Source organism: Python bivittatus, unplaced genomic scaffold (genome assembly GCF_059951505.1).
Source record: "Python bivittatus isolate LINGU-HERP-01145 unplaced genomic scaffold, Pbiv_v1 ctg000350_np1212, whole genome shotgun sequence".
Lineage (NCBI taxonomy): Eukaryota > Metazoa > Chordata > Lepidosauria > Squamata > Pythonidae > Python > Python bivittatus.
Window position 1 is genome coordinate 370423 of NW_028277074.1, and position 288358 is coordinate 658780.

Here is a 288358-nt window from a genome sequence, read left to right on the forward strand (position 1 = left end):
TCATTTTAGACCATCCTTTAAATTCAAAATCCAGTAAGATTAGTTGCACATGAGTTGCATCTTTCGCCAATAGTCATTAAAAAATGGAAATAACTGGATAGGATTCCAAATTTAAGCCTTAAGATTTGATTTAATGTGAAGTGTAGGCACTACTATTCTAATTCTCCTCTACTCTTGTCATTTTCCTTTCTTTTTCTCTTTGAGATAGCAAGAAATATACAGGTAACATAAAAAAAAACAGTTTTGCATAAGTAATTCCATTTTTTTCAGAATTATGAATAAGGATAAGGTTTGGCATAACATAATTCTGGAAAAAAATGTTGAATATTTTCCATCCAGAAAGGTTTAAATATATTTAAATAATCCTATCTCTCTCCCCCTCCTCCCCTTCTCCCTCCCTCCCTCTCTCTCTCTCTCTATATATATATATATATATATCATAGCATTCAATTTTAAAATTTTAACAGAACAGTCATCATATTTTCTCATAGCTTTGAAAAATTTCCTGTGGCATTGTCTACAAAGCAGGCAAGAATGGAGAAACTTTACTATTGCAAGCAGTGGAAAATAAATAATTTTTACTAACCAAGCTGCTGATTAAATTTCAGTGACTCTGATGTGATTTTAGACTCTGATTATTTAGTTCTTGATACCACTTTTCTCTATCTTGGGACTTTAAGATATTGGCTCTCCCAGTTGGAAAGTGCAAACAAGGGAAAGGATATCGAAAGTGATGTCTTCTCTCCATTTTTCTAGAGAAAAATTGAATAAATCTCCTGCCACTGGACTGCTGACCCAATAGTCATAAGCCTTGTCCTTAAATCTGATTTCACCAGTATTTTGTGGGAGATAAGGTTTTACTTGATTGGCTCTGGACCAATTAAGGAAAAACTAATTGGACAGGAAAGATTGTTTTGAAAAGCTGATGGAGGGATAGCTGCCATAGCTGCTAAGAGATCTGTAATAAGTTAAATATGCACAGCTAAATATGTAGAAACTACTAGGATATTTAAAGAACTGAATTAGTTTATGTGTCAACCTGCCCATTGTATTCTCTTGCTATCAGAAATCCAAGCAGCTCTTGAACAAGTGTTGATGTGCTTAGATTATGTAATTACTGATTGGAAGACCCTGTTCAGTTTCCTGTTTCTTTTCTGAAAAGTTCGTATCCTTGGTTACTATGCAGTATGTTTTTCTTAGCTTTGGACTTTTAGCACTATTTGGTTTTCTTATTGTATCATACCATACTATGTATTATACCACGTTATGTGCCACAACTTCAGTGTGTTAGACAGACTTTCTGGTGTTTTTTTTTTTTATATTAATAACATTTTTATACTGCCTACTTGTGTGGACTCTGAGCAGTTTACCGAGCAAAATAATAACAAAATTGTGTTCTCCAAAAGTCAAAATTCTAGCCCTTCAAATAAAATACAGTCCAATCCTAAACCCTCAATGCTCAGCCAGTCCCAAATGGCCACTGAAAAAGAAGCATCTTCAGGGCCTTTCGGAAGTCCAGGAGTGAGGGAGAGCCAGGTGTGCCAATGAAAACAATGCCTTTCAAAATACTGGAATTCACTACTAAGAAGATCTGCCTTCTGGCCCATTCTCATCTCCTGAGAGGACAAGAGTTTATGCAGGCCCCTCTCTAGAGAATCTCAGAGGACATTCATAGTGAAAAAGGCAGTCCCTAATATATACCTGTGCCACACGGTGTAGTGCTTTATAGATGATAGCCATAAGTTTGAATTAGACCTTGAAACCTGCCAATCAGTGCAGTGCCACTGAATACCTGTTGTACTACAATAAGTTCTACTCATCAGCAGTCTGGCCACTGTATTCTGGACTAAAGGAATATTCTGAGTCATATCCAAATGTGCCCTTTAAATAGGGCACATTGCAGTAGTCAAGATGCTCTTGATAAGGGCATGGTCATTGTCAAGACTCCTTGGTCCTAGTAGGGTCCTAACTGTCACACCAGTTAAAGCTTAGCTGGGACTTCTTGAACTTCAAACACAAATTTCCTGCCACAAATCCAGAAGAATCTGTATCATGGATCTCTTAAGAGGAGCAGAATCCCATTTACAGTTAACAATCAAAACCAATGCTTCTAGAACAGCAGACCCTTCATGTCAACTTAATCAAAGTGGCTTTAAAATGAATCCTTTGGGGATTTGAGACAGAAAGTGCAATGGACCTCAGATAAAGTCATTGTAGAAAGATGCAGGGGTGACATTGTAATAGTAACTATTAAACTTCAGGCATAACGACCATTAGCTCATAAATTTATTGTCATTGGCTGTATATGTAGTAATATTTAGTTTTGTAAATAAAATTAACTTGAACCTCTAGTATAGGAAGACAGAGTTTAATAGGGGTAAGAGAAAACTGGTGAAATGACTTCCATTATTGGAATATAACCACTGAAGAACACTGTTTCTTTAAAAGGAACAAAAGCAATATTAAGGGAGAAGTTGAACAAATCTGACAGTGCTGTAGAGGGCATGCGGATTAAAATACGTATAGTAATGAATAAAAGCAATTCAGTTGGTGATGTTGCTATCATTCACTCAACCAAGGAAAAGATGTGGATGATATGTTCCAAAAGGAAGCTGCAAATCATTCAGAGATGCATGAGGTAACAGTGATGAGTGACTTTAATTACCCTGACATCTGCTGGAAGACAAATCCTTACTTCTCAAGATGGTAATTTCTCCTTCAGAGTAGAGAAAGGCACAAGAGGATCAGCTATCCTTAACTTGATATTGAGCAATAAGGAGGCTTAATCAATAAAGTGTAAGTATAAGGAACTTGCAGTTGAATGCATGGCATTGACTTCAGAAAAGAGTTTTTTACTAAACACAGAGCAATGATACAGTATGTAAGTTTCTGTGCCAAAAGAAATTAACAGGAAAAGTTGCTCAAAATGCATGAAAATTCTTTAAAATGCAAGTACAGTTGCAAACTCTGAAGAATAAAATTCACAGCTTATTGTGAATGAGGAAAAAATGAACAAAAGAAAATAAATGCGGATCAAAAAATGTCTGAAGGAGTAGAACTAAAGAAGGTAGGAATAGGGACAGTTTAGCAAATAAAAGTACATAAAAGTTATCCAAATAATTGCAGGAAAACTAAATTCCAAATGACCTCTCACTTGTGAAGAGTTTAAGTGCAATAAAATGGGTTCTTCAGATACTGTCTCTTGAAAAAACAGTACAAACAGAAAGACAAAACTAGTCAACTACTACTTCATACTCTTCTACAAAAGGCTGTATGTTCAGCTACCAGTTCTGAATGCATTGCATAAAGATGGAGGGGTGGGAGGGCGTATAATTATGACTGCATACAAAGCTGCCTTTCCACAAAGTTAGACTCTGATCCTATATGCTGTTACTGGAATGCTACTGACAGCCACCTTCCATGGTTTTAAGCAGGAGTTTTTTGTCGTATTCCTGGAGATGCTGTAGAATAAATCTGGGACTTTTTGCACACAAAGCAGTTACTGTGCCTCTGAACTTCCTCAAACAAAAGTGGTGATTTTAATATGTTTCATTCATATCCCTCTTCACTAGCATCTACTCTTTCTTTTTGCCACTTGGGTAGATAATTGGTTAGGCACAATCTCCAATACAACTCATTAGATTGGATATTGTTTTAATGAGCACAGAACACAAACTCCTGTTCCCACAATTTTCTTTTCTCCAAAAGACAGAAAAGTGGTTAGTTAATTTTGAAATTGGTTTTGAAGTTTTTCTGTAAACTAACCCTTCCAATACTGCCAAAAAAGAGTCAAACAAGAACTCTTATCTGCTGCCAGTTTATAATAAAAATAAAGTGTTATGTGGGTGACAACTGAATTTATGTATGCTAAGACGGTTTTCTGTATTTCTCATATGAATTTGCTGTGGTATTGTATGGCCCAATCCCATTGCTTTAGATGATCTTAAAAATATTATACAATTCATAGAGTTCTCTGCCAACATTTATTAACTACAATTGCTAAATGAAATCTCTGTGGTGCTGATTGACAGCTCCCGGAGATAAACTCTGTAGAATGATTGTTGTTTTCCTTGCTGGTGGGTATTGAAATAGATGGACTTTATTTACAGAATTTATGTATCCAGTAGATTACAAATATTTTACAGAATTGAAGGATGGTACCCTTCACAGTTCAGAAGCACTTAAGTGTCATTACAACACTGGTGAAAGAATGGCAGGCAACATAATCATTTTAGAAATGCAAGAAAGCCACGTGGACGTGCTATTCTGCTGCCTGCACCATACCATTCTTCACTCCACTCCACTCCACTCCTATCACACCATCTACCTCTAAACCCTAACATCTGCAAACTTGCCTCTTTATTCATAAGATACCTTTCGGAATAATCTGTCAGAAGGCAGCATTCAATGGTTAAGAATCTGATCAATTTAGTTTAATAGGCATCTGATGTACACTATGACAACTTATGCTAACTATGGCATTAGGCTATAAATAAATAGCTATTACAATGTGTGGGTGAAGGAATGAGGAAGATTGAGAACTTCACAGGAAGACCTGAACAACAGCTATGAATAACAAAACAAAATCCAGACTACACAAAAACCAAATGCACACAAAGGCTAGGAAAGAGATGAAAGTGAAATTTAATGGCTTGTCAACAACCAAATGTTGTTCCAGATTATGAAGAAGTTAGCAAGGTGCCAGATAGCATAAGTATCAAGCCCCCAAGAGTAATGCATGACTGAGGAACAAGTTTCATGTTCAGTCTCATTAAACAGTTTTCATTCTAGGAAAAATAAGTTAGGTAACAGAATGTTGTAAACAAGGTAAGTATATTCCAATCTTCATTTATTAGTATGTTAAAGTATAACTGAGAGCCAGTTTGGTGTGGTAGTTAAGGCATAAGACTAGAAACTGGGAGACTGTGAGGTCTAGTCCCTCCTTAGGCATGAAGCCAGCTGGGTGACTTTGGGCCAGTCACTCTCTCTCAGCCTAGGAAGAAGCAATGGCAAACCACTTCTGAAATCTTTCCAAGAAAATTGCATGGACTAATCCAGGCAGTCACCAGGAGTCAAGACTATCTCAAAGGGACAAAAAAAAAAAAAGTGTGGTATCTGTGAGTTTTCTGATCTTCTCTTACACAGTTTCCCAAACAGATGGATAGATGCTTCACTTGAGTTAAATGGCTGAATGTCCATTTGCTCCACATCTGTGTTTTGAAAACTTCCTTTTTCTTTACCAGACTTTGAGACTTCCCTTACATCAGGCTTCTCATACCTGCAAGGCAATGTTTTCAAAAGAAAGATCCCTCTGCATCAACAGTAGATTTTTTGGAAATATGTTGACCTATTTACCTACTAGCAAAGAAAGCAGCTTGAATTCTGAAGGTAGGCATAGATTATTTTCTTATTTTCTTAAGAACAAGCTAGAATGCAATTATATCTTCCCAAACTGGAAGGCATAAAGGCAGGTGAAAATCCCCATATTGGAAGCTGACCAACTAATCCAGGAGACTCCATCTCTACATCCATTGGAGAACTTGTGTAACAATCCCTCTTCTCTAACCTACTGCATCACTTTCAGTTTGGGCTAGAACCTAAAGGTGATGATGTAAATATAAATGACTGAATGAATATGAAGTGAACAGTGAGAAAATACTCCCATGGATTCAGATATGAAAAGAGTTCATCACTCACTCACCCATATGCACAGAGTCCAGCAAAGCTTGAGAAACTCAAACGCTAAGCAACCAGTGAGGTACAGGATATTTCTCCCTTTCTCTTTGGTGAGTTTTTAGAAGGGATTGGGGGGGGGGGGGAGGACTCCATTTTCCCTTTGTTCTTTATCTTCCATCATTAGGATTATTTTATTAGTTTATATTATGGATGAATCTGAGCTCTTCTTTGTGTGTCTTTGCTACTATTTTATTCTCTCTGTGTCTGTGTAGACTCCTTGCAGCTAGCAAGAATCCTTTTAATGCTAAACGGGTTCCTAATTGTTGATTTACATAATAACTGCATTTTTTCATTATTTTGATGTGTTAGCTCTGGCAGGGAAGTAGCCTAAAATATTTGGAGCTTAGGTGCTATAACCAATAGAAGAGAATATGAGTTTTGCCTGGAAGCTTGGTATTCAGACAAGGCAGCCATCAACAGGCACATAGAGATAAACAACATCTACACATTATTCAAAAGAGACAATAGAAAGGAAAACAAAAGACCAGAACAGCTCCTCACCAGCAATCATCACCCAGATAAGCAGAGATTAACACCAAGATGATCACCAGACATACAATCAAGCAGTAAACAATACCCTAATCAAGGAACTACCAGAGGGGGAAAAATAAAACAAAACCCCCACCCCCACCAACACTGGCAGGGCATGCCACTGTATATAAACAGAGAGCAAACCCCATCCCATTCTAGCACTGAAGATGTTACCTATCTGGGTACCGAAACATTTGCAAGAAAACAGCCAAGCTCAGAGAACCCCAAGAACTCCACATTAGGTGCTATAAAGCGGAAGGTTGTTCATTTTGTCCCTCTAAAGCAGTGTTGTCCAAACTTGGCCACTTTAAGTTGAGTGGACTTCAACTCCCAGAATTCCCCAGCCAGCCATGCTGGCTGGAGAATTCTGGGAGTTGAAGTCCACTCATCTTAAAGTGGCCAAGTTTGGACAACACTGTTCTAAAGTAACTAACAGGGGAGAAATTTGTCCCTAGATGAAGGAGTGCTGGCAGCTTACTAACAAATGCCCTCCCAGATTGTGGGAAATTGCAACAGTAGACTGTGAGAGAAGAGCTTACAGAGTCTCCTGAGGGAGGCTGAGAAGCCAACCCACCACATTGCTGTGCACGTGTGGACACACATGAGCTCCACTGGATAGCCGATGTACCAACCCCTCTTCTCTGTCCCTTTGAATCACCTTCACTTTGGGCTAAAACTTAGAGTTAGTGAAGTAAATATAAATAATTGAGTGAATGAAAAACACAGATGGATGTTGTACCATCTGGCTCATTGATGCTAATGCATGAGTGTGCATGTGCCTAGTAATATACACACATCCACACACATGCACAACCATGTACAGTGGTACCTCTAGTTACGAACACCCCTCCTTACGAATTTTTCAAGATACGACCAGCTCCGGCCCCCAAAATTTACCTCGACATGCGAACTCCGCCTTGAGTTACGAACCGGATCCGAGGCCATTTTCCCTGCTGCCACGCGGTCGCGGCTTCCTGTGGACGAGATCGCAGTAGCAAGGAGACGTTCGGTGAGGCTTGTGGTTTGTTTTGTGGTGTTTGGAAGGTTTTTGGTGTGCTTGTCAGTATGGCTCCAAAGAAAATGCAGAGCAGGCTGGCAACTGACTTTAGACAGGTTTTTCCCCAGAACTGAGCCTACAGCTAGACAAAGAAGACAAAGAAGAGAGGAAACCCCTGAAGGAGATCTCTCCGATGTCCCTTTGGAGGGGGACTCTCCCTCCAAACAATAACTGCCTCCCCACCCCATTCTCCCTCTTCATACTGTGCTGTACTGTACTTTTTTCATGTTTTTGAGGTTTAAAAATAAAATGCATATGTTTCAGAACTGTTTAGCCGTATTTACATTGAACCTTATGGGGGAAATTTACCTCGGGGTGTGACCAAATTCGGAGGGCGGATTAGCCGTATTTACATTGAACCTTATGGGGAAATTTGCCTCGTGGTGCGACCAAATTCGGAGGGCAGAACGGATTAACCGTATTTACACTGAACCTTATGGGAAACTTTACCTCGACTTGCAACCAACTCGAGTTGCAACCAGAGTCACGGAACGGATTAAGTTCGTAACTAGAGGTACCATTGTATTCCTGAAACCTAATTACAAGACTTCATCAGTAGCATTCGGATTGTTCTGCCATTCATTTTAGTATTCATCCATTTATAAGACAAATAACCTTCTTTCTATTCTGTTCAGATGCATGCCATTTCAAGGCATCTGCCTATTTTGTTGTTTTTTTTACAATGCTCAATTCTTTTTGCTTTGCTTTGTTTTTAATTATAAATTGTAAAGCTGGGCTGAACTGAAACTCTCATTTATCAACCTTTGTTTTGACCCACTTATCTGAAACTTATTTGCAAACACCTATATAAGTAGGAATCTGGCAAAATTCAGTTTACAACTTCAGTTCAATTAAGAGAAATCAACCCAATTCAATAATTTGAACCATTTCAGAAATTTTGTCCAGTTTGGATTTCTGAATTGATTTGCAATCAGTGCCTGTGCAAGAACATCCAAATCAAATCTGTTGCATCCAATTCAATACTATAATTTGATTTGAGTTATGATTTGATTGGCATTTGAACTGAATCTCCAGATTTTTTTAATTATAGCTTCCTTTCCCAGGATGAAAAGAAAATTCAAGAAATTTGCTTCTCAGCATGAGCAGCACTACTTATACATCACTGCATTGCATATATCAGATTTTGAGAAACCTGTAAATATTTCCCTGTTGGACTTAATATATTTAGAATTTTTAAAATCATTATTGAGTAAGACTCTTTTTCCATTCCTACCTCACCACACCAAATCATTAATCTTGTTTTAAATTGACCACTAACTTGTTTTGCTTTTTTCAATTTAATGGTCAAGGCTGTTAATTATAGAGTCTGGGCCTTTCTGTTAAAAATACAAAGTGATTGGCACAGACAATTAGGCTCAGTTGGAGGATACACTAAATGCAAAATGCACATGGATAAAAGCTCCCAATTACTGAAGACAGAGTGAGGAAAAGCAGGTGGAAAAAAACACACTTTCTGGCAGGACTGATGGCATTAAAGCAGCATGGAGACAGAGAATGAGAGAGAGAGAACTGTGCAACCAAAATTAATCATGTCACTGGAGAATATTGAAAGGAAATTGAGCTGCCAGAATTTCATTCCTCCAGTGGATCAATACCACAAAAACAATAGCAAGCTAAAAAGCATGAGGTTACATTTCAAATAGGTAGAACAGAAAACATATCCTAAGCATGCAATCTAAAGGAAGCCTTCTACCCTTACTGGTCATGAGGGAAGAGGGTTCAATCATGATGTGAAACAATAACTGACATAAAGATTTCAGTTTCTGATTTATCAATGAAACTTACAGAAGTACAGTTTGGAAAGGCATGTGTCTGTTTCCCAGTTTGTGAAGGAATCAAATACCACTGCTCCTTGGGAATTCCTTAAATACGGGGCTACCATCTGCCTTATTTTGATTAATATGATCCATCAGCTTAAAGCAGTTTTCTTGTTCTGTAACCAAAAGAAATCCCACTCTATTCTGATGCACAGTAGCAGAGCATGTCAACAACAATTTATACCACAGGTCAACTCAGATCACTATGGGGGTCTGGGTAGCTCATTTTAGAACCTTATATGAATCTTTCCCAGAGGAAGCTTTGACCCCACACTCAAATAATGAGATCCTTCCAGATCGGCCACTAGTTCCAGTGTCTGAAGTCACAAAGCTTATTAACACCCTTAAAATAATTAAGGCCCCAGGCTGTGATAACATCTTGCCTCCAGCCTGGGGACTGGACATAATCATTCCAATCTTTAAGGAAGGTGATATGGCTAACCCTGCCCACTACTGACCTATTAGCTTGCTGAGCATCACCAGCAAGCTTTATGCATGCCATTTAGCTTGGAAATTGCAAGAATGGTTGGCAAAGGAAGCCATTCTGGGTTGCAAACAGGTGGGGTTTAGGCTCAGCCATTCTAATCTAGACTACATTTTTGTTTTATGTGGCCCAGATTTATGTGGTTTATTGAAAAATATAGTGGAAGATCCAGAGCTCCCTTTAGGTGGCTGGACTTTACATCAGCATTTAATTTTATCTGAAGTCCTCTCCTATGGATGAAACTCGAGTCTTGGCATTGACTGGAGATGACTGTTTCTAATCCAGAGTCTGTATAATAACACTAGGATTAGAATATGTTGTGATCCACAGGGCCTACTATCAAACCTAATTTCTATTCATAGGGGAGTTAGGCAGGGATGTATCCTTTCCTATTTAATCTATACATAAATTCACTGGGTAAGGAACTTTCAGACCCAAATTTTCATCCTCCCAGAATTGCAAATGTGAATGTTCTGCTATTACTTTATGCAGAAAATACAGCTATTATTTCTCTTAACAATTTAACACAGCATGCTAGGTAACACCAGTTTGTCATAAGCTACAGGAGGATCAGAATAATGGTCTTTGTTAAAACATTCAGAAAGTTCTGAATAGAGATAGAAGATCAAGAGATTGAGCAGGTGAGGGCTTTTAAATACTTAGCTGCAATCTTTCAAGACATGGGGTCATGAAGTACACATATTGACTGGTTTTGCAGGTTCAAAAAAAAAAAACACTTTAGAAACACCCTTTTAAAGTTTTTTCACACTAAAAATGGAGAATATATCCCTGCAACTTTAAAGCTATTCACAGCTAAATCTCTGGCTTAACTGCTTTATGATTCCCAGCTAGCTCCATATCCAAGTTACAGGTAGATAGAAGTGCCCTCAAATATACATCCAATGTGATCTTGAGGCTTGAGAGTGGCCAAAAGTGAGCCAGGCTAAAAGCTTGCCAATTAATTATTGTCTTAAGCACAGGGTTCCTCAACTTCAGCAACTTTAAGATGGGTGGACTTCAATGCCCAAAATTCCCCAGCCAGCATTCTGGGCATTGAAGTCCACCCATCTTAAAGTTGCTGAGGTTGAGGAACCCCGCTTAAGTGCCTTTATTTCCCAGCTGGTCTAATTCCAGCCAGCCAGCCAGCCACCTCTCATCCTAATGGCTCACATTTCATGCTAAGCCACAATATGGTTTATTTGTTACTAATGAGGCATAGCCATTGCAAATTGTAAACCATGGTTTATTTTAGCCTGCTGAGCAAATCTAGCCACTTATCATTGTTAAGTATGATGTACAAATTATTGGCTACACAACAAATGTACATTACAGTCCAGCTCCCATATTACACTAGTTCTCCACATTTACCATACTCCCAATGGGATGGAGTTGTTTGAGAATATCATTATATTGTGCCCATTGTGTTATTGCAAGGGCATTAAAATTTATATTTTAACCAGTGTGGGATAAAATATTCTATCTTTCTTCAGATAATTGTTTATAATAGGGCAAGAATAAAGCTTATACCCATGTGATAAAAGCCGACTAAGTAATATTCTAGTTCACTTCCCATTAAGTGACTAATCTATATCCAGGAATATACAGCTTTTATTTGAGAAAATAAATCTAACCTTGGTTTTGTATGCACCTTAGCTAAAAATTGCCATTTTTAGGTAAGTCATTGACATATATCATAAGACTTTATCTACTGAACATTGACTGGAATAAGCATTAGTCTCTCATTGCAATATTACAGTCCAGAGTCTATTGGAGTGGGCGGCTGTGGAAGGAAAGCCTTGCAGTGGCCAGCATGAGCTCTTCCTTCCCTTTGTTTTCTCCCCTGGGACTTTAAGGCAGGCTGAAGAACATTACACCACACTTAGATTCCAATTATGTAAGGAAAATACTGAGAGCCCCAGAGTGTGGGTGTGTAGGTGTATTTGGAGGAAGATTACTGTTGTGGGGGAAAGCAGAAAGAAAGAATTTGCAACTGTCAGCTCAACAGGCAACTGATGGTAAAGGAGAACCAGGCCTGGACTACACCAAACCAGCAGCAGACAAGCTGAAAGGAGAAGTAGAGCCCAGCAGCTTCACCACTCCAGCAGCAACAGATGAGTTACAGCCAGCCAGCAGCTGGTAAAGCACCTTTCCTTTCTCACCCCAGCACAGACTGAGAAACTGCCACGCCAAAGCTTCAGCAGCAGTTTAGAATAGCAGCTGACAACCACAGAAGCCAACTTGAAGGTGGCTAAATGGTGGCTAAAGGCTTTGGTGTAAACTCAAGCAACGAAGAAGAGTAGACTGTTTAGGAAGAAGATATAGACATAGGTGCAGACATGGTAGTATAGGTATAGTATAAGATAGCGTAGGCTTAGTAATAAGTGGTAAGGTAGAAATAAGTTTGTTAATTTTTTTTATTTTTTTATAAAGAGAGAGAAGATAAAAACAGTCTGATGCTGGTCAGTACCATTTCCTAAAAGAACCCCCTCACAGCGGCCATAATAAATGTAATTTTAAAAAAAATTGTATATAGGCAAATCAAGAGGAAAAAACCCAGAAATCATTGCTACTTAATTATTATTGTTAAAATTTAGTGATAATTCTTTAGCAATAGAACTATTATACTGTTTGCCATCTAAATTTGGGTAACCATTGTGGTGTAGTTCCAGAAGCCTGGCTCTAGGTAGAGATTGCCTTTTAATACATCACAGAGCGAATTATTCCCACCAGTTGCAGAAACATTCATTGATGTCTGGGTCCCTTATAATATGATAAACATCAAATGCTACAATAAATGAACTGCAATCTACTGTATGTCTACGCTATAAATGAGTTACATAAAATGTGATGACATCTAAAATTCCAAAAATGTGATAGCATCTAAAATTTACATAGAGTGAGAACATCTGAAGTTACATAAAATTTGATATCTGAAGTTACATCTGTGTAGCAGGAGCTATCAAGGTCCAGCGGATCTTACATGCTGCTGCACAAAACCTAGCCATGTGTGCTATAACAAATGGCAGTTTATCTGTAGGCAGAATCTGGGCTTAAGCCCAGTCTGAGCAATCAGGATATCTGCTGATCAGCGGGAAGATAAATAAACTGACTGACTGAAACTGAAACACTACTCTTTTGCTGAAAATGCAAAGGAGCTGCAAGCTCTAGTAATGAAAGTAATGGAACACAGTGAAAATATGGGACTGAAATTAAATATAAAGAAGACCAAACTAATGACTGCAGGTACAACAGTTTTAGAATTTACAGTGAAGATATTGAATGGTAGAGAGCTTCTGCCTTTTAGGATTAACTATCAACAGTAAAGGAACAAGCAATCAAGAAATACCCTTCAAGTAGCGTGTGGTAAAGTAGCCACGAAGGCCTTGGAAAAGATATTCAGATGCCATGATGTGTCTATGCCTACAAAGATCAGAATAGTGCAAGCCATGGTATTCCCTGTGACACTCTATGGAAGTGAAAGTTGGACTTTGAAGAAAAATAGAAAATTATTGATGCTTTTGAACTTTGGTGTTGGAGAAGACTCCTGAGAAGACTGTAGACAGCCAAGAAAATAAACGGATCATTGAAGAAATTAATCCAGAGTTCTGACTCAAGGCAGGATTAAAAACAATTTTCAAGTGATATATATATTTGTAAATGCCTTTTTGTACTTAATTATTCTTAGTGGGCTTAATGTAATGACCTGACCATGACAAGGGAGACACCAAAAGCTCCCCCAAGTTTAGATCACATAGCCACTGCTCTGACAGGAACACCAAATCTGGAGCATGACCACTGTCCCATGTCAGGCTCTGGATGACCTGGGAAAGGCCCATGGCTATCATGGTGGCCATGAACTCTCGATCCACCTCAGATCCCAATCCTAGGGAAGGCAGACTGAAGCCTCCCAGAACCATAAGTCTGGGGTACTCCACTGCCAACCCAGAAATGGAGTCAAGGAGCTCAGGCAGGGAGGCTGCTATGCAGCAAGGAGGCTGGTACAACAGCAACAATCCCAACTAATCCCTAGAGCCCAAATGAATGAACAGGGTCTCACATCCAGAAACCTTTGGTGCAGTGCCCCTGAAAGCCGTAAGGGATTCCTGGATGACAGTTGCCACAACCCCACCCCCAATCTTGGCTGATGCCACACTTGAAACTCATCTGGGCACATTTCTGAAACAGCAACCCCCTCCCGCCTTCCAGACCCAGCCAGATCTCGATAACACATGCCAGGTCAGCCCTCTCATCATGAATGAGGAAGGCCTTATTACATACTGATCTGGCATTCAGTAGCAGCAGCCAGAGGCCAGGGCTGCTGAAGGCATTGAGGCTGAAATCAAGGAGCTGGAATGCAGAACCATTATGTGGTGTTCCATGTTCCCCAAGGTTAGCCCACTCCCTTTCTCCCACTATATCTCCAAATGCCTGACACCACCATGATACTATGGCCCACCTCCACCCTCCCAAAGGTAGCCCCATCCCCAAAACCAAGCCCCCCAAGACCCAGGACTAGGAACCTCCCAGTTTCCTTCTCAGCCATCCCTGGGAAGGGAAGCTGGGAACCCCAAGGCACTTTAGCTTCACCAGCTCTTAGCGCTAACAGGATACCCAGCTGCCACCTCCCTACACACAACACACACACACACACAAATTATAACACACTCAGACACACAGAGGTGTTCTCCCCTGCTGTTCCCACCCGCTGGAAGACAGCTCCCCACATTCACCCACCACCAATTCCTCCCCTGGCTCTCACCCAGAGGAGGAAACAGTCCATTGGCAAGGCACTTAAAACAGATGTAGCCACAGTGTTTCTACTTTCCTTCTTCCTTCCTGTCTTCTCAGGCTACCCAGAGGACAGGCAAAGGTGGCCTCCATGGGGAAAGGGGGTCCATAGTAGCCTGCCACTGTCACACACACACCCAGCCCAGCCACCGCCTACACCTCCAAAGCCCTGGCATCCCACAAAAGAAGGAAGTCAGTAGTCAGAAGGAACCAGGCAGTGGCAAAGGCGTCCAGCAGCAGAGTCCCCAGCAAAAATACCAGCAGAAGCCTCAGCAGCAACAGCATCTAGCAGCAGCACCTGGCAGCAGTGTCCCACCACGTCCCACCTGTCAGATCATCCTTAACATCCAGCAGTTTATATGCAACAATAAGTGTTTCCTCAAATAAGAACTAAAAGTTGCAGAAACTAAAAAGACCATCAACAGTCACAAATGTTTCATGAGAAAAATATGAGTCGGTAAAGATGATCCTGTTCTTGTAAGACTAATTTTTGTCCTATATTGAGTTATTGAAATTCAAGTTATAACATTTCTAAAATTTGTTTACATTTATAGAAGTATAACTATGTCAGCTCTTGTGTACTAATAAATTTCAAAAACAATCAAGATAGTGCCTAAAATGATAAGCATTGCAGAGAGGGTGACTAGAAACTATGTAGAAAGATCTAGGTTTGGCAAGTGATTCTATGTACCTAAATGAGCAGCTTCTAAGGATTTGGACATTGATAGTGAATGAAAAATGTTAATTTGTTAAAGAATTGTATCAATCATAAGTGAGCTCTCCCTTATGCATCAACTCTTGAGATGAGCAGTTGGTGTGATCAGAACATGCTCACCAGCTGTTTCTTCAAAGTTAAGATATGGCTTCGTGCATCATGCAAACTAGCCCTATAGGGTAACATGCTATTATTATTCATGCCAAGCCTTTGATGTGAGTCTCCCTGTAAAACTAATAGAAACAAATACGGTTGCTAAACATATATTCTTCTGTTGTTTTATGAGGAGGCAAATTTTGCAGGGCAGGGACAAGTCTTGAGTGAACTTAAAATACCTCTTTACTTTCCAACAATGAAGGATAAACAACTCAACTGGTATTTAGAATATTTAGGAAGACACACATTAGAGAAGGGTAGTAGCTAAGAACTATGGAAAACTATTTTGCAAATACACATCTGTACATTCTGATGCCTGCATAAACACATGTGGGAATGATATACCACAGCATACCAAACTTGGGTGATAATGATAGAAAACAAAGAGAAGTCATTTTGTTAACATTAATTTTTATAAAATACCTTACAAGAACAATATAGTAACTTGAGGTTACATAATATTCAGAATTGAAAAAAAGAATGCTGAATAAAATATAAACTGATCACATCACTATGTTTGCCACATTAAACAAGTTTATAAAAGGTGTTTTTTCTTTCTTTCAGATAAAATAGCTATTTAGAAGAAAAACTTTCAAAATGAAAACTATTGAAGTCCTTTCAAGAAATCAGTCTGAGAAGCATTACGTTCCAGGTCAACAGGCTGTGCCTGATTTAGAACTCACTTGTCTGCTTCCAAATGTATCAAGCTTTAAGACACAAATTAAAACATTTACCAGGTCAGTGCAAAGTAAAGCTTCAAGCTGGAAACAGGAGAAACAGGAGAATATTTCTGGCCCAAAATAAATTCACATTATGAAAAATATTAGGCATATGCTTGGGATAGAAGCAAACCGGCATTAGACTATTGGGAAGAATACAGACTGAGCCACTAAAAGGGCACCTTGTTACTTTAGATGCCCAGTGTCTGGCTGTGCTCTATAATGTTGGAAGTTATCAATGCAACTGGTATGCATCACTATGTGTTTAAACTATTTAGAATTGTTTAGCTGTAAGGCAAGGATGCATAAACTGCCCTCCCTGTCCCCCAAGACTTGCATATGTGCTCCCAAAGCCATTCCTAAAACTGCCATCTAATTGTTTTTTTTAAAGAAAACAGAAAAAGGAAATATTAAATATGTGAGAAGTAATCATATTAACTTTATTTCACTTATATCAATTTAGTTCTTGTACAGAACCACAGGACTCCATTCAAAGCCAGGTGCACCCTCAACCTGATCAACACTCTGCATTCATCTAAAGAATGTAAAACAGGAGTTAAAATATGATAAAATTATTTAAGCTTTCAAATGATTCTCCATTGCAGGAATATGGTCATACTTCCAACCTAGCAAGTAGCTTATGGATAGATTGATTCATTTGGTAAGTGTGCCATCTAGCACAATATTATGCGGTTAAATATGTCTGTATACTTGAAAGAATGTGCCCTTTATCTCTGGAAACACAAAAATCTTGTAAAGAATGTTTACTACTTACGCTTGTGGCTGCTAATTTGGGCATGTCAAGCAATTTATCAAGGAATGATTTAATTTATATTTTATTAAATTTATATCCTGCTTTTCTTCCAGGAACCAAATACATCATACACAGCACTCTCAAAAAATTTACTCTACAGTAACAACTTGGCAGGTTTTGCTAAGTGACCAATTCCAAGCTACTCAATAAGCTTCCTTGACTGAGAGTGGACTTGAATCTGGCCCAAGTCCTAGTTCATCACAACCACATTACACTGGCTTTCTATTTCAGCTGGCTTTCTTCAAAAGCTGCACTTGAAGACCAATAGATGACTTCTGGAATGGTGAAGAGATTTGTAGGAATATTGTTCATTGGGACATGATATCCTTGTAATCACTTCAAGGATTTATCTTTCTATCTTCACTTTGCTACTATGTTGGCACAATCGATGTAATAATTTTGAACATTCCCATTCATAGGAATTAGTTTTTTTTTTTTTAAATACACTGGGCTTGGTTCTCTGATTACCCTAAACTATTACAGTTAAAAACCATTCACAGGCATACATGCCTAAACACACACATATACAATCCATTTTTCTCCACTACAACTGAAAAATTCTATTCTATGAGAAAGTATATTGTAGGTGAATTACAGGCTTTAACTTAGCAGCATATTAACTTTTTAATATATACTCAAATTGGGAGTATTAAAAATCCTTTTTAGATTTTGACTTCAAGGGAACAAGAGAAAGGCAGTAATTACACCTTTTGATTCATTTGGGTTTAAATGTGGCCATATTACATGTTTATTTTTCACAGGAAATGATAGGGCTGATGTACAATCTTTTGAGTGTCAGTGAAAATTCTATTTTTCAACAATCATTGTAAATGAAGTTAGAGCTCCTATAGTTTTATTATTAGACATTTCTATATAGTTTTTTCAAATGACCAAGGATAAAAGATGTAACACTGACATTACAGGAGAATACAGGCATACCTGGCTTCTTACATTACTTGCAATTTCCACTAAACTGAATCCAATCTTTTGCAATGTTTACCATTGCTTTGGCCTGCCAAAAGCTTCACTGGATGCTGAAATACCACCAAACAATATAAATTCTATATATTGTATCTCTCTCCCTCAATTATATGGGATCTGAAAAGACTGGAAGGTCCACACACTCATTTGGATGTCTCTATTCTTGTATTACATAACACATTAAGTTAAGCAGGTCGGTGAAAGATATATGGTGAACCATGCCCAAAATATAATATAAATGCCAATTTCCTTCAGCAAAAATGTATTTCATATGTTACACTGTAAAAGAAGATAGGAAAAACAACCATCTCAAGCTTAGGTTTGTATTCAGATTACCCTGTTTCAAGTCAACAATTTCAAACAGTTTCTGAAATGGAAATGGGAAGTTATAAGGCAGTGTTTCTCAACTTGACAACTTTAAGATGTGTGGACTTCAATGCCCAGAATCCTCCAGCTAGCATGTTGAGGTCCACACATCTTAAACTTGCCAAGGTTGAGAAACACTGATCTAGGAGACAAAACTGAAATCACTTTTGGAATTATTCTAGGTTTAATTACAGCAATTCATTGAAAAACTTGATTTGGCTTGTGCTTCAAAAGATCACTAGCAACTTAAGATAGAAAGTTATGTCCAAGAATACAGACATAACATAATAAGTTGATCTGGGGAATGAATAAACATTTAAGGTAATAATGTATATTAATTAAAAGCCTTGTAAAATTGGTTGCTATAGAAGCAATAGGATTCAATAACAGCATGGAAGCTTTAAAGTTCGGTTAAAATGATCCTGTCCCCAAAGCTGTGATGCTTCAGAGAATAATTATCCACACAGGAAATTAACCAAATACTACTTTCCAAAAGACAGGATAATAATTCACCTGACCACTGATAATATAATTCACTATGATGGATCTATTTCACATATCTAGCAGTATTAAGGCATACAGAACCTTTCATTAAGCTTACCATGGAACAAAAGTCTAATTTTAATCCCATACCTTTTGGATTTTGAATAATTATACCAAAAAGGATTTATATTTCCAGGTCATTATCATGCAATATTGTATATTTTAATTTTGTAAGTTAATCATATTGATCTTGAAGCTTAATAACCACATGTCAGAGAAAAGCTACCCAGTGTTGCTGGTCAAAATCCCTTTAAAATAGACCAGAAACAAGGCAACATGTTACACATTCATTTTTTTTTTCTTTTTGCTTTCCGTAAATAGCAAAGATTTACCAGAAAAATAAAATCAGTAGTGAAGGCCTCATTTTTCTTGCATTTTATTTGAGCAGAAATGCAAAAAGCTTTTAAAGCTCCTTGAAAAATAAAAATGGAGAGTGCATTTATATATGTATAAAAAGTAACTGACTTAGTAAATGGGGCACATCAGTATAAAGACAACTCGAAATGCCTCACAATAGAAAATATGAACAAGACCACAGGACTATCAGCTTGAAAATTGTCATTTACCATCTTGTAAACATGAAAAAAACATTTCACAGATTAAAAGTTCATGGGAAGTAAACTTCTTTAAATTATTTGTCAGTTCAACCCTGATTCAAAAAATATGGCTAGCAAAAATACAGATTTAATTCACTTATATCTTGAATGGAGCAGTTCATCTTATCCTGAAAAACTGCTCCAATTCATTCTTTGAAGATTTATCCAGGAAAAAAAAAAACATCTCTCTTGAATCCCATCTCACAATTGTACAATATTTCTCATGTTTACACATACACATATATGGAGAAATAGGCTTGCTGCAAGGTTTTCCATACTACTATAGATTGAGTCGTGGGGAAACTGATGGAGGAAAGCAAGCAAATTCTCTTAGAATGCTCCGTGCTACATCAAGATTATTCAGGGCTATTTCAAGGGCCCGCTTCACTTCTTCAAAAGAATAGCCTTCTCCCATAAGTTTTGCAATCTTTGCATCGACATTTTCTATAGATGTATTATGTGCCTTCCTATGGTGTATTTCTGGAGCAGTCCTACGAGGAAGTGGTTTTGGAGGTCTGGCTGGTGCTTGCGAACCATCTACATAAAAAGAAAAAACAAAAAGAATGGCCAATTGATATTGAAAAAGAAAAAATATTCCTGGTTAATTCAAAGTCATTGGTTCTATCCAATTTTATCACTATTAAAGCTAACTGCAGAATTTGAACTGGATTGTGGATTCAGAAATATTTAAACTCTGCACAGATAGAAGCAAAATAGTTATTTGTTTTGTTTGGTACAAGAACAAGCCCTACTATAAGCCACTGAACATTATACAAGAGAAATATAATTAAAACTAATGCATCTTAAACTTAACTGATTTCATCAAGCAAATAGTTTCTATGAATAGAACTCTGTTTAGTTGAAGACCTTCATGTTTATGATTCCTGTTATAGCAATGTTTATCTTTTTGATATGCAGTTGCAAAAAATACTATAAAGTATTATTGGAATTTATGAAAATAAGGGATGGCATTTTAAAACATAATTTAATAAATACAAATGAAAATGAATATCTCAAAAATAATTACATATCAGCTGACCTTCCATTCTTAAGGTTTTTTGATTGAATTCATTCCAATATATTAACTAGAATGAAAGACAGTAAGGATCCTTATTAGCTTCCTTTCTCCTTCCAGGAATGATTCTTAGTTTTATTTTTATTATTTTTTTTAATACTAATTCCACACTCTCAGCTATGGGGTCCCTTGCTTATTGGCCATACAATTTTCAACATGGATTAGTGTTGTTATTTATGCTATTACATGATATCTTAATCATACATATGTGTTGGATTATTTTAGTTATCAGCTGTGGTTGCCATGATAAAAATAATTCATTCCTACTGAAATTAATTTTTAAAAATCCTTATTCCATCAAATGGCTACACCAATTCTGATCATAAAATAGGCTTATGGGTAAAAAAATGAATAAATTCCCCATGAACATCATCTACTGAATCTAAATCTATTTTAGAAAAAATATTTTCAGTTATCCTATGATTTAGTACAGAAATTTTCATTTAATTTGGCTTCAGTGGAAATCATTGATACAAAGACCCATAATTAATAGATAGGAATTCTGTATATAATGCATACCAAATTATGGTTATAACTAGTAAATAATACAGAGTCTTTGGTGCTCTCTGAGCTTAGCTGTTTGCTTGGAAGCAAACAACGAAGCTCAGAGAGCATCAAGGACTCCATAGTTCAACCCTGAGCTATATATATTCTCTTCTGTTGGAGTAAATAATGCATATAGTTTATGCATAGCCAATATATCAAGGATACCAACGTCTGTATTAAAAAGATACTTGAATGTTTTGACTTGTACAAAACAAACGTGTGAACATATTACATAAAGCTGATGAAACTGAATTTTGGATAAATAACTCTATTACTATTACTACTACTACTAGCATTAGAATATCTTTGAATTTGCTCCCCAAATTGTAAACTATTAGTAATAACTCACTATGCAAACTAAAGCAATATATTGTAACAGCAGCTTCAAGATAACTTTTTCACTCCCACTATTAGACTAGAACCTCAAAACCCTGGGGCAGGTCTTATTACAAAGCAAAACATGTTGAAGTCAAATTTAAACTCATAGACTTAATAAGTTTAGGTACATAAGGAGTTTCTACTGTTCCTACAAGTGCACTGAGAATTATCTGTTGCCTCTTTTTAAAACAGTTACCACAGCTTAAAGGCTTTCCGCCTACAGCTATCCAATAGTGTTGCATCCTAATAAAATTCAGTTTATTGCCACACAAACAACAAAAAACTTGAAGGATAGGACTTGGTCTAACTTATGCCTCTCTCACAGACTCTAGCTGGATGAGAGAAGTTAAAATTGCTTCTCCTGAACTTGAGATAGTTTTGGTTCAGCAGACATTCATACAGAGAATATCCACAGAATCTGAACATAGGAATGTTCTGCTCATATTTTTTCTTGAAATTTTTAAAAATCTGTAATTTTTTCCAGTATAAGTTCAGCTTTACTTACTTTTTACAGTTTTCTCAGGAGCTCTGGGCAATGAAATGGGTCAGGACAGCTAAATGTAAGACACGACATGAGGCCAACTGGGTATTCCTTAATTTACTCAATTCTATATTCCAAAGTAGCTATCCAGCAGAGTTTAGAATGGTCAAGACTTATCATCATCTCCCCCAGAAAACTATACTGGGGCCTCAAAGACCACTGTAATAGATTTCCAAGTCATTTCAAGGATAAAATTGCTGGAATGCTATTTTTGACATACCGCACCTCAGATGTCCAGTCTAATGGCTTAAATGTACAGGAATGCTTTCAGGTTTTGAGGCTTCAGATCATAGACAAGACACTTTACTTGCATAGCCTTATACTCTCATAACACCTCCATATTTTAGTTTATTAGTTAGGGGACTGACTAGATGACTCCAAGGCAATTATAACTGCACCTTTCCACCACAAACCTTAAAGGAGACAGTAGTCTATTCCTAAAAAGTTCTCCCTGGACCCCCAAGGTTACGCCCATTACCACCCAATTACAAGTACCCCTTTCTTCCTAGAAATATAGATCACAGAATCAAAGTTGTAAGGTGTCTTTTGGGCCATCAAGTCCAACTATCTTGTCAAGAATACAATTTAAAGCTTCTCATAAAGATGGCTGTCCAGCCTCTGTGTGTGCAACATGCTTGGTAAGGTAGTAATTGGATAGCTGCAGATGTTTTCAAGTGACGTGATTTTAACCCTTTTCTGGGCTTAGGCCTGGATTTGAGAATTAGTGAATCAGATGCCCTTCTGCAGGACAGATATAAATGGAATGTGATTCTACTGATGTTTTGATGTCTACGTAGATTAATACTGTCAAACACAGTATTCCCTTGGCTTGTCTCTGTGAATTGAAGGCACTGTGCTAAAATGATTCTGCTTCTACTTGCCCAGAGTTGAGTGACTACCTCTCCATCCTGGCAACTATGTTGTGGGGTACCTCAAGGCATTATTTTGTCCTCAGTGATATTTAATATCTATATGAAATTGCTGTGGGAGGTCATCTGGAGTTTGGGGGCTAGTAATGATCAGTATGTTGATGACACTCAGCTCAAGTTCTCTGTAACCTCTGAATCAGGAGAGGTATATTCTGAACCAGGACATAGCAATGGGGTGGGTAACAGCCAGTAAACTGAGTCTGTATCTTCATAAAATTTTAGGGTGGGTGTTTCCACATGAGAATTTCAGTAATCTGTTTGCTCTAAAAAGGATACTCCTACATACATTATTACCAGTGAAGCCTAGTGACATATTTCCAGTTTTGTTAAGTGTATTAATTATATCTTTTCATGGATAGGGACAGCTCAGCTATATTTGTTTAGGCAGGGGTAACTTCATGTTTAGATTACTGTAATATGTTCTATGAGGGCATCCTTGTGGTTGATCTGAAAGGAGAAGCTGACACAAAATGTGGCATAGCCAGGTTGCTAAGTATGTCACATTATGCTTCTGCTGAAGCAATTGCCCTGGTTTCCAATTAAGTATTAGGTCAGGTTGAAGATTCTGCTTTTTACATATAAGGTCCTAAATAATGTGGGATACCTAACAGATCATTTTTACTGTTACAGACCTGATTGATTGGTAAGATCATCAGAGGAGGTTCTGCTGCGTGTGCCGAGACTGACTGAGTGTCATCTTGCGGTTACTCGCAGACAAGCCTTTTCTGTGATGGTGCCTGTACCCTGGAATGCTCGCCCACCTGAAATTCATGAGGCACCTACTGTTACATCTTCTAGGTACCTTGTGCCAGGACTTCCTTCTATGAATATTGGATATATTGTTTTGCTTTGTTTAACAGGCTTTTACTTTGTTTTTATTGTTGTATTTTAATCCTTTTGATTGTAAACAAGTTCAGTATCTGACTGTATGAGAAGCACTACAGAAACATTAGAAATACATCACGAGTTTGCATATTTCAACACACTGAATTATGGATTTTTTCTTGGTAGTAACTGTGTTGGTTTCTTCTTTTTTTAAGCTAGTAGTGAACATCTAGATTCTAATACCACAAAGTCACTATGCTTATCAGAGTTACAAATCACTATAACCAAGACTGACTCCCAGCAGTTTATAGCACAATTAAAAAGAGAAGCACAGAATAAAATCCAGAAATGAAAATAATGAACAATAACATTCAACAGCACACAACCCTGATGCCAACTCCAAACCAGGAACAATAGTTAAGCCCTGCCTTGTAAAAAGATTAAAGGGTTAATAGAAACTGAAATGCTAGAGGGGAGGCTGTTTCATAAGATGGGGCCCACCACAGAAAAACACTGCTTCTGAGCCTTCACCTCTCCTACTTCTAGTATTTGGGAAACTGAGCATTTCCAGTACAAGTATATAGCACCGGCTAGCTCTATGTAAGGAAGTAGTCCTGAAGGTACCAGGGAACTAAGCCATATGGGACTTTGTACCTGGAAACCTATTGTAAGCCTAAGAGTTAAGTGACATCCTATTCAGAATTAAGAATTTAAAATGATGTAACTGCAAAATAAGAGGGCAAGCAGAAATAATTTTTTTTCACATAACTGAAAACAAGCTCATCTCTATCTCCCTTATACTCCAGCTTAGGCTTACCATAATAAAGCTTCATCAAGAAGAAAACATAGTAACATTATGGGAAATCAAAAATGATATTTCCCCAGTGTACATACATCCTTGAGAGATCCACATTGCTCCCACCTCAATGACTTTCTGAAAACTGTTAAAAACCTGGTTGTTCTCCCAGGCCTTGGGATAGGATGGTTGTGGAATCCCTATGGTTGGGGGGAGGAGGGGTTGTGATATTATGTTTTGTGATATTGAGTTTCCAGCCAGTGATGTTTTTTGATATATGTTCTTTTTAATTGTAAGCTATCCAGAGTCATTGAGGAGTCAGGCAGCCTAGAAATTGAATTAAATAAATAATGTTGTCTAACATTTCTTAGCATATAACCAGTATATGCACTGATTATTTTGTGAAATGGAGAAGTCACACAATTGGCTAATATAATTTATTTATTTACAGAACTTTTATCGCCACTACCTCATACAATGACCCTAGGAGGCTCACACAATCCATTAAAACATAGTTAAAACATACCCTTCTCCCCAGGTGCCAGACCAAACAACCTTACAGCTCAACCCCCAGCCTAGCCCAATGCTTGTAGGAAGAGCCAGGTCTTCACAGCCCTCTGGGAGGCTAAAAGGGTAGGGATCCCTTGGATCTCAGGTGGGAAGCTGTTCCAAAGGACTGGGGTAGCCACTGAGAAGGCACGCCTCCGAGGTCCCATCAGATGGCAACATTTAAGGGAGGAGATCTGGAGTTTGCCCACCCTATCTAACCTAGTAGAACAGGCAGGACAGAGGCAGTCCCACAAGTAATTGGCCCTGTGCCATGTAGGCCTTTAAAGGTGAAAGCCAATACCTTGAATTGCACCCAGAAAGCAACTGGAAGCCAGCGTAGCTCATGCAGCAGTGGTGTTACTCAGGTGAACCATAGGACACGACACCCAAAACTGCACGTAACACTGCATTCTGGACCAGTTGCAGCTTCTGGATTGTTTTCAAGGGCAGCCTCATGTAGAGAGCACTGCAATAATCCAAGCGGGAGGTAACTAAGGCATGGGACATTAATGGCGCTGCTAGAACACAGTGTGTCTTATAATTATTTTGATGTCCTAAATCACACATTCTTCACTTTTAATTGTATTATATGTTCTGAAAGATTTAATCTGAAAGATTAAGGCAACAAATTCATCTTTCTGGAATAATGCAGGAAGATGCCAGAGAAACAATCCTGCAATTTTATTCCTGCATATTGGGTTTTAATTACCTGAAGAAGATGGCAGTTGGTCATAATCCTGGGATGTTCTGTGGGTCTTCATATTTTCACCAGTTGATCTTCTAACGGGTGGTAAAGGAATTGAGCCATTTGTAGGATCAAAGAAAAGATCTATGAAATGAAAAATACAGATCTTTCTGTATAAGTTCTGTTCAAATTGACATTAAAAGAATTTGAAAATAAAGCACACACACACACACACACACACACACACACACACAAGAGATTAATGGTGTAATACATTACATTTTAAATTCATCAAGACGAATTACAAGGTCCCCCTCATGCAAAGGACTCCCTTCTCATGCAGATTTCACCTTTCCTTACTTACTTACTGTGTTAATCAGAGACATTATGGTTAATACTAACCAGCGTTTCTTTCAATTATGATTTCAGATGATGGTTACAATGTAGTGTGCTACACGATCATATTGTTGAGATATGCTGTCAAGAAGTTGCAGAAAACTTGAGGTATACTATGGAGAAGATGTGCTCCAGAAATCTTACAGATTTAGTTTTCATTAAATCTTTCTATCCACTGGTTTATGGCTATTGCTCCCCATTTGTCTGCTATGTTTTGCTCCAACTATATTTTGTAAACTTTAAGTTAGATCCACAGTAAAAAGCCACCCATGCAACACAGCTTCTCAGGGCTTTCTTGTGGCCTTTTGAAAGACTTCTAGAATGAGTGGGATATTTCTTCTTCAGTGGGAGTAAAAAAGATTACTCTAAGTGAAGATACCTTGCATGAAGGGAGTTTCAAACCAAAGGTTATTGGCAAAAAGTTAGTAAACACAGGCATGCTATACCTGCTCTCCTTCACCAAAGGAGAAGAATTATATTTAACGGATAAAAATTATCATATATAAATGCAATTATCTTTTTGTAACAATGAATGGAACTTTTCAATCACTGAAGCAGTAGCTATTTCAAAATGAAATACTTTGACAATGAATTATTGTGCAAGCTAGGGGTACACATTTCCAGACCCATTAATATTAAATACAGTTACTATGATTACTCTCTAATCATGTTTTTAATTTTCCTATCATGCCCCTTTGTAATTTGAGAACCTTTGGAAGTCTCTGACCTAAGTACCCCTAAAGACTTTCAAGGATCTCATGTAAACAGCTCTAACAGTTGTAGATCCTTCAGTCAGCTACATTAATAGTCTGCAGCAGAGGAAAAGCAGAGAGCAGTAGCCTCAGATCTTCCCGTTTTTGAATTGCCAACTATGCTTCCTGCCTCTCCCTCTATGAATGTGTTTAGGTAGTTCCTATGCTAATTTTTATGAACCGTACTAATTTTTATAAAATTACTAATTTTATAAAGGTACTAATTTTTATAAACTATTCTGGATGCTGCTTTGGCTAAAGCAAAATTGCTTCAAACCAAATAAACAATTGGCCTACACCATGAAAGTCAATGAGTAGTGGTTGTCTCCACTGAGTGTTATCTCACTGTTTCACCATATAATTAAAGCTTGATTCTGAAATAAATTTACACTCTTTATTAAACATATGTTTAATAACTTTGAATAAAACATTCTGGCATAGGATTCAACTGTAACTATCCAATATACTTTTAAATAATACTCATTACATTTCTTGAATTCAATATAAAAGATGGTCATACTAGACTATTTGACAAACAAAAACTACTTTTTACTTAATTTTTTTAGAGTAATTTTATTAAAGACTACAATTACAACAGTAAAAACCAATACAAACTTAAAAAAGAAAAGAAAAAGAAAAGAAGAAAAGGTGCAGAAAAGAAAAATAGAAAGAGAAATAGAAAAGAAAAAAATAAGAGTATAGTAACAAAAAAGAAAAGAAATATATAAAGAAGTTAATTTGCCCTTCAAGTATAAACAATTTTAGTAACTTATCACCTTCTCTTAAAATACAACAAATGGTCTCTTCTTCCCATACCCCATCTCTTATCTATAAATAAATCCATAAAACCTTGTCATTTCAGTCCTGATGTCAGCAAAAGTCCATTAAGGGTTACTAGAGACAACAACATATCTATTTTAACCTTGATCAAATAAGCCAACTTTATATTCCTTCCTTTTACTTCTAACAATCTTGATCTGTAGTCCCATCAAATAATGTCCTAGAACTTGATTTCTTTTCATTTTTATTTGTCCCTTTTCACAAAATTCTTCAAAACTTTAACAAGCCACCTTTGTAAGTCCAATATAGGAAAATTATCCAGGTCACTCTCTTGGTATGTTTTTTGTATATCCCTTTTAATTATCAAGATATCAGCCGGTTTCTTTTGTATGTCTAGCGTAGCAACTTTTTCCATGTAATTCTTTTCACCTGTCATTTTTAAATCCACTTTCAAATCAGTCTCAATCTTGTCAGGTAAAACTTGTTCCTCTTCCATAGCATCTTTTAAACACAGTCTATCTACAGATAGTCCTAGCTTAACTACCGCAATTGAGACTGGAATTTAGGTTGCTAAGCGATGCAGTCCTTAAGCAAATAATCCTGTGACTGGACCCAAATTCACCTTTTTTGCAGCTGTCATTAACTGAATTACTGTGGTTAAGTGAATCACACGGCCATTACGTAAATCACACGGGCATTAAGTGAATCACATGGTTCCCCATTGATTTTGCTTGCCAGGAGCTGGCTGGGAAGGTCGCAAATGGGAATCACGTGACCCTGGGATGCTGCAAGTGTGAGTTGGTTGCCAGCACCCAGATCACAATCACGTGACTGCAGGGGAGTTGCAACGGTCATAACTTCAGGCACCGGTCTTAAGTTACTTTTTTTTACTATCATCGTAACTTTGAGCAATTGGTAAAATGGTCATTAAGTGAAGACTACATGTATAGAGGAAGACACTCTTAAATTAACTTCTGGGTCCACTGTTCAATAATGTCCTTCAATACATCCAATGTTAAAATATTTTGCTTCATTCTGTATTGTAAGCTGAATTTAAGTGTTCTTAATTGTAATCTTTAGTTACCTCTAGTTCCCTCTAGTGACCAATTTTTAAAGTCTTATCTTATTTAAAAAAAAAAAGCAATTCAAAACAAAAGCATTTTCCCCCAGGAAGGATTGTTTATAATTAATTTCAAAATCTTACCTCAAATTTAGCTGGACCCTTAGTCCATTTGTAACTTTCTAAAATCAAAGTTTTAATCACCTTTTTGCTATTTATTCAAAAAAAAATTTTTTTAAGTCCTTAAACTTGTATTTAAAACTTCTTTCACTAAGGTTTGAAGGAAACTCACCCAGTGCTATAAAACCTGTCAATCCAAAGGTTCCTAATAGCTGAAAAGCAGTTAACAAGCAATTTCCGAAACTGGTTAGAAAAGGAAGTATGTGAACTTAGTGTCCTTTCAAAGGCGCCGACCGCAGTTTGAGCAAGATGACTATTCCTTGTGTCCCAGAGCTTTAAACCTGCTGGAGACTGCTGTCTTGTGTCTCTTCACAAGGAGCAGCTATCTGGAGCACTTGTGAGCGATCTCAAGTCCTCTCCTTGTTCAGAGAGGAATTATTGAAGAGATGGTTTACTCGCTGGCTCTTCATACCACTGTGTTTGTTGGCTCTGCTTTTTGCAGAGCCATCTTCAGTCCACCATTTCTGCCCCGGAAGCCAGAACTCCAAACAAAAACTATTTTTTAATTTGCAGATCGTTATATCATGAATAATATATATTTAGGCAATGCAGGAAATTAATTTTCTTATTTTTCTATATAATTTCATAACATTTTTCCATTTTATAGTGCATAGTTACAAGTATGCTGAGAAGTAGCTGAAAATTTGAGGACATTTTTTCTCCCTAACTAAATCTCTATTGTACATTAAAATCATTTTCACCGTCAGTATCATCATCTCTTACCAGCAGGAGGGAGGTACAGTTCATGTCCAGACAGAGGTCTGTTTCCTGCAACAAGTGGCCTTGATTGCTCAATGAAGCTATGGCGTGCAGGGGGTGGTGGAGGTGGAGGAAGGGAAGATGGCGGATTGTCAGACAACTCTTCACCTGCATTGACAGAGAATTTATTATATAAACCCATTTTCATTAATAAGTCCTTCTCCAAAAGTTTATCTAGCAGTACAGCGGCTTCAGTAAGGACACTGTAAACTTTACTTCTAACTAATTTAAACTTCTTTTGATTTCCCTAAATCCCTTGCTATTCCTTTTCTATGGCTTTAGCAAGTTGGGAAAGCAAAATGGCTAATTCAGCAAAGATTAATCTACATACATATTGGTCAATGAACCCTTAGCTCCTTTCCAAGTTATAAAATTATTAAAGTCTGTTTGGGAGATGCACTGGTTGCTTCCTTGACCTCTTTAACAATCTTCTTGACTGAGGCTATAGTCGATAAAAAGTTGCAAGCACAGAGATTTTCAGCTGTTGGCAGCAGCAGTATTTTGGGCTTCAAGCAGCCAACTTGGTTTTTATCAGGATATCTGTGGATACAGAATCATCATGGACTCAGCACTGAGTACGAATTCAGACTGAGGAAAATTGTTTCGCTGGCAATTTTCCTCTCAGGCTCCCTTCTGGGTACAATACTTTTTGGAGGAAAGACAATTGGTGCTATCTCGGTTCAGTTACTTGAGATCCATATTTCAGGATTTCAGTCTAGACTTGTCCCTTTGCAGGATTCAAACTGTTTAGTAGCTAAATGAATTTGGGGGGAACAAATTTTCATTAGATCAGTTCTTAATTAAATTCCATGGGTATTCTGACTGAAATCATGGAAGTAAAATATCTTTAGCTAAGAAAGGCATAATAAAGGACTTTTACTTCCCCATCTCTGTGTCAAATGTGGTTTTTTTTTGGGGGGGGGGGCAGGGCGCTAGGGTGGAATTTTCAAATACTTCCAGTTCAGTATTTTCTTCACCCTATGATGAGTATACACTTTGAATCTGTGTCCAGACTCAACATTTTTGCTAGTAGAAACACCATGTGTTTTCATCTGCAAGGTATTTATCCTTCCTTTGTCCAAATCAATAATATACAACACTGTCGGAACCTACAATCACTACCACATTTTATGTTTCTTTTCCCTGAATCAGGTTTATAAAGCTATTCAGGCTCTCCCATAGCTGACCTAAGACACAGCCCCAACATCAACCATAGTTTTTGGAGGCCATTCCACAAAATAAAAGTAAAGTTTATGGCTAGAGAAAAGTTGCTCATCCCTGTTTTAGGTTAAGATACAAATAAATAATTTATACAACAAAATATCCTAGTCTTTTTTTTTTTTTTTGGTCCAAAGTAAAAATACTAAAAAAATTAAAAAGGATTATGAATTGCTTTAGGAATAACAGCCAGGCCAATCCAGCCAACTCCAGAAAAATATGTCCAGGTGATATTGTTGATCTAGTTTTTTGGGACAGTTAGATCTCCCCCACCCCCAAACTTTTGGAATATAAATAAAAACAGATCACAGAATTTTTCTGCAGTATTATAAGTCATGCTGATATATTTCTGATAATCTGAGATGGAATTTAATTCATTTTGATTTTGAATAAAATGTCCACATCTAGCTAAATTTATATGCAGAAGACAAATGCATAAAATTGGACAAAAATATTAGCACTGCTTAATCTAATACCACTAGATATTAATACATCAAATAGATTATATTATCATCATTTACAGTAAAAGGTATTAGTAACTTGAACTAGATATATATAGAATACACCCATAAAAATCAATGAGGCTTCAGTCATTCAATACTGACTTAGTGTAGGATTTCAGATTTAGCCTACATATAGCTTTGTTTGAAGGACTTAGTATAAAGAACTTGCTGCACTGGAGAGAAAAAGAGAATATATAACCTGGAGGGTGCACCAGCAAGTCATAATCAGAAGAAGTTCTATTGAGTACAGATGCATGTTTCAAATTTTCCCTCAAAGGAGGTCGCACAGGTGGCAAAGGTACTGGCATGGTAGACTCAAAGGCTTCTCCTAAATAACAAACATTTAAAATACCTTAATTCTTTTAAAAAGTAAAGTTTTAAAAATAGCATGTTAATTTTTCCCCTTTAAACATGTACTACTCATACCTGTATCAGGATATTTCAATTTTTTCATCTCAGAGGAAGTATTGTGCATTTCATTAGTTATTCCAGAGCACTGACCATTCTCAAATACACTGAAAGCAAACATAAAAACTGGAGTTTTAATCACAAGGAAGTCACATGAAATTAGATGCAAAAAGGAAATGCAAAATGAAGATACTTAAGATGGTACTAAGAAATAATTTAACTTCAGACAAGTTCTTCCCCCCTGCCCCCATCTTTAATGACTATCAAATGTTTTAATTTTTAATAAAAGACATTATCTTCTAGCACCAACTGCACATCAACTGAATAAATAGAGGCAGTTCAGAATTAACTCAAACCAAATAAATTTTAATGAAATAATTGACAATTATAATTTACTTCATACTGCTTCTATAAAGAGAAATAAATTTATAAATTCTTAGTTAAAGAATGAATCATTCTTGCTAAATTAAAAAGGTATTAATACAACCTTGGTAAGAAAATAATCTCATCCAAGGACAAAAATCTGTCAGCCAGAACTAACTAACTGTTTGTCTGTGTACACTGCTGAAATAATATATTAAAAAAGTGATGTTCCATTAAGATATTTTAACTATATTAAAAGCTGAGATACTAGGAATTATATTATGAGGAAGTACAAGCCAGCAAAAAAGTGTATTCTTTATACCGTAAAAAACAAACGAAAACTAAGAACACTGTAAATAATGCCTAACAGTCTAAAAATTTAGCAGATAGGGACTGGTACCTGATACCAAGTATTTTAAATTCTGTGCAAAGAGATAATTTTAGAATTATAATCATGATTAACATCAATAAAATATAAAACTAAATTGAATGTCATACCAAATGGTTGCTCTAGCATCATCTTCAAATAACCTTACCGAATATGAGGCTTTATATTATGGCAATGAAGTGATTGTGAAGGCAAAGAAACAGGATGGGATGAAGGAATCTTGTACTCATCATCTTCTACATGCTCTCTTGATTTTTCAGGAAAGGAATTTATAACAGCAACAGAAGACCTCAAGAGAAAAGTACACCAAATCCAGATGAGTTTTTGTTGGTACAGAAAATAAATATATCAATCACTGCGTTTACAAATGGATTGAATTATATTTTTCTGTTTTATTGCCACAACAAAGCCAAATATAGAGTAGGTATGTACAGTTTAATGAGACACAAATGTGTTCCACTTCCTTGTGGAGGTTGTGCACTTTGCTCTCTTCTGTCTTTTTCCACACACCAAGGAGACGCTCAGAAACTTCCAGTTTTGATTAACTGCAGCTTGTTCTACAAAACAAGCTCAGATGTCCCAATAGAGACACAAAGCAAAACTTAAAAAGTTTAAGTCATATTATGTTATTTCAAAGAAACCAGAAGAACTGAATATAAAATTAAGGAATCGTTTTATTTTAAACTTTTAGACTCTATACTGCATTTCAGAAAACAATTATTCCACTGAAATAATTCACTGAATTAACAATTCATTGATAATTTATAATGAAAATTATCATTAAAATATACAAGATGCTATAAGTCTATTTCCATAAGCTCCAAAGAGAATGACTTTTTCCCAACTCTGGGAGCCCAACCTCTGAAGATAATTTTAGGAACTTTCACTAATTATGTATGGATTCAGAGAGATATTTTAAAAGCAGGCATTTAAGAAGTTTGGATCATATTACAGTCCTCAAAAGATTCTGATTATACTTGCAAACACCTTAATGTATATGGCTTGTTTAGTGAAACCTGTCTATGTCCATTTTGTTAGCTTTAGGACAATTAAAAGTGGATGCAATGGAGGAAAAAAGGCCCAATGCGAAGGAATGGAAGAGAAACTAGCTTCAAGCAACTGTAATTTGGGGGGAAAATCATAAGAGAGGGAAGCCTTCCAAAGCAGGCTTTTAAGTGTCCATTTTCACTACTACGCAATTTGTACTACACAAATAGTAGGAGGTGTTTCAAAGCAGATATTACTTAAAAAATCAACCTATATAAAGTCTAACCATGAGGAAGGTGGCTTTTTAAGTTAATTTCTTGAATAAGAAGTACATAACATTCTGTGAAACATAAGGTTTATAATGTATTGTCGAAGGCTTTCACGGCCGGCATACGATGGCTGGTGTGGGTCTTCCGGGCTGTGTGGCCGTGTTCTTGAAGTTTTGTTTCCTAACGTTTCACCAGCACCTGTGACCGGCATCTTCAGAGTGCAGGAGCACAGACAGGAGCAGTTCTATCTGTGCCCAGGGTGATGTGACCCTTCTGTGGGTATTTATAGAGATCTGAGGGGGGGGAAGGGGGGATTGGGTGTGTGTGTGGGAGGTTGAGTTACTGAGTGGCTGCTTGTTTTGGTGTCAGCATCTGTGTGCATCTTCCTGGGGATTAGGGAGGGTTTTTTCTTCTATTGAATTGTTAATGAGGGGCTGCTGGGGGTGATTAGCAAGTTCATTGTGTGAACTGTTCACATGTCCTGGTGGTTGAGCTGAGTTCGTTGACCTTTTGAAGGCTGTATTTTTCAGGATTGGTAGCCAGGTTTTGTTGATTTTTAGACTCTCCTCTTTTTATTGAAACTGTGCTGGTGTTTGTGAATCTCAATGGCTTCCCGGTATAGCCTGGTATACTGGGACCACAAAACGCAGCATCCATACCAGGATAAAAGAACACGAAAGGCACTGCAGACTACAGCAACCAGAAAAATCTGCAGTAGCTTAACATGCTCTCAAGCACACTGGACACAAAATCCTATTTGAAAACACAGAGATACTGGACAACACCAACAGCCACTATACCAGGCTATACCAGGAAGCCATTGAGATTCACAAACACCAGCACAGTTTCAATAAAAAAGAGGAGAGTCTAAAAATCAACAAAACCTGGCTACCAATCCTGAAAAATACAGCCTGCAAAAGGTCAACGAACTCAGCTCAACCACCAGGACATGTGAACAGTTCACACAATGAACTTGCTAATCACCCCCAGCAGCCCCTCGTTAACAATTCAATAGAAGAAAAAACCCTGCCTAATCCCCAGGAAGATACACACAGATGCTGACACCAAAACAAGCAGCCACTCAGTAACTCAACCCCCCACACACACACCCAATCCCCCCTTCCCCCCCCCTCAGATCTCTATAAATACCCACAGAAGGGTCACATCACCATGGGCACAGAGAGAACTGCTCCTGTCTGTGCTCCTGCACTCTGAAGATGCCGGTCACAGGTGCTGGCGAAATGTTAGGAAACAAAACTTCAAGAACACGGCCACACAGCCCGGAAGAACCACACCAGCCATAAGGTTTATAATGCTGAAATGTAAGAGTTCACTACTTTTGTGAAAAGTATCAAATGATATTGCACACTGAAACAACAAAACACAGCTGTTGTTTTTTTTAATCAGTAACCCAACTGAATATTTCACTTGCCAGCAGGAGCACTATATATAATTACAGAAACTGAATTCAACTGCATTAACAAAGTTATAAGTGATTTAAGATTCAATATTATACTATGAAAGTATAAAAACTGAAACTATAAATTTACATGCTTAATCTAGCACCAATCATTTTAGGTGTAACATTTATGGGCTCTTCTTCATCTATAAGAATCATACCAAATGACACCACTGATCTGGAATTCAGCTGTCAATAATGACCAGCAATGTTTCTATGTCATGCTTTATTGTGAGTTTCTGACATCTACTCTTATGATCTATCTAATGAAGAGATAATGAGCACTGGCAAGTTAGATTTACTCATAAAAGCTTGTATGTTGGCAAGATCAAAACTGGATGTTGGAGTGCCTGCTCCACAATAACTTTGTGAGCAAATGATAGTGCAGATAGACATATGAGATAGTGTTTCTGTTTATGTAACTTAGTTGATCCATTGACATGAACATCTACAGATCAGGTAAGCATACATAACATACAAAGTAATAAAATAACAGAAAAATAATAATAAACAATGCATTTTGACCTGTGTATTGAAACACTAAAAATTTGTCAATTGCATATAATTTACTTTGTATCACTGAACTTTGTTACATACACATTTTATACAGTACTTGCCACTGAACATAGCCACATTTACAGTACCCTGTTCAGGTGACTGAATCAGAACCAGTGAAGAAAACTGTCTTGGAGGGGTTTGTATCCAGTTAATCTCAATAATGTTATTGTTTTTGAATAACCTTTTTGCAACTATATGAACTGTAGTTCATAAAACAATTTCTGAAATACTTCCTCCATTCTGAAAACTTTCATCATTACTATACATGTCAAAACATTTTGAATTCAAAATGCCCCAATTCAAACTCAAAATTCAATAGGAAATATATTATTGCTACTATTAAATCTATATACTACTAAAACTCTTGCTATTTGTTTGTAACCTTCAATTGGGTGAAATGGCACATCATAGGGCAACAATTTTTGAGCCAAGATACTTCAAATGGGCTACCTTACAGAATGCACCCAAAATCCAGGACCCATTACTATAGTGGGATTGAAATTTGGCAAAGTTGTGGCCACTTCAGTGCTGCTCCGTTGCCACCACTTCAGCACTGCTGTGGATTGGGGAGAATGTATGGGGGTGCGCAAGGCGCAGCATAGGTGAGGGAGTGTGAGGGTGCACTGCAGGTCAGAGAGGGTGTGACACGGGTCAGGAAGCATGTGTGGGGGTGTGTGAGGGAAGGAAGGCGGAGGGAGGGAAGCAAAGGAAGGAGGCACGAAGGAAGGAAGGAAAAAAGGAAAAGGGAGGAAAAAAGCAAGGCCGAAGGAAGGAAGGAAGGAAGGAACAGGGAGGGAGGAAGGAACAGGCAGGGAGGGAGGGAGGGAGGGAAAAAAAGAGGGAGGGAAGGTGGGAGGAAGGAAGGAAGGAACAGGGAGGAAGGGAGATTTCCAACTTTCCCTGTCAGCTTCTCAAAAGGAAAGTGAATGAGGAAGCCTAGTGGGTATTTAAAAATAATCTTTCAGAATAGATTATCCTCCGAAGAAGTTGTACAACACTAACAAAATCTAAAAACATAAAAAGATTACATTAAATCACTGTAAAGAAAAACAGTATAAAATTTAATAAACCAATCAGATATAAACAATAACAAAATACACATTAAAGTATTGACAACATCCTTCTACATTAATGCCTCTTACATAATATTTTTCAAGAGAATTTAAAACCATTAAAGCTAAAAAGATTGAACCAGGCAAATCTCTTAGATAAAAGGACTGTTTTATAAATGAAAAATAATTTAAATGGGAGTTTTAATGTTTTGGGACCAATCTGGCTACAATATGCACAAGATTAATAATTTCTTCAACTTAAAAATGTAAAGGAAGCAGCAAAATGTCCCCCTGCTGATTCTGAAAGGATAATTCTTGCATCAGAGGAAAATACTAAATGGGCAGTGTCAAAATTTTACAGTATCTTACTAAAGGCCTCTGGAATGCCTTTAACAACCCACAAAACAGCTTAATTAATTATTAATTAATTAATTAATTATATTAAGAATGTGATCTTAATATAAATGTGAAAGATTAGAACACTGATTAATTTGTGGAAATAAAAACAATTTCTGGTAGAATTATAGAAAATCATTGAAATTAGTACACTGAGAGTATTATACCATGATCATTTTAGCAATTTCTTTTAAAAATGTGTATCAAGATTCATAGAAAGAACGTTAATGTTAGAACTTATCAGCGTGTTTGGTGGATTTGTCCAATGACCCAACAGTTCTGGAGGGCAGTCTTTAGGGATATAAATGTATGTTTCCCCAGTTTTAACAAGTGGCTTTTATCATTGCTTAAAGAGGAAACTACAGGCCAACCTAATGATGCCTAAAACAGAATTTTATTTCTCCTGGCAAAGAGCTTGCTCAGGAGCTGTTGTTTGAACAAATTATACAAGGCTAACTGTAATCTGATCATTCCCTTTTACAGTGATTAAACAGAAGTGAAAGAGAAGAAGACTGGTTAATTCTAGCCACTTTTTTTTTTTTTTTTACTGTAGTGAATCCCATATTAACACAAAACTATTATTTCCTTATTAAGTCTGATTTTTCAGAGCTTTGTGAGTAACACAAATTCTAAGTTTTTCAAGAACTTGAGTACAGAATGGTATTCTTGTGATGTATAATTATGAAATGCCTGTCAACAGGATCCGGAGGAATGAGGATATGGTAACTTTCAATATTTATTCACAGCCTTCATCTAATGCTCTTGTAAAATATTTTTAAAAATATTTTCTAATTCACCCTTGCACAATGTTGGTGACTTCTAGACAAGTGGACAAAGATCTGAAAGGTCCCAAATTTGTGTACATATTCTATTCAATACATAATTCTAATTTGTAAAAATAAAAAGGAATTAAACGTTTAACCAGCTGGATTTTCCTCATAGTTTATATAATTCATGTTCTTAATTTTAAAATTGAACTTACTTCATATTTGGCATGACTGAAACAACTGGTGGAGGAGGTGAAAGGCGAGGTGGAACATCATATTCGTCATTACCTAGATGGCCATTTGAAAATATCTGCAAGAGACAGATTTCTCAGGATGGTAATTTGCAAACTATATGCATTAAAATGCTCAGTTACAGCATTTTCTGAACCCATTCTCACCTTTAATTTCATTTTTCATTCTGCAAGTCTGCAAATTGCCTGTCATCAGTACAAATTCCATGTGTTCAGCACCATAAATAATTCAGCTAAGGTCCCCTCACACACTTTAATAAATGTATTCCTTAAAAAATGTCTGATAAAGAATTATTTGGTTTTAGCCATTATATAATCTTCAAATAAATTATAAATAAATGGGTCACTAAATAATAAGACAATTATTATTCTATTGTTTGCAGCATTCATGTTAATTAAACTTCATGTATCACATTTTACGTTAGCACTTTCTAATGGTAATTCATGACATAAGAATTTTTGTAGAAATCTTGGATCATAATCCATGAAACAATATTTTCTGTTGATATCTGAGTTTGCAGTGAGTTCAGGTTTACGACAATTATTATTTCCAACTAAATAACATCCTATTATTTAATTATTCCCACATACTTCTCTGGGGCACCAGGCTTCAAGTGCAACACTCTTGAACTAAAACTAAATTTCATGCATCATAACATCTATCTCTTACCTTGGTACCTTCTAAAGGTAATTCATGGCATCTGTGTTTCCGCAGAAATACTGGATCAGAACCCATGCGACAATGTCTTCCATTCATATTTGAGCTTCCAGTAAGTCCAGGTTTGGGACAATTATCATTTCCTACTATACGACATCCCACAATTTGATTATTCCCACACACTTCTCTGAGGCACCAGGCTTCAAGTGGCATTGGTTGATCTCTGGTAGATATACTTTCAGGATGATGCAAATGTCTACTTAACCTATTATCTGGAGGAATGGGTGGGGGCCTTTCTGGTGGAGGTGGAGGTGGATCTCGTATAGGTGGTGGTGGTGCTGGAAGAGGCTTGTCTTGTTTCCTCATCATACATGGAGAAGACTAAGATATAACATAAATTAAAATGCTTCATTAAGTATATGATGTAAACTTAGTGACAAATACAGTATTTTGTATATAGGTAGTCCTCGAATTACAACCATTCATTCAGCAATCATTTGAAGTTATGACAGTGCTGAAAAAATGGACTTACGACTGGTCTCCGAAGTTATGGCCACTGCAGAACCCCTGTGGTCATGTGATTGTGATCTGGGTGCTTGATAACTCACTCGCACGTATGTTTGCAACCTTCCCTGCCAGCTTCCCACAAGCACAGTCAATTTTGCTCGGGTAAGTCCATTTGTAGGAGGAAGGAGAAAACCTCACGAATGGCCAGCAGCTTCCAACATGAGCTGCAGAGCATGCACCAGAAGCACCCTTGGAGAACCCTTCAGCACCAGAAGTGCCCCTGGATAGTCCTTGAGTGAGCGAAGGAGGGATAAAGGGGACAGCGCGTGAGAGTGAAGGGGGAAGGAGGGCACGGTGTGTGCATGCGAGTGACCAAAGGGAGAAAGAACATGCTGGTGCGTACAAGCAAGCAAAGGAGGGAAGGAGAGCTAAGAAGCCCCTGAGCTGCTGTGTGGCAAACAGCCCCAGAGCCATGTGGTTCTGGGGCTGCTTGATGCCCCGTAAGGCAGGGTGCAGGACAGCCAAAAGGGCAGAGAATGGGGGGAAGATATGCAGGTGGGGGGAGTTGGAGGCAGTTCCTTACCTTATTGAGGCTCAAGGCTAGGAGAGACCAAACCTGGAATGGCTTGGATTGGGGTGGGTCCTGGGCTAATGACCGGTGGAATTCGCTTAATGACAACAATGGGGAGTGCCATCGCCAAGCGATGCGATCATGTGATGTCTCTCTTTACGACCACATCATTTAGTGACAGAAATTCTGGTCCTAATTGTGGTTGTAAGTTGAGGACTACCTGTATCACCTTAATTCATACATCACTTGTTAAAATGATTACCATCCAATAAAAACAATAAACACTGAAAACGATTTGAATGAATCAATACATATACACCCAAATATAAAAACAAATCTATTTCAAAGTACCATGTTTGTTGTTTCAAATCAATATATGTACTTTCTCTTAAGACCAAAAACCTAATCCTTGTGTCAGTTAGAATGACAAAATTAATTAAAATGATATCAATGAAGAAACTTTCTGTAAACTTCAATAAATCAATATCCAACATAATTAACATGTAAAAAAAAATTGTCAAGTTAAAAAATAAAAACACTAATACAGTCCATTATTAGATGTTTGCACACATATGGGAAATACACACTCTAAATGACTGATTTTTTTTTATTACATATCCAATATTCAGCTAAAAAAATCTGTGTTCAGTTATAATCCAAAGATGTATTTTCTTTAGTATGCTTATGAAATAATTTCCCCTTCTTATATGTTTATTGGAAGCAGAAATAGTCTCTATAATTTTCTTTTAACTAATTGTAGACAATAGGTTCAAGTCTCCCACAGATTTTTATTTGTTCTCGTATCCAAGAAGCGAAAATAAATTGTAGAATATGCAACTAAAATAATTAATTTTACAAAGAATCATTAGATTTCTGAAAAAAAAAACACAATTATAAAAAAGGCAGAGCAAAGTATCAAAGTGTTGACATAAGAAGGAGGAGAGCTCAGAGTTCAACACTGAAGAGACATGCTTATACAGTATATATAGATATATTGCATGCTTGCTCTAATTATTGTTGGAAATCTTTAGTACAGTTGTATAGCAAACTCTAGGATGGTTGTAAAACCGTCTTTTACTTCAGGCCTGTGTGCAGGTAAATAATAATAATTATTAAAAAAAAAAAGAACAGAGAATGCAGAACAATATGCATTAGAAGTATATGTATAAAATGAGTAAATGCAAAACGAGTTTATAATTGTTGGTTTACAAATTAGATGCACAATTTCCTCACTGAGCACAAAAGCTAACATGGAACTTGCTTTTCCAAAGACAAAGAATATTGGCTTGGTGAAAGGAGAAGCATGGAATTAGGTGCAGGAATGACCACGTTAATTAGGTGAGTTCAGTAGATTTGAATAAAAGCAGAAAAATCCAAAGAACAGCAGCTGAAGAGAAGGAGAAAAGAAAGTATAAGAATAAAGAATCAAGAAAAAGGAAGAGAAAACAACCTTCAGCCAATGAGCAATGATATTCAACTGCAGTGATCTGCATGTGGTTGGACTTTTGTGTGTGTATAAGTGCATGAAACACTAATTCTTAAAACCATGAAATTGGGAAGAGAAGCTTAAGAAGTCCTCAGTATGCTTCTAAGAAAAAGAATGTTAAACTCCTATATTGTATCCCTAAATTGTACTTTTACCTTTGGTGAGCTTGTTGGGCTGGCGCAAGGGGATCGGGAAACTCCTTTCTGTATTAGATCCAATCGAGGAGGCACTGGTGGAAGGGTAAGATGGGATCCTTGTATGGGATCAGGAAGTGGTTTCCTTCTTTGAGCAAGAGGAGATGATCCTGGAGATGTCACAGGGGAATTCTGTCTTTCATTACACTGCAACAGAAGATGTTTTGAAATATTTAATATTTATTGCTCAGGGAAAGCACAAACTTGCAAGTTCTTACTAAGTACCTGTCAATTATAACAATTGCTATTATTTACATAATTGCAAGTTATATCCCACTTTTTCCAGGAGCACTTAGCAAAACTCAGTTCTACTTTCTCCTCACCACTTCATTCATAAAATATACCTTGTTTGTTTAGCAACTGCAATGTGTTCCTTAAATCAGAAGCGAAATGGTTCCTAGGCGAACATATGAGAGAGAGAGAGAGAGAGAGAGAGAGAGAGACCTGCTGCAAAGATCACTGGTTGGTGCCATTTCATTCAAATAAAGTTCTCTCATACAGTGTCCTGTGCAGACCCATTTTTTCCCTTTTTCTGCCCCTTCACAGGGCACAGAGATTGCTTAAATAAGCTATCTATTCTTGAACTGCTTTTCTTCAGAGCAGCACTTCCCTAAAAAGTGCTAAGGGCAAGTTAACAAGCTCAGCTCTGTGACCTTAATTAGTTGATGCAGCATTGCTGCCTGAAACTGACCAGACCTTAGTCAGTTTCACACTGAAGGCTTTTGTTGTCAGGTGCATGGAATTTGGTTATAAATGTTTGCATTGGTGCAAAAATGATTTTTTAAATTATTATGATTACCATCATATTTGTGAACAGTTGCTAAACACAGTAGCCACTAAACAAGGAGCGGCTATAGTTCTGTCAGGTTAGCCTGTTTCTATTTATATCAAGCCAAAGGTTTTTGTGTGAAACAACTGGAAGTCCTGCTCCCTCAACAGAGGTAACTGTGATGGAATGGTGTTATGAAGGCCACGCTCAGGGAGATAAGCATTTCCTTAGCCCTCAACAGGAGCATGGGAAGTTTAAGATGAGACTGACACCACCTTAAGGAATTCACGGTGTTGTGGCTTGCTGGCTTGGGAACTTAGGTTCAGTCTGGAGAGATTTCTGTCTTGAGGTGGAAGCTAATAAATGCAACAGAACTGTATTTGCACTGTCTCGTGGAGCTCTTTGGGCTGAACCTGACAGTAACCCAGCCACAGTCAAAGTAATCTAGTCTGCTATCAAAGTTAGACAATTAGCTTGATAATATAGTTTGATGTTTGATGCTGCTAGACTACTTCATTCTTCCAAATCTTGTAATATCTTAAATTTACTCCTCAATCTTTTATTGGACCATATAAAGCTACTTATTTTTCTCTGCCAGTAATTTAGTATCCGATCTTTAATTTTTATTGGAGTCTTTTAAAACAGAAAGCTAAGCCTTGGGAGAATGTTCATTTTTACAGTTGCAATTCTTCTTAAACAAGACTATTTTAACTTTCTACATCTTACCATATCTGCCATTATATTTTTTCCAAATCAGCTAATAATTGTTTTTTAAAAGATCTTTATTATTCCTTAGTAATAATAGTAAATTATGACTCAAGTAAGTTCCCAGGTATTTAATCTTTATAGCAGTAATATTGAAGCCCACTGCTTTTCTTCTTCAGATAAGTTCCATTTCAGTTATTTTTAATTTGATATCTTCATATTGGACCATACTGCTGTATGGCTCTATTATCAATTTTAAAGAGTCCTTTAGTTGAGTAAACATAAGTAGAATATCATCAGCATATAATTTAAATTTCTGTTCTCAGTTTGCTGATTTGTTTCCTGGAAATATATTTGTGCATGTATGCATGTGTCCACATATGTATATATACATGTGTGTATACATGTGTGTGTGTGTGTGTGTATGCATGTGTGTATGTATGTATATGTATATAAAATCATCCCAGTGGCCAACTTTATGCAGGCTGGATAGCAGCCAGCAGGATTGTCAATGTAGTCAGGAAATTCAAGCAACACAAATTGTATCATTATTTTTGTTGCTGTTGATTTTGTTTACATTTGTTTCTTTCTTTTACCTTCATTTATTGGCTTTCCTTTGCAAGTTAGGTGGCAGCGATCCTAGCACTCTACCCCCAAATTACTCTAGCCAGGCTAAGGCAACAGCATCACAGACATAAATGCAGCTTAAATACAGCCATTCAAAAGTTTGTTCTAAGTATGAATAAAGCCTGCTTTCAACTGAACTTCATAGAGATCTCTTAGAATGTATTGTTCTATGCCCAGAACACTCAAAACAGCTTGAAATATATTAGTAGTACATTCATAATCAGTTATGGAAATAATATCTTCAGCTATAAATAGCATGCATATATGAATTCATGACAAAATAGGGTTGCAGAGAACCCCTGGCCCCGCAGATGCCAGCATACTACAATATCAGGGATACTAGGAATTGTAGTTCAGCAACATCTGGATGGACACAGCTCACTGTTCTATTTTAGAAATTTACCTTCAGCTGTGACTAGCTATGATAATTAATGGAATATCAGAGTGAATCTGTCTCTGACAGCTGGTTTTAGATAGAAAACAACATAGAAAATAATGATGTGTCCACATTTTTCTTATGGAAGGACTTGTATGGTTCAGTTAGAAATAAGCTGCTGAGCTAAATAGTTCCCTGTAATAATGCAGAAAGGATCTTATTTCCCAAAACAGTCTCCAAGAAATGAAATAAAATAAGGAGAGAAAAATCAGTTTATAGCCAATGAATATACAATTATATGATCTAGCTTACTACTCCATCTTTATTATACTGCATAATAAATGTGTTAATGTTTACCAAAAGTAATTTAGCATATATTAAACAAATGGAAAATTATTTAATGAATGTGGAAACTATATCTGCAAACTACAAAAACATTACATATTTCAGGAAAAAAGAAATACCTTTCGCACAGAAGCTAATCGATTCATCATCAAAGACTCTTCTCTGTCATCATCATCATCTAAGTCGAGCATAGGAATACCAAAGCTATCCAAAATGCTGCAGCACCTTGTGTTTTCATCTCTGGGATCAAAGGGGTCTACAATTATGGGTTCAGTTCCTTTGATTTCACAACGACAAAAAGGACATCCCTGCCCATCAGATTCCTGAATTATGAAAAACAAAAATGTTTAATTGTTGAGAACTATTTAGCATTATTTTGCTACATAGGGGGATCTTAAGGTAATGAAAACCAGATTAATAGTACTTTGCAAAACACGCACATGCGCAGACACAAACACATGCATGTATTTATATGTACCAAGGAAACTAAAAAAATCAAATGAATATCAGTGCCAGCAATTTTCTGTTACGTACCATGTTGGGGAAGACTAAGGGCAGTTGGACAGACTACCACTTTTTCTTATCTTCAGCATATTTTACATGAATAAGATAAAGTCATGCCTTTTCATCAATTTTAGTACATCTCATTTACATTGAGAAATTGGTAATCTTATGAAACAGGTAGATTGTAGCAACTCATCAAAAGTTACCAAGTGAATTTCATAGCTGAATGAGGGTGCAAACCTAGATCTTCTTTGTTGAATGATCACATCACAGTGGCTTTATAACCAATATTGTTTTATAAATGATTAAACTCATTTGATTTTCAGAACAGCAGAACTACAGCTAATATAGTGAAAAGTTTGGGGGTTAGAAGTATAATCTTTTATATTATTAAGGACTAAGCTGAGGTCAAATTCTAAAATCTCAAATCAGAATAGTCATTGTCCATCCTTCTTATGTATTCATACCATCACTCTAAATACATAAATTATATACTTTTATATTTTAAATATATAAATTATGTTGTTGTTTTTTTTTTTGGTCTGCACTCAGTCATTACTGACCCTGCAGTGACTGCTTTGGACGAGTCCTTTGCAGTTTTCAAGGCAATTGTTTCGGAAGTGGTTTGCCAGAGCCTCCTTCCTAGAGCAGAGCCCAGCTGGCGAGCGCAGGAGGCGGGGTTTCCGTTGCTTCGCACCCTTTTTCGGGCGGGCGCGGTTTCGCGCTTACCGGCAGCTGCTCCCGACTCCCGTGCAAGGCGCCGCCAGCATTTTTCCTCCCACCGGAGTGAGAGTACCCATTTATCTACTCACGTGAGTTTTCGACCTGTTGGGTTGACAGGAGCTGGGGAGGAAACAGGAGCTCACCCTGTTTAGCGCGAAGGCTGGACTCGAACCACCGAAGCGTCAGCCATTTCTGGCTGGCAACTTTCAGCGTCATTAAGCCGCTGCGCCACCGCGTACCTAAGCCTTATTAAATATTATAATGCGAATGAAGGTTTTCAAAATTCTTTCTACTGAGAGTTAAACATTAATTGGACCCGGTCAGCTGAAAAATTGGTGGACATCACTAACCCTGCTATAACTAATATAAGCTTATACAAATGGGTTACTTTTGTCTGTTCTGTTGAACTGAACTGCAGAAGCATAAACAATGCTTCTAAAATCAAAAGGAAAAGTACGTACAAGCTCCAACCTATGTAACTCAGTTTGGGCTTCAGGCAGGTAGCTGTCAGATTTAAAAATGCTTGCTATAGAAAAGGTGTCAATTTATTCAAAGACCTCTGCTTTAGGCTTTAAGGTAAGCTATGAATCTATGCAAAATCGTATAAAAATAAAAAATACATAATTAATTGCTATATTAATCTATAAGTGGAAAGCAGTAAGAAACCTTTGCTTTGGAGAAAAAACTCATTTCATTTTACCTTATTTAGTTTTACTTTTATTTCAGTGCCTTTAAAATAAAGGATACCCTATATGCACAAGAACTGATTGACCTTCAGCATAAAATATCCCACAAATGTGATTTTGTATTCACAGAGGATTGGAGTACCTTATTTTATTAAGTAAAACAGATGCTTTATTATGAGAAAAAAGTACTAGCACTCTCTCCTAAGGCATCTCTAATGAGCCATTATGACAGCAATTAAACACTAACTACTGGCAAGTAGTAACTGAACTGCTACAGTATGTTCCCTTCATCAGCTTGTTAATTATACAGAAGTTAAATATGCAATGAAATTTGTTTTAAAGGAAATGACTGTTAGTGAAAGGAAAACCTAATACTCCATTTACTTAGAGGTCACTTGCTAAAGTTTACAGCTTAACTGGAAATTAAACATTTTTGTTTCATTAAAATCTGAGTCTTCATTCCCACTGCTGTGTTCCAGAAAAGTTTTATGATGCTGTGCTTCTAATTCTATATTGTTTTCACAACTGCTCCCAGGAAAGAGAATCCCCATCAATGAATAAATGGAAAGGGATTTTTTTTTTAAGGAATTCCTATCATTCATGTAGCCTCTCTCACCAGTATAAATAGTTAATTCTTCTGATTAACTGACTTCAGAAGTTACAAGTCAATGTTGCAGACAAAATATTCTTAGTGACTGAATATTCATCTTAGGTGGGAGATTATGCTGCTGGCTGAATTTTGTCTCACCTGTTTGGGAAGACTTTTCTTTCCCAAAGACACTTTTTTTTTTTAACCTATTCCCAGTTTACAGAAGGCCAGTTATGTCCCTTTGCTCTTACAAGAGTCAAACACTTGACAGCCACTTACAAACAAAAAGCAATTCAGAGCCTTCTTTAAGCAGATTTACTGAAAAGGAAAAGGGAATTAAATTACATAAAACTTGACAACTGGATATGTTAAATTTAGCACCCAGGTTTATTAGTACAGAGCTTTCTTGATCTTCTTGCTAACTATCTATTGATACACTGCATTTTCCAGATAAGGAATATAAAAGTGTTTTATGCTTACAATATTTTGCAAGATGCCATGTTATCTCCCTGCATATGAACAAAGTATCATTTCAAGATTTATTCCTACAATTGGTATCTTTAAAACATTCGTAAAAGTATCAGTACAAAAAAGAGTGAAAAGTAGAAAAATAACATGTCTATGAATTTGGTTACAGAAAGACAGTTACCTGCCATGCTGTCAAGCAAGATGTACACATCAGATGTCCACAAGGTTCAATCTTCACATCTTTGTCATTTTCAGCACAAATTTTACAAAGCTGGAATGTGGAACCCATTTCACAATATAATTCATATTGTTCCTGAAAAGGAATAACTGCAATGAAGAGCCTCTGGAAACTATAATATAAGAGCTACTTGGCTTGTCATTCGGATTATAACTTCTAAGCTATAACATATACAGTGGTACCTCGGGATACGAACACCTCTACTAGCGAACATTTCGGGTTACAACCAGTTTTGGCAGGAAAAATTTACCTTGGGTTATGAACTTGCCTCTACTTACGAACCGGATCCGCAGCCATTTTCCCTGCTGCCACGCAGTCGCGGCTTCCTGTGGGTGAGGTCGCGGTAGCAAGGAGACGTTCGGTGAGGCTTGTGGTGTGTTTTGCAGTGTTTTGCGAAGGTTTTTGGTGTGTGTGTTAGCATGGCTCCAAAGAAAATGCAGAGCAGGCTTGGCGGGAGTAAGGCTCTGAAGAGAAAATTGCCTCGGGTTGCGACCAAATTCGGGCGGAGGGCGGCACGGATTAACCGGATTTACATTGAACCCTATGGGGAAATTTGCCTCGGGTTGCGACCAAATTCGGAGGGCGGAACGGATTAACCGTATTTACATTGAACCTTATGGGAAACTTTACCTCGACTTGAGACCAACTCGAGTTGCAACCAGAGTCACGGAACGGATTAAGTTCGTATCCTGAGGTACCACTGTACCAGTGAGACAAACTATTATTGAGGACATTCATATGATAAAATATACGTGTTATAGTTTTTCAAACTAATAAATGTAAAAATATTTAAATGAAAATTCCATAACTCATAAACAACCATAAAAAATCACCCACACAACCTTGTGGCACCTTAACTAAAATGGTTGTTCTGACACAAAACTGTTGCACAAGAATATACTTAATCAGAATAATGAAGCATTTTTAGTTGTATTCAAACATTACCAGTAGGGGCAGAATTTTAAGCAGAGAGTCAGAGGAAAAAAAATGGCAACAATTCAACTATTCTCTTTACAATCCCACCCCAGAGCCTATCAACAACTATATCTGTTAATGATAAAAAGACACTAGTTCATTAAAATCTGTACCCTAATAGATTAATTCGGGTTTCAAAAAGCCCAAATACTTTTTGCAGTTTATGCTAAACTAATACATCAGCCCTTTTAGAAATGCATTATATTTTTCTGATACATATTGCCTTTGGTATCACTTAAATAAGTAGGGTTTTTTTTGTAATACAATCGTCATATTGGTGGTGATACAATGTCTTAACCAGCAGCATAAACTGCAACTGCTTGAAATACGTTTTGTTAGACTTTTTCCCTTAGAATTTTAAACAAAGATTGGTTGCTATCTCCTTGCCATTTTTGAAATAAATTTACTTATTGAAATTTAAGGGAAAAAATACAAAATGTAGGTAAAAATACCAAAATACTCTAAAACAAAGTTAAATAGAACAATCCTTAAACTTTAAAAAAGGGGTAAAACCAGGAAAAGAAAAGAGAAGAGGAAAAACACTCAAACAAATTAAACAATAAAAAATAAAAATCTACCTGTCTCTTTGTCATGGTTAATTTCCTTTTGAAATGAAAACTAGCAGTGGCTAATCTTCTCCATAGGAATAGCTAATTCATTAAAGTGATCTACTTATGATGATACATAAAGATATCCGCAATGTTCTTGGCAAGTCTCTTTTTGGCATGGTTAGTCCTGTCAAACCCGTGTTTTAAATCATACTCAAGCTTTTCACGCTCCTGCCAGATATGTTGAACTGCTGCCCCCAAAACCCTTCATCACCACAGCCATGCTGATTGCTATCAGCCATGCAGACCTTTTGTCATCTGGGGACACAATACATATTAAGCTATGTTTAAATATATTTAATTGTATACATATTAATATATTTAAGGCTCTTAGGTTCTTTTCAGAATGCCTTCTACAAACCTCTCCTTTCTCATCCTTTTCAACTAACTTGCCTTCTTGTTTCTCATGTTGGTTTGAATATCCTTTAACACAAAGTTTTAATAAATATTTTTTTCTAAAAAATTAGAATTGAATGTTTTATACATATACATATTCACTCCAACTGAATAACATACAGCATACCTGTGTAACTTTTATGTGGTCATGTGGAATAGGTTCACATAGTCCTGTCAGATCAGGATTATAACTTCGTCCATCTGGGTAAAGATAGCTGAAATGCAAGTAAATAATGTTTTGTTCTTCATTTATATACTTATTGAATACTTAGCTAATGAGTTTGAAAGTTTTTGTCTTTTCCATTACAAGTAGTCCTCAGTTAACAATGGTAATTGGGATCAGTATTTTCCTCGCTAAGCAATGTGGACGTAAAGTGCAACATCACATGATCATGTCGCCTAGCAACAGCAGTCCCAGCAGTCCCCAGTTGCGGTCATTAAGTGAGGACCACACGGATTGTTAAGCAAGGACCTCATGTGATCGCGACTTACTGCTGGCTTCTCCATTGACTTTGCTTGTGGGAAGCTTGCAGGGAAGGTCACAAATCATGATTACATGACTGCAGGTTACTGCAATGGTTGGAAATCTGAACTGGTTGCCAAGTGCCTGGATCAGGATCACATGACTGTGGGATGCTGCACCAGCTGAAACTTCAAGGACCAGTTGTAACTACCATTCATTCAGTGCTGTTACAAGTTTGAACAGTCGCTGAAAGAGTGGTCATTAAAAGAGAACCATATAAGTATCTCTTGCTGAAAATTGCCTTCCAGAACTGCCTGTTCTTCACTGAAAGATCTGCATTCTTAATGTCTTGCCATATGTACTCTCTGCTAACTGCACCTCACTTTCCACCACGGATTTCACTTCACAGCTGCCCTCATTCTAGCTCTATTTGCCCTACTCTGGAACACAAGAAAAGTTCTCATAGTTTAATGCTTTAAGGGAAAACTAAAGTTACATTTATTTGAGGAGGTATGAAAAAGGAAACTAAACTTCACAATTATGATAATCAAATTAGATCAAACATACTTTTACTTGCACCTTATGTGTTAGCAAACTAAGTCTTCAGTATATAAAATAATAATAATTTATACTCACAATCCTTCCCGGCTACCATCAATTAGAGCTTGAAATAAAGGCTTATTGTGAGGTATGGTCTGTAAAATATTTCCATCTCCAGTGACATAACCAATAGCCCATTGCCCAAGTCGAGTGCAACTTAATCTAAAAATGTAGCTGTAAAACAAAGGACAATGCTATAGTTAATGAAGGAAAAGGAGGAAGTGGTATAAATAATTCGTGTAGTCTACATGTACAGTTATATTTCCAATTTGATTAAAAAGTGGATAAACAAAATTTCATGTAGTGCTTTGTGCAAACCTAAGTATTTCTTAATATAGTTGTGGTCAGATCCAGTGCCAAGCTACAACTTAACTGTGGCTTATTGACTAAGAGTGTGTTATAAAAATTAAAAAGATGGCTTGTTCTCTATTCGCAATTAGTTCTACTACACTGTCAGTTCCCCCAACACCCATCTACCATGGCTGTTATTTTAAGTTCTTTTCTTTTGACATGGCTCACCATGTCGCTAGTTTTCCTATCATCACGGTTCAGAAATGAAGACAATACAAATCATTTTCTTGTTGTAGATCTTTAGCTGCTCTCAGCAGACTCTAAGCTAAATACAGTCAAGTTTCCCTTCCTGTCTAGGTATGCTTCATGAGGATAGTCACTATTATTTTGAATAATTTCCTCCCAATCCCCTTGAATGAAATAATCTCTTACTGCAAGGTGTCTGTTTGCAGTCCCATGTCATTAAATTATGAAATTTGCTAGCCATCCAGAAATATGACTAGTGGCAAACTTCCATAATCTAATGGAACAAATTGACAAGAAGTATTGAGTTCATTACCTTCCTGGTTTGGTGCTGTATTTCTGTAACCGTGCTTTAACTTCATCGTAAGTCAGAAATGCCATGTATCCAGGATGAGTCACAGCTAAGAAGTTCCAGTTTCTTAATATTGAACCCCAAGGCTAAACACAAATGAAATATATAAAAATATATATTTATATGTATATACTTAATATATTACCGTATTTTCACTTCACTATCCTCTAAGGATAAAGAAAATATTTTCTGTAATACTTGCTATCATGCTAACAGTCATGTAAGTTACAATGAAAGATAAGGCTCATTGTAATGTAATGTTCAGCTTAAAAAACTAGTTTAGAAGCATGCAAAGCATTAAGAATCTGAATAGCTATCCCAAGTTACTGGAAACAGTTCAAGCTTGAAACAAACCCATTTTAAAGCAAAAACTAATGGAATCTATAAGATCTTTCTGCTTTTATTAGAATGATAAAACATGTGTGATATCATAACACACTTAGAAAAGGAGCAGGGCTTCTGTCATCTGCTGCTTTCATCAGTCTGCCCTTCACCCCTTAACACTTATATCATGCCTAACTTAAACCAATTTCACGTTTTGACATAAAAAGTTAGAGTAATTAAAAATAAGAAATGAAAACAGCTCATGAAGAGACGGGATATGTGATTAATGTGTAACTTAATAAATCATGATTTATTAAGCCAAGATAATTATGTCTGAACCAAGATAGAGTTAAAATTCAAACCCAAGTTTTCTTAATATGAATTCATTATTCTAACCAGTCATTTTAAAATTTGTATGTCTGTCTTTTCAAGTTTTATGCTATCTACAGAATTAGTAATACAGTGTTAATTGTCTCACCTCTACTATGACAAACTTAAAACATATCATATTTACTAAAAAGAAATAGGATCCTGGATTTACAACACCACCTACCAGGAAAAATGGACAGGAAAAAAATAAATACAAAATCCTTCAACACCTTTGCCTAGAAATGCAAAATCCAGCTATATTCAAATAAAAGCTATGTTCAATATTACTTCAGCTTAACTAAATTACCTGAAATAATCTTGTGAAGATATCAAATTCAAAAACTGAAATGTAGTCATTGCAAGTTAGATCAATAGTAGACTTCAAAGCCATTGCTTCCAGGCCAGAGCTAATCTGATGCACCTCATGAAGACATTGTCGAAATACTTTCCAAGGCACTATGGTCCTAGCATAAGGAAACAAAATATATATGCTAGATAAGGCACCATTTTTAAGTACAGAGTGTCCTCGTGGAACCACTTATTCAGTGATCACCCAAAGTTACGATGGCACTGAACGAGCGGGACTTATGACAGGTCCTTGTAGTTGCAGCCATCACAGCATCCCCAAGATCATATGTTCATGATTCAGGTGCTTGGCAATTGGCTCAGAATTATGACATTGCAGTGTCCCATTGTCACATGATCATCATTTGCGACCTTCACTGCCAGCTTCCAACAAATAAAGTCAACGAGGAAGCCAGCAGGAGGTCGCAAATGGTGATCATATGATTGCAGGATGCTGCAACTGCATGGAATTTGCCTAATGATGGCAACTGGGACTGCTGCAACTGCCACCATAAGTCGTCATGGTCACGTGACATCACACTATACAACTGCGTTGCTTAGCAATGGAGTTCCCAGTCCAATTACCATTGTTAGGCGAGGACTACCTGTAGCTTTAAGAAAGATAGTTGGTGAATTAAGCTCATTTTATTTGATTCCAAAAATAAGAAGTAATCTCATTTGTTATACCCCAACTTATTGTAGACTTCACCAAATCGGAACAATTCTTCCTGTTTACCAAGTCTCTTTTGACACTCCACCACATTCCTTTAATATCAAAATAAGATAAATTTCCCCGTAAAGTTCAAATGAAAACCAACATTTTGGACATGATGTTGAACATCATAAAATGATCCAGAAGTGGTCTGTCAGAGGGCTCTGCAAATCCTCAGAAAGATGCTTCACAATGTATGGAAGTAAGTAAGTAAGTAAGTAAGTAAGTAAGTAAATAAATAAAATGAAGCATCTCTCTTCAAATCATTAAAGCAGCCATGTTTTCTCAGATTTCTGTTGCTGTTTCATAAGCTACTCCCAGCTGTCTGCATCCATGTAAATGCACAGCAAAATCTTTTCCCAAAACTGCATACTTCACAAACTGTTCTTCCTGCTGTCTTTATATGAAAAAAAAGCCCAACCACACATGCTTTAACAATTCAAAGAGAGGTGCTCTGTACATGTTTCCATATACTGTGAAGTACTTCTTCCAAAAGATTTGCACATGCCTATTTCATCAAACCCCTACATCCTGGCCCTGCATCACTCTATCTCTCAGTCCCACTCCATAAAAGCTGTGTTCTCCTTGTTTTTAAAGATGCACTGCCACTGAGAATTCTTTTCCTCTCTTCATCTCTGCCAGTCAGTAGATCTAAATTTTGCCTTCTCCCTGTTTTCCATCTGCTTACTGGCTCCCTTGATTTGTTCTCTTCCTTTCCTGCCTGGATATACAGGTTCTGACACTTACAACTCCCAATTTTTCTTTCCCCATGTTTGGGGCAACCTTCATTACTCCAGTATTTAATAATAATAACAATGATGATAACTTATTAAATGCCACCTAACTCCCAGTGACTGTCATGATCTTGTAGTTGGAAAACAAACTCTTCTCTCACCTGTTACTCATCCTGTGAAACCTAAAAAGCATCTTAGTATCTCAAACAAAGTTTCTAATAGTAACCAGTATGCCTAGTGCTTTGTAAATCATGCTAATTTTTAAGCCAATCCTTAGAAACTATCTTACAAAGGTTTTTAGGTCCAGATCTTAATTCCTCAGTCTTTTAAAGAACTTACTACAGAAAACAGATTTGGACAGCTATGGCTACATATCGCAAGCAAATACAGTAACACATCCTTAAAAATACTTTATGAAAGCACACTGACAGAGCAATAAGTCTAGAGTGTATTTTTAGAAGATTCAAATATATTCAGAAAATACATATTTTTCTCTGTTTCTATATACCCATTCCTTCAGAAGCTCAAGGATGCATCCAATGTTATCCTCACAACAAATCCATGAGGTAGACTGAGCTGTGTCAGTGAGCTTTCTGACTGAGAGGGAGCCTGAGTGCACCCAGTCTATTTATTAGGTTTCTATCCCACCACTCATTCAAGGGCCTCCTCCTCACATGTTCTTAACAATAATGCTATAAGGTAGGTTGGGCTGAGAGTGTGTGACTGGTCCAAAGATACCTAAAGAATTCTAGTCCAAAACTTTAACAATTTTGTTAACAGTTAACAGTACTACCGTAGTTGTGAGTAAATATGAAAACTGGATTGAATTACATCATCTAAAACATATAGTTAAATTAGCTAAAGTCTTTGAGCATAAACTGATAACTAAATATACACAATCTGCTCTTTGCACTAACAAGCTTTACTGATTTGTCAGTGTCCTTGATTTCTCTTATAGTAAATATTAGACAATCTCAAAGTGCAACCAAACTTTCCAGTATTAGACACCAATACAAAAACAAAACTCTGAAAGTCCAAAGTAGTGAAAATTTTAGACATAACACAATATACAATATTCAGCCTATAGCGTGACTCCCCCAATAATTAAGTCAAAATTAAACTGATTTATTTTTATATGTATATAACATGATTTCCCCCTTCATGGATCACTGCCTTGTCGTGGCGAAGGGGCTTGCGTAACTCAGTGAAGCCATGAGCTATACCGTGCAGGGCCACCCAAGACGGACAGGTCATGACAGAGAGTTCTGACAAAATGTGGTCCACTGGAGAAGGAAATGGCAACCCACTCCAGTATCCTTGCCAAGAAAACCCCATGGACAATGTTAAAAGGCTAAAAGATATGACGCCGGAAGATGAGCCCCTCAGGTCGGAAGGTGTCCAATATGCTACTGGGGAAGAGCGGAGGGCAATTCCAAGTAGCTCCAGAAAGAGTGAAGCAGCTGGGCCAAAGCCGAACGGACGTTCAGCTGTGGATGTATCTGGAACCGAAAAGAAGGTCCGATGCTGTAAAGAACAATATTGTATAGGTACCTGGAATGTAAGATCTATGAACCAAGGCAAGCTGGATGTGGTCAAACATGAGATGACAAGATTGAACATCGACATCTTGGGAATCAGTGAACTGAAATGGACGGGAATGGGTGAATTTAATTCGGGTGACCATTATATCTACTACTGTGGGCAAGAAACCCTTAGAAGAAATGGAGTTGCACTCATAGTCAATAAAAGAGTGGGAAAGGCAGTAATGGGGTACAACCTCAAAAACGACAGAATGATCTCAGTGCGTATCCAAGGCAAACCATTCAATATCACAGTCATCCAAGTCTATGCCCCAACCACTGATGCTGAAGAAGCTGACGTTGACCGCTTCTATGAAGACCTACAACACCTTCTAGAACTAGCACCAAAAAAAGATGTCCTTTTCATCATAGGGGATTGGAATGCTAAAGTAGGAAGTCAAGGAGTAATCGGAATAACAGGCAAGTTTGGCCTTGGAGTACAAAATGAAGCAGGGCAAAGGCTAATAGAGTTCTGTCAAGAGAACAAGCTAGTCATAGCAAACACTCTTTTCCAACAACACAAGAGACGACTCTACACATGGACATCACCAGATGGTCAATATCGAAACCAGATTGATTATATACTTTGCAGCCAAAGATGGAGAAGCTCTATACAGACAGCAAAAACAAGACCAGGAGCTGACTGTGGCTCAGATCATGAGCTTCTTACTGCAAAATTTAGGCTTAAATTGAAGAATATAGGGAAAACCACTAGACCACTCAGGTATGACTTAGATCATATTCCTTGTGAGTACACAGTGAAGGTGTTGAATAGATTTAGAGGATTAGATTTGGTAAACAGAGTACCTGAAGAACTATGGACGGAGGTCCGTAACATTGTACAGGAGGCAGCAACTAAAACCATCCCAAAGAAAAAGAAATGCAAGAAAGCAAAATGGCTGTCTGATGAGGCTTTACAAATAGCTGTGGAAAGAAGGAATGCGAAAAGCAAGGGTGAAAGGGAAAGATATAAGCAACTGAATGCAGATTTCCAGAGAATAGCAAGGAGAGATAAGAAGGCCTTCTTAAATGAACAATGCAAAGAAATTGAGGAAAACAATAGAATGGGGAAGACTAGAGATCTCTACAAGAAAATTGGAGATATGAAAGGAACGTTTAGTGCAAAGATGGGCATGATAAAGGACAAAAAAGGCAGGGACCTAATAGAAGCAGAAGAGATTAAGAAGAGGTGGCGAGAATACACAGAAGAACTATACAAGAAAGATCTTAATGTCCCTGATGTCCACGCTGGTGTGATCACTGACCTTGAGCCAGACATCCTAGAGAGTGAAGTCAAGTGGGCCTTAGGAAGCATTGCTAACAACAAGGCTAGTGGAGATGACAGTATTCCAGCTGAGTTATTTAAAATACTAAAAGATGATGGTGTTAAAGTGCTGCACTCAATATGCCAGCAAGTTTGGAAAACGCAACAGTGGCCACGGGATTGGAAAAGGTCAGTTTATGTTCCAATTCCAAAGAAGGGCAATGCCAAAGAATGCTCAAACTATCGCACAATTTCACTCATTTCACATGCTAGCAAGGTTATGCTCAAAATCCTACAAGCTAGGCTTCAGCAATACATGAACCGAGAACTACCGGATGTACAAGCTGGGTTTCGAAGAGGCAGAGGAACTAGAGATCAAATCGCCAACATTCGCTGGATCATGGAGAAAGCACAAGAGTTCCAGAAAAATATCTACTTCTGCTTCATTGACTATGCAAAAGCCTTGATTGTGTGGATCACAACAAACTGTGGCAAATTCTTAAAGAGATGGGAGTACCAGACCACCTTACCTGTCTCCTGAAAAATCTGTATGCGGGCCAAGAAGCAACAGTTAGAACTGGTCATGGAACAACCGATTGGTTCAAAATAGGGAAAGGTGTACGACAAGGCTGTATCCTGTCACCCTGCTTATTTAACCTATATGCAGAGTACATCATGAGAAATGCCAGGCTGGAAGAATCACAAGCCGGAATTAAGATTGCAGGGAGAATCATCAACAACCTCAGATATGTGGACGATACCACCCTAATGGCAGAAAGCGAAGAAGAACTAAAGAGCCTCTTGATGAGGGTGAAAGAGGAGAGTGCAAAAGCTGGCTTGAAACTCAACATTAAAAAAACTAAGATCATGGCATCCGGACCCATCAATTCCTGGCAAATAGAAGGGGTAGAAATGGAAGCAGTAACAGACTTCATTTATTTGGGCTCCAAGATCACCGCAGATGGAGACTGTAGCCATGAAATTAAAAGACGCTTGTTCCTTGGGAGGAAAGCTATGGCAAGCCTAGATAGCATATTAAAAAGCAGAGACGTCACCTTGCCGACAAAGATCCGCATAGTCAAAGCTATGGTTTTTCCAGTAGTAATGTATGGCTGTGAGAGCTGGACCATCAAGAAGGCTGAGAGCCGAAGAATTGATGCCTTTGAACTGTGGTGCTGGAGAAGACTCTTAAGAGTCCCCTGGACTGCTAGGAGGTCAAACCAGTCAATCTTAAAGGAAATCAACCCTGATTGCTCATTGGAAGGATCGATAATGAAGCTCAAGCTCAGATACTTTGGTCACCTAATGCAAAGAGAGATCTCTTTGGAGAAGACCCTGATGCTGGGAAAGATGGAAGGCCAAAGGAGAAGGGGACGGCAGAGGATGAGATGGTTAGATAGCATCACTGAAGCAATGAGCACGAAACTGAGCAAACTCAGGGAGGCAGTGAAGGACAGGAAGGCCTGGCGCAATATGGTTCATGGGGTCACGAAGAGTCGGACACGACTTAACGACTAAACAACAACAACAACATGATTTGGTTAGTAGGGGTTCGCCTTGATTCAGAAACAAAAACTAGGGTTTTAAGGTAGTTTGAAACTGTATGCCTATACGTTTTATGCAATCTACAGAACTTCTAATGCAGTGATATGGAATGTAGGAACTCTGGTTCGCAATAATCCCATTATACCTTGATCTAGTATGAAGAATTCACAATGCAGAAGAGAAGGGAAATGTTATACATCAGCTCACATTATATTATAGACTATATTTCTCACCTTAAAAAACTATTCTACTTATCATAATACCCTACAATACTACTACTAATAGTAATCTATACATTTGATTACTATTAGTAGCCATCAAAATCATTTGGAAATGCTGCAAGTTTCTCAGAGAACTGCAAAGTAGGTTTTTGCCTTCTTTCCAATACAAAATTGTCCTTCAAAGTTTTATAAGCATTTAAAAAGGAGTGAATAATCACTATCACAGCTCATCCTAATGTTGAATGAATGCTAATCCTCACTAAATCTGGAAGTTAAAAAGTCTATTTACTAGTGTAACATTTATTTAATAAATTTATATTGCTAATAAATTTCTGCTGCAATAAACAAATTATCCAGCAGAAGAGTTTATTAAATGTGTTACGAAAAATAGTTTGGTCTTAAAACGTTCAACATTCGAGATTCCCATACTAAAAAATAAATCAAACCCTTCTATGGAAGAGCTTATGGGAATTTATGCTGGTCCCCCGAAATTGTGTTACAGCTTGGAGGGTGGTGCTAAAAATTTTGTGAGCCCTTTTTAATTTTCAGTATTTCTTCATAAATATGACCTACAATGTGGTCTGTTCTCCACCCAAGCCCTAAAACTAGATAAAGAGAACCTTCCTTGCCACTGCTGCCACCTGGAAATCTGGACATTGCTGAGGGCCCACAAATGCTTCTAGGCTTCAAACTAATTCTTTCAGAAGAACTGCAATTCCATTCAGGATAATCTGATTCCTACAGGTGAAACTCGAAAAATTAGAATATCGTGCAAATGTTCATTTATGTCAGTAAGGCAACTCAAAAGGTGAAACCAATATATGAGATAGACGCATTACATGCAAAGCGAGATATGTCAAGCCTTACTTTGGTATAATTGTGATGATTACGGCGTACAGCTTATGAAAACCCCAAATTCACAATCTCAGAAAATTAGAATAGTGTGAAAAGGTTCAATATTCTAGGCTCAAAGTGTCCCACTCTAATCAGCTAATGAATCCATAACACCTGCAAAGGGTTCCTGAGCCTTTAAATGCTCTCTCAGGCTGGTTCAGTAGGAATCACAAGCATGGGAAAGATTGCTGACCTGACAGTTGTGCAGAAAACCATCATTGACACCTTCCATAAGGAGGGAAAGCCCCAAAAGGTAATTGCAAAAGAAGTTGGATGTTCCCAAAGTGCTGTATCAAAGCACATCAATAGAAGGTTATGTGGAAGGGAAAAGTATGGTAGAAAAAGGTGCACAAGCAGCAGGGATGACCGCAGCCTGGAGAGGATTGTCAGGAAAAGGCCATTCAAAAGTGTTGGGGACTTTCACAAGGAGTGGACTGAGGCTGGAGTTAGTGCATCAAGAGCCACCACACACAGACGGATCCTGGACATGGGCTTCAAATGCCATATTCCTCTTGTCAAGCCGCTCCTGAACAACAAACAACATCAGAAGCGTCTTATCTGGGCTACAGAAAAAAGGAACTGGTCTGTTGCCCAGTGGTCCAAAGTCCTCTTTTCTGATGAGAGCAACTTTTGCATCTCATGGGAACCAAGGACCCAGAGTCTGGAGGAAGAATGGAGAGGCACACAATGCACGATGCTTGAAGTCCAGTGTGAAGTTTCCACAGTCTGTGTTGATTTGGGGAGCCATGTCATCTGCTGGTGTTGGTCCACTGTGCTTCATTAAGTCCAGGGTCAACGCAGCCATCTACCAGGAGATTTTGGAGCACTTCATGCTTCCTTCCGCAGACGAGCTTTATGGGGATGCTGACTTCATTTTCCAGCAGGACTTGGCACCTGCCCACACTGCCAAAAGTACCAAAACCTGGTTCAATGACCATGGGATTACTGTGCTTGATTGGCCAGCAAACTCACCTGACCTGAACCCCATAGAGAATCTATGGGGCATTGCCAAGAGAAAGATGAGGGACATGAGACCGAACAATGCAGCGGAGCTGAAGGCCGCTATTGAAGCATCCTGGTCTTCCATAACACCTCAGCAGTGCCACAGGCTGATAGCATCCATGCCACGCCGCACTGCGGCAGTCATTGCTGCAAAAGGGGCCCAAACCAAGTACTGAGTACATATGCATGCTTATACTTTGCAGAGGTCCGATATTGTTCTATTTCCAATCCTTGTGTTATTGATGTCATGTAATATTCTAATTTTCTGAGATTGTGAATTTGGGGTTTTCATAAGTTGTACGCCATAATCATCACGATTATACCAAAGTAAGCCTTGACATATCTCGCTTTGCATGTAATGCGTCTATCTCATATATTGGTTTCACCTTTTGAGTTGCCTTACTGACATAAATGAACATTTGCACGATATTCTAATTTTTCGAGTTTCACCTGTATTTCTATAGCCTGTTTGCTTACCTACTAACAGCACCTCTGTCTTACCTGGATTAATTTCAGCTTGTTCACCTTTATCAAGCCCATTAATGAACTTATTCAAGAACCAAAGAATTAATTTGAAAGTTAGATGGCAAGGAGCAATATACTTGGAGACTACTAGGATATTGGTAGTTCCTTGTTCCAGAAAGCAGAAATACCTCTACAGCATAGTAGAAAAGATGGAAACCTGTACTGTAGGACATCATGGGCAAATAGCCAAGGTGTCAAAGAGTAGTGTATAGCATCACTTTCTGGAAACAACTGATAGAAAGAAATGGATTTATTGCAAAACAGTGCCTCCAAGCCTCAATCCTACATTTATTTCAGAATAGCACAGCCAATGTTACTAAAAGCCATTGAGAAGTTCAAGCAAAGCTAGCAAAAGCATATACTTCACATGCAATTCCTGGCAGAGGTTATCCACTAACAAACCAAAGCAATTCTATTCCCATTTCCTGGTTGGGACCCCTGTTAAAATAGTTACATATTTATCTTTCAGATGTGTCTGGATTTGCAAGGCCATTGTCTTCTCATTTATCTTCGGCAGATGTGGTAAATTTAAGACCAGATCTTCCTTATCAGAGAAAGTTGTTGCTCTTTTTTCTAAATGGTCTTTTAACTAACTTATTTAAGCTAGAGGAAAAATGATCCCCCCTCAAGGAAGGTATTAAGTATCTCCCTGAATGGGGCCACACCCACCCTGACAAGTTACATCAGCCAAGATGCTGTGCATACTCCAACATTTAATATTTGTGTTAGCATGACATTTAACTATATATGTATGTGTGTGTGTATTATTTTATTTTAACTATATTAGTAAATTAATGACATATGAGGCTTGGCATTATACTAACTCATTGACTAAACATTCAGAATGCCCTAAGGAGACACATTTGCTCCATTCTCTGGTGAAAACATGGTTGTAATTTGCTATTAACTGCTCCTTTTAATTTTTGATTTTATGACTCTGCTTTTGTTACTATTGATTGACTTTTATTTTGTGTTGCTTTGAGCCAAAGTCTTTTGTTGTTTCTCCCTGTTATTTTTTGCTGCTTTATCATGTTTTGATTCCCACCAAGTGATAATTATTCATACTTCCTTCTCACTGTAACTAACCTTTCCTCCTTAAAATCTTCTCAATAAATGATTGCTTTTAAATATACTATTCTAAAATTTATAAATAACACTGCTGTCACATTACAGTTGTTACACAAGATTCTGTTGTTAATGGCAATATCTTCTTAGTGAGTTTTTCACTTAATTCATACACTTATTGTGATTTTACTACCTATTGCCAAGTTGCTATATCAACATTTGCATCATAGCCAGGTAAATCCTTTGGTAAACTACACATGATGTATAAACACTTGTAATTAAATACAATAAACAATTCATTTATATGTTCTTCATTGTCTTCATTTAGTAACAATAAAAACACTTATTTTCCTGTCTATTATATATCACACAAAGTTGCTCTAATCCCTGAATATTGGTTCTGCAGCTGTCAATTACATATATTTCTCATACAGATTCAAGGAGTCAGTTTTCAATGCTGTTTTTTTTTATAAAGAAGTATCACTTGACAAAACAACCTAATAAGATAAAAGAATTGAAATACGATTGAATATCAGAGCTCTTTTTCATATATACCGAAATATACACTGCTAATTGGATTAGAGGTATTTAATATTTTGTATAGTCTGATTACTGTAAAGTATTGAGAGTTTGTTTGATTGGAGTGGCCCAAGTAATGCATGAAAAAAAAAAAGCATTTTCAAACTAACTTTTTATAACAAATACAGCTTCAAAGATACGATATAAGGAAATCAGGTTTGTTGATTAAAGGAGCTTTCACAAGCAATAGGTTTCGGGTGTTTCTTTGGGCAGTTACATTGTGTTGTAAAACAACTTCAACCCATAGGCTTTTACAGTACTAAGTCTGCTTCATATTAGCAATTCTTGAGAAGCTATCAAGTATGGCTTGCATCAACCAATCTTTGCAAAATATTACCAAAAATGTCCATTTTAACCGGGGAGGGGAGATGTCTGTTTTTCAGCAATCTCCACTGAATATGAAAGTGTACCACTGCAGGGATTTATTTGTTGTATTTCTTTATTTCTTGTATTTATTCCATTTGTAATTCACTGCAAATAATTTATCTCATTTGTGTGATGACATTATACAATTTACATGAATGGAGTAAATAAAAATAAAAAATAATAAGGGTGTTCAAGAGAAATAACCACTAGCAACCATACTACCTTCTATACTGATATAGCTGATACTTACTTTTCTCCAAAGAATTTCTTCCAGAATTCTGCAGCATCTGCTTTTGTGATGCGAAAGTTATCACCCTGGAACTGGGCATTAGGGAAGATTGCCTTTATTTCTGCAAGCATATGACTGAAGATGAGGGACAATTTTGTAAGATTTCGCCTGCCAATACAAAAAAGAAGAAAAAAAAACTGAACAAAGAAATTCCACTGAACATAAAAAGAAGGGCTACATCATACAACAGGAATTCCCCTTCCTAATACTGGGAAGTAGCGGCGACTTATAAGTGGAGAAAGTACACCTAAAGACCAACAGGAAATGCAAAGGCAGAAGAGCAACCTGAGAATAAAAGAGCTTAAATCACTGTTGACAAGCAAAGGTCCATGAATTGGGCTAGGGTTCTAAGGAGAAAGCACAGAAAACACTCCAATAAATTGTTTTGAATAGGTAAGGCAGTCTCTGTGTGTCAGGATTACTGTTTCTAAGAAAATTTTTGCTGTATCAAAAGTATTTCATTCATTCATTCAATTTATAGGCCGCCCAACACCCAAGACTCTAGAAAGCTTAGAATTAAAAGTTTAAAAATGTACAAAACATAAACAAGTATATGTAACCCTGTATAATCTGGGTATAGTGGGGGAGCATAATAGGCTGGAAAATTTAACTTTTGAGATAAAATCCACAAAAAGGGATGAAAATGGTAAGCAGAGGCATCTGCACTATAGTCAGTGAAATCAATTGACATAACTTCATTTTCATTAAAAAAAATCCAAACAGAGGGCAGCCAAAAAAAAAAAAAAAGACACCTTAATTCTTATTTGCTACCAAAAATCAGGCTAGCACAGGCTACAGCTACTCTGCTCTCAGCTGATAACTGACAATTCCATCAAAAAGCGAGCTGGTTGGGTTGGCTGGACTTTTTTTTGCCAGCAATTATGGAACAAGATTGCTTTGTGACACCTGAGCATGTGCCACACCCTACAGGTACATAAAAGAGGGACTTCTGAGGTAACGTTTGTTAGAACTTGAGATCCCTGACTGGTCAAGATTGGCACATTTCCAGCTAGTTCAATTCTTTCAGCTGCACTTAATACTAACTAAGCAAGGGTGCAAACATATCTGAACTTACTTGATACACATAAAATTACCTTTTACTGAATTATTTGAGTATATTAATCTACCATCCATTAATATAGTATCTCAGATTAGTATATTTTCTTCTCTTTTCCTTAGGAAAAGGAGGGCAGCAAGTGATATTGAGTTTTAAATCAGAAAGTGGCTGGGATTAACAATTTAGGCTTAGATAAATATTTCCTTAAAAGTTTCTCATGTCTTCATAAAGTCTGACAGTACTGACTAACTGTACATCAGGAAAATTCTTGCACCTAGTAGTCTTTGCATACTATAAGGCTATTTTCCTGGTCTACTTAAATTTGTAATTTACTTTCCCCTACTTCCATTTATTTTGGTCCAGCTAAGCCTAATGAGAAATTCAAGTCCTATTGATATTGTTTCTAAATATTTCCCCAACTAAATGAAAACTCTGAGCATCACTATGACAGTAGCAGACCATAAAGTGATACAAAGACTAATTTACTGTGACAAATGTTTATGGACCAGAGTTTAACCATGCCACAAAACAACTGTATTTTCTATAACAGACTAATTTAGCTAATTTCCATAGAAGTCATTGGGTTCTGAAATGAACTTTTAAGTATGGGAATTTGTAGTATGGTTGTGATGAAAGATTCATTAGAAGGTATCAAAAATTAATTAACGCACAATGTCCCATTAAAACACAATGTTTTTATCTTTTGTCTTCTGAAGACTTCAGTTTAATTTGCTAAGCTTAGATACCTATAATAATCTACATATTGTTTTTCATATTTGTTCAGCCTTCTAATTCTACACTCTTTCATTAAATTCACAAACTTCATTCTGTCCTAAAAATTAAACTATATGAGCTGTCTTCTAATCACTTGGAAACAAACCTTTATCACTTGCCCACAACTGATTGACTTTAGTAACTATATATTATTTCTAATACTAAATAAGAGTACAGTAACAAGTTCCTCCAAAGGTTTTCCCTTTCTACCTAGGAAAATGGCAGTTTGCTCTTCCAACAGAACTGAAAAGGGCTAGTAAGAATACATATGACATCACAATGTTTTCAGATGGTAGACATCATTACACAATCTCACATGATGGCATGTGAGGCACCAAATAATATTGTGATACTATTATTATTACTACCACTAGTAGTACATTAATAGTAATACAACAGCAATAGTGTTAAAATCCTACGTGTCATCTCAAGTACGTATAAAACTTTTTATATGGCAACACAAACGTATTTCATAAAAATGCCATTATTTTGCAAGAGTTCAGCATTTTTTTAGAAAAAATAATTTTAAGGCATCATCTGTGGGTGTAGTAGGAATCTTAAGGTCAGGGTTTGTCATATGGCATTATTTCCTACTAGCTTGCAGGTCTGTTTTTGGTGAATTTAACATTGTTAAATGCTAAACTTTGGTATGTCAAAGCATTTTTTTTAAAGTAGGGTTAGAAAGGTTAGGTTATTTTACTTTTCTTATGAAGGAACAAAACCCTGATTTGTATTCCTTATATGCAATAGTTCTTCTTTGCAAATCATATATTCTTCTTTTAATTAACCCCCTATTTAATTTAGTAGTGGAAAGGGGAATAGAATTGGAGGGGGAACAGCTGTAAATTGGGTTGGGGAATAAAAAAAGGCTATACAAGAACATACAGGACCACACTAATTAATCAATTTAGATGCAAATTTATCTGTTCTTTAAAATAATCTACCTGCAGTTGGAATGGAATAGAAAGAACTTCTTAGGAAACAATACAATCTAAGAATAAGGCAAAATCTAGAGTGGTAGGTGGGGGCAGAGCCACAATTGGCCAGGATAAATCTATTGTTTCATTCTTGTTGCTACTTTTTTTATTTTTCCCCCTTTCTTTCTTTCTGACATTCATTCTCATACTGTTCTCCTTTTCCTCTTTGACTACTGGGTTAAGTTTAGGGAATTTAAAGACTATTTGTCAGAGTTCTGAACTTATTTGCAAAGGCCTTTTGCAACTAGGCCAAGGACTAGATACAACTTTAGGACAAGTCATTCATACATGAATTGGATATTCCAATTTCCTTTACATGATTTGTTTCAATTTCAAAAGATTATAACCTGGATACAACTAAGTATCTTAGAATCGCCTAAAGATATACATGGTAAGGTTTCTCTCCCTAAAAGCACATTTTCCATGGCTCTCATTACTGCTTTTCAAATCCTATTCAGCTTCAAAATGCATATGCCACTCTGAGCCATTGGAAGTTAGAGAGGTACAGAGATGTTAGTAATGAAAATGAATGAACTAAAAAATGTCTGCCAGATAGAATAGGGAGGTGCTCTCCAAACAAGCATAAATAAAGTCTGATTTTCCATTGCATTTTATTTAATCTGTGTGATTAATTTAGGAAGAGATGTTTAGTCTTTTTATTATAGAAACTATTTTTAAAAAAGTTAAAAATGCCATATTACAAAATTCCCCATGGTTATTGTCTATATTTCTTTTGTTCTTAAATTCTAGTCTAAAGAGTGAAGAGGACCTATTCAAAGAATGACTAGAAAATAGACTAGACTCTGCCAATGCAGAGTTCTAGATGACCAAAAAGAGCAAAGTTGGTACTTTACTGTTAGAATTCACCCATGCCATCAACAATGATTTCTGTATGAAGTAGGACTATGGTTTTACAAAAAGAAAGAAAAATTATGCAAATATCCAGTTTTAGTTTTTGTTTGGCTATTTGGAAACCTAACACAAACTAGAAATACTTTTAATTAACTGTGAAATGTTACATTAAATATTTCATATAGCTATTACTGTATGATCTGTTGTTTGTGTGCATTGTTTCCAATACTGTTTTGAACTGTTGATTTGCATTGTGATATTTTAGCAACATTACTACTTTACCCCAACTGGAATACAATAAAAAAAAGTTAAAAATAATGAAGTAAATCAAAAGGGAAGGCAGAGAACCATTAGTTAAAAAACGGTAGTTTCATAGCTGTAGAACAAGAGACTGTTGTAAGCAACTGGGCAATCAAACTTCTCATGTGAAGAACATTTGGTGGTGGTGGTGGGGGAATCCTTTTTTATTTTCAGAAATATAAAATAGTTTTCTATAAGCAAAATTCATTTCAAACCATACCTGAATGCTAAATTATGACTTAGGATCTATGAACATATTAAGTTTATATAAATAATATAAATATGATAAATAAATAAATAAATAAATAAATAATGATAGAGAAAATTGTTTTGAATCTGTTACATTTCAGATTCATTCCCACAGAGCCAATGTTCCTTTCTGTTTCTACCAATTTAGTTTTAAATGGAAGTGATAAATAGTTTTCACAACAAAACAAAAAGGCTTCACAAGGTCCAATATTTATTTATGTACTTTATTTGTATGCCACCCAATCCTGAAAAGCTTCAGGCAGCTAACAATCCTATTATAAAATACAAGAGAAGAGAGAAAAGAACACATTATACATAAAAGAACCAGTGAGAAACAACGATGATAGTAACAACAACAACAACAACAGGCTAACTTCAGGCACTAGCAACCAAAATACCAAATAAGGAATCCCCTCCTCCTATGCTAGACGGAACATATAGGTCTTAATAGCTTTCTTAAACCTCAGGAGGGACAAGGCTGATGAAATGTATCCAGGAAAGTGGTTTCAAAGAATGGGGGCAGCTATTGAGAAAGCCCACTTTTGAGGGCTTGTCAGATGGCAATGACAAAGGGACAGGACGTGGAGGAAGTTCATCCTATTCAATCTTGTAGTACAGGCATATGAATACAGGAGAAGGCCGTCCCTCAGATAACTAGGTTTGGAGCCATATAGAGCTTTGAAAAGGATAACGAGCACCTTAAATGGTTATCCTGTTCAATCAGCCCCAGTAACCAATGCAGGTCCCTAAGTAGTGGGTTAAACCCATCAATGCCCAGGCAGACACACTGTATTCCAGTTATACATTCTAAATGTTCTTCAAGAGCAGCCCCTTGTACAGTTCATTACAGCAGTTCAAACCGGAAGTGACTAGGGCCTTTTTTTAATTAAAAAAATTATTAAAGTATTATCTATCTTAAAGTATAAGATAGATAAAAAACTAATAAAAATATTAAAAAGTAAAAAAAAAAAGTGCAGAGAAAAAAATAAAAAAGAATTTGAAAGAAAAAGGAGAAATATAGGAAAAAATGACTTCCCCCTCATCACAAGTAAAACAATTTCAGTGACTTATCACCTTCTCAGATACTACCACAAAAGATCTTTTCTTCTCATATTTCATCTCTTATCTATAAACAAATTCTTAAAGCCTGGTCATTCAGTCCTTTAAGTCTGTTAAGAGTTACCAGAAAGAACAACATACATATTTCAACCTCAAATAAACCTACTCTATATTCGTTTCCTTTACTTTTAACACAGTAAAAAGTACTTATCAGTTTCTTTACAACTGCAACAAAATCCTTCTTTCCATATCTATCTCTTATAAAATAAACAAATCTTTAAAGCCTCATCATTTGGTCGTGGTCAACAAAAATCCAATAAAAGTGCCCAGAAACAATATATCTATTTTAATCTTGATCAAATAAACCAACATTATATTCCTTTCCTTTGCTTTTAACAATCTTGATCTTTGATCTCTTAAAACAGTATCCCAGAATTTGATTTCTTTTCATTTTCTCTTTGTCTCATCTCAGAAGCTCCTTCAAAACGTTAACACATCTCTTTTGTAAATCCAAAATAAGAAAGTCATCCAAGTCATTCTTCTGGTTTGTTATTTGTATAGCTCTTTTAATTGTTAAGACATCATCTGGTTTCATTCGTAAATCCAGTGTAACATCTTTTTCCATATCATTCTTGTGGCCTGTCATTTTAAAATCCACTTCCCTCCCTCCCTCCCTCCATCTATACACACACACACACACACGCACATATTTCTAAACAACCCTCAGAAAGGATTCCTGTAACTAATTTCAAAATCTTACTTCAAATCTATCTGGCCCCTTAGTCCATTTATAACTTTCCAAAATCAATGTTCTAATCACTCTTTTGCTGTTTATTCCAAAATAAGAATTTTTTTAAATACTTAAACTTGCATAAAACTTCTTTCGCCAAGGATTGAAGGAAACTCACTCAGTATAATGAAACTTGTCTTTCTAAAGGTTCTTAATATCCAAACAAATGTTAACAAGCAATTTCCAGAAGTGATTAAGGAAGTATGCAAACCCATGTCCTTTTGAAAGGTGCCAACCACAGCTTGGGAGAATCCCTTGGCTCCTAGAGCTCTAAACCACTGGAGACCACTGTCTTACAATCTCCTCATGAGGAGCTGCTGTATGGAGTGTGTGTGGGCTATCCTGAGTCCTCTCCTTGTCCAAGACAAATTCTGAGAAGCCGGTCTGTTTACCAGCTCCTCATTCTGCTGCAGTCATTGTCTTCAGTTCAGCATTGCTTCCCCAGAAGTCAAGAAATGACTAGAGCTTGAATGACTATGAGAAGGGTCTCATGATTCAGGAATCACTGTAATGCGGCACACAAGATGTACCTGTGCAAAAGCACTTGTAGCTGTTACCTGCTTCTAAAGCAAAAGCTGTGAGTCTCGGAGGACATCCAAATTCCTTACAAACTCTGAAGGGGGAAGTATAACTCCATTCAGAGTCAAAGATGGCATTTCTCATTAGGCCTACAAATCCAAAGCCACTCCATCTTAGAGGCATTCAATCTGAGTCTGTTTCTCCCTGTCCAGATTCAGCACTTCTGCATCACTTGTTTGGCCTGGAGCTGAGATGTGTAACTAGATATCAGTGATATATCAATAATAGACCCCAATGCCAATAGATGATTTTCTCCAGTGGTCTCACATAGGTGTTGAAAAGAAGTGAGAAGAGTAATAGTAACAGATTTCAAAAGAATATAAATTAGGGCTGTGTAACACTATAACTTATATCTCCAGCAGGTGCTCCTCAGCATGCAAGAGTACAAATACAGTACTTATCTAAAATAGCTTAAAGCAGAGACATCCTTTTCAAGATGTGTGACACAGTCACATGATCTGGGGAAAAGATGCGCTGCTTTAAGATGTGGCAGACAGGTGTTAAGTTTGAACTCCTGTGTACTCCAAACTACATTTTGGAGATTAAGCCTGTAGTATTGCATAGCACTAATACTAAGCACATATTGAAAATCTATTTGAAATCTTAGCTTCTAAAAATTTAACTTTGGTAAATTAAGGCAGCAGAAATTCACTAATTTAGAAACATTAATACTTTGAATACATAAGAACATAAAATATTCTGTAAAGCAGAGTTACATTAATGAAGGCATAAAATGTTAACAGATATATTGATAAAGCCTCTTAACTGAACTGTATTCAGGAAAAAAAAACTAACAAAAATGATACAAGGCTGGAAACAATACATGAATAATGACTTTTAAACTACATACCACTTTTTAACTTGTTAATGCTAAATTCTTCTGTGCCTTCACTTTAAGATTTTGATAGCAATATGATTTATACTGAAATATGCCACTGTTACAGTTTAAATGCCTCAAATTTCATAATTACTTTTAACTACATTGGCAGGAAAGAGAGGAGAGTAAACTCCTATTTTTAGTTGCAAGACAGACTGAGAGGTTTTGGGAATGTAAACTCTATTGGTCGCTAACAGGGCAACATTCGAAGCAGATGGTCTCAGCTGGTACTCCTTCAAAAAGCTTTACCAGTGCAGGTGTGTGATCTGCATTGGAGGACAAAACAGGGAATTTTTAAGGGCCTGGCTCCATCCAAGAACAGTATTGTGCAATAAGTGGCATATGTATTTAGCATTGCACCTAGTCAGTTTTTATTAATCTAAAGCATTATGCACTCTATGGATACAGAAGGTAGATCACCTGATAGGTGGCTTCTTTTTGAAGGTGTTTTGATCTGGATCCACACTGACTGTTTATACAGGCTTTAGCTGTAATATGTACACCTGTGCAAATTAGTGCCACCTGCTCACCTGGTTTGACAACACCTTCAAGCTAGCTGAACCATCCTTAGCTCCAGTTGGTTGAAAGGCAGTATCGGGACCACAATCCTTGCACTGATCTGTTTGTGAGGTAGGCTTCTACTCCATCAGGCAAGTGGTCACCTGAGTGATCTCTGAGACATTTCCTATGCCAGATTGGCTAAGATTAACAACCAATGCAATGATTTAGCTACCCTGCTTGGCAACACTATGCTTAGATAGGATCAGATGATCCTGGAGTGGGAGAAGGTACAACCACTGGAGCAGGAAGAAGCAGCCACTAGAATGGACTGGAGCAGAAGTAGCCTTTGATAATGAACCCAGAGCTTCAAGCAGCATTTCAACCATTAATCCCATCTAATCTTTTCAAGTCTCATGGGGCTCAGGGCAAGAATTTATTTTTATTCTTGGTTTCCACTAGGGCAGAGTCAACTTTTACTCCCCAAATAGCTGCTTCTTCAAGGACTTTGCTGTAAGGTTGGCTTTTGTTTAGTGGATCCATGAACCACTGACCCCAATGTATCACACTATAAAGGCCTTGGAGGTGACTGCAAATTACAAGAAATCCACTAAAATGTATTCAGTGAATTCTGCTGTTCTAGTTAATTTGTTAATGCCTTCTCTTAAGCAATGGGCTTCTATTGGAACTTCTGATTGGAGATCAGGTATGCATATCATTGATGTTTGAGCGATGATGGAAGAGACAGCTGCAGCTGATTCCCAGTATTGTTGGTTCATGTGCTTGCTTCACCATTCCATAAGTTCTATTTTGTTGAGTTTATGAGTACTTCTCCCTCTTTTGGCACTATTAATACAGAAATTAGGACTGCTACCAGCTTCAGTGGCTGTAGTCACTGTTTGTGCACCAGCTTCTGAGCTGGTTGTCCAATAGGTGCCCTGGTCTCAGGCCTACGCTGTCAATCTGGCCGATTTTCAGGCCCACAGACTGGCCTGGGATCAAGCTCAGGCATATTCTAAGCTGTATTCCAGGCTGTTGCAGCCCAGGTCTCTTCTCCGGCCACCCCTGTCCCTCACTCACCACGCTGCTTGGCACAACTGTGGAGCTCTGTCTGGCCCCACCAGCCCTCGTTGAGCTCCAACCAGCCACCACCGAGCTCCACCAACCTCCAGGCATATGGGTGCAGAGTCTGGACCACAAAGTTCTTCCTCTCCCTGGAAACTCGCTGCTCACCATTTGCTGTCTGCTGTGCCACACCGCCAACACAGCTGCTGCTTGCCACTTGCGTGCCACCTGCCATGCCATTCGCTGCTCGCCACTTGCTGTGCCGCCCAACGCAGCCATGAACCTCCATTCAGTCACACTGGCCCCCGCTGAGGTTTGCCAGCTATACGGCACCAGGGCACCCCCAAAGTCCACAGCCAAGCCTTAAGAGCTTCTGGGGCACTTAGGTAAGCTCTCAGGGCAAGCACTCCTTGCCTTAACCTAGTGCATTGAACGGCGCTCCCTCCCCACCAACATCTTGGAAATAATAATTATGAGCCAATATTATCAATATCAGAGAAAGGTCAAACCAGGAGGCCACATGATGGCCAAGAATTAGACACTAGTGTTGCTACCTTGCTAACCACAAGGACCAGAGCAAACCAAGTAGCAAGGAAACAACCTTTAGAGTTACATAGTAAAGTGAAGCAATCAAGCATCATCATCAACATAAACACCTCTGTAATACTGTTGGACTAGGTACCAGGTACAGCCAATTGTGATAATCTTCCCCAGTGGCCTGAGAGGAGACCAAGTGATATCATCTGAGACAGTGCTCCTATGCTGAGGTTTTCTCAGAGGCTTGAAAAAGAGAAGCAGCGGGCTGCTTTTGGGGAAGACTCCTCCAGTATTTGTTACCGATGGCGTGTTCCGGACCTCTGGACTCAGACCCAGGCCCTGGACAGCAGACCCACGGAGGCCCTGGCTTTCAGCTGCTGCTTCTTAATGCCAGGTCAGTTAACAAGCCCCCCCCCCCCCATATGTGATTTGATCACTGAGGAGCAGGCCCACCTGGCGTCTATCACTGAGACCTGGCTGGGCACTAAAAGGGTGTGTGTGCCCCTTTCAGAAATGTGCCCAGCTGGATTCACGGTCTGGCACCAGCTGAGACCCCAGGGCAGGGGAAGAGGGGTAGCAGCTGTCACCCTGGACTCTCTGTTGGCCTTCAGGGGTGCTGCTCCACAAGTGGCTGGTTGTGAGACCCTGTTCCTGAAGCTGGGCTTGTGAGAACAGTTGGGATTGTTGTTACTGTACCAGCCTCCCTGCTGCGTAGCAGCCTCCTTACTGGAGCTGCTGGAGGCCATAGTGGGGCTGGTGGTGGAGTTCCCCAGAGTTATGGTCCTGGGGGATTTCAACGTGCCATCCCTAGGGCATGCCCCAGAGGCAACTCAGGAGTTCATGGCCAACATGGTAGCCATGGGCGTGTCCCAGATTATCAGTGACCTGACTCGGGATAGTGGCCTCAAACTGGACTTGGTTTTCTTGTCTGAGGAGTGGCAATATGATCTGAAGGAGGAATTACATCTGACCCCCTTGTCATGGTCAGATCATGTCCTGGTGGCCCTGAGGTTCTCCTACACTACCCCCCTCCACAGGGATGCAAGACCTATTTGACTGGTCCGCCCACAGCAACTGATGGACCCAACTGGGTTCCAAAGGGAGCTGGGGATTATACCTGAGGGTCTGCTGCATGGTCCAGTTGAGGCCTTGGCTGCTGCCTGGAATAGGAAAGCAGCTAAGGCCTTGGACAAGATCACGCCCATGCAACCTCTCCTAATCCAACGAGCCCGACATTCCCTGTAGTTCATGGAGGAGTTGAGGGTCTTGAAAAGGGTTAAGAGATGTCTAGAGCACCGGTGGAGGAAAACAGGTACTAAACATGACCGAACACAACCTAGAGCCGTGATTAAGGCCTACCTTGTGGCAATAAGAGCAGTGAACGTCAACATTTCTCCACTCTTATTTCATCTGCAGAATGCCGCCCAGCAGCCCTGTTCAAGGTCACCTGATCCCTTTTGGGAAAGGGGGGCCCAGTGGTCCATTTACAGGGCCATGCTGAGGAGTTTTCTGGGCATCTGGAGGATAAAATTGCTTGCATCGAGTCCCAGTTGGATACCAAGCATGCAGCATGGTCTATAGAGATGCCCAGGGTATGGACTTGCCCTATTATCTGGGAACAGTTTGATCCTGTAGAACCCAAGGAAGTGGACAGGGTCCTCCGTATGGTCAATGCCACCACTTATCAACTAGATTGATATCACCTCTGGCTGGTTAAGGCTGCTTGGGAGGTGACATGTGGGTGGGTCTAGGCAATGGTGAATTCATCACTGAGGGAGGGAATGTTTCCAGCTGCCTTTAAAGAAGTGCTGGTGCATCCCCTCCTCAAGAAGCCATCACATTTTGTCCAGTCTCCCACCTCCCCTTTTTAGAGAAGGTGGTTGAAAAGGTGGTGGCATTGCAGCTCCAGAGGAACCTGGAGGAAACAGATGATCTGGACTCCTTCCAGTCAGGTTTCAGGCCTGGATTTGGGATGGAAACAGCATTGGTCACACTCATGGATTATCTCCAGCAGGAGTGGGATGGAGGTAGTGCATCCATCCTTGCTCTTCTTGACCTCTCAGCAGCTGTCAACCATGGTATCCTTTTGGGTCAACTTAGGGAGTTGGGAGTGGGTGGCACAGTTTTGTGCTGGTTCTCTTCCTTCCTCCAGGGTTGATTCCAATCGGTATTGATTGGGAGCGAGAGATCCAGCCCACGGCCCCTCCATTGTGGGGTGCCACAGGGTTCAGTACTCTCTCCGCTCCTTTTTAACAACTAAATGAAACCACTGGGTGAGATCATCTGCCACCATGGGATGAGGTATCATCAATATGCCGATGATACCCAGTTATACATCTCCATCCTGTGTGACTTAAGTGATGCTGTGACCACCCTTTCGCCATGCCTGAAGGCTGTGGGAGTCTGGATGAGGAACAATAAGCTTCAGCTGAACCCTGGTAAGACAGAGTGCTATGGATTGGAGGCCCCTCTGTATCTGAGAATTTGCCATCTTTGGTTTTGGATGGGGTGGCACTGCCTGACAGACCTGATGCGTAATCTGAGGGTCCTCCTGGACTCACAACTCCTGCTTGAGGAGCAGGTGGCAGTCATGGCCAGGAGGGCCTTTGCCCACCTTCATGTGGTATGCCAATTACACCCTTTCTTGAATCAGGAGGCTCTCCGGTCGGTCAGTCACTCATGCCATGGTCATTTCTTGGCTAGACTATTGCAATGTGCTCTACATGGGGCTACCCTTGAAGAATATTTGGAAGCTACAGCTGGTTCAAAATGCAGCCGCATGGATATTAGGTTCCCCTAGGATGGCACATGTAACACCTTTGCTGTGGGAGTTGCATTGGGTGCCAGTTTGCTTCCAAATTATCACCTTTAAAGCTCTACATGGCATGAGTCCAGGTTACCTGAGGGACCATCTCATCCCGATTACATCAACCCATCCCACCCAGTCAGGCAAAGAGGGCATGTTGCAGACCCTGTCAGTGAGAGAATGTCGGCTGGTGGGGCCTAGGAGGACAGCTTTCTCTGTTGTTGCTCCTGCCCTTTAGAATATTCTCCCCCCAGAGGTGTGGCAGGCCCCTACCCTCCCGGCTTTCCGAAAAGGTTTAAAAACCTGACTCTGCCAGTGGGCATGTGGCAATATGGGCTCTAACTATCCTTGGGGGTATTTAGCACCCTGAGAACGCTCCCTTGAATTATTTGCCAACTCTCCATTTGTCTTAGAAGCCATTTATTTATAGTTAAGACTGTTTTATATTGTATTTTAATTAATTTTATCTTTGCTATAAACCACCCAAAGTCATTTCATCGAGATGGGCAGTGACAAATTTGATAAAAATAAATAAATAAATAAATAAATAAATAAATAAATATAAATAAGTAAGACATAAAAGATTTATCCCCATAGTTATAGAGAGTATCAATAATAGTAACTAATATATTTTAAACTAGATCCAATAGGTCCCTTTTACATTCTAACTCATAACTTTCTCTAACAAGTAGGAGGTAAAAGATTTATCCCCATATGAAAAAAATCTTTACACTGTCTTGCAATCCTGGTTAAAAAAGAAAAAAAAAGAATCCATTAATAACAACCCAAAATCAAACTTTATACAATTTAACCCTGTTCAAATAAGTCTACTTTGAACTCCTTTTCCTTCTTCTTAAGAGGCTTAATCTTCAGTTGCTTCATCACATAAAGTCCCACATAGTGATTTCTTATCATTTTCTCTGTCTGTTTTCAGTAGCAAGTTCAGAGATTTACTTCCCTTCTGTGGATCCAAAATAAGATAACTCTCCAAGTCACTCTTCTGATTTATAATCAGGATATCCCTTTTAATTGTTAAAACATTAGCCAGCATAATTTGTATATCCATTACAACTTCTTTCTCAACGTCACTCTTGTAGTCAAATATTTTTAAGTCCATTTTCAAAGCTGCAACACATTTTTCCGTATCTTCCATATCTCTTTTATAATCTGGCAATTCTTTACAGTCCATTTTAAAATCCCTATTCAAATCAGCTTCTGTTTTATTCAGTAGAATCTGTTCTTCTTCTATAACCTCTGTTAGATCCAATTTTAAAAATAAATCCTGAACACATTGTTCCAAACATATTTAAATTCTTCTATAGTAAAACAATGTACCTCCATTATGTTAGGAAGTATCTTTTCCTTGAATTGCTCCCTGGTTCCCTCTAGTTAACCTTCAAAGCCCAGTCTTATCTTTTGTTTATTTTCAGAGCCAAAACTTTCCCACAATAAGTTTTCTTAAAGTTAATTCCAAAATCATCTGTATTTTTATAAAATTTAAAACAGTCCATAAAAAAGTATTATTTCAAATCCATCTGGCCCCTTAACTGTCCACAGCAAACATTCTTAACTCCCTTTTGCAGTTTTCCATTTTTTTAAAAAAAAAATCTTTACATTTACTTAAATCTCCTGTCTCACAGGATAGAAGGAAATTCTCCCAGTGTACAGCAACTTGCCTTTCCAAAAGTTTTTAATTTCCAAGTAAATCACTAATAAGTAATTTCTGATGATAATTAAAAGAGGAAGTGAAACCAAATCTAGTGTCTCTCTGGAGGCTCTGAACTGCTGCTTGGGCTTGACATTTCTGTCAGATTCAGCCGGCACGGCACGGTGAAAGCAACGTTCAACTTCGCCTAGTCAATTTCACCACCCAGGCGCTAGCAGAGAAAAAGGGGAAGTGAAACCGCGAACTGATTACTGGCAGGTGGTGGTGCTTAACTCAAACCGCAAGCGGATACTTTGTATCAGCGCCAGTTTCCCTCGAGTGCTGGAGACAAAGGAACAGAGCAGAGACTCTGAAGTGAAGCAATCAACGAGTGATTGAGAACTCCCGGCTTTGCGCGCAACCAAGGAACCCAACAAAGACAACAATAGCACAACCCATAGGCAGCAATCAGAAAGACAAAGCACCAGGCTGAATCTGCCATTTGGGCGAGGGGAGATTACTACGGGTAATCTGTAACTAAGCAATGGGGAAAAGCACGGGAATGGGGAAGCTATAAAATACATTGTAAGATGTGCCAAGCCAATCCTGGCTTTGTCTGTACTTACTTACGTTACACTTGAGTAAACTTCTTTGCTGAACACACGTGTCATGAGAGTTTCTCGAACTCTCGAGGTAAACGGGGTAAACCTTACAGTTTCCTGCGATTCCCAGAGTGCTCAACCTGCTGGAGATCACTAAATTGTGATCTCTTCATAGGGAGCCTTTGTAAGGAGTATTTGTGGATGATCCGGTCATCTCCTTTGTCTGGAGATGGTTCCGAAGAGCTGGACTTAGTTAAAAATCTCCTTAGTTAAAAGACTCCTTTTAACTACCATGGTTGTCGGCTCCACGAAAACAGAGCCAACTTCAATCCGCCATTAATCCCCTAGAAGTCCAAGAAAGGGGGTTCTTCTAGACACAGAAAGAAGTCTTTATCTTCTATCTAGATGAGATGGGCATAACCTTTTCCTGTTGACTTAATCTCTGCTGACTGAAAAGCCAAAAATACATCACAAAAAAATAAAATATCCTTCTTTATGTGCCATGGAGAATGGAATCATTTTTCAGTGAGATGAGGGAGAAAATATTTTTATTGTCCCAACTTAGATATTGGAACACCTAGTTCAGGGGGTTTTTTTGTTTTGTTTTTTTGTTTTGTTTTGTTATCAAAGAGATTTTTTTTCCAGAAGGCTTTTGTTGATAAGTTATACTTTTATGCTTTGATTTTGATTTCTGATGCTAACTTCTTAATTGTTCTATATTGTATTTGTGAAATTGTAATTTTAAATATTAAAAGCTAAATGGAACAGTATCTTTACACCAGATGGACAGGATATAAAAGTTAATAAAAATGGGGGGGGGGGGAGTTTAAATAAACTGAGCAACACTACCACTTCAGGAAATCAATAAAATATAACCAATTCTTATCACTTGAGCAAATTTATTTTGTTCCATTCTGTTTTGGAAATCTGGTGTTTACCAAAACCCTAATTGTTATGAATTGACAGAGTTTTATGTAGGACTGCATACAATGCCAAAGTAGATTTTCTGTATTTCCCCCTACTCTCCAGATCAGTTTTGCACTTAAGAGACCTTCAGGAAAAGCAGGGTAGTCAAATCACATAAAATTGGGTGCAGGTATAATTTACATTTATTCCATGTTTTAATTAACTACACTTAATTAAATATGATTAACATGTTCATCCAAGTTTAAAGTTGTATGGCTTAAATACGATATAAATAGCTTTTAGCTATTTATATTTTGTTCTATTTTTATTTTTTTTAATTTGTTTTCTGTTGGAGGATACTGTTACTGTTGTACTTATTTGCTGTGTTTTATTATTTGCATTAATGCTTTTAGCTACTTTGGAGCAGTTTGTGAAAAAACAAGATATAAATTTAAGAAACAATGTAATAAAATTACCAGATGTACATTTACATTTGAAGCAATCCTTCAGATTAGATTTTTCTCTCTTGAAAAGGTACATTAATGAGTAATTAAGCCCTCCAGAATGGACTTGTCTGCTGCTACTTCATGATGTATTATTTATCATTTATAAATCCATGATTTATTATTCCTTATTCTGTTTCTCCTGATCTTTCTTTTTTATCTGTTGGTACATTCCAACCTCTTTCTGCAGCTTATGAAATCTCATTTACTGGGAAAATGAAACAGTTTCCCTTAAAAGTGCTTCACCTGTACTTTAATACGTCTTCTCAAATCTTCATGATGTGACAATTTTCAGAATCTTTTTTTGAAGTCGTAGTGGGAGGGAGAAAAGAGGAAGTTTTTATGTTTGAAAGCACGTATCTTACAATTTATAACTCCTAAACTTGTGACTGGACAGTGTCTTACATCTTAAAATTGGAGGGTGTAGACCTGTTCTCTTCTGAATTCTTCTGTCTGGACCAGTGCTGCAAAGGAAGCAACAAGCACTCACTCAATACTAGACTGATGCTTTCTGCTGGTGACTGGTAGTAAAGAATCTGACTGCCTGGCTGAAGCAATCTCCATGGCCCCAGTACTGTTTTATTTTTAAAGTTTCAGTTTCAATTCAGTATAATGGAAGGAATGATGTTTGTACTTAGATAAAAAAGAGGGAGTATCCCATTCACTTCCATTCCCTTGCTTTTCAAAATAGCTCTTTTGATGGGGGGGGAGGGGGAAACCACCACTTCCCTCCAAAAACTTCCCTATCCCAAACAATAGCACTGCTGTTTGCTAGATGCATGTGCACATGTAAATAGGACCCTTTTTTTCTGTTTCAATCAGAGGTATGCTGTTTCTGCTTAGGAGTATATCCCCTCCATAAAATCCCACTGAACAAACCTTATCTAGGTGATTAGTCAAGACCTGCTGGTCAAGGGAGGAGGAAACTTTAGTATTGTTCCCTCTCCATCCTGATGCAGAGCTCCACTCCTCAGACAAGTGGAGGATATTGTTGCTTCAGGCAACCAGCTTGCTCACCTCCATTAGCAATCTAGGAGCTACGGGGAAGGGTCAGGAGGAACAGCTGCCCCTTTTTGAATCTCAGTCCAGTGTACATGGTGGAAGTGGTGACCTATGAAGTATTAACAGATTAGCCACTTTTGAAGAAATTGGTATGCTGTAGGCCTGAGGGCACCATGGCATAGATACCTTTTGATCCTAGATAACCTTAAACTCCTGTTAACGGAATTATCCAAGTATCCTTTCCACCTCTGGCAAAGCTAGGCAGTTGTGTGACAGGCAACTAGGCACAAGGAATCTGTTCTCTAGCAGAGCAAAATACCTGCACAGTACATGAAGCAACCAGCAGGGCAAGCAGCAAAGCAGTCCAAAGGCATCAGACACCACCTATGCTATTGAGCAATCATGAGCTTGGATAACCAGCCATTCAGCCTGATGGACAATATCTGATACATGCACCTCCTGCATTTGGTTTCCCCTACTAGTTCCCCTCATATTCAGCAGGTGGGCAGTATTCTCTCTATATTACCAGTGGAGGAAAGAAGTAACCTTATTTCCAATTTACCTTGATCCAGATGAAGTGGAATGTGAACTTCTTACTTCCCCTTCATCACACACTAGCCTGCTGCTCTAGGCACCAGCACTTCCCATGGTGCTGGATTTGAGGTGGTTGCTCCTTCATAACAAGTTGCTAAGTGTAGTTCACGTAGCAGCTGAAGTTAGCATGGCCATGAACTGATTGAGTCTGTTGGGCACCATTTACTGGCACTGTCAACAGACTCAATCAGTTTGTGAAAGAATATGTTGGGCCAGAACTGGCATCTTCTCAACTGGTAGCACTCTTATGAATTCATGCCATAAGATTGATGGTTATTTCCACCATTTGTTTTATTTTTAAAAAAATTTAATTACAAAAAGGAAAAAAACCACACATAAAAAGTGCTTTAACAAAAAAGTAAAAAAATACAACAAAGAGAAAAAAATGTTAATGTGTCATTTTAACAATAAACAACTACAATTCTATATATGCTTATCTAATACAAATATTATTCAAGTACATATATATTTCTAAGAGATTCATGTTGTTTTTTTTTAAAATCCTACTGTATTTTGTATAAATGTGTCTCATGTTTCATTATACTTCTCCATACAAAGTCTAGGTCTATAGGCAACCTGCTCATAAGTGGCAAATTCAATCAGGTCTTCAATCCATTGAATAAATGGGACTATACATTTATCTTCCCAATGCTGCAATATCAGTCTTTTGGCCATAGTAAGGGCATGGAGAATACATTTATGTTGTCCAGATGTCAAATTCCATTAACTAGGTATATAGTTCAAAAGAATATTATTCTCTGAAAATTTTAGCTTTTGTCACACAATCATATTTATATAGTCCACTACTTTCTCCCAAAACTTATTTAGTATAGGACATTGTAAAAACATATGCTTTAAAGACGCATTGTCTTTATTACATCTCCAAAAAAATGCTGTTTTTGACAATCCTTTTCCGAACAGAAGTAGTGGAGTCCAATAAATTCTAAATATTATTTTTTGTTGTATAAGTTGTAGTTGAAGGTCCATTGACACTCTTGCTATAGAAGTTAAGACACTCTCCTATTGTCTAGGCAATATAGATACCTCTAATTCTTTATTCCACTCATCCCTTAACATCTGCATATCAAATTGATTTATTGATAACAAATATTTATCCAAACTAATAGTAGGTTTTTTAGTTTTAAAGGACTTAACAAGTTGTTCTAATATCTCAGGTGTCTCAGAAGTTGAAAATGCTGCTGGTCCAAACAATGTTAACAAATGTTGTAGCTGTAAATATTGCCATTGGGTTACATCTGATAGGTGATATTTATCTCTTAAGACAGAATACGTTAAAAATTCATCTTCATCATCTATCAGTTGGTCCAAAGTCAATATCCCCACTTCCATCCAGTTTTTCCATATCACCATCTTTGTCCCAAGTTTTAAAGTTGGGTTTCCCCATAAAGTCAATTTGGCATGGAGAAAAGGGTCAAATGTTCCATAGCTTTCTAACTGACAAAATTGTTTCCAGAGAGTTTTAGTATATTTAGATCCTAATACTGTCCATCCAACCAAAGCTGTTACATAAATATATTCCAAAATTGCCCAAATTGGAAAATTAACACGAATTGTTGGCTTCCAGTATTTAATATTTGATAATAGGTAACCATGATGATATAGCTCCAGATTCAGAAGACTGAATTAATTGATGATTGCATTTTCTGTAAAGATATTCTCAGAATTGAAGAACACCATAGCAATTTTCTAAACAAGAATTTATTTTCTGAAAACATTTTCCAGATCTAAAAACTGGAATTCCTCTCAGAATATAAATTAATCTGGGAATAATGTTTATTTTGAGAGTGTTCATCTTTCCCCAAAGGGTGAAGTTTAACAGCTCCCAACCATCGATATCTGAAGAAACTTCTCCGTGTATTTTATTTATATTACATGTTACTAACTGAGTTATATCCTTTGGTATACACATACTAAATATGGGGAAAGGTGAACACTCTCAAAATAAACATTATTTTCAGATTAATTTATATTCTGAGAGGAATTCCACTTGTATCCCTTTACTCCCATCTAGTAGTTGTCTGTATTTTTGCAAAAGGCTTGTTTAGAATCCTACTGTTTCCTAGGTCTGAAGCATCTGCAACTGTTCTGGGTTCTATACTGCCTAAAGAGGAACAGGCATTTCAGTCCAGAGTTTGTTTTGTCTGGAATATGGCAACACCAGAATGGGGGAGACAAGAGAACATGTAACATTCTCTTCTATGTTCAAAATGGAATACATTTTTCACTTCTAATACACCACTATAAATCTTACATAACAGCTGAACATCATGATTCTTTAACCATGAAAGACCAGGCAAGACAGAATGATATATAGTGATATACAGGCATATAGGCTATTTTTCTTAGAAATGCATAGTTAAATTGGTTAGCATTTCTTTTGCGGTTTAATTTAAGAGATTATTTCCCTTGCCTCTAATGTTTTGCACAGTTGTGTTAAATTTATTTTAAATAGTTTCAGGAGACTGAATATTTGTAGCAATATTACCTAAGGAACAATATTAATTTAAGGGTTTTTTTTAATGTAATTAACACAGGATAGAATAACCTCTATGCATATAACTTCCAGGAAGCAGTAAGATGTACACTACTAGTTTTCAGTAACATTTTTAATCAAAGACCATTTTGGATGGTATATCAAGCAAAACTATGACTTATTTTTATTTATATTCTATATTTTGTAGAAGACTGCATATACAGTGGTACCTCGGTTCACGAACTTAATTCGTTCCGCGACTCTGGTTGCGACCCGAATTGGTCGCGACCCGAATCAAATTTTCCCATAAGGTTCAATGTAAATATGGTTAATCCGTTCTGACCCCTACAAATTTGGTCGCCAACCGATTTTGGTTGTGACCCGAATCAAATTTTCCCATAAGGTTCAATGTAATTACGGTTAATCCGTTCTGAACCATATGTATTTCTTTTTTTAAACCACAAAAATATGACACAAAGTACAGTACGAAGAGAGAGAATGCTAACCTTGCTCGAGGCGACTTCTGGCGTGGAGTACAGGAAGGCAGGTGGGGAGCCGGTTATTGCTTGGAGGGAGAGTCCCCCTCCCTACAGGAAGCCACGACCACATGTCACGGCAGGGAAAATGGCCGCGGATCCTATTCATCACCCAATCCGGCATTCGTGAACAGAAGCAAAATTTTGCGAATGGTGCTGTTTGTGACCCGAATTGGTCATGAACAGAAGCGTTCATGACCCGAGGTACCACTGTATAATGTTCCTTCCTCCTATTCTCCCAACAACAACAGTCCTGTGAGCTGAATTGGGCTGAGAGGGACTGATCTGAAGTCACCCAGCCAACTTCCACATCTAAGGGAGGACTAGAACTCATGGTCTCCCAGTTTCTGCTCCAGAATCTTAGAGGCATACTGATTCTTCCTCATATAAACAAGCCACAATTTGTTTGACATGCTGCCTAATTAGAGCAAACCACTCGTTTTAGATTACATGCAATGTAACACACACAAACTGACAAGAAATCAATTTCTTATTCATTTAGAGTATTCCTCAAAGAAGCACTGAGTACAAATCAGAGGAGTATGTCCAACGTATTCCTCATAGGGTATAATAAGATATAATATAGTTGTGGGCATCTGTAAGCTCAAGCTGTTTTGTCAAAATGATGAAAGCAGCATTGTGCTGCCATGCCACAAGCTCCACTCCTCTTTGGTGAGTGTGTGTTATGATGCAATGGCTGACGTTTGTGTTATGATGCAATGTTCTGTTGTCAGACTGACCAGTTTGAACCCCCATGGACACCACTGGCCACAAAGAGAAGGGAAGTGCGCAAACTGATTAATTTATTGAAATTATATTATATGAATAAAAAGAAACATGACAAGAAACAAAACCTGATCTTAATTTTAGATAACATACTAGGCAATACAAGCTCACTGAAACTAAACTTTATACTACTACCTTGTTTATTTGATTTGATTTATATTCTTACTTTACTTTGTAGGAAAAAAGGTCAGGGTAGACTCTGTTATATAGTATCCACTCTGAGAGGATAAATGTAGTCTTTTACAGTAACAGCATTGCCAAGTATGGATTACTTTTTTCTTCTTAGGCGAATATAGCTGTCTATAGGCAACTATTACAAGACAAAATGATCAAGCAAGTGATGTGACTTGTATAATTTATGTCAGTCACATGATTAGAATGTTGCAAATTAAATAATAATTATTATAATTATAATTATAATTATAATTTATTGATGAGGCATCTGACCATATCAAAAAGCTATAAAACAATACGGAGAAAATAGTAGGACATATGCACAATAAATCATCACCCCTGCAGTCAACCCCAATCTGTTCTAAGTAGTCTAGCCTCTTCAGCATGGTCTTTGATATGAAAATTGTTTCTGTAAGAAGTACAGTATGACACTTATCCTGTGTGTCCCAATATTTCTTAGTTTTTAAGTTAGGAACTTAGTGAACAGCATTTTTTGCAGAATATAATTTGCAATCAAACAGGATGTGTATCTGTGATACCTTCAACAGCTGGTGCACCACATATACACAGTATCTTCAAATGGAACTCCACTGAACCTCCTATATCTTATCATAGAAGCAAGTTGTTCAAAAAGGCTCTAGAGAAAGCTTTTCTAAGATGTTCGGGCAAATAGTTATTAAATACTTTTCTATGTGGAAGGCTGATTTGAGTTGAGCCAGACACTTCAAGGACTTAGAACATTTAAGGAATGTAATATCATCTTAGGCAGCAACAACCAAGACCCTTTGTTGTCTTGGGCCTTTACATCTGATTGGACAGGCAATCCATATTGTGAGATGGTATTTGTAAGGTGGGCAGCCCAAGTGCAAGGAGACATGTTAACAATCTATCTGGGTCCATGAATAAGATCTTCAGCCAAAAGTAGAATACTTAAATTGCTAGGTGACTTTGTATATAAGGTATACCCAACTCTGCCCTTACTGCTGGAGTTGACATAGATTTGCCCACTCCCACAATGCATTTCAGGAAAGCAGGTTGTATCTGTTCCAAAAAGGAAGCATTTATATATCCCCCTAGTTTTGTACCATATGTAGTCACTGGTAATATTTTGATGTTTTTGATGATTGGAATCAGGGGACCAGGGTAGCTATGGCCAGTGAGCTGCCTTATTGGCTAAGTCCTTAAAGAACTCCTCTTGAAAGGCAGGAGCCAGGAACTTGTTTCTGTGAAAATGATTCCTAAGTATAAATAGGACTTATGTGGTCAATATGTTCCCTGTCCAAATTCCAGTTATACCTAGTTCATCTTTTCCCAAAGACAGGCTTAGACTTATTTATGCTTAGTTAAGTACACAGTATGCAAACTACATGATTCACACAATTTGTGCAATAATATAACGTATGTGATGTTGCTTGCCTTCCTTGTCCTTCCCTGCTGACACATATGTATATGGCTTGTGATGTTGTCTGAACAGAGTAGTCCAAGAGAACTAGGATTAATTAGAACAATCAACAATCAGTTTTAGAGTACAGGCACTTTAGGATTCAAGGAATGCATACTGATGAAGTATTACCTTTTGGACAAAATGTAGGATTTTGCAGAAGAAATAAAAAGGTAGCTTTGATATTTTAACAAGGAAAAGAAGTAATACATCAATGGCATTGAGGAAAGAAGTGTCTAAGCTACTAGTAGCTATAATTTTCTTCAAAGTATTATAGGCAGGAAACAAGAATCAGCAAACCCTTTTGTCTAAGTTGTGTAGCAAATATTTATTGCGTTTATATATCTTTAGATAATGGATGCCATTAAACTAGCCAAAATAAGCTGATTTAGTTGTTTAATTCACTCAATATACAGTTATATCTGGCAAAAATGATGTTATCAAGTTCAGTTGTTGACTAATATCTATTCTAATATCTGTTCTAATCTTTGACTCTAAAACTGTTAATTAATATTTATATTAGAATATTAGGATGATAACTGACTTTACAGCTGCTACAGGGAAGAATGTATTTGTTCATAATAGGGTTCAGATTCTACACTGAAGTAAACTAGGGCAATCAGTTGTTGATTAATCTCCCCACAGGCAAGCATCCAGACCCTGCAGTAAATCACCTACCTTGAAGCACATAGATTACCCCTCCTAAAATCCTGATTTCTGCCATGCAGAAATAATTATTCAGTGGCATTTTTGCATTTATGTATTTCATATCACCATACAAGTGAAAAGACTACCTTCCTGTCCTATCTCAAGCTCTCTCTATGCATACTAGTGGGACAGATCAGAATATCACAAATATTCTCCATTCCCTATTCCCATCACTCTCCTTTAACACTTAAATTGTCAGAAATTGACCAAAAACAAAACCAAACCAGTAGAACTTGTATATTAAGCAAGGAAAAAAGTAGGGATAGCAGTAGGAGAAAGGAAGGGACCTTAGATTGGAAGAGTCAGCAGCACTCCAAGCCTTTGTCCTTTCCATAGGAAAGTACTGGGAGAATTTTTGTGGGCTTTTATTCTGTACAGCAACTAGCCAGATAAAACCCATTTTCCATTTCAGTCTTTGCTAGATTCTTCCTCTATACCAAATCTGTTCTGTTCTTGGAGGATTATCTTGCTGGCAGAGTTTGGATAAAAAATATATAACTTAAGATAGATTACAAGTAACTTGAATAATTTCACTGATATTGTGGTTCATTAATACAGGTAAGCGTTTTTAAAAATGTTGTTATACTATAAAAGGCACATGTACCTAACTAAGCTACATCCTAAGATTATAATTCAAATTTTTCCATAACGTTTTCTGTCTGCTTTTTTCCCATTTTCACATACTCTAAGGACTTCAAAAGGTAACACAAATTTACAACTATTTTTTCTTACTTCATAAACATCTTGTGGGGAACACACTGTTCTTTAGCAATACATTTCTGGCAGGGATTCATGTGGAAAAAGTAGTGATTGTTTCTCTTCATAAAATTAGAAGGAAAATACTTTCATTCTTCCTCTTACATTTTAATCCCATTTTGGTTACTTAAAGCCTCTTAGCCATCAAAACAGAACCATGGTACAGCCCACATTTTCTATGAATCTAACTATCCCATGAGGGGTTGAATCAAATGTAATGTTAAGGCAAAAATTCTGTAAGAATTCAAAAACATTTTCATGTGCATGTGTTTAGGGATACTGCTGGTTATCTAGTCTGTTAACATATCAAGTGCTAATTTGCCAAAAGAAACTGAAACAACTTCTGGTATTCTCACCTGCCTTTTAACTAACCACAAAAATATATAAACAGGAAATCTGTTCTCAATATGTTACACTGCAGAAGTTTTTACACAAATGTTTGCTATTTTCACAATGGCAACAAATTTTAATTACTCGAGATTTCAATTTCTTACAAACCATTATTAAAGCTACATTTGATAAATCTGTTTTATTTCTAGTACATTAATCATACCATATAAATACCAGCATTAGCATATACAATATACTTCCACCATTAAATTTGCTTAAAATGAATGCAACATCCATCAAAAGAACTAATGTATTCATCAGCAGGATTAGAAGTCTCCATGTTCTTCCCCAGACACACAATTTGGGTTTGGACAAAACAAGGTTGAAGTTCAATCCAAGAAAGGTGGAATGGTTATTTGTGCAGCAACTACATGGTGGATGGGTGACTCTCCTACTGGATTTGGTAATGGTCTCACCCTCCTTGAAAGAGTAAGTCTACAAATAGGGAGTGCTTCTGGATTTATGGCTTTACTTAAAACAGCAGATGGAAACTATAGACAGGAATGCCTTTGCCAGCTTTGGCTGGTACACCAACTGTGATCCTTTCTGGAATAAAAGGCTCTGGCAATTGTCATTCATGTCCTCATTATTGAATTACTACAATGCACTCTACCTGGAGATGCCCTTGAAGACTATCCAGAAACTGCAACTGGTGTAAAATACAGCAGTCCAAACACACACTGATAGATGCCAGTCAATTCAGCAATACAGCACCTACTTTGTGAGTGAGGTACTGGATTCCAGTGGAGTTCCTACTCTGTGAGATACTTATAGCAACATTAAAAAACTGAGGCAATGTTAACGAGTCTTCCTAATTATATATAAGCCTTCAGACATACAAAGCAAAATAAATCTTGTTGAAAAGGGTGGAGAGAGTAACAACATTTTCATGAATGATAGAAAGCTCCTACAGGGCATTGATAACTAGCTCTGTATGACTCTTCCCATCTGTAAGTTGAAATGCAGTATAACACAAAAATACCCAAAAAAAGTAAAACTGTCTGTATAGTTAATCAAATTCCAAAAATGGGTTTGGCTATCTTTCTTCTCTGTTACCTCACTTTTGACAATTAAACATCAGGCCTAGACACTGAAAGAAGAATACTGTGTTCGGACAATTTATAGCCACTTAATTTCACAAAACCCCTATATATAAATTGCTTATAACTTATACTACAAAACAAAATACTGTGTTTCTTGCATAATAAGCAGGACAAGAGTGAACTTTAAAATTTTATAGACATAAAATATAAGATTTCTTAAAAGAAACCCATTTTAAAAATATACAAATAGAAACTGGGTGAACTATAAGTGAAACTTAAAACTATTTGAGGTTTAATATCTACTTTGTAAGGTCTCAAGGCAAGTTATATAATAAAAACTGTTTTTTATATATATATATAAAGCTTTTAAACATACAATCAGGAATATATATAACAGCCATGATTTAGTTAAATTAAAATTTTAATTAACTTGTTTACAATCTGATGGAATACTCTGGGCTGATTCATCTTTTTGTGATGGAAATAATACAACAAGGGTTTCTTGTTTCATCTAAACTAGATTCTTGCTTCATCTAAACTAAGGTTAAAGGCTTTGGAACAACTAGGGCAGGAAATCAAGTTTAAAGTCTGCCTTTATAAGCTGCCTTGTTCTAAACCATTAACCACTGTTGTTCAGTTCAAATGAAACAGGAAACTAATTCATACAAAACTTCCTGGTTTGGCTACTGATGAGAAGGGGGTGCACACATGTCCAAAAGCCAAGATATGATCATCTAAATTGAACCATTAAAAGCATTAACGTTTTGAACAATTAAGCTTTCTTTGTGGAGAAACCTGAAGCATTTACTGTTCTACCTCTGACAAAGCAAACTAAAATGGCTAACATGGCATACTTCCCCACAGCTATTAATCTTCTCCAGTGGCATCCATTCTTGTTTTTTAAAAGTGTAAAAATCTATATTTTACTGATTATCTTAGTTTTCATAATTATAGCAAAGATAATAATAATACAGGTGCATAAGAGATACTTAATCTTCAATTATTACTCTACCTTATGGAACTCACTACTATAGTAGGGTATACAAATTGGGGACTTTTGGGGAAGAAATGGTGAACTGAAGACAGCTCTGCTAAAAGCAAAGTTGACAACCACAGTGGAATGAAGAGCTGGCGAGTACACCAGCCTTTTGTAATTTCTCTCCAGACAAGAAGAGGACTTGAGATTGCCCCCAAGTGCTCCAGACAGTTGGTCCTTGCAAGGAGGCCACAAGACAGAAGTCTTTGGTAGGTTTAGAGCTCTGGAAAATGAGGGAATACCCATCTTCACCCAAACTGTGGTCAGCATGTGTATAGACACTGGGTTTCCATACTTCCTTTTCTAATCATCTTCGGAAATTGCTTGTTAACTGCTTTTCAGCTATTGGGAACCTTTGGATCGACATGTTTTATAGCACCAGGTGAGTTTCCTTCAATCCTTAGTGAAAGAAGTTTTAAATACAAGTTTAAGGACTTTTTAAAAAAAGTAATAAACAGCAAAAGGGTGATTAGAACATTGATTTTGGAAAGTTACAAATGGACTAAGGGTCCAGATGGATTTGAAATAAGATTTTGAAATGAATTATAAGAATCCTTCCCATGGGAAAATGCTTTGAATTTTGCTTTGAATTCTTTAAAAAAACATGATAAGATGGGACTTTGAAGATTGGACACTAGCGGGAACCAGAAGGAAGTAAAGATTACAATTAAAGGAGAAGAACAATTACAATTGACTTACTAATACAGAATGAAGCAAAATACTTTAACATTGGACAATATTTTTGAACAATGGACCCAGAAGTTTATTTTAAGAGTGTCTGCCTGTATAGATAGACTGTTTAAAAGATGGAAGAGGAACAAGTTTTACCAGACAAGACTGATCTGAAAGCAGATTTAAAAATGATAGGCTACAAGAATAATATGGAAAAAGATGCTACACTGGATGTACAAATGAAACCGGCTGATATCTCAATAATTAAAATGGATATACAAATAACACACCAAAAGAATGACCTGGATAACTTTCCTATATTGACTTCCAAAAGAGATTTGTTAAAGTTTTGAATAATTTGAGAATGGACAAAGAGAAAATGAAAAGAAATCAAGTTCTAGGACATTATTTGAAGGGATTAAAGATCAAGATTGTTAAAAGTAAAAGGAAGGAATATAAAGTTGATTTATTTGATCAAGGTTAGAATAGATATGTTGTTATCTCTGGTAACCTTACTGGACTTCTGCGGATCAGGACTGAATGATGAGGCTTTAATGATTTGTTTATAGATAAGAGATGAGATATGGGAAGAAGAGATCATTTGTTGTATTTTGAGAACATGGTAAGTTACTAAAATTGTTTATGCTTGTTGTGATAAAGGGGGAAGTCATTTCTTTATGTACTTCTTTCCTTTTTCTTTATTATATTATTATTTCTTTCTTTTCTATTTTTCTATTTTTCCTTTTCTGCATTTTTTTATTCTTTTATTTCTTTAGTTTATATTAGCTTTCATCTTTTTAACTGTAATGTTTAATAAAATTGCTATTAAAAAAAGGGTGAACAAATCTGAAGCATAATCAGATAATGAAATATATGGTATCAGGACTTACAAACTGATTTTTTTAAATAAAAAAGTTTGCTAGACATATAAAAGAAAGGAACATTTGCATATATACTAGATATCATCTGGCTATAAACTTGGAATGATTAACCATACTGCTAAACACCTTTGGCATCAGCTCTTTTTTCCTTACTGCTGTTAAGCTCTTGAAGCTGTTATAATTAATTCCACACAGAATGTTAATAGATTAGAAGTAAAAAAAAAAAAAGCAGCAAATTATCAGGAAGTTATTTTTTATTAATATTCAAATAAAATTGTTCTTGCTATATCCTATAATTCTCACTATATTAACACACAATCTAAAGTAAATCTTTCATAATAATGATCTCTTTCTTTCATGATATATTTATATTCCACCTATGATAAAACTAATTATTACAATTAATTTTATTTTCTATTCCCTTATATTTGTCAGTGTTATAAAGACTTATAATACAACCTGAATTTTATGCAATATTCTGCAAGTTAGCTTTTGTATTCTGCTTTACTGGCCAACTTCAACTCAAAAGTATTAATTATGCATGAATATAACATTCCAATATGAACCCCAAGAAACTTAGTGAATATTACTAAATCACTGACATTATAGAGAAAGCCTAGATGAAGCAATAAGCACCACTAAATTACAAACAAGGTTATAACTGGAAAAAAAGGATTTAGAACTTCAATTCTGAAATCTGACAGGTACTACAGTGGGGCAAAAAAGTATTTAGTCAGCCACCAATTGTGCAAGTTCTCCCACTTAAAAAGATGAGAGAGGCCTGTAATTTTCATCACAGGTATACCTCAACTATGAGAGACAAAATGGGGAAAAAAATCCAGAAAATCACATTGTCTGATTTTTAAAGAAGTTATTTGCAAATCATGGTGGAAAATAAGTATTTGGTCAATATCAAAAGTTCATCTCAATACTTTGTTATATATCCTTTGTTGGCAATGACAGAGGTCAAATGTTTTCTGTAAGTCTTCACAAGGTTTTCACACACTGTTGCTGGTATTTTGGCCCATTCCTCCATGCAGATCTCCTCTAGAGCAGTGATGTTTTGGGGCTGTCGCTGGGCAACACGGACTTTCAACTCCCTCCAAAGGTTTTCCATGGGGTTGAGATCTGGAGACTGGTTAGGCCACTCCAGGACCTTGAAATGCTTCTTACGAAGCCACTCCTTCGTTGCCCGGGCGGTGTGCTTGGGATCATTGTCATGCTGAAAGACCCAGCCACATTTCATCTTCAATGCCCTTGCTGATGGAAGGAGGTGTTCACTCAAAATCTCACGATACATGGCCCCATTCATTCTTTCCTTTACACGGATCAGTCGTCCTGGTCCCTTTGCAGAAAAACAGCCCCAAAGCATGATGTTTCCACCCCCATGCTTCACAGTAGGTATGGTGTTCTTTGGATGCAATTCAGCATTCTCTCTCCTCCAAACACGAGTTGAGTTTAGACCAAAACGTTCTACTTTGGTTTCATCTGACCATATGACATTCTCCCAACCCTCTTCTGGATCATCCAATGCTCTCTAGCAAACTTCAGACGGGCCCAGACATGTACTGGCTTAAGCAGGGGGACACGTCTGGCACTGCAGGATTTGAGTCCCTGGCAGCATAGTGTCTTACTGATGGTAGCCTTTGTTACTTTGGTCCCAGCTCTCTGCAGGTCATTCACTAGGTCCCCCCGTGTGGTTCTGGGATTTTTGCTCACTGTTCTTGTGATCATTTTGACCCCACGGGGTGGAATCTTGCGTGGAGCCCCAGATCGAGGGAGATTATCAGTGGTCTTGTATGTCTTCCATTTTCTAATTCTTGCTCCCACAGTTGATTTCTTCACACCAAGCTGCTTGCCTATTGCAGATTCAGTCTTCCCAGCCTGGTGCAGGTCTACAATTTTGTTTCTGGTGTCCTTCAACAGCTCTTTGGTTTTGACCATAGTGGAGTTTGGAGTGTGACTGTTTGAGGTTGTGGACAGGTGTCTTTTATACTGATAACAAGGTCAAACAGGTGCCATTACTACAGGTAACGAGTGGAGGACAGAGGAGCCTCTTAAAGAAGTAGTTACAGGTCTGTGAGAGCCAGACATCTTGCTTGTTTGTAGGTGACCAAATACTTATTTTCCACCATGATTTGCAAATAAATTCTTTAAAAATCAGACAATGTGATTTTCTGGATTTTTTCCCCCATTTTGTCTCTCATAGTTGAGGTATACCTATGATGAAAATTACAGGCCTGTCTCATCTTTTTAAGTGGGAGAACTTGCACAATTGGTGGCTGACTAAATACTTTTTTGCCCCATTGTATGGTCACAATACTGTTCAAGCGGCACCACCTAGCTAATTTTGGTGGACGTCAAAAAAGCTAAGCAGGTCATGATTAATACTTAAATGGGAAACCAAATTGAAAAAATAGAAAAAAGGTAGGAAAACAAAGCATTTTTCCACTTCATAAGAACAGCTCCATTCTGGGTGATGTGACTGGGATGTGGAGCTTAGAATGGAGGAATGAGCAACATTCCAAGCTGCTGTCCAACTACCTTTCCTAGAGAGATGCATTGAGAGAATTTTTTCCTTGGAAACCCAGCCAAATCTGACTCATTTTCAAAGTCAATCTTTCTTTTGCCTTCTCTCCACCTCTCAACCAGCATGTTCAATTTTTGTTGAGTCATCCTGTTGACAGAGCTCCAACTTCCCTTACATAGCTTATTTGCAATGTACAGGTAATCCTTGACTTATACTGGCAGTTGGGACCAGAATTTCCATCACTAAGTGACATGGCTGTAAAGTATGACCACATTGCTTAGAGATGGCAATCCCTGCAGTTCTGGTTGTTAACCAAATCCCACGGCTGTTAGGTGGGGCAACTTCCTGCTGGCTTCCCACAACCAAGTCAGTGGAGAAGCCAGAAAGAAGTTACAAGTCCCTGGCGGCTCACAAGTGGCTGGCATGATGCAAGTGCAAAGGACCTGGAGGAGGGTAGGTGAGGAGGGGAGATTTACCCCTGTGACTTGCGACATTCCCTGCCAGCTTCCCTACTGACTTTCTGGGGAAGCCCACAGAGAAGGTTGCAAATGGCAATCACTTGATTGTGGAGTGCTCCAACTGGTCATAAGTGCAAGCTGCTTGCCAAGCACCCAGATCGTGATCACATGACCACAGGGGTGCTGGGATAGCCAGAACTCCAAGGAGCAGTTGTAACCTCAGACAGCTCTTTTGATCTAGACATGATGATAGCATACACATCAACAACCAAGAGCAAATCAAACTAAATGTCTCAGATTTAAATAAAATGGGTCTTTCCCAGATCTTCTCTAATGATGTTCTAATCATTTTCATCTGATCTGGTGCATCTGATTGTAATTTTAGGAATTTGAGGTAGTGATAAATATAGTGGTGTATTTACACAATGGAGTACAAAATGTAAATGGTGCATGACATTTGTTATATAATATTCCCTTTATTATCAGTATTGTTGCAATGATCAAATATCTGTATGTTGAAATATGTTGAAAAAGTAAAAAATGTCAATGAGTGTTCTTTCACATAACACTTGATTGTATATTATTCCCATATCCTAATGATAGATAATGTCTACGCTGTATATATAAACATACAGATATCATGAAACCTTTTTCTTTTTCTAGTTCACAGTCAATGGATTCCCCAAAACTGAGACTTTTCATTAGAGCCATGGATCATTACATGAAAACAGACTTTTTCAATGGCATCGTTGTAGGAGATTTTTCTAAAAACACATTCCATGCAGTACTTTTCATCTTAACTACAGACATAGGTTAATAGATCATTCAATATACCATTGTTTCCAACCAAGGCTTTCATGGTTTTCAGTCAAAGGATGATCAAATCTAATTCTTCCCATTTCATTATACAGTTGAACTAACATGTTTTTCCATGTTTCCAGATGAAAGAAAAACTGTAAAAACATTATTGTACAAATCCTATTGTGCAAAACTTGAAAATTTAATTAGATTTTTTTAAAATAACAGAATCCACATAAAGAACTCTTAAGCAATTGGCATTAATTCTTCTATGCTGATACACACAAACATACAGACACAGTTGGAAAAAAAAAATCCCAACCCTACTATATAAAATATTTCAGAACTAGGCAAGCAATGTGCTACTTCAAAGTGATTGCTGAACATATTTGTTTATTCCATCTACTTCTTACATAAATAGCCACACTTCCATATTTCAAATTAAAACAATATGTTGTTAGAAAATTATTCAAATGAAGTTAGCAACATTTGCTCAAAGCTTGACAATGCTTAAGCACCAAGTAGTTTGGTCTTAAGTGATCGAATATATACTTTCTGGTAAACGATAAGACAATTCTACTGCAAAATATTTATCACTGTATTAGTCTTAACAGGGAAATGACCTGTGAGACAAAAGGAAAACTGAAACTCACAGAGTTCAAAGATAATAAACCAACCATAGTTTATTGGTATATAAAGTAGAATTGTCTTAGTCTTAATAAAGATTTCTCTTTGTTCATGTTTCTAATTACAGTGTCCCACTACCACCTCAACAAACCATATATTCATCAGTCTTAGGGAAACTGTTGGCACAAATGATTACAATACTGAGTTATAATGAGATTGTTTCTTGATTTTATTAACATTTCTATATTAAAGGGTAATAAACAGAATCTGGAATACTCTATTTAGGGACTCTCCATTTTTTTTTAATAAGTTGTATTTTTGATTAAAATATCTAAGCTACTAAAAACATATACAGAATGCACATGGGTTGATGTTGGAGATGCTTGGATTAATAACACATCAGATTTGTCATCCAATAAATTAGTGGATCAATTTTATTGTGATAAAATGCCTTCAAATTATATTTGAAAGAAAAATGATGTTTGTAAAGAAAAAGTCACCCTCCTTCCATTGATGGCAATAATGTTATCATCAGGTATCTGTTAATACATCCCAAACTATTCCACCCCCCCATCTGTTCTTGTCCTGTGCAGTTAAAAAAAGAAAATCTAAGCTTCTTTCTAATATACTAATACTTCTCTCTTGCTTTGCAGTGCCCTTGCTACTCCACCAGACTATTTCTGTACCCAGGAGCCTATATCTTAAGACATTTGATTTAGGAGGCAACTGTCAATATCAGTCTACTTATATCAAAAATTAGAACTGCTAATGAAGATACCAAAGTGGTAGATAGTGTCTGCCGTTTAGGATCAATCATCAACAATAAAATGACAAGCAGTCAAGAAATAAGTCAGAAACTAGCACTTGGCAGAGGGGCCATGAAGGTGTGAAAAAGATATTCAGATGTCGTGATGTCTCTATAGCTACAAAAATCAGAATAGTGTAAGTAATGGTATTCCTGTGAAAGTTGAAGAAGCAGGATAGGAAGAGTATTGACACGCTGAACTTTGGTGTTAGAGAAGACTCCTGAGAATACCGTGGACAGCCAAGAAAACAAACACATGGATCATTTAACAAATCAGTCCAGAACACTCACTTGAGTTACAAATGAGCAGGCTCAAATTATCCTACTTTGGACATATTATGCAAAGACCTAGCTCTCTAAAGAAGGCTGTAATGCAGAGAAAGGTGGCAGAAAAGAGAAGAAAAGGATGACCAGTAGCAAAGTGGAAGGACTGAGTTACAGTAGCAATTAGTGCACCATTGGAAGACCCAAAGGACTAGGTTAGGGACAGGTCATCAAGAATAAAATCTATTTATGTGGTCACTAAGAGTCGTCACTAACCTGATGGCATATAATCAATTAATATCAAAAATATTTATAGAAATATATTTAAGGCAACTAAAGGAAAAAAAAAGGGGGGGGGACCTCAAATTTAACCAAAAACTTACAAAAGCATAATTTCAGGATTAAGCCCATATCATAAAACAGAAAAGCACATTCTCTCTTTTCTGTACCCTCTTTTATCAATTTACAAGGGTCTACTGCACACCCTTCAAGGTATAATATGCAATTATTGTGTCCATCTAAGGGTGTAAATGTACTACTGCAATGTTGAATTTACAGATAGGGGATTTCAAATCCATATGGCTAAGAACAGATGAACAAGTTGTAAGACTGCTGCTACAATCTGCATGCACAAATGAACAAAAATAATTTAAATAAATTAAAAATAAGAGAACAAAGTGAATACATCTAGAAAAATGGATGAGTTCCAAGAATGAACATGCTAGTACTGTGACAGCTGACAGTAAACTGAAGAGATTCAGCAGAAAACATGTCTTGTCATGCACATTGTACCTGAAGCAAGCCTTCTGCCAAGACAATACGTACATCTAGAAGATTCCAGAGACTCTGAACAATCACATCATGTGTGTATCATAGGAGTTCACAAAGAATAACTAGTTACCATTCAAGAAATATATATAAAAGGAATGTCAACATAGTCCAAATTGCTTACACACACACGCAGACACACACTAGATACTGCTCATGGTTTCTTTTTGCCCTTGAAGACCTGTTCTCCTCTGCCTCCAATTCTCTACTCCTAATTCTTGGTGTGTCTTGATTTCTTTACATTATGAGATGGCTTTGTCCCTCTCCTTAGAATGAAGATTTTTTCTTAGATCATAATTGTCTGAAAAACAGACTAAAAGTTAAGGAAACAAATATGCTCTGTTGGCTTACCATGAAGGGGTCTTTGATTTGAATATGTATATATTCCATGGACGATAAGAATATGACCTGTTCAGTGAGGGTCCTTCCCTTCCACCCCAAAGTAATATTCGATCTTAAGGACCCCAACACACCCACACTTCTCCCTGTCCTTAAAGGCATATGCAGAAAATCCAAGGCTTATTACATGTCCCTTAAGCAATACAGAAGTGGTGATACAACCTTTACTGAAGAAGTCCTCCCTGGACCCTGAGGCTTAGAATAACTACTGTCCAGTTACTATTTGGGGGGGGGGGGTGCAAGAAGGTTGCGTTCACGTACAAATATGTTTAAAGGAAGCCAATTATCTAGCTCTATCTCGCTCTAGTTCAGGCCTGGATATAGCACAAACTCCTTCCTAAGGTTATGGCATATGTTTGTGCAGGGAACAAATAATACTACTACTAGAATTGTCAATGAAGTGAGGTGGTTGTGCATGCATGTGAATGCACAGATTCTCTTTGGAAGCCTTCAAAGAAGTCATGTCAAACCTTCCTAAAGATGCAGCTGCTTCAATGTCTTCACAAGGAACAATTGCTCACATTAACAAATTTTGAGAAACACTCCTTTGAAAGCATTATACAGCCTTAATGCATACAACTACATTAGAGAAGAGACTCTGTAGAATATAAATAGCTTAAATTCAAAACTGAAAAAAAAAAATTGGGGAATAAAAGTTGGTTCACATCACAGGAAATTCTATGTATGCTCAACACAAAATAAGGACTAGTGAGTTCAGTAGTATGTGTGTGTGTGTGTGTGTGTGCGTATATATATATATATATATATATATATATAAAGTATATTTCATATTATGGATTATATAATTATATTTCTACATTATTCAATAATATTCATGTGTTCTATATGGAACTCAGCATATGTCTCTGGCAGTTACCACACTTTCACTTGTGCTTTGAACTGCTATTTTCTTTCCTCATGGCACAAAACTTACCACATACACAAAATATAAACAGCTTTATTAATGGTACAAAACAATAGAACATCTTACAACAAATGCAAAGCAGAATAGCTTCAATTTACTTAGCTTGTTACCTGAAGTGTAGCAAATTAGTACCAAGTGACCTAACCTTTAAATATAAAAACTCTGTTTCTGTGTACATCTATTTGCTGTTTTACTCTGCTTATTAATGGAAAAAAAAACCTTCTAAGGTTCATATCTTTCAAATATGAAATGATGGATTAGGCCATTTTAATTTAAAGTAAGAAATCAAGATTTTTTTTCACACAACACAAGAAGCTTAGAAGTACTAAGTTCTTCCACTCATGCTTGCCACCCACTTTCCTGTCTCAAAGTCAAAAGGTTCTCCTCATTTTCGAGTATTTCCTTCTCAAAGCAACACCTCTAATTACCTACTTTTAGTTATTAACTTTATCCAATTTAGGAATCTTTGGTATGAAAAATTGTTTCCTATAAATGAAGTCAATACACCAAGTACGTACCTTTATTCTTGTATCACAGAAATTGTTAATTTTAAATGAAAACATGCTTGTACTCTTCATTTTAAATTATGAAATGGCTCTAGCCAATGGAAAGAGATTGCATTTAAAATTGCCCCAAGGTGTTAAAGATATTAAGATATTGAAAAGGATTTCAAAAAGACTTTCATTTTTAGGAGCATACTAGGAATCACTGGCTGCCCAAATGTCAGCAAAACCCGCTTAAAGCTGCCTCTGGCTGGTAACATTAAAAACTGAAATAATAACTAAAGGGCATATATTTTAAAGTATGATCATTATTTCACATAAATAAAAATATAATTCCATAATATGGTTCAAAAATATCATCTAGAACCATTAACTCACAGGGATACAGGCATCAGCACTGGCATTTAGAAGCCTTCACAAACACAGCACTAAACTTCAACTGGCCTAACAGAATCTCCAAAACTACTTTACAAACAAGCAGAACCAACTCTATTCCAAATTGGTATTTCCACACAAATTAATCTTTATTTGTCCTAAACATTCTAAGGATTCATAATCAAACCTCAATTGTGGCTCTCTAAGAAAACATATCTAAAGGTTATCAGTTTGTGCAATACAAACTTGCACATACATTAAAATGTTATGTATTTTCACACTGAACAACAACAGAAAAGTCTGATAAATTACTACACAGTCCCTATATTCAGAAAGTATGTACAATGTTCCCAAAGAGAAAAAGTATCTAAATATACACTGAAAGAATTAACAATTTAGATGGATATGTAAAATTTCTCTTACCTGTCCTGTGACTGTTCCTCGTACATTCTCTCCTTTCCCTCCTTAAAAAGCCTTATAGCTCGTTTTGACTTTTTCATGAGACTATCAATATAGATTTTAAAATATTCATTTTCACTGAGCTGTGCAAGTTTCTGGTTGTCATCATACTTGCTCAAAATAAGTCGCAAGTGTTGGTAGGTATCCGGTAAAATGTCAAGTATGTAAGGTGGGCTATTTTTCAATTGAAGTTTGGGATTCTGACACAGTCTGACCTACAATTAAAGAATAATTTACACAAATTTAACAATAAATTCACCCAAAGTCAAAACTTTATTGTATATGAATAAGATAATGGTGGGAAACTTACGCCTAAGCTATAACATTATCCAGAACTCAACTGTCCAAATAGAGACCTGTTGTGAATGCAAGTCAAGAACACTGTTGGTTCCTAATTAATTTCTACAAAGGCTGTAGAAAGAATTTTAGTATTATCGGTCAACAAGAAGAAAAAACAATAAAAATTAGCAACACTTAAAGACAAAATTGTACTGAAATCAGACTATATGATTTCTTCATATTATAGCTGAATCAGGATATTTGAATAAATACAGCACCTGGCTGGTGACACCTCAAAAGTGAGGAAAGAGTGATATTCATCTCTTCTATTTATTTGTTTTTAAAATTTCCTTCTATTACAAGCCATAGGAAGGAATTAATTGAATACCACAGCAGATTTAAATTTCTACCCCAGGCATGGTACAGATCTATCTAAACACTAAATCTATCTGAACAGTCTGTCACAACCAATTATGTTACCATTGTTATTATTTATTAGATTTATTTATATCCCACCTTTTGTAGAGGATCTCAAAGCAGCATACATAATGATCCCTCCTTCTATTTTTCTCCAAAACAACCTTGTAAGGTAGCTTGGGCTGAGAAAGTGTGACTGGCCCAAAATCACCCAGTGAGATTCCATGGCTGAAGGTGAACTAGAACCTCCCTACTCCTAGTCCAACACTTTAAACACTACACCACACTGCCTCTCATAATATAAATTATGACATATATTACTGCTATTGTTGTTATATATTATTTGTAAAATTATTTCTCATTTTTCATGATGAAAATAATATCCAAACAAGATTATCTTTATATTGTCTTTTATCTTATTATTAAGCCACTCAGAGTCCTCTGGAGTTGGATGGCCTCCAAATTCAGTAAAACAAATACATGTTAAAGATTTTATTTTTTTAAAAAAAAGTATGGAAATGAAAATAGGCATCTTTGTCATCACACAGATAAGTCAAAACCTTACACACGCTGCTTATGGGTAGCAAGTGTTCCATCTGACTAAAGAGACAGCACACTTTATGAAAGAAAACAGTTCCTCTTTCAGAGGCTCTTCCATTACACTGTAGGCCAAAATACTTAAATAGAAGCAACAGAAGGATTCTTCAGTTACCTTAGTATATGAACTAAGGTTCTTACAAAGGGCAGAGCCAATTAAAAGAAAAAAAAAGTACACTGTCAATATTTTGTCTTTGCCATATGATTAGCAAAACATATGCTGTGTGCAAAATAATATACTAAGTTTCCCTTCTCAGCTTGTGTTACATTTCAGCTATTGTGTAACCATTTATTCTGTTTCTTTAAATGTTCTAATAAACTATTAAAAATATTTCAGCTGAAATGAATCAGTCCAAGGATCTTATCTGGGGTTTCTGAACATATTTTATAATGCAACGTTTAGATACTTATATGATTCCATAGTTCCTATGATCAAGGTGACTTGAAAGCACATTCATTTTGTATTAACAAGATGCCGGTAAGTCAGTAACATGAAATGTTTACAATCCCTCCTTATTTATTTCTATATGTATTTCTGTAAAAGTAGTACATAATTAAGCAATAGGTCACATTTAGCTAATAATAAACTGAAGGGAAAATATCTTTGGCCTGTTTTAAAAAGGCTAAGATTCTTGTTTTGTGAAAACACAACTTTTAAGGTTTTCCAAGGAAGGGAAGGGGAAATCACAAGGTTTGATTCTGCATACCAAATGACTTCTTGTATACTTCTATACAAATGTAGACATCTAACTGCAATTCCACCATGGGAAAGCGGTCCTGTGTAAGTCTGTCCTTAAACAGTTTCTTCATAAGGACAAACTTCATTCTACACTAAGAATGTACTGCTGCAGGAATCTGAACAGACAGAAACACTTCATCCACAAATAATAAGGAGCAATCTAGTTCCTTTAAGAATATTTCACTGACTGCATATTTTATAGGGAATGCAGTCAAAAAGTTCCAAAACAGTTTTTTAAGGTATGAAAACTATGCATTATTTAGTTATTTATATGGATCTGGACAGGTAAAAAGCAAACTGGCCAAGACTTAGTTGCAAAGACACTACATTCAAATTAAGTAAACAACTTACATAGTTTATCACAGTTAAGAAATTTTTCTTATGAGATTATCATTCTATTTAATACCAAAGGATGGTAATAAAAATATGTATATAAATGAAAGCAAGCTTCCTTAGCAGAAGAAATCAGAATGGCTTCACACTCATTACACCACTTCCTCATATGCAGAGTTAATGACTTTCAGGTGCTAAAAATTTGACCAGAATGACATTGGCCCATTTCAATTGCTTGCCTAATAAAAAATAAAAAATCAACTAGTTAAACTGGTTTACCTGACAACAAGCAGATCCCAAAATATTTTAAGAGTGTTTTTTTTTTAATCCAAAGAACCACAACCTTTTATCTGCAAGAAAAAAACCCTAACTATGACAGAGTACAGAATAAATTTCCATAAACTAGTTTTAGATTATATGAAAACCACGTGCCTAGATAGGCAAAGATACAATTGAAAATGAAATGTCAATTAAAAAAAAACAGTGGAAAGATTTATTGATGACATTTTAAGTGGGACAAGTTAAATTCCTGAGCTGACAGCTGCAATTTTTCAAATAAAAATCTTGATAAATTACTAGTTTTCTTTATCCAATATTTCCACAGTCTAATTCTCCATTAAAGAGGTAGAAAATTAAGAGATCCTCCAATGAAACTGTAAAAATGGGATTAAAAAGCAAATACTTCTTTACTTGGCACTATGATAACATATGACGATTGCTTAGAATTCTGTAAGCATTCTGTCCATACATCAGGAAAGCACCCAAATTGAGAGGATGCTGGACTAGCCTATAGTTCATTTTAATCATGAGCCATTTAACAAGACTATGTCCTGTTTTACATTAGCCAGTTTACAGACCATAGTATATGACTATATATCACACTAAGGCCCATCCCCCAACCCACATTACTGCTTAATATGATGTACAAACTCAGTCATAGTCAAGCTACAGGTAGTCCTCAACTTATGACCATTCTTTTAATGACCATTGGAAGTTATGATGGCAATGAAAAAAGTGATTTACGACTGGTCCTTGCACTTATGACCATCACAGCATCCCCATGTGACCAAAATTCGTGCGCTTGGCAACCAGCATGTATTTATGATGGTTGCAGCATCCTGAGGTTACGTGATTACCATTTGTGACCTTCCCAGGAGGCTTCTGACAAGCAAAGTCAATGGGAGAAGCCGAATTTGCTTAACAACTGCAACTTAATGACTGTGGCAAAAAAGGTCATAAAATCGTGTACAACTCATTTAACTACTGCATTGCTTAACGATGGAAGTTCCATTCCCAATTGTGGTCATAAGTCAAGGTCTACTTGTACAGAATTTGCTATTGCAAGATGTAGCAATAACTGCCAATACTGGTAGTTTTGGTGCAAGGAGGTGGGATGCTGATTGTCACAGAAAATAACTATTTTAGTTCTTTGTATGGGCCAATTAACTGGCAAAAGTAATTCACTCTCTGTAAGGGTTAATAGTAATAGAGAGATTTGGCTTAGGGTAGAATGTACCAACTAAGGTATTTTTACAGCATATTAAATGCAAATTAAGGACTGGAAATCTGAAATGTTTAGCCAATGGGAAGGTGTCCCAAGAAACAAAGACAGAGACAATGAAACAGCACGCTAAAAGCTGAATTTAAAATTGTGCCACATATCAGACTGATTTGGAGAGAAAAATAATACATAGATGTATAGAGAAATAACAATTCAGGGCACAAATGGAGGCACGAAAATCAGAACTATTGTCAGGCGGCCAATGGGAAGCAGTGAAATTTGGGAACAAGCAAGGTTCCTCCTAGTCAACCCTGGCTGAACTTGAAAAATTAAACAAGGTTAGACCTACTAAACTGTATTTGGACAGGGGACAATCAGGGAAACACCAGCAATGTAAGCTAGACTGGTATCATAGAAGTAACTGCTAGGCAACAGAGTGGCTATATTTTGTTGTGAACTACTTATATATTAAGAAAAGCAATACACACAATTATACCATGACTATTTATAAAAGACAATTAAAAAGCTTGTACTTATGCTTATTTATCAGAGGTTTCTGCCTAAATATTAACATGCACAGAAATACAGGTTCAATATGGAAATTTTATGTCATAAGAATGTATCTCTTCTCTCCAATCAACTTCCAAAAAATCTTTCTGACAATCAGGATATACACCAGAATAATGAGGGATTGCTACAAGGGCTATCCTAAGATGGAAACATTATTCTAAATTAGATGGAGATGAACACAGTTTTGAGAAACAAATTCAAACATCAGAACAATACATTTTTCAGGAGAGCACATTGAACTGCGGTGGGCAGGGGGCATGCAGGAGAGAGAAAGCTATTTTTGAACTTCCATATTTTAGAACATTGCCCACTATATAAAGGTTCTTTAAAAAAAATCATGTGATGGTGAGGCATAGTCCAATCTAAACAGGAAGATTAAATGTTTTCACATAGTTTCAATATAAGTTATAATATGAAAATATCATTGAAAAGCTTCTTAAAGCTTGATCCCAAAAGTGATAGTGTGATTTTGATCAGTATGCTACTAAGTATGGATCATCTCAACAAATAAACAAATTTTAATGCACAATTTTCTAAATCCAGACTTAATCAATATACACTCTGCCATTTTGTGGGATGGGGGGGAATTGCTACCATGTCCACAAAGCAATTTCCTGTACTTTCAGTTTTATGTGCAGCACAGAACCTTAGTAGCTTAGTATTATTTTAGATCATCATAGTATCCAAGGAGAAACTTAAAACTGCACATGCTACAAAACTTAAGATGTGCTAAAATATCTCAGCAGATGACATGCCACAGAGGTTTAAATCCAAAGACACTTTATCAGTAGAAATGTCTCTCAAATTAGATAAATATTGTGATTAGTATGTAAGTTTAATTCAGAGGATGAAGAAAATTAAGTTGGATTTTTAACATGAAATTAAAAATCTTTCCCAAAGGATACCAAAATTAAAGAATAAAATTGATATATTAAATACATATTTCACTGAGCCTTTTTTAAAAAACAAAAGCAAACTGTAAAAACAAAAAACCCAATTCAGTTTGAATATGATAAAAACAAGGATTTTTAACTTTAAACTAAATAAGATTGTTTTTCACATATACGGACCATGGGAAGGAAAGATAACTTTATGGAGGTCAAACAAATCAAAATCCCACTTGATTTTGTAGACCAAATACTAACAAACATCACAGTCACTGGGATCAAGCCCATGATTCCATATACCACACTAACTCACCAAAATAGTATCAATCATGGTTTTTAATATTCCTATTGCTGGTTTGCGTTTTAAGGTTTTAAACTGTTACTATGTAATAGCACTGTGCAAATTCTTCAAAAGAACCTTCCTGACTGAAAGAAGTGTGGTAGAAAAAAGTGTGGCAGGGAGATAGAGAATTTATGTCAAGATACACATCTGAGTGTGAAGCCTTTTCTCCAGCCTCAGAGAAAGATATCCAACTGATTCCATTAACTTGGGATTGCAAGCTACCTGTTTTTTAAAAAATTAAAATAACCAAGAAGAGCTGGTTCAAATTCTTTTCAAATCCCAAATCCATTTAAAAAGATGGTTCCAATTGCTAAAGCAACCTCTTTCCAGACTCATGCAACTGTTTTGGGAACTGATCTCGACTGGTTCCACAGATATGTATATACACGGCTTCTTGTACATGCACTTGCAGATAGATACAGCCAAGAGAACCAATGAATCAGCCATACAAGCCTAAAAAAGGACATGGCTGCTTTAACAATTTGAAACTGTGGCTAGACTGTGAGTTCTAGTCCCGCTTTAGGCATGAAAGCCGGCTCAGTGACTTTGGGCCAGTCACTCTCTCTCAGCCCAACTTACCTCACAGGATTGTTGTTGTGGGGAACATAGGAGGAGGAAGGAGTATTAGGTATGTTCACCACCTTGAGTTATTTATAAAAATAAGAAACGTGGGATAAAAAGATCTTTTTAAAAAAATGGCTTCATTTATAGCCCATGCTGTTCTGAACCAGCTCTTTTGAAGAATTTTTGCAGCTCTAATATTTAATTGTTGTAAGATGTCTTGAAATCTGAGGTAAACAGGAAAGATATAAATGTTTTAAATAAATAAAATAAAACCAAAACCAAGGAGTCAATACGTGTATCTTTTATTGTGCATTTAAAGCACAGCCAACCTTTTCAAAAAAAAATTTTTACTTTGGGAAGTAAGACCATAATTATCAGTGAAGCATTTATGCAATATGCCCCACATTCAATTTCTGGTATTTCTGGTCAAAAACATCAGAACAGAAAATGATGTGAAAGATTTAGGCAATGCTGGACTGTATAAATATTTTGAGCTGGCATAGTCAGCTTATTATATTACATTCAATGTAGCATAACTAGAATTGCACACCTATGTTCTGTAATTTGCTCAAATTTCAAGTTACAGTATTACATAGAATACTATAGTCGGAAGAGTAACCCAGCTCATCATGTCCAATTCCCAGGTTAATGCTGGAATCCAACAAAAGTCTATACAGCAAAGAAGGGGACAGCCCATAACCTTCACAGGTAATTGTTTTCACTCTTAACTGCTTTAATCCTAACTAAAAGTTTGTTTAAGATTATACTAAACAACTATGATCAAAATTTAAAAGTGTAATCCCCCCCCCAAAAAAAACAGATTTGGAATTGACAATGACCTGGGCAATCAAGTAAAAAACTTACAGGTCTTCCACGTTGAGTCAAGAATAAATTTATACTGGTATTTTAAATTATGAACTGATTCTAAGGATTCTAAGAAGCAGGGTGTTGCAGACATATGTTTTAATCTGAGTTACTGCCATATTCTTGATAGTACTAACTGTCTTTAAACAACTTGCATGAGACATCCAAAGTAGGTAGCACACCAGGATTCAATTCCTGGAAAAAGCTGTAACTACCTTGCCATACAACAGCAGTGGGAATAATATTATGTATAAATCCCCATAAAGAACTTGTTTACTTTGATTGTCAATGAAAATGCTTCAAAATGTTTATATCAGGCCTATTTCATATAGAGAATCCATAAACAGGGATTATTAAACTTTTGCATGCAAACATGTACTATTAGACAAACAGACGGGTGACCTCTTGAATAATCCTTTATACACTATGTGTAAGAGTATCACATAGTTCTATTCATTTAGCATTCTCTACTTATAATTATGTTTTAAACATACTACAGTAAAAGCACCAACACAAATCTATGTCTAAAATATAATTCTGAAGGATTAAAAATTGGTCATTATATCAAGCTTATCACAAATGAACGTCCTACCTCCATAACAATAAAATATATTTTAGTTCAGGGAAAAAAAAGATACTCTCAGCTCCTATCTGTATTTCATAATATATGCTCCTACCACAAAATCTACAAAATAAGTAATTCTAGTGTATTTTAATATAGATATCTTAGTATATTACATGTTTTATCCTCCAAGGATGAATAATTTTTCAAGATCTGGTTATCATAATACAATACATTTTAGTGGGCCATTACAACTGAAGGCAATACTTAAATTGTTTGTTCATCTGATCACAATAATAAACCTATTTCTTTCACAGGAGATTTGATTACATGCATATGATTATCATAACAGTGGTTCTCAGCCTGATTGCCTTAACTGAAGTTTCAATTTCAAGGAAACAGTATAACAACATGAGCCAAAGTGGTACATATGAAATAAACTGCATATTCACAATCTTACAGCCAGCTGAAGAGCTCTAATCATCAATAAGTACAGCATTTAATATTCTTTTATACTGAGAATAAACATAGCTAAAGGCTGAATAAACATAGAAGATCTATCATAAACCTGAAAACACATACTGTTTCATTTGTCTAATCCAACAATAACAATTCCACTGTACATATTTATATTTTGTTACAAATATAATTTATAGACTCACCACTTTATCCATTAATTTCCAAGTTTTTTCCACAGTCCTGCGATCAGCAGCTGCCTGCTTGGGGGGGCCAACTGCATCCTGAATAGCATCAATGAATCCCAGAATACGCCCTTTGCGGGGGTTTCCTCCTCGGCCACCTGGGTTCCGGCCATTGAGGGAATTGGCCATCTGCGATCTTAAATTTATAAAAGAAAATAAAAGAAAAAAAATGTAATGCTGTGATATTGTTGCTCCCCCTTGCCCAAGCATAAAATAAATCAACACTGATTTCACATAGTCACCAAAAGAAAAAAATGTATGTAACCCTATAGTGGGAGTCTTAACTTTTGATGGTGAAGCAGAAGCACAAAAATGAAATTCGATCAAATGTCACTGTTAACAGAGCACATCTTATGGAAATATACAGTCTTGTCAAGCACGTTATGCTATTTTTCCTTATAGCTCTTTTTATACCCTTAAACACGTTATCAGCCCACTCTCAGATTTCATGCTCACTCTCCCATGTTAAACTTACACTTTCACACGAATAATTCTTTTCACATATGGTTCACAAGGGACAAATACATCTAACGAGTAACAAAGGTTTTAACAGCCACATTATCAACCTCGCCCCCCCCCCCACAGCATCTGGTGGCAGAGGGGAGATGAAAAATTACATGTATATAATTGGGCAGATACATTCAAAATACGTACAAGTCTGCAACTATACGCAATACTTCTATGTAGCTATTGTTGTGGTTTTAAAAAGTAACGAGAAAAGAAAATAAATTCCAGAGAGGAAGGGAAAGTTGCTTTTGTAAATCCACAGTATCCAAGATTAGTTTCAAACAACCATCAGGCTCCTTTCCCTTGCTGGCCAGCGCTGGAGAGGTCGAAGGTTAGGCAACAGCGTCCCCAAGAAGTGCCGCCTGGTGAGCTTTTCTGCCTCCTCACTTTGGTCTCTTGTTTCCTCTTTTCCCTGCCTTCCCTCCGGGCACACAACAGCCCGCAGCACAGCCCGTGTTATTAAATCCCAACAGTTTTCCTGGTTCCGGTTTCTCGTTAAGCGCCCTCCGTCCCTCGGAGCGGCAGGAGCAGCCAGCAGCACCACACGACACGCCTTAAGCCTCCGCAGCGAGGCCGGCAGAGCCAAGAGCGATGGGACGCCTCTCCCCCAAGTCGTCGCGGTTGCTGGGGTTCCAGAAGGAAACATGGGGAGTTACTTCGCCACCGCGGGCCCGTTGCGGCGGCGGCGGCAGCAGCAACGCTGTTCTCGCCCGCTCTCGCTCCTGGCTCAGCGGCGCGAGGGTAGGGGGCGTGTGGGGGCGGGCTACGGGGGCGGGGCTAAGGAAAGGGAGGGCAGGCGTTGTTGAGACCCGCCGCAGCCCAGCCTTCTCGAAACGGCGGGCGACTTGCCTCGAGTTCTGTCCTCGCCGTTCGGAATACCCTGGTAAGAAATCCGCACGCCGCCTGCGTACTGGACACGGCTCGCGCCGGCCCTTCTTCCCTCCCCGCCCCCCCCATTCTAACGGTATTAGGGTTCAGTTACCAGATGTTGCCCAATCAAACATGAGCGCGCGATGGGAGGCACGCGGCTGGGGAGGGATTGATGATTGAAATAAAGACGCCGAAAGGACACACATTGACAAAGAAGCTAGACCTCGAGTAGGGAAAGGACAATCAGGCCACAGAACTCCCTTTCCTCCCCCTCCCAACTTTAAAAAAAAAAATGTGTAGGGCAGCATTGGGAATATGTTGGTCCTCCAGTTCCTGATTGATAAAGGAAAGACCCAATGAGAGCGCGGAGAAGAACTTCCGGCTCTGCGCTTTCTTCCTCCTCTGACGGTGATTCATGAATTAGTTGGAAAGGTGAAACGGTGGGCGACTTCGGGATTTCTTCGGAACATCTGTAAAAGGGCCAGAAGTAACCCATATAGAAAAGAGAGTGGAACGCTTTTTTGGAAAAGACGACTCCCATAAGTAAACAGCCATCGATTACGGCGGTGGGGAAATGCTTAGACAGTCATTAAGGGAAACTCGTAGCCCGAGTCTTACTGTATTCAGTAGTACTGTATTTCCTCACTCCCCCGCCCCGCGTATGCATAACCAATATTCAGAATAGTGTATCATATTGCCTATCAGATTAGTAATCTAATAAAACACTGGAGAGCAGATCTTTTTGAACTCCATAGCATTTAAATTCTGATTAGATGTAAAGAGGATGGCAGTGTGTGAACCTTGAGAATTGCATCTAGACAATTCACACCAAAGGAGTGGGAGATGGTTTTTTTCCCTCATACAGAATTTACCCAAGGAAGCTTAACAGCACCGCAGAAAGATAAGTATTTTAACTCACAGCATGTAATTAAACTTCCACATTGCCACAAGATGTGAAGTAACCAACTTGGACTATATGATGATGCTAACTTGTGTAAGAGCATCATTTATGTAAGATTTTATTTGATTTTACATCAGATGTATGTAAGAGCATCGATGGCAGTAAAACACAAATTGCTAGCAGATAAGAATAATGGAGTTGCACTTAGATTCAGCTGGTAAGCTGTTTACATTTCCTCTGCACATAAATGTTCTTGAATATATGCTTCATGACAGAGGCAGGATCAGATGGATTTTTTTTTCATATATAAGAGTTCACACAACATATTTATGTACTGCCCTTCAACCAAATGGGTAAAAAGCAATTCAGTTCAGAAAGAAGACATTTATTTTTAACACACAAATATTTATTACTGAAGGAAAATCATATGATTAGTGTACAAATTCCCCACTATATAGTACAATACACTACCTCAATTAAGTATAATGAAGACATGGCCAAAAATGGAAATGGGATTGTTAATATTTACCAGATAGGGAAAGTGCTATGAAAACAGTAAGACTGTGGGTTGGGAAACTAATATGCCCCAAAAATTCAAACCCTGATTAAAAATCATGGCATGCAAGGACAGAAATAAATTGGGGGGGGGGGTGAGTGAATGAGAAAAAAATGATGTAACAGTTATAGTTATTCCAAAACAAAATCTTATCAAGATAATTTAGAATATTATTTCTGCCTTCTGTGGCAGCTCATCCAATTTTGTGTAATTTGTAAATTCCCTTTATTTTCTTAATAAAAACATTGAAAAGTACAGTATCCAGGAGTGAATTTTGTAGCATTCAACACAATACTTACTGTGAACTGGATGAGTAGCATTGATAATTACTTTGAGTATGATTTTTCAGCAGCAAAGTGTCACACCATTTCACCCACACTTAATTTGCTTTCATCACAATGTCACTGGATACTTTATCAAACACTTTCCTGAAATCAAGACATACTGCATCTACAGCGTTTCTGTACTCTATTGAGAAAGTTATCCAGTGAAAAAATGGAGGCAAGGTTTGTCTGGGGAGACTTGCTTTTGACAAATTTGTGTTGATTTCTGATCAATACAACATTGCTTTCAAGGGGTACATAGATCAGTTTCTTTATGATCTGCTCTAAGAATATTCTCAATATTAAAGTCATACACTTTGATCTGAAATTAGGATCCTTCTTTTTCCACTGTTTGAAGACAAGGACAAAATTTGCCTTTTTCCAGTCTCCAGTATGTTTGTCCTTTTCTGAGATTTTTCACAGTCTTTAATATATAAAGATTCAGCCAGACCATAAGCTAACCAGTTCAGTATCTTAGGATGCAATTCATCCAGATCTGGAATTTTATACTAATTCAAGTTAAATAGGATTATTGATGGTATTTTTTAATGTTTAAGCTTTAACTCAGTCCTTTCTGCTTCTGTGAAGCTCCTGTTCTTTCACAATTTACTCATAGAATACTGTATGTATTTTCTTGTTGAAATAGGCAAAATATGAATTGAGTAGATTTTTCCTTTCTTACCTGTTAGCATTTTACTGTCTTGAATGAGTATAAAATTCCAGATCTGGATGGAGCATTTTCACATGTTACAATAAGACTTTGAAGTATCAAGTTTATTTCATGATAAACCTCTTCTATGAGATATTTTTCATGAGTATATAACATATTTTGTGTTCTTCCCCATTTGCTGTCTTCCAGTCAAAAAGTATTTGCCATTATGAATAAAAGGCAGGCAAAATGGGCTTAAATTCAGCCCTTAATAGAAAGCAAATTATATGAATTATTTACAAGATTTGTGCAGCCTGAGAACAGGAAAAATTATTTAGGTCTATCATTTTGATCAGACACATAAACATGTAAAGGAAGAACTATCCTTTCAACAGTCATTTCAAAATGTATTATTTCCTGAAAGAAAAGCTTTCAACACTTCAATAAAGCCCTTATTTCATGTCTATAAGAAATTATTTCCAATCTTCTGTTTGCAGATTCTGGAAGAAATTTTTGATCTAACTTTGATGTCTCAAAATGTTTGGGATCACATACAAAGTTCTGTATAAAAATATTTGCATAGTTTTTATGATAATGGCATATAATAATATAGCACTGATATTTTAATGTCTGTATCACATTAAGATCTTAGCTGTTCCATTAGTTGCCTTCTGGTTAACTATTGTGGGAACACAGTACTGAACTAGACAGGGCTGTGTTCTAATATAGCAGGAGTTCTTATTTCTGAATAAATATTTTTATACTTATGAATCTGGGTTTCCAGGGTCCTATGTAGATGAAAGCTGCATGTCTATTTTCAGTATCTGATTTAATATATCTAAACAACTACAACTGCCCGACATCACAATCTCTTGTTGCCAGATGTCCACTCATGTTACCCATCCATACTTGCTATTGTCCACCTTTTCTCTGGTTACCTGACTTTGGGTTGAATATTAAGGTAACATTGAGAATGCCAAAGAATAGCATGCCCACAGTCCCCTGAACCTTAACTGGCCTTCCTTCCCTCCCTCCCTCCCTCCCTCCCACTGATAAAATCAAGAGGAAAGCTTACTTTCGCAGTTTTCACCATTTGCAGGTAGTCCTCAGGTTATGACAGCAATTGGGACTGGAAATTCTGTCAGTAACCAGTGCAGTCATAAAACATGACATCACGTGACCATGTCACTTAGTGACACAATTCCAGCATTCTCAGTTGCCATCGTTAAATGAGGATTGTGTGGGTCATTAAGCGAGGACCTCACATGATCGTGACTTCAGACTTCTTGCCAGATCCCCTATTGACTTTGCTTGTGGGAAGCCAGCAGGGAATGTTGGAAATCGCGATAATGTGACCACAGCTCACTGCAACATAATTGCAGGCTGTGCACCAAGCTCCTGGATCACAATCATGTGACTGCAGGGACACTGCAACTACCAGAACTCCAAGGACCCATCTTAAGTCCCCCTCATTCAGCACCATTGTAACTTTGAACAGTCGCTGAATGAATGGTCATAATCCAAAGACTACCTCTATAAGTCTGTATAATAAATACTGAAGACAGGACCAGTAACTTGCTTCAGGCAGCACCACAGAATAAATAACGACAGTAGTTGTTTCTAGCGCTAAAATATCTTGGATGGCACTACTAAAAGTTTATAACTTTCACTGTAACTTTAGGTGGGCATAAGGACTTTCTGTCCAATTTTCACATATATATAATTTGTTCCAAAAACAATGCCCCTTGGCTCTGTACAGGGTATTCTTTCTTGCATTAAAGTAATCAGACTGATTGAGTTAGTTTATTTTTTATCTTAGATTTCATCTGTATTGCAGGCAAAAGTTTTTTTCGCATACCGAGAACACACCATAAAGAACTGTTAGTTGAACAATGGTATTTCCAGACTTTAAAGTGCAGGGTTTAATTTTAATTTATCACATTATAAAAATGCATAAGCTTAGGTTCAAAACTACTTTTCCTCTGAGGAAATTAATTTGTTTTCGTTGCCATGTTACTTTTTAAATAATTTCATTCCAGCTGCTGAAACAGGTGCAGGGGGCTCTAAGTAAAATATAACAGTATTCTAATGCCTTAAAATCACCTCTTTCATTTCGCTAATCTCCTTTATAACATTACAGAATATTAATCAATTCTAATTGTATTCAAGTCTCATTGAGGTACATCTTTTTCAGTTTTTCCATCATTTTTTTTCCACATTAGGAAATTGGACTTCCAATCAAATTGAATTTTTATAAATAGTAAATTTGTGTAGCTTTGCAGTGTATAATTTTCAGTTTTAGGAAAGAAAGACTACCTCAGATAATCTCTAGCTTTCATTTGGAAGAATTTTTAGTATAGGGTGCTGCCCTCACTACATTCTTTTGCCTGTTTATTGCCCACTTAAACTGAAGGATGTTTAATTTTCTTGCAGTTGGAGAGGATTCTTCTGTTTTTTAAATTTAAGCTAAGCAAATTAGGCATGGGCTAGCTCTGTTAGGCACAGGACACAAGTCAGGAAGGGCTGAAGATCCATTTGAACGAGCTAATTTCAAAAGCTTCTGCAAGCATTCTGACTCTTAGGAAAAGTGTTGTTTCCTTAATGACAATATCCTGCAAAGAAGAAAATGAATAGCTGGCTAGAGAAAAAGTGTCAGATGGCTCTGCATCTATTGCTTGCTTGATCCTTACCCTCTACTGGCATGCTGCTTCAAGGACAGAAGAAGGCCTTGGCAGAAGAAAAAAAAGATTATTTTCTGTTATTTCAGATCTACAGGTGCTACCAGTGTAGTCCTGTTCACCCCTGCCAGACCACATTCAGCCTTCTCGACTGAAAGAAGCGTGGGAGAAAAGAGTGTGTCAGGGAGTTAAGGGAAGAATTGATGTCAGGGTATGCATCTGGGTTGAAGCTGTTTCTCCAGTCTCAGAAAGATATCCAACTGATTCCATGATCTTGGGATTGCAGACTACCCATTCTTTGAAAACTAAAATAAAATATTGCTAAGTGGAATAAAATCTTGGAAGAAGACTTTCTAATATTAGTACTTCCAATGGTATGATTTGAAATTAAGATTATTCTAACCAATGTAAATGTATTTGACAGTATTAATATGTGGTAGTTGTATTTATAATAGAAACATTTATAATAAATGGGCAAGCTACTTTCTCATCTCTGAGACCCTGTATGCAAACTGCACATGTATTTATTCTTTTAGTAGTCTTCTGATCTTCAAAATAGTGATTTGTATTGCATCAGAGGACAGTAATATAGAATAGAGAAGAAGACATAAAGTATTTGAAATTATTATTATGAAGAATATAAAATAGATAAATGGATCTGGCTGTCAAAAATTAAGCTGAAGGAAAATGTATTTTAACCAATTAAATTACATAATAGACATAATGCTTTTGGCACAATACAGTAGTAGACAATCTTGCTGCATTCATAATTAATTTTTGTAAAGGTGCTTTAGAAGGTAAGATCACTTCTGGATATTTATTTATTTATGGAGGCCTTACATTTTTAAGCATTACCTAGTGAAAATATATTAGTAAAAATATTTTTTTTCGTCACCTTGTAACCTGCAAGCATTGGTGTACTTCAGGGCAGATTTTCAAGCTGTCCAGTGCCCCACAGAAACACGTGCACCCTAGAACATTACATTAATCTGTAAAATGTTAAATCTCAGAAACTGTTTTTTAAGAGCTTCCATAAAGGCAATCCAGTGTAGAAAGCATTCCCTGAAACTAGGATGAATGAAAACCATAAATACAAGTACTGAAAATCTCTGAGATTTAAATATACTTTCTTTTTATACTTGCCCTGTTGCATTTATGTAGATTGAAATAGGACACAGTCAGAAAAATTAAGAAGGCTTCCATAATATAGAATAATTTGGAGGCTGAAAAATTGATGCAGAAGTCTTGGGTCTCTTCTTATTCTTGGAGGAGGAGGAATCTGCTGGATAGACATGAACCAACTGTTTGCACTTTGGGATATTCATCTGAATCTCTCACAGAATATTTTCTGACTAATAGGAAGGTGCAGATCACAAAGCATTTTTCAAACTCATGAGTCATTCTACAAATTGCAAAGAGAATAACTACACTATATGAATAACTGTGTGATAGTTATGAACATCTGTGAGAATTTAGTGAATTGATTTGGGAATTATGAATTCAGTAGATTGTTTGCCATTGATTTCAGTAGGATATGTAGCTCTGGGGTAATTTACTTCAGTATGATGCAGACTTCTCTGAGTTCCTGTGCCAATGTGGGTTGGAAAGTTTAAAGAAGGATCTCAAATCATATGCTAAAGGCCTATAGCAAAGAAATTAATTTTTCATCTTTTTTTCCAATTAGTTTAAAGCTATTCATAATATTTATGCAGAATATCTCATTTCATTCAGTCATGCCATCCTCCTACAACAACCTGCTATATGGGATGTCCTTAAAAAACTTTGGCAGAAAGAGATAGTGTTGGGGAACACTCTGGCTACTTCCTAAGCATAATTCAGAAGCAGTTTCCATCAACAGATAGTGAAGCTTTATATATTTATTATTTTATTCAATATTTTATTGAAAGTTTTGAAAACGAGTAAAAATTAATACAAACTAAAATAGAGTGAAAAGGGAAAGGGAAAAGGGAGAAATAAAAAGTGCAAAAAGAAGAAAAGAAAAAAAAGTAGAAGAAAAATAGAAAAGAAGGAAAGAAGACATAAAGAACTGGCTTCCGATCTTCTTTACAGCAGTTATAAGTACAATTGTAGATTTACCTCTTTCTCTAAAGTTATATTATGATTCTCTTTTTTCTATAATCTATCCTAATTATCAAAACCATAGATCATAAGTTCATTTTTTTCTTGCTTTACACAAAAAGTCCATAAGGAGTTTCCAGTCAGCAATAAACTTAGATAGTGCCTTTTCTGTAATCAAACAGGTCAATTTGGCCATCTCAGCAAGTTCTATCATCTTCACCAGCCATTCCTACATTGTAGGTATAGAAGCTTCTTCACTATATAGTGAAGCTTCTTCACTATCATTCCCCCCTGTAGTAAAGCAAGGGCAGATCAGTTGACCGTCTCTCAAAATAGGCTCCCTCTCACTTATTATATGGAATATAGCCGGATGGACAGCTATCACCAAAGATAAGGAATTTTACAGCTCTCTTGCAAGATAGGACAACTTATACTGAAATTACAATTTGACTGCGAGACCAGAAGACTGAGGAGAAGATTCCCTTTGCCCTTGTAGAACACAAATGACACTGTCAGAGTCAAATGGAGTGCAAAGTATGTGAGTATAATAGCTGGATGACTTCATTTAGCACCTACCTCAGAAAAGTGCTGCTCCATCATGGAGGCCCATGACAACTGCTTGGTAGTGTATGAACAGCTTATTAGAGACCTAGAGACATTTCAAGTGTGGGTTCAAAGAAAGCCCTACACCGTTACTAACTTTAATAGCAAACATCAACAATGGTTTGATTGGAAATGTAAACAACTCATAAGGGACTTCAGAGAGACCTATAAATCATATAGACAATCACCTACACTGGAGTGGACTCAATCTTCAAGTGACTTTTAAAAAGTGGTATAAAGCCCCCCTGTACAGTAAAAAGGATAAGCCAACAGAGATAGTTGGCAGACCTTAATCAAGCCAGTTAAAGAAAATAACTTCTCACTCTTCTGGCAGCTTACCGCTGAAGACCTTGGGAAAACTGTTAAGAACTCTCCTAATCAGGTCCCTGCACAAATATAGGAAGAGCACTTTAGAGCTATATATAGAGTCCAACTAGGCAAATAATACTGAGGCCCCAGAGTTTGCCACATTAAAAGCCTGGCCTTCCTCTCTGAAGCTGCCTAACTGAATCCCTCAGAGTGGGAAAAGCCCATGATAATGACTGCATCCTTCCTGAACTGCTTAAACTGAATTGTGCATGGTGAGCATCTCTTCTTGCCTCTCTCATTATGCATATTGATCACACAGAACACATCTCCAAAGACTGGGGACTGGTGACAATAATTCTAATTTATAAGAAAGGCAATGAAGGAGACCCAGTGAACTATAGGCCTGTTAGCTTTCTGACTGTGGTAAGTAAATTATACACAAAACACCTAAATAAAAAACTGAATGGATCAAATCTGAAGGCTTGATCAGGGATGAAGACTCCTCTTCATGTGGCCTTCCTCAACTTCAAAGCAGCATTTGACTCAATCTCTCAGACACTGTTATGGGGGAAAGTCCTACATAGCAATATTAACCAGTGATTACTTTTCTGAGAGCTATATTCAAACTTTTATCTCAAGGTGAGATGTAACAGTCAAGGAATGCTCTACAATATAGTGTACATTGAGAGATGGTTGTGACAAGGTGCGTTTTGATCCCCGCTTTATTCAACGTTTATGTAAGCTATATGGTAGAACTCCTGGACTCCCCAGATTTTCATGCACCTAAGATTGTGGGTCCCAAATTCCCTGTATTACTCTATGCAGATGATGCAGAAATGATTTTCTGTCTGTTTGTTGGACTTAAACATGCAATGAGAACCATTGTCCACAGGCTAAACATAAATTACCCAAAATCCAAAATTATGATTTTTGCCAAGAAATTAAACAACGAACCAGAATAATTGAACAGAACAGGATTGAACAGATATCCTTTAAATATCTAGGAACAGTCTTCCATGATGGGATCCTGGAAAACCCATCATGATTATATTAAGCAAGAGGTATCAAGATCTACACGGGCTATTAAAAGGTTTTTTATTTTTTATTTTTTTTACTCCAAAGGAGGTGAACTGATACCTCCAATGTTAAAGCCTTTTGAAACTAAAACACTAACCAAATACTTTATGCAGCTCAGGTTGGCTTATATATGAAGAACAACATCCTAGAGACAATGCAAACCAAGTTTTTAAGGTATTTATTTGTTGCACCCTCGAGCGCCCCCAACACATACTCAAGGCTTGAGTCTGGGATATGCAAAATTGAACACAGGGCATGGAGACTACCAAAAGCATATTGATTAAAGATTAGTTTTTGTCCTATAGAGTTGCTACTCTATAGCTAACTTGTCTTAGCTAACAATTATCTCTCACTGGAGAAAAGCAGTAGAGCAGAAAATTAAGACTATTGGGAGTGCCTGTACATTCCTTATTAACTTCAGACTTTGTTCAGGCCAAAAAGCTGGTGGTGAAAAGGATGGAAGACATTGAATATCAATCTGAAATCAGCTCATGCTCTCAGAGCCCCAGAACTATGCTAGACACAGACTCTTAAAAACCTGCAAGATATTCCTCTAGCTTCAGAAAAAGATTTTTTCAGGGCCAGGCATAATATCCCTCTATCTGTGCTATTATCTGGCAAGTATGCCAATATTCCCCTAGCTGGGCTCACTTGCCCTTGTGATTCCAAGGAAAGTGAGACAATTCAACATGTCTTTTTTTACTAGAACCTTTATAAGGATCTTAGAAAAGATATAACCTGCCTTTTAATTCTGTTAGAATGGCATTGCAAATTAAAAAGAAACAGATGTAGAAACCAATTCCTAACATTCCTTTTTCGAATCTTTTTAGCTTGATGTTTGATGACTATAAAAAGTTGAACATTCTGAAGGCTATCTACAGCATTATGTTTTCTTGTCTTCAGCTTGTTTCCAAAGAATGGCAAAGATATAAGCACTAAGCTGTCCCTTTGTGGGGAGTAAGTTGAGCTTGACTCTGTATTAATTCATCAACATAGTGCTCTTGCCAGTAATACAGAAATAGTTTGGCATTGTCATCATCATGAATCAGTTTTTGACTTCTAGTCTTGTCTACAACTGTGTACTCCCTGAATCCATGTACCAGCTAAGCATAATCATGCATTATTTCTGAGCCAAACAAAGTCAGCCAGATGCTGCTACCTGCTAAGTAACTATGCAAAACAATTATACAGAAAACTAATACTTATTTTGTATTTTGATATTCATCTTTTTATGACATTATTCCACAGGTATTTTGCTGTGGAAAAAAAAATCCTGCTGCATTAGATTTGATCCAGCAAAAATAGTTACAAGGTCAAACTATTACAAGGTCAGGATCATGATTCTGAATATGCATTGGTACCTGTCTAGTACATAGATTTGGCTCAAGTGAGACATTTTAGATTTTGAGATAAAAATCCAGATGGCTTCCTCACTTACAGTAAAATAATTGCCAGAAATAATTCTGTCCACTCTTTCTCCGTGGAATGAGAATTCATCTGAAGCCTTGAGCTTCATGATCTTCTTTGATAGCAACTTCTGAAAAAAAAGAAGCAAGAAGTATCTTGAAACATTTTACTGCTTATTCTTGAGTTTCCTTCCTTGATCCAGCCTGCTTTTCCCATGAATCATGCATGGTCTGCTCATCTTTATTAATACCATTTATGTTGCGTAGATCCTAAAACATATGCTGATAAAAGTTGATAATTTGCCATATTTTCATAGCAGCCAAAATTTGGGTCTTATGTCTCTCAATAGCTTGGTCTAATTCCTGTGATACTACGTGTTAAATCTAGATTATCTATTATCTCCGTTATTATACAGTTTTCTGATGCTTAGTTCTAGAGAGCAGTTTTTGAGGGATAATCTCTAGTTGTGTTTCTTCAATAACGATTTTTAATTGACAAGCATGCTGTATGAGTTCTACTTCCTCTATTAAAAACTGTTTCTGTTTTTCCGTTGTCACACCTGTGGTGGCTCAGGAATCGACAGAGAAAAAATGAAGTTCTCTACTCATTTACCAGAATACCAAGTATCTTTCCCATTTTCTTCCCCAATAGTACAAATATTTGCTATTTATTTTTCTAGTGGTACAGATTTGCCCCAGTAAGGGAGGTCTTGCAAAGCTGTAAGATACATGAAAATGTAAGTGCTATTGGATTATTTGTTTTAATGCTTGTTTGGCAATCTAGTTTTCAGGATTTGTTGCATATCCATGCTGTAAGATATGTACTGGACAGTTAAGTATGTTTAACTTTAGATGGTTTATAACAAATACTGTATATATGAAAACATAGTTTTTGGAAAGTAAGGCAAAAACCTGGCATTAAAAGAGCAAGTGGGCAATCATAGTTCTCACCCTTGCAAGTATATCATTTACATCATTTACATTTCATGAAACATGAAACGGTTGAGAAGTTTGGGGAGAGTTTCTAGTGTACTGAACTATTATTTGTAAATATTCTAGCAAAAATGATAGACATGCCGGGAATAAATAACCAATGTATACATTTTAAATTAAAGGTTTTAAATTCTGATAATCTTTGTATGGCCACTGACTGCATTTTACATTTTGGAAGATGGCTAAAAGATACAAAGTGGGTGGGACCATATCATACAAGTGGGTGGGGTGGCTTTTGCGACTTCCTTTAGAAATGTAACATGCCTCTTTCAAAACATATACTATAGTTTTAATTGGTTTCCCATTTTAAACTGGATGGAAACTGCCAACAATTTTCAGCAGCCAGAATCAAAGGGGATTCCAAGGATCATTGTGAATTGCATGTGCCCCCGGGCCTGCAGGTTGTTCACACTGGACTAATTATCTACCTGTCCATCCATCCATCCATCCATCTATCTATCCATCTTACTGCCATACTTCAAAAGATATCCATGGTTTTCAATATTCAGTTATATATAAAAATACATAGCAATTGACCTATATGAAAAAGCAGCAGAACCATATGCTTTGGTAATATGATCTGAGTCCTTGAATCTTGACTGTAATGATGCGAATGGCAAGAAGCAGACAGAATTCAGAAAGCCATGATTTTAGCTTTTAAGACCAGCAGCATTATGTGACATTATGACAACATAAGTGAAAGTTATTTGTCATCTGTCACTTGTTGGTGAGATGGGCAGCCATGTAAATATATTTATGAATTAATTAATAAATATTTTTTTATGTCTGAGGCAAAAGACAAGATGGACCTGTATTTCACATTTGGAAGGCCACCTGGCTTGAAGTTGATTATTATTTAAATACTAGCAATGGAGCAGAATTTTCTGCCAAATCTGAAGGCAAAAGGTTAATTTTTATGTTGGAAGGCAGATGAATAGTTGCTCTGGGCTCAATAGTAATGTAAAGGTGATGTGATTAATATATTTTATATTTCAGCGAACTATAGATCTAGAACTGGTAGCAAATAGGTGCTCTACGAAGAATTTAGTAGGCAATATGATCTCTATTTACAGTATATAAGGTAAAGCATATACAAAATATGTGGAAAGCAAGGGGGAGTAAAAGATGAAGCAATGTTCTAAAAAGTTAATGTGCATTTGATATTTAGGTACCATTCCTTTAAGATTTTTTGGGTAGGATGAAAATACCACTGTTCATTTAAGAAAATCTGTGATCTTGCTATAACCATTTTCTTTGCAATAATATTGTGAGCATGGGGTTTCATAAGCTATACTAAGCTTATCTGAAATTCAAAATTGGGGGAAAAACAGATTAGACTGAACTACTTCTGCAAGGATATTTTGGACTGATATTCTGAGACCTTACAGTTTCAAATAGTGCATAACAATTATAAGATTGGACTATGAACGGGTAAATTTAAATACTTAACAGTAAGTGTCCATGATCTTTGGCTAAGGGGCTTTCCCCTTTTCAGTTGAATTAGCCTCGCTAATGTCAACGGAAGTGAGAACTTTAACCACAGGCAATGTGTCTTTGCAGTTGTCAAATCTCCCATTTCTTAATTCTGCAAATATGAAACTTACAACCTTTTAAGAAGCTTTCCTTATTCCAATATTTCCATTGTGCATAATTATATTTATGCACCATGCATTTTTTAGCAGTATCAGAACCTTATTTAACCAGTTTGATCAGCATATAATTATCAGATGTTCAGAATTAATCAATTAATTTGCATTAGTACAAGCAATTCAAGAAATCTTACTCTGTTGGTGGGAGAATCACTAGGGGAAAAAAAAAATTAACAGTTGCTGCAGCAGCCTTCCTTATTCTGTTTGGATTCCTCAGAGTCCTTAAAACAGTCATCATTTTATTTATTGTCTTTTGGCAACCCAAGCACTGTTAACATCTGTTCATTTCAGTGAGGCTTCAGATGAGTTTTCAGAGAAACTGAAATGAACCAGTACTAGACAGCAATAATATTTGACAGGCTACTTTTGTAATTCCTATCTACAACCTTCTCAGTACAATGAACTCATAAGATTTGGTAATGTTGATTAACCACCCCAGAAGAATGTATTGCTTCTGATTGCTCTTTGATCACATGTTACATCATATGAATGAGGTGAATTGTGAATACATCCGTATTTCACCATATCTAAGGGCTTCCAGTACAAGCAAGTCCTGAGTCATTTCTATTGCTCTCCATAGCAATACATCTTAACATCTCAAACTGGATAAATAATTCAGTGAGAGCTTGTGAGAGATAAACTTCTCAGTGTGCTTTAGAAGTGTTTATTGTTGTTGTTGTTGTTGTTATTATTATTATTATATTAACTATGCTGTTTTTGAAGGTTTATCATCAAAGGAGCTAAATGCTTTAGTTTTATTACATTATAACATGCTTTCGTTTTACTACATTATAACATTATTGCAATTGATCCACCAAAATATGTCTCTTAATTTTTGAAGGTATGGCTATTTACTTTTTTAGTTTTCTGTAATACTAAACCTATTTTTTTCCATTTTTTTCTAAAGCAGCTTGCAAACAAAGATTAAAAGCTTAATATGAACAATACCTACAGTAATAACCATCAACTTTTAACATGTTAAAGGTACATATTCAAGCCAGAATAAGAATATGAATAAGAATATTCTTAATTCTTAAATATAATTAAGAATAAGAATATTCTTAAATATTCTTAATTTAAAAACCCACCCATTGTAAAAGGTGAACTAAATAAAAATATAGAGGGTTCTCCTTTTCTGCCGTTTATGTTCATGTCCTTTGTACAGTATCTGGTCAGAGTTCCTGCATATATTCACACATCTGACAGAGTGTTCCATGTAATATTGTTTACATGCCAGAAACAGAGTTCCTAACTAAACCACCCACCATAGTATTATTATTTTTCTCATCCAAAACAACAGTTAAATGAAACATTTTAATAATGCTTTTTGTTCATTATGAAGCAATAGAATTTCATGGCATATTGCATCACATGCCCACTTTGTCATTTTAGTTGCATTTGCTGATATCTCATGCATTTTCTTATATGATACTCTGTTTACAAAGAACAACACAAAGTACCTAAATGATTTACAGTTTAAAATTATTAAAACAAAAGGACCTTCATTGTATTAGTTTGTGCAAATACTGTTTAAAATTTCATGCCAAGTTATCGTTCAGTGATGGAAGCTCTTTTTCAATTATTTGTTTTCTCGCTTTATTCCTTACCCTTTCTATCCTGCAATGAACTATTTCTTTAAAGCAAGAACTACAGCTGACACTCTGCCTATTGTTTGTTCCTTCAATAAAATATAGTCAGATTTATATTTCATAATGTTGCTGTATGGATAGGCATAATACCTGTATGCAATTAATTTAAATCAGTGTACATTAAATCAAATTTAGTTCTTTCCTGGTTCTACCCACACCTTTGCCCTGGCCCTAACCACTTATTAGAGCAGAGTTTTTATAATGCCACTAAAAGGCCAAGCTTTATAAAATTCTAAAATAAATAAATCTTACCTTCAGGCTGAGTGAGAGCTTATATGAGAGAAAGTGGGGGAGGAGAAGTTCAATTTATATGAGAAGAAACAACACAGCCCAGATGTGGGTGCCATGGGAAGGAAGCATTTCAGAAAGACTCTGCCTTAATTGACTCACTATAAGTCTGCCTGGGAATTTACTCTTACCATTTCCAAGATTATGTTTTCTTTCCCTGACTAGCAATAAAGACGCTTTTCTGAAATACATGCAGTTCTTGCTTCTTTGTCAGCTACGTGAGGTTTGATAAGCTGGAAAACATTGTGTACAATGGGTATCTATGAAGGGGATGGGGGAGCAGATGACAGTACTTTGCCCCTTTTGCCTTTTGTTGTGACCTCATATACATACATGAGGGCAGAGCTTACTCGGTGATGTCACAAAGCACATTTCAGCATTTTGATGAAACCTTGATTTGCCATGGACATCCCTGTTTCCCCCCTCCCCCCAAATGTAGGTAGATCTATTACATGCACATTCAGGAAATAGACTATATCAAGCTGACGTTATTTCTGTTATGTTATTCACAGAAATTTGCTTACTAAAACATGCCTGAAAATGTTACTTGCTGCTGACTCAGTTGGGGCAGCTTCAGGGAACATAATAAGGGAACCAGGTCTCCAGATAACAAGCTCACTAAGCAAGTGAACACGGAAGCAAAAAGAAGTCAAAAAGGAAGCATTTATTATTTGTTGCTCATCAGAGGAATATGGATGTGACTGTGGCATCCTCTGGAGTCATAGGATTTGATTAATGACAGTGCAAAGGGAGTTCTTTTGGATTTCAGTAAAAATCCTTTTATTAGAAAGCATATTAAAGTAAGGTTTGTGTGTGCATGTGTTTCTTTAGCCTCACTTGACATGTAAACCAAATGTACTGTATTCCATTACAAAATACTCCTTCCTCCCAAGCCTTAGTTTAAATTTAATGCAGTTTAAACTGCAAAGAAACAGCATTTTCCCTATATTCAAGACTGCCTAAACAATTCTAAGCCACGTACATGCTACAAGGGACTATGAAGAGTTAGGCAGGAGGATGGAGGGGCTGGGAGCATAGAAACTGTTTTCTTCAGTTCTTTCGGTTTGATATGCAGGAAAGCAGAGAAGAATATGGAAGATGAGCAACTGTCTAAGCAGGTTGTGTGAATTTTTGATATTGGGACATATTTCTAAGATAAGGGGGTCCTGGGAAGAGGTGGGCTGTACCTCATGAGAACTGGGTAGAACATGATTGGAAAATACCATGTATACCTACCTAATCAGAAGGGCTTTAAACTAAATCCTGAGGAATATTCAACTTGTGATCTACAAAGACACCCAGAAGATTCTAGTATGGAAGATGGCAAATAATTGCTGAAAAAACCAGCCCTTTTTTATTTACAGCTTATATTCATGCATTTGTTTTTTACTAACAAAATGCAAGACTTTGCATTTGACTCTATTAACATTCATCTTCTAGTTTCTGCCCAATGTTTCAACATTTTGGGATCCTCATGACTCTTGATACTGTCTGCTGTTAAAGTTTTTGCTATCTTGTTCATCTTCTAGAAATTTGGTAATCATATTTCCTAACCTCTCATCTAAATCTCTTATAAATATATTAATAGGGTCTAGAAAAAAGCCCTGCTGTGTGGTACTTGACTTATTCTTCCAGCATGACATGGAACCACTGACATAAACTCACTGGGTATAATTGTTCAGCCAGCTCTGTATTCATCCCTAATTTTCATATATCCCTAATTTTGCCATCTTCTCTGCCACAATCTCATGGGTGACTTATAGCAAGAATTCTGATATGTATTAAGGAAAGATCATTTTGGATTTTTGGAACCTTCTTTGTACACTGTGTTCTATGAGTTTTTCCACAATCTACTGTATATATTACTAGGAAAATGCCACTTAGTACAATTATCCCTAGATTTTGGCAACATAGCACACTGTCACTAGGTATTAAGCGACCCAAAATCTTCAGTACAAGACCATGATGCAGAACTAGGGTAGACAAACCTTTGGGCCAAATTACACATTACATTTTGAGAGTATGTAGTGGATTCATTCACAAAATAGCTGCCATGGAAGATGTGAGAGATTCATAAGAGGCAATGGTCACAAAAAAAGTAGGTCTGTGTAAATTTTTCTGCTTTCCAAAAGTACACGGTAACATGCTTTTAAAAATTAAATGGCCAAGTTGTGTCAGTCACCGGAAACATAGCAAATGGCTTCTGTGAATGCACAGTGCAAGCTCAGAAGCCTATTCTACATAATGGAATTGACAATTGAGGCTTTGAGGTAATGTGAGGGCAATAAATGGTGTTGCCTCTGTGCCTCAATAAGGCAAACTCTATTGCTTCTGTGGTACAAAGCACCATTTGAGACAAATCATGGCTGCTCTAAAACCCTACCAAACACCCATTGATCAGAAAGCCAGATAGCTCTCTTATATGCTCCATTTGTTAGAATCCAGACTTCCTACAAATAAATATATTAAGGGTAAGTACTTTGCTTTGCACCAAGCCAGCTTCCTAGTTGTTATTGTTGTTTCCAACAGAGAATATTAAAAAAAAAAGTCAATGGAACAGGGAATCTAATGGGCACCAAGGGAGGTCTCTGATCACTGATGTAAAATATTTGGGTTATCAGTTGAGAAACCTCCCAATGCCATTTTGTATCTAAAAAATGTTAGCTTATTGATAGAAGTATAAAGATTTTTCATTCTCTTAAAAGGAATCTACCAAATATTTTAACACTTAGATCTACCAACTACCCTGTTTTTCCTTGCAAAAATAGGACATTTGCTTATAAAAGGATCTGGCTCTGGTGGAGAAATATTATTTATCTGCAATATTTTCCTCTTCCAGTTTTAATGATTCATTGGATTTTTAAAAGAAAAAATGAATGAATGAAAACTTCATTGACGTAAGGAATTGCATAAGAGCAGAGCTTTCCAACTATTTGTGAATCTCCAGTAATGCTTCATTCCCATGTGGTACATATTTCTATTGCGTTTCTGTGAATAACTGCACATATTCCCTGTTGAATGTTTGCAGGAACAGGAAACATTACTGATGTTACTAATCTAGGCTTTAACTCCCCACCCCCCACCCCAGACAGGATTCCCAACCACAAATGTAGCTACGTCATTTGGAAACTTGATAATTTTTCCACTAGTTGGAAATCTAAAACACCAGAAAAAGCTTTACCTTCATTCAACACATCCAGTAGCCTTATAAGGACATGACGGCTTTCTATTGAGCAACAGTTTTTGTATGGAATGTTATTTCTGCCTGATGTAAAAATACTGGCACATTCTACCCAAACAACCAGAAGCTTTTAACAATAATTCAGAGGCTTACAGTATCTAGATTCCCTCTACTGTGACAACAGTTTCAAATATAGCTAGGATTGGTAAACATCTGAATTTAATAAACAATGCATGCCACATGCAGTACTTTGAGGATATATATAATTGTACAAATGTAAATATAATTTTTTAAAAAGGTATTGGGTTGGTGGCTCCATTTTGTTCAAGAAATTAACTGGGTAATCCCATACACACATTTAAACTCTGGGCTGAAGTGTTGAAGTAAAAGAAGTGACACAGTTTAACATTTCCAAGATGTAGTTATCTAAAATGAATAGTTACATCCCAGAGGCTTTATCCTACTAGAAGTTGAATCCCTTGCTGTACACTAGCATTGAGTGTTCCCAGAAAATATTCCTTGACAATGTCTACTAAATATATTTCTGCCACATAATCTCTCTGAATTCCCAAGGATTCAAGGACATGTTTTTGAGTGCAGATTTAGTTCATATGATACATTCCTAGACCTTTCAGTCATGTTGTTGTCAATCCAGAATGTATTCTGGAATGCACCTAATAATTGTTTGTGAGTGTGCAGTGAAAATTAATAGTGTTAGGCAAGCTGTTTTTCACTTCTCTGGAAGCTGTGATAAATTTCTAAAGACTGAAATATCTTTGGAAGAGATCTTGAGAAGATCTGATTTAACATTTTTGACAATATTTTATGTTTGACAAACCAGTATTTAAAATTAAGTGGTACTTAGTGGATAAATGAAAAGGACAACATGCAGTAAGTTATTGATAGCTTATGGTGTATTTTAAAGAAGAAAATATTAAAAAGACACTCTAATTCTGTTAAACAATAAAATACAGCACATCAGAGCCCTTATAAGCCAATTTTATATACTGGGAGTCCTTCAAGACTGAGGCAGTTAACAGATCTTATAAATAAATGAAACGTAAAATAACACTCAGTGCTTTCTGAAATGCTCTATAAAAAAGAGTGCAAAAATAATATGTGGTACCTCAGAAGGCCAGTAATAACCATCAATTAAGTCTTAGGAAATATTCCATAGCCTACAAGGTGCACATCTTCTGTGCCTTAGACAGTGGAGGGGAAATTACATATGTTTTGGAACAGATATGTATGGATAAAGGCAATCCTTAAATGACCTGGGACCATTTAGAGATTTAAAGATCAATGAGTTCAACTAAACCAATCTAGTAATCAATGGCAGTATTTCTTTTATTTATTAAGTTTGTAAGCTGCTGAATCATTGTGACTTCCAGCAGCTTACAACAAAATAAAATACACTAAACAGCCACAGTAAGAAAAAACAAATGAAAACATAAAACATCTATAATAAGGAAAGGGGAAAATAGTTTAACATTTGCACCATAATCCCCATAATACCAGAGCCTTGAATAATTCAAAAACTCTCAAACCAACAGTAACAATATTTTTTTTAAAAAGAAACATATACATACACAATAAAGAACAAATTATAATGGAAAGGATCACATCTCAAATTCCCTCAGAAAGAGCTTGGCCTTTGCTAGCTTCTAGAAGAACATTACCAAGGGAGCTAGTCTAAGGAGGCTATTGCAAAGAATAGACTCATTAGATTTTTTTTAAAAAAATGTTTTCTACTACAGCACCTCTCACCTCACAAAAAAGGGACCACTATTTTTAGGACCTCCTAAGGGAACCTTGGGGGGACGCGGTGGCGCAGCGGCTTAATGACGCTGAAAGTTGCTGGCCAGAAATGGTTGATGCTTCAGCGGTTCGAGTCCAGCCTTCGCGTTAGCAGGGTGAGCTCCTGTTTCCTCCCCAGTTCCTGTAAACCCAACAGTTCGAAAACTCACGTGAGTAGATAAATGGGTACTCACTCCGGTGGGAGGAAAAATGCTGGTGGCGCCTTGCAAAAAGGAGTCAGGAGCAGTTGCTGGTAAGCGCGAAAAACCGTGCACGCACGAAAAGGACGCGAAGCAACGGAAACCCAGCCTCCTGCGCTCGCCAGCTGGGAAGGGGGCACTGGCAAACCACTTCCGAAACACCTTGCCTTGAAAACTGCAAAGGACTCGTCCAAGCAGTCACTGCACAGTCGGTAACGACTGAGCACAGATTAAAAAAAAAAAAAAGAGGGAACCTTCTTGGATGGGTCAACTTTGGTTGGAGTAGGCAGTCCCGCAAATACTTTGATGCCAAGACATGTGGGTCTTTATAAACTAGCGCATATGATCAGTCCCATATTTTCTGTCCCTTTTCCATCCATCATTTGCCCATTGTGGCTGAAAAGTAAAATATGGTGTAAAAAGGAGACAGATTAAAGTCTTACTCAAAGTCCTGTTTTCATAGGATCTTTCTAAAACTTTGAATCTCAGAACTGGGAAGAGACAGTTGACTATGTGTATGTTTAACTGATTGATTATGTGTCATCAAGTCAGTGTCAACTCCCTTAGCAACCACATAAATAGATTTTCTCCATGATAATTTAGCCCTAACTGGTCCTTCAGGTCTTCCAACAGTATACTCATTGCCACTGTAAATGAGTCCATTCATCTTGCTGTTGGTCATCCTTTTCTTCTCTTTCCTTCCCCCTTTCCAAGCATCAGAGCCTTGTCCAGAGAGCCAGGTCTTTGAATAATGTGTCCAAAAGAGGATAATTTAAGCCTGCTCATTTGTGCCTCAAGTGAAAACTCTGGATCGATTTGTTCAATTATTTATTTGTCTGTTTTCTCAGCTGTCTATGGTATTCTCAGGAGTCTTCTCCACCACCAAAGTTCAAATGATCAGTACTCTACTGCAGAATCCAATTTTTGCTTCCATAGAGTGTCACAGGAAATACAATTGCTTACACTATTCTGATCTTTGTAGGTAGTATAGACACACCATGTCTATACTGAATATCTTTTCCAAGGCCTTCATGTCTACTCTACTAAGTGCTAGTCTGCAGCATATTTTGTGATTGCTTGTTCTTTTACTGTTGATGTGAGTAAGTAGTCTATGCAAATATAATTGTTAGGCAGGAAATTTTTAAGGCCTCAGATAGCTCTGGGATTATTTGGGGCTAAAAAATCTATCTGGGTTAGTTCTGGAAGATAATTAACTTGTTAGGTTCATATGACATATTAATCCAGTTCCCTCACTTACGGATTTCATGTGAGCAGGGCCAGTGGATCTGATATATCTTATCTCTCTTCTTAAGGTGGTCATCAACAATAGCAAAATAAATCTGAAGCCGGAATGAAATGGATTTTAAAAAATAAGGTTATTCCTAGATCTTAGCTAACTTTAAAAAGCCAAGAGAGAATGTGCCAAGAGAACACATTGTAGGCCACTTAGCTACAAGCTGCTTGTCTGTGTTCTCAGACTTCTATAATTGATGGATAACAAAACTGGAAGGCTTCAGCACATATTTCATTCACTGAGGCAAATATCAGTAAACTTTTCACCTTTTGAAAGAAGCCTGTCAGTTGCAGCAGTGAGACAGGTAGAAAAAAACACCTTTCCTGGTTCATAAGGGGTGCAACTATTTGTTCAAGTGTTCATTTAGCTCCGCAACAACTCTTTTGGCATTTTACTGTCTAGGTGTAGATCAGTCTCTTATTAGAAAAAGCAGAGGAAATCCCAGGCTCTGCAGCACTGGAAAGGCTTAAAGACTGTAGCAAAACCATTGTCTTGACGAGTCTATTGGCCATAATCATTGGAAGTCTCCTAGAATATTCAATAATCTTTTGGATTCTGGAGTCTCCTGGGTTGGACTCTCTTAATAGGTATAATTCTTGTAGATCACTTCTTTCCCTTTCAGGTTATCTTGTTTCTCCAGAACAAAGGTGGACTGTCAATGGATCTGAGGAAGCCTTACATACGGGGGGGGGGGGGGGGAGAGGGAGAGAGAGAGAGAATTCTTGTTGTCCTGAACACGTTTTATTAGGAAAATGAGGATGGGGATGAAATTGACATTGCATTTGTTCTCTTACTTAAGCAGACCTTCAGAGACATTAACATCAGAACATCCGTCTTACATTTTTGGGTGGTTCTCCTTTTCTCAATTAATTTCTCTTCCTCTTTTAATTATTTATGTGCTCCAAGTTCAGAGCTGAATATTTCACTTAAACATACACTGCAGAGCAGTGACTCTATCGTTCTGGTTCACTGAACTTGGTTGAAATCTGACTAATGGCTGTGCCTTATGATTGTACATATGAATGGTAAACTACACAGTTCAGGTAATTAAATATAAAGAAAAGGGATCTGCAATTGCTGTGAATTACTGACTATTAAAAGGAATAGTTCTCAGTCTGGCAAACTTGGTTTTTATATGCAGGCTACATTCTTCCTAACACACTTAGCTACAAGAAATTACCGCTGAGATGAAAGGCAGATGCTGATCTTCAATATCTTGTGTTAATTTATAAGTCTTGAATAACTTGGCCTACATTACTTGAAATACTGTCTCCCTGTATATAGGCCTGTTAGATTGCTAAGGTCAATAAGAAAGTTTTTGTTAGTGACACTACATTCTGCAGATATGGCACTCACTTAGAAAAGACCAATTTTGGCCACTAACCCTGTCCTTCCTCAAAATTAAGTTTTCATCATTGTTTTTTAGAGGTACATTTTCCCCCCTCAGGCCCTTATATGAAAATTAATGTAGTGCTTTTATTAATATAAGTTGTATGAATGTTTTATTGATAGTTGTTTTCATAATGGACTTGTTCTGTTTTATTCTCTGCATCATTTAAAAATTATTCAATGAAGGGTGGCTTCAGATTACTATTTGAAATATATAGTACATATGACTCCAATGACATTGTTAGGTATAACTCTTGTAACAACAAATTTCTGTGATTACAGTTAAGGGGATTGAAATGAATTCTCCAAGAAACAAAAGGTTTGCAGAAATGATGGAAAAGTCTAAACAAATAAAGCTTTTCAAAACATCCTAATGGCCCTGTTCACCTGACATCCTACTTGTGGTCAGAGTTAATGTATCACATGAACTCTATAACCCCAGTCAGCAGTAAAGGGAATAGCTTTAACCTTAAACAACCACAGACCTGTTTAGAGCTATATTAACTACCTCCAGTCCACTGTCTTGGGCAAACAGAAAAGGGGCTTAGTGGGAAGATAATCCTCTCTTCCTGCTGCTCTCAGAAAAACGAAGTTCTACTACAGCCCCACCAAAACTGTCTGCTAGGAGTCCTGTCCTGATAGGGCCACTGCATTTATTTAATTTTTAAAACTGAGGGAGGGAGAAACAGGAAATGTTAGCCTCCCAGCTACCTTTGCAATAGATGGAAAGCCATCAAGAGTGCTTAAACAGGGCATCTGTGCTGTGCACTGCTAGTACATGAGTGCACTTACCTTAGGAAAGCAACTGGATACAGGCAATGTGTTCTGTGCTAGGGCTATGTGAATAGAAGACTCCGATTCAGATTTTTTTCCTTCTTTTTGTAGGTTCCACTTTTTTTACATAAATCTAACAGAAAAAAGGTGTGCTTGTGAAGATTTACATTTAAATAAGAACTTTTTCAAGAACAAGTATTCAGATTAACATAGAAATAGAAAGACATACTGTACAATGCACCAATATATCTGAAAATCATAGAGACAATAAATATATCAATCTGTCTGCCCATAGTGACTATGACTGTTGGCATGGACTGTGCAGTTTCCATAAGTAAATTGCCTGTTAGAATTCTACCTGTAGATTTTTTGTTTAATCTCCCAAAATGTATTCTAGATTAACAAATCTGTTAAATCCCTGCTCTTCTTTAATGTAGGTCAAGTCTGGCATACTGATATACATTTTATTGAATGTTAATGCTTATGCATTAACCAATGTACTCCAATCTATAGGTCTGTATGGATCAGCCCTGACTGAAATGGAGATTCATGGTTGAAAGGAGTTGGTTCAATTCAGATTTGTGAATTGGTATCTGAAGGAAACCCAATTTGGTTCAATCTTTTTCAAAGTTCAAAAGATAATTTGAAAAGATTTGTCCATAAGCTATAATGGTGAAACTTTAAAATGTCTGAAGTGCTTTTCTGTTTAACAGGATGAGATGAAAAAATCAATCATGGTAAACCACATAAGAAGACACTGTACCAAGTTTCAGCAGGATGACTTCAACTGTTTCATCGCAATAAATGTTTGAAACATTCTTCTTCTGTCTCTTGTGAGTGGTTTAGCTTTACTGACTGATCACTGGAATTTCTGGAGCTCATAGCTTGGTCCCTCTGGAGAAGACCCATAATCACTAGCAGGACTCAGATATATAGGGTAGTGCTTGATGGCAATCTGCTGTGTTAGTTAAGAGAGGCAGCAGAAGCAGAATGACATAATGAGAATGCCATAGAGAGAGAGACAAATCACTGAGAAAGAAACTGAGAAAATGGTATTTGTAGCTTTACCAACACAGACCTACTTTTAGATCAATAAACATTTGGTGTGACACCATTTCACTTCTTGTCAAGACAATTACATCTATCCAAATATGCAAAATTTAAAAGTAAGCATATATCTGAGCCTGTACTTAGAGTAATGTTAGCCTTGTCACCCTCAAAGAACTCTTAACACCCAGGAGTTTAATGAGATGGTAGACTTTCTGACTTTGACATGAGCAATGTCAATTAATCTTTTGTTGCTGTTTTGTTTCATATTACCTTTGTTTTGTCACATTTTACAATATTATATCCTGTCTAGTCAAAGTGGTTTATTGATTGTTTGATTTAACTTACTAGATGACATGGAAGTAGCAATTACATCATGAAAATTAATTCCTATATGTTAATTTTCAATCAGCCTCTAATTGGCTTTAATATTTAAAAAGGTATTTCAATTCTGTTAAGCTAAATGTTAAACTTAATACTATATTATTTCTAGCAGAACAACAAATCAAATTCATATTGGCCATTATTTTCATAATACATACATAACAATATCATAAAATATTGATTATGAAAAATGATCTATTTTAAACTATATTACAGTTCTCCCATATATACATCTAGTCAAACTAAAAGTAATTTTAATATGCTTCAAGGTCATCTTCCTGCCTCTTTCTCACTGAATACAGTGTTTATTTAATGGTTTTTAAAAATTTTATATTATGAATTTATTGGTTGCCCAATATGAATAATGTGACTGTGTGGTTTACAACAGAAAACAACCCAGATAAAAACAACAATCAGCTGTAAGCAATATTAATTAGTAAGAGGTGACCTGGCTCACATTCATACTCTCTCCCAATGGGAATTTACTCATCTCAGCCCCTGAGGAATAGCTGAGTTTTTGAGGACTTTCTAAAGACTAGCAGGGTCAGGGCCAACCAAAAGGCAGGTATAACTATAGAAAAAAGGATGCCTCCAGGTCTCATCAGGTAGCACTGTTTGAAGGAAGGGATCCTAAGTGGGCTCACTATATTACAGTGAGTAGGATGGGCAGATGTTTTTGGGGAGAGGTGATCCTGCAAATAACCCAGTCCTGTGCCATGTAGGGCTTTATAGGTGATAATACCTCGAAATGCAGGTGTTGGAAGCTGATAGGGAGCCACTGCAGCTCTGATGTAGTGGTGTTACATAGGCACACTGAGATGCACCCATAATTACCCACACCACTGCATTCTGGACCAATTATAACTTCTGGATGATCTTCAAGGGCAGCACCATGAAGAGCACATTACAGCAGTCTAATTAAGAAGTTAATTAGGTGTGAATGACAGCAAGCAGGGCCTCCAAATCCAGGAATGGGTGCACCTGGTGCACAAAATGAAGTTATGCAAGGGCTCCCTGACCACAGCTGCCACTTGTTTATCAAGGAGGAACTGTGAATCCAGGAGGATCCCTAGATTGTGTAATAAGTCTGAGTGCAATGGTTCTGTAATAGCTATCACTGCCCCTGTAAGATAATAATGTATAGGATAATACTGTATACAGTAGACAATCAGACAATCTCAGTTCTGGTCAATATTCACAGTAGAAACCAAGAAATTAGATAAGCTATGCATCCCCATTAACTAACTGATCCTTTGAAGCACTGATTGATTGATTATGTGCCATCAAGTGTCAACTTTTAACAACCACATTGATAGACCTTCTCCAAGATCATCTGGCCCTTCAGGTTTTCCATTGCCACTGTAATCAAGATCAACCACCTTGCTCTTATCTTTCCTTACACCTTTCCCAGCATTATAGACTTCCTACAGGAACTGAGTCTTCGCATAATGTGTCCAAAATATGATAATTTGAGCCTGGCTGTTTGTAACTCAAGTGAGAACTCTGGATTAATTTGTTCTATGACCCATTTGTTGGTTTTCTTGACTATCCCATGGTATTTTCAGGAGTTTCTCCAACACCAACGTTCAGCATTTACAAACTACAGCAGAGCTCAGATCTGAATAAAATGAAAATACCATTTAATCCATCATTGTATAGTCCTCGGTGGCCAGCCAGATGCCCACAAGCACAATACAAAAATAATATTACTCCCATGTTCTTTAGTAAGTGATAAGTGATGCTGGAGTAAGAATGTGCCTATATAACAACTTCTAATACCTTCCACTGAAATAGATTCAAATAAATCATGCCCTTAATCACCAAGATGTTACCTTTATTAGAATACTCAGATTCTAGTACTATTAGACATGGAGGAAAACTACTTTCTAGCTATATTTGCTACATGATGTATCACACAGCTAGATTTATCACAGAGATAATCAGTAGTGATTCTCAAGGATTTTCTAATGATTTTTTTTTTTTTTTTTTAAAAGCTTTTTCCAGTGTCTTCGCATAAAGGAAAAATGGAAACTGCTGATGATGCAGTAAAACCTCAAAATCCTTTCTTAGTTAAGCAATCACAGCCTAATTGTACAGATGCTCCTGGGTTACTTTTTTTTAAGTGCATTTAAAGACATATTTTACATCCTAGTCTATTGGGGTTTGCTCATTCAGACTGTTCCAATGAAACAGCCTTGTGATACCCTGGAACATTTGCCACATAACCTGCCACATCACAAAGTGCTTGCTCTGCTAAATGCTACATCCCACATAAGAATGAAGTAGGACTGTCAGTGGGAGACTAGGAAGTGGGAGTGAGATGTCATTTGTTTATTCATTTGGCTTCAGTAAAAGAGCAGAAAGCAATCACACAAAGCAAACGCTTTCATAAACAAAGCAACAGGAAGCCAAAACTTTAGAAATTCACTAGAATATGAAAACTTAGTGACCGATTTGGGAATATGTTCACTGTACTTTTTTTTTCTTTTGAAATGAATGGATCTTTGTTCAGTTCAGCATTTTACAAGAAAGCACATTTGAAGCATATTCTACCTCCTCCCATTGACTGTGTTTGCACAACACAAATAACCCAGCCATCCTCTTCTTAGTCAATAAATTCATTTTTATGTGCAGGCAGCACATGATGCAGGATATCTGGTCAATAATTCACTAGCCATTTTTAGTCTTTCCAGTCACTCCTAAATTCACAGATGATATTTATTATTTCAAGAGATTAATACATAGTTCCAACAAAATATTTCTGCTGTTCTTCAAATGGCTCCATTCTGAGATTCACTGGGTGTGAGGGGGAGAAATTCTACAGTTTTATGTGCGATAAAACATTTGCACATCTGAGTCAATGTGCATAGGATTGCATTGCATGTAATTTTTGGGGCTAACTCCTGGTCCTGTGTGAGTTTTCTATGTGCCATTTGTAACTGTTGACAAAGCCTTTCTATACAAAGGCAATGCTTAATTAATTATTTCCAGAATCTGTGAACTAATCAGATGGTTTTTTTTTAAAGTCATCTAATGATTTTCTTTCCCTTTCCAATTCCCAAGGAAGTTTTAAAACTGCCTCTTTTCAGAAGTTATCAGTATTCAGAAAAGATTTTTTAAAGCATTATCATGGTATTTGTCTTTCCTCTCCACCTCCCCAAATGGGCTTTAAAGCTGGAAAATGTAGCTACAGTAGTATTTTATACGGATGGTTGAGCTTTGTATAAAAATCAAGGGCAAACTTAAACACCCCCCCAAATGTGAAAAGAGAGACTTTTAACTCATATTTGAGAACGGATTGTTTTAGAAGGTCAGCACATAATTTTTTTGTTGCTATTTTATCTTGACAGCTTGAAGAAACTGATGATTAGGAGTATGGATGAATATTAAAGGTTACTATTCTTCATTTCATGGATCGTAAGAAGAGATTCCTTAGAAAATGAAGTACAATTAAATACCTCTTATGCCACCAATTTATCTTATTCAAATTGTACACAGTGTGTGGCCTTACATACTCCTTACATATTCAATATATACATGTGGATGTCAGGATTTGTTTGCAATCAGACTTTTAGTTAAAATGTGCATATCTTGGAGAAAACTATTTTCCAGCATCTGCCTATAAGCATAGTGGCTTACCTTAAATGTTTGGGGCAGTTGGTCATACTTAATATATTATATAATAAAATGAAGAATCTACAGTATAATAATACATGACCCAGAACAAGGGTTTCATTGATTTCAGGCAGTTTTAGGGTCTAAATTTACCTCCTAAGATTACTGGGGATAAACTAAATGGAGACACTGATATAAGCTACCTTAAGTGCCTGGTGAAAAGGTGCAATGTTGTCATCATCATCATCATCATCATCATCATCATCATCATCATCATCATCATCTAGAATGGGAAGGACAAAAGCCAGAGGCTAGGAGGGACAATATCAAATATGTACATTCTTTCTTCTCCCTTTCTGGCATTCCCTTGTTCAGTTGAGTAATTATGGAGAGCTTTTGAAATTAGGGAAGAGGTACATGTGACTGTAGATGAATGAAATGAGATCCAATAGTCACTTAATTGTAGGATTCTTTATAGTTGCGCCAGTGTTTTTTCAATGACTCCAAATATCTATAGAATTTATGTCTTTAGTGAAATGCAGCAGACTCAGGGAGGTGATAATCATGTCTTATCTTTCCTCCTTCCACAGCTAAGGACAGAGTCAGCTTGTTAGAATAACAATTAGAGACTTGACACCTCTCCTATATCAAAGCTGCTATGTTGCATTTCAAAGAATGTTACTGTAGTGTCTTCACATTTTGAATGGCATTCTTGTCTCCTTTCTAGTTTTCTTGCATCCTTTATCAGTCACAATGTAATTCTTTGTCACATAGAATGTATGTATGCTCAGTCTTTGATCAATATATATATAAGATCTATGTAACTTTATGGCTGTTGCTTATGACTTATCTGGGTGCAAGAGACCATTGATTCACTGTAACCTGCAGCTTTAGAAATAATAAAATGATCATTGAATCCTTTTCAATTATTTGCACTTCTTGGATGAGTTTTCCATCACAGGACCCTATATTCGTAACATGCTGACTCTTATTTCAAGCCTCTTGGACTCTTCTGCAGTCAATTCAAGGATGGAAATTATGTATTGCTACTTGGTCACTGGTAAACAAGTAATTGTGCTGCTGAACCACCTAGAGGCAAAGTGGAGGAGCAGGTTATTATAATGCATTCAGGTGTGAATTTTTCCTTCATATGCTTTATCTTACATTTTTATAAAAAGTGATATATAGGAAATCAGAATATTAAGGCAATTCCTGCACTGCTCCCTGATTTTGTGGATCAAGATTAAGTTACAAAATGTTGTCTTTAGATATATTAAGAAAATTCATTTGAAACTATATTGATAATCAAAATTTGTTAACTTGTTCAGTCAGTGATTACTTGGCCACAATGGGACATTTCAGCTATGCTGAAGCTCCAACACTGAAAGCATTTCAACATGTGATTACATTATATGTATCAATTTGTGTGTACAGTATGTACACACACATGCATATCCAGCTTCCCAAAAGTATTAAAGTGCACATGGCAAAATAAATATGTCTTCCATTATGGCAGTCTCATAAAGATTCTATACCAGTTTATTTTCAAAACAGGTGCATGAAATCTGTTTTGAACATCAGACAGCAAATATGTGAAGTGGTAACAAGAATCTTTTCTGCATCAAGGGCCACATTTCTCTGTTAACAATCTGTCAGTAATCTCATGGGGGGGGGGGCAGAACCAAAAGAAGTTGGGTTTATCCCTTTTATTGGAATCAAACTACATAACTGGCTCTCTCCATCCAAAAAACCTACTAATCACTAGAGATAATATGTTCAGATAGTTAGCAGAGGGATTTTCCACTTTAATCACTTTCCTTACCCAAATGACTTACTTTGCTTGTTTCTATGTATCATGCCTCCTAGTAGTTAGACTGGCATTTGCAGGTCCTTCATCACTTCCCTCCCCTCTCAGTTCAGCTCTGACTATCACCTGTGCACTTCATGATCCACTTTCTTTTCATAATGGAAGAGAGCATTTTAAATAAAGATTATATTTAGTGTTCTTTCATAAAAGCACCTGCCTAGAGAAACACCGAAGTTAGAACTATATCTTTTATAAGCCTTTATGTCTCCACACACTCTTTTCCTTATGTAAAACCATTATCTGCTATCTAATGCTTTTTTCTTTCTTTCTGTCTCTCTCCATCAAATGTGAATGCCAGGGGAGGGACAGGTCCCTTATACTATGAAAAGTGCTCAGAGGCAATTGGAGTTAGGTGTTCCCTTAAATCTATGTAAAAATAAGTGAAATATATACCAGGGAACTTTGAAATTCTGTCAAGATGCAGGATGCCCACTTTTCTTGTGATAGAATTTATTTAATTAAAATTTGATGTAGGGATTTGAGAAAAAGAGAAAAATTTGCAAAAAACAAAAACAAAAATCCACAACTCGCCACCAAGATCATAAAACCAAGAAAGAAAATTGCTTGTTTTTTCCCCTTTAAAATATCACAAGGTGCTTTCTAACAAAGAGAGCAGTTAGGCATTTCTGATGAAAACATATGTCTGGTTAAAATGAGACCCAAAAAAAAAAGTAGAATGAATGACAGGCTGTATAAGAGGGCTATGTCATGGGAACTTCAGGGAAGTACCTAAAATACATCCAGTTAGCCTCCAAGGAGCCTAATAATCAACATTTCCCTTTCAGTTTGCCCAGAAAGATAGATATGGCGTCTGTCCGTTTGTTCGTTCGTTTTCTTTCTTTCTTTCTTTCTTTCTTTCTTTCTTTCTTTCTTTCTTTCTTTCTTTCTTTCTTTCTTTCTTTCTTTCTTTCTTTCTTTCTTTCTTTCTTTGTGGCTACACTGATTTTACACTGATTTTAGTAACCACTGCTTTTACTTTAAGACACTAAGGTTGTTGTTGCCAAAAAATATAAAGTTGTTAGCAATTTACTGCAGACAGGATCAAGGCTAACCATTTTCTTAGCAAGTCCCACTTGGCTTTAGAATTCATACAGTAAAGGGATGCTTTGTGTTCATGTGTAGGAGTCTTTTTAATTGTATGTATTTTACAGAGAAAGGAACTTGCTGCTGAGGGTTGTATGTTTACTTCTGAGAGTGAGAGGAGAGCTAAGCTTTTGATTTCAGCTTTGGGTTCCAGTGAACTGCCTCAGGCAATACATATATAAGATGGCAAAGAGTGCCTCTTCAAAAACATGCAGGTATTACTTTGATATACCTTCCTGAGTTGACAATTTGATTTCGTCTTCATGCAACTGGTAATCTTGGCTTTTGATTCTGACTCTGAATGCTGATTTACTGAGCCTGAAATGTAATAATAACTACAACAGCAACAATTATCTAACTAAGATGAACTGTATAAATCGGGGATAGGTCAGCCTCATGTCTTACAAATTTCTGGATTAAAACTTTCATTCTACAGTGACTCAATGAACATCTATTCGTACGCCCCACTGAAATTATTCAAAACAAGTCAGTTGTATGGATTTGCAGACATTGGTTCTTCAGTGATGTTAGTGAAGGTTTATAGACAAGAAGGGTGGTGAGCATCTACAGGTCTATGTTTCATCTGTACAAGGCTTTCAACAGCTTTTTGAAATGTTTTAAAATAGAAGGAAGGTAATAAATTACAAAGCCCTCCTGTTGCTCTGTTCTATCCCCTTTCTTGAAATAATTTAGGCATTGGAACCAGAACACTCAGCTAGCCACTTATGAATGGAATGAAATGAACAAATAGTAAATTAGGCATGACTATTATTTGTGCATGCATGTGCATAGTGAAGGAGGGGTATGGCTCAGTTTGGCACTAAAAAAAAAGTCAGAGAATCCACTTACATTGTCCAATTGCCAAATTCCATGTACTAGGTATGTAATTCAGAAGAATATTATCCTCTGAGAATTTTAGTTTTTGTCGCACAGTCACATATATATGCTCCACTACTTTCTCCCAAAATGTAGTAAGTATAGGACATTGTAAAAACATGTGTTTTAAAGAAGCATTGTCCTTATTACATCGCCAACAAGGTGCTGTCTTAGACAATCCTTTCTATACAAATATAATGGAGTCCAATAAATTCTAAATATTATTTTTTGTTGTATAAGTCATAGTTTAAGGTCCATTGACACTCTTGTTATAGAAGTTAAGACGCTCTCCCATTGTCTAGACAATACAGGAATCTCTAATTCTTTATTCCACTAATCTCTTAGCATCTGCATATCAAATTGATTTATTGATAGCAAATATCTATAGAAAGTAATAGTGTGTGGGTTTTTTTTAGTTTTAAAGGATTTAACAAGTTGTTCTAGTATCTCATGTGTCTCAGAAGCTGAAAATGCTGCTGGTCCAAACAATGCTGTTAACAAATGTTATAGCTGTAAATATTGCCATTGGGTTACATCCAATAGATGATATTTATCTCTTAACACAGAGTATATTAAAAATTCATCTTCATCATCTATCAGTTGGTCCAAAGTCAATATCCCTGCTTCCATCCAATTTTTCCATATCACCATCTTTTTCCCAATTTTTAATGTTGGGTTGCCTCATAAAGTCAATTTAGCATGGGAAAAAAAACCAAATCTTTTTTTATTAGACATTACATTCCATAGCTTTCTGACATAATTGTTTCCAGAGATGCTAGATTCTCACTAATAAGTATAATGAACAGGGTAGGAATAGAAAAACAGTAATTAAATAAAGAATTTCCTAATAGTATAATCTACAAGACAGCTTCTATCCATTTCTGCATATGATTTCTTAATTCAGTATTATCGACACTATGCCAACACATATCTAAAGTGTAAAACATCCAAAATGCATGTCTCATATTAATTTATCCATAAATATATGAATTTGAATTACAACCAATGGATGTAATTGTTTTAACGACTAAGATGCTCCTCTTTATTTTCAAGAAAGCCAGCCTTTTTGTATATACTTCAGCCAATGTTGTCATCCCTGCACTATACAGTGCTAATGGGCTGATTATTTCATTCAGCATAATGGGGTGAAGGCAGTCAGGGGAACATTCTGTTCTTAAGCTGTTCCCAGAACTATCACTTCAAAGAGCTTTAAATACCTTTGCAAAGGAAGTTAAAGCAGTCATAGGTCTTTTCATGCCAAATACACTGGAGGAAAACATCTGTTATTAAATGAAAAAGGGAAGCTAAAGAAATACTACTTTCTGAAAAGGAACAGGCAAGCAAAGTCTTTTTAAATATGGGTGTATTTCCATTTCTGGAACAGCATCCCCCCAGAGGTAAGGATGGCGCCCCTTCTCCTAGGGTTCAAGAAAGCTTTGAAAACCTGGCTTTGGTCCCAGGTCTGGGAGTGTTGTTTGTTATTTGTTTAATGGCCCTTGTTTTGTTTTGCGGATTTTGTTACTAGAGCATGTTAGTCCAGGCTGTCTGTTGATTTAATATTTTTAGTTGTTTCTATGTCTCTTTTCATTTTGTGCACTGCCCAGAGTCCACTGGAGATGGGCAGCCTATATATATATATATATATATATATATATATATATATATATATATATATAAGTAAATGCCATGCAAAGCAGGGGTTGGTCATCCTATTTTAAAAACAAAAGAGATACATGGAGTAAGAGTTTTCCCAGGTCTTTTTCTTCACCCTGACTTGTTTCTGTATTACTTGACTCTACAGATAATGGATATATGTAGAAAGAAATATGCTAGGGAAAAATTTAAATATTTTGTGGTCATCAGTGCTCATATCAGTCACTACCATGCCTACTGTGTTATTGCAGATTTATGTTTTACCTTGATTTTAGGTTTTTAATACATTTTGGGGGGTTTCTTTAATGATGTAAACTGCTGAGAGTCATTTTTTTAATAAATAAAATAAAATGTAGAGATATTATTTTATAAAGAATTTTGTAGATCTGTGAACATTTGCTTGTAAGTTAAAGTAGGAAATTACAATTTATGAAAAAGGAACACAGGGAAAGCAATATGTAAAACAAATTAAGAGAGAAACAATAATATTTAACAAATCAGTTAGTTATGAAACTGTAATTCCAATACAATAAATAAAAATAAAATAAAATGAATAAACAATCCCCTCTAAGGAATTAACATACTAAATTGACATAATTTAAATTCTAAGTGTTATGAAATCTGTGCCAAAGGGAGGTATTATTTCATTTTTACATTAATAGTTCTTTTCAAAAATTGATCAATTATATAGTTCTTGAAACCAGTCTTTGCTATCCAGGGCAATAGTACTTTTCCAATCTCTCAGTATAATTATCTTGGCTAATTCCTGTACTTGATATAACCAGTATTCCTAAAATATTCTGCAATTTGTGAATAGAATTCAAAATAACATTAACATCTTTAACTTGAAAGACAGTTACAACATTGATTTATTATTTTATCTGCCACATAAGGAATAGACTGATGCATATTTAGAAAATTTTCTGTGACTGGTATGACTCTGAAGTTCATCTGCATGCTCAGCCCTCTCCAACATTAATTGTAACTGGTGCCTTTTCCTCAGGAGAGGCAAGTATCTATATAATGTCCACTGCAACTGTGAACAGATAATTGAAAATCCTCCATTATTTTTATAGACAGAGAAATTGTAAAAAGCATTTCAAAGAATTTCTTTTTGGGGGGGGGGTTGAGTATGAGAAATTATGCAAAAATGTTTTGGGCAATTGTCAGTACAGTAATACAATTTATCTTTCCTCCCCCATCTTTTTTTTTTTTTTTTTGTTCAGCTCCAAATGAATGGATTTACATATTGTCTAAACCAGTGTTTGGCTGGGGAATTCTGGGAGTTGAAGTCCACTCATCTTAAAGTGGCCAAGTTTGGACAACTCTGGTCTAAACCATTCGGTAAAAAGCTGAAGAAACTCTACTATGCTTTATCTGCACTGAGTACTAAAAAGTCTCCCTCACTCTTCACCATCTGAATGTTCATTTTCTAGTTCTTAATATGTATGTATGTACTGCATGTATGTGCATATGTGTGTGGAGAGAGAGGGAGGAGGAGAGGGAGAGGGAGAGGGAGAGAGAGGAAATGTTAGCCTCCCAGCTACCTTTACAATAGATGGAAAGCCATCAAGAGAGAGAGAGAAAGAGTTGTGTATGTATGTTTGTATGTATACACATACACACACACACATTGGAAAATCTGGATGCTAATAATGAAAAGCACATCGTTGCTTAATGCAGGACTAAAGGTAAACAGTCACAGTTTCTGTATTGGTATTAATGGTTTTGATTTTACTGGAAGTTCATAACAGTGGTATTAAAATGTCTGTTCCCTCTGTCCAAAAAGAACATCTAAACTTTAACTAAGCAGCTTAAATCCTGTACTTTCTTTACTCCACTCCAGTTTTGGTAATAGGAATTGTAATCCAATATGTCAGGAGGGCACTAAGTTGAAGAAAACTGTCCTAACTTTCACCTTAAATCCAATATATTTTAAAACCAAATAAGGAAGACCTTCAATTCACTGTGATAGGTTAAAACAAAATTCCCCTCCCTCTTCTCTTCCACTGTATCCAGATATCTTCTTAGCTGGATGTATATATCTGGAAATCTACGAAGTACAAATAAACGTTTGAAAATGTTTTATTATTTTTCATTATTTAGTCCACCCCATTTTAGCTTTGTCTCTAAGTTTAGGTCAGTATACCAACTGAACATTTTTTTTTCTCTTAAGTTTAAGATACCATATTTTATTTATTATATTTTATTCTACCTTTCCCATAAGGAATTCAGATTAGTGTCATGTATATTATTCTCATAACAAACTTGGATAATAGAATGGACAGATAGTGGTTAGTTCATATTGTGATATGCCATAATATTGTTAGTTTTGTTTTGGCTTGTCATATTGTCTGAACCCAGCAATTGTGGTTACTAAACCATGATTTATTGCTTAGTGTAGTGCATGAATCAGGTCAGCTATTTACTCAGTCCCATGCAGTGAATGCTGTTTGTCCTGTTCACTGAGTTGCCAAACAGGATAGCTAATAGGATTTTGCCAGGGAAGTCAATAGGAGGAAGAAAGGAATGACCAGAAAACTGGTCTAGAATTGTCCACTAAGTTGTGAAGGAAGAAAAACGTCCATTCCCTGAATAGCTGCTGATTGTGTAATGTGCGTCCTGATTGGTAGTGATTGTCCACTGTGGGGTATTGCATCCTGCTAAATAAACTGGAACTATTAAGAGGAATATAAGACAGCCTGACCCAGCATACAGGGAGAAGTAACAAGAGATTTGGGGAATTTGGCAGGGGGAGTCCTTAATTATTTCCTCACTAATACTTCACTAAGATGAAAGCCCAAGAAAAGAGTAACCCAAAGAAGTAAAAACAAGACACAGGAGAGCTAACAGTAACTGGTGTTTAACCACCCTTGGGGGTGGTTAGCTCCCTGACGACGCTCCCTGGAATTACTCGCCAACTCTCCATCTTTCTTGGAAACTATTTATTTTTAGGACTGTTTTTATATTGCATTTTAATTAATTTTATCTCTGTTGTAAGCCGCTCAGAGTCGTTTCAAAGAGATGGGTGGTGACAAATTTGATTGATAAAAAATAAATAAATAAATAAATAAATAAATAAATAAATAAGTACATACAGCCATCTAGATTTAGGTGTCTTCCACTCTCCTCTTCTGACAAACATTCTAAGGACATTTAAGCATTGTGCTACAATATACTATTTAAATAAACTAACAACATCACCAATTTTTACCAATTATGGCACAGATTTCTTTGTTTTAATTGTAAAATGTATCTCAGGAAGGCTCTGGCATTGTCACCTTGTAAAGAACACTCAATAAGGTAAGATCTAAGGTGAGGGGATTCAAAACTAGTGTGCTGTTTCAGATCCTGATCCTATGATTAGTAGCCATTTATAGCTCATGCTCATTTATCTAACCAAATTAACAAACCACTCCCTCCCCCCATTATAATAAAGATGTACCAAGGTCTATACAAAGAGACAGTTTGCTGTAGGGTTAAAGGCATCAGGCCAGAAACCAGGAGACTGAGCTCGAGTCCTGCCTTGGTCATGAAGCCAGTTGGGGCCAGTCATTCTCTCTCAGCCCCTGGGAAGAAGACAATTACAAACTGCTGCTGAAAATGTTGCCAAGAAAAACTGTAGGGACCTGTCCAGGCAGTCACCAGAAGTCAAGACAAACCTGAAGGCAGCAAGCAACCAAATAAATAAATGGGACTATACCAGATTTGTTGTAGTGTTATATAAACCAACATTGCTTATCTCTTCATATAAACCCCAAGATAATTCAGACAGAGAGACAGATAGGCAAAATATGTAAATAAAATATTTTTTTAAATGGTCATTTAAGTATCTTAATTGCCTTGGAAATTAGACAGGCAAGCTTTCTCAAAGAGGCCTTAAGCACTTTTATTCTACTGAGGCTCAGAAAAACAGGGGGAACTTTTCCAAGCAATTTAGCATTAGAAGTTGAAGTGGCTTTAGACACTGTGTTCAAACTATGTCTTGAAGAATGGCATTCAACACATCTTTTCATCCTGGGTGTGCTGTGCCACTTTGTAGTGGCACTTAGGATTCCTCTCTGACTTTTTTGATAGCACACAAAGTTTTCATTTGGGCCCAACAAATTTCAGAAAATACCCTCATTTTTCAGTGTTTTTATCAATTTCTGTTTACCATTGCCTGAAAGTAGTCATTGCAACATGTGAATGCTGAAGGAAATGTTATTTTAAAACTATGTAGAATAAATATTGCACAAGAACTGTTAGTCACTCTCTTTAAAAAGATAAACAGTTCAGACAAGGGAGGTTAAGTACTTTCCTGGTAAGTTATTTCTACTCAACTTACATCATCAGTTTGAAGATGTCAGCAAGTTTCCAAGAAGGATATTCAGTTATATGCATATGTTTTGGTTGCCCTGGTCAGTGAACAGAAGCTGACACAACCTCCACATGGTATGAACTTAAGCGTGACATCTTGTTACTATTGATGTCTAGTGTATATAAGCCACAATGGCCATGAATGGCAGTGCTAAGTGACTGGAGAGGAGGAAGAGCATGGCTACAATAGCCTCAACTAACCAATAGGATTTTGGCAGATGCGACCCCTGATTGCATAATCACCAAGATGGTGAAGGAGGTGCCAGATATTGTTTAAACAGCAAGAAATGTGTTTGGAGAAGAGAGAAAATACTACTGAAAATTGGAACAGCTACGAACAAATTCAGGCTGCCTCCAGAATAGAGCGAGGATGAGTGAAAAGCTGTGTCCTAAGGACATCTCTGCTAAAAACTGTTAGCAAGGCATCTCTGAACTATGATTACCAAGAAAGAATGCAGAAAGAGTCCAGTGTCTGTTACAAGTGCCTAAATGCAAAAAAGAATGCCAGTTAAGGGTTTTTATATGTAAGCTAAGCTAATGTATCAGCTTTGCAGCTAGCTATGTATTTTTGCCTTCCCACCCTTGGAGAAAAATGCCAGCTAAGTTTTGTTTATCTCTTAACAGTCACAAAATGCTACAAACCATTTGATGTCTATTGGGCTGCTAAACTATAGCTCTTTGCATGGTTACTGCATCCAATAACATTATGGTGTGAAAACAATATTATAGTTTTCAGATCTATATTATTACACTGATAAATATATGGTTTGTGTAACTTTCAAAACGCATGTTTTCTAAATAGTAGAGGAAAATATATTTAAACACTTTTAGCATACTGAGCAGAATGTACAAGCGTACATCACCTATATATGACATGTACATGTTGTTTTCTAATTCTAATGTGACATAGATTCAAAATTATGTCATGAAAAGTTTTTTTGAAATGTATACGCTAAGTAAAATAAAGGCTTTATAAAGAAACAGAAGTTTCTACCCTATTACAACAGTCCAGTTAAATGATCAAGTACTGCATCCATTTTTGTTGGTTTAATATAATTGATAAGGGAAAACTGATATGGAATAGTTTCTATGGAGCAATTCCCATACAAATGTTCATGGAAATTAATAGGGACTGTATCTCTACCACATCGGAATATGAATATGAATGAAAATGAATGAAAATGGTGATGATTTTTTTCAGAGGCCAATGGTTCTGAACATGCAACATATGGAGAATAGACTGGTTTAAAATGATAGCAAGGAAAAAAAAAAAGATGAAGGTAGCCAGAATATTTTCAGAGGATTCAAAGCCATTTAACATATAATAGAAAGTTATCACTGTGATTATTTAAAAATAACCCTAGAAAAAAGACCACAGGACTTTGTCCCATGGGCCTTTGATTCTGAAATCTGAGATAAAGGGGAAAAAGACAGAGGAAAGAAGGGGAGGAAAGATCCTACTTAATCTTATCTCTTCTTTCATTCCCTTCCTCTGTTATTTCTCCTATATCAATATATAGTTGTTTGAGTTGCAAATAGTTACTGTCTGCAATATTATACAAGTGGTGAGTGAAGATCATCTTCTCTGATTAGGGGGCCTGATCCAAAGTTCCAGAAACATGCTGCTCAAATCTGGGTTGCTTTGGTGCTAGTCCAATCTAATCTGAATCCTGGATACAGAGTGAGATTCAGAAGAATGAAGTCTTGTTTTCCCATAATCCCATATCTTTGGTGTTTTTTTCAGGACAGTGGAATAAAATCTGCAGACAAACTAGACTCTTAGGAAGGGATGAAGTCTGCCCGATTTCACAGATGATGTTATAAGGATTTTATTTAAAATCTATTGTTGTTTTAAAATACTTACAACTTTGTAAGCCCCTCCAGGAACATTCTGTCCATATTTTAGACAGATATGCTACAGGAGTTTTGTACAAAGGGAAGGGGTGTTTGTAAGGAATAATAATGCAATTTTCTAAATGCACAGGACTGATGCTCAGCATTAAAGTGGAAGTACAAGATTTAATTCACTATTTATTTACATAAAATAAATAAGTCAGGTCTGCTAGCTAATGTAGAACATTCCAAAATATTATCACACATCCACTCAGAACAAGAGACTAGATAGAGTAAGTGTTCTTTTAATCTGTTAGATCTCTCAATTCCAACAAGATGCTGTAATTTGGGCAATGGATATGAGCTGATCACAAGGATCTTTCTTAGCTGCTAATCACTGATTTCTATAGTCTTCCTCACTCCTCCCCCAACCAGGGAATTTTACATAAATTGTTAATATGTTTTTCCCCTTTTCGTTTAGGTGGTTCAGCACCTTCCCTTGTAGCACATTAGAATGCCAGAAAAGCAGAAGAATGAATGAAGCTTTCCAGAAGTGGATCCAGGGAGTGGATTGTAAGAGGATACAAAATTGATAAGGTTGTCATGGATGTCAGTGTGGTATAACTATTTTGCTTTGAAGATTTATTTGTGTCTAAAAGTATAATGTCTGTTTTAAGGCACGTACTTCAATTTCACTTGTGTCCCCACACTCCATCATAATGGCAGTAAATTCTGACAACTATTTGTAGCAATTGTAGCTGGGCCTGACACTTGCAAATACAAAATAAAGGGTTTGAAGCCTACAGATTCTAAGTGATGATTTAATTATATATTTTCCTATTATATTTTGAACATTCACAAAATGGGCAATTCATTTGTGTCTACCATGCATCAATGAAACATCTCAGTATGTGGTGTCATGTATCATAGGTAATGTAAGTTATGTTTGCCCACAGTATCTGAAATGTATTTAAATCACATTAAATGATGAAAAAAAATTTCCATACATTAATTAAGCTACTCATTTTGGAAATTATTCTGGATTGACAGATGTCAACAATCAAATAATTAGCCAGATGGCACGGAATATCTCCTACATTGTTTGCTCAAACCTGTTGTTTACTCAGACTTTAAAGAGAATATCAGTGTGACATAGAGAGATTCTTAAAAGTGGCACTGTGTTTTATAATCATCTATATAAATATTAGGAGAAACATATTCAGGCAAACCAACAGGAAATACATTTATTGGGTATTGGGCACTACCCAATAAATTTAACAGGGTTGCAGCCATCCAATGTCAACTAATCTCCCATTCTTCAAAAACTATTCCTGCGTAATGCAATTTTTGAAACAGTATTTAATCCTGGATAAAATACTTAATGATTTAAATGTCCTAATATTAAAAAAAGTTTTTTTAAAAAAATAATATTAAAATATATATATATATTTATTAGTATAATGATGTAAAAGTCATTTTAATTCATGGTTATCTCTGACAAAAACCTACCATTTTTATCAGGAATAAGAGCAAGAACATTGGCATAAGGACCCTGACATTTAACAAGAGGAAAAACAAACAATAGCTATACTTCCATTGGCAAAGAATCCAGTTTTGTTCTTTCAAGGGAAACTTTGGTAGAGGAGCAATTTTTCTGAGGTCAATGAATCTGGCAGATAGCAGTGGTTTGAGGTGTATATATATATATATATATATATATATATATATATATATATAAACTAATCTACAGCATCTTTTTTATCCTGCATCTTCCACTTTGTCAGTTTGGTAGATGCTTATAATACAATTTCTTATATGCATATATATCAATTTTATGATTTATTAAATATATGTTGGGTGATCAGGAGATTTATATTAATTATCAATTATTTATGTATCTAGCACTGGTTTAGTTATTCAATAATGGAATGATTTCCTTGTCTGGCAGCTGTCTTGTGAACTCTGTTATTTATAAGACATAAGACACAGTAGTTGGGTAGTTCAGGATTCTGAACTTAGAATTTGCATTTCTTCTAAGTTATGTAACTGATTTGAAAACAGTATTTTAATTATTTATTGATTACACATAATTATTTATTACTGATAATACTAGGCCACTTTTCAATATTGTTTTTTTTTTCAAAGTGGCTTGCTAAATGGATCAAATGTTAAAACAAAACAAAATTAAAAAGCAGCAATATTATTAACCATCAAAATTAAAAACTCTAAAAATATAAAGTGAAATTTATTTATCTATTTACTTACTAGATTTATAAGGTCACCCAACTCAAACAATGTGAGTCTGGGCAGCATACAACAGAAAAACAAACAAACAAACAATAAACCAGAAAAAAAAAACCAAGTAACATAAAACAAGCACATTATATAAATATAAAATGGTGACCAAGCACAATAATACAAACAAATCATACTTTCAAATTAGCCAGATAAAAATAGTAAAATAAAATCTCAGCATGAATACCGAAAAACCCATCTTTGTTAAGGTCAGTCCTAAATTTAGTAAGTCTAGTAGACTTGCCTGAAAATTAGCAAAAAATTCCCAACCCTAGAAGATGAAATTCCACAAATAAGGGTAATACTGAGAAGATATTATTCACTATGCCTATCAATAACAGGATATTGAGGAGGGATTTTTTATCAGTTTGTAAATCTTAAATTGATGCAAGCAGGGTGTTTTAGGTGACCTCGTCTCAGCTCTTTGAACTGAGCTCAGAAGCCAACAGGTAGCAAATGCAGTTGGAAAATACTGGGTGCAACACACTCTAAATGTCTTCCATCTGCCAGAGGTACTCTATCTAGTGCATGTCTGTAGAAGAAGCCAGAATAAGGTACCTTTTAATGGAGATATCATATGCAGTACTAGTTAAAATGAATAGCTCTTTCTTATTAACTTGTTTGGGGCAATGAACAATAAGGTACAGATTGGGAATAGTTAGCTCAACAGGTCCTGACAGTCACAAGCAACTGGAGAGAATTAACTCTAACAATGTTAAAAAGTCAGTGATTCCGTTTAAAAGATTAGCATGTTTATTTAACCCCTAAATGATGTATTTGATTTGTAAACTCAGATTTGAGAGATTTGAGATGAAAGTCCTAGCTGCTGCCTTTTCATTTCAAGATGCTTATAAAAAATTATGATTTTTTCCCCAAATATTCTGACATCAGCATTATGTCTCTATGTTCTGTTAAATAGATTCCTTTGTCTTATTATAGCACATCTTTGCCGAATATTGAGGCTGCATTGCATCATTAATAAATTGGTTTATGCTTAATTTTCGTATCTGCAAACTTTTTGTCTTAGCTGATAGCTTGATGCCTAATTCAAGGCACAACAGCTCCATATTAGTGCAAACCATCACAAAGTCACTAATAAAACTGAATAAAATGAGGACATCCAATCCAGTGGAATACTATCAGCAAACCTCATGGCTGAGCAAGGACCTGAACCCTGGTTTCTTTGCTCCAAATCTAGAACTGACTCACTTTCTACAGCATGCAGTGGTATTCACTTATTCTACCCATCTTGTGCATCCTAATACAATCCAACTGCTAATCTGAATATTAAGGATATGTTCTTAATATTGTTAGCATATAATCTGTTTTTTTTTAAATATTTATTATTTTAACAACAGTCTTGGATATATTTTGGTAAGCAATGCCACCATTTTTGTTTTTTTGTTTTTGTTTTTAATTGGATTAATCAATAAATGAAGATGATGGTGATGGTGATTTTGTTCTGTTTAACACATTGCACGTGTTAAAGAAATCATATTTCTTGGGCTCAGAACAGCTATGAGGATCTCTTCAACAAGGTGCAGTGAAAGCCTGCAAGTTAAATTCTGTGTCCTTTATGTAATGTTCGCTAGGTGGCTTGCTAAATACCAAACATGTCATGTGGTTCTCCTGCAGGCATTCTTGTATAGAAATGGAATGTCAGACAGTCAGCTGGGTTTCAGGCATGCGAAATGCTGACACTAGTCTTTATTGACAGCCAGCTTGGAAGCATACTTTTGCCAATAACATGGACATCTCAGTCCTTCTGAAACTTGCAGCTTCAAATTTCAGTCTTTACCATAGCGGAAATGAAGCCTAGCAAAATCCTTCCTTCATCTTCTTTCACTGGGTTTTTTTAGTTCTTGGTTTTAGTTTTAGTTTTTATGGTTTGTAGTTTATTATTCTTGTGAGCTGCCCAGAGTTATACCCTAAGGTGGATGGCCATACAAATCTTATAAATAAATAAATAAATAAATAAATAAATAAATAAATAAATAAATTCCTTTGTATTTTGTTTCTCCCGCAACCTCTAGATATCATTTGTATGAAATTTGAAGAGGAATCTATTTTAATTATATTAATATCATAAATTACATCATATGCTAATGAGATATGAATAGACGATCATGCCATTCCTTTATTCACCTCTCCACTACCAGTTTCACGGAGCATGGAGAACAAGAGACAGGCAAGATTTTGTGCCTCTGACAGAGGGAATACAATCAATGATAACAAAGGTTAAATATATAAATTGAATAGAACTTTGAGCAGGAATAAAAGTTTTATATCAGCACTACCTGCCTCACCTTGTCAGGGCTCAGAAATAAGCAGCATTGGACCTCATTAGTACAGAACCTGGACAGGAGACCACCAGGGAATTCCAGATCTGTAGAACACACTGAAAAGGTGAAAAACACCCCAGAAGGATGCAGCAACCAACCACTTCTACTATTGTCAACCAAACTGTTTGGAAGTAGTCAGCTAGAGGTAAGCTTGGTTTGAACACACTTTGATAATTTGAAAAGCCCTGTAGGATTTATAGAGAATGGGGATAAAATAGAGAAGACAAAGACTAGGAAAACTAAGTTGAGTAATGGGGGGGGAGGGGCAAGAAGGGCAAGTGACAAAACATGTGACATGATGAAGTTATCAGCATCATGCATCAGGATACAAATATGTAAGGGTGGATTTTGCATTATATCACTATGCACATGTTGCTTTGACTCAATCTTGGTTTATTTGGGAGACCAATGAAGCAAAGCATATACAGTATACCAAGACTGTAAAACAAAGAATGGCAAGATTTGGTGGTCGTGAGCTGTACTTAATGTATTTTGAAAGAGTGATACTACAGGACTTATAATAATGAGAAATGGGTGGGCAGAGACAGGGTTTTCAGTTTTTCCTCTTAGCTTGTAGGAAGACATTTGTTTGTGTGTTTGCTAACTACCTAAATGATTTTAAACTGATTAAACTAATTATGTGGGGCATTTGACCTCATAGGACTACAGAAAAGACAGGTTGAGGGTTTCAGGGAGCTTCAAATTGCTCTCTCTTACTGAAACATATCCTTTGTTGGCTTCAGGAATACATCTCATATAATCAGTTTGAAATGTATTTTTTGAAGGATCTTTCAGTTTTGTTTTGTTTTTAACTTCATACCTCTAAATTTTTGGAGTTGACAATTCCCATCATTCCTGGTAATTGAATGTACAGGATTATGCTGATGGAAATTGTAGCTGGAACCAGGAGGTGAGTGGAAGGTTGCTTCCTCTATTAATTTGTGTCCTCATTTTGGCATAAATCTCTGGAGGAAAAGAAACTTGGTTCCAAAATTTATTTTTCTCTACTGGTATAATAGGGGACAATCTTAACCGAAGTCAGCAAATCTGTGTTAGCCACAGTACACTGAAGAACTACCCAAATAAGCAGCCCTAAAGGCTGAGGATACAGAATCCCATTAAACAGCCTGTGATCTCATAACTTAATCCACATTTCTTAAAAGGTTATTACAATTTTTTAATAATAATTCAAAATGTAGACAGGCTTTTGCATAGCCACTACTGTTGGTTAAATGTTTATAATATGCTTCCTAAACTGCTTCATTCCCATAAACAAACAAAAGCAATTTAAAAATTCCTGTATCTATGATGACCTCCAAGTGGTGATTTCTCCAACAAACAGAGTTGCTTTGTTTTTCAAATGACCCATTTTAAAAAATGCATTTAATGAGAAGCATGACTAGGCATGGGTTGCTCAACCTTTTATGCCTAATGCTCTCTAGAGAGCTTTTAAAAACCACTGTTCTTGGCAAGGCAGAACCTCAAACACTAAGAGCCTCAGTTAGAGACATGACTCACAAATGAGTGTATGTGCGTGTCCATGTGTGCATGCACACGTGCATGTGTGTGTGTGTAGCAGTAAATCAAGGAATGTACTCTCCTTGTGTGAAATTATGCTGCTTAAAGTGCAAATCATGTTCACCATGTTGTTTCCTCTATTTTTTCTCAATCTGTATAATGTTACAATGTATGTAGAAAATATACATTTACACTGGCTTCCTGTTGTAGAAAGCAATTCCTGTCCTGTTGTGTATACTGTATATACACATACACATGCACATACATACATATCATATTAGAAATACACACACACACACACATATACACACACGCACACGCATACATACACTGCATGTGGCTATTCAGTGGGGGAAAGTCAACTGATATTCTGAAGTGTCTGGGCCAAATGATCATTTTCCAGCTCAGGGTCTCTGAAATCAATGACTTACCCTGCTGTGCTGACTTGGCAAATATTCAGAACCAACCCAGATGCTTCACACTTTCAGCCGATTACAGAATCTGCTGTTTCACATCCTTATTCCTGAAGTGGACTCTGAGACTTAAGTATATTGTATATTGATAATATTAGCTCACTAAGTTAGACCACAGCCTTAGTACTACCCATTAAAAATAATTATGGAGGGATCTTTCCTTCCTTAATAGAGGTAGAAGATAGAGAAGAAATGAGGGGAGGGGGTTTACAAATGGAAAAGCACAATGTCTGTATCTGCTATAAAATCCATGGAATTAAAGAATTGGAAATGACCTTAGAGATCATTTCATCCAACTCCCTCTTTAGTGCAAATTGTACTATGATTACCATTCAGCCTCTGTTTGAAGACATTTGGTGAAGTAGGACTTAACCACTTCATGTGGCAGCATTTTCCAATGGCTGATAATTCATAGAGTCAGGGAGTTCCTCCAGATGTTTAGCCTGAACCTCCTTGAACTTTTAACCTATTGGTTCTGCTACTGACCTTTGGAGCAATAGAAAATAATTCCACTTCTCCTCCTCTGTGACAATCCTTCATATATTTTAAGACAGCTATCATATCTTTCCTCGGTATTCTTTTTTGTAGGCTAAACCTACCCAAATGTTTTAATCATTCCTTATAAGGCTTGGTTTCTAGATGCTTTATCATCTTAGTAGCCCAACCATGAACTTGTTCCCATTTGTCACTGTCCTTTTTGAACTGTCATGTCCCAAACTAGGTACAGTTTTCCAAGTAGATTCTGACCAGGCCAGAACAGAGTAGTACAATTATTTCCCTTTTATTCCATGAATAAAATAGAGCAATAGCATAATAAAAGCCCTAGAGACTCTGACCTAACATACATATTTACATATCCATCAGGCTAGTGTTTCTTGGCATAAGTACATGCAGAGTACAGAAAAAGAAAAAGAAATAAATGAGCAAAAGAAATTAAAGGCAGAATATAAAAGAAATGAAAAGGACAATTAAACATATCCAGTTTATAACTACACCATTCCGTGTATCTCCCCATACCTTTCTGGCCTTACTAACCGTACTTGCTTCCATTACATATGTTGTTTAAACTTCTCACCTCTTTCTTTCTGAGGATTTCATCTATTCCAGCCAGCCATGACTTTATCTATCTTTTGTCTCCTCTGAACTCATTCACTCTTCCTTCATGTATTTTTTTTGCAATTCAGTCTTCATATATTCTCATTATATGGTCAAACCACCTCAATGGACTTTTAATTGGTCATTCACTTTTGAATTAAATGCACATTCATTCAATCTCCATTTATTCTTGACCCTATCTCTCCTTGAACCACACTCAGTACTTAAATATCCCATTTTCATTACATGCAACTTACGTTTACATTTTCCTGATGTCCTCAAATCTCACTTTCACAACAAAGTGGGTCGACGCACATGCTTAGACACAACCATTTTCTTCTGACAAATATTCCTTGCAACAGACCACATGGTATCCTTTCTATCAATATTTGCATGTCTTAACATTTCTCCATCCATTTCCCCACCATCAGTAAACATTCTATCAATACACAGAAATGCACCTACTTTTCTAATTTTCCAGTAGGACAAAAGCAGTCTTATGGCCCGATCTATGCTTCCCATATGGTTCCTCTATTTTCAGGAGCAGTTTGACTGTGCCATAATTGTAGAAGACAAAGTGATAGTGATATACAGTTGTACCTCAAAGGACTGGTCTGGGGTTCGATTTGAAGCACAAGCTAAAGTTCAGGCCAAGAGGTTTTTGTTTATCTGTCCATTGTTTATTTTTGTTTGTTTGTTTGTTTGTTTTCTATTTTGCATCTAGCCTATCTATCATTCATGGCTTGGCTTGGCTTGGCTTTTTCTTTATTTCAGCCACAGAGATAACATTAGTGTGCAAAGCTTTAATAAGGCATATCTGTTGTTGAATACATGCTGCGCTGCTTACCTTGAAAGTGTATTCTGCTGAACGTTTTAATGGCCCACTGAGTTCAACCGATTGTCAGAAAATGCACGGGATACTTTTTCACTTTAGTTGGGAACCAAAACAAATCTTAAAATTATTCTAGAAGATGCAGGAATTTTGTGTCTGGAAACTGAAGTGATTCTTGGCAGCTGTTTTTTGGTTGAGAATACTGCATCAAAAGTAACAAAACATTTTCAGAAACAGTTCCTTTTATCCATCCAGAACTGCCTGGCACCAGGGTATGAAGAGACTGACATAGCTGGCACTGGAAAGAGATAATCTTTTTCATGGGACATATTGTTCTTGTTTGGCAGACATGGCCAAGGCAGAGTGTTATTCAGCAACATGGAGGCAATAGCTGCACACTGCTAAAGTAAAATAAAAAATGGTTGATCTTGGTTGAATGTGCCAAAATATCTCTTACATTAAAATCATCTTAGATGTTCAGACTCATATATTGTCTAGATGTAGGATTGTTAAGAAACTTAGCATTCAGGGATCATATTGGAAGTGAAACATATTATTTTGGCATATAGGGTCATTTAAATGCTTTTTCAGAGATGTCATAATCCAGTGACCCTGTTAGTGAATTGCTTAAGATACAACATTGGTTCAGCCAGATCTTGTGCAGACATATCCTGGAAGGTCAGCAATTAGGTGACTCAGCTAGGTTCCTTTCTCCCATTTTCCTAAGAATTGTGTTAACTGAGTCAGAGAAGAACAGAGTAAACAATAGACCTGTAGCAAAGCCTGAAAAAGATGTAGACACTGCGGAAATCTGAAGCTATGAGACTTGATGTTCCCTTGAAAACTGATGAGGAGTAATATCTATTAAAGATAATGCTAAAATTCAAGGTCCATTCTTTTGCTCAGTCTAGATGTAAATATAAATAAATATCATATAATAGAAATATCATTTACATTCAGCAGCATCCATTTATGGAAACCCAGCCTGGTGGAAGAAATCCCATCTGGAAAACAGAATACGTAACAGTCTTTTTAACTAGTTAGGTTTACAATGCAGTCTACTCATGTGTTCAGATGAACACATGGAAGGCTTCATACTTGGTAATAGATAGGGCTAACTTATTCTCTCCCTGCTGTTCTCATATTTAGCAGGAGGTCTGAATGTGCTGAGGCATGTTCATTTTTTCTTGAATGCATGTTCACCCCTCTCCATAATTCAGGACTCTAACCTGTAAGACAAATTGTTGTTCAACATTAGGATGAAGGGGATGAAGTAGTTGCTCTCCTCTCTATTTGTGACATTGTTTTATTATTCCATTCCTTTGAACTTGCTACCTTTCCCAAGAAGAAAAATACCAACAGCGTCACTCTGAGTCACGTTTTCATGTTCCTTGTTTCTTTCTTTGTTTTTGTAAGAGAAAATTGTGCATTGCTCCTTACATGTAGTTTAGTTTTATCTGATAGTAATTTTCAGTTTTCTTAAGTATAACACAAGGAATAAAATAAAAACATATTTTGAAGAATGTCTTCCTCTAACATTCTCTTCCCGTATCATTTGAGAACTGATGGCTCAAAACAATGGTTCTATCATGACATAAATCCAGAATTACGGGCGAAATCCTATACTTGTATAGTGTTGCCTTCAGAGAAAGGCCAGGATTATGGTGGTTGATGAACAGCAAGCAACTTGTTTTTTTTAAATCCTAGGCTTATTAGCTATGCTGGTCTATGACTGTAATAAAGATCTGATCTGATCTGATCTGATTTGATTTGATAGGTTTACTGGGTTCATAAGACACATTCCCATGATAAGATTCCTCTTACAATGTAAATCCCTCCAGAAAGATATGTGTGAGTGTGGATGCATGTGTGCATGCATGCACACGCACATGCGTGTGTACCTTTTCTAATTACAGGATTGTGGGTAAAGATTTGGTTTGGAAGTCTATCTCTATTTTCAGATATATGGTTCTGGGCCTGTTAAAAGATCATAGTACTGGAGTTGTACTGAATGCATGCAAGAATTTTAGATTAATAGAGCATGTTATTTAACCTATGTTGAAAGCAACCCACAAGTCTGGGAAGCTGGACTGAATAATAGTTCTGCCTTAGGTACCTCCACAATATTGGCCAATACTTGTTACTTGTTTCTAAATATTTTAATAATTTGTAAAACTGCCCAGAGTTTGCTGGGAGTCTGGTGACATACATTTAATAAATTAATAAATTAAATTAAATACTGATCTGATGTGCAAGATAATTTTATTTAGTTTTTGAGTTGTTTTCATAGGAACCAGGGCTTAGGAAACAAAGCTATAAACAGAATTGTTATAGAAGACAATTCTATAATAATAATAAGCATGATGGGCCATTATATAATTTGGATCTCTACCACAACATGACCAGAGAGATTTTATCCTGAAACTGAAGATATTATGGTATTGTGAGCCCATAAGCCTAGCTAGCCCTACATACTTCATACACAATGTTCTGCCCCCAGTGCCTTCTGTTATTCTACATGTCATTCTAGCTTTTCTAATCTACAATCCTATCCCATCAGTTGACCTATTCATGATAAAGGCTGTAACTACTTGTTTCAGGGCTACTTAAATCCTAAAATCCTCTGTGCTTAGGCAAGGCTAGGTATAACCTCATCTTAGGGATCCTACAATTTCCTACTAGGGTCAGATGTCAAGGGAGTTCTTGATTAGAAGATATGATCTCCAGGCATTAGTAGGTTCTACAGCCTTTTAAACTTCATTATTCCTACATATATCATCTAGTTAGCATTTCTTTGTTTTACCATTCTCAGCAACTAGTACTTGTTTTGAAACAAAAAGGTTTCATTTGCTTTTACTGTACCATGAGTCAATCCCTTTATTTTGTCATTGCTGTAAAACAATACACATATTTTGGCCTATAAGTAAATGCTGGAATGCTATGAATTATACTACCTGTTGAATGGATTCATATGTATCTGTCTGTCTGTCTGTCTGCCTGTCCATCTATCCATCCATCCATCCATCCATCCATCCATCCATCCATCCATCCATCTACACACACACATACAGGTAGTCCTCACTTAACAACCACAATTGGGACCAGAACTTAGGTCACTAAATGATGCAGCATTAAGCGAATCATCACATGACCAGACCCAATTTTACTACCTTTTTTGTAGTGTTTCTTAAGTGAATCATGCAATTCCCCATTGATTTTGCTTGCTGGAAGCTAGCGAGGAAGGTCGCAAATGGTGATCATGTGACCCTGGGACACAGCAACTGTCGTAAGTGCGAGCTGGTTGCCAAGCACCTGGATTGCAATCACTTGACTGGGGGAGCACTGCAACAGTCATAACTTCAGGCACCAGTCGTAAGTCACTTTTTAGCGCTGTCGTAACTTTGAACCGTCACTAAATGAATGGTCATTAAGTGAGGGCTACCTGTATTCATGTTCATCTGAGAGCCGATTGACAACTACTCAATATACACACCACACACACACATACACATAGAGAGAGCATTTCCCACCATATGTAAATACTCCCATTTTCTCAGTGAGGTTGTAAAAAAAAAAAGTTTGATTTACTTGTTTTAAAAGTTCTAGTAACTGTTTTGACAGATGGTGCTGTCAAAACAAACAAAAGGGATTAATACAGACATCAGATTAAGGCAGTGAGTCATCACTGTACAAAATGTGTACTCCTCGAATTAGGTTACATGACTCCGTTCTTAATTCTTCTCACTGTGTAGGTGTTTTAGATGGGAACCAGATGTGAAGTCTCATGGATACTGCAATATCTAGGGCAAGCCATAAGGAGAATGCCTCATATGGAATGTGACTGCTATGTGTTTGTCTGCTGGGCATGCATGTTAAGATTAAAGGAAATCTACTGTTACTTATCTCTATAAACGGACTGCCTCCACATGTTTCTTCTGCCATGCCTGCAATGGCTCAACATTAGGTCCTGAACTCTGTTCTCAGAACTTACACAGGTATATGTTCAAAATATATGCTGTACTTGTGATACAAATAACCCCTTCCAAAACTCATAAAAAAGGCATAAAATGAACACATTGCTCCTCTAATAAAAACTGTACTGGAAATGATTAGTCCTAAGATTGCAACACAACACAGCAAGGAATGTATACATGGGAGGGTGGATCTATGCATTACCACCTACATGTTTGCCAAGACTTTATCTGGATTTATTTGCATATGTGTAGGATTCTTTACATGATCAGCAGCACAGAACAGCAGCAGTAAAGAAGCAATTAATTAAGGGGGAAGTATTTTTGTAGCTTGGGGGGGGGGGATTGCAGGTACTGTTCACAATAATGGGATTTTTTATGATGATATTGTTATTTTTACCTTACCAAAATTAAGAAAGTTAAATTGAGAAACCAAATTCTCCAGGGCACCACAGAAATAGCACCATTATTATTTTACTTATTTTTAGTACACATACAGATAAACATTTCTGTGGAAGAAACTGGATACAGCCAGGTTTTGCACAGAACTTCCTTTACCCTTGAACCGAACAAAAGAGTGTGAATGCAAAGGGTCTCTATGGTATCCCCCATCCTATCACTGTTTTCATTCTCTGAGGGTTAGTTTAAAGCCAACCTACAGTTGTCCTCACTACCACTGGCTTCAAAGCACAGAGATCACCACACAGGGGCAATGGGGGCACCCTTCTGCTGAATAGTAGATCCACAAAAAACCAGTTCCCACCCTCCATTCATGGACTATTTGGTTTCGAGTTTACTGCTTTTTAAACAATCAGAATGCTTGCCTTGGGTGAGGTGGGGAATGCAAAGCTATCAAAAAGGCACTCCTTCACTCAATTTAAAATAGTAGAAAAATGCAACTATGGAGCTATCTGTGCAAAAGCCCAGGAGCTAGGAAGCAGGATGAGGTGATAAGTGATAGTTCCTACCACGGTAAAAATATCCCCCCCCCCCAACTTATACTTTCTGGTGCTTTCTGACCCTATACAGTCAACTTCCTAACAGATGTTTACATACCAGTATTGGTATTATTCTGTTCAGGTTTTCGGCTAAACACATGGAGGGCTGGATAGAAAACAGGGCTCTATGTGCACAGATCTGCCCTCTCCTCTATCCAAGCTATCTTACTGCTGCAAATATGAGTACAGTTATTCTTTGATCTCTGGCTGAAAAAGTGAAGATTGGGACAAACATGTGCAGTCCATTCTTTGCCAAGTGATCCTCCATTAGTTGAGATTAATTTCTTATCAGGAATTAACTAATAACATAATCAGAGAACTGTGATAAATGCAGCAGAAGCACATAGAAGAGTATGTAGAACTAATGATTTTTTGTAGAGCAACAGAACTAGTAAATCCACAGAAGTGGAATAACAACAGCTATGGAACAGGACAAAACGAACAGCAGCCACCTGGATAGAACTTTATCAACCATCTGTCAGGGATTCTTTAATTTGGATTCCAATTCAGAGAGAAGGGTTGGATTTGATGATCCGAATTGCCTTTTCAACTCTGTGATTCTATACAAAATATACTTTCATACTTTCTGCTTTGTTTTCCATCTTAAGATGGACTTCTGTACTCCCATATGTTAAAGAGTTTGTAGTACTATACTTTCCTCCTAATTTAAGTCAAAAAGGAAGAGTGACAATTCTTGTTAATAATGCTGGGATGACTGAACACATTTGTAATAAAATGACAACTGATTATTGAAGTTCCCCAAATAATAAACTTTGTTTGCATACAAATGAATGGGAGAGTCCTTTATTAATAACTATGGTTAGTAGATTATATTAGTACTATAAATATTTACGACACCTTGTAAATAATATACCCAATTTATGCATGAAAAGATAGAGTTTTTCAAATCAAAGTGGAGCTAAGAAGAAAATGATGAGGATCTCCTTTGTTCCCATGATGCCATATAATTTGCGCAAAGATTTACAGTCCTGGTTTTGCTGAGGCTGTTTTAAGGAGTTTCAGGCATATTCTGTATCTGCAGTTTCACATGCTCCAAAGCCACCTTTCTGACTTGGGATCTAAAGCACTGCACAACCTCGCTCTTGATCAGTCTAGTTTATCTTTGTCTTTGTTGTCCTTGTCTTCTTTTCAGGCAAGTGGGTCTTGAGACACTCTAATTTTTTTTCAATGTCTTTTCTCAGGTACTCGCATCATGTTTACTTGGATATTTTGAGAAAATTCCCCAAATCTGTGAGACCTTTTGCTCTAAGTAGAAGCTACGTGTGCCAGCAGAGAGCCCCTACATCTTACAAGTAGCAGAGGGAGGGGCAGACAAGAATTCTCTGCAAGAACTCCTCTTCTGTGGAATAAGACACCAAAATAAGGTCTATGTCCTCAGTATTGACATTCAGAAAGCTTGTTAATGCTTACAAAGCTGTTTTGAAGGGCTTTTAGGCATTGAGGAGTTGAAGCCCTGACCATTATTATTACTGAATATTTATAATTGATTATATATTTTGATGTTATTTATTTTTTATATTATTATTATATGTTAGCTTTGAAAGCTGCTTAGATTCTATTGACTGAAGCAGCATAAAAGCACCAATAATCAATCACATCTATTACAAAGAATAGAGTTGTTACTTTTTTAGATTTTCTGTCCCCTTTACCCCTAATTTTCAGGGACGATGTATAGATCTGACTTTCCCCCCTGCTTTTGCTTCTTTTATTTAATCTGTTTTCTAATTGATTCTGAATTCCAGAGTTTGCTTTTTTTAAATGTATATTGTATATATCTGGAAACTTAGTTTTAACAGAGCTTAACTATATTTTAGTCTTTTAAATTGTTTTTGTTTGTAGGAAAGTAGGATAAAATGTTTTAAATAAACAAATAATAGTGCCCTCTTATTTTGATGTATTCTTTCTGCTATGGATAAAACTGTGCCAGTCATTGTTTAAAATCAGGCTTTTCTGAAGTAAAAAATTTAATTTCTTGTAAAAACCAAGTAGCAAAACAAAAAATCAAGCCTCTTTTAAATTACTAGATACATGTCCCTTTCCAAGCCCTCAGATGCTGCTCTAAATTTTTGAAACAGCTAATCTCAAAATAATCTTAGATAATTAGGCACTCATCAGAATCTGAATTGTTGTCCTTCAGTGTTTCAACCAGCCATCCCTGTGCTACTAAATATAGCAATATAGCAAGACAGATTAAAAAAAAAAAAATTAGTGGGTTTGTCAATGACACTGGTGTCATTCCCAAAGGCATATATAAAAATAATAACTATCACACACACACACACACACACACTGTTCTTGTGGGCTCTAGCATTGTGATGGAATGTATCTATGAGGAGGAGAGTGATGTGGGAGATCAAGGCTATCAGGAAGGAGGGGGTGCATTCCAGGAGGGGAAAGGAGAGAAGAGGCAACACAGTCCTCAGGGGGAGCGTGAGAAGAGTAAGAGATTCAGGATAGCCACTCCCTAGAATCTCACAGGGTATACTTCTCTGCCCTTATCGCATCTGCTGAATGCCGCCCGGTGGCTGTGTTTGGGATCACTAGATCCCTCTTTGGTAAGGGGGACTTGGTGATTCATTTGCAGGGCTGCATGGAGGAATTTTCGGAGCATCTGCAGGACAAAATCAGTTGGATTCATTCTAAGTTAGACTCCAAATGTGGGGCAGGGTCTGGAGAGATACCAGGAGATCATCCTTACCTAGTTATCTGGGAAGAGTTTGATCCTGTTGATCCTGAGGAAGTGGACAGGATCCTTTGGACTGTGAAGGCCACCACTTGCCATCTGGACCCATGCCCCTCCTGGCTGGTGAAAGCAGCTTGGGAGGTGACATGTGGTCGGATCCAGGCAATGGTTAATACATTCTTGTGGGAGGGAGTGTTCCCAGCTGCCTTTAAGGAGCCGTTCCCCCTCCTCAAGAAACCCTCCCTGGATCCTACTGTACTAGACAATTTTCATCCAGTCTCCCACCTCCCCTTTTTGGAGAAGGTGGTTGAAAAAGTGGTGGCTTCACAGCTCCAAAGGGTTCTGGAGGAAATGGATTATCTGGATCATTTTCAGTCAGGTTTCGGGCCTGGATATGGGACAGAAACGGCATCAAGGAGAGCAAGGATGGTTGCACTTCCACCATCTCACTCCCACCAGAGATCATCTATAAGTGCAACCATCCTTGCTCTTCTTGATCTCTCAGCAGCTTTCGATACCGTTGACCATGGTATACTTTTGGGACGACTCAGGGAATTGGGGGTGGGCAGCACAGTTCTGTGTTGGTTCACCTCCTCTCTTCAAGGCCAATCCCAAACAGTGGTGATATGGGAGTGAGAGGTCCCATCCTCAGCCCCTCCTTTGTGGGGTGCTGCAGGGTTCTGTTCTCTCTCTGCTCCTTTTCAACTTCTACATGAAACCACTGGGTGAGATAATCTGCCATCATGGGATAAAGTATCATCAATATGCTGATGATACTCAATTATACATCTCCATTCCAGGTCCACAGTGATGCTGTGACCACCCTTTCGTGGTGCCTGGAGGCTGTAAGGGTCTGGATGGGGAGCAACAGGCTTTAGCTGAACCCTGGTAAGACGGAGTGGCTGTGGGTTAATGGCTCCTCTGTATCCGAGACTTTGTCATCTTTGGTGCTGGATGGGGTAGCACTGCCCCAAACAGACCCAGTGTGTAATCTGGGGGTCCCCTCATGGCTCCTGCTCGAAGAGCAGGTGGCAGCCGTGGCCAGGGGGGCCTTTGTACAACTTTGGGTTATGCATCAGTTATGCCCTTTCCTGGATCGGGATGCCCTTTGAACTGTCACTCATGCCCTTGTTATCTCCCATATAGACTACTGCAATGCGCTCTACATGGGGCTACCCATGAAGAGTATCCGAAAGCTATAGCTGGTCCAGAATGTAGCTGCGCAGGCTATTTTTGGAGCTCCAAGAAGGGCCCATGTAACGCTGTTGCTCCACGAGCTGCAATGGGTACCAATTTGCTTCTGGGTCCAATTCAAGGTATTGGTTATCACCTTTAAAGCCCAACATGGCATGGGACCAGGTTACCTAAGAGACCACCTCTTCCCCATGACTTCAATTTGTCCCACCTGATCACAGAGAGATGGCATGCTTCGGCCCCCTTCGGTAAAAAAGCTCCAATTATCAGGGTCCAGAAGATGGGCCTTCTCAGCTGTGGCCCCCACCCTTTGGAATATCCTGCCCCCAGAGTTGAGATTGGCCCCTTCACTCCTGGCCTTCTGGAGGGATTTGAAGACCTGGCTCTGCCACTTGGCCTGGGGTGAAGAGGGAAGACATCAAGTGTGGGGATGACTAGTCCCTTAGAAGCCTTTCGTCTGCAGCTCTGGAAACCATCAGCCTCTTGGACTTTTTCTTTTTTGGTAATGCCTTGTATAGTTTTTATGTTTTCTGTAATTTTATATATATTTATTGTTTTAATGGATCATGTGCACCACTCAGAGTCCCCCATTAGGGGGAGATGGGCAGAGATAGATAGATAGATAGATAGATAGATAGATAGATAGATAGATAGATAGATAGATAGATAGATAGATAGATAAAAAATATCCCTAACTGCTGTAGTATAGATTTAGTTTGGCAAGATTCTGTCTATGAGGTATAAGCAAATAAAGGAATTGTACTAGACTGGACTGTTTCATCATTGTTCTTGGGCTGGGCCTGACAAGTGTATAAGTTTGGTCAGATAATAGCTTTCTGAAAAGAAAGTAATCACAAAGAAAAAGGGCAATTGCCACCAACCCAAATGATTTTTTTAATGGTGTTGCCCCATGAAGTGGATGTTCCCATTCAAAGGGCGTATAGAGAGCAATTTCCTTTAGAGCAAAGGGTTTATCTAACTACTTTTCTTTCTTTTCAAAATAATTTTATTGAAGTTTTTAAAAACATAGTAAAAGCTAATACAAACTAAACTAAAAGAAAAAAGTTCAGAAGGTACAGAAAAAAGAAAAACAAAAGGAAAAGGAAAAAAGTAGAACAGAAAAGAATAAAGGCAACAAAGACAATAATAAGTAGCTTCCAACCTTCATCACACTGAGCATAAGCTAATATAGTAACTTTTCACCCTCTTTTAAAGTTACAAATAAAAGAACTCTTCTCCCCATAACCTAACTTTCATCTATACACAATCCAGAAATCATCATCTTTTCAGTCCTGGTTCAGCAAAATGTCCATTACCAGAAATATCAAACAAATAGTTTATCCCTGGCCAAATAGTCCAACTTTATATTCCTTCTTTTTGTTCTGCACCATCTTGACATTTAAAACATTCCAATAGCACCACAGGATTTGATCTTTCATTACTCTGGCAATTAAAGGGAATCGTCAAAGCTTTCACCAGCCTACTTTGAAAATCCCATAAAGAGACATCATCCAGGATTTCTTGTCACAACTATTCCATGTCCAGATCCTCCTTGATTTGTCTTTTGTATTCCCATTTTGGTAATCTCAATTTTGTTGTCTTCCATGCCTTCAAACTCTATAATGTCTATGCCAGGTAAAAGTATTTTTTTTTCTCATCATCTTCTAAAAGTGTATCCATTGAAATCTGTATCTTTTCTGAGATATTAATGATTAATATTTTTCAAAGTACTTTTTAAGACAAGTAAAGGTTAGAGCTGGCTTAGCCATTTTAACTCTTTTCTGCCTGGATGTTTACTTCCCTCTAGTGTCCATTTGCAACCTTCATCAAGTCTCAGTTCCTAATATGGGTTTAGTTCCATTTCGGTCATTTCCCACAAGTATATTATTTGTTTATATACCTATTTTTCAAATCTTAGAGCAAAAATAACCAATATTCCAAATCTCTGTGGTCTCCCAATCCATTTAAAACTTTCTTAAATCAAAATCCTTTTTTGCTTTTTGCCAATTGTATATTACTTTAAATTCTTAAGTCTCTGTTTAAAATTTCTTAAATCCAAAGAAGAAAGTAAAACTCACCAGGTGTCATATTAAGCTCACCATTTTGAAAGTCTCTAATATCCATAAAGTGGTCAAATTGAACATTTCCAAATGTGATTAGAAAATGAGTTTGGCTGGCTTAGTGTCCTTATTAAAGGCTCCACTGCTGCTGAGAGCAAATATGTCATCTCACTTGTCTTCTGGCACTCAAACCTGCGGGAGACCACTATTTTATGGAGCTGCCATTCAGAGCACTCATGGGAGATCCCCCATTCTTTCTTTCTCTGGAGAGATTCGAAGGACTGGTCTACTCACTGGTCTTTCATTCTTCACAGTGGTTGTCGTCTCTGCTTGTTTGCAGTGACATCTTCTGTCAGCCATGACTCACACTGGAACCTGGTTATCTAACAACTTTTCAAAAGATTGTTAACAGCACATCTGCTGACCTGCACACTGTTCTGGGCAACTTGTATAGGAAAGCATGATCAAATGAGATTGAGAGACAGTTCAAAGGAAGGCCAATAAAATGATACAATGTGTTGAGGACTGTGATTGGTGAAGAAGAAAAGTCTCTTTGTTACATTTCAGAAATTTAACTGATTAGAGCTTAAAATGAGAAGTGTGGGGTGAAAAGCAACTTTCAGCTATTGGAAATAGCTGGCCACAGGCCTGGTGTATATGTAAGTATTTTATTTATATATTTACTTACTTATTTACTGGACCTTCTATGCTGCTCAGTTCCTGAAGGATTTGAGCATTTTACATGTATCAGTAAACAGGGTTAAAAGAAACAACAATCAATATAAACAATAACATTAACTATATTTATCAATTCTTGCAGATGCCTGAAGAGTGAGTCCAAATGGTAATAATTCCATTTTTTAGGAAAGGAACAAGCTTAACCTGGCCAATTACTACCAATGCATATGCTAGACACCTTTATATGAAATATATTGACGGGCTCACACAAGAGAAGATGTTGCCTGAGGAACAATATGGCTTTCAAGTGAGACAGTCAACTTTTGATATTGCACTCCTTGGCAAAAAAATTTAAACTCAAATCAAAACTCGATTTAAAATTAATTAAAAAAAATTAAACTCAAATCAAACTCAAAATTTAAATCAAACTTGATTTAAACTGAATCTCTAGAATGATACTGTAGAGAAAGCTGGCAGCCTCATGTACAGATCAATATTTATTAAGGTTGATCATGATGCTTCATGAGAACATCTATTTGCAGGTAGGATGTGTTGCTGCTGGAAGGCTCTCTGGTTCAATTTTCATCCTGAAGGTGTGTAACCACAGGTGTATTCTTTCCCCATTTATTTTTTTTTCCACTGAGTCTATTATAAAAACCTTATTCAAAAGCTTTGCCCTTCTCCATGCTAGGCAACATTCCCATTTCCATCTTACTATAAACTGATGACACTGTAATCCTTTCATTGACTCAGACTGGCCTTTGGTGATGTCTGAAAACCCCTGAAAACATGATATAAAACTTGAAAACTACTCCAAAACAAAAGTGGTTCCATTAATTAACATTGTGTAAACTGCCATTGTAAGTGGAATATCAGTAGCATGGAGAGAGAACAGACCAGTATTTAAATACTTGGGAATTTGCTTTCAGTTCTCCACTGTGATGGAATATCAGTTGTGACCTCTCAGTTTGTGCCATAAGACTTCAGATGCTATGATTAGTTTTGCTAGAAGTAATGTTAAAAATTTTGTTCAGCTGTATCCAAGCTGTTTAGAGTGAAGGTGCTGAGCCTCCTTTTTAAATGGGGAACGACTCTGTGTTTATAAAGATTTGATTGCAGTTGAAGCAATTTAGTCACAATTTTTAAGAAACTTGAGAACTTTGCTCAGTGTCCCTCACTGTATGCCTAATGCATTTCTTCATTTGGAACTTGGTTTCACCTCTGTTGAGGGTTTGTATGAGAATTTGCAATTTAAAATGTTGGATCAAACTAGTCTTTTGGGGTGGAACCCTTGTTCAGTTCATCTTTACTGATAGATTTGTCTACTGAGAGAAAAAAAGATATAGTTAAGGATTTAGCCTATTGTGGCCTTTCAGCTGAATCTCTGATAATGCTTTGCTCTGAAGAAAACCTTATAGAAGCCAAAGCCCTTGATTTATATTTGCAGACTGACAGATTTAAAGACTTGAACAACTGCAATAGAGACCTATAACAAGCCTTTCTCTAAACTTTTTTTTTTAATATATTCTATTTGTTCCTCATAGGAGGGTCTTTACACTAGTTAGGGTTGATATCTTATCTTTCAGGTCCTAGAGAAAAGAGTCCCCCAGTCTCCAACATTTATGTCCAGGTCCAAATGGTGCTACTTAAGCAGTTGCCATGTATCATTACACTGTATTTTTATCATAACTAGCACTCCAAGCAAATAACTCCCTTCCTATTGAGTATCTAAGTTATTCTGAAGGGGAGATATTTTCTATTAAAGGATTAGTCTGCCAATATGTTCACAACAATAGCTATATTATGTTCTGTTGTAGTTGCCATCAGAAAACACTGGGTTTGAATTTGACCATAGGATCTCTATTATATTATTTCATTAGTTTTTTTTAAATGAACTTCTGTTAACTGTATCACTTGTGTATGTATTTATGTATTGTGTATATATATGTATGTATTCTCTATTTTAATTCTGATTGTAAATAAATAAATATTGACTTGAAACATCATTATGTATGTGTGTATGTATGTATGCAAAACTTGTTTAGGTACATATGTATGCACTTGATTTATACTCTACTTTCCAACCAGTCAGGTTCATCAAAATTCCTAAGAACACAGCAGTACTGTAAAGTGGTTAAAAACAATGTGGTAATGACACTACGGTGAATGTATAAATATTCACATCCTTAGTTCTGAAGCAGTGAAAAAAAATGTGGACATATTGCCTAAATTGCTTCCAATTTAATAGAGATACTAGCCCAAATTTTCTGTCTGTATCTTTTACTGTACACAGAAACTGTAGCATCATGATATCCACCTCCACTTGAAGAAAAAATCCAGGTGGATGGATGACTATTTGTCACTAAAGACCCCAACATCTTGTGGAAAGTAGCAAAATTTAGTTTCAAGCTTGCCAGTTATATGCTCCACAAGGAAGAGAACAGAGCATAGGAAAGTAGAAATTAGTGATCTTCCATTTTACAACTATATATTATTGTATTTTACATTGATTTTATAAAAGGCTATGTAACTCATATATATTTTACTATTCTTTGCAGTGTTTCAGTGCTTAGGTTTGGAGACAATATAATCTTTTTTATGCTTTTTTTTGCTTTTATACTTTTATACTATTCTTAAGTATAAATTGTAGAGAATTAAATTATTATGTCTCTGGACTTTTCACTCTTGTTATCTGTTTTAAGGCTCTGTGTGCATGCTTGATTTTATGTGAGTAAGTTAGGTGTTGAGGAAAAGATTTGCAAGGCAGTTTGGATGAGTGTTCTGTTTTAAAAACACTCTTCTTCTATTCAGAAGAAATAGAAAAGAAACATTTTTAATCCCTACCTATTACCTCCCAATCCAATTTCTGGATCATGCTATCAACTGCCCATTGTCAAGTGTTAAGAGACTTTGCCTCAGGGCACCTATTCTGGAAGCTCAAGTTACAAAAATCTTGTCAAGAAAAGCAAACAATTTGGGCGGGAGGGGCAGGGAATTACCATTATTGAGAATAATTCAGCACAGTAACAACCCATTCAGCAGCAAATAGAGAGACTGAGTAGTATTAAGGGAAGAGGAAGAAGTTTATCAACATAAATGATTAAGGAAAAAAAAAAAAGAGAATCCCTCTATAAAAAGGGCTTTTAACCACAAGTACCATAGGAAATCCCAATCAAGATAATCAACCATAAATAACATTGTAGAACACTGATTAAAATGAAAAAAGGTAATAAAAAAAATGTACCATGAACACTTAAAATGGAAGTTATAAAACTGACAAAGACTCAGTGATAATGTAACTCCCTTTACTAAAAATCAAGATAATTGTACAAACCTTACCTACAGTATCTTCATACTTATTTATTTTACTGTTTGCTAATCACTTTAATCAAACGATTCATGAGACAGCAGCATCAACAACAATTCTTTAAAAATTGTACTATTAATCTGCAGGGGAACCACCAGAAAAGCATTGGATAACAAACAGTTTAAGTCTGAGTTACTTGGCTAAAAGTAAACTTTTTTTTTTTTTTGTGCCTAAAAGTTAGTGTTGACTTCTGGTGACTACCTGGACTAGTCCAGTTTTCTTGGGAAGATCCCCCAAGGCGGGACTAGAACTTACAGACTCCTGGTTTCTATCCTGGTGCCTTAACCCCTACACCAAACTGGCTGTCCAAAAGTAAACTAGTCTCTCTTTAATCAGTTTCATAGCTGCTTCTTAGAGGTAAATTGTTCTTAAAAAGAAAATGTGTGTGCTACTATACTTTTAAAAAAGCACTCCTACCAACATTTTCCTTCAGAGCTGGTTAGGGCTGAGGTTAGGCTTGGCCCAATACTTACTTTCTCCTGCAATCTAAAAGAAGGAAGAACTTATTACAACTCAGTTTAAAATTTTGATTGTTTAGATTCAACCAGGAAAAAAAAAATTCAGTTATTGTTCATGGAGAACAGATACAATGTATACATGATTACAACTCACAATCATACATTGTAATATGAAGGAGTTTTTTTGTTTGTTTTTTAATTATTGTGTCTCACCCTAGTGATACTCTAATTCTAATCTACTTTTCCTATAACAGATTTAGAAAGCCTCTTCCAAAGAAGGTTTGGCATGTGGAGGCTGAAGGAGAAATTAAGAAGTTTACTGTATTTATGAAAAAAAGGCTGCAGCTTATTTCCTATTAAGTATATGGATAAAGACAAAAGCTCCAATATTCCATGTACCTTTGAGGAAAAGCTAGGAAACGGAAGACTGACTTTTTTTTTTTAAAGGTCATTCTTGCTGGAATATAATAAGCTTTTCACTGTGAAAAGATCTAGTATTAAACAAAACAGAATACATATATTACAGAAGAGCAATATTTGTAATGTACCTGGGAACTTTAAGAAACTCTGCATGAAACGTGTGTCTGTGTGTGCCTTCAAGTCAGTTTTTGACTCCTGGTGACTGCCTGGACAAGTCCCTGCAGTTTTCTTGGCAAGGTTTTTCAGAAATAGTTTGCCGTTGCCTCCTTCCTAGGGTGAGAGAGAGTGACTAGCCCAGGACACCCAGCTGGCTTTGAGCCCAAGGCAAGACTAGAACTCATGGTCTCCTGGGTTCTAGCCCAATGCCTTAACTACTATAGGTGGGCAACTCCAGGATGATTGTACTCCTTTGTTATAATTCCTTATTTTGGTTGGAAGCCTTTCAAATAAAAAACACATATTCAAAAGTATCATTTCAACTATAATGATGATGATCATCATGTCTCACAACATTGCTTAGATTAGCCAAGATTGTGTATTTTAGTATATACTGCATTTTTAATTTAGAAAAATAAAAAAAGAACCAGATGACATTTTTATTTCTAAATATACTATATCTGGAGACAGTAGACTGGCTCTCTTTTACATGAAGCTTACCTGAGGAGTACTTAGCTCTTTAGAGGCTGCCTTAATAAATTTAAGTTCCACAAAGAAGTTGCAGTAATAACCTAGCATTAAAAACCAGAAAAGTGGCCAGAGCGAACTGCCCACCTTCAGAGTAGAAAAGCAAAGCAAGGCTGAAAGACTCACTTCAGCTTTCTAGGGTACAAAGTTACAGTGGGATAATGGAAATAGAAAATGGGAAATGGGAAATGGTAATGGGTGGTGAAACAATACCCCTGGACAGATGGTTTTAACCTGTCCACTAGATGGTTATAGACAGTCCATCTACAAGTGGTGATTTTTTTTCCCTCAAAAACCATGATCTTGGACTTTCCTAAATTTATCTGAAGTTTCCTTATGTAACCTGTTAAAGCAGATAGAAAATGCCTCAGCCCTAATCTGATTTGTGATGGCAGGAGTGTGTTTTCTGCAGCCTGGAGTGAAAATTTTAAATGAAGAAAAGTTACAGTAACAGCAAGAAGCAAAATAGAGACCTTCTCTGTTGCAGTGCCTTCCCTCTGAAATAGCATCACCCTGGAGATCTGGATGGCCCCACCTCTGTTAGCCTTTTGCAAGGTACAAAACACTAGCATGTCCCCTCAGGCATTTGGGCTAGGAGGTTAAACAAGCTCTGCTGGTTGATTGGTTTTATTGCTACTTTTCTTATAAATTGGAAACAATTATTTTTGACCTCAGACATTTATTATGTGGGCCGTTGGTTTAATTTTATTAGCTTTTTTAAAATTCTCTATGTTACCCAGAGTCATTGCTATGAGGTGGGTGGTCATACTAAATAATAAATAAACAAACAAACAAACAGGAATCCTTACTCCTTTGTTATCCTGTTGAAAAGAATTAATTGCTTCTCTAGGGGAACTCTCTCTAGTTTTAACCATAAATTAACTCTAGAGACAGATTTAAATATAGACCTTAAATTCAGAAATGCTGCAAATATTTTTCCCTTAAAAGACCAGAGTGCTTCTCCACTAAATGAGTAGTACCAGATATTGATCCATTCTTGAACAGCCTTATCTAAAAGCCACTTGGCTTTTGATAGTAACAGTTGATATACTAGGAAATGGATTGGTCTCTTACTGAAAATCTGACATATAGCCTTCCTACTATAGAGAGTAAATGAATAGAGCAATAGCTGAAGGATCATCAGCCTCACCTTTTTTATATATAGGGATCATGATGGCTTTGTTTCAGCTGTAGGGTGTGAGGTTTGCCCCGTTCGACAGAGAAACTCTCGTGACACGTGTGGTTCACAAAGAAGGTTTACTCATGCGTAACGTAGTAGTCACAAGCAAAGCCAGGACTGGCTTGGTACAATTGCATCACTTGTTATATTCCCCCCTTCCCGCGCTTTTTTCCCGCCCCGCGATCACGTTGCTGCTGCGGATTATTGGCCCCCCAATAATCCCCCTTGATTGTCCATGATGGCAGGTTCGGTCAGGGTCCATCATCCTTGATGGGCAGTCCCCCCCGGCTTGGGTTGGTCCCTCCCCGTTACGTGCAAGCCTGAGGGTTCTGTGCTGCGTGCGATCTTGTTTCGCTGCCTGCGGCCCCGTTCATTGTTGGCTCGCGCCGTTATCAGTCTATAGTTAAAGCTTCCGCTGTGGTTTTCCTGTTTGGCTGGGCGCAGGTGGCCCGTTAATTAGCGGCGCTTTCAGTTCCTCTTTTCCTCGCTAGCTGCCGCCGGTGGAGTTCGCTGGCTACGAGCTTCCCCGAAGCCCCGTGCTGACCGAACCTGACAGTAGGGGATCTGCCAGTTCTATTTATTGTAATAAATATTGTTCCTAAGAGTGAAGTCCATTACTCAACATTCTGTTTATTAAGTTCAATTGGATATTAGCTCATTTGGCACTTTCCTTCAGTTACACTGCTGAGTTAACTTGCAAGTGACTTTGTAAACATGAGATTGAAGTTTCTTCATGTAAGAATAGGTACCTATTCTATAGGACAGCAGGCTGAACTCAGTATCCTTTTTCAACAGCAGACATTTTGAGTTAGAGGATTAACCAGGTAGTCTGCCTCAAATATTTTCTGTTGATGTTTGTGTATATACTGAATATCTACAAATATTAATTCAGGTTTGTCCAGGAGAAACATCCTCTCTCCCCCCCAAATTCTAATTCTTCCTTACACCAATTCACCATCCATACACCAATGTTCAGTATGTTTTGCCAAAAATAGTGAAATAAAGAAGCAGATTAAAAGGAACATAAATTTCAGTAACAATTCATATTAAATATATGTGTACAAATACAAATTTAAAATATTTACCACAGTTTAAATAGAAATAGAATACAGCATGCTTCAGTAGTGAAGACCGCACTTTCTTTGGAGCACAATAGTGTCACACAAGCAGATGTAGAAATGTAGTTTCTATTTCTTCTCCCTCTATGACCATGTGCTCATCAGATCTTCTCCACAGGGTAACCTATCCTGAAGCAGATTTGGGGAATGCTAAATACAGGTCTCAGCCAATTATTCAGGTACAAAACATAGGTGGGCAACTTCAGGATGGTTGCACTCCTTTGTTATAATTCTTTATTTTAGCTGGAAACCTTTCAAATAAAAAACACATATCCGAAAGTATCATTTCAGCTGTAATGATAATGATGATCATGTCTCACAACATTGCTTAGATTAGCCAATTATGTATTTTAGTATATACTGCATTTTTAATTTAGAAAAATAAAAAAAGAACCAGATGACATTTTTATTTCTAAATATACTATATCTGAAGACAGTCTGTCACAAATAGCAGTTATGGCAAATTTTAAAGGCAAGTGCAGGTCTGTTGAAGATACATCAAGCTATCAGCTTATTTACTTTTAATAAAAGTGATGTGTTTTAAAGGCTTCTTTGCATAGGAAATCAGGGCTGATTTAGCTGATGATAATAAAGCTTACTTTTTCTGCATTGTGATAAAAATCTAATTGTGGAAAAATGGCACTGGCTTTGCACATAAGTAGAAGTTCAATAATTTTGCACTGAATTAAAAAGAAATATATGGTACAGGGATTGTGTGAATTTCTTTACAACATAGTTATGGAGACTATTGATCTTCCCTGTAGTGTTTGCTTGTTCTATTATTTCTTTCCTCTGTTACATTTTTTTGTTTTGCTTCTTTTTTGCAATCAGCCTACTCAAAACGTTCTGCTACCTGAGACAAAGAAAAGGCCAGGACTGTGGGGTATAATGCAGGTTACAAGGCATAAAATTCTTTAAAAAGAAACAAGCATATCTATCAAATCAGTTTCATTTTTCTTAATTATGCAGATTAAAAAAGGGCGAGAAAATCTGCATGAAAATTCAAATGAAAATCAACACATTTCTATCCATTTCATTATGTCTACATTGCACTTTGCTAGCAATTTCCACTCTCTTTTCCCTAAATATATTCATTTTGTATACTATATTTTGAGATTCAAACGACATCATCCATATATACATATGTACCTGTACATTCTATACATTCACACACATGCACACACTCCCTAAATCACGGCAAAAAGAAGAAGACAGAATTACATCACACACACACACACACACACATACACACATTCTAGTTTTGCCTTAATTAAGGAGTATGAATATGAAACTTCATATAAATAATCTAGATGGGATAAATTTCTTATAAATCCTTAGTTACAGTGTATTTTCCTAAGAAAAGGCAATTTAACTGTCATCTACTTCTTCATCTGGTACAATGGATGTATTTATCAAGACCTCTTGTAGAGAAAGAGGCAGCATTGGGTACACAATTCAAGGACAGCTATAGTCCAATGTTCTTCCCGCAGAAGATTACATATCCCCTGGAATGTCACTAACCTATTCTTTACTCTTGCCCCCCCCCCTTGTTTGTTTTTACATCTAGCTTCCTGGACAAGATAAGTTGTGTCTGAGGAAGGGCCATTTAAGGCGCCTTCCCTAGTGAACATTTCAAGCAATGCGACTGCTGTTGCCTTTACCTCTATATGCCTTGACTCTGTGCTAGACACTAATTTATACCATATATATATTATTCTATAACCACTTGAAGATAGCTTTAGTTCATTAAATGATATTTTATAATGGTCCCACAAACAACACAACAGGTATGTACATACATGCTTGCAGAGCTGGATTCATAGCTAAGCCTTCCTGTTCAGTAGCAAACAACTGTGGAAAATCATTGCAGCAACCAAGAGAAACATAACTGCAGAATGATTTCAATGTATTCAGTTATGTAATATTTATGAATTATGTTGGGAAGAGGCTGTCTGAAACAGAGGAGCAGAAGGAGCGATCTCACAGGAGGAAAGAAAACAGTGCTCAAAATGCACATGCAGGTAAAAGCACTACACTTACAGTACAGGATGGGAAGTGGCAAGCAGGACTACAGTATATATGCCTAGCAGAACTCGAGGTTTGGGGGAAAAGAGTGAAGAAATATATTCAAAAACACACACAAAAGATGACAGGTTTCAGAGAAAATTGCCACAATTTTATGGTTACACCAAGCATATGGTTTGGTGCTATTAGGCCCTGATCCAGATTCTGTACATTTCCAGCCACTTTGTGGGCTGCAAAATCCAAGGCGCCACTGGAAATGGCAAGTTGTATGGATACATGCACTGAACACATCATGTACTTACTTCCATCATCATATGAAGGAAAGCTAACTTTCAACTCAAGCTGGGCCTGGCCATGAGATTGCTCTGAGTCTAAGCCCTGCCTCAGATCCAGTTGCTTATCTTTGCTATGGATCTAGCCCAATGTCCTAAACATCACAGAGGTGAGTATCACTAGTGATCAACTGCCAAACCTATCACTGTTGCAATCAACAACAGAAGCTCTCTTGAATATTATCCAGCAATAGATTTGTCCAGAAGACCCTGCCATTAAACCAAATTTGAGTGCGTTGAATGATATGGTCCATAGGTTAGGATAATTTATGCCACAACCTTGTTGAATTGTCTAAGTGCATTGCCCACCTCTTAACTTTCTTCCATGCTCTCTGGGTAAGCAAGTTCTATTACATGATGTATAGATTTGGGAAAGCATCTTGCAACTCTCAAGTATCATATGTACCCACAGCATTAAATCTGTGACCCTTGAGCTTGCCCAGGTCATTATCTCCCAACTGGACCAAAATATTTGGGGACAGGAATTAAGAAGTCAAATCCATATTTGCATTTCTTCCCCGATATGCAATGCATGCATAGCCATGTGACTTGGAGCTTGCCCTGAAATCCAAGTTGTGGTCTTCATAGTGGTCGAGATTTTTTGTTCTGTTTGTTTTTAAATGAACCAACTAGACAATAATATAAACACATTTCCAATCTCCAAGTGGGGGTAGCCTGAAGCTGTTGGTGGAAAAACATAGCAATAAATGATCAGAGTAATTTTAAAAAGAATTTGTAACACTCTTCCTACACCTTCATGCCAGTGATGGCAATCCCCATGAAAATATAGAAGTAGGTATCCCACTTCCTAAAAAAAAAAGTGCTAAAACACTGGATGTTTTTAATATACACTGCTTTATGTTAATTACTTCTACATACCACCAGAAAATTGCTACAAACTGGAATCTAATGAGTTGGGAAAACCATCTTCAAGGAAGCCATCTTCAAGAATCCAAGAGGGAGTGGATGAATTGCAAATGTGAAATGCACTCTCTGTCCTAGTTAATAAGTGTTTGTTCATCTTATATGAATCATTATTCCTTCCCACTTCTGTTGTATGTCTTGAATTTAAAAGGGCTTTTTTATACCCAAATTTTGGATGCTGTTACTAGCCTCCTACTTAAAAGTTCCTGAAGTAGGCTAAAGAAAGGCTTCTGACCAGGATACACATACATCTTTGGTAATCCTAAGAAAACTCCCAAACTGTCCAAAGGTTAAGGGCTTCCATGGGTTCAGACACATTAGCTCTGCCTTCTGTCAGTTCTTAGGACTCTTTTAGATTGGAATGAGTTGTGTGGGTTCCAGTCCAATATTCCCTGGTCTTGCAGGCTAGACTTTCCTCTTAAGTTCAATCACAAAGTACAGAACCACCATTTTAATAGCAGGCTATCCTCCGAGGGTAAAGAAGCATGCTGCCAGCTGGTGGAAACTGGTGGTACATTCTGCAAAACACAGGCACAACCTTCATTATTGTGTTCTCTAATGTTCTCAGAGCACTTTTCAAAATGGATCTGGATCAACATTACATTTATAACAAAAATACTACACTTAGAGGAACAGGAATAAGCATCATAAGAGAAGAGTTTTTGGAAAGCTATGAACAGCTACCATTTCTTGCAATGTAAAAATTGTTTTGTTATCATTGGTAGTACCTGATGTTCACTGTTTCAGCTGATAGCACCAAGCAGATGAAGTGGCAGCTATGCCTTGCAGGGATATGAGGTCAACTGTGAATGTCTTGCTGAAACATTGAAATCTTTGCAAAGCTTTATAAAGCTCTTTAAAAACACAGGAATAGACAAGAGACCAATTAAACATAGCATGTAAAGGGAAGCATGTTATTAATAGAAAGGTGTAACCCCTCTTTAGCAGAAACGAATGTCTTTCTTTTCTTGGAGAAGAATGGCATAATAAGAAACATAAGTAATGCTTATAACTAATGTTAATGGAAAATGTCTTGAAATAAGTCCAGGCTCTGTACAGCATATCAGGGAAGAAGACCAAGGGCATACATGCTAACTGTGTTCCCTTATCCTTGCTCCTACTATCTTCCTTATGTTGAAAGTGAATATCTGTGGGGTGGGGTGGGGGGCTTTTGTGTCCATGTAGGGCTCAGTACGGCACTCTAAAAGTTTGGTCAACATGGAAGATGTTGAGAACATGGAAAGAGGACTATTGTTACACTTATAAAGATCTTAATAAGGCAGTAATGCTCAATGTTATAAATAAAAGATTGTTTTTGTAGATCAATCCATACAGTAAAGATGCCATATTTCAGACTGCAAATAATCAAATTGTCACATTAACACCTGTGTTTTCTCAGTAATACTAGGAAATTATAACTCCATATGACATCCATTTAGATAGATTGACTTCCAAAAACTGTTGTTTACCCTGTAAAGTCATTACAGCAAAGCTGTTCATTACATAAGGAAAAGAAAGTATTCATAAATGGGATTATAGCATATGCAAAACTGGGGCCAGTACACTATTAAGTATAATGTTTATTTGTTGAAGCTCCTTAGAAGGGTGAGTAGGTAGAGGGGTGGTTGTTAATAATGGCATTTCTTGAAATAAGATCAGTGGTCTTTTTTTCATTTAGGTGGAAAGTGCAATGTCCACAACTCTTTGATAAATCTTTTGCTATGGGCAGATTCCTATCTATTAAATGCATGAACCCTCACAAAAGCTGTAACACTTCACATCTGTTGATGAATTGTTCATATTATAGGCAAGTACAAGAGATCAAGAATAAAACCTCACTTGTATTATGTTGCTTTTCTGAACTTGTCAGTGTTGATTTGCTATATAAGGTCATTTCCAAGTTCCTTTTATTGTCCATTCATTTATCTTCAACATAGTCCTGCAGTCTCCTAAGCTGTGAAAGCTGTTATCTAACCTGACCAGCAAGTGTCAGCCATGTACCTCTGAGAGGGATTCTTCTCAAGGATTGGATAGTGCCTAAGCTTTCTTCATTTTGGTATGGGCTTTTATCAGGTCTAGACTCTGATCTATTATCTACTACCAGTTCCATTCCCTTACCTGAAGAAGAGACTCTGCTACATCAGCTTCCCCGCTTGCCCCACCTTTTCATGTAGAGCCACCACAGTAAACATCCTACTTATTCTAAAATCCTATTAGATACATGAACTTTGTGAGAAGGAGGCCTAGTTACTTCATCAGTCTTCTTAACTTCCCTTTCTGCAGGGAAAGCTGTGTATGTAACCCCATCCCCTCCCCCCCACACACGCACATTCCAGTGGCCAGAATTGTTGAGAAAACATCCTTAATGTTTTTATCTTGTGTAGGCATTTAAAGTATATTGTACATACATATTCTGTGTCATTTAGTACCAATTCACCTTTTCACATATGGTGTTGCTTCATAAGAGATTGCATAGTACAGTGTTTCTCAACCTCAGCAACTTTAAGATGTGTGGAATTCTGGAAGTTGAAGTCCACACATCTTAAAGTTGCTGAGGCTGAGAAACACTGGCATAGTATATAGGGACATGTTGTGACTGCAGCAAATCTCAGGCAAAAAGGTTAGGCAGCTAAGGCAAATGGTGCCAGGATAGTAGGGTAACTTGACAGCAGCTGTTAGAATTTCTTTCACAACCATTTGATGTGCAGCTCTTTCATCACTAACTAAAATGAAAGTATGTACTCATCCCACTAAACTGACAAGAGCAGATTTATATCAAAATTGTATCACATTTGTTCCAATGTGTCCATCTGTAACTTGCTTGTCCCTTGCTCCATTCTGGTTTCAGAAGTTTCCAATTATAGGAGAATAATGGCAATTGCTGTTTTTCTACTCTTGATCTGCCTTCTTAAATTTATTTGCAAGCTTTCAGGAGAGTGGCTTTATTTATTTTAATGCATCACAATGTGAATTATATCCAGTAGAATACACATCTACCTTAATTGTGGCAGTTAGGTGGTAACATAGTGAAATTATGGCCCTGGATTCTGGGGATTTGCAGTCATTGACAATACACCCCTATTTGTAAAAACCATAATGAATGGGTGCATCACAAATGGGGTCATGGCCAATGGAGGCCATCTCTCCTTTTCCCTCCTCCCCATTTAGGTAAAATATTCACTGGGCTGAAGATATTGGTTGCATTTCCATTTCTCTTAACAAGTCGCTAGTTCATATGTTAAAGAGTCTCCTCAACTGATAAAAACAAGAGGCAAGTTCTGAGGGTACTGTTTGATATGGCTGTGTAATGTCTGCAGATAAAGGCACCTTGTAAAGTTAGATAGTGCTTTTAATAGCCTTTGAAAAGACAGTCTTTAAAATCTTTATTAACTTGCAGGAGAACTTAACTCTGATTCGAACAAAGTCAAGGCTTTCCTAAAATGCATAATTTAAATCAACAATTTGTTCCTTCCGGTTATTTGTTTTATATAACAAAAGAAGCTGCCCACTTTTATGAGGACGGAAAATATGTCCATTTTGTCGCTGTTTTTCCCTAATACAGTAATATATATGGAATGTCTGGACTGGAATGATTAGCTTTTCTGTGTCCTTTGGTTAAGCAGACTGCATGTTTTATTTGCAGTTTTTGACAGCAATGCTGTTATGTTTGTGGGTGGCCCTGAGATTTTTATGCTGTGCAAAAAACAACCCAAAAAAGGAGGCCATGTGTCAGCAGCTCTACTGAATTGCTGATAGATCAGATTACAGCAATGTGCAGCAGTTTTGCAGAATATGCTAGCTTAGCTGGTAGTATTTACTGTATAAGCAAAGCAAGTACATTGGGAGGGTTATTTATAACTATTTCTTTTAGGTAAATGGAAATGGACATTTTTGTCCTATAGATGATTTTGAAAGGCGCTGTTAAGGTTCCTCTTTTGCCACCACTGAATAAAATGTTATATATGATTGATGGAGTGAATTTAGAGTTTCAGATATCTATTTCTTTACCCAACTTTTATTTCCATTCTCTGACATGTCTATTTGAATAGGTCAGACCATTGAAGATTCAGGATAATTGCCCTGCTCATCAACAATAATGGTCTAAGAGGATTTGCTATTTAAGAAAAAGAGGGTTCCTCTTCTACTGTGCGTACAAGAGCTGGTAGAATTTGTTGTAATGGAAGCAGGCCAGGTTAAGAGGAGGCTACATGGCACCTAGCTCTCTCTTCAGCTTGTGTAACTTCCCAGCAACCTGGGATCTCTTACCTACATATATCTCATAGTGCAGCTTTTTCTCATAAGAAAGAATGTCAACCATTCATTTATATTGGAATGAAACAATAAACATATATATTTGATGACATCATCAGGAAATGAAAAACCTGCTTTCTGCCTACCATGATTCCTACGAATGAAAATCTAGTTCCCTCCTATCTGCATAAACCAAGCTCTTGTTCCATTTCTTTTCAGAACTAAAAATTATGCATTGCAACTTGAATTATTAAAAAAAATCAAACCTTTTCCTGTATTTTAATTCAATGAATTGAACTGCTACCATCATTACTGCAAGGCTGTTTGGCCTTCTGGGAAGTTGGAGCCAATGTATCCATTAAGAATTTGAAATAACTGATTCTCTACTGTCCTGTGTTAACTCAACAGTGCTTCTTAATTTCTGGCTACTGATTGGGAACATGTGATGGACAAAAATAAAAATTAAAAGCTATTTCCCTTCCTACTCAACCTTCTCTTCTGAATGAACGCTACCAGCAATGAAGAATGAGCTATACAAATGCAATAACTAAACACTGTTTTGTCAAAGAGATGCCAATTATCAAACAGTGTGTATCCAAATTGTCCTGTGGCTTTGGATTACCAGCATAATATATCAAGGTTGTGGTGTTCTTGCAGAACAGTTGGATACTGACACAAGCTGTTCCTCCCCCCCCCCCCTTTTCCAAATGTATCAGGACTAAATGTTTTGAAGATTAGAGAATCAGCACAGACTGGTTTCTGAAAAAGAATGTACATTGTCTTCTGCTTTGCCTTCAAGGATGAATTTCAAAACAACTATCAAACTGAAAAAAAGTAAAAGGATATATGTTTCTGTTTTAAGATCCTTATAATAAATATGTGAAACATTCTTCATGACTAGCTTTGTTTGTTGCTGCTTAGAAGAAGTGAGCATGTTACTTTATTGTCAACTATATATAAAACTTAGAACAAAAAGACTGAGTTTACTACTGTCCATATAAAGGATTCAGTCCTAGACTGAAATTCTGCCAGTGTAGTGAGAGGTGCAAGATTCAATATATGCCCCATACATTGTATTGATATGTGACAAATACCAGATATACTAGTGGAGCACTTCAGATATGCTACTGAAACACTTTGTTCTACTGTCAAAAATATTGATGCAAGAGCTGAATCATGAATAGATGGGAAGTGGGTGCACAGGGAATGAATGAATTTGCTGCATATAATTTACACTTTCAATTCAAGGACATGCTCCCATCAACAATAGTGTACCATTTTTATACCACCACATCCTAGTAAATGTCTTTTGTCTCCCATTTATTTTAATGGATGAAAAACAATTCCATAATTGCTCTGGATGAGTCAGATGTAAACTGTTCATCCTAATCCAGGAACTATGTAATCTAGCTGCTGAATATTTATTGTTGTTATCTCTGAGTGTCTCTATTTACTATCCATAAGTCACTTTCTTATAGCTTAGAATCCTTTATGGGGAGTCTAGCTTTTTGACCAGGACTGATGGCTAGGCTGTTCCCGACTGTTCCTACTCGATGTTGCTAATCTACTTGCTCCACACAGGCTATTACACCTTTATTAGCTTAACAGCAGGTAGTTCTGAAGGTGTTGCTAGCACGGAAGTGGCACAATATGAACACTATCTCTGGTATTATGCTAATAATCAATCAATATCTAAGTCACTCAGCTATTCCCCTGAATATATATTTTTTTCAGAATAGAAATGTGGTCAATTTTGAACTTGCAAATGGCAGAAGGTATCATGCATATTCCCTGCTGCTTTTCTTCAGTTCTTCTGAAGACAAAAGAAGGAACACCAAAGGAGGGGGCAATGCTATGTCCCATCACATTCTCTGACATTCCCACCATAGGGACAGCAATTAACAGCAAAAAGAGAAAGCATGGGGAAGAATAGCTTCATGTTGATTTTTTATAATAAAGATTGTGTTACTTACTTTGTAACCCATAAAAAGGCACTGAAATGATTGCATCAAACCTACCTTGAGATGTGGTAATCCTTCACTTCCAATGTGAACTGTTATATTTTTGCTTTGTTCTGACACATTTTTGTTACCCTTCTCCAGATTCTAACATATTTATATTGCCAACATTTGTCTGCTTTTAGATGTATGTGAGTTTGTGAGAGATATTTTTGATGCAATAGTGTGAATGTGTTACAGTGATAAAGCTTAGGCACTTTTGAAAAATTAATTTGATATTTCCCCAATAACAAATGCTCTTAGTGCCATATTTCTGATAAAACAAAATTAAAATAAAAAACCATATACTAATACCCATTATAAATAAACATTGATATACATGATAATGAGAACAAGCTCAGAATTTAATCTATTCTTATTTGTAGTGTTCTACAGGTAGAAACCATGATTCTAAAGAGTAGATGAACTCTGAAGCATTTTAATTAAATTGGGAACCATAATTTTGAGGATACCATTTTGATAATTCATACATAAATAAAACCAGCCTTCTCTCATACATTCAGAAGACTAGCCTTCTCCAGTTTGATGCCTTTGTTAAGATCCTACTTCTCATACAAGCTAGAACTTCTAGAATTTCTGTTCCCCAACATCTGGAAGGAACACAAGGTTAAGGAAGGCTACAGTAACCTCTATATTGCCTGGCAACACTCCTCCAAGGTTCAGGTAGAAGTTTTGTTTTGTTTTATTTTCCAGATTGCAGGAGTTGAATCTTCTTCATGTAAAGCATTTGTACTACTGCTGAATTCAGACAGTGCCTTTGTTTTGTGTTATTCTTCTTGGACAAATAAGCATACAGCTTCTGTGCCAGACCAAAACAAATTAACAAATCCTCTAGCGATCATAACGTGCTGCTTCTTTATATTTTTTTAAAAATTTCACGTGAGATCTTTGCTATATTTCTTGATTATTTCCCTAAAATACTACAGAAGCCATAAGAAATAGTTGTGTTTACCTTCAGCTCTTCTATGCCAGTCTGTTTCTGCTAGATCCCCAGATGCAATAGTCATAACTGATACAGTAAAATGAGAGGGAGGTAGGAGAAAGAGAAAGAGAGAGCAAGAATCAAGGGTAAATGAAATCTAATTAGAGCAGTTACTAAAAATGCTTATTAAAACAAATCCAGTAAGAAGTATGAACTAAGAACAATGAGTATATAATTAGCAGCTTTCATATCAACATATGCAAATCTACACACATGTTTTCAATGTAAACAGATCTAGCAATTAAAGAGTGCTAAGAAGCTCGGTATAAATACACAGATGCTGATTAAATGTATTTCACAGGTCCATATCATTGTGTATAGAAATTAACATATTGTTATGAGATGTAATGTTGTGTTATACGAAGTACTGAAATAGGACTCTGTTAATCATTCACCTTCCTCTGAAAACCTCATGGAACTGCATACAGACTCCTTATCTGTACCACAATCTTGTTACAAAGGCTATGCTGAGTGTGTGTGATTTGCTAGTAGATTAAAGTATGAACAATGGTTTGAACCCAAATGTCTTTTATCTTAATCCAACATACTCTCCTCTGTCCTCACACTAACTGTTCAGCTTTGAGATAGCTGTGGAGAGCCAGTGAGTGAAAATAATGGATGGCTGTCATGTAACAGGGGAGGTAGGTGGACTACAAGCAAGAATACTTAGAATGCCACCAACTGGAATTTAGGACAGGCTCCATTCAAAGAGTTGTTTCTGTTTACTTGAATTTGTAAACCATGTCATATGCAGGAGCCAGTGTGTTTTGTGATACAGCAGTTGGCCTAGGATTGTGTACATTAAAGTTCAAGTTCACTGTCACCCATGGAAAATTACTGGGTGACTTTGTACCAGTCACTCTCTCTCTCAGACCAAATGTCCTTGTGGTGAGAAGGTAAGTGGTACCTGGCTTATCAATAGTACTTATGGGAAGGATATGTGTTAGACTACAAATTTAAGGATGAGTATACAGTGTGCAGCTGCCGAAAGAGGTCATGCAATCTTGGACAGTATCAACAGAGTTATAGCGCTGAGATCGCAGGAAGTGATAGTTCCAGTTTTAAGCTGCATTAGTTTGACCACACCTGGAATACTGTATCTACTTCTGGTTGTCACAATACAAGAAGGATACTGAGAAACTGGAAAGAGTACAGAAAAAAGTGGCAAATATGGGAAGAGATTTGAAGTCTAATCCTATGAAGAACAGTTAAGGAACTGGGTACATTTAGCCTAAAGAAGAGAAGGCTGAGTGGAGACATGATAATAGTCCTCAAATACTTGAAGGGCTATCACAGGGAAGGTATGGATTTATTCTTAATACTTTCTGAGAGTAGGTCAAGAACCAATGGGTAGCTTTACTGAGAAAGATTCAGACTCAAAATAAGGAGACCCATGAGATGCATTAAATAGTGAAACAACCCGCCTCTTGGAGTCATAGGTGCTTTTAAGCAAAATTTGCCAGTCATTTGTCTGGGATGGTCTGAGGATTCCTGCCCTGGGTGGGGTGGGGAATAAAATACCTCTAAGGTTCCTTCCAACCCTATGATACTATGATTCACAGTGTTGTTTTAATAGGAAAAAACGGAGAAGATAATGCTACATATACTGTCTTTTGATCCTAGAGAGAAAAGGCTAGATATTCCAAACTTAACCCCTCCACCCCTCAATTAAATTAAGAACAAATTGTGCACACATAGCCTTCTTGCATTCCAGGAAACCTAGGAGAGACTATTGCAAAGTATGAACTCAAAAGAAAAGGTGCATAGGTATAAATATAAGAAACAAAATGACCTCAGAAGATCCACAGCTTTAGTATGTAATTGTCATCCACTCTACAGTTCTGAAAGGAAATGGTAGGCAGCATTTTTAGATCAAGGGCTGTATTTGACTTTTGAGTGGAACACTGAGGATGCACTCCAGAAATTAGGCAGGACTAATAATTTAATTTAATTTATTCCACAGGAGTATGAAGGATTTGGCATTATGTGCACGAGTGTCATTTTTTCTTCCTCTTTGGCTTTTACTTGTTAATGTGAGCTTGTTATTTGAATGCTATATATTTTACCTAGAGTCTATAATGGTGTTACTACAGGTTATATAAGTAAGAATCAATGCAAAATTTTCTCCCACATTTTCAGGGAAAATCATTGTTATTTCTGGATTGAGCTACTAGAATCAACTTTCCCTTGTTGATTAGGGGAAATTAGGACAATAATCAAAGGGTTCAGTTCCAAAGAATGTGGCAACATTGATGGCCAAAGTTTCCAGATCTTCATATCTAGCCAGCTGCGCACATCAACATCACTCTGATACAAAATGTACAGCAGAACTATTCAAAAACAGCTTTCAATGGCTCCATGCAATTAGAAAAGTGATTTGACTGAAATAACCTTAATAGTTCTGGTAATACTACAGGAGCCACTTATCCTTTATGACATTTTTCTACTGTAGTAATTGCACTCAAAATTTAAATCCTGGCACAAGACTAAAATATAGCTCATTTCATATACTTGCAAATGTGAGTTTTAACATATTCTGTGTGTCCATCTAATCTAGGCAAATGCTTTTATGACATATTCTGGATTAACAGAGTATAACTCAGACTGCAAATACACTATTATTATGTACAGTATATAGCACAAAGAGAAAATTGGGTAAGCCTGTTATTGGTGAAAAAAACATAGTTTGGCTCCACTTTCATAATGACCAAAACATCTGACCGAAAAGAGAAAGTTGGCAAAATTGGCCTAGAAAGAGAATTCCAAGTAGCACAAAAATATGGAAAAGTCATCTGTAAGTCAGGTGGTCTGGACCATATATTGTAGTTATTGCAGTTCATCTAGTGCATCTAATCTGGGGAATAGAGGTGGCAATACTTACTATGCTCTCTTGGGATGGCTTTTGAAGTTAAATGTTTAACTGGTACAAGGGAACTGGCATTAAGAGGAGAAACACTGGTTCTAATTCAAGCATTTTATTGCCTTCCTGAGATCATATGGAAATAAGAAAGAGACCGTGTTCCAAATCTCCAAGTGACAACTTGTGATGGCTATTCAACAAAGTGAGGCAAATTGGTATCTTTCATTCAACCAAAAATCACAGGTCAAGAGATAAAGTTCTAGATTTACCTCCTGAACCCATCAGATAAATAGGAAAGAGATCAAAACTAAGTTAATGGAGTGCTTTTCATGTAGAATTTATCCAAGGATAAATTCTTCACAATAAGAAAAATGATGTAGCATATGGCAGAGCCACAGACAATTAAAAAAACAGTGAGCTACAGTATATCACAAATATGGGATATGGATAGATTTTTTAAAAAAATCTCTCACTGGGAATTTTTTTTTCTAAATAAGGATAGTCCCAGAATATCATTAGATATTTCATTCCTCCAGCATCACCTATTTTTACTATATAAAAATTAACTCCCAAGATACTGCTGTAAGAAACACATTAAATACATTTGTCTTATTCTCAGGAGCTGCTGAAGATGGTTCTTGAATTAACTTATTATTGATCGTTGTTTCCCATATAGTTTGTCCACAGAATAACCTGAAGGCAACAGATCATCATCATCATCATCATCATCATCATCATCATCATCATCACCCCAGGTCCTTGGGAAGTACTCAATAGGTAGACAAATATGCCAAAACCAGTCTAAACATCTGGCTGTGTGACCAACCATAATAATAATAATTTATTAAGCCTATATGCCACCTGACTCTCAATGACTTTGGGTGGCTCACAATACTGAAACAAATGATAATAAAATCAATAAAACATAAAAAATAAAGGTAAAAGTTGGCAAGGGCATTGAAGTCTCACTCTTTCTCACCAAAGGCCTGGATGAATAGCCAAGTCTTCATGGCTCTTTTAAACAACAGCAGAGTGGTGGCCATCCAAATCTCAGGTGGAACCACATTCCAGAGAGCAGGCACTGCTAGAATGCAAATATATTAAAGGTAGGGAGCTGTAGCTCCATCAAAGCAACTAGATTTCAAACTATTCAAAGAGAAGATTCCAGCAGTAAGCACAGTTCAGTGATAGAAGAAGCTGATCATGGTAGCTAGGAAATTTCCATCAAAACAGCAGAGTTGTCTCTGTTGACTTTATAGAAATGGGAAAAAAGGATCCCTTACACTGTCCTAACTTCTATTGCCAATAACAGCTAGGATTCATGAAATGACATTGGCACTAGACATGGCACAGAAGTTCCAGATATACCTAAATGTAAGAAGCAAATTTTATAGTGATAGGCATATGAAATTAATTATAGAATTATCTTACATGTAATAAACAAATATGTACAATAAAATAATAAGAGTAACTATCCCAAACCATCTTACATAATTTAGACAGCCCAAGGCCTGTAATTAGTACAGAATCTAGCACTCACCACTAAATAGAAGCAAGCTGCAATGAACACAGCTCTCTGGTCCTGATCTAACTATTTAGTAAAATGCTGCTTAAAAAGCCCCCCAAACCATGCTGATAATGCTATCATTCTCTCAGAGTTCTTAAAAGTGAGAGTGCTCTGAACTCTGAACCAGAAGAATCCTCTGAATACTCCAGCAACGCCTCAAGCCCTAACAGCTGTGCAGAAATAAGGTCAGGGAAGCCTTTGCATCTTTTCTTTTCCATTGACTGTTTAAAATACAGCATTATGCAATTTGGGTCAGATAAAACATTGGAAAGTCCAACACTGAAGAGAAGGTTTGGTGATGATGAGAACTCAGGTTCTTCCCAGTGTATCCTCTGACCACTCTTTAAGCCCTTTTCTTTCTCCCCAACACTGGAGTTTCTAACATGAGCAACAGTCGGCCTGGGAAGCCAGCAGTTGTGACCATAACAGGAATTTGAAGTCAGATTTCCCTCTTTGACTGGAGTCCTTTCTACTACTTTGGAGGGAAACACTGAACACTCTTATGCCTCCTTGGATACTGTGTATGAGCATCTCTCGGGATGTAGCTGTTGCTTGTCCACTGGTCAGTCTAGTATTAGCTTTCTGCCATTCAAACAAATTATGCTCAGATAAATAGTGATATCATATGAACAGAAGGGGACTAGGGCTGAGAGTAAAAGCCAGTTTTATTCCCTCTTCCACTAAAGCTCCAGTATGTATTCCAGCACATTTAAGCTCATGAAATAGCAAACTATCTGTAATACACAATTTGATATGCAATATTTAATTTATGGTAAATTCACTGATAATTATGACTGCCAATTCACTAAACATTCAAACACAGCTTAATGGAATGCAACAGGAAATACTTATGAGTTCAGGAAATTATACATCATTATAGTAACTAAAGATATTATGCATGATTACTTTAAAGAGCACCAATGATCAAACATTCACATAATTCAAACCCAACTTCTTTATTACACTAATTAATGAATTTAAAATGTAAACAGAAGTCTATCTCAATGACTTTTTTCTTTGCTCTCATTTTGGTGAACTTATCAATTAAATTGTCAAAAGAGATTTGCCTAGCAAATGTACTTTCTGAGGACATTATGAGATGCTTAAACCTTTCTAATCCTTCAGTAGATTGTTAGTAATCTTTTATCAACTTTATTTTCTTCAAGATAGACTTTCCTGATGAAAATGATATGGGAATGAAACCAAACATTCTTAGGGTAATGCATATTTAGAGTAATGACCTTACCTAGGCCTTTAGCATACATTTAGTTCCAGGCAATCAAAGTGCAGTTGTTGATAGAGTTGGCACACTTCTGAATCTTTTTAATTTTAACATTTGTAGGAAACCAGTAATAGAATGATAACAGTTATTGCTGTCCTTACCTCAGCTGCTTGTTGGCTTCATAGATTATCATTGTCATTACTTACCACTTCAGCTTATCTGCAGGAAATAGGCTAGAGTAGTATAGTGTTGTGAAAGTGCTGGGATTTAATGCTCTCCTTTTCCAGTTCTAACTTACAGTATTCAGATTAAGAAGCAGTATAATTCTAACTCTTTCAGAGGCTCAAATATGAAAAACTAGAAGGGTATAATCTTCACTGTCAATTAACCATAGGTGATATGAACCAATATGTTTGGGACCTCAGTGTTGAAGGAAGTCTGCCCTCATTTTTAGCCTTCCAAGAGGCTGTGAACACCTGGTTCTTCCCCCAAGCATTGGGCTAGAATGAGAGTTGAGCCAGGAGGGTGATAGTTGGTCTGGTGCCTGATGAGAAGGGTTGTTCTGCTTTTTATTCTCTTTTTTATTGGCTGTTGTGAGCCACGTAGGATCATTGTGTGAGATAGGCAGCTATATACGTTCTTTAAATAAATAATATAAATAAATAAATGTTTGTCTGCCTGCTCTCTGTACCTGCTCAAGAAACTTACAATAACGGTTTTGATACAGTGGGATAAAGTGTCTAGGTGTTAGACAACCACCTCAGATGCAACCAAATTAGCAGCATGGTCATTAAAGTGCTAAGTCAGAGGTGAGAAGGCTTTTTTTCCCACAAATTTTTATTGAGTTTCAGAAAAAATTAAAATACAGAAAGATCAAAAAAGAAAAGAAATAACAAAAGAAAGAAAAGTACAGAAAAAGAAAAGTAACTTCCGACTTTCTTTGGTACAGGCATAGGTATAAAATACATTCACCCCTTACTCCAATATCTAAAAATTCACATAATAAAACTATCCTTTGCTCTAACATTTAAAAAGATTACAAAATATGTCTATATCAACAAGCAATATAAAAAGAATACCACAAGGTATTTCTGTAGTTATAGAATAAATCAGTCATCAAATCCCAAAATTAACATTTCATTTTTTTGTCTGTTGAATAAAAAGTCCAAGGGTGGTTTCCAAATAGAAACAAAACTGGACAATGTCCTTTCTTTAATTAAAGTAAGAGGTGATAGATGAGAAGGCTTAACGTCTTCTCTTCCGGAATTCACTTCTGTTGCCTGTGGCAGGTGTCTCCCTGTGCCTCATGGTAAAAAGAAGTTAAAGTCAATTCATTTTTTTTTAAATGTGTTTCAGAATTAAAAAAAGAAAAAGTAATAATTATAAAGCATCCTGACACATAGTAAGAAAGCAAGGCATCCTTCAAATTAGTGATGAACATGCTCAGGAGTAGCTTTGCATGTCCTAAGTTAGCCTTCTCTGGCACTCTTCCGATGTGCTGGGACAGTAATTCCAGAAATCTGGGAAGGTTGTCCTAAAGAATAGCAATCAGTGGATGCACAAAAGCACATTATCACTAGTGTTAAGTTGGTCTTGGTCTAGGCAGCATAATTTCATTTTAGAACTAATGATGTCAATGGGGATATATTGTATTACTTATTTCAATTAATGCTATTCGTAGGTATGGGCCTTTGCAGATCCTACTTTTCTTCTCTTATGTTGCTTTGTAAAGACTCCTCTTCAATTTCTGCTAGCATTTAATTTAATGGTATTTCCTACGGTAGAAGAGAATATACAGTACGTAGCTTAGGGTTGAACTGTGGAGTGTTTGGTGCTCTCTGAGCTTGGTTGTTTGCTTGCAGACATTTCATTACCTGACTGGTTACTCAGCTGGGTAATGAAACATCTGCAAGCAAACAACCAAGCTCAGAGAGCACTAAGGACTCTACAGTATTTCCTACTATTAGTTTACTCAGAAAGCAAGGCATTCCAGGCTTCAATTTTAGCACATAAACACTCACTGGTGTACTGTAACTAACACGTTCTGCCAGTCAATATGGATTTCCTTCTGCTTACTAGTATTTGACATTTAACAGTTTAATTAAATTCACCCCAAGGAAGAAAATGCAGCTAGAAGAGATTTATTTCCCACTAAGTAGAAATGTCAGTAACTGGAATAAGAAGCCCTTGCCAAGAAGTATCAACCACTACAGCTTCATGGTGCTAATGAAGTCTGAGCAACAGAGATTACAGTAGAAAGACAAACCTTTACCAGAAAGCTAACAAATGGAACTGAAATATTAGAAACAGTGACATCCACACTATGACTGAAATGCCATTCAGAACCCAGGGTCTGATTGTTTTTTTCAGGGGCATGGCTGAACACAAAGCATTTCTTCTCCTGTATCAAAAACTTCAGTTATTCCATGAACATAGAGAACTGCCAAGTCAGTTGTTAGAGCTTTTGCTGCCTGAAATCAGAAGAGAAAAAGAGAAAGATGCAGGCAGTATGTTTTAATTGTAAACTACCAAGAGACCTCTGTAGAGATCTGAACAACACGTTTAGTAAATGAAATAATTAAAATAAGCAATATTGGATTAAAGGGTGTTACTATATGGGAGAGAATTTTTTTATGGCAATATATGCTTTCTCACATTTTCAAAATACAGTAAATCAGCCCTGCTGCATGGTGAGTGGGTGGTTTCCCATTTACATTCACTGAGAAATGACTTTTGCCCTCAAATCTTGTCCTGATAGCTCAGTTACAGACAATGCCTTCACACATTCACTTAATGTTCAAGCGGGTCCCCAAGAGTGCTGCCTATGCCTCTAGGCCATTACCAGTGCTGGAGGATATAGTATACTAACTGTAATCTTTGAGTTCTTTTAGACTATAGGGAACAGCCAAAAGTTTGGAGAAGAGCTAACATTGTTCCAATTTTTAAAATAAAGGGGAAAAAGCAGACCCAGAAAACTAAAGATCAATCAGCTTGACGTCAACACCTGGGAAAATCCTAGAAAAGATAATCAAACAGTGGGTTTGCAAGCCTTTGGAAAAGATCAAGAACTAGAAACCAGCATGGCTTTGTTAGAAATAGGTTGTGCTACACTAATCTTTTTTTTTTTTTTAATAATAAAGTGATTAGATTAGTAGGCTAAGGGAATTCTCAGGATGCAATACATGTAGCTTTCAGTAAGGCTTTTGGTTTTTTAAATATATACACATATACATACATACATACATACATATATATATATATAATTTTTATTAAGAATTTTGATTATAATAGTAAAATCTAATACAAACTAAACTTAAAAAAGAAAATAGGAAGAAGTAAATGAGGCAAGAAAAAGGAAAAAGAAGAAAAAGAAGAAAGAAAAAAGTAAGAATATAATAAAGAGAAAAGAAATATACAAAAGTAACTTTCAACCTTCATCACAACAAGTATTAACAAATTTAATGACTTTTCGCCCCCTCTAAGGTTACAAACATTTATGTCCATCCCATATCCCATCTCTTTTCTATAAACAAATCCATAAAACATCATCTTTTCAGTCCTGGTGTAAGCATAAAATCCATGAAGGATTGCCAGAAGTAACAACATATCTTGTTTTAACCTTGATTAAATAAATAAACCAACTTTATATTTCTTCCTTTTACTTCTAACAGTCATAATCTTTAGCTCATTTAAATATTGCCATAGGATTTGATTTCTCTTCATTTCTTCTTTGTCCCATCGCACAGAGTTCTTCAAGGCTTTAACAAGCCTCTTTTGTAAATCCAACAGGAAAATGTTATCCAGGTCACTCTCTTGGTTTGTCATTTGTATTTCCCTTTTAAATTTTAAAATCTCAGCCAGTTTTTTTTTTTTTTTGTAGATCCAGTGAAACATCCTTTTCTAAGTCATTCTCTTGGCCTATCTCTTGTAAATCCTCCTTCAATACCATCTCTGTCTGGTCAGCTAAAATTTGTTCTACATCTGACATTTCTGCAATAACATCTTTTGACATAGTCTATCCATAGAAGCAGACATTATTACTGACATTGTTGATATTGTGGCTACTATTTTCTGATTCCATTCTTCAAAAGTCTCCTTCAATATTTTCATTGTTATAACATTTTGCAACATTTTACAGGCTTGTCAATCTTTCTTCTACCTAACAACTTTAGTCCCCTCTAGTGTCCAGTTTTTGAAATCATAAAATTGCTTATCTTTGTTATGTTCTGTAAAAACCAAAACAGAATCTATTTCTGACAAGAAGCTGTTTGTTCTTTATAATTAATTCCAAAATCTTATTTTAAAAGTTTAAATATTCCAATTTTATATGGAGCCTTAGTCTGTTTATAACATTCTAAGGTCAAAACCTTATTTAGCTTTTTGCTGTTTATTTCAGATTCTTTAAATTTTTAAGCTTATGGTTAAAATTTTCTTTCATTCAGGGTTGAAGGCAGATTCACCTGGTATTTTCAAACTTGTCATTCCAAAATTCCCTAATAGCTTAGAAGTAGTTAATGAGCAATTTCTGAAGCAAACATAGTGTCCTTTTAATGTCTCCCCTATGGTTGGAACAGGATGGCTAATCCCATCATCTGCCAGCACTCAAACCCATGGAAAACTGCTGTCCTGGGGTCTCCTCATGAGAAGCAGCCGTCTGGAGCACATGTGGGTAATCTCCTGTCCTCTCCTTAGCTGGAGAGGTTCCAAGGAACCGGTCTACTCACCAGTTCTTTGGTCTTTGCTGTGGTTGTTGGCTCCACTTTTGCAGAGCCATCTACAGTTTGCAATACCTCCCCTGGAAATTTCAGTAAGGCATTTGGTAAAGTTGACCATAGCCTTCTTCTTGATAAAATGGAACAAAGTAAGATGGATGGTACTACAGTCAGATGGATTTGAAATAACTGTACTGAACACACAGTCCTTAATGGACTTACGTCTACATGACCCACTACTCAACATTTTCATAAATGACTTAGAAGACGGAATAGAATGTTCAGCAAATTTGCAGATGACACAGACCTGGGAGAGAGGGATTGCTTATGCCTCAGAAAACAGGCCAGAGATTCAAAAGGATCTTGATTTATTTGAACATTGGGCCTTTTCCAAAAAAAAAAAAAAAAAAAATTCATTAGCAAAAAATGCAGTGATCTGTATTTACACAGCTAAAATCAGATGTGCAGGTACAAGACAGGTGGTAACTGTCTTGGCAGTAGTATCTGTGAGAAGAATCTGGGTGTTCTGGTAGACCACAGATTAAGTATGAATCAACAGTATACTGCAGCTACTAAAAGAGCTATTGCAATCTTAGGCTGCATCAATAGAGGTATAATGTTGAGATCATGGGAAGTTATAGTTCCACTGTATGCTGAACTGGTCAGACTACATCTGGAATAGTCTGTCCAGTTTTGGTTGCCACAAAACAAGAAGGATGCTGAGGAACTGGAAACAATGCAAAGAAGAGTAACAAAAATAGTGAAGGGCTTGGCAGCTAAATCCTTGAAGAACAGTTAAAATAACTTGGTATGTTTACCCTAAAGGAGAGAAAGCTAAGGAGAGACATGATAGCAGTCTACTAATACTTGAAGGGCTGTCACAGAAAAGAGTGTGGATTACAATCTTGAAGGCCTCTTAGAATTTCTCCCAACTCCATTTTATACTGAACAAAATCAAGGTGGGGTTATTCAGAGTTTCTTTCACACACTTTTCTCTTTCTTAGGACTGAATAGTCTTTTCTGAAACTCCATTTGATCATTCCTTCTCCTTTTCCAAGTTCAGCTCTACATTATTTCACACATGCAGATCAAGATTCATGTTTAGAATTCCTTAAAAAAAATAAAGGTCAGTCAAGTGACCTTATTTCTCTTTTCAGTCCGTGAGCACTCCTAAGCTGCTAAATATGCACAAGACAAATTCACCACCAATACTTTTCTCCTTGAGAAGATACATTTATACTAAAGTTCAGGCCTTGACTGGTCAACATAATGATGCACTGAGTGTAACAGTGACCTCTTATCTGCATCACTCACTAGAAACTAATTGACATGCAGGCAACTTTTTAGTAGGGCATCTATTCCATTGCTGGTGGCAAAGGAAAAAAACATCTTCCCCTAACGTTCCTAGTTATTCACACCTCTCTGCTGATTCACTGGGTTCTAGCAAAAGAAACCTCATGAATTAAAAAAAAAAAAGTCTCTGGAGCTTTGCCATCTTACTGGAGAACAAACCATTAGCTTGAGAATTGCTTTCTTTTCAGGCTCATTAGGGAGCAAGTTAGCAGAATATAAAACAGAAATATTTCCATTCTCACAGCATAGGCTTTTATGGCATCAGTCTATCCAATATCTCTCTTTGGGTGGGGAGAAGCAGTAACTTGTGTACTCTTTGCAGTGCATACTAATTGCTAAAGTGTTCTGGGATTTGCTGGAGGGGAAAAAAATCTCCAGGCTCCATGGAAACAGCATATTGTCTCCTGTAGGAATTTTACTTTATGGTCTGTGCTGGCTGTGATTTGCAAAAAGCCTAACAAAATTAAGAGCAGGATGTGTGTTCCTGTCCATGTTGCCCAAGGTAAAACAGAGAGAGAGAGAGAGAGAGAGAGAGGAAAAAAAGTGGTTTCATCTACTTTTGGATCTGACCCCACCCATTTTTCATTCTAGCTGCCCGATACTCTCAGCGGCCCCTCCCAGATTACTTTTGTGGAATGTGCAATTCCCCTCCCCCTTCATTTCAGTTCTAAATTTAGTGACCTACACTTGGTTGAGAGAGGATTTTGGTTCAAATATTAGAAGACAAAACATAATAATCCAAATCATATGATGGAAAGACTTTGTAGAATAAAAATTACCTCTATGAAAACAGAAGAATAGTATGTCAGTTGATCCAAAGCCAGACTTAAGGGCCCTCAAGAATATTCATGCTTTCATTTATCTGTAAATCACTTCTACCTTAATAGTTCTCAGCCTCCAAGGATATTTGAGCCACATAATGTCAGTTTTAATCAATTTATAGTCTCTCTCACTTTCCCCCCTCTGGTACAACTTGCTGCTTCTGGAGTTAATTTTTAAGTTGGTGTGTTTAAAGACAGTATTTTTAAGCATGACAGTGTAAATATGTAATTATGTGAAAGAAGCTGCAACAATTCCAAACTTTTAAATGATGCTGAAATAATATCTACTAGCATTTTTGCAGTCAGATAATAAAGGCTATTCCTCCACTAAAAGATTCATTATAGAAAATAATGTATATGTAATTCAAAATATTCACCTCAAATAGTAAACAGAATGCTAGTGACTAATACAATAGGAATTTACACACCAAAGTCACCATGACATTTTGGTAAAAAGGATCTTAAACTATGAAAGTTGATCTAAGCAAATTTTAATATACTTTACTGAAGAGATTGAGAATCAGCAATTATTATATAGAAACAGGATTTTTTAAAATACCATAGTTTAGCAATATTAAATATAAAATATAAATTACCTATAAACAGCACATTTTTACATTGCAGTCCTGAAGCATTTAAGAAAGCATCTCAGAAGGATAGATTTCCTACTCTGAATTTTGAGACCTAATACTGATTGTTCTTCTCATCTTCTGCAGAAATATGTATAATCTATCTTGCCCTATACTGGGATTTAGATGGTGAAAGAAATAAAAAAGGAAATAATAGGTTTGTGAAATAGGTGAGATGGGAGAAGCTTTGTGAATCCAAAGTCCTTCTAGCCTTCCAGTGTTCATGACTCAAAGTCAGATGAAAATTTAAACCAAGTCTTGAGTTACTCTAAATCTGGTAAGGAGTGATTGGAGACACCAAAATATCTCTCTGTCTGCACTTCTGTCGTGCTGGCATCTGTGGAATTGGATTTCCTGATAGTAGAGCATTGTAAAGAGAAAAATATTGCACTGTCATTTTTATTTAAGAAAATATAATACATAGTTACAAATAACCATATATAATTTCACAAATAATCCATACCTTATATCATAATATTGTTTCCTTACCTTAATGTTTCTTAGAAATTATGACTTTTTAAGGCACAATTCTGTACCTGCCATGGAAACTTCTATACTGCAAAGAAATCTGGGACAAATTTTAGTTCCTACGGGATATTGGCAGTCTGTTAAGCATTATTGTTATATTGCATCAGTTGAAAGTAAATCCTGTTTTTCAACCTAGAACGTATTGAATTCCAAAACATAATTGCTCTTCAGAAATAGTTGATGAATGTTACTGATCTATTATTTGATATTTTCAATTAATTCCATGGAATACTAGATTTTTCTAAAGCAGAATGTGAAAATCACATTTCTAATAGGCTTGAAATGTCAGAGTTAATATAGTTTCCTGACTATTTTTGAGAACTGAAAAAAATGCAGGATTTTTTAGTTTGCAACTGTGAACTTTGGTTTTCCATGTTCAACCCACTGATATTTTAAGCACTCTGTAAATAAATTTGGCCTGGTTGCAGATAAAAAAGTTTACTGCTGCCCATCTTGTTAGTTCAGTTGAAAGTATGTTGATTCTTCTGGGATAGGTCAGGATAATTAGCACATACTTTATTTTGGGGATACTAAACATATTGCCAACTTTTTATAGTACTGTGCACTATGATTAGTGGGCTTTTTACTTTTATTTGTAGACATGAGAAGTGTGAACACTGAATTAAATAGCACATAGATATAAATCTAGTTAATTTTCTTCCTTTTACCAGACTGTTTTGAAAAGTGTGGTTGTATAGAAACTTCTTTTTAAATTTAATATAAAAAATGTTTCCAGTATGAATATCTCAATACAACCAGTAAAATGCATTCATCTGGTAATGGGTTTATTTTCTGAATTTATTAGACTTACAGGCCATTACAGATGGGATTCATTCATAGTAAAAATATGGGAATTTCAAAATTTTATAATTAAATGAAGCACAAAGTCACAGTGACTGATCTGTCCCTCAGGATAAAAATTTATGATAGATTATGTGAAATGATGACAGAAGAGCTATGGGGGGGGGGGACTGTTATGTACTTGAACATTTGAAGGAATAATTCACAAAACAGAAATCTTAGTTGAAGGAAACAGTCCTGAGTATGGGTATGAACATCAAATTTGCAATTCAAGTCACTTTTTTAGGTCCTCCAATTCCCCCCACCCACCCACAGATAACCACAGGCCAAATGTGGTCATGTGAATGAATTCTTTGAAACTGAATAATAGCTCAGTTCTACTCAGAAGGCATCCTGGGCCACTCATAGCCACTAATTTGACTATAGAGAAACAGTAGAAGTGCATTCTTAATACTTGCCAGTTCTGTTCTTAAAATATGGCATCTACTTCTCCTCCACATGCCATAAAATGAAATAGACTGTGCCTGATAAGATTATCCACTTCTACTGATCTATATGAACTACCTTTGAACCAAACTGTAAAAAGTAATGGCAAACAAAAGCCCACATTCCCCTCTCCCTCTCCCTTTAATATATTGTTTTATTGTATTGTTATAAAACACAAGTGTACACGATATTATTTAGGTATAGTGGCATTTATACAATATTGATTAGAGATTATTAATACTCTGATGATTTAGTTAAACCTTTAAAGATTAAAAAAAGTTATGTCAATGTTTTCTAAAATGTTAATGTTGACAAGCATAAGGTTGCTTAAATTTTACATCTAAAACTGAGTGTAGCATTGATAAAAATTGCAAAACGCATTAAATTATTGGTTATATAATAAAGGTTTCTATCTTAAGCATAATACTGAACTTAATACTAAAATCTCCACTGTATTGTTACTGTTACTTATGAATATTAAAAAGAAAAAGAAAAAAGTTTTAGAAGTTTTAAAAGTTTTAAAAGTTAAAAAAACCATTTGGTTTCTAACTTCCCCCTTCTTTATAACTCATCCACTTTGCTGTGTCTGTAAACATTTATGTCCCCTTAGAAACCATAGTGTGGTTATATTTACCTTGCTGCTTAATATATTGTATATATAGGAAGCAGTCATGCTTGAATTCAGTTCAACTTCTGTTGTGAATATATGCTGTTAATTTTGCCATTGCTGTATATTCTCCAAATTTAAGTTCCCAGTCAGATATCATCAGAGTTGTGTCTTTCTCCCAATGTTGGGCAAAATTTATTCTTGCTGCTGAATGTATCTCAGTAAATTATAATATTTCTTGTTGATATATTCTGGGATTATGCCTACTAAAGAGAGTTGTGATTTCATTTCAATTTCAATTTCCAAAATTTTCTGCATAATACTATGTATATCTTTCCAGTACTTTTGAGGGTTTTTTGCATGTCTACCAGATAAAAAAGCCCACATCTCATTTCCTCAAGAAATGAAGCATTTTATGCTGAACACTAATGGCTATATGCTTGAAATTCTGCCACAAGCTTTATCATTTGGCTTGATTGTTGACAAACACTGTTTTGTGGGGTACCTGCTTTCAATTCTTTTTGAGGGCCCTTTCATGTCTCTGATTCACAGGTAGACTGAAAGTAGCTTAAGTCACAACATGATGACAGGAGCTTTGGGATACATTAGACTTCAGTAGTGCTTTGAATTCCCTGAGAATCCAGATAATGATGCATACAGATGATTCATTTTCTTTAAAAATAATGCAAATAAATCAGTATAATTTTACTGGGCTAAACTGTTATCCCAATTCTCTGAATTCTAAGATTTCACTTACCCACAACATAAAAAGAAGGGGGGACTGCTGATTTTATTTATGTATTTACTTAGTGACTTATTGTAGCTATGCCATGGAAATGGCTTGTGGTGATCTATGAAATAAATATCTAATGCCTCACACTGAAAAGTCTTTCCATAGACTGAGACATCAGGCTTAGTTAATATGAGTAACTCTGTGAATGGCAGATTGTGACAGATGACTCTGGTTTAAAAAATATATATTTGGTGGTGGCCCTCTTGGCAATAATGTTGATGTGGACGTGATCTATCATTTCGTTGATACACTAAGACAAGAGTCTTACCCTGTGTAATGAAGGGATTAACATTAATGTGGTTGTCTGGGGTGTAACCTTTACTAGCAGCTGAAATATGAATTTAACTTTTCTTCTGTGAGGCATCTGTTAATATTTTAAGAATATAAGTGTCATGCTGAATTAAACCAAAGATCCATTTATTTCACCATCCCAGGGATGGGGATATCCATGCAACATTTTAAGACAACCTAGTCTTCCCAGGCTGTAACTTCCCAGTAACTAAAATTCATACTAAGTATGTTTGTTTAAGAGAGTAATTTCCTGATCACATTCTGGAATGAAAAATGAAAATGAAGATTGTGTCTTATTAAGCAACGTCATACTTAACATCTTTAAGCATGATATTGTTCGGTTCCAAAGATATGAATGAAACTAGTGCTTACTCCACATTGACCAGTAGCAATTATATTAATTATTAGCTGGCATTATTAAAATTAAATCAACATCCTATTATCTACCACTCATTTCTCATGCAACAGATTTCAAAAATTTCAAAAGTAAAAAAAATTGTATCTTAATTTTATTGTTCTTTTTCATTACATCTAAATTTGACTTTCCTTGAACTCACTTTATTTACAGTTTCAGACAAATTTCATTAAACATTCTGAGTACCCAGAACTTTCTTATATGATGATGATGATGGTGACCATTATGATAATGATACTACCACTTCATTTATATTCTGCCTTCTTTGTAGGAGATCAAGATGACTTACATGGGGGTGTTCCCACATTTTATCCATTTTATTTTACCTTGATTTAGAGTTAAATATTCAACTGGACAGGTTTGTAGACTAAACTAACTGTTCAGGTATAAAATACTGTGGGGAGCTCAAGAAGGAACCTTAAACGGGGTGAATTGTCAATGAAATGGCTAATTTGGTTTAGTTTAAGTAAGTAAGGAACACTAAGGGGTGGAACTAACTTCATCACTTATACTGATGGGCCTAAGCCATCTGTAACTAATCAGGAAAAAGATGTTGGAGTCATAGTAGATAGCTTAATTAAGATGTTAATTCAGTGTGTGACAGGCATGAAAAATATAAATTCGATGCTAGGGTTGATAAGAAAGGGATTGAAAATGAAACTATTTAATTGTAATGCCTTTATATGTGTCATGGTACATCCACTTCTGGAATACTACATTCACTTCTGATACCTGATTTGAAAAAGGATTTAATAGAGCTATAAAACGTGCAGACGGGGGAAACCAAAATGATTAAAGAGCTTGAACACCTTCCATATAAAAAATAGCTAGAATGTTAGGGATTCTTTAGGTGCATACATACATGTATATCACTCAATTCTCTTTTGGGATAAGCGACATTATGCAAAGTGAAAAACAGAAGTAAGAAATAGTAAGCCAAAGAAATTAAAAGCATGATATAAGAAAAAGAAATAAAGCTAAATCTAGTTTATAATAACACCATTCACCATACCTCTTCATAACTTTTTATCTTTGTCTCCATCACATCCATACACCAATTCATATATTCCATTTTGTTCTTTAAACTTTTTACATCTCTCTTTTTCAGAATTTTATTAACTCCATCCAAGCATGACTTTATCAGCTTTAGCCTTCCTCTTGACCATTAACTCTCCTTCATATATTGGTTTTGCAATTTGATCCATATTCATTCCCTCTATATGACCAAGCCACTTTGATGAACTTTCAGTTTCGTTACTCACTTTTGTTTTCAATTTATAGCCATTCAACCCCTATTCATTCTTGATCCTATCTATTTTGTTTTATCACACATACTCTGTAAATAGATGTATTGGAATCCACAGGGGTATGCACAGGATGTAGTTCTTTGGGCCCCTGCTAGTTCCTTGAGGAGTCTTCAAACCTCAGCCCATAACCTATGGCATTATCCCCACAACTCTTGGGGAAAGCTGAACAGATATAATGCTATAGCTGCTTTTCTCCAGATAAAGCCTATTTGCCACTGACTTACCAGGGAATGTAGAGATGGCCTTGGAATGGAGAAGTTGTTAAGGAAGGTAAAACAGCAACTCAGTCCTGGGAAAGTGGAAAGCATGAAAAAAAACTCAAAATGACCTTGCCTTGATTTTGTTTGGTATAGGATGTGGCAGAGAGAAACCCTGACACATTTTCAAGATTCTGTTATTATACCCTACAACAATGAAGTAGCATTCCTGGAATCTGTGGTGTCTGTTTCCTGACCTGGGCAACCATGAAGGGCTGATAGCTACCTTGGACTTTGATGTATTCATTTTTTTTTTAAAAAAGCACACATATTTTCATGTGTCCACACACCTCTACCATCCCCTCAAGCATCCCCTACATATTAAACATAAATATTGCCATGCCTGGGGGTCTGGCAATGGTGAGGAGCATTTACAATGGCTGCATTGAGCTGATTTAAGGATGGATTCTGCCACTGATCATGATTTTTATTTGTTTTAAATTGATTATAGAGGGTTTTTATATGTTTATATATTGGTTTTTAACTTGTTTTTATTGGATTGTTTTTTACCTGCTGTGAGCTGCTGAGAGTCACTTAGATGAGATGGGCAGCCATACAAATTGAAAATAATAATAATAATAATAATAATAATAATAATAATAATAATACCTGGAGATAGCAGAATAGAAGAGAAAGAACTGGAGAAAATCACAAAATACAAAGACCTGCAAATAGAAATAGGACAACTGTGGCAAAAGAAAGCAAAGATAGTACCAATAGTAATTGGCACCTTGGGTACAATCCCAAAGCATCTGGAGCACCACTTGAAGACCATTGGCTTTGACAAAATCACCATCAGTCAATTGCAAAAGGCAGCTTTACTTGGAACAGCTTATATCCTGCAGCTTAAACACCATCCAACAACAACATCTGCCTATCCCAGGTCCTTGGGAAGGATTCAATAGGTAGATAAAAATGCCAAATCCAGTCTAAACATCTGGCTGGCTGTGCGACCAACTGTAATAATAATGATACATTAAACAAACAGGGGAACATTACATATCTTTACCAAGTTCTGGTTCAGTTTTATTCTCTTTGCTGAGTATTCCATTTATTCCCATACATGCTATGCATTACCTGCATCATACTAGATAACTCTTAACTCATTCAGCAACCCAACCTTCAGCTCCATTCCCATGCAAAAGATTCCACATTTCAAAACTATTTCTATTATCACATGGTTTCTCTCATTCAAAAAAACATTCATTTTCCTTCTCACTTTCATGAATTTCTTAATAAGCTGCTGAATAGCAAAAATCTGGTCTGTACATACTCTGCATGACACAAACCATACTGCCTTTCCCATTTTTTCTCTTTGTCATCTCCCATACTTCAGTCAGAATTCTGTTAAACATCTTCCAGGGTATACTTAATAAACTAACCCCATTATGTTCTTCATTCATTCTTGCTGTCTTTCCTTTCTATAGCCAAACAATAACAGCATTCTTTCAGTCATCACAGATACAGTTTTCATATTAAGCAAATCACATGGCCATTTTATAAGAAAACTTCATCTATATTTTAACATTAATTAAGTTATACCAGCTATGTTAGCAGTATATTTTTCAATTTTCTCAGAGTATGTACTGTATGTACAAATACACACCACAAAATCTCTATGAGAAAAGCAGGGTAGAGATCCAATGATGGACCCAAACTACCCCTGTGAGCTTCACGGTCAGCTTGGGGTCAGATTAACCAGTATACTGGACTTATTACTGTTACATAACGGTTACTGATAAATTAAATTGCCTTAATTAATTTCCAATATTTACTGTTGAGGATTAAAATTTGAGGCATGTTGATGTTGATGTAAGGCCCTTTGAACTTGAAGAGAGTTCTTTATTTAAAACATTTTAATATACTTTCCCATGTGTTCACATGTGATAAAATACTATTTCAAACTACTATCTAAACCCTACAAACTACCTAAACTTCAAGACCTACATTAAACAATAAAATATAGCTTCTAGCCAAAGCCACAAGAAAATCCTGCTAGATCAAGTAAAAATTCTCTTTCACCCACCATTCAAATATCCTACAATGGATAATTGGATGTCTTTGGATACCCTACCAGCATACAGGTGTAATAACAGCTTCTCAGTAATGTTGCTCAAGGTCTATTATTGGGAAGCTACATCTGATATGATGAGTAAATTTCTAACCATTATGGCTAATAGTTTTTGATAGCCTTATTCCCCATAAATAGTCTAATCCCATATTGAATTTGCTCAAGTTCATGGCCATTACTAGGACCATGTTCATATGACACACTAACTAGCCAATCATATTTAGCCTGTCATATTGTGAGAATCCAGTCTATATGGCTTGCTTATGCTTCAGTACATTGTGAGAACCCAGATAATTGGATTGGGTATATCTTGGTATATTTCAGTGTGGTAAGCATATTGTGCCAACATAGCCTACAATTTATGGAATGAATGTTGCGGTTAGATATGATCTGTGGGAGGAAGTTCTTATTTTTCCTGTCCTAAATCACCTACCATTTGGCTTTACTGGATGTCTTTGGATTATAATATTATTGAAGAGAGCAAAACATTTTTTACTTTTACTTTTTCTACACATTCACTTCGATCATTTCTTCATTGCCTTTTTTCTAAGCCAAAATATTCAAGAGATGCAGACATGTACCTGAGCAGGGCAGTTTGACAGCCCCAGGCCTACTCTGTTCATAGCCCTGTTCCTTACGATAAAGATCTTCATCTCTATTACGGGGTCATTTACAATACAGATTGATTTGATGAATACAGTTATCAGGACCAACGTTCGGAAAGATTTCAGGCCAGGAGGATTTTAAAAATTAACACTAGTACAGCATTGAAACATTTGCATTTTTGGAATGTTTATAACTGGGCAAATTTGGAAACAATCCAATCCAGGTTTTTCAAGCAGTATTGATATGGCAGAGAAGAAAGCAGGAGAGCAGACTAAGCTACAGAAGAAGGAGAAGAAGGAGAAGGAGAAGGAGAAGGAGAAGGAGAAGGAGAAGGAGAAGGAGAAGGAGAAGGAGAAGGAGAAGGAGAAGAAACTTGTCTATTGTTCTAGTTCGATCTTTTTTGTGGACTAAAACCAATAAATCTCACAAATAGTAATTTAAACTGGGCCCAGAATGAACTGGAAATGAGTGAAGGTAATATAGTATAGGACTTATATGTTTGTTTTGGATTAGAAGCAAAGAAACAAAAGCCATGTATTTTGTTTTTTCAGTTATAAGAAGCAACTCCAGATAAATGTCATTACAGTAACTCATTTCTTGATATTACCAAACAGATCTGAACTATATATAGTACATATAGCCTTTCTTTCTTTTTTCAAAGACAATTTATGAAGATTTTCAGTCAACATTTCAAGCTGTTTTGTAAAAACCTTGTAGATCAATGAAGATAGCTACTTGCAGCTGTTTTGTAGCAATTTGAAGAGTTTAAAATTTTTCTCTGAATAAAAAGTAAGTTGCCAGCTGTTGAAAGCCATCCTGTGTAAAAGAAAAAGAAAAAAAATGCTGACAGCCCCCCTCCCCCCAAATGAAAGTATGAGCTTCTTAATATGACAAACAGCTCAGTCCTTGGTAGATCTAATCTTCTGTAAATTCTATGGGGCTCAATGAGGCTTAACCCAGGTCACAGCACTGCAGCCCTATGTGATTATATGCTGAGACACAAGCCACATTTCTTTATGCTGCAGAGCAAAGTTTTCATGCCCTGCCTCCAAAGCAGTCTATTTACTGCTTGCAGGTGCTTCCTGTTGAGACAAGAAGAGACAAGAGGCAATATCATTTGGGAAGAAGAATAGCTTAGTTTTTACTTACCTGCCAACATTTGGAAACCATTTAAAGAGTCATAAATTACCTGCATACAAATAGACTTCAGATATACGTTTTTAATAGTGATAGCTTGAGAATATGTTGCAAACTCTTGGATGTTTTTTTTTTTACCTTTCTCAGAGGAAACAGTGCTTCACATATCACTTCTTCTATATTATGAGATAAAAGCTGGATAAATTATGAGGATTTGGAACAATAGCATGAAGAAAAGTACCGTCAGGTTTTGAGATGCTGGAGACAAAGCTCTAATAATGGAAACTGCATTCTGAACCAGAAGTCATTTCCTAAGATTTGAGGGTGAAGGGGCTGTCTAAGGCTATATCTTGGAGAGGGGCCAATTAGTAACTCCTTTTACTTCTGGTGGTATGTGATACTGCTGTTGCTCACATGTCTGTTCAGAAAACTTGCTATTGATATAAGAGTGACATAGAGGATGCATTATCACTCATAAACAAGCAGCATGCTTTCAAAAAAGTAAATTAAGAGAATAAAACATTGTGATTATTACACAGATGGCACTAACAGAACCGCCACATCTGTGTAAAACCATTAAACCAGCTGCCTGCATTGTTATACACCAATGATTTTGATGCCTGTTCAGGTGCAACATTGGGAACCGAGCTCTTCTTTTTATTAATCATCCCCTAACTTCTCAATAAAAGAAATATCAACCTCTGCTCCAGGATTGAAGATAGCACTAATAGACAATGAGGACGCCTGTAGGCATAATAATTTAACTCTTCTTTAAGATCTCTTATCCTGTTAGAGCAAGACCCATCTTCATGGGAGGTGTGGTTTTGCATATAGTCCAATGAAAGCAATAAGGCCATGTTCATTTCAGAGTTCTCAGTGCTCTGCCTGTGCCCATAATGAACATTTCCCTTGGCATAATTCAGACATTGAACTTCATATATGTTTTTAAAGGGTTTTTAAATTTTGTTTTGTTTGTTTGTTTTAGGTGAGAAGCTGACATGCTGCAAAGCATCAGGTCCCAGGATAATGTTTATTTCACAAATATGTATCTGGACTTCAGATGGCTCTTTTAAGCTTTCTTAGAAAATAAAAGTGGCTCATTGTTTTGCCTGGAATCATGCAGAAAAAAAGGGGATAGCAGATAGCGTCTCATAAACTAATATTTGTGACTGGCTATTTCCTATAAGTTGCCATTTTGTGAATGGGAGTTTCCCAGCAGTCAATTTGCAATAACATGTTCTTAAAAGTCTTCATGTGTCCACTAGCCCCCAAAGTATAGGGACCTCAATCTGGCTGTATAACAACTAAAAATGGCTATGTTGCATTCCTGCTGTGTGTTGATCCTAAAGAAAAAAATCTGAAACAGCATCCCCCCAGAGATGAGGACTGTGCCCTCTTTCCTAGGATTCTGGAAAGCTCTTAAAAACTGGCTTTGGTCCCAGGCCTGGGGTTGATGTATGAATGTACTATTGTATTTCTGGGGCCCATGTTTTGTTTGATTTCTGTTGTTTATAAGATTGCTTTAGACCCAGCTGTCTGTGTGGTTTTATGTCTTATCTGTTTTTATAGATGTTTCGATCTTGTACACCGCTCAGAGTCCATTGGATTTGGGGGACTATAATAAATTCAAATAAATAAAATAAATAAAAAAGCATAAAAGACAATCTTCTACCTTCTCACACAGGAAGAGAAGTTCTGTGGTCCAGATATCATTGCATTCATCTGGTTATAACCCTCCATCGGCTCAGAAGGCCTGATTGTATTACTGCATGTCCATCTCAGTGAAGGTTTTCCTCATCAGCATGTGGAGGATGGGGTTGGAACAAATGTCCCCATCACTTTTCATACATTAGTTTTCAGTCCTTGTGATGATTTAATATCAGACCCCATAACTCAGCAAGGAAATGCTATAAAGCCAATGGCAAGCAATGGAATAAAGAAGGAAGATAGGGCTAAAGAGTTTAAAATAATTATTTTCAAACCATGAATCATCCTGCTCAGGGGGCTCTTGAGCAATGTACAAGGGGGTTGCAACTTTTTTTTAAAATATTTATCAGGTTTGTGCGGGCAAAGAAGGAGTGCTGTGAGGCTTGCCCAGACAAAGCAAAAGACAAAGCCAGAGGGACTTTTGAGAAATAGCTAAATCCACAGGTCTAGTCATTGTTAAAGCCATCTGCCAATCACAGCTGTTTTATTTATTTATTTTCCTATTTATGTTATATTATTTAGTCTTATTCATGATGAGGATCACATAAATGTTTTAGATCATCATAGTTTTGCAAAATTTGAGAACCCTAAGCTACAAGAAAATCTTAGTGTTACGAATCCTCATTCAAGGAACTCTGGATGCGCTGTACAGAATTTTAGTGCAAGTTCACTCTCAAATCATGGACAAGGTCCATTATTTCTACAGCAATCTGGATAATTGGAAATAATTTACATCACCTGCATCAATTTACATTATTTGTGTCAATTATATAAAAATGATACAAAATAAAGAAAATGTTAATTACATAATCATGCAAATAATGTAATTGATTGATGGAGATTATGGAAATTGGTTCACTTATACAAAGTCCACCTTTAACAGACTCCCTTTCCCCCCAAGTTAGGGTTTTATTGTACTTGAATCTAACACTAAGCAAACTGACTGTACAAGAAATCCAGGATGACTTTTTTAAAGATCAGACAAATCCAAAGCCCACTGCCATATGTCTGAATCAACAATAATTGCTGATTATTGCTGTAATAGTGCTATTGCTGTAATAGGGTTCAGAATTAATCATGTCATTTTCATTCAGTATATATTGATATAATTACCCAAGATAGTATAACTACCCAGGATTTTAAAACATATTGGACTGTGTTATAGAGTATAAGGAAATGGTTAAAGCCTAGTGAACCATGCTGGTGTATATGCTACTTTGGACTACCAGATCTTAGCAGCTGAATGAGCACAACATGGTAAGAATCAGAGTTTCTTATATCTCTTTTTTGTCATCTGGAGGTCATTCAGAATTTGGTAGCTCTAATGTTACCCCCTTTCTTTTAATGTTACAAATTAGCTAAGTCCTTATTGGCTCATTTCCTGCATCCAGGCTTACTTATTTTAGAACACAAGAAGTGGGCCTTGAATCAAAGCAATCAACTATTTGATCTGCATCACTTATTGCAGACAAGGTACCACCAACCATAAATATGTCAATAAAGTCAGAAGCATAAAACAAAACTTCCCTAAGGACATTATTATCTGGTAAGTTTATTCTCTCCTCTCAATATTTTAATTGTAGCCAATAAAAGTATACAAAGTTTCTATTTTTATCATTTATTCATTTTATCCCTACCAGCTTTTTGTGTTTGTTTATTTTAAACTATTTTATTTTTAACCTTAAAGCAAAAAACTCCTACATCTCCAAAAGGAATAGATATCTTTTACTAACCCTTCTGTTCCTGTTTCCTGCCTGTTGGCAGAGATTTGTATTTACTCTCCATTTCAGTTTCAAATATGGTTAAACTTTGGTAAAGAAATACAGAGGACATCTATTTTTATGCTGTCTGGAATGATTTTACAAGGATTGCCATCCCTGTATGTTGAGATAAGTGATAACTATGGAAGGAGCATTATTCATTTGCATATAGTATATGGACGTATAAGTATAACCCTAACATTTCTAAAAGAATTAAATGCATTTCCTACCAGGAGGTATGTTTCAGAAATGATCCAGTTTCTGAGATCATACCACCAATGTTGGGTTCTACATTTGGTCTTTAAAACGCTAATTTAAATTGAATATTTGTTCTGAATGTGGCTGCTATCAAGGAAGGAAGGAAGGAAGGAAGGAAGGAAGGAAGGAAGGAAGGAAGGAAGGAAGGAAGGAAGGAAGGAAGGAAGGAAGGAAGGAAGGAAGGAAGTAAGTTTGTGCTTGGAGATTCTTTCATAGCAACACATGGTCCTTCCATACCCATCAATGATTTGCTTAGCATTAATTTCATGTTTGCTAGATTTTTCTACTTGATGCTTACTAGGTTATTTTTCTTAGCAAGTGCCAAAATCACTGGTAGCTGGCATGAAAAAGTAAAAGAAGCCATAATCAGGGTGGTGTCATCCATTATTAAAATGTTCACAGCTATTCACAGCAAGCCATAAATTAGGAGTGGACAACATTTTGGCGCCTAGAGATCATATGTGTAATTTGTAGGGTGGTAATGATGGTAAACCAGATCAGATTCTCATTTGGAAAGAATAAGGATTCTTTTTTCTTTCTTTTCTTGCAAGGGAAAGTTTATTTTATTTTTATTGATGTTAACCCTATTTTAGGATACGTACTTTTACGTGTTTCCCACTTCCAAATGGCAAGAAATTACATTGTCAATTTCAAGTAATTGTGATGAGAAACAACATGGATCAAGAGATCTGAGGTTCTGAGACTTGGAGTTGTCTGTCCCTGCTATAAACCACACTGACTCTATAATTAGAATGCAAGTTCTCCAGTACCAAATAATAAAAATTTAAGAACTCTACAGCTGATGATTACATTTTCCATGGAAGGATTCAAGATTCACATATACATCCAGAATTGAGAAGCTATCAGGAACACAAAGAACAGAATAGATAGCTAGTGCAGCGTCATATCATATCAGCCTAGGATTTAGCACATCAGCCCATCAGCCTAGGATTCAGGATACCCAGGTTCATATCCCCATTTAGTCAGGAGGCTCACTGGGTGACCTTGAATCATCCATTGTTAGCCTAATCCTTCTTGCAGATTTGGGAGAAGCTTAAATAATAATATAATAATGATAATATTTATTAGCACCTTTAGTAAGGCACAATACAATGCAATGTATTGTATGATTGTTTTTACTGTATGCCACCAAGAATCACTGTATGTTTGGGGCTGTTATAAATTTCTAAAATAAAATAAGTAAATATATTTCTGTGGCATATACCCTGAGTTCACTCACAAAGGTAGATTAAAACCATTTTCAGTTGGAATTCCTGGTTTGTGTCCTTCCTGTAGCTAAAATGTTGCAGTTCCTGTTTTCACACAGCTGTAACTAGAAAGATGACTTGGGGAAAGAACAAATACATGCAGGTTGATTCAGAATCTAGAACCAATATATTATTCCACACAAGTTCCTTTTCAAATGCAGCAACAGCTGCAAAAAACAGGAAGTATAATTTGGACTCTTCAACTATTAAATGCCTGAAAGAGGTCTCAGAGCGATCACATTTCTAGTTATATATATATGAGACAAGAATATACACAAGATTCAACCTACTTCATTTTTCAAAAGGATTGACTTGAATTGTTTTCAAGGCATGTGGTCCCTTTAGACAACACAACTGAACTCAACAGTCTTTGTTTACACAGCATACTTGCTGGCAATTTTTGCAATGTTGGATGATCCCTTTTGACAAGCTAACATATGTGATTAAGTTGATCAGTACTTTCAAAATGAGACTGAACATTTTAACCAAGGTTAGAAGTGTTTGTATAGAAGTTCTTTTGTGTTCTGGAGCACATATGGACACTAGTCTCTCAATGCTCACTGAGAATAACATGTTGTCAGACTGCATTCCTGAATGTGATGTACTGCAGCTTCTAGAATATCCAGCCAGCAACTCCATTCCCGATATATCTGGATTATACCAAAATGGGAAAAGCTGCTCTAAGGCATTACAGACCTGAAACAACAGACCTGTGCATCTTCACTTCTTTCTTTAGCCATGGATTAAGGCCTATTTGGCAGAAGAGGTATGCATATGCCATGTGTGGGCAAGCAGTCCTCAGCCTCCAAGCTGCAATTGGCTGTGAGATTTCTGTGGCCCTTGTAGATTTTCAAGATAATATGCCAATAATGGCATGACTTTTTCAATATAAATTAAACACATACACATAACACCTAAAACCCCAAAGGCAATTATCAAGTCAAATGCTATCTTCACTCTTTCTGGGGAAATCATTATATCAGTGCCCTATTCCCAATAGTCCTTTGATTTTAAAATGTGACCTCTGGCTACATAAAGGTCACTTGCCCACACTATTCATCCATGTGAGCTCTACATATGAACAATGAGAGTGTGACTAGTGGTGTTAGCTCTTCCCCTTTCTTTGTTATTTTCCCCACCTTCTGCAGCCCCTTCTATCCTGAATTTTCAGAATGATTGATGGACATGAGAGAGCTAATACACCTGTCCATCGTTCCCTTATCAGATGGAGAGTGCAGCTGTTTAAAAGTCCTTAGGGTCAAAATATATGTACATTTGTTGCACTGCTTCAGTTGAAGTATAAGCAAGCAATAGGAGAGAATATAGTAGTATTAATCACTGTTCTTTTCTCATCTCCCTTGAACAGCACACATTTTCTTTGGCATTTAAACACTACTTGCAGTGCTTGCTTGCTTGCAGTGATGATTGTGGGCCTTATTTTAACTCCCACATGAAAGCACATCTGGGTTCTTTGACAGTAGAATGATTCTGAACAGAGAAGACAATGGATCAATCTACCACCAATTTATGAGCTAAATCTTAAACCACATTATTATTTTCTCACAATAATCTTGGTTAAGAAACTGAAATGTACTACTACAATCAAAATATTTTCTTGAAATATCTATATTTCCAACTTAATTCAATAATATAACCTGCATTTGATTGTAAGTGTTCCTAGAAGCTTTTGTGTGGGAACAGTTACAGGAAAGATGTTATAACTGAACTGGAAAGCAGTGTACATCTTGAATCAATAACCTAGAAACTAGCATGGAAATTCATCTTATAACTTGCCTTTTCATTGCATATGCCTATGGAAATCTTAACATGAATAGGATTTACTGAGTTCCAGCTGCTAGAGCCACTGACTTCCCTACTCAAGTTAATACTGCCTGCAGAGCTTGCTTACTATTATTTATTAGTATTTAGTCTTACTGTGAAGTTCCTGGTTTAATCCCATTCAGGAAGGATGATGAGCTTGAAGTACAAGCAAGAATTTGGAATGAACGTAATGTAAGGATCCCACCCACATTAATCTGACCTGAGTCTAAAGAGGGAGGGGGTGCTTTTTTATGGGAAAAAAAAAAAGTCCCCTTGAAATTTATCCCATGTGGCCTTTGTCAATAACTGGGAAGTTTCCAAATAGCGTGAACTGGAATGAGAAGAGGAAGATGACTTTATGTTGTCCATTAACCAAATCTGATTGGCTACACAGAGCCATGATGTTGTCATATTAGCTACCTGGTGTCTATTTGTCTGGTTATTGAAAAAGCAGCAAGAGAAAGAGAAAGATTAAATCATATCTTATAGATATTTTAAAAAGAATTTTTATGTTGGATTTCTGGAGAACATTTTTTGTCAAATACAGACACAAATACAAATCCTTTATTACTGTTGATTACCAGATATAGATACAATTCAGTAAGAATATTAGAGGGAGGGAAAGGGAAATGGGTTAAAGGTAGCTGAGTAATTTACACAAAATAGAGAAGAAAAGAGAGGAAAAATAAAAACAGCAGGTAAGAACTGGAGGACCAGACCTTATTTAAAGCATGCGAGACAATGAAAATTGTGAGAAATGCTTGACTGTTAAGTATATACAAAGCTATATTGCTATATAACAGTCTTGTAGAATATTAAAATACTAATATATTAAAACATTTAGCTAATTTAAAATGTGATTATTAAATATAAAGGTGTACACTGAAATAAACTTCTACCTGGAATAACTTGAGCTTAATTAATTATACTTACCCAATACATACCTAGTGTTTATTATAAACATAATTCAGGGATATATAAAAGGAGGAGAGAGAGAAAGAGAAGGGAAAGAAAAATAAAATAATCCAAGGACATTGAGGTGTTAGGTTGAAGTTAAATGTTGTTTTAACTGCTGCAGGGATAAATTTAGCTACCATGTGGGTGATCTCACGATTTGAGTCTGAAAGGAGGTAATGGATATAAAAATAATCCATTCTGCCCAGGACTCACAGTATAAGGGAGATTATACCATCGTTTTGAAGATCCTTGTGAAAGTTACCGTAAAAGAGGACATATAGGATTGTTTCAATTTCCCTGGAGTCACAAGGACATGCACACTGGGGTACGGGGATGTAGAGAAGCACCAATGGGAGCACTTTGTGCCTAGCCCTAAAAAAAATTATTTCCTCAACTTAAAAGAAGTGAGAGTGTAAAAGAAGCTTGCTGGATCCTAGGAATTTGTATCTACTAGGATTCTAGAGAAGGAACTGACTTCAGATTGATATTCCACATTGCTCAATTTTTGCAGCACTAGTTTTTTGGCCTTTTTTGTTTTTTGTTTCATGTACAGTTCAGCCAGTATAAAATATTTGGGGTAAGGTTTTAGCATTAAAAAAACTTGAGCGCTGCTGGTATCAGTTATGTCCTTGGGAGCAGAAAAATCTTCTGTAGATTTTGATGCCACTTGTATAATATGCTCACAGTGGACTTTCCAGAATCCTTGTCATGGAAGATTACCCCCAAATATTTAAAGGAGTGTATATGTTCATTTTTATCCTGTTCAATTATCCAGGCTTGCTGTTTTAGTTTCTTGGCAAAAACCATGATTTTAGATTTTTGGCAGGCTATAGCCACTCCGTTTTAAGTGCAGTTGTGAACAGTGGTTCTCACCACTCATTTGATCCCTATAGGTGTGGAAGAGATAATTGCAGCATCATTTGCATAAGATAATATGGGCATCTTGTGACTCACAAACTTTGATGCATGAAAGTCTGGGAAATCCAAGAGATCAACCATACGATATACAGTATGTAAAAGTTAAACTAGGTGGGGGACAAAATGCAGCCCTTTCACACCGTTCTGTCTATATATATGATGTTAGAAAGTGTTCCTTAAGCATTACATCCCATAGTAATGTCTGGGATATGGAATTAGATGTTTGAATACAGCTCTTGAATTAGGAGGAATAATCCCCTGTCAATATTAGTGTTTTGCAGCTTCTCCCATAGTAATGTCTGGGATATGGAATTAGATGCAGCTTTAAAGTTAAGAAAAGCTACGTAGCTTTTGGAAGCTTGTGGATGTGCTTCTCAATCACATGATGTAACACAAGGATGTGGTTCACCAATGAGCATCTGCTTCAAAACCCCACCTATTCTCTGAGCAGGCCTTCAGATTCAATTCATTTGGATAGTTTCTGGTGTACGTGTTTTGCATGTTAGTTGCTTATCATGCTCAAAAGGCTGATGGGTCTATAATTAGCTGGATCCCCTTCATTGCCTTTCTTATTATATTGGGACTATTAGCACCAATCCCCAGTATTTAAGGATATATTCCACACAATCAATATGCATAAAGAGTGAGGCAAAAAGAGGTTCCCACCATGCATAGTTCCATACGAGCAATTCAGAGAGAATGCAATCACTGCGAGAGGCTTTTCCAGCTCTAAGGGATTCAAATAGCTTGACAGCTTCAGAGTGAGAGACTGGTGGCCAAGCTTGTAGTGTAGCAAACCTTGAGGGTTCAATGATGTTTGCTTGCTTAGTCTCTGAGTCCAAAGCTCTAAAATGCTCCTGCCGTATTTGTATAGGAGATTTTTTTTTAATCTACAAACTCATTTTCTCCTCGCTAAAACAATTGCTTATAGAAATTCAGCTCAAACTTTTTAATGTTTCCCAAAGCTGAATGGAAATGTTACTCTCCTATCATACTGAACAATAATTCTGCTAAACAATCCTAGTTCATAGAGAAATTCTAGAAAGATATTTCATTTATTTGGATTTGTTATTTTGTTCATTTGTACTTTATTGTTTTATTTCCCATCTACCCAACTAGCCAACCAACCATTCAAATTCAATTTATTTTTAATAATAATTCATGATCATATAACCTCATTTTTCTTCTTTTTTCATTTTCTTTTGCTTATCCTTTTCTATGCTGCCAGTTGCTATGGTGCCAGTAGAACAGATTTTAAGGCATGAGACAGATAAAGTCATTTTGTCCACATATTGTTTAAGATGGTTAAATTTCTACTGTTGCTGTAAACCTTGGTTGCTAATCAAGGGACTTTGACATTCTGATTTTACTACATTTATTTATAAAAAGAAATAATTCATTAAAATGCATTTATTTAGAAATAAGTACAAAAGGAAAAAGTGCAAGTCCTGCTCAGGATTCAAATAATCTGTTTCATTTGCTCTTTTACTATGATTTTCTACCACCTCAGTCATCAGGCTTTACTCACTGAATATCCCCTCACTGGAATTTTTATTTTTATTTTGTGGAGAGCTAGATTGCTATAATGTGTTCCCCCAGCCTCTTTTGCGGTATAGTGGAGGATACATTTTTGTACTATAAAGATTGGTATTTGGTACTACAATTAGGAATATATGGGCTGCTCCTTAGGCAACCAAAATCCATTATTCATATAAAAGGTTGATTTCAAGGAAACTTAATTTTCCTGAATGGTAGGTTTTTTTCTTTAATTATTACTACTGCTACTATATTATACTTACATACATTATCATCAATAATTTATATCTAAACAAACTGAGAAAGCAGTTAGAATAGCAAAAACTGCTAAAAACACAATGTAAAAAGCCTGGCCACATAAATGCATTTTAAGGCCTTCTTGAAGTCTATCAATCATATTAGACCCTTTCCTGTAGGAAGTATATTATAAATGTCTTCACTAGAACAAAGGGAATCTAACTCTGAGTTGTTCCCAGATGAGTGTTAGTTGCAGGACAAATTTCCAAACAACTTCAATAAGCAATGAGAATCATGTGGATAATGAACTTTGTAATCATGTGGATAATGAAGTGCAAGATTGGCACTGCCCCAGACAGACCCGGTGCAGAATGTGGGGGGTCCTCCTGGACTCACAACTCCTTCCTGAGGAGCAGGTAGCAGTCCTGGCCAGGAGGGCCTTTGCTCAACTTCATGTTGTGCACCAGTTACACCCTTTCCTGGATCGGAGGCCCTCTGGTCAGTCACTCATGCCCTAGTCATTCCCTGTATAGACTATTGCAATGCACTCTACATGGGGCTACCCTTGAAGAGTATCCAGAAGCTACAGCTGATGCAAAATGCAGCTGCGTGGGCAATTTTGGATGCCCCAAGGATGGCACATGTAAAACCTTTGTTGCAGGAGCTGCATTGGATGCCAGTTTGCTTCTGGGTCCAATTCAAGGTATTGGTTATCACCTTTAAGGCCTTACATGGCATGGGACCAAGTTACCTGAGGGACTGTCTTATCCCCATGACATCAACCCCTCCCACCCAGTCAGGCAGAGGAGGTATGTTACGGACCCCATCTATGAAAGAATGTCATCTGGCAGGGCCCAGGAGGAGAGCCTTCTCTCCTGTTGCCCCTGCCCTATGGAACACTCTTTCCTCAGATGTGAGGTGGGCCCCCACTCTCTCAGCCTTCTGGAAAGGGGTGAAGACCTGGCTGCCAACTCACATGGGACAAGAGGGGATATAAACAACTCTGGGGATGGCTGGCACTTGAAGATGCTCCCCGAGTCTAATAACTCTTAGTTAACATTTTTTTGAAAGATATTTATTATTTATATAGGAAGTCTTCATGTAATGTATTTTAATTCATATTTATTCTATTTTAATTAATATTTATTGTTTTTACTCTAAACTGCCCAGAGTCACTCTGCAGTGAGATGGGCAGTGACAAATTTGAAATATAAATATAAATAGGATTACTTTCTGAATATATTTAGGATTGCAGGTCTCATAGACTTACTAGTCTGTAGGCACAACCTCAGTACCAATCATCTCGCACATCACTGAGCAGCTAAATTTAGCTGCCATTTTGTGTTAAATTTCCTGAAATTAGGAATATGTAGAAAATTAAAAAGGCAGCTAGATTCAGCCCAAGGTAAGCATTAGCAGACCCTGCTGGAGAACATGCTGCTACTAGACTTAGAGCTATATGGAAAGTGTGTGGACTTTCCTCTGTAAGCAGTCATTTTTAAATTAAGCTATGCTGGTTTGAGGGTTAAGCTTTTATATGGATTCTTATATGGGTTAAATGCATAAAATACAGTTGACCACTCATAATCAACTGATCAGAGCAGTAAAAGCATCTTGTAAATAGAAATGATAAAGAATAACTATAGACCAAACAAATTCCCAAGAATGAGGGATCTTAATGCCAGCTTCACTGTTATACAAGCATAGTTATAACCTACACTAAGCTTAATGGAATTTTTCCAGTATACAGGAATATACATAGGATTACAATGGTGGGCAATCACCATGGGCCTACTTAATTATTATGCATCAACCAAAGGAGGTCACACAGTTATGTATATTCAAGTAGAAACTTGAAATCTGAAAGGCATATAGAGAAGGCTTATGCAGCCAACATCCTGCCAGCAACTCCTGAACTGGAAACTAAACATATAATGGCTAAAAGCTGAACACAGGCACCTCCTTGTAAAAGAAGCCAGAATGGCCAATATAGCGCATGTTCCATGAAGCAAATCCAAATGAACTGCAGAGTAAATATATTAGGATTTGACAGTTCTTTATAATAGAAAACATTACTGTTTAGGACCAACTGTTGCTAAGTAAAGTATCTCTTCCCCACTGAGCCAGGAGCCTCTGACACTAGCAAGCTGCTCTGCAGATGGAATGAGAAAATGCCTTCTTACGTCCATCTGTCAGTAGCCAATATTTATCCTTTTGCTGTATATAAGATCCATGAATAAACTGCCTGCAAAGTTCTAAGGAAGACAGAATTTATTAGCAGTAATGCATGCCATTTTATTTGCAATTTTTGACATTTAAATTGTTAACCAGACATAAATGAGATGAGCTTTGCCAAGCCAAAAGCTCATTTATATCCAGCATTTTACTTTATGTAATGGCCAATGAAATATCTTCAAAAATAACCTGAGTATGAAGACAAAAAAGTCCTTAATATTTATCTTCAGTGACTAATGTTCAGGGATTTATTACCTTTGAATGCTGAGGTTCCATACTGCCATCACAATTCACTGAAGGCGGTTTCATACTACTGTCAATAGATAATAGCTAGACCTATCCTTTGTGAAAATGTCTATTTATCTTTTAAAATCTAAGCATTGTGTCAATCAGCCTTATAATAACCATATGAGGCAGATCAGTATTTGCTCCATTTTTTAAACACTGGGATAGAGAGAAGAGCAGCTCACATAAGGCTTTGTAATTTTATGTATGCCAGAAGCTCTTATGGCACAAACAACAATTTTGGTTATTGATCTTCACATTTAGATACGTTTCCAACCATCTGAAATAGTTACAGTAACTTTACATACCTCATGCCTGTAACTGAACATGTTATAAGATATATAATGCAAACACAATATATCATATGCAAAATAAAATATAATATACAAACTATTCCTCAAGCCTAGGTCTCTAGGTTAAAGTTTAATTGGCACAAGAGACTCAGAAAACAAAAAGGAAGCGCTAATAATAAACCCCAACATAATATATATATAAACATTTCAAAATTTTCCAGTCTTTACCAGATTCTATAAACTAATAAAGCAAAATCCAATTATATTATTAGATTCCCTAATAATAAATTACAATATCCTTTCACTATACCAGAACATTATTTTAAATATTGCTGTTGAATAAGTTCCAATTACTAGATTCACACAATGTGCATAATCCATAATTTTCAATCCATAATGGCTGGATTCATACACTGGTGTAAGCAAAGACTAAAGAAACCACACATTGGCTTAGTACAGCTCATGTCTGTTTCCTTTCTCCTCGCCCCCACATTCCTCAATTCTTTTATTCATTTTTTTTTTATTGGAAAGGCTTCAAAGTGGAAGTGCTGACTCACATTATCATGGATTATCCTGTGAATCATTTCTGGTAGCAGAAATATATTCTCCAGAAGTTGCATCAGAACTTTCCCAGGAATAGTAGTTCTCTGAAACGAAACCTTTTCTTCCAAGGAAATGGCAGCACAGTTCTTGTTGCTATATAAACTATTTCCATCATGCAAAAGATACTATGGGAATAAGATAATAAAATTACACTATGCAAAGACAGTTTATTAAGACCACATCTAAACCCTATTTAGACATTATTAAAACTAGTAAAACTCACCATGAATGGGACCCTAGGTTGAGCAATATTGATTTATGCTTTGGGTATAGACACACAGAACAGGATGATAAAAAATAGGACTTGACATACTGCCTATTTGTCAATGTATTAGAGTCAGAAATAGTGATATGGTTTATTCAATGTGCTGCAGTTGGTACAGTATGCAAAAATGAATTTATTATTGCTTTTCTTCCTCCTTCTCTTCAAAGGAAAGAAGTAATAAAACTGAGGCTTGTTATCCTTATCAGAACTGTGTGTCAGTGAAGAGAACTTCATGATAATTGTTTTTGAATGACACCTATGTTCTTTGTTTGCCAATGATTGATAAAAATAGATAAGGTGGCTGGCTTTTGTGCCTCTGCATGCATATTTGCTAGATGTTTCAATGACTGGGAATGTTCTGTTTGTCCGTTTACTGGGGAAAAAAAAGAGAGAGAGACATAGCTACTAAGATTATTTTATTCATTTTCTTATATCAGTTTAAGTTAAATAGCTAGGTGAATAACAAATATTTGCCTAGCCTTTCCCAACTAAGTGCTCTAGATTTGTTAACCAGCATGGCCAAAAGTAAGTAGAAATCCAATACATCTGGAAGACATCTGGCTGGATAAACATACTGTAGCTAGAACCCAAAAGAGTTATATTACCACTGCAATAATGTCCTTGGGAGGACATTCCATAACTGTATCACAGCAAAACAAACAAACAAAAAATCTTGTGGCTTGTATCTACCTCCATTCTGATAGAAAAGGCACTTGAATGTAAGCATCAGCAATTAAGTTAAAAGCTAGTCTAGTACAGAACCACCATCTTTCTCTGATTTTTTTCATTCATGAGATCATTATATTATTTTTTTTCTATGTCATTTTCCTCCCCAAGGGAAAGAAATGAAGCATCTCAGATATATGAGGAAGAATACTCATGGTAGGAATTTCTTAGAAGTGTTTTATCCAGAATTCCTTAAGTATGAGAGAGGAAGCACTGTATACAAGACACAAGTCACATTACCAGAGCTTTGATGCACACTGCCTAATAACACCAAAGCCTTGAAGCCTAAAATAGCAGAACCCTTTATCAGCAAAGTGGAGGAGAATTTTGGAATATGCTTGCATGGCTCAATGAAATACAGGTCCCTGGTGGGGAAAACTTAGGCAACATTCTTCCTTTTGCAAATAAGCTTAAATCTGGGGAGGATGAAAGAAGGAACAACCTATAAAATGTACCTAATCCTGTTTCCCTTTGTTCCAGGTTTATACAACTCGGGAGACTATAGTTTATAGCAAAGAGTAGATCTTTCTCCTGCTCTTGGATAAGCAACTGTTATGTTTGGATTAGAAATGCCAGGTGGCTTCCCTTAAATTATTTCAGGTTACAGCCTCACTCTTGTGACATTAATCATTACTATACAGTGATACATTGTCTGAGTCAGATTTCAGGAGCCTTTGGCAAAAGATCAGAATTGTGCAAACCATGGTATTCCTTTTGTCATTCTGTGGAAAACTATTAACTGCTTTATAGTCTTGTTGTATGCTGCCCAGAGTCACTTTTTCATGAGATGGGTGCCATATAAATTTGATGAATGAATAAATAAATAAAAGGAAGTGAAAGTTGGACTTTGAAGAAGCAGGATAGGAAGAGTATTGATGCCTTTGAATTTTGGTGTTGGAGAAGACTTCTGAGAATATCACAGACAGCAAGAAAACAATCCAATGGATTATTGAATAAATCAACCCAAAGTTCTCACTTGAGGCGCAAATGACCAGGCACAAATTATTCTATTTTGGACACATTATGCAAAGACCCAACTCTCTGGAAAAGGCTCTAACTCTGGGAAAGGTGAAAGGAAAGAGAAGAAGAGGACAATCAGCAGCAAGGTGGATGGACTCAGTTACAGTGGTGATAAGTACATTGTTGGAAGACCTGAAAGACCAGGTTATGGATAGATCATCATGGAGAAATATATCTACTGTATGTGATCAATAGGAATCAAAAACAACTTAATGGCACATAATCAATCAAATGGCTTACCACCTTTATATATATAGTATGGATGAGTCAGGGTGGGGCATAAGTTCTGATAATGAGGGTTCAAAGAACTTGCAGGAAGAGAAATTCTTGAATGTAAAATGAAGCTTTATCCTTACCTCTGCCATTTATATTCCTGCTTCCTCTTTGCCTGTGGTTATTCCTGCTTCCCCATCTACTTTGTATGTATCGAAAAGACCACAAACTGCCTAAATTTAAACTCTAAGGTTTGGGGGTAAGGAATTGCTTCTTGTATGTTTTGCCTAGTAAAGTTCTATGAGCTATTTTAAAACATTCTAAAAAAATATATAAAGGTGTCTCCTGCTATAGCCGCATTTTCAATCTAAAGACTGAAAGAGAGCAAACAACATGAATCAATTGTTCAGGTAAAAATTGCACATAAATCAGAGCATGGATGATTTGGCCATTGTGAGATAGGCAAGGATGTATCCGTATAAATCTGGTCTGTTTCTGCACTGCTTCTACTCACATGTTATTCCATTCTATTATTTTTTTTAAGTGTATCAATTTTAAAAATGTGGTCATTCAGATGAAAAGAATTGGGATGCATAACTGCAGTGTGTTTTGTATGTGTCTATGTAGTAAAATTATGTATCTACTTATATTTTTCCTTTTTGTGAATACCCTTCCTATTTGTATTTTTCTGCATATTTTCCCTAATATAATTTCAATCAGTTAAATAGATAAACTTAGGTTAACCTTAGTATATGTTGTTTGGTATTGACCTTTTCAGGTATATCCTAATTTTGTATGGAACTTTCACAGATGCTTGTTGTTTATAACAGAGCTTTCTCCAATGAAACATTTTTTTAATCTTTTTTTGGGGGGGAGGGGTTAAAGAACAACCAACACGGCAAAGATTCTGTGTATGGTGGTGTGTGCTGTGATTATGTGCATTCGTGCAGTCCAGGATATTTCTTGAAAAATTTATTTTACATCCTTATCCCTAGTAAATCGCTTTAATATTCTGCCCATTCAATATCTGGGACACACTCCAGAAGAGATTGAAAGGTTTGCAAAACACCCCAAAGTAGACAGTATCCTGCTCACTGGTTCACAACCTAATTACAAATTACATTAATTGTGTGGCTTGTGATCATAAATTTTTATTGGGTCTGCAGCATGTGGAGCTGTTTAAGTTTTCTTTTCTCCCTATGATCCTAATAGAAACAACTCCATGTTGCAAACTATGATAGAAATCGTCTCATTGGTTCTAATTGAAGCTTTTTTATTGCAAATTATAGCATAGGGGGAGGCATTTTTCATCAGAAACACAGTACATGGGGAAAAAAACACACACTAATCTTCCCAATGCTTCATGCTGTAGCCCTGATTAAAACTGTTCCCTATGGTTAGTATCTTTTTCTTTTTCATGGCCCCATTGAGAACACATTTAATGGAATGTTTAGTTGGGTGCTAGTTTTCTGTGCAAGTCAAAGGTCTACTGGAACTGATTTAAAGGCAGATTATTCTCCCTCTCCTTTAGTAGTAAGTGCTACTATCAGATATTCAGTAGAATGAAATAACCCTTGCATGAAGATGCCAGCACAATTATGCCTTGCGTGGAGTTCCCAGTTCAATTAAATCATATAAAGAAACTTTTTTTTTTGGTTAGGAAGCCAACTACAAAGTGAAGCCATGATTTATTCCTGTTCTTGAACTTTTTACTGCTCTCTTTTTAATGCTGTGTCCGAATTGCAGTGGCACTGAATATTTCCTGAGGACATCATGCAAATACTCATGACTTCAGGACTCATTTCCTCCACTGTTAATATTTAGCAGCCAACATGACTTTTCTAATTCAAGATAATTATTGCCAAAACATTTCTGTGGCAGATTTTATTTTACCCTATGCTATTCCTTTCTTTTTCAGCATCTGTGCTTAGACACAGTGGTAATATGGTAAAATTATTTTGAACAAAGTTAATTGACATGGATATAATTTGAAAAGGAGGAATGTTTCAATGATCTCAACATTTTTTTTTTTTTTTACTGTTTTAGTTAAAGTCCTTATGAGTGAGCCAGGTCAGGCAATTGAATATCATAAACAGCACCTTCTGGAAAACAGAATGCCTTGTTTCTTTTTTTCTGCCCCTTTTACTTTTAACTTGTTGCATAAAGCGGGCATGGCAGTTCCTGGGCTATTAGATCGAAACTTAATTCAAAGAGCCAGATGGAGTTACAAAAGTTTAGGCAAATTGTGTCTGAAAGTGTGTGTTAATTAGGTTTTAATTATTTTTTATATTTTACATATTTAATTAGGCTTTTAAACATGTTCAATTTTTGTCCTTCCATTCTGCCCACCTCTTTTGTAAATGTATGCAAAGTCACAATGCACTTACAAAAGAGGAAAGATTTGTGACACAATGCTGTGACACTACTTGCATCCATATGCCCCCTCCCCAACCTCCCCAGAGTTGCTTTTTCATCTTCACACATTTTTTGAAACCAGAATGGAGAGCTATACAATTGCACGGGAAATGTGTGCCTCCCATAGTTTGCAAATGATGCAGGAGAAGGGCCTCTCTTGCATACCTTCCAAACAGGCTTCCAAGAGCAGGAAGGAAACCCATTTATGTACTGCGGATCTTAATGGACAAACAGAATCATAACAAAAGACAGTTTGAATAGCCAGACCGAACTGAAGCTTGAAAACAATAGGCAACGACTGCAGGTCTTTCTCTGTAGATGAGATACGATCATGATGCCATTTGATGTGACATTCTTTGGAATTGCCTCTGAATTAATCTCTGATGTTGGTTTTGTAACACTTATGCTACATCTGTTTCTTCTGTTGAATCTTTCAGGATATACAGACTTGCTCTTTGAATCAGTTTGTTTAGTTATACCAAACTGAAATTCTATATTAGAGGATTATTTTTGTTGTCAGATAATTATTTCCATGGTTTGGTTGTCCTGATGATTTTCTCATTTTATTTCTTATGCCATTAGCAGCTTTGAATTTCTTCTTGGAAGGTAAAGCAGAATGTAGATAAATGTTGAAATTAAATCAAACCAAAGAACAGCTTAATCTCCAAACTATTTACTTGTAAGAGCCACTGACCTGAGTGAAATATTCTCCCTTAACATTTTCAGTATTAGCCTGTTGCTTCCTTCATCCAGTGACATGAGCTAACCATGTATGCTACGTTCAGCTTCACATGAGCTGATATTTCTCTGAAGAATATTTTCTGGTTGGGTTTTGTTCTGTTTTTTTCTGTTTTGCCAAAACTGTGGTAAAATTCCACAACCAACCTTAGAATATACAGCACAATGTCTCCCAATTTCACTGCACATAGCACTGCTTAGAGGGGCCATTTTGGCTCAGCCCTAAATTAATCATTCTGCCGTCTTTAAAAAATGTAGCAATTAAAAATAGAGAACAGATTCTGCCCATAGAACTTCAATCTAATACATGTAGGACTAAAGGAAAATGAATTGGAGAGGGCAGAAGAAAACTAATAATGGAGTTAATTTCTCTTTCTGGAAGAGAGAAAGAGAGGTAGCAGGTTCTTTGTCTGATAAATGGGGTTTCTACTTTCCTTGTTCATCCTGGGAGTCAACAATTACCATCTCTCCCAGTGGCCTTTTATCCATTGCCTGGGTGCACAACGATGGTGTCTGCAGGATCTAAAATACTGTACCATTGTGCCACAAGCTCCATCTCTTTTGAATGTGTATGCAATGATATAATACCCAAATAAAAGGGACAGATTGTATCAGGTTAGTGCACCATTTCATCATTTGCTCTGCCTCACTGCCTATACAGATACCTCTGTAGCGCAGTAAATTATGCTCTGCTTTTCCAAAAAACATCTCTGCATTACACACATGCATTATCCTAACACTATAGAAGAAAACCTATGTATACCTTCTAATACCTCCAAAGATATATTTATTATTACAGTTGGTGTTCTCATTTTCTTTTAAACTAATCGGTTTTGCAGCCTGAAAAAGCTTTAAAACTTCTGTTCTAATAGACAGAAGACTGCTTGCTTCAGAAACCCTTATTCACCAGTATTTCAGAACAGGATTATTCCAATGTAACTTACCTAGCACCATGTGCATGAATACATATACACTCTTTCACTTCTCTTAGCACTTACACTGTCTCTGAAGCTGTGAAGGGACAGGGCAAGCAAAACAAAGCTTCCACATTTATGGTTACTTCATCACATTTTTATATGAGTACAGAAACCTTTACAGTCCAATTCCAGGAAAGGTTTCAATACACATGTTCCAATTTTGACTGTCTAAAATTAAAGTTTATAGTGGAAAAAGGCATACAAAGGCATCAATTACGCATGAAATATGCAGGATTCTGATTTTAAAATTTCAGTTAAAATCACTAAATATTTATTGAACATGAAATTAAATATCTATTGCCTAAGACAAACCATAGTCCTTTGTATCCAAATATTTTGCTTTCAACTTTATGGCCAAATTTTGCTTTAACTTCTTGGGAAAACATAACAGGATGGTGACAACTGGCAAATTTAGTAACAGTGCTATTTAAAAAAAAAACACTGGAAGGTGTGTATGGTTATATATATATACACACACTCACAAATGCAGAATATATATGTAATTTTTGTTTAATTTCAAACTAGCAACCTTCTATTTACAAGGCAAGTGTTACAACCATGGTGCTGTTATAGCATTCCTAATTTAAAAAATTAATAACTCTAGAAGTCATTAGGAACCATGGCAAGCATTGATTTAGTTGAGGGGGCATTCCCTCCTCCGTACAATAGCCAGTGAACTGTTCAGAGTCGTTTGTGGGGGCAGGCAAAAGAATCAAAATGTCAGACTCAACAGTGTGATTGAAGCCCTGCCCCATTTTTACCTGCGTTGCACATGCTGCATGTAAAAAAGTGATGAGGCTTTTATTGCATAGTCCCAGCTACCATCTTGACCTTTCTGACCCTCCTGCAAATAAATGTCTGGGGAGCTGTTGATTTAGTTTACAATGAAATAAAGCACATCAACCTGACATTAGGATGTAAGGGGGCATAAGGGATAAAAGAGTACTTTAAAAAATAGAGCAGGAATATTTACCCAGAGATCTAATTTGTGATGGGAGGTGGGTGACTAGAGAGCAATCTCATCTACTTGTTCAATCCCAAAATAGTTGCTGGCCTTTCGGGCAACTGGATAGTCAAAATTTCCTGCAGAAATTTCTAATTTGTTGTTGCCATCTTGTGACCATCCAGATTTTTCTAGCCCAAATTTGTAAGCCCTAGCCTGCCAAGAAATTCAGTGTAGCACTTTCCAAGTAAGCATGACAAGTCTGGGTATTCCTTATAAAGATTAAACAAAGAAATAATACATTCTTCACATAATTAGCACAGCCCCATTTTCATCCTTTCCTTTTCTCTGGTGAATGCAGGACAACCATCTAAGGAAGCACTTTTTCCCCACACAATATTTAGATAAATTGTCATTTGCACAGTATAATCCCATATGAGCCTTTTTATATGCGAAACTCCAGTTTACTTGTGTGAGGCTTATTTCCAGGAAGAAAATAGTAAAATTGTAATTTTCTGTAAATAGAATTAAGCAATAATTAAGCAATGAGCAGAATTCAGTAGCGTTAATTGCACTTTGAACTTTTCATCAGCTTCTGAAAAAAAACAAAATCATCTCTCCACTTCCTTTTGGCCACTGGCTTAGCATAACAAAAATAACACATTTACAAGTTATATACTTTTTGCAAGAATCAGAACTTTATCAGAAAGAGCTAGGCTTGCTCATAAATCTCTCTGCTGTGTTCCTAACCATTGCTTGAAGTCTGAGCTTTAAACTGCAGGAGAGAAGCAATTGGCTAAGATGGTTCATTTACCACTTTTACCATGATCAGATTGCCTTTCCCCATAATTGTTGCAAAAAGACGATTTTTCCAGCAAGAAGAAAAGAAATATTTCTTTGATAAAGTGGTCATCAAATGAGCATGTGCAGAGGAACTCCTTAGAGGGCAAAGGAAAAACAAAAATAAATGGACTCTCGGGGAACAAAGTGAAGCTCTTCAAAGTAAGTGTATTGATTTCAGCTCGTTGCAACCTGGATTTTGTCTGGTAATATTTTGCTGCAAGATGACTTTGAAAAAGACCAAGAAAAATGTGACCATTGGTAAGTATGGAAACACATTCCAAACTGAATTGTCAAATTTCATTAGGACAGCCATACACATCTTTTTCTTTCCTATTGCAGTTTCTTCACAAAACCGGGGGCTTGTGCTTTATTTAGCACATTGCTGGAATCACCTCTGATGTTTAGCTCAGTGTTTTTCAAACTTGGCAACTTTAAGATGGCTAGGGGATTCTGGGAGTTGAAGTCCACACATCTTAAAGTTGCCAAGTTTGAAACATACTGGTTTAGCATGTCATCGTTAAAAGTATCTAAAACATCTGAGACACTTATGTAAAATATCCAGCTAGCATATTCCACCTGCAAAAATTCAAATGACTACTAGATGGCAGGGTTAGGGGTTTTTGTCTCTTTGCTACCACCTAGTAGTCACCCTGAGTTTTGCAGTGCATATTGATAGCCCTATTGAAATCAAAACATTTCAAGTTAAGTATATTAAAGCTTCACTGTGATGGGGGGAGGGGACCTTTCCTACATTTTCTTCCTTACAAAAATGCAAGGCATAAGGATTTTCTTTGATTAGAAGCTTAGTAATTTTTTTTTAATTCACTGCTACACTGAAGTGAGAACAGCAGCTACATGGGGAAAATCTCTCTTTAAGATTCACAGGAATAGCCAAAGACTGATAAGAGAAATCTAGTGGAAAAATTAGTTAATTAGGTATTTTAAAACTTGATTTAGCCAGACTCAGATCAGATAGTAAATGTCACACTCTTTGTTCAAAATATTCCTTTGGGCACATGTCTTTCATTTGGATTCACAAGGGTGATTTAGCACTAAAAATTAAATACTCTCACAAATGCAGGTATTCTTGAGGATGATTTGGCAAGAAAAGGAAACTATAAGAAAAGATATAATGATAATTATATACCATTAAGTGTCAACTCTTAATAGCCATATAGATTTTCTCCAGATGATTTGTCCCCAGGCCAGTCTTCAGATCTTCCAAAGTTGTATCTATCAGCAATGTAACTGAATCTATTGACCTTGCTGCTGGTCATCCCATTTTTTATAGCTTTTCAAGAGAGCTAGGTCTTCACATAATATGTACAAAAATATGATTATTTTTAAGCTTGGTCATTTGTGAATTGAGTGAGAACTCTGGATTGATTTCTTCAATGATGCATTTGTTTTCTCACCTATCCGTGCTATTTTCAACAGTTTTATCCAATACCAAATGAAAAAGTACCAATATCTTTTCTGACCTGTTTCTTCAAAGTCCAACTTTCACTTCCATAGAGTGTCACAGGAAAAACAATTGCCTATATGTAACACATTTGCTTCAGGAATTGCATAAGTTACTGGTTGATTTCCAAGTGCAATATGACTTGGATATCTCAGAAATTGCCTATCATGAACAGATTCTACCCACCCAACCAGAATGAACAGTGAAAGCCATTTGCCAAGAAGGCATCTGAGACCTGAGCAGGGGGTGGAGCCAAGCTATCTATACCAGAAGTATAAAGTTAGTAATTTTAGATTATTTAATGTGCATTACAGTTTGCATTGGATTGTTGTTGTTGCCCCTTGAGTGTTGTTTGAGGTCTTTTAAAGACTGAAGTAGCTTTATAAATTTCTTAAACAAATATGCAAAAAACCTTAAACATACATTTGTTTGATGTATTGTCGAAGGCTTTCATGGCCGGCATACGATGGCTGGTGTGGGTCTTCCGGGCTGTGTGGCCGTGTTCTGGAAGTTTTGTTTCCTAATGTTTCACCAGCACCTGTGACCGGCATCTTCAGAGGGCAGGAGCACAGACAGGAGCAGTTCTCTCTGTGCCCAGGGTGATGTGACCCTTTTGTGGGTATTTATAGAGATCTGAGGGGGGGGGAAGGGGGGGATTGGGGAGGGGGGGGTTGGGTTACTGAGTGGCTGCTTGTTTTGGTGTCAGGATCTGTGTGTATCTTCCTGGGGATTAGGCAGGGTTTTTTCTTCTATTGAATTGTTAACAAGGGGCTGCTGGGGGTGATTAGCACTCCTGCACTCTGAAGATGCCGGTCACAGGTGCTGGCGAAACGTTAGGAAACAAAACTTCCAGAACACGGCCACACAGCCCGGAAGACCCACACCAGCCATACATTTGTTTGTTTGTTTGTTTGTTTAATCAATCTATATGGCTGCCCATCCCATGAATGCAATTCTGAGCAGCTCATTATATGCTTAAATAATTTTTTAAAAGATTAGCAAAGAATAAAAATTATAACGCTATTCTGTTTTGTTTTGTTTTTCAAAATCAGCAATTGGAGAAAAGCAGGATTTATGCAGAAGAGTTTCTAGAGAAGCAGAAGGATATCTATCTATCCTTTCTCACAGTATACATTTATTGTCTGCACGATTTCAGATTGAAGATGATAACATGAAAAGGAATATAAGCATGTGATAATTTGATTCTCCCCACCTTAATATGCTGAAACTTGTCTGAAAAAGAAGGTAAGATATCTGATTAAAATACAGCTGCTGCACAATGCTGAAACTCTGTAATAATAATAAAGCAAGAAAAGAAAGGGGGTGAAAACAAGAGAGGGAGATTTATTAAAGGAGCAAAAGAATAGCAAAAAAGTGGGGAGGGAATCAGTTGAAACAATTTTTAAAAGGAAAACTATCTCCCTAGGCAGGACTCAACTGGCAGTATTAAATCCCTAAATAAATGTCTTAGGAAATAGGTATTGATCCTTATGTATGAGATGAGCCTGGGCCATTCATCAAAGAGCAAATGAAAGAACTCTTTTTGCAGTTGTCTAAACAGAAGAAGCCTCCATAGTTTTGTACTTGCTTTTCTGTCCAATTTACACCAGTCAAGAAGGCAAAACTGTTTGCCTTCTATCTTGCACTCACCACTCTCTTCTCTACAGTTCTTCAGAGAATAGATGAAAGGCTTTGAAATAATCACGATTAAGACTATAGCTACCTCTGTTGAACAGATACAATCTTTTCCTTGAGTAAAGCTGTTTGATTCCTCTTCCCTTTCCTTTAATGCTATTAGACATACACCCTATGCCCCAAGCATGATAAAACAAGAAATGAACAAGAAATCCAAATCCCTCTACCTCCTCCTTCACAGTCCTTCCTGTTTTCACTTATCTCCATATTTCTAAGCTTTACCAGCTGGGTGGCACATTTCTTCCAGCTGAAAACCACTAGATTGTCTGACACTCATTGAATTTGGCAATCTAGTAGACACAGATGTTCCTGGACATGTTGGAAATTCTGATTCCTTTTGTTTTATTTCTTTAAATGTTACAGAACATGGACAGATGACCAAGGACAATTTTATCCATGTACTTTTAAGGGGATGCCTGCCCACACCAATAATTTTCAAAGTGTGAAATCTGTCACTTGGGAATTTGTAGGTGGTTTAAAAGGATAAAGATTGCCAGATTTCATATGGAGAGACGATTTTTGAGGAAGATAACTTCTATTTTTTTTGGGGGGGGGGGAACTGAATGAGACATGCAAGCATAATTGCCCATCCTGAGCAATTATGGTTGCCAAAGTTTCAGATGGCTAGACTTAGGCAATTATTTGCAAAAGTAGACTTTATAATTTGAAGGTCTCCAAAAAGGATTGCATTTCTCCCTGTGCTTTTGCAGACAGTTGTTATGAAAGTAGCATAAGGTAAATGTGCAAATTTAAGAATTTTTTAAAACATATTTTGGAATGGCAGTTGAATTGATGTCACTCTCAGAACTTCTGAGTAAATTAAAATGTCATAGCTACTTGCTCGGGGATGAGCTCCAGTAACAGCAATGAAGTGCCCAAAGACTTTGTTCACTGTCTCCAAAATCTGTACACAATTTCCAACTGCCCCTTACCATAGTCCAAAGTGAACTAAAAGTTCTTTTTTAAGAAGTTTCAGTTCAGCATTATGTGTAAAAGATTATTTTAAATCAGTAAGACTCATGGGACATGAAATACACAAGGTCAGAGCTTCATCCCTTTTTTGTCTTAAGTTTACTCTATCTTATTGAAAATATACATTTATTTATATTTACAGTACATACATTCACACATACATGCATACAATTTATAAGCCATCCAACTTCTGGTGACTCTAGGCAGCTTACAATTAAAAGTAAATAACGTGACCCCTCAAAGGAATAATGATCAGCCCTACAAACAACATATAACCAAAGAAAACCCATTCAGCAGGAGCTCAGCCTTCACTCTGCTCCAGAACCTGGGAGAATAGCCAGATCTTCAGTAGCTTTCTGAATGCCATAAGGGTGGGAGCTATATGGATCTCTAGGGGAAATATCATTTCTTTATTCTTTTATTACTGTATCATAAGGCAACTCATAGCTACTGAGCATAATGTAGACAGTATCCAGAAGAATATCCTGAAACTGACAAAACTAAACAGAAATTGATTTAGCAAGTTAATGTATTTCTATATTGTGATTTTCACAACTTATTTTTCTTAAGGAGTAATGTTTTGAAATGTTTTCACCAGTGATCGTGAACAAGCAATATTTTGATATTGCCCTTTGTTTCCAAGGTAGGTTCCTTTGGATTTTGGTCTATTCTTATCAAGATGGTGTTTTAAAAGTCTAATTTGTGGTGGGGATAGCTTCCACTAGTGGCTTTTACTTCAAAAGCAAATATTCACTGGGTACCAAACTGTTCATTGTTCAGAACTTTCAGCTTAGCATTTTGTGTTAATAATGATTCCCAATAAATTAATTTCTCAAAGTACACTGGCATTTTTCTCAAGTCATGCCAGTACATTAATTAATATGCCTTAAATAAAGTATTGGAGAGAATTTTAATTTAAAAATAATCCAGTAAAAATCCCCCTGCTCTTTTCTTCATAACACAGTCACCAACTGGCACTATAATTCCTGGAAGCACAGCCCTAGAGTTCTTAAATACAGTGGAGATTACTTGCTTCTAACATAATGCAGTTGTCTTTAACTGTGTTTGTGCACAGAAGAAGGAAGGTTGTGTGGGAGGAAATGTTGATAGGTTAGTCAAGGTGAAGTTGCCGCAACAGATATTAACTCGACTAAGTAATCCTAGCAGCCAAACATCTCTAGGTTCTGAAAATAAATATGAAACTATGCAGACATGTACTATATGAAATGTCCTATATTGTACAAAGAGAAGATGAAGAATAGTGCCTTTCATCTCAGAAGTTGAAACATCTACTGAAATAACAACTGTTCCAAGGCTGTAATCCTGTGTGGATTGAGTGGTATATGCAGGTCAAGGGGGCTTATTGGGAATTGACAGTTTCTAAGGATAAGCCATTTGATCAGAAAGAATTATGTGGGCAATTAACCAAAATGGCTCTTCTTTCATCCACTCCCCCCTCCCCATTTGATATTCTTTAGATCATACTGAGTAGAATAGCAATACTGTTTTCCAAAGCTAAAAACCAATATATGCACAGGACACACCTAGGAACATTTTGGAGGAAAGGTGTAGATAGATTAGATGAAAATCTCATGTGAAATCATAAAATACTAAAGCACTAAGGCATCGATGAATGTATGCAAGAGAAAGCAAGTTAAAGGGAAGGGAAAGAAAATTAAAAATAGGAAGAAACTGGTTTGAAAGGGAGCATACATAGAGGCTACATGTTAAAAAAGCAGCTGAAATTTTAAAAAAGGAAAGCATTTAGAGTGAGAGAATGAAAATAGACAAGATAGTAGAAGGACCTTTTGTAATCTTTACAATTAATCTTTTGTTTCCATAAGATTTATTTACAATTTTTTAAATTAGATAAATAAATAATGAAGTAAAGCTTGATTCTTTAACATTTTATTGGTGGTATTTCCAGGATGAAGTGCAATGTTCCTATCTCGTCATATCTACAGGGATGTGAAATAAGAAAATACTATTGGAACTCCATATTTGGTATATTATCATGACCAAAGCTACTAGATCTGAAATTTGTTTTTTATGGGAGAAGTCTGAAACTTGAAACTATGTAATTATGAGTGCAAACTAGTACTAGGAAGTCCTCTTGCACAAATCTTACTTTGGAGCCAACCACATAATATATTAAATATGTGCAGGCATTTAATATGCCTGGTTTTGCTAATGCAGTTATCACCTACTAAGCAAGATTAATAATACACTGCGTAGAGAAGGGGGTAACCTTTGCACCCCTTATTGCAGGTCTGAGAAACATGCCACCACTCTGAAGTTGTTTTAAGTCCCCAGACAGAAGCTTCTTCAAAGAATGTTTGGAAAGTAGAATTCTCATTAGGAGTAAGGAGTAAGGAAAAAAGAGCTAAATTTGTCCCCACACCAAATGGTCCTAATCCAGATTAAGTTTGCTATGGTTGTTCTTGATGTTTTTAAAAAAATAAAATACATTAAACAAATGTATCAATACAAAGAATCTTTAGCTTCACCTATGTCCCTGCAAGTCTGGACAGATAGAATCCACTGAGCACGTTGTCCTCTATTGTCAATTTTATAGGAAGCCCCACAGAGGTTACTTTGTTTCTGAACATCATGATAGGAATTATCACCGAACAATATGAACAGTTGTTGCTGTCTAACAAGAGCCCTGAGACAAAGTGTAACGTATACAGATTGTGTGTGACTGCAGGTAAAATAAGGTACATGGTTACTAAAAGCAGATGAACCTGCTTGATTATGCTCTCCCAGATATGGCTTACCCCCCTCTCTAAGTTTAGGACTTTTTAATTTTTTTTTTTAATTTATTGTTGTTGTTATCCAAAACCACTCCTATTTTGGGTGAACGTTTTCCTTTTAGTCAAAATGTCTATTTTATCCTGTCATTTATTTTAACCTTTTCAGTTTTATCCTTAGGTCTACAGTTAAATTAATGGTTTTTTATTATTTTTATTTTTACATTTCTTTTAATTAAAATTACTGTTTTATCCTCTGTCACTTGTTTTAATATTTTTAGTCTCATCTTTAGGCTTAATGTTATATTTGCTTGTACCACAATAAAGATTGATTTAACTTTTCCCTGTGCACATGAGATCATATGTGGTTTTTGTTTTGTAGCCTTCCTTTCCATATTTGGTGTGAGGACGATAATAATGATAATATTATGGCATTACCACGCAGTATATTAATGAAATTGAGCTTGCATAAAGCACTTTGAAATATAAAATAAAAGCCTTCTATTATTAATATGAAAAAGCACACAATCCTTTCACAATAAAAGAAATGCTAAGAAAACTTGGAATTGGGAATATCATTTCATTTCAGTAAAATTCTATACTACATACTACATTATTATCCTAATAATGAAAATCTCCTGTATACAACCTGTCAGTGGAAAATCTCTTTAAAAACCTTGTGGCTCCACACACCCACCAATTTAAAGCATTATATCAAGTTTAATATCATTTCTCAAAGCTATGCACTTTTTTATCCTTCTTAGAATAAGGCTTTCCAAAGCTCCAATTTATTCTGAACATCATACCTGGATAAACTGCTGCTTCCTGTCATTTGATGTGTTCCATTCTGAAGACAATTTTCCAAGAACCTTTCCTATTACCTTATATTCTTCAACTGTATTTCTACTGTTCACTTCTCTTGCTTATATGCTTGGTGGGACAGTATACATGTGGTCAGACTGTACATGGGTGATAAGTCTTAAGTTCATGTGAATTAATTAGGGTGCATACAGATAAGCATGAACAAGGTATGCTTTACTTCTTTGATTATTCAATTTCCTTTTACATTTATTGAATCATCTATGCACTGGGCTGGAATATCACTTTTAGGCCTCAATGATTCTTTAGATATTTCATAAAAACTTGGACAGAGCCAGAATTGGTACCCAAAGTCATTTATGATGCCTGCTGTATCTTCTTCCACTCATCAAATATACTGACTCAAATCTTCAAACAGTATGTGTATCTAGATCCAACCATATTTTTCATATCTCACCATCCCCTGACATAAGACCTCTTTGAAGCACTAAGATAAATTAAAAAGGACCTAGCTTTAGCTGTCAGTAGTATGCAGGATCATCAGTTCAATGCTTCACAGTTCATCTAAAGCATTACAAGGAAAGGATTAAACTAGGTTTTCTGGAGAGGATAATCTATTGTGGTCATGGGCTAGGTTCACAGAAGACACTAAATTAACCTAAAATGGGACTATATTTATGGGAACCCAGCCATTGTCTTAGTAAATTCTGTGAAACATGCCAACTATTAACTGTAGAATGTAAAGATGATCTTGATGGAAATAAGCAAGAAACTTTATCTAGCCAAAGGAGGATAATACATTTTAAGCCCTAAAATGAGATAATATTCTGAAGTGACTCAGGCAGACACCTCCCTGATTCACTGGAATAGAAGGGGGCAGGGAAGTACAGCACAATCAGATTCATGTCAGCCCCATAGGTAGAAGACATTAAATCATCATATGATACTGTATAAAGCTTGGGCTTAGCATTTTATATGAACACAGAAATTGATTTTTTAAAATTAATTTGGTCTGAGTTTAGCATTTTGCATGAACTCAAACAATGTCTGATATACTGAAAAGTATCTCTTTAATGCAGTGCCCAGAGAGGTGCCAACACCTAACCAACCATGGCTGATCTCAAAAAGCTAAGCAAGTCAAACTTCATTGGTATTTGAATGGGGGGGGGGGGGTCAGGCTGTAATTGAACTAGAAATTTGACTAAGCAATCCAAAGAAGACAATGGCAAACCATTTCCATTTTGTTATCAAAATCCCATTTTTCTTTTCTTTTCTTTTTTTTACTGTGCATCTTCAGTTTGACAGAAAAGAAATTCTTTTCAAATTTAGTTCATTGACATTTTCTTCTTTTTCAAACCCTCACAGATGAATTGTGGGGTTCTTGAATTTACCTTAGTTACAATGTGGCCAAAGTTTTTAATTATACTGTCATCAAAGTTTTTTCATTATACTGTTCATTATATTGTCATCCCTCCAGTAAACTGCAGCTTCTCATCTTCAAAGAGAAGATACAAAAGAGAATTCTCTATATGTTTCAAATGTATCTACAAGTCAGAAAGGTTGCCAATCCCTGCTCTATATTGGCCAACATTGGTTTTTCACTTAAACTATGTTTAAGGGAGACTTAAACTTGGGATTTATTTGATCTCAATCCAGTATTTAATTGCTATTTTATGCTGAGTATATCACAGTGTAAAAATGCTTCCTCTGACATGATATTTATGCATGGAGGCATAATGCATAAAGGGACAACAAGACTCTACTCTCAGACCCACTTGAAATACCAATTACTCAGGTTGTTTTTCCCTTCAAATATTTGCATGTTGGAGAATATTTGAAGGGGGAGTCAATTTATTTACATAAAGCTCCTCAATATGCAGAGATCAATGTAGAGAGTTAGTTGGCACATATGAAATTATTAATGGGGCCAATAGCTAATTGTGACCAGAGCTATCATTATTATTAGATAAATTGCCAGAAATTCATGTTTAAATTATAGCTGAACTCCACTTTGTAATAAAAGAGACTAAAGTTGCTTTCATACTCTTATTAAAGCTACATAATTTACATTCAAGATTGGTGAATGAGATTTTTTTAAAAATAGAATGATATCAGCCAGAAACATTTGTTCACCCACAGATTTAATTATTTTTCAAAAGTAATCACAAGTCTGACATGAATATTGAAAAAAATAGTTTGAAAAAATTGTAATATTATCCGTTTAATATCCATTGTGTTACACTCCTGATGTTCTTGTAATTTTTGAAGTACATTTATATGGCAAGGTTAAAAATAGTGAAAGAAAGGAAACGTGTATTTGAATAATGAAGTAGTAAACTGAGCTAGAAACAGTGTTTCGTTGCAGCACCTAATGAGAAAAGTATTCTCCAAAATGATTCCTCAGTTAAGAACAGAGAAATGGACCTAAGTATCAGGAATGAACTTTCTGAAACTCAACTCTTCTGCAAAAGATGTGGAGGACTGTGACATCAACTTCATTAGTATACAATTGCTCGGTTGTGAGGCCCCATCTGCAGTATATTCTCCCTGAGGACAGCCATCATCAATCCTCTTTCCCAGCTGTTTTCAGAACAAAAGGAAGTCATCCTTTGTGGTTCTTTTGATTATCGACCATGGACCATTTATTTTCTCCTTCAGCACAGATGGAAAAGTGGAAAGAGAGGGGAGCCACAGCTCTGATGGGTGGATGGGTCATTAGGTCTACCCTTAAATTATAAAATTCTGCTAAGGCCCAGATGCCTTTTTGGTAGCAGACAATATGTAAATTATTTATATTAAAAAGTTATCCCTATACATTTGTAAGCCTAGAGTAAGATAAAGAATAGGCTTTTCATCCCCTGATTATAAAAATATGTTCTCAGATGAGAGAAGAAAGCAAATGGGCTGAAGAAGCAAGCATAAGGTTGCCACATGTGGCAGTATTAAAAAGCTGTGTTGTAATTGCAAACATAAAAAGGAAATATTTACTTTGCCCTCTTTTTTAAAAAAGAAAATCACAATATAATATATATACTCTTATCCTGTGAACTCTTTTTGTCAATAAGATATATTTATGATTTTTTAAAATCTATGTTTCCGTGTCACAGATTTTGCCACAGATAGAATCTCAGCTATACCAGCAATGGGTGTGAGAAGAAAATCAGTTTTAGAGAATTATCCTGTTTTGTTTCAAAGACAAGGGGGAAAGAATGTCCCTGTTTCCTTATTTAACACTATATTTTTAAGGTGATAATTTTTCTTTGCCATGCCCTGTTCTTCCCTGTATGTCATTACAAGACTTCAGAATTCAAATTCAAACTTAAATCTCCATCTTGAGATTGAGTTCAAATTAGATTTTTGGCCTGCCTTGCTTTTCTAATGCCCTCTTTTTGACACTTTTTGCAGTGTCTTGCCTGATGAAGAGTTCTGGAGAACTTCCAACTCATTTGTGTTATTTTGGTTGGTTTGACACTTCCCTACTATGGATCTTGGATGTTTTCCTCAGAAAGTAGTATGGGTAGAACTCACTGTCTTTTCTTTTATCTTATTTTAATCTTCTCTTAAATAAACCTTTTCTTATAATTAGACTGGTGGGATGATGTGAATTTCTTTAAATAAACTTTATCTAAAACTATGCCAGCATCCATTTGATGCTGTTAAGGAATGAAATAGTTATTACCAGGACTAACTTCTTAAAAAAGCCTCCATTTTCAAAGCACTGTCGTTCATAACAACAAAAAGATCCTTGTGAATCTCTTCATATTACTAAGACCAAACCTATTAGAACTACTTAAGGCTGCAATAAACTTGGAAAACCTCTCCCCCCCCCCACCTTGTATTTGTATCTGTATCTAAATGGACATCTATCCATCCCTTTTTGCTTATATGGTTGGTAATATTCCTTTGTTGCCTCTAAATGTGTGCAATGGATTGGTGAGAGCTCTAATTCTGCATCTTTTTAATATCAATCAAAATACAATATTGCTCAAGATTGTGTGTATTGTCATGGCAGACATTTCATTTGCTAGATAACAACCCATTAGCACAACCTTACAAAGCAATTTGTCATACTTTTTGTGTGTTTTATCTCTCTGAGTTCCCATCTTTCACAGCCCATTTCTAGCTGAAGTTTGCAAACAGCATGATAATGATGGAAATCACAAAAGAAGAAGCTAAATGGCTGCAGATGCTGTTATTACACCCAGATTTCCACTGGCTCAGCAGGACTCTCAGACATTAAAAGTAAGCCTAGTTAAAGGGCTTTGCTGCTGCAGCTGTGACTAAGAATCTGGGCAGCTTATCTCTGTCATCAGTAGAGTCTTGAGGCTCTGATCATGAGATCCATAGAGTACCTATTGCAAGAAATGTAAATGCTGTTTAATTCCCAGTAGAAATTGAAAGACTGTAATGAAAGTTTCCTGTAAAATCCCTTAATAAACACAGATTGTCAGAGCAATTTCAGTTCAGTGATGTCCCATTAGCAGTGTAAACAGCCTTGGTCCTCTCTGTGGCAATAGAGAGAAAGAAAAACATAAAATTGGTTACAGTGTCTGGATTTTAAAGACAGAGGACAGTTCATACATGAGTCTTCTAAAAAATGCATTCTAGGTATACACTTTCAAAACTGGCTATAATTCAGCACTGTGAAGGGCTGTACCTTAAGAACACAGCCTATTTTGCATGCAACAGCTCCAGATTCAGTTAATGGCCTCAGCAGGTAAGCAAAAGCTCCACTGTTAAATTCCAGGAATCACTGCCTGTAACTATAGTCTGATGTACTCCATGTTGGCTGGGAATTCACTAACTCATCCAAAATGTCCAAGGTGGGGTATGATGATAGGTGAGATCAATTTGAAGGATGAAATATATGATTCCACATTAGTAGCTTCCTTAATGAGGATCTCAGTGGAGATCTATTGCATATTATTTTGAAGATTTCTATGCTATTTTTGAAAAATAAATCCTTTCAAAGTAGGGTGTAAATTTTAAAAAAAATACCCACCATATAACAATGATATAGTGTATATTATCCAATATTGAGATAAGAAACCAGTATAAAGGACTCACTAATCAGCTAAAGAAACAGCATAACAAAAAAAATCAGCCCAAAAAGCACTGGTAAACTCAAAATTGGCCAAAATAATAAAACCTCAATCCTCTATATGTCCATACAGTGTCCAGTGTTTCTGAAGCAGTCTGGATGAGTATTGTAATTTCCGACATTTGTGTAATAGCATAATTAATGTCTTTACATCATTTGTGTCAATTTATGTTTTTTGTATGATTTTATTGAAGTTTTTACATTGTGAAATTATGCAAGTAATGTAAAAACATCAATTACATAATTACACAAAATACATTTATTATAGAATTACATAAATTCAGAACTAATGGAGATGTGGTTTTAACAGGTTCCTCATAAATGGTTCATTAAGTCAAGGTTTTATTTCAGTAATGAATTTTCTTGGTGATGGGCTGCTTTTCACAAAGACTGGTAAAAATCTGTGTCTGAAAGACTATAAGTTTGAATAGGAGGGTTTTAAGACCAATCCTTTTGAAATAAAGTTGACTTGAAATGAAAGATTTTGCATTGTAAAATGAGGTAGGAATATTACAGGAGTATTAAATCATTCAGTGGAATATCATCAATGGAATATAATGGAAAAATATATTGACTTATAAACTTCATGGTCTTTGTTTATATACTGATGTTCTGAATATGAGAAACAAACAAGATGAGCTTGAACATATTATACAGGAAGCTTTACCTAGTGTCTAACTCAGCTGTATATGAGAGAGAGAGAGAGAGAATCCCTACAGCCTTTTTATCTTCCTGCAAATAGAAGAAGAGAAAGACAATACACAGAGAATTAATTCTGTAATGCCATATCTTGGGCATTATAGCCTTGAGGTATGTGATTAAAAAAATAAATATAAAAGAGAAAGAAAGAAAGAAAGAAAGAAAGAAAGAAAGAAAGAAAGAAAGAAAGAAAGAAAGAAAGAAAGAAAGAGGGAGGGAGGGAGGAAGGAAGGAAGGAAGGAAGGAAGGAAGGAAGGAAGGAAGGAAGGAAGGAAGGAAGGAAGGAAGGAAGGAAGGAAGGAAGGAAGGGAAAGCAAGCAAGCAGGCAGGCAGGCAAACAGATAGGCAGGCAAGCCCTTTGGCTAAGACCAAGTGAGAATAGTTATCTAATATTTATGAACAGAGTTAAAACACTGGGTGGGGGTTGGTGGGGGGACAACAGCCTTATGCTGACAAAATGGAAATGACCCAAAACAGGTGGCATGAACATAAGCTTACAAGAACTCGAAGTAGCAATTACTGACAGAAGTTTGTGCCAAAATTATGAGTATCTGGCCATGAAGAGTTGGAAATGACTAATCAAACAACAACAAACCTTGAGATAATAGGCTGAGGATATGATAGCACTTTTCATATATCTGACAGGATGTCACAAACAGAAGCTCAAAACTATTCTCCACTGTTGCATAATGCAGGACAGAGGATAATAGATTTAACTTATAGATCAGATGGAATGTTAGAAAAAAACTTCCTAAATATAAGAGTACCTGACAGTAAAATCAAATGCCCAGGGAGGTAATTGGTTTCCCTTACTTGATGTGTTCAAATGGAGGCCCACCTCACATCTGCCAGGGATTTTTAATTTGGATTCCTGCACTAAACAGTGCCTGGAGTTGATGGCCTAAATGACTATTATTCTGTGTTTCTATGAAAGCTGGCCTTGCACTCTGACCTTTTCCTGTTAAGGACAAAAAGCAGAAACATTCATCTAAATATCACAGTAGCCACTAGTATCATTTTGCTTTCAGTTTTGTTGTTTTTAACTTGTTTCCAGAATATCATCTAGGAAGTTCAGATGAAATTAAATTAAAAAAACTCTTCTAAGATGTTGAGGCATTTAAGTTGTTAAATACTTTTCTAACTGGGAGTCTGATTTGGGTTGAGCCAGACTTAATGTTCAAGGACTTAACATGCTTAAGGAATGCAATATCATCTTGGGCAGCCACATCTATGACCCTTTGTTTGAAACTTTTCTTGGCCTTCATTGGATTGGGTATTGGATGGAGAATCCATATTGTGAGATTTTGCATCTGAAAATTGGGCAGCCCAAGCACAAGAAGACATATGATGCAACTGCTCTTCAAAACAAAGCTTGGGTAATCTATCTGGGTCTATAGATATGATTTTCATCCAGTACTTGAATATTGTAATTACTAGATGGCTTTGTATAGATGATATACCCAACTCTGCCGTTACTGCTGGAGTTGAAGTAGACTTGTCCACCCCCAAGATGCATTTCAAGAAAGTGGACTGTATCTGTTCCAATAAGGGGGCATTTATACTGTATATCCCCACAGTTCTGCACCATTTGTAATGATTTTTCTGTTATGTACTTTTATGATTAGAATTAGAGAACCTGGGTAGCCGATCTACATGTTTCGTATCCAGGATCCAGTTATAACTTGTCTGCCTCTTCCCAGAAACAACTACCTTGGTCTTGGATTTATTGATATTCAGGTAGTTTAGTGCACAGTATGAATTAAACTTGCACAGGAGTCTTCTCATTCCTACCATGCCATCTGTGTAAAGCAGGATATTTACATGTTTATTTTTAACTTTAAGCATATGCATATCAGTTTAATGAAGGGACTGTGAGATATCATTAATGTACAGATTAAACAAAATGGGAGCCACTATACATCCTTGTCTGATCCCTTTATTGGTACTAATTATTCCTGTTAGGAACTATGCATTCCTGTGCGTACCCTTAGGCATGAGTTTGAATATGATGCCTTGATTAAAGAGAGGATCCTAAGATCCATGTTCAGGTCCATAAGTTCCTTCCAAAGAAGGTCCCGATTTATCAAATCAAATGCTGCACTGAGTTCTATAAAAGTTGTAAACAGTTTGCTCCTTTTAGCTGCATATTTTCTATTAGATGACATAAAATTAAAGAGTTATCAATAGTGGAGTGACCAGACCTAAATCCAGTGTGCTCTTCAGGTAGCAAAGCCTTTTCAATTATCCAGTCCTCAATCTTGTATAAAATATATTTGACATACAATTTTGCTACAATGTCAATTAGACTAATCAGTCTATAATTTGAGGTGAGGGATCACCTTTATCACCCTTTTTATAAATGGGGACCACAATAGAGAGCTCCCAACCAGCTGGAATTTGGCAGAAATTATTTATATGAATAAATAAACTGCAAGTAAGGGAGCCCACTATTAATATGACATTTGAATAATTCAGGGGGTAGAGGATCCTACCCAGGAGTCTTATTGGACTTCAGAGTCTGAATGAGTCCTCCAGTCTCCTGTTCAATCACTGGAGACCAGGGTGGGGAGAGCCTACAGCCCTTCTGTAGATCATTTTGTGAGTCCTCTAATCCACTGGAACTTGACGCAGTGAATAATTGGCTGTAATATTCCTCCCACATGAAGGGAGGTATAGGAATGTCCAGGGAGAACCTATGTTCCTGCAATATTCCTGCAACCGAATGCCAAAAAAAAAAAAAAAAAGACTGGGTTTGGGCTTTTGGCTACTAACTCTAAATTTAATCATACAGAGGACAAATGGTGAGACTTCTTGCACTTGATAGTTTTCTTGTACTCTTGTCTAAGCACTAGCATGGTAGCATGGTTATTATTTGATGGATAGTTCCATGCTAAATGCATAGCTAGCCTTAATCTTTTTCTCAGGGAATGACACTCTTGAGTCAAACCAATGAGGGCTTTTTATGGGAAGAGCCATTTTAGTTAAAAGTTTTCTTAGTCCTGCAGTTAGGTTTTCATAGGCTATAAGTACACAGCTGACATCTGTGCAAGGTGAAGAAACTGTGTCTACCAGTCAGGGCTTGATCAGAATTCATATATTCAGTCAGAGCTATCACATCCACTATGGCCCACTTTATCCTTCTGTCCTGCTGGACTTCTAGATGAAATGAAACCCATCTATCATTTGTGGTATGGGGTCTGAGGTCTGAATGCCCAAAGAAATTTACATCAAATTTACATGGTTGGTGGTTGCTATCCTCTCTTACATAAACCTGGATGTCTGAGAAAAGGGATACATTGTTTGGGACGCATATATAATATAAAGTGCTACTTGATTTCTCTTGATGGTGGTAAAGGAGTAAGCAAAATAACTCCTTGCCCCCTAAAATGTGCAGGTTACACTTGCATACCAGGTTTAACAACAGTATACCACCAGCATTTCTTTTCTGGTCCCTAAAAGACCATAAAGTTAATAGGGAGTGGAATTCTTTGGGGATGTTCATATTGCTAATATGTATAGAAGGCTCTAGCCTCTCATTAAAATCTCCCCAAACAATGATAACTGTTTCAGGAATTTTTGAGGTTAACTGTATCAAGACTTGCTCTGAGTTCACCCATATATCTGAGCATGAAACTGAGCAAACTCAGGGAGGCAGTGAAGGACAGGAAGGCCTGGCGCAATATGGTTCACGGGGTCACAAAGAGTCAGACACGACTTAACAACTGAACAACAACAACACCCATATATCAGGGTAATAATATGTAGACTTTTGCAGGGGTACATAAACATTTAACATCACAATCACAGAGGCCTTATATTGGAATTTAACAGCTAAGCAAAAAGGTGAAGAGGCATCTATGATCATTTCTGTGCCCTTCCATCTTAGCTCTTCCTTAATCAATATGGCCAAACCCCCTATCACCCAGCCTTTCTCTTTTACTTTCCATTCTGGGGGGGCCCAGGACTTAAAGCCAGATAATGAAATCTGTTCATCTCCAGCTGTTAACCGGGTCTCTTGTACTGCAATCAGACCAAAATTGGACAGAAATTCAGGTAAATCACATAGCTTGTTCTTCCATACTGCTAGATTCCAAGTTAATATATGAATAGTTGTATCATTAATCATACCTATAGGAGAACAAGAAAAGAAACTAATTGGGGGTGGGTTATAATGTATCCCATTCAGTCATTAATCTGCAGATATGAGATCAAGGGGACCTGATGTATTCAGGTATGCACACTGATTAGTGACTTGAATTTCCTTGAAATCTCTACACAATGAAGCAGCTTACCAGGACTATAAAATTCTTCACCATGTTGACTCCCTTTTGTTGTAATATTTTGTCTGGTGTCCATGTGAGTCTTCACCTGGCACTCCAATGCACTGATGTTAGAGTCGTCCATTTTAGGTTCAATCTACCTGGGGATCTGGCGGTCTCCAATATTTGATTGAGTTTGCCAGGATAGAGATGTTGTTAAACTGTTCATAGCAGTGGGTTCATCCAAAGTATTGAGAGTTTTCTTCTGAGGTGTCCCTATAGCCTGCAGTCCATTTGGTAGAACTGTGGCCTGAGAGAGAAGCAAAGCATTGATATGCCATGGACCAGGATTTATATCAGAGGAGATACAGTTGTTGATTGGGTGTTGCAGACTCAATCTCTCATTATTTGTTAGAATTGCCAGATCATCTTCCTTCTGGTTGCTGCTTTGATGAAAGTCCTCAGGTCAAAATGTATCAAGGGTGTCTGTAGATTGTTATTATTGTTATTGCAACCCTTTTTGGGAGATATTGCCACTAATTCAATCAGAGGTTCTGCAGCTATACATGTTGTTAACAGTGTCTGTTGCAAATTCCTTAATTTTCTCAATATTTCATCTTGCTCACTGTTTGGCAGTGCTCCAAAAGAATGAATCAGCTGTGCTTCTAGAGCTTCATCAGAAACCTTTGTTACCACATGAATTTAGGTGATTATTTGAATGGCTTTTTGTCAAGGTCATACTCTGAAGGCTATCTGCAGTGGGCAGCTTATCATTCCTAGAGCCTAGAAGGACAGCTTCAGCTTGCATAGTTGGATGAAAAAGTGAACATATTTTATCATCCTGAAACAGGCGTAGTGGGAATATTTGAAATGTACCAAGAAAAGGTTTCAATTTAAGCAGCATACCAGGTATTGTAGAGCATTTAAATATCAGCAAAAGTCTTTTACTTTCTCTTTTACTGAGTAGCCATTCTGCTGCCTCTAAGTCTATCAGATGAATTGACAGTGGAGGAGTTGACTTAAGGATAGAACAATAGATCTTTTTGTATCCCAACGACCCCTGTTAACTCCATTAAAATAAATATGTAGGGCGACCTGGTTTGTTTGAAGAATTTGAGTATTCCCAATTCCCTTCTCCCTCTTCTCATCACACAGTGATGGGGAGTCCTCTCTCCTATTAGTGTTATAGTTGGAGTCTGAGTGTTTTTTGCAATTAAATGCAGGCTGCTCTCTTGTAGTGTTAGTTTGTTCCTCCATAAGTGCAGTCAGTTTGTCTAAATGTTTCTGCATAAAAGCCTCAAACTTTTTTGAGGAATCCACATTGTTGCTTGTTGTTGTTAAATAGTCAAAAAGAAAGAGTACAGTCTGTGCTGTTAAAAGGCATTGCCTTGATATAAAGTCTGTGGCACTCTCATTTGTGAGATTCTTGACCTGCCCCTCCCTACTGGAAGCTAAAGTCACTGGAAGGACGTCAGCAGCCTCAGGAGAGGAGCGTGTTATAAAAACATTTTGGCAGTCTTCTTGAAGAGAGGTAGAGAGATCTAACAGTTGTTCAATTTCTGTTTGCAAATCCCACTCCAAGACATCATATCAATTCATATATGTAAAGTTTCTACCATCACTATTATTATTAGATTTACTTACTGTTAAGTCCTTCTTCATAGCTAAATAGTCAGCAATTTTTGGTTGCTTTGGAGGCCTTGAAGTGATGGTTGTTCCTGAATTCATTCTCTGATACTTATTTCTTTTCCCCATCCTCTTACTTGTTCCACAAAGTGTTAAAAGTGTTCATTATTAAAATGAACTGGTGCAGCCTGTCCTACTGTCTTTAGTAAAATGATGATGATGATGATGATGATGATGATGATGATGATGATGATGATGATGATGATGATGGTTGTGGTGGCAAGGTGAAATAAGGTAAAATAAAAAAGAGCACATAGATAACATGTATGCACTCCTTGCTATCTTGGCTCTTCCTCCTGCCAATGAGATATCATAAATGTCATCCTTTCTCAGCAAATAATACAAATAAAGGTGAAATTTGGTTGTATACTGAGTGTAGTCATTGTAATTTACTATAAATGTCAGTAACGACTGCCATTTCCAGTGGCTTCTTAATATCATTCATAAGCAAACATCGATGCTCACTGAGTTTTTGACATTTGTTATAGCATATATGTAACAGTTTGAAAGCACAAGACACAAACCCAATAATGCTGCTAAAGGATCTGGACAATGAATAGCTTGAAGGGTATCTGGGAAAAGATATGGAAGCCACTCTGTGAGTTCCACAGAGAAATGATGTAATATATTTATATAAGGATTTATCCTGTCTTTCTGTTATGGAAGGCCTTAAGGCAGTTTATAGATCAAGAAATAGCAAGTGGGGAAAAATTGCAGGCTTCTAGGCTTTGACTATTGCCAAGTCTGAATCTGTTCTTCTTGAGCTGAGCTGCATTTCATAGGCTACTGAAACCCTTTTTGGAATTAATATATAATCCATTATTTTGGGTTTTTTAAAAAAAATTAAACTCAGTTTATGTTTTGTTTTTAGGCTAGTATGTGAGGATATAAAAGAAATCAAAACAATTGATAAGCCGAAATAATCTCTGCAAAGTTTGGGAAAGTGAAACTACTGAAGTCAAATTGCATTTTAGTTACTAATAATGTGTTTAGGTATGTTTGTATTAAAATAATGCTATTAAAAATGAACCAAATGACTTTGTCCCCTCTGTTGGCAGCTGTTATAACATCTTGTCACAGTTTTCCTTTTTTTCTTTTTTCTTTTTTTAAAGTCTGTATAATATTAGAACTCCTTGTACATTCAGAGATGGAGACCTATCAGAACAGTTTACAAGCTATAATGAATGTCAAGTGTAGCATGACCTTTATTCTGTCAACACAATACATGGGCTCTTCCAAAGAAAATAACTGGAAAGTGTCCTGTGGATAGATGCATCTGAGGACCAAGACAGCAATAAAAATGGTTCTGTGAGGAAAACTCCAAAGGACTTATAAATAGGCAATTAAAATCATCCAGCCCTTTAATATTCGTTAAAATAGTTATTGTTACTATCTCCACATGTATGCTATGCTATACAGGTCAAATGACATTAAGATGCATTGTTTTGATTCAGTGCTAGAATTCAGCACTCCCTTACCTTTTTCTCCCTCTCATGTCTTTTAATCTATTGATATGACAGAAGTTCAGTTCGTTCAAGCAAATGTAGTTCTTTAAAAAAAATGTAGCAAAAACCAATAACGTTCATGCAGGTATACCCACACATTGACTACTAGAAATATACAACACCTTCTTTTCTTCTTTCATTGGAAAATATCCTTTCCACAACTATAAAACCTGCATCAACACAAGATTCAGATGCTGACTTTGTGCCTCTTCATTTCTTAGATAAGATAAGCTATCTTGGTTACTTATGGGAGCATGATTCCCAAGGTTAAGGAGAAGGTATTCAGTGACTTGGGCCAGCTTTCTCTCCTCATTACTGAATGACAGCAGAGCGTTAGTGTATGCCAAGTCATGCTGAATTCCATACACCTTTCATATACTTCATTTGAAAATCTAACTACCAATGTATAATTTTCAGATAAGTGTGTGTTTATGTACACACACACACACAAAGTCAATTCTCATTATTCACATTAGTGATGTTCTATAAAGTCACCATGAACACTGAATTAGTGAATACTGAACCTCAGCTGGGAACATGCGCATCGGGGGACTCAATTTTTTTTGCCACTCTGTGCAAGTCTGCAAGTGACCATGAAAGCACAGTGAGTATTGATTTTGGGTTACAAATATGTTTTAGCATAGGTTTTAGGTGTGTATTTAAAATATTTACAATGTTTTATTTTCAAGTTTGGGGAAAAACCTGCAACTGTACCATTGTCTAATTGTAGTTTTGTTGCATAAATGTAGCCATATTTTAAGCAACTTATTACACTTATCTTCATTCCTGTCCTTTATACCCATCCACTCAGTAATAAGTCCCATGGAATTCAATGAAACTTGTTCCAAGTGTATTTATTGTGGCACAGCTTCTTGTAGACAGAGAGATGGGGAGCTGATTGGAGAGTAACATATAGCAAACATTGGACTCTCCAAGATGTAGAGAACCTGATGAAGTTTACTCCCCAGTCACTTGAGCATTCAGGGTTAGGGTTGACAACAAAACCAGACATTTTAGAGCCTCAGCAGTCCAAACCAAGAATTCAAATTAATTCTCAAAATAAAATAATAAAGTAAGGAAGTAAATGAATTTGGCAAAAGCAGTTTGAGGCCAATCACTTTCTCTCAGCCCAATCTACCACACAGGATTGCTGCTGTGGGGAAAAATAAGAGGATTATGTACTATGCATGCCACCTTGAACTCCTGTACAAAATGTACATAAAACCCATTTAACGAGAGAGAGAGAACTGCAAGGAGAACATGACATCCTTCAATTTTTTCCAAATTGTGATTTATTATAAGTAATTTTTCTACTTAGCTTTTATCTAATATCATAGTTAACTTTTTAAAAAGAAGTGTTAATTGTAATGTTTTTGAAGTTTAAATAAATACATTTTTAAAAGTATAAAAATAAAAACTGCAACAAAAGCAGCAACAAGCAACAAAAATACTATAACAATTGATGCCATTCATCAGGGGAAGGCTCAAAATAAGATACCCCAAAGCTTTATCACATACCAATTTTTCTACAGCCCTACAAAAAGCAGCATGGATGAAGTAGTCTAGATATGCAGGGACAAGCTGCTCTGCAAAAGTGGGGAGCCCACTAAGAACCTGATTACTAAAGATGAAACTCCCTTGGCAATGGGGCTCTTCTCTCCCTGATCTCACTAGATGGGCAGATTCATTTTGGAGCAGGCATTCTTGAAGATATCCAGGCCTTAGGCCATGAAGAGCTTTAAAGATGATAACCAACACACTGACAGCCAATGCAATTCCTGTAATAGTGTTACAAGGATGAATTTAGGTACACCCATAACTAGGATTAAACCCTGAGGGACCCCACTGCAGAGCAACTAGGGACTCAAGCTCTCTTCTCCCATACTAATCAACTAGCACTGACCTCTTAGGAGGGAACAGAAGCACTACACAATGTGCCAACCTCTTACAGCCCATAGTCCAGAAGGATATTATGGTTAATGGTATCAAAAGCCACTGGCAAATCTAACAAAACCAAGAGGGTCACACTGCTCCATCCCAATCTCACCAGAGGTTCACTAACAAGGACAACAAATACAGTTTTAGTTCTATACCCAGACCTGAATCCTAACTGAAGAAAGCTTGAAAACTATCTGGCCTATGATGAATCCTAAGAAAATCCCCTCTGAATTAAAGAAAAGGAAGGGCCATAAGCAGAACATAAATGCAGAACACCCTCTAGTTCTGTTAGCAAGAGACTTACTTTTTCCAGTACTGGAAATAATTTATAGCTATCAGGCTTAGGAGCTACTGACAGTCTTTTCTTCCATGGATTTGTCCAATCTCCTTTTAAAATCTTCTACATTGGTGGCCATCATTATATTCTGTGCTGGTGCATTCCTGAAGTTACCTATGTGCTATAGTATAAAATATTCCTTTAATCTCTTACTATTCCAGCTTTAACTGATTTTTCAGGTGCTAATAATTTGAATTTTGAAGAATTTACCATATTTCCTCACACCATACATAATTGCAGATACCTCTATCATGTACTGCTTATTTGTCTTATTTTCTAAACTAAACAGTCTCAAGTGTTGCAGCTTTTTCTCACTGAAGAATTGTTCCAATCATTTCATCAGTTTGCCATTTTCTGCACTTTTCCAGTTACAGTTTCATCTTTGAGATCCAGAACTGTGCATAGTATTCTAAATCTCATTTTAGATCTCTCTTAAAGCATTATAATATTGGTGGATTTATTTTTGCTCTCTTTCTAATGAACCCCAACATGCCACATTCCATTGTCACAGTTGCTGTCTATTACACTTGCCATCAGTGAAACACCTAAAAGAAGCATAGAACTAAAGTCTTGCTCAGTATCAGAATATTTAATTTGGCTAAATAAATATTTGGATATTGAATTTTCTGCAAAAAAACAAAAACAAAAAACCCCCACTAGAATAGAATAGAATAGAATAGAATAGAATAGAATAGAATAGAATAGAATAGAATAGAATAGAATCTTTATTGATTTAGTCATCTGACCATGTCAAAAGTATAAAATCAGTACTACTGTATACAAGTAAATACAAAGAAAACAGAATCAGCAGCTGAATTTTCTCAAGAAGTCTATTGTTCATTATTAAGAAATGATAATTTCTCCATCGATATTTGCAGAAGACAAATCTATTTTGAGTTTTCAGTCTGTTATGATGTGACACAGTATATCTCAAATTAATTGGTTCAAATAATTTAATGCAGGCACTTCAGCATAATTATAATTAAGTTGTTGTTGTTTAGTCGTTAAGTTGTGTCCGACTCTTCGTGACCCCGTAAACCATATTGCGCCAGGCCTTCCTGTCCTTCACTGCCTCCCTGAGTTTGCTCAGTTTCATGGTCATTGCTTCAGTGATGCTATCTAACCATCTCATCCTCTGCCGTCCTCTTCTCCTTTTGCCTTCAATCTTTCCCAGCATCAGGGTCTTCTCCAAAGAGATCTCTCTTCGCATTAGGTGACCAAAATATCTGAGCTTGAGCTTCATTATCGATCCTTCCAATGAGCAATCAGGGTTGATTTCCTTTAAGATTGACTGGTGTGACCTCCTAGCAGTCCAGGGGACTCTCAAGAGTCTTCTCCGGCACCACAGTTCAAAGGCATCAATTCTTCGGCGCTCGGCCTTTTTTATGGTCCAGCTCTCACAGCCATACATTACTACTGGAAAAACCATAGCTTTGACTATGCAGATCTTTGTCGGCAAGGTGAAGTCTCTGCTTTTTAATATGCTATCTAGGCTTGCCATAGCTTTCTTCCCAAGGAGCAAGCGTCTTTTAATTTCATGGCTGCAGTCTCCGTCTGCGGTGATCTTGGAGCCCAAATAAATGAAGTCTGTTACTGCTTCCATTTCTACCCCTTCTATTTGCCAGGAATTGATGGGTCCAGATGCCATGATCTTAGTTTTTTTAATGTTGAGTTTCAAGCCAGCTTTTGCGCTCTCCTCTTTCACCCTCTAAGGCTGCATGTTTTTGTTTTTAATGGTAGATTCTCATTCCCAGTTATAATATTCCCCAACAGTTAATTCTCCTAAATTATTCTTAGCCATTCATTCTTAAGTTACATAAATTCTGAATACAGCCTGGATTTCCTACAAGACATGATTTCACATTGAATATAATCTTTGATCTTTGATTCAGCAAAACTGGTAGGATGCATTTCTTTTTTTGTTCTGAAACAATGTCTTTTTGGGGAGGCTGCTCCAGGAATAGTCTGTCAGGATTTTCATTCTCATGGGAAAGGATTCATCCCGTTATCTTTACAACAATAACAAATAATATTTTGACTACAGAGATCATGTGAAAAACACCTGTTATTGTGTGTTGTGTATTGTGCTATTTACTGCCACCTATTGGCATGTGTATGCTAGTTACCCAGTGGGGGTGGCATAGAGCTATAATACAAGGGGAGGAAAATGTGCAGCCTCTCTGAGTAGATGGTAGTTGTTTTAGTGTTAGCCACTATGTAGGTTTTATGGGCTACGTAGTTGTAACAAAGTACCAAGTAGCGTACCTCTTCTCTAAGAGTTTGTAGCTAGAGATTTTGTTAAGCTTGTGTTGCTAATAAGTCTTGGATGCTGCATTAAATGAGAAGATGTGTTTTTCTTTATATTTTGTATGATATTTGCATTTTATGGAATTTTGCATTTTCATCAATAAACACCAGTTAGTATATATTTTCTGACTGGATTTCTTTGGGAAACAAGAAATGGACATTGCATTGTGTTTGCTGTCATGGCTAATATTTTCCTGGAGTTTTTGCTGCGCTCTGCACAAACAGGGGTGTTTGTGATTATCACTCTGCCCGACATAGTCTGCTGCAGTTCTTTTGCAATCTGTATGCTGTTAAAACTCTTCTGTCTGTAACCTTCAACTGGGCAAAACATTACATCATAGGGCAACTATTTTTGAACCAAGGTTCCTCAAATGAGCTAATTTACAGAATGTGTCCAAAATCCAAGACTCATTACTCCCATGCAATTGAAATTTGGGACATTTGTGGCAGCTTCAGCACTGCTGCACTGCCGCACACAGCCCAGGTCATGTGATCATCATGGGTGTATCCCTGACCTCTTTCCCACCTCCCTCTGTCCCATGTTCCCAATCGGCTAGTGGCAAGGCCCAATGGGTGAAGAGTGATTGGCTGCTTTGGAAATGAGGCAAAAATTTGAAATCTCTTAATGGCAGTGGGCTTTGACGGAAGGATGAGACAGCAACATGGATGCCTGCTGGCAAGGTAGGACTGGTGGGGGAGAACCAGTGGTCAATGGGTGAGTCCTCTTCCTCCCTCAAGGGAGAGGGCCCTTGGGGACACACCAGAATGGGGAGTAGGGGTGAGGTTTTCCTCACAATTTGTGGCTCCCTTTGTTCTATCTCCCACCAGCAAAGTGGCAGGCAGTTCCACGGGTCAGCTGAGGAGGAGGAGGCTTCAATGGGGATCTCTTGAGGGTTGTGAGGGAAAGGCAAATGGCTCAAGCCTATAGGAAGGAAGGAAGGAAGGAAGGAAGGAAGGAAGGAAGGAAGGAAGGAAGGAAGGAAGGAAGGAAGGAAGGAAGGAAGGAAGGAAGGAAGGAAGGAAGGAAGATTTCTGACACACCCTGCCAGCTTTCCACAAGAAAACTCAATGGGGAAGCCAGCAGCAAGTTGGAAGTCACTCCTGCTTCCACTGCTTTTTTGTCCTTGGTCATTCTGTTTCTCTGTTTAGGTAAGAAAATATCTCTGAAATTATGACCCAAAGGGTCATGGGTTGTCTAGTTCCATTCATTTTTAAAGGACTCTCTTATCCTGAAATATCCCACATATCTGAGATATTTGAATACAAGTGAAGCTTATCATCTTTCTGCCAACATATGAATAATAGAGTTCTGTGAAGGGAATTATATGGATAGAAAACCAGAAAAAAAGAAATTACCCTTGAATATTCAGGTTAATTTTAGAGCTCCTAAGAGCCAATCTACACATTACATTATTGGCTTCCCATTTTCTTGAGCTGTTTCAAGGAACTTGCCTAGTTCATCATGACACATAGGGTTCTTCAGAGTAAGTTCAAACCTGAGCTTTTGATTTTGGAAACCCTGTATTAATTCTCTGATGGGCTCAACATATTCTCAGTTTCAGCAATTAGCTCCCAATTAATTCCCATACTTCTAATTACTGGCCTTTTCCTATTCTTCTTTAGGCACAGATCTCATTCCACCCATCTACACATGTACCAGTATGTTTTACCAATTAAAGGACATTGCTAAGAAAGATAAAAACTACACCATTGTTCAGACAATTTGCAAGATTCCTTCCTAGCTTTAAAATGGCAATCACTGGGGCACACCTAAAAGCTAAAAGAGGCTGAGTGGATCTTCTGGGGTCTAGCACCCATCTCCCATCTCTGCAACTTGTCAACCCTTTGTTTGTAAAAGAACCTGTACATTCAAAACTGCTATATATACATATACATATACATATACATATACATATACATATACATATACATATACATATACATATACATATACATATACATATACATATACATATACATATACATATACATATTCTCAAACAACCCAGATCCTTGTTTCCTTTTGCAAATACCATTTCTTGCTTCCACTATGGGCGAATGTCCATTTTTCCAGTACCTGAAGGATCCATTTTCTGTCTGGACTGCATGCCATGTCTCTACTCTCAACTCATGTTTCTCCAAGCCAACCCCAGAAAAAAGTTCTTGAATGCTATCACAACAATAGGAGAGTCAGCAAGCATGAAACACTCACAAGCTTTATAGGTGTAGTAGAGCTCACCAGCAATGCTGATATGCCACCATGAAGCAAGGGAGCCATAATTCTCAAACGTCTTCTTGTTGTAAGTGCCAGACAAATACACATTAATACAGGGGACGAATTCAAGGACTCTGTGTGGGAAGAGGGAGGGGATGCTTTTTTGGCTTTCTTTAAGCATTTGTTTCTCTTTTTCCTGCTTATAAATTCATGGAGTGCTGGAAGCAGGAGAGAAAACAGTAAATTCAGCTGGGAGAGAGCACTGATCAGCTGTCATTCTCAGGGGTGCACTATTGGTTAACTCAAGCTTAGCAACGTACAGATGAAGATGCTATCTGTGAGCTGCAGACACATAGGTCTAATGATAAAAGGGTAAAAGCATCCATAATCTGCAGGAGGGGAGGGAAACCAGGAGGAAAAATGGATTTGGTACATAAATCTTTTGAAGTCTGTTGTAGATCAAACATGAGGTGGTACAGAGATCTGGTAGGACTGGGGATGGGGCCATGTAGGCAAAGCCTTCTGAAGGCCTCTCTCTAACTGTCTCCCACTTCACCCATCTTCAAGATTTCATTAGGCTTATTTGCTTTCTTTACCAGCTGACAAGGAAGTGTCTCTACAGCCTGCTAATGCAGTTGGCCTATGTGGATCCACTGGGACTCTGGCATTTGGCTCCCTTTCTTCTTTAAATGGATCAGTAAGGAGAATCTTTTTCTACAATCTCCCTATAAGAATTTTTCTTTCATCCCTCCTTTTTTTTTGCTTGCTTGTTTTGCCAGTGAGCATTTGTCTTTCCTTTTTTCCCTTTTTTCCCTTTTTTGCCTAAACTAAAGAAAACAAAAATCACTTTTTCTTCACTTCACACTTTAAAATCCCCAGTTGCTTAAAAACAGATATCTCATCAATTATAGTGTATAATAATTTGATTTACTGGGGTTTTACATCCTTATTTTTTACAACAACAAAAACAACAGCAACACAGTAATAACATGTCAGGTAAGTGCCATAAAATAGTACAACAATGATTTCAAGATGCAAGTGAACCATCATTATTCTTATCTCATGAATATGCAGATTTTGTATTGTCCAACTGTTTAAAGGTCAACAACAGTTCTATCTTGGCACAATTGAATCTTTGCTTTGCCTCACCCATTCCCTAACAGCCCACAGGCATTAGTCAGGATTCCTATAGCATCTGACTCAGCCCAGGTTGGCAGTACCATATACTGATGACTCACTATGAACCAATGGATGATATCTCCCAGCAATTTCATATAGATGTTAAATAATATGTCTACTTTATGATCACCCGACTGGAACCACCCATTCAGGTAAAAGCAGAACCACTGTAAAATGATGCCCTTATTTCCAATCTCTACAGGTGCTCCAAGATTTCATGGTTGATGTAATTGAATCCCACCAATAGGTCTAATAAGATCAATAGGCTACATGCCCCTAACAAGTTTGCAATGGTCATCTACTATCCAATGTCAGGAACCGAATCCTCCATTTCTTCTAGGATTTTTAAAGCTTAAAATGTAGAAGGGAATTGCACACTGATAGTTCCAGTCTCATAGGCCCTGTACACTACCTTAATGACACTCCACCAAGGAATTTTTGTATCTCTCTTCTCTGTCTTCAACACCAGTGGATTAAAAAAAAAATCTAAAGTATTTTATAGATTCTTACAAAGGTTTAAATTTCACTGAGCCCAATGGCTGGGTTTGTGTAACATACTAGGCTATGCTAGATTGATTACTGTATGGCTCAGTGTATTGTGCAAACCTAGGCAATTGGGCTAATTCAATAAAGCATAGGCTAGCCATGGGTTAGCAGGTTGTATGAACAAACCAGAAAGATTTATAGTAGACATGAATTTCTAGCCCCCAAAGAGGAACTGCAGTTACACTAATATGTCACATATATCATTTCAGAATATCTATTCCAGCAAATGCCATTTTGAGAATCAAAGGATTCAGGTGGCTGACAAGCCTAATAAATATTCCTGAATTTTTATTAATTAGTGTCTTCTTCTGTTGTTTGATTTATGTATGTCTGTTTGCTTATGTGCTTTTAGTAGCAAACTGTAATATTTTTATTAGAGGTCATCAGAAGATTTTATTTAAAAAAGGATATAACTGCAATGAATAATTTCAAATAACAGTGCTACAACACTAAAGGATAGAGAAAGCTCTAAAAAGCACAAGGTCCCCAAATAATAAGACTTGGCAGGAAGGCACTTCTGCAATAGGCACTCATTCAATTTTCAGGCTAATTAATGTTATTCACATCTCTATTTGTTATTATTTATTCGTGCTTTTCACCATGCATTCCTTATTTAAAAAGACATATTCCCTCTCTTTTCTTTCTCCCATTTTCTTCTTGAGAAAATTCATGTTGCTTTCAAAATGGAATGCCTCCAAATATTTCTTAGGTTGAAAATAAGTGTTGATCTACTTATCCTTGCTCTGTGCTTCTCATTGTCTTACTGAATTGAAGTGAACTAAAAAAATTTGCTAGCAGCAGCAGCTATGGCTATTCTTAGTGGGGCAGTTTCAGTTTCATTCATTCTACGTGTGAAGTGTAGACATTAGTAGCCTCGCTTCCCAAGGTTTGACTATGGAAGGAACCTGAGAACAGTAGCAATGAACTGGATGAGAAGATGCTTGTCAGCCTTATGAGATAGTCCAGACAAGAACCACACCCTGATGAACTAATTCTACTTTATTGTAAGGTTACATTTAGAATCTTGCAAGTCTGAAAGTACATTTCTCCCCTGTCACCTTTACAGTCCAAGAAACTAGGAAGGGTCCCTTCTGAGATGTTTGCCATTCTCACAATCCTGCTGCAGGCTAAGCTGCCTCTTATCCAGTTGTTTCCCTGGATGCAACTCTTACTCCTGTCTCCCAAGGTCATTCTCACATACCATTATAATGCTGAACAGAGGTAAATATAAGTACCCCTTGGTAAATGGAGGCTCTTGCTAAGTACAACTGATATATATAGTACAGTATGTGTATATATGTGTATATATGTGTGTGTGTGTGTGTGTGTGTGTATGTGTATATCTATATCTATATCTATATCTATATCTATAAATGTCATCTCTCTCTCTCTCTCTCTCTCTCTCTCTATATATATATATATCTATATATATATCTATATATATATATATCAGCTGGATAGTGTAGTGGTTAGAGCACTGCCTTTGATGCAGGAGACCAGGGTTTCAATCCTGGCTGGTACCTACCTTACCAGTAGGGGTCCTTGGGCAAAGACCCCCTAATGCTTTACCTACTTACCTCAAATATAAGAATGACACAAACTAAGAGAGTCATACCAGCTCAGACATCACCCGGATTAACAAGGTCCGTGTCAGATGTTGGGGAACCAGGACAATCTGATGATAAGGGGGCTACTGGAACAAATCATACATGAATGAGACAAGAGAACTTGGAATTGATGGAATGCTACTACAACAGGAGACCTAATGAGAGGGGGTATATGAAACGTATGAGGAGACCATGGATAGACAGAAGACCTACATCCACACTAACTGAGAAAAAACTAGTTACCCAGCACTTCAGCATAGTGAAGAGGAAGCTGCTCGCACAACTTGAGATAGACCAACTCCACATTACAACCTGGACTCAGGCAGACCTGGAAGAACAACTGGATGTGCAGCCAACACCTGAAGCCAGAATGTCACTGCCGCTCCCTCCATTACAAAGCACAGCAGCTGATGTGAGGCATAATATCATGGACAAACTAACTATGGTCAGCCCTCAAGACTGATTACCAAGGCTCAGTGGAGAAGTACCATTGGATAGTATGCTAGAAGATGCCAACAGAGCCCTCCAGACAATCCCTACAACCACCATAACTCAAACCAATGAACTGATATATGCTACAGCCACTGTAATCCTGGAAATGCTTGGCTACATGATCAAGAAGAACAGCAGTACATACCCCCCCGGAAAATGGGATTGGAGGCTAAGATCAAGGCAACTCGGAGAGAAGTCAGTCAGCTGGTGGAACTACAGAAGGGTGTGGAAATTAAGGATAAGACTCAGTTACCAAAAAAAAATATATGGGCCTGACTCCATCTGAAGCCCTAGAGACTGCTAAACAAATGCGCACAGTGCTGGCTACCAGGCTAAGGAGATACACTAGAGAAGCAGAGGCCAAGAAGATAAATGCCCTGCTCTCCAAAGAACCATCCAAAGTGTACTCCCAACTGCAGTGCAACCACACAGTAACAGCAGAGCCACCAGCAGCAGAAACTGAACTGTGCTGGAAGAACATATGGGAGAAAGAGAAGACACATAACACCAGTGCAAAGTGGCTGCAGGACCTGAAAGCAGACCACAGCAATCTCCCAGAACAGGAACCAGTCATCATCTGTGATGGAATGTATCTATGAGGAGGAGAGTGATGTGGGAGATTAAGGCTATCAGGAAGGAGGGGGTGCATTCCAGGAGGGGGGAGGAGGCAAGAGGCAGCATAGTCCGCAGTGGGAGCATAAGAACAGAAAGAGATTCAGGATAGCCACTCCCTAGAATCTCACAGAGTATATCCACTAGTTGCTGTAGTATAGATTTAGTTTGGCAAGATTCTGTCTATAGGTATAAGCAAATAAAGGAACTGGACTGGATTGTTTCATCATTGTTCTTGGGCTGGGTCTGACATCATCACAGTAGCAGACATCCAATAGCAGGTCAAGAACATAAAGAGCTAGACAGCACCTGGCTCGGACTTGATCCACACCTACTGGGTAAAGAAACTAACAGCAGTGCATGAACACCTAGCAGCACAGATGAACCACGTGCTAGCAACAGGCTCCCACCCAGACTTGCTAACACAAGGAAGGACAGTGCTGATAATGAAAGATCCTCACAAAGGAACAGCACCATCCAAATGCCGGCCAATAACCTGCCTCCCCACAACATGGAAAGTTCTATCAGGCATCATAGGTGCCAAGCTGTGAGACCATATGGGCCAGTACATGAGCACAGCTCAGAAGGGCATTGGGAACAGCACCAGAGTCTCAAAACATCAGTTGCTCACAGATAGAGCAGTTGCCTGAGACTCAAGGTCTAGGCAGACCAATCTGAGCACAGCCTGGATTGAATACAGGAAAGCCTATGACTCAATGCCACGCACATGGATCTGTGAATGCCTAGCACTATACAAAGTCAACAGGACACTAAGGATCTTCCTCAAGAACTCCGTGGAACTGTGGAAGACAACACTGGAAGTCAACTCAAGACAGCTCTCACAAGTGGCCATCATGTGTGACATATACCAAAGTGATGTATTGTCTCTGCTGCTGTTCTGCATAGGCTTAAACCCCCTCAGCCAGATAATCACAAGAACTGGGTACAGGTACAAGTTCAAGAGTGGAATCACCATCAGCCACCTCCTCTACATGGATGACATCAAGCTGTATGCTAAGAGTGAACAAGACATTGACTTACTGATCCACCTGACATGGATCTACAGTGAGGACATTTGGATGTCATTCGGACTGGAGAAGTGTGACAGGATGATAGTAAAGAGAGGGAAGGTAGTTAAGACTGATGAGGTGGAACTACCAGTGGCCCACATAGCTACAAGTACCTTGGTATCCTACAGTCACATGGGAACCACAATGAGGAGGAAGACAGCAACATCTGAGTAACACCAAAGGATAAGACAGGTCCTGAAGAGCCAGCTCAATGGTAAGAACAAGATCCATGCCATCAGCATGTATACCCTGCCAGTCATCAGATACCCTACCGGTATAGTGAGCTGGCCAAAAGAGGATATACTGTAGAGGCTGCTGATCTGAAGACCCAGAAGCTTCTTACAATGTACGGAGGTTTCCACCCCAAGTCCAACACCCAGAGATTGTACACCAGCTGCAAACAGGGCGGGAGGGGTCTGATGAGTGTAAGAGTACAGTGCTAGGAACAGCTAAGGTACTGTGCAGAACCCTCAAACTCCCAGGCCTCTGGTAGAGGGCCCGAGACTGAGGAAGACACACACCACTCATAAGGGTGGAAGGGGAGTTTTTTTTTACACACACACACACACACACTAAATCATTGCTAAAGGTAGGCTGGGTCTTTGGACACCCTAGTTCCTGGCATTTACATCTATTCTAGCTGTTTAAATAGTTTTGCCAATTTCAGGGAGTCAAGCTGCAAAGCTGTTTTGTGCCTGAAGTAGTTTGTTGAAACTGAGCACAGAAAAACTAAAAAAAGGTTCAGTAGGTAATCTTCCAAATATATAACAAGAAGAAGTTTGCTGTGCTGGACTAAAGTTTCATTCATCAGTGTTCTAATAGTGTACAACTAATATACAAGTAGAATATGAAAATAATGCAAACAAATCTGAATTCCCTAGGAACTGGTATTGAGGGATATTTTGCCTCTGATATTTAAGGTAATCTATAGTAGAGATGGGTGCAAATAGCCCTTTGAAATACTCCACCAGATTTCTCATGATACCTTTCATTCAGGTTTAACTGAGGTATGGGAAGCCAGAGAAACTACAGACTGCTGGATAGAAGACAACAGAATGAAAGACAGACCATTCTCTCTCACACATTCACAGTCACCTTGTAATTAAATAAGTGCAAGAACACTCCATGTATTAGAATATCTTCAAAATGCTCTTCTCCTTTGAAATAATTTATACACCATACTCCTCTAATTGCATGAGAACTGGTAAAAAAATATATATGCAGGATTACTCACTTGGTATTAAAATATAGCCTCATAGCTAGTAGATATTGGTAGCTTTTCATGAATTTGTGTAATTTCCTTTTAAAATAATCCAAGTGAGAGATCATCACTACCTCTTGTGGTAGCCTAAGCTTGCTTAGCCCTATGTTCTATACTGATGTCTCCCTCTGTAAGCTAGACAGTTAATGTCACTAAAAAGCCATTTCCACAAGAAAAGTGAAGCTGCAATAGGGGAAGTCTGCGTAGTCACAAAGGTTTCCATGTAAGCTGAATCCATGGCAGTAAAGACAATTATAGTGTACTCATGGATGAGTGGGTATTTAGTGATGTCACAATATGACTTCATAGAGGAAGGGACTGCTAACCACAGCTCATGTGTTGTGTTATATACAAGAACTTATCCCCTGAATGTGGCCATCTGTCAATTCCACAGGCTAACATTTCTATGTGAAATAGATTTATGATTTACAGTTCTAGGATCTGAAGAAATATATGAAAGACTGTTCGAGAAATAAGTGGTGTGTATTAGAGTTTTTTATTTGGGAGTTTTGCAGTAAAAATGTTAGAAAGGATGATTTTGTGGGATCTAGTGTTGCACTGGGTATTTGCTATAAAAAATGCTGGGCTTTCAAAACTTTTGGTCTGTTTCAGAATATGCTCATCACCATCCATCAGCCACATTTGATACATTGCATTTTTTGTTACCTTGGTCTATACTGAATAGAAAAAAAAAAATCAAAACCTCAACCTGTAATTCATAATACCTTTAGCTCCTGAACTTACTCCTCTTTGCCAGTTTCATGATTAGAAGCAGATCTGTGGACATTTTCACAAAGGTTTCGAAATAAAACTATAAAAGGCTAAAAGATATGACGCCGGAAGATGAGCCCCTCAGGTTGGAAGGTGTCCAATATGCTACTGGGGAAGAGCGGAGGGCATTTCCAAGTAGCTCCAGAAAGAGTGAAGCGGCTGGGCCAAAGCCGAAAGGACGTTCAGCTGTGGATGTATCTGGAAGCGAAAAGAAAGTCCGATGCTGTAAAGAACAATATTGTATAGGTACCTGGAATGTAAGATCTATGAACCAAGGGAAGCTGGATGTGGTCAAACATGAGATGACAAGATTGAACGTCGACATCTTGGGAATCAGTGAATTGAAATGGACGGGAATGGGTGAATTTAATTCAGGTGACCAATATATCTACTACTGTGGCCAAGAAACCCTTAGAAGAAATGGAGTTGCACTCATAGTCAATAAGAGAGTGGGAAAGGCAGTAATGGGGTACAACCTCAAAAACGACAGAATGATCTCAGTGCGTATCCAAGGCAAACCATTCAACATCACAGTAATCCAAGTCTATGCCCCAACCACTGATGCCGAAGAAGCTGAAGTTGACCGGTTCTATGAAGACCTACAACACCTTCTAGAACTGGCACCAAAAAAGGATGTCCTTTTCATCATAGGGGATTGGAATGCCAAAGTAGGAAGTCAAGGAGTAATCGGAATAACAGGCAAGTTTGGCCTTCGAGCACAAAATGAAGCACGGCAAAGGCTAATAGAGTTCTGTCAAGAGAACAAGCTAGTCATAGCAAACACTCTTTTCCAACAACACAAGAGACGACTCTACACATGGACATCACCAGATGGTCAATACCGGAACCAGATTGATTACATACTTTGCAGCCAAAGATGGAGAAGCTCTATACAGGCAGCAAAAACAAGACCAGGAGCTGACTGTGGCTCAGATCATGAGCTTCTTACTGCAAAATATAGGCTTAAATTGAAGAATGTAGGGAAAACCACTAGACCACTCAGGTATGACTTAGATCATATTCCTTGTGAGTACACAGTGAAGGTGATGAATAGATTTAGAGGATTAGATTTGGTAGACAGAGTGCCTGAAGAACTATGGACGGAGGTCCGTAACATTGTACAGGAGGCAGCAACTAAAACCATCCCAAAGAAAAAGAAATGCAAGAAAGCAAAATGGCTGTCTGATGAAGCATTACAAATAGCTGTGGAAAGAAGGAATGTGAAAAGCAAGGGTGAAAGGGAAAGATATAAGCAACTGAATGCAGATTTCCAGAGAATAGCAAGGAGAGATAAGAAGGCCTTCTTAAATGAACAATGCAAAGAAATTGAGGAAAACAATAGAATGGGGAAGACTAGAGATCTCTTCAAGAAAATTGGAGATATGAAAGGAACGTTTAGTGGAAAGATGGGCATGGTAAAGGACAAAAAAGGCAGGGACCTAACAGAAGCAGAAGAGATTAAGAAGAGGTGGCAAGAATACACAGAAGAACTATACAAGAAAAATCTTAATGTCCCTGATGTCCATGCTGGTGTGGTCACTGACCTTGAGCCAGACATCCTAGAGAGTGAAGTCAAGTGGGCCTTAGGAAGCATTGCTAACAACAAAGCTAGTGGAGATGACAGTATTCCAGCTGAGTTATTTAAAATACTAAAAGATGATGCTGTTAAAGTGCTGCACTCAATATGCCAGCAAGTTTGGAAAATGCAACAGTGGCCACGGGATTGGAAAAGGTCAGTTTACGTTCCAATTCCAAAGAAGGGCAATGCCGAAGAATGCTCAAACTATCGCACAATTGCACTCATTTCACATGCTAGCAAGGTTATGCTCAAAATCCTGCAAGCTAGGCTTCAGCAGTACGTGAACCGAGAACTACTGGATGTACAAGCTGGGTTTCGAAGAGACAGAGGAACTAGAAATCAAATTGCCAACATTCGCTGGATCATGGAGAAAGCACGAGAGTTCCAGAAAAACATCTACTTCTGCTTCATTGACTATGCAAAAGCCTTCGATTGTGTGGATCACAACAAACTGTGGCAAATTCTTAAAGAGATGGGGGTACCAGACCATCTTACCTGTCTCCTGAGAAATCTGTATGCAGGCCAAGAAGCAACAGTTAGAACCAGTCATGGAACAACCGATTGGTTCAAAATAGGGAAAGGAGTACGACAAGGCTGTATACTGTCACCCTGCTTATTTAACCTATATGCAGAGTACATCATGAGAAATGCCAGGCTGGAAGAATCACAAGCCGGAATTAAGATTGCAGGGAGAATCATCAATAACCTCAGATATGCAGACGATACGACCCTAATGGCAGAAAGTGAAGAAGAACTAAAGAGCCTCTTGATGAGGGTGAAAGAGGAGAGTGCGAAAGCTGGCTTGAAACTCAACATTAAAAAAACTAAGATCATGGCATCTGGACCCATCAATTCCTGGCAAACAGAAGGGGTAGAAATGGAAGCAGTAACAGACTTCATTTATTTGGGCTCCAAGATCACCGCAGACGGAGACTGCAGCCATGAAATTAAAACACGCTTGCTCCTTGGGAGGAAAGCTATGGCAAACCTAGATAGCATATTAAAAAGCAGAGACGTCACCTTGCCGACAAAGATCCGCATAGTCAAAGCTATGGTTTTTCCAGTAGTAATGTATGGCTGTGAGAGCTGGACCATAAAGAAGGCTGAGCACCGAAGAATTGATGCCTTTGAACTGTGGTGCCGGAGAAGACTCTTGAGAGTCCCCTGGACTGCTAGGAGGTCAAACCAGTCAATCTTAAAGGAAATCAACCCTGATTGCTCATTGGAAGGATCGATAATGAAGCTCAAGCTCAGATTCTTTGGTCACCTAATGCGAAGAGAGGAGTCTTTGGAAAAGACCCTGATGCTGGGAAAGATTGAAGGCAAAAGGAGAAGAGGACGGCAGAGGATGAGATGGTTAGATAGCATCACTGAAGCAATGACCATGAAACTGAGCAAACTCAGGGAGGCAGTGAAGGACAGGAAGGCCTGGCGCAATATGGTTCATGGGGTCACGAAGAGTCGGACACGACTTAACGACTGAACAACAACAACGTGTTATTATATAGCATCCCTAGGAAGAACTTCCTTGGAAGCATTTATTTAGAAGATCCCCATGTGTTTATTAAAATGCATAGCATTCCTACTCCGAATCCACCATAATTCATGTTGTTATCTTTGACTTCATTCTTTAGGTATTAAAACCCATAATTTCAACCAGCAAATAAGAATTGGAAGCCTGGAGAATTAATAGGAACTTTTTACATATCAACATGTCTTTCTGATCTCATTTTAGACAGCAGGAAATATGACAATATTAGCCACTAATTATAATTACACATTGGAAATTATTTGTAGCACTCCCCCGAGCTTATTGCAACAAAAATACATAAAGAATATTGCCAACATAAACATGTCAGAAATGATTTGAGGAGAGAAACATGAATACTATGAAACACAGACTTGGCAATGTTTGAAACATATTGGTCTTTATGCTGAGTTATTTTACCAAAGTCAGTCTTTTCCCAGCAACACAAAAGTACTAGTTGATGTTGTGGTTTGTCAGGTCTCTGTGAGTGCTTTGTATAAGCTGCTAAAAGTTTCTCAAGAATTCTTTGAAGTAAAGCTGATAATTAAGTTTCATTTCTCATTTGTTTTTTTGGAGCTAGTTCAATAAGCTCTTGTGGTGCTACACTCTGCTGAATTCTGATTATATTCAGATGGGATTAAGAACTAATTCATGTTAAAAGATTGTGTTTGTTCTCTAAGAAACAAGATAATATTTCATGAATATGTGTCCCAAACTGTTTGTTCATACAGGTTTGGATTGCCCTCAAAATGCCCCTTCTCCAGATGTGTCAATGTGAGGAGCACCCTACTTAACCAAAATGTGCCCTGCATTACCAGAGAAATATCAGAGATGCAATATTGATGGTAATAGCATAGCTTTTATCAAGATCAGGGCCTGCATGTTCCTCTTGCTGCATCAACACAGCTATGTGACCAGATGCAAATGTCTGGATGACGTGCTGTCATCCCAGCACAGCTTTGGGATCTGAAAGGCAGCAGTTAAGCTCAACAGCATGTGGAGAATGATCAGCTTAAAGCCTCATTTAATACCACCTTCACTGAAATCAGCTTGATCCCCAGTGCAACGCCTAGGCTATGTTGCTGCATTTTCTGAGTACCAGATAGGGTTAGGGAACTAAGTGAATGCACAATCCCTCCTCCATTAAGATCATTATCAAGGTCACAAGTCAGACAGATGAGGAACAGAGTATTTGCCAGCTGTACATTTTGGGATTGGTGATGCTGGACCTAAAAAACTGCTGCTACTAAGGGAGTTTGGGTCAGAAAAGGTAAATATTTCAGATCCTTAAAAAAGCACTTGAATCACTTCACAGTGGTGGTGCCTGCCTAAACAAGCTAGGCACAAGATTTTGGGATCACCTGCAGGCATGTACACACATATATGCAAGATGGGAGATAGGTAAATGTATGTTCTCTATAGGTCTCTTGTGCTAACTTAAAGGAATTTAAGGTACATAAAGTGTAGGTATCTGGTCAAATAGAGTTGTCCTTTCCTGACAGCTTCCTATATGATAAAGACAGAAAGAAAAGGAAGTGCCAGACAAGGGGGAGCCTCTCCCATCTTTGCTTCTGGCCTTGCCCAACAGTTGTTTCAAGCTTGACTGCCATGCACTGCAGCTGCACAGAGATTAAAATGTGGCCCTGACAGGACAAACAGTTGCCCGCTTCTGTTTTAGAGCAGGACTGTATATTAGGACGGCTATTAAATTCTCCTCAACTCACTGCTTATTTTGGCACGGTCAGTCCCTGAGCACTTTTCTCCTTAGTCAAATACAGATTTTGGCAGGGGAAAAAGTATTTAAGGCAGGTGCTCTTTCTCCACACTAGCTTAAATTTGTTTGCTTTGCTTTTCAGAATTTCTAGATGAGGATTGTCACTGGAGAACAAAAGATGCTGTTATAATCCCTTTTTGATTTACTCAATTTCTAATTCTTTTCTAAACAGTTAAAGCATAAGCACAAGACAGTTTTCTTTTTTGGAATGGGACCGATGTAAAGCTGCTGGTTGGCACAGGAGGTTGAAATGGGATATTGTGATAAGAGATGAGCCAAAGTAAGTTGAGAATGAGACACAGCCTTATGCCATATATACCTAAAATATACAAGAACATTGTAGCAATTGTCACAACAACTGAAGCATTTTTTTCTTTTTTCTTTTCCTATTATTATTCCTGTTGACAAAACAGACCATATGTGTTGAAATGAAGCACTGATAAGTGTACTTAAAAACACTTGTCCTTATCTCAAACTATTTGTGAACCTGTCAAATTGGAAAATATTCAAGTTTTTCTCTCTTGCTCTTCCTTTTTTCCTCCAAAGTTCTATAAAATCACCATTGCATCATACAACAACTTGTTCTTAAAAAAGAAAACTTTTTACACTTTAATGTAGTCTTTTTCTTTTCTGTACATAGAACACAAAGCACATATATTTTGTTCTTCTGCTACTTTATCTGTGATGGCAAGAGAAGGGATTAATCTTCCTAAAACTGAGATAGCCAATTTGCTGAGATTGACTCAAAAGTCAGAAAATCATGTTTTGAAGTGATCACATATTTTACCAAGTTGAAACTGCTTCATATTTGAAGTTATTTTCAAATTCTGCCTTGTTTTACTTCATTAGCTCTGTCTGAAATGTTACATACAGTATTAACAGTAGTTCTTATAGTTTGTTATAATGAGCAGTTGTGCCTTACCCAAGGGTGTGTGTGTGTGCATGCATGTGAGCCTTCAAGTCAGTGTTGACTTCTGGTGACTGCCTGGACAAGTCCCTGCAGTTTCCTTGCAAGATTTTTGCAGATAGCCTGCCATTGCCTCCTTCCTAGGGCTGAGAGAAAGTGACTGGGCCAAGGTCACCTAGCTGGCTTTGTGTCTAAGGTGGGACTAGAACTCACGGTCTCCTGGTTTCTAGCCTGGTGCCTTAACCGCTGCACCAAAATGGCTCTCCTTATACAGATACCTAAAGAATAATTATTTACTTCTGTAAGATTTAAATCCACCAAAATCTTCAATCTTTGTATGAACAATCAACAATATTTGAACAATGATAGTTTCCCATGTATCAGTGGGAGTGATACATGGGAGTGAAATACATATCACAAGAGTGAAATACATATCACATTATTAACAATGTCTGAAAAATGTTTAAATTGTCTATTATATTGTAAAGAGAGAAACAGTTCAAGGTCTTCAACTGGAAATGTTCTCCTCAGATTAAGAACCTATATCATTTTCTTGGATTTATGTATTACTGCAAGTATAGCACTGTTGGGATCAGCTCATAGTTAGATATATAATTTTATTGGGAACTGGTTTGGATTCCAATCTAGCACAGTATTATACATTCCAGATTGGAGCAACATAGCTGCTTTTTCATCAAAACAAAAGTGAAGTGACCATATTTTTCAATGCTTGAATCGAGACTTCAAAGCTGTTACACATGTGTATTTGCTTATAATTGTACTTCATATGAGTTATATACCCCTTGACCTGTAAAAACATGAAAATGTTGCATATATAGTAAGAACAGATGCCAAAGAAAATGTTGTAAGACTAACAAAGGTACTCATGAATTGACAATATACAGTATACAGAATAATTTATATCAGCTAAGATTCCAGACGACTGGGGGGAAGCTATAATTGTTCCCTTATATAAAAAGGGTGATAGGAATGATCCAGCTAATTATAGGCCAATTAGCTTATTGAACATTATTAGCAAACTATATGCCAGGTACCTATTCACCAAACTCCAGACTTGGGTAATAGATGAGGGAATAATCAACCTTGAGCAAGCAGGGTTTCAACTGGGACATTCTACCATAGACCATTGCATAATGCTTCAACATCTGGCAGACAAATATACAAACCACTCTGACTTGAATCTATATGCAGCATTCATTGATTTCAAGGCAGCTTTTGATAATATCTCAAGGGTTGGACTCTGAGACATTCTGAGCAGATCCTCTATAGACAAAAGACTCTTGCTTCTAATTCATGAGCTATACATTAAAACTGGTCTTACAGTAAGATGTAACTGGGGAGGGCACCTTTCAGACTTTATCCAGATTGTCAAGGGGTGAAACAAGGATGTATTTTAGCACCATTGCTTTTTAACATATATGTCCTCTCTGATTAAAACCCTTCAGAGAGTTGATATCCATGCACCTAAATTAGCTCATAAACATCTCCCAATTCTACTCTACACTGACGATGAGATTCTTCACCCTTTGTCTTTTGTAGGCATGAAGTGGGCACTAAGAACCCAGTCATCCTACTGTAATGAGAAACAATTAGTTACCAACTATGATAAATCTAAAGTTTTAATTTTATTTTTTTCCAACAAAAGACAAAGGCACAAGTGCACAATTGATTCCCATGCATTAGAGCAAGTCAAATGTTTTAAATACTTGGACATAGTATTTCAGGCCTCTAGGAAATTAACAGCCAAGGTAAATGATGCCACTTCTACTGCCAAAAAGAGCACACTAGCAATAACTAAATTTTATAGGCAACAGGGGGCAAATTAGATTCCAGCAGGAATCAAACTGTTTATGGCTAAAACAGTTGCCCAACTATTATATGGGATACAATGTGGTCCATATACAAATCTAAGGGCTTATGAAACCATTCAATCAAATTTCCTTAGGACTTTGTTCAGTATCCCAAAATGTACCCTTAATGTAGTCTTGAGGCTTGAAGCTAACATGGCAATATTAAGGCCCAGGACTGGACCAGGATTCTAATCTCAGGACTCAGAATCATGTTTGACCCTACAGGCCTGATGCCTCTGCTGTTGTCAGACAGCTACCAATCTCACTGGCACTGTATATGTATAGAAGAACTTTGCAGTCTTGGGCCCTCTCCTGAATATTTAGGCCAATTAACTCTTGAGAAAGCCAAATCAGTAGTAAAAGAAAGAATGAGGGAATTGATTGCCAAAATGATATCACCAGTGCTCCTGAATTCTATCACCAAATGTTAGATAGCTGTGTGTCATATGCCTCCTTTAACCTTTTCCCCTTCCTAGCCATCTTGCAGCCTTCAAGAGCAATGGGGAAACTGCTTGATCATTAATGCTGAAGGTAGTAAACATCCTACATAACCAAATGCAGTATAGAATTGGTAACATTAGTAGTGTTGCATATTCTGTATGTAGTAACTGGCACTGACACTTTCTTCTATATTCGGCTTTAAAACAGACATACTGCTTGCTATATTTTTAACTTTGGGCTGATTTGCGCAGCTAGTTTGTTGTGCCAAAAGTACGGTCCACCGATCATTTCTCAAGGGCAGGAATGCATATGTCATCCTCAACTTGGAAAGATAATCTTTGTCTATATTTTCTGCTACATGTCAAAAGTAGGGTTTTCTGATTTGTGCTGGGTCAATGGGCACATCCAGCTTGCTTGGTCTACTTCATTTTATTGTATGCAAACACCTCTACTCCACTTGTCTACTGTGTGCTATGACAGAAACAAGTTCTTCTCTCTGGTCACTAGTCTCCCTCCTTTGGTCACTGGCTCATGGCCATTTTTTTTAAACAAGTTCACTGATAGAACAGTGAAAGAGTGGTCTTTTTTAAAAAAACAGCTGAAACTGAGAAGAAGTCTGCTACTAGCCCCTTTTAGCCCAAGAAAAAAGAACTATAAAGCTGTGGTGTTTTTTCTTCTCCTTCTCTTAAACAAATCACCGGTGAGTGCACCAGATGGGAAGATGTCAAGTATGAAAGGGAGTGAATGGAGGGGGTTCATAAAAGATTTTTCAGTGGAAACCACATGTTCTCAAACACTTGCCAAAAAAGTGTGGCTTTTGTGGCACAGCTGGCAGGGGCATGTTTACAAAGCAAGGCTACCAACAGACAGGGGCTGTGGTAAACATCAGGTAATCATCATGACAAAAATGGAGGAAAGAGTTGACTTTTGAAACAGGGTTACTTAAATTGTCTTCATTTCCAGCTGTTTTATGCACTAGAGTAATCAATTTAAGGCTGAAGTACAAAAAAGTCCTTAATCTCTGCCAATGCCACTGAATACCATAACATCTGGTTAGAAGTACTGTAATTCAAATGTATTCAGTTAGGGACACTGGAATTCAATATGCTTAAAAAAAAAATCCATGTAGCACCTTTTTCATGATATTGCTTGAAATAAAGCTGCCTGGTTTTTATCAGAACTACGTTTCTCAGTGGCAAACATTTATGAAAGTAACAAGCAACAGTGGTGAGGGGCATATTTATTTTCCATGCTAAGGGCCCAGTCAGGTTGTTGGTATGGGGAAGTAACCACAGATCTTGGTTATTCTGAAGCAAAAAGAAGCATTACCTGTATAAAATTGTATTTTTGTTTCTGGCCCTGCCCATCAGTTTCTTCAGGCATGGCTTTCATTGGCATGCTCGGCCACTTAAGAACAGATTACTCCTATAAAAATGTGGCCTATATAGAAAAATGCCTATTTCTGTTTTAGAGCAAAATAATGCACGGGTAGGACCATTCAGTTCTCTCAACCCATTGCTTTCATAAGCACCCTCAGTCCTCAAGCAATTTTCTCTTTGATCAAACTCTATTTTTCACTGGAAGAAAAAACGTCTATTTATTTATTTGCTTATATATTTGCTTTGTTTAAACTCAGTACTTCCAAATGTAGATTGGTTGTGATGAACCAACAATGAGTGCACCTCATTGATTTGTGTTCTGTAATGGTTTATGCTGATTAGCTGTGAAATATAGTGAGGTTGTGTATAAGAGCAAAGTTTCCAGAGCTTTTCTTAACCAATGCTTAATTTTTAATCTTCTCACAAATGTTCTTTTTCTCCATATATTGCTTGTGTCTAACAAAGTTAGAGATAAATATTTAAAATGTCCAGAAAATAAAATGAAAGTAACTGCCAGTAAAAGATATCAAAGCAAAAGAACAGAATCATGGATAACTGAGTCAGGTTAGAATAGAACTACTGTAACATCTCAGAGAGATAGAGCCTTGATAGTTAAATTCTTTATGCTTCAAACAATATGTATGAGTACAACGGATCATATTATTATTTTTTCCTTCTGTGAGCTCTTGTGATTCATAGTGAATAAAAGGACTAAAGCAAATTTGTTATGCATGCTTAGCACCAATTAGCAGATCTGAAAATTGTACATAATTTAATGAGCACTGACTAAAAATTGTCCAGTTCTATTAACGGGGGAAAAATGATTTTAGTAAAAGTAAAGCAATCTCTTAGAAACTGCTATTTTTATTTGGTCTTCTCTGCTTAGATAATAAGGGCCAAATTGAAAAGAAAGTGTTTACTGAAATGAGAGAGCAATGCTTTCATAGACTTCCAAAATGTTCAGAAAAAAGATGTCTAAATGCAGAAGTAATTAACATTAGATAAGAAACAATAGAAATGCTTTTATCAGCAACTATTACAGGGACTGAAATAATTCAGCTCAGGGGAAGACTTCTGTATTTATAAAGGCTTAGACACAAAATCACAATTGCTTGCAATATGTGAGATTTGTATTGCTGTCTAAAAGGAATCTGGACAATAGAAATGAGTCAGTGATTTATTTTTTTTTTCAGGAATGTAAAGTACATGTCTGGGCAATTTTCTTTTAGAAGTAGAGTAGCAATGGATATTTTTCATGCTCAGAAATTAACTGATAGTCATATCTGGTATTGGGGGAAAAATCTATTTATTATTTGACTTAAGCACTGGTATTTCAAGAGATTTGCTTGTGATGATGTTTTACAGCTTTAGAAGTTAAAGAATAACTGTTCAAGAGTACTGTACACAAGAGAGTTCTCAAATAAGGGTTTAAGATATGGATTTGAGCAGGGAAGAAAGAGGTTGCTTAACCACAGTGTTTAGGTTCTTGATTCTCAGTCTGGTTAACTCTGGGGAAATGTATTCTGAAGAGATCATTCTCTAACGCAGTGTTCTTTTCAGTGGCACTCTGGTTTCAATAGTGTAAACTGGAAAGTGCGAAGGACATATTCCAGCATTTATTCATACAAAAATTATATCCTACCCTCCTAGTGCATATGCCTGATTCAGGGCAGCTAAAAACATTCCCCCCCCCCTTTTTTTTAATGATGCTCATCTGGAGGTTCTCAATGTGAGAAACACTTCCAAAACAGAAAGTGGTCCATGATGGACAAGATGTGGTCCAACCAAAATGGGCCTTGAGTATTGGCTAGGACCGTCAGCAGTCTCTAATCTCCTTTCTAATAGCATTGACGCTTTTAGCTGATTTATGCTCAGTAGTTTTATGATATCCCTATTATAAGGAAAAGACACTGTTGAAGAAGAGAAAAAATGGTGCTGCAGATACATGATACAAACTTCTAAAGAAAGTTACAACAGAAAAAGGCTATGCCAACCTACATACCAGATGAATGCTGCTTTTTTTCTGCAGTGCAGGAAAAACTCATTGAAAAGAACTCCCCTTTAAAATATCATTATAGACATTGCACATTTGACAGGAAAGAAAATGTTCACTATGTTTTGGCTCAGTCTTAGTTATTTAATTTGACAAAGGTTTTTGGCCCCTTTGCAATTCCTGGAAACATTTGTTAAATTATTTCTTTTAAATTTTTTTCCTTTTCTGGAAAAAAAATACCTGCAAGGCAATGTATACATTTATTTTTAGTAATATACGGTAATAAGATTTCTTTTTCCTGTTACACACACACACAGAGAGAGAGAGAGAGAGAGAGAGAGAGAGAACTAAATTAGTGAGCTTAGAAAATGTCTTATTATTTCACATTAATTCTAATGACAGATCCGTTCCTGAAATTTGTAACAGCGTTTTATTAACCTTTCGAATATGCCAGTTTTTCTTTCTTCTGTAATTCCACAAATTATATCCTTTCAGACTTAAAATGGTGCTAGGCTTTTCATTTCTATGTATTAAATAATTTTAAACTTGCATCTTTATGAGCTTCAAACTAGTTTGGATCATCTTCTCTCTTTTCTAACCTCATTTTCTCCTTCAGTTGTATACTGTCACCAGATTAGAATAAGTATTGAACAAGAATCATTGGAGAATACTTGGAATATTTGAGTTTAGATTGCCTCAGTTTACTTGTAACTGCTGTTCCAGAAACACATAATCAAGAACACTTGTAACCCTGAGAGCATTTGTTTGAATAAGAAACCTCTGCCAAGCAACAACACACCTGATTGCCATTCCTAAGTTACCTGAGGCATTCTGTTGAATATCCTGTATGTTCTTCCTCCTCACTAATTTTGGACCATGAAAGGTTGGTGAATCTGCCAGAAAAGGAGTATGAAACGCTATTCCAGACAATAGTTCATATAATTGCTACAGTAGAGCAATGTGACAGGATAACAGGTAATGGTAACCGTCATGCTTACTAGTAACGGGGTTTGAGGGGATTGGAGAATATGTTCTCTCCTAGACCACTGCTATGTGCCTACCTTAGTAGAAGCAATTGTGGGAAAGAGAGAGAGAATTGTTATTGTTTTATGTAAGCTAATGTGGGGATCCTTTGAGACTAAAAAGTGAACTAGAAAATAATGAATCATATACATTTATTTAGTTTAGGTTACTTTAACTGTCATATCCTATTGGAAAAATACATTTTTTTATTTAATCACATTTATATATAATCACTGAAACTGTTTTAACCCTCACATATCACTTGTAAAATGATATAAATTAAGTTTCTTAAAAGTTATTTGGAGCTGCATTTTGTGATCAGTTATTTAGTGATCATCTTTGCAGAAAGATGTAATGGGTAATGGCATTGAGGAGCTTTCCTGGTATTTCAGTGGTTATGATGAAAGCAGATCCAGAGAACTGATGGTGCGGAAAGAGCAGAGAAAGAACCAGTAGTATAAAGTTTGTATACTGATCTCACACCCAGGAATGAGGTTTTGAAAGAGGTACAGTCCTACAAGTCTTAGTCCATACTGAACGTGCCGTAAAATGTAAGAAATTAAACAAGATAGCAAGCATTTGCCAGCAAGTTGTCAGGCTAGATCAGCAAAAACTTTTTGCTAACAAAACTAAGAGACGTATATTTTCAGTGTCGTTGCCTATTACAGAGAATCATGGACAGACCTGGAAAAGTAGCAGGGTTGCATGCACAATTCTACTTTGAATCCCTCAGCTCAGGTATGAGCTTTAAAGTAAAGCAATATTCCAAATATATATTTCACACAAAACTCCCTTTGATTCTGTAATTACTTTTATTGTAGCCTTTGAATCCTCTTCAAATTGTGAATAACTTTTGGATGATTATGACACTAGAAGCTGAATTTAGATGTTTTTCCAGAAAGATATTCTGTTAGCCTTTATCATTTATCATGCAGGAATGCTATTTATTGTTCTGTCTCATCATTCAAGGACACGACACAGTAAGAAACCTTTCCAATCCAGGTGTTCGAGTTTTCAAAACTTGAATGTAGAAGCAATGTGGCATTGAACTGTACCCACTCTTTCATTTAGCAAACTTGGCTTGCTTTGCTGATAAAAAGCTTTCCAATTCTAGATAGGTAGTTCCTAATATAGTAATTTTATTAAACATTACAATTACAACAATAAAAATGAATACAAACTAAAAAATAAAAGAATAAAAGTAAAAAATAGAAGGTGCAGAAAAGAAAAAAAATAGAAAGGAAAATAGAAAAAATAAAAATATAATAAAGAAAAAGAAAAGAAATATATAAAGAAATTATTTCCCCCTTCATCACAAGTATAAACAATTTTAGTAATTTATCACCTTCTCTTAAAATGCAACAAATGATCTCTCCTTCCCATATCCCATCTCTTATCTATAAACAAATCATTAAATCCTTGTCATTTCAGTTCTGATGTCAGCAGAAGTCCATTAAGGGTTACCAGAGATAACATATCTATTTTAACCTTGACCAAATAAACCAAATTTATATTCCTTCCTTTTACTTCTAATAATCTTGATCTTTAGTCACTTCAAATTATGTCCTAGAACTTGAATTTTTTTGCAGGGGGGGGGTCTCTTCTCACAAAATTCTTCAAAGCTTTAACAAGCCTCTTTTGTATATCCAGTATAGGAAACTTATCCAGATCACTCTCTTGGTTTGTTATTTATATATCCTTTTTAATTTTTAAGACATCAGCCAGTTTCTTTTGTATGTCCAGTGTAACACTTTTTTCCATGTCATTCTTGTACCTGTCATTTTTAAATTTGCTTTCAAATCAGTCTCAATCTCGATCAGTAAAAACTTGTTCCTCTTACATGAAATCTTTTAAACACAGTCTATCTATAGAGGCAGACACTCTTAAACGTAACTTCTGGGTCCATTACTCAAAAATATCCTTCAGTACATCCAATGTTAAAACATTTTGCTTCATTCTGTATTTGTAAGTCAAATTTAAGTATTCTTCTCCTTTATTTATAATCTTTAGTTCTTCTAGTTCCCTCTGTGTCCAGTTTTTAAGTCTTACTATTTTTTTAAATAAATTCAAAACAAAAGCATTTTCCCACAGGAAGGATGCTTATAATTAATTCTGAAATATTATTTCAAATTTATCTGGACCCTTAGTCCATCTGTAACTTTCCAAAATCAAAGTTCTAATCACCTTTTTGCTGTTTATTCCAAAATAAAAAAGAAATAAGTCCTTAAACTTGTATTTAAATTTCACTAAGGATTGAAGGATACTCACCCAGTGCTGTGAAACCAGTCGATCCAAAGGTTCCTAATGGTTGAAAAGCAGTTAACAAGCAATTTCTGAAAGCGATTAGAAAAGGAAGTAGGTGAACCCAGTGTCCTTTGAAAAGGCACCGTGCACTGCAGTGTGAGTGAAGATGACTTTCCCTTGTTTCCCAGAGCTCTAAACATACCGGAGAGTGCTGTCTTGTGGTCTTCTTGTGAGGAGCAACTGTGGGGAGCATTTGTGGGTGATACCAAGTCCTTTCATTGTCCAGAGAGGAATTATGAAGAGCCAGTCTACCCGCCAGGTCTTCATTCTGTTGTAGTCATTGGCTCTGCTTTTTGTGGAGCCATCTTCAGTCTATCGTTTCTTCCCTGGAAGTCAGTTATGTACTTCTTATAATATAAAAACCTAGTTAGAGTATGGAGAATCTCAGTTCTGCTTAAAAATGGTATTATCATTTTCTCTGTGGTTTCAATAGGGATACTATGAAATCTATTGGCATACCATTGAAACTGCACCAGAAATATTCACTTCATTCTCTTATAATGTAATAAAAACTTCAGCAAAAATGTGTTTTTGAGATTAAAAGATGCATCATACTTTTTTTTGACTAATTTGTAATAAGGTATTTCCTTTGTTACCAAAAACATCTGTGCTTTCTCTCTCATGCCTTTTTTTCCTTTGAAACCCATCAACAAAATTAATAGATTTTTCAGTTGATGGACATCAAATGAGAACTACATCAGAGGAATCCTGGAAAAACTAGCCTTGAAATCTGCCTCACAAACAATTCATATTTGTGATGCTAAACTATGGATGGGGACTCTATGACTCCCAAATTATGCTGAGTTACAACTCCCAACAACTCCTAACAGGCAACAACAAAGTATGTTGGAATTTGCATTTTAGCAATGCCTGGAGGGTCATATGTTCCTCCCTCCTGCACTAACCCACTGCTTAGACTTTTTAGAATGGATTACCAACAGAAGACATTTGAAAATATAGAAGCCTAATTGTTCATGATTTCCACCTGGATCAATCTCTCTTCAACATGAAATACAGCAGGCTCATCACTTTTACAAAAGTTGGCACCTACCTTATATTACGAGATCTTTTGAATAATTTATTATTAACATGGTTTACTCAACTTTCCCAGACTTAAACATCCAGACACCACCATACAAATTGAAACTTTGAAATAAAAACTAAAAAAGGGAACCAGATTTATTTAAAGCATAGATTAAAGCTGAATAGCAGACAAAATCACATTTGAATGGCCACAGGTTTATTTAAATAATAAGCTAAGTGTGACCACAGTGACTAAGAATGTTAGGGATCAGTCTGATTCCTCATTTCGGCAGCTGAAGAGCTTGACCATAGCAAGTCTCAGCCTGTACTAGGAGTTAACAAAAGAGAATACATGAATAGAAGAGACACTTGAACAGATGTAGGTGCAGCCTGGAAACAGCTGATCCAGTTCTTGAGTTAGGGCAAGGTCCCAAGTTCTGCAACACATAGCAGACTGTGAAAGATACAGCAATGAAAGTCAAGCTGTCTATTTGAAAAAAAGAAAGAAAAGCATTATTCAGTAAATTAGCTAAGGTGATACTCAGGGCTATAAAAAAACCCACATCTGCTTGACATGCTTTTTTGGCAAGCGTTCCACCTTTCTTTTTGAAATTCTGTCCATGGATTACCTGTCTGAACTGTGGATTGGACACTAACTACTTTTGGACCCTCTCTAAACCTGTTCGCCCTTTGAGGTAGCCCTGACAAGAAGCACAACAATGAATACAAACTCTATCTTTCTTGTAAGGTTACATTAACAGACTCTAGCAAGATTGAAAGTATTTCTCCCCTCTTTTGCTTTTACTTTCCAGTAAACTAGGCAGGGTCCCTTCTGAAATGTTTCACATGGCCCTTCTCCTTCTGTGGACTGAGATACCATTCACATGCCAGTTGCCCAGTCTGTGGCTCTTCCTCCTGTCTCCCAAGGTCATCCCCACATACCATTACAGAACCTCTGATTGGTATCTTTGGATTCTTGGGCCCATTTTTAAAGTGTTACAAATAATAATCAAATAATGGATTAGTATCCAGAGCAGTATTGTTCCCTGTAATTGTTCATGGTCAAATTGCCTTGCTACAGCATTCTGAACAGAACACACTAAGACACAGCAGCATGTGTAAGAGGAGGGGGTGTCCAAATCTGCAAGATGGTGAGCATGGCATTGCAATTGAAGCCCCATTCCCTTTGCACATGTGGTAATACTGCACACACCTAAAGGGTAGAACATCTAGTATAACATTGTACCTACTATATTGCAGATTTTGACACAACCTCTCATCCCCCACCTGTAGATACCCATGCTTAATATTGGATAGGAAATTAAAACTTTCCTAAATAAATGTCATCTGGCTTTGCAGAGAGCATTAATTATGCAAATTCTATAGATAAAATAAAATTAACTTCAGTCCAAATCTAATATGTAAGTTGAATCCAAATACATAGTTTCTAAGATATTTAGTGAAATCCAAAACAGTTAATGGATATTGCACATGAACAGAGGTATTTGAAGAAATTATCTGGATTGTACAAATGCAACATTTCTTTGAAAGATACAAATGCCTTTTGCTCCATTGGAGTTCCAAAATCTTTTTCAACCATATGGCCTTTAAAGCACTTATCTCCAACGTTATGGTTTGACTGCAGAGAATAATGGCTTCTTTGGAGAAATTCTGACCTTTTGGCTAATAGAACGTTATTGCCATTTTCCTCAAGCTTTCACATACACAGATGCCCTAAAGGCACACAGCCAAAATTTGGATATATGACACAAACTGAGTAAAATTTCAGCCCTGCTGTCTCAGTAGGTTTTCTTTCTTACCAATTCTCTTGCTGACAATAGTATACAGATCTTCCTGTGCCCATTGCTATTGCTGCTACTGTTATTTGCTTAGCCTTGATTCTTTTCACATTAACTTGTACCACAACTTCATTTCTTAATGTTCCCATTTTTGCCTGTTACTACTGTATCTAACCTATCCTGTTACCTTCATTTTAGACCCCTTTGGGACCTCTCTTTCTGCTACCCAGATACTTCAGCTCTGTTCCATTCAACTACTCAATCATCAGTCTTCTTACTTGCTCATCTCCCTTGTCTTTATTTCCTTTCCTTTTGACCATTAATTAATAAATTGACCTTTCACTTTCTTTAAGATGAGGTATTTATGAATATTCCATGTTTCATCTTTCATGATTCAGTCAACAACAAGGTAATTCAGAGGTAACATCCTGCTTTTAATCTGTTGTATCTCTCTTTTTCTGAGACTATTTCTAACACTGAATGCCAGAATAATTAATACTCTGTTTTGTTGAACAAATAATTATGGATAGAAAGAAACCTGTATTACATTAAGGTTTACATTAATTTAGATTTGGTTGCATAGCTTCCCAAAGATTAACCTACTATTTTTTCATACATATCTTAAGAGCCTGCTTACAAGACCAAACAGATATGTTGCAGATATGCTTATATTCCAGTTCCATTGAAACCATTAATTGGGATTATAAACACTCTGCTCTAGGAAGGAGGCTCTGGCAAACCACTTCCGAAACAATTGCCTTGAAAACTGCAAAGGACTCATCCAAAGCAGTCACTGCAGGGTCAGTAATGACTGAGCGCAGACAAAAATAAATAAATAAATAAATAAATAACTTAATACTTTTTCCCATTTACTTCTTTACAATCCAAATTGCAATCTTCTATATATTGTGGTTGCTCCCAGATGGGCCCATAGATATTGACTTCTGTTGCCCATCATCTCTTTGGTCAATTGAGGCTTTCACAAAATATTTTTGATAACATAGATAAAGTGTAGAATAATTTAATTTCTATAATTGTACTTATGCTACATCCAGCAATTTTTTTTCTCATGGTAAGGAAAATACCAGCCAATTCTGGTATTTGCAAGTGCAACCAAAGTTTCAAAACATGGTCACATAATTTAGGCAAACTGGGACCTCTCCCTAAAGATTACTTTGCAAACTGACATACTGTTGCCCACATCCTATCAAGTTGGGAGTCATGCAGTATACGGACACTCATTAAGGATGTTGCTTTGCAGAATAAGGGAACTGAGGAATGATGGGAAGAAAAGGCAGTGTTTACAAGGGATAAGAATAAGTGAATGTAATAAGGACTTAAGATATAATTATAGTTAAATAGAAAGATTTAGGATTCAAATATGTACTTGTTTAAAGAGTCAGTTTTGCAGATGCTTAGCCTCTTCTAATGCTTCAAACTGAAGATCTTTTTCAAATATACTATGTAGCTTACTTTTTAAAATCAAGGATGTGTTTTGAATGTTTGGCTGTATTCTGAAAGCAAATTGTAGATCTGATTTCTCCAGACATTTAGTTCATGTTTTCCCATGGGCATGTGTTTCTCATCTGAAATGTACCAGATAGCCTTAATACCCTAAAGAAAAACTTGTGAAATGGCATAGGAAATTGCACTGGAAGTGGAAAATCTGCTAAAATTAAGTAGAGGCAATGAAATAGAGGCATTAGAATGCCCACTGCAACCCTCACATCTCAGTCCAAGTCCCTCTTAATGTTTCTCCAACCCTAAGAAAATTTATTTTTAGGGTACCTGGGGACTGAAGTGAGGAAGAAGAAGGAGAAAGTCTGTTGTGCAAAAGATGGTAATCATTAGCCTAGATGGCTTAAT

The 288358-nt window shown here is 36.8% G+C and overlaps 1 protein-coding gene and 2 long non-coding RNA genes across 6 annotated transcripts; 2 read left to right on the plus strand and 1 right to left on the minus strand.

The window, feature by feature from the left end:
• Positions 1-19494: 19494 nt before the first annotated feature.
• CBLB (Cbl proto-oncogene B) lies at positions 19495-110532 on the minus strand. Of its 3 annotated transcripts, XR_015796734.1 has the most exons (20): positions 109954-110532; positions 109261-109435; positions 100907-101157; positions 63344-63490; positions 52569-52725; positions 51533-51654; positions 50719-50856; positions 49747-49834; positions 47584-47715; positions 44552-44755; positions 41572-41757; positions 38865-39233; positions 38159-38253; positions 32604-32744; positions 31723-31811; positions 31496-31624; positions 29540-29683; positions 25673-25792; positions 23426-23554; positions 19733-19861 (listed from the first exon to the last, which is right to left on the minus strand). XR_015796734.1 is itself a non-coding variant. In XM_088144470.1 (19 exons), the coding sequence occupies exons 2-19, from the start codon at positions 109426-109428 to the stop codon at positions 19605-19607; spliced, it is 2937 nt and encodes a 978-aa protein (XP_088000596.1). In that variant the 5' UTR covers positions 109429-109435; positions 109954-110531; the 3' UTR covers positions 19495-19604. The 3 variants fall into 3 exon arrangements, 2 of the variants coding, with proteins under 2 accessions (XP_088000596.1, XP_088000597.1); XM_088144470.1 differs by lacking the exon at positions 23426-23554 and having other exon boundaries at positions 19495-19861; positions 109954-110531; XM_088144471.1 differs by lacking the exons at positions 23426-23554; positions 100907-101157; positions 109954-110532 and having other exon boundaries at positions 19495-19861; positions 109261-109391.
• Positions 110533-110607: 75 nt separating this feature from the next.
• Positions 110608-151986, plus strand: LOC148215103 (uncharacterized). 2 transcript variants are annotated; one of them, XR_015796735.1, is made up of 3 exons: positions 110608-110689; positions 146223-146340; positions 151670-151986. It is a non-coding gene; the product is annotated as an uncharacterized LOC148215103 (long non-coding RNA). The 2 variants fall into 2 exon arrangements; XR_015796736.1 differs by lacking the exon at positions 110608-110689 and adding an exon at positions 142580-142682.
• A 3729-nt stretch (positions 151987-155715) lies between these two features.
• On the plus strand, positions 155716-166620 carry LOC148215104 (uncharacterized). Its single transcript, XR_015796737.1, has 2 exons — positions 155716-155970; positions 165915-166620. It is a non-coding gene; the product is annotated as an uncharacterized LOC148215104 (long non-coding RNA).
• The last annotated feature ends 121738 nt before the right edge of the window (positions 166621-288358 follow it).

Bases quoted from the DNA above. Each gene is read 5' to 3' on its own strand.
- CBLB (XM_088144470.1), bottom strand. From the start codon at position 109,428: ATGGCCAATTCCCTCAATGGCCGGAACCCAGGTGGCCGAGGAGGAAAC. The intron at 52,726-63,343 runs GTAAGTATCAGC...TCCTTATGCTAG, and splicing joins AAGAAATTCTTTGGAGAAAA to GACCATAGTGCCTTGGAAAG. The intron at 50,857-51,532 runs GTAATGAACTCA...TTTGTTTTACAG, and splicing joins TACAGCACCAAACCAGGAAG to CTACATTTTTAGATTAAGTT.